This window comes from Ahaetulla prasina, chromosome 7, assembly GCF_028640845.1.
Source record: "Ahaetulla prasina isolate Xishuangbanna chromosome 7, ASM2864084v1, whole genome shotgun sequence".
Lineage (NCBI taxonomy): Eukaryota > Metazoa > Chordata > Lepidosauria > Squamata > Colubridae > Ahaetulla > Ahaetulla prasina.
Genome location: NC_080545.1, coordinates 2,847,774 through 3,134,472, shown reverse-complemented (window position 1 = coordinate 3,134,472; position 286,699 = coordinate 2,847,774). Strand labels below are relative to the sequence as shown.

General features: G+C 43.3%; 6 protein-coding genes across 13 annotated transcripts; 4 read left to right on the top strand and 2 right to left on the bottom strand.

Moving 5' to 3' along the window:
- Positions 1 to 37,249: 37,249 nt before the first annotated feature.
- On the top strand, positions 37,250 to 68,297 carry LMNTD1 (lamin tail domain containing 1). The gene is made up of 9 exons (XM_058190236.1): positions 37,250 to 37,355; positions 46,263 to 46,477; positions 49,651 to 49,849; positions 51,015 to 51,198; positions 53,904 to 54,023; positions 55,043 to 55,254; positions 60,371 to 60,543; positions 65,844 to 65,935; positions 67,977 to 68,297. Exons 1-9 carry the CDS (start codon positions 37,348 to 37,350, stop codon positions 67,995 to 67,997), a joined length of 1,224 nt encoding a protein of 407 aa, XP_058046219.1. The 5' UTR covers positions 37,250 to 37,347; the 3' UTR covers positions 67,998 to 68,297.
- A 40,030-nt stretch (positions 68,298 to 108,327) lies between these two features.
- UPF2 (UPF2 regulator of nonsense mediated mRNA decay) lies at positions 108,328 to 160,913 on the bottom strand. Of its 3 annotated transcripts, none has more exons than XM_058190234.1 (23): positions 160,786 to 160,913; positions 152,980 to 153,359; positions 150,839 to 151,618; positions 144,441 to 144,601; positions 143,485 to 143,682; positions 142,764 to 142,913; positions 140,757 to 140,819; positions 138,734 to 138,837; positions 136,383 to 136,468; positions 132,626 to 132,734; positions 130,654 to 130,767; positions 129,837 to 129,953; positions 128,303 to 128,488; positions 125,980 to 126,183; positions 124,380 to 124,655; positions 123,142 to 123,325; positions 116,447 to 116,586; positions 115,138 to 115,242; positions 114,717 to 114,815; positions 113,036 to 113,203; positions 111,252 to 111,393; positions 110,333 to 110,453; positions 108,328 to 108,535 (listed from the first exon to the last, which is right to left on the bottom strand). In XM_058190234.1, exons 2-23 carry the CDS (start codon positions 153,339 to 153,341, stop codon positions 108,526 to 108,528), a joined length of 3,879 nt encoding a protein of 1,292 aa, XP_058046217.1. In that variant the 5' UTR covers positions 153,342 to 153,359; positions 160,786 to 160,913; the 3' UTR covers positions 108,328 to 108,525. The 3 variants fall into 3 exon arrangements, with proteins under 3 accessions (XP_058046217.1, XP_058046216.1, XP_058046218.1); XM_058190233.1 differs by lacking the exon at positions 160,786 to 160,913 and adding an exon at positions 157,269 to 158,484; XM_058190235.1 differs by lacking the exons at positions 140,757 to 140,819; positions 160,786 to 160,913 and adding an exon at positions 157,269 to 158,484.
- A 7,319-nt stretch (positions 160,914 to 168,232) lies between these two features.
- On the top strand, positions 168,233 to 197,504 carry DHTKD1 (dehydrogenase E1 and transketolase domain containing 1). Of its 2 annotated transcripts, none has more exons than XM_058190958.1 (17): positions 168,233 to 168,434; positions 172,050 to 172,205; positions 174,629 to 174,840; positions 178,131 to 178,325; positions 179,718 to 179,987; positions 180,940 to 181,111; positions 181,963 to 182,161; positions 183,809 to 184,121; positions 185,624 to 185,708; positions 187,398 to 187,537; positions 190,189 to 190,339; positions 190,716 to 190,822; positions 191,541 to 191,705; positions 191,918 to 192,000; positions 194,156 to 194,325; positions 194,668 to 194,753; positions 195,658 to 197,504. In XM_058190958.1, the coding sequence occupies exons 1-17, from the start codon at positions 168,266 to 168,268 to the stop codon at positions 195,757 to 195,759; spliced, it is 2,775 nt and encodes a 924-aa protein (XP_058046941.1). In that variant the 5' UTR covers positions 168,233 to 168,265; the 3' UTR covers positions 195,760 to 197,504. The 2 variants fall into 2 exon arrangements, with proteins under 2 accessions (XP_058046941.1, XP_058046942.1); XM_058190959.1 differs by lacking the exon at positions 168,233 to 168,434 and adding an exon at positions 171,508 to 171,954.
- A 3,078-nt stretch (positions 197,505 to 200,582) lies between these two features.
- SEC61A2 (SEC61 translocon subunit alpha 2) lies at positions 200,583 to 233,743 on the top strand. 2 transcript variants are annotated; one of them, XM_058190759.1, is made up of 12 exons: positions 200,583 to 200,739; positions 204,898 to 204,965; positions 207,467 to 207,532; positions 209,590 to 209,668; positions 211,498 to 211,629; positions 212,616 to 212,725; positions 215,237 to 215,390; positions 221,406 to 221,566; positions 224,929 to 225,126; positions 230,420 to 230,611; positions 230,761 to 230,837; positions 232,079 to 233,741. In XM_058190759.1, the coding sequence occupies exons 1-12, from the start codon at positions 200,733 to 200,735 to the stop codon at positions 232,263 to 232,265; spliced, it is 1,431 nt and encodes a 476-aa protein (XP_058046742.1). In that variant the 5' UTR covers positions 200,583 to 200,732; the 3' UTR covers positions 232,266 to 233,741. The 2 variants fall into 2 exon arrangements, with proteins under 2 accessions (XP_058046742.1, XP_058046743.1); XM_058190760.1 differs by lacking the exon at positions 224,929 to 225,126 and having other exon boundaries at positions 232,079 to 233,743.
- Positions 233,744 to 235,436: 1,693 nt separating this feature from the next.
- On the bottom strand, positions 235,437 to 255,994 carry NUDT5 (nudix hydrolase 5). 3 transcript variants are annotated; one of them, XM_058191382.1, is made up of 10 exons: positions 255,841 to 255,994; positions 251,402 to 251,510; positions 247,737 to 247,804; positions 245,661 to 245,713; positions 243,306 to 243,413; positions 242,479 to 242,574; positions 239,344 to 239,445; positions 237,955 to 238,043; positions 236,983 to 237,036; positions 235,437 to 235,676 (listed from the first exon to the last, which is right to left on the bottom strand). In XM_058191382.1, exons 2-9 carry the CDS (start codon positions 251,462 to 251,464, stop codon positions 236,998 to 237,000), a joined length of 618 nt encoding a protein of 205 aa, XP_058047365.1. In that variant the 5' UTR covers positions 251,465 to 251,510; positions 255,841 to 255,994; the 3' UTR covers positions 235,437 to 235,676; positions 236,983 to 236,997. The 3 variants fall into 3 exon arrangements, with proteins under 3 accessions (XP_058047365.1, XP_058047363.1, XP_058047364.1); XM_058191380.1 differs by lacking the exon at positions 237,955 to 238,043; XM_058191381.1 differs by lacking the exon at positions 237,955 to 238,043 and having other exon boundaries at positions 255,828 to 255,981.
- Positions 255,914 to 282,892, top strand: CDC123 (cell division cycle 123). Of its 2 annotated transcripts, none has more exons than XM_058191377.1 (15): positions 255,914 to 255,975; positions 256,176 to 256,489; positions 258,332 to 258,433; positions 260,247 to 260,318; positions 261,719 to 261,779; positions 262,902 to 262,934; positions 264,555 to 264,620; positions 268,637 to 268,743; positions 272,346 to 272,394; positions 272,892 to 272,967; positions 274,735 to 274,857; positions 274,957 to 274,985; positions 275,529 to 275,657; positions 276,665 to 276,802; positions 280,074 to 280,283. In XM_058191377.1, the coding sequence occupies exons 3-15, from the start codon at positions 258,360 to 258,362 to the stop codon at positions 280,104 to 280,106; spliced, it is 990 nt and encodes a 329-aa protein (XP_058047360.1). In that variant the 5' UTR covers positions 255,914 to 255,975; positions 256,176 to 256,489; positions 258,332 to 258,359; the 3' UTR covers positions 280,107 to 280,283. The 2 variants fall into 2 exon arrangements, 1 of the variants encoding a protein (XP_058047360.1); XR_009156151.1 differs by lacking the exon at positions 255,914 to 255,975 and adding an exon at positions 281,729 to 282,892 and having other exon boundaries at positions 264,525 to 264,620; positions 280,074 to 280,465.
- The last annotated feature ends 3,807 nt before the right edge of the window (positions 282,893 to 286,699 follow it).

Genomic DNA, 286,699 nt, shown 5'->3' with positions numbered 1-286,699 from the left:
AAAGAAAGAAAGAAAGAAAGAAAGAAAGAAAGAAAGAAAGAAAGAAAGAAATTTACAGAATACAGAATAACAGAGTTGGAAGGGACCATGGAGGTTTCTAGTCCAACCCCACTGCTCAGGCAGGAAACCCTACACCACTTCAGACAAATGGTTATCCAATCTCTTCTTTAAAACTTCCAACGTTGGAGATTCACAACATCTGGAGGGAATCTGTTCCACTGATTAATTGTCCCCACTGTCAGGAAATTTCTCCTTAGTTCTAGGTTGCTTCTCTCCTTGATGAGTTTCCACCCGTTGCTTCTCCTCCTGCCCTCAGGTGCTTCGGAGAATAGCTTGACTCCCTCTTCTTTGTGGCAACCCCTGAGATATTGGAAGACTGCTATCACATCAACCTCTCGTCCTTCTTTTCATTAAACTAGAATTACCCAAATTCCTGCAGCCGTTCTTCATATGTTTTAGCCTCCAGCCCTCTAATAATCTTAATTACCTTTTGTACTCTTTCCAGAGTCTCTTTTGGTGACTCTTTTATATTGTGGTGACCAGAACTGAATACAATATTTCAAGTGTGATCTTTCCAAAAGGGTATTTAGAGATCTATTTTAACAGCAGTTCGATCAAGGCCCGGTAAATAAGAAGCTTGAGAAAGCATTTGACCTTGTAGATAAGCCCTTCTTGGCCTCAGTATTTCAAACATGCAAGCCTCTCTCCCTATTCCATATGAGGTAAGTAAGAAGATTGTAATTGAAACGTGCATAATCCATATTCTTAAGAGGCTACACAAGGAGAAAGGATCCTCCTGTCTTATTGCAAACTTTGGAGAATATTTGGCAGCTGGCAGGTCTTCTAGCTCCGTTAATTCTCCAATGGACAAAACATTGTCATCTTTAACAGTGCCTAAAGTCAGTGATGAAATGTAAAATTTGTTACTACTGGTTCTTTGGGGGTGGCTTGGGGGGTGGTAATGTGACTGGGTGGGCTTGGCCAACCTTTTTTTTTAACTTTTAAAAGCATTTTTTCTACAACCTCTTCGGCTGAAGAGGTTGTAAAAAATGCTTTTAAAAGGCTCCTCTGACGATCCCAGCTATGTTGCCTGATCATCGGAGGCTTTTCTTTTCTTTTAAAAGCATTTTTTTTAGCCTTTAAAAGAAAAAAAAGCCTCTGACGATCAGGCAACTCATCTGGGATCATCAGAGGAGCCTTTTAAAAGCTTTTTTTTTTTCTTTTAAAAGCATTTTTTCGGCCGAAGAAAAAATGCTTTTAAAAGTAAAAAAAAAAACCTCTGATGATTGCACGGCTCAGCTGGGCATGGGGGTGGGCAGGGATTTTTGCTACCGGTTCTCCGAACCACCCGCTGCCATCACTACCGGATCAGGCGATCCGGTCTGAACCGGGAGCATTTCACCCCTGGCTAAAGGCCTTGGGAAGGAGAAGAGGGGGTTCATTAGTGAGAACTTAATTCCATTGCCAGCATCCTTCCTCCACCCGATGAACTCTTGAAGACCCTCCTAAATCCGGATTTTAAGCCCAGCGCTTGGGAGACAAGAGAAAAATTTCCTTCCCACAACTGGGATCTTACCAACGTCAAAGGAATCATCCCATCCCACGCAAGAAACCCTGCATGACTCTCCAGTGACACCAGCTCACATCCATTTCATGAAACACAGCGGGACGTTTTCCTGCTTTAAAGACCATCTGGTTAGTTAGTTAGTTAGTTAGTTTATTAAATTTCTATACCGCCCTTCTCCCGAAGGACTCAGGACTTACGTTGGACTTACAGCCAACATAAAACAATATAGTCTATGATTTTTAGTCTGTTTTTAATGTGTATTTATTGTATCTTTTAAAATCGGCTGTTAACCTCCCTGAGTCCTGCGGGAGAAGGGCAATATACAAATGCAATAAATAAATAAATAAATAAATAAATAAATAAATATACATAAATAGATTAAAAAACACTATAAAAATCTAATTCAAATTTGGCTAAACTTTAAAACTATTAAAAACAATAGTAAAACCCCAATTAAAACCATAACACATTAGGCCAGCCCCGCGCGATGAAATAAAAGGGTCTTGAGCTCGCGTCGGAAGGTCCGGAGGTCGGGGAGTGATCGTAACCCCGGAGGAAGCTCGTTCCAGAGGGTAGGTGCCCCCACAGAGAAGGCTCTCCCTCTGGGGGTCGCCAGCTGGCATTGTTTGGCTGATGGCACCCTGAGGAGACCCTCCCTGTGGGAGCGCACAGGTCGATGGGAGGCTGGTTTTTAATTATCTGTCAAGGATGCCCTGGGTCATATTCAGGGATGGTATTCATTTACTTTCCCTACCAGTTTGCAAATGTGAGCACATGCACCCGGACTTCCGCATTTGCGCTTTGCTGGCTTGCAAGCTTTCTGCGCATGCACCCGGCCTCAAAAACATGCCTAAATAGGATGGCATAGAGGTGGGGTGGGGCCAGGGGTGGGCCCACCAACCCACAATTTCCGCTACCAGTTCGGGCGAACCAGTCCGAACTGGCTAAATACCACCTATGGTCATATCTCATTTAGAACGGGGGGTCTCCAACCTTGGCAACTTTAAGCTTTGCTGGCTGAGGGATTCTGGGAGTTGAAGTCCGCAAGTCTTAAAGTTGCTAAAGGTTGGAGACCCCTGATCTTGAGTTTAGCGGTGATTCTATCAACCAATGTTAGAAATTTCAGAGCAAAGCACATTTAGAGGTGGATTAACAGCTTTAATTAACACAGCTGGAAGCAAATTGCATATTTGTTAGTAACCTCCTTTCTATACTTCAAAGAGATGAACGTGGTTCTTTTCTGGCAGGGAATGATTATATAATTATATAGCCTATCCAGCGGCCTCAATTCTTCCTTCCTTCCACCTTTTTTTTTAAAAAAGCCTTAAAGTCTTCTCTAGAGAGCCATATCTTGGCAATAATTATCTCCAAAGTAGGCTAATCGGAACCAGGTTTTGTTTGTGCCTCTACAGAGAATTGTGGGTCGATTTGTTTTATGATCCAGCAATTCAAGAGTGAGGGTGGAGGTTCGTTCTCCGAACTTAAGGGTTGGTTTCTGAACGTTGCGTTACCAGGTTAGGTAACATCTTCAGCGGAGTTCAGGGAAGGTCAGTCTCAGAGTTGATAAGGCCTTCGTGTGGTCAGTAGGTCTTGTGATGGGGAAGTCACGTCACATGTGGGTGTAGTGATGGGTTTTGTAAGGGGTCAAGTATGGCTCACATCAGGTGAGATGATGGGTCAGGTGTGGTTCACATTGAACGGTTGCTGGAATTGGGTATGTCTAGTTTAATGAAACGAAGAACTCAGGGTAACATGATAGCAGTCTTCCAATATCTCAGGGGCTGCCCCAAAGAAGAGGGAGTCAAGTTATTCTCCAAAAAACCTGAAGGCAGGACAAGAAGCAACGGGTAGAGACTAATCAAGGAGAGAAGCAACTTAGAACTAAGGAGAAATTTCCTGACAATTAGAACAATTAATCAATGGAACAACTTGCCTCCAGAAGTTTTGAATGCTCCAACACTGGAAGTTTTCAAGAAGATGTTGGATAACCATTTGTCTGAAGTGGTGTAGGGTTTCCTGCCTAAGCAGGGGGTTGGACTTGAAGACCTCCAAGGTCCCTTCCAACTCTGTGATTCTATTCTACATCAGGTAAGGGTCTTGTGATGGGTCTTGTGAAGGGTCAGGTGTGGGTCACGTCAGGTGAGGTTCTTGTGATGGGACTTGTGATGGGGAGCTCACACCAGGTGAGGGTCTTGTGATGGGTGCTGTGATGGATAAGGTGGGATCATGTCAGGTATGGGTCTTGCGATGGGTCTTGTGAAGGGTCAGATGTGGGTCACGTCAGGTGAGGTTTTTGTGTTGTGATGGATCATGTATGGTCATGTCAAGTGAGGGTTTTGTGATGGATCTTGTGATGGGGAGGTCACATTAGGTGAGGGTCGTTGAGAGATGGAGTGCTGGTTGTGGGGTTTGCATGGGTTGGTTCACGGCTGGAGCTGTCACTGGTTGGTTATGTGGTTGAGGAGTCTATTTTTTAAAAAAAAAACAAGACATAACAAACAGTAACATAAAACATATACTCTTTCTTTACATCAGCTTTGTATCGATAATCCTCTATTATTTACATTTTTCCCCTCTCGTTTTCTTTAATTATATTGATCTTTTTGTCCCAGTATCCCTTATTTCTGTATATATTCCATCACACCTATCATTACAACAATTCATTTTCTTTCATGCACTACCCTTTTTTGCATGTGTGTATATGACCTTTTCACCTTTTTCATCATTTACCATTTCAAATTTCTATACAATTATACAATTTATTGCACACTATGTAATATTCCGTACCTTCCTTTTCTTTTATCTCCTATGTTAATTTATACATCTCAGCACAGTCAACGATTTTCCTTATCACTTCCTCCTCTGATGGTATGTTCAAGAATCTATTCTGAGAAGTCTTCGCCTCCAACTTCAAAAGCCTCCATGGTCTTCTTAGGAGATGAAAATCGAAAGAGTTCTAATAGAATTTTTTTATTGAATAGAATAGAATAAAATTTTTATTGGCCAAGTGTGATTGGACACACAAGGAATTTGTCTTGGTGCATCTGCTCTCAGTGTACATAAAAGAAAAGATACCTTCATCAAGGTACAACATTTACAACACAATTGATGGTCAATATATCAATATAAATCATAAGGATTGCCAGCAACAAAGTTACAGTCATACAGTCATAAGTGGAAAGAGATTGGTGATGGGAACTATGAGAAGATTAATAGTAGTGCAGATTCAGTAAATAGTCTGACAGTGTTGAGGAGGGAATTATTTGTTTAGCAGAGTGATGGCCTTCGGGAAAAAACTGTTCTTGTGTCTAATTGTTCTGGTGTGCAGTGCTCTATAGCGTCATTTTGAGGGTAGGAGTTGAAACAGTTTAATTGCACAGTTATAGTGCCCACCTTGGGTGGGTCCCCCCACCCTCCTGCCAACACCCCTTCCTTAACGTATTTATACACAGGATTTTTCTTCTTTTCCTTTTTTAACCTTTGAACATTTCTTTAAAACAAACACAAACTTCGGCTTGTTTCTTTGAGCTCTTGAAAAGAGATTTTCATATAGGTAGGGGGGGAAAACCTATGTGGGTATAAAAACAGTTGTGTTGTTTCCAAGTAACTTGGATCTTGTATTGCACAGGGTGGGTATAGAAAACAGGCAAGCTGTTTGTTGTGCTATTCTCGTTGCTATGTCTGTGCTGAGAACCTGAGTAAGTACAACTACTTTTTCCCCATTGTATCAAGTGCGTTAGAAGAAGCTTTTGTTGTTTGTTTATCAGGAATAACTGAGTTGTATGAGTTGTGTCCTGTTCAAAATTAGATCCATTTGATCAGAAAACATGTTTCTTCTGGTAACTTAGAATCTTGGTCCTAAGATTAACCTCTAGGAACAGAATATATTACATAGATTGTCTTCAGAGTTGGAAGGGACCTTGAAGGCCTTCTAGTCCAACCCCCTGCCCAGGCAGGAAACCCTACACCATCTCAGACAGATGGTTATCCAACATTTTCTTAAAAATTTCCAGTGTTGGAGCATTCACAACTTCTGCAGGCAAGTCGTTCCACTGATTAATTGTTCTAACTGTCAGGAAATTTCTCCTTAGTTTTAAGTTGCTTCTTTCCTTGATCAGTTTCCACCCATTGCTTCTTGTCCTGCCCTCAGGTGCTTTGGAGAACAGCCCGACTCCCTCTTCTTTGTGGCAGCCCCTGAGATATTGGAAGACTGCTATCATGTCTTCCCTCGTCCTTCTTTTCATTAAACTAGACAGACCCAGTTCCTGCAACTGTTCTTCCTATGTTTTAGCCTCCAGTCCCCTAATCATCTTTGTTGCTCTTCTCTGCACTCTTTCTAGAGTTTCAACATCCTTTTTACATCGTGGCGACCAAAAGTGGATGCAATATTCCAAGTGTGGCCTTACCAAGGCATTATAAAGTGGTCTTAACACTTCACGTGATCTTGATTCTATCCCTCTGTTTATGCAGCCCAGAACTGTGTTGGCTTTTTTGGCAGCTGCTGCACACTGCTGGCTCATATCTAAATGGTTGTCCACTAGGACTCCAAGATCCCTCTCACAGGTACTACTATTGAGCAAGGTACCACATATACGGTACCTGTGCGTTTTGTTTGCATAAGTCTTTGCATAAGTCTTCCTCATAAGAAGGAAGGAAGGAAGGAAGGAAGGAAGGAAGGAAGGAAGGAAGGAAGGAAGGAAGGAAGGAAGGAAGGAAGGAAGGAAGGAAGGAGATTGTTAATCTTACTTTGAAGGTCCTCCAAAAGATCCAAGAAATTACATAGTAAGGATGTGTTAGTTGACCAAATCCTGATGGGATTAAAATTCATTGGGGGTGATTTTATTTAGTGTGCCTACTTCCTTACACTATACATTGTTTGTGACTTATATATTAAGGGCCTGGAGACTAAAACATATGAAGAACGGTTGCAGGAATTGGATATGGCTAGTCTAGAGAAAAGAAGGACTAGATGTGATTTGACAGCAGTGTTCCAGTATTTGAGAAGCTGCCCCAGAGAAGGGGGGGTCAAACTATTCTCCAAAGCCCCAGAAGGCAGGACAATAAGCAACAGATGGAAAGTAATCAAGGAGAGAAGGAACCTAGAACTAAGGAGAAACTTCCTAACAGGGAGGACAATTAACCACTGGAACAGCTTGCCACCAGAAATTGTGAATGCTCCAACACTGGAGGTTTTTAAGAAGAGTCTGGACAGTCACTTGTCTCAAATTGTATAGGGTCTCCTGCTGGAGCAGGCGACTGGACAAGAAGACCCCCAAGATCCCTTCCAGCTCAATTATGATTGATTGATTGATTGATTGATTGATTGATTCTTATTTTAGTTTCCTTAAAGGCCTTGGCCTGAATCTATTTACTAGAATTTTAAATTTTCCCTTGCAGTATGACTTTTCTTAACTACCGTAAGTCCATTTTCCTTTTAATTAAAACCAGACTTCGGGCTGTTGATCAGTTTTACAGTTCACTATCTCTTGAACCATCCAAAACTATTGAATTAAATTTTTTAAGTATATTGCAATAGAGAAACTTAATACCCAAATGTTGGTTGCCTTAGAATTCACCTTGAGCTTCATATTCTTAATAGCTTAATTAAAAATGGATATTTGTATCCAGAGGCAATTAATTTCCAATGAATTGTTTTTAAATTAAAATCCAAAGGATTATATTAACATTATGAAGATGAAAGCACAGGAATAACCTCCATGATTTTTTAAAAAATCAGCGTGTTTTTATCCCATTGTGTAGTTTTAATTGATGCAGAATGAAATCTTTGTTGTTGCTTTTTTGAGAGGAGAAACATTACAAGCATAATTAGTCTCATGCAGTACAGATTCGTCCTGGACCTGCATTGTTACAGTCTAACATTTTGAAGTGTATGTACTATATAAAAGTTCTGAATAGTTTGAATTAGAATTGCCTTTGACAATATAGAAAGCCCCAGTAGAAGATAATGTGTCATTAATACAGAAGAGTAGTAAACTTGTAAAGTAGTAAACTTTTTATTTATTTATTTATTTATTTATTTTGTCACAACAATATATGTAACTATCATACAGAAAGGTTATATAGTATATAAAGGTATAGAAGAAAAGAAAAACAATAGGACAGGAACGGTAGGCACGTTTGTGCGCTTATGCACGCCCCTTATGGTCCTCTTAGGAATGGGGTGAGGTCAATAGTAGAAAGTTTTTGGATAAAACTTTTAGGATTATGGGAAGAGACCACAGAGTCAGGTAAAGTATTCCAAGCACTGATGACTCTGTTACAGAAGTCATATTTTCTGCAATCTAGATTAAAGCGGTTGACATTAAGTTTAAATTTATTGGTTGCTCTTGTATTATATTAATTATATTATATTAATTATATTATATTAATTATATTATATTAATTATATTTATATTAAGTAGTTTTTGAATGGTGTGTAAATGTGGTTTATCTCTATGTGTCTGTTGATGTCTGTTATCTTCAAAGAAGATAGCAAAAAAAAAAACCTTAGTAAAAGAGTAGAACACATCCTCTCCAGCCACCTACACCCAGATAAGCAGGGATTAACAGACAACAGACAAACAATTAAGCAGAGAGCAATACTCTAATCAAGGTCTATGGAGATTCTCAGTTATCCAGGTCATGGTTGTCCCAAAGGTGCTTTTTCAAGAGGCAAATGTCCAAATTTAACTAAAAAGTGATTTCTGATTGTTTTTCACACTTATGACCATTGCAGAACCCCAGGGTCACATGATCAAAATTCAGACTGCCACTGTCTCATATTTACAACGGTTGCAGTGTCCCTGGGTCACGTGATGTCATGTCCCACTCCTCCGCTGACGGCCGGGTCAGGGAAATCCGAATCAGGCGTGCCTCTGCAGCTCTGCCAAAGTCCTAGCAAAGTCCTCAGGGCAGGCAGGAGACTAGAAAGTGACTTCAGCAAGATATGTTTAGACTTTGCCTGACTCAGAGAATGCCAGAAAGCAGATCCTTTATATAGGCCATGGGGTGTGGCTCCATGACTCAGCACTTATCCAGGCCTGCCCCTCCCTTCCTTCTGTTGCCTCCGCCTATCAAGTCTTCTGACGCGAGGGTCACTCCAGTCGGCAGCTGTTGGCAATTGACCTCCCTCAGGCTCACATGCTGTGGAGGAGGGGGAGGGGTCTAGTTGCTCCGTTTGCCTGGGCATGGAGCCAGAGCTGGAGGCTGGAGATACTTCCTCCTCCTCAGCCTGTCTGGGCATGGAGCCAGGGCTGGAGCCGGGAGGCATACTAGGACATTCCTCAGCGTTCGGAAGCAGATAAGAAGACCCCGGCTGAGGTGAGATTGGACGAGACACAACACGTGATCCCCTTTTGCGAGCTTCTGACAAGCAAAGTCAATGGGGAAGCCAGATTCACTGAACAACCATGTTACTAACTTAACAACGGCAGTGATTCCCTTAACAACTGTGGCGAGAATGGTCGTAAGATGGGGCAAAACTCCTTTAACAAACGTCTCACGTAGCAACAGAAAATTTTGGTCTCGATTGCGGCTGTAACTCGAGGACTATCTGTACACTGAACAAAAAAAATTCAGTGGCATTACTGGTAGGATATAAAGAGCAAAGAAGAGTACTGTATGAGGACAAAAAATATCACTTAAACAATTACGTGAAATTTTTATAAAAAGGGTTGGAAAGGGTACATTTTATCTTAATGTCAAAACATGTATTTTTTTAAAAAATAAAATAAAATAAAAACAGAGAATTTATGCTGTCAACTCGCAAAGCATTTCTGGTCCGCTCTTGAGTTGCAATGGGCAGGAATGGTGGGGGGGAGAATTGACAGTGAAGTTCGAGAGCCACGTTCAAAAGCACATTCCACACATACCTTCTTCAAGGTTGAATTTCAGATTATCAGAGCCGGCTTGGGAGGCGTGTTTTCTACAGCCTGGGAAAGTGCCTCATTGGAGAATGTGATTTATGACACAGCCTGAGAGGAGGGGAAATGAGTCAGAGTTGAGCCGTAAATTACATTGGGCAGAGTTGGCTTCACTTGGGTAGTTGCTGACATGTTGCTCCTAATAAATAACTGGATTTCTTTTGAAACTTGGCTCAGGGCTCATGAGTTAATTAGGGCATCTGTCGGAACCCTGACATATGTATTGAGTCCTAAGTGATTGTTAAAAGTTCGGATTTGTTCAAAAAAAGAAACCTAACCCAACATGAAGGTCTATATTCACAGCTTCTTCTCAATTTTAATGAGAATTCTGTCCCCTCTGTTGAGACCAGGAGAAGGTCATGAGACATGAGGAGTGAGCAAAATAGCTTTCTGTATTTATAAGGTCTGTCAATCTTTGCAACTTCATGCTTTACGAATGTGTGTTTTATCTTTCATACTACAGATATAAGAATGTTTTTTTTTCCTTTGGGAAAAAAAACATTCTTTCTGAGCGCTCGGACATTTTGAGCATGTATTCATACAAATATCTCCAAAATTCGGCATCCATCAACAACAACCACGTTGAAGTTTAGAGGGGAAAAATTCTTGTTTTATGAGATTTCTATCCTATCTTTCTCATTTCAAAACGAAGGAACATGATCTGACTTATAATGAAGTAATTTCAATTCGTTCTAAATAGCATGTGCATCGGAAAATACAGCTATGTATTGCACAGGATAGATAGATAGATAGATAGATAGATAGATAGATAGATAGATAGATAGATGATAGGAGATTAGATAGATAGATAGATAGATAGATAGATAGATAGATGATAGATAGATAGATAGATAGATAGATAGATAGATAGATAGATAGATAATAGGAGATTAGATAGATAGATAGATAGATAGATAGATAGATAGATAGATAGATAGATGATAGATAGATAGATAGATAGATAGATAGATAGATAGATAGATAGATAGATAGATAGATAGATAGATAGAGATAGATAGATGATAGATGATAGATAGATAGATAGATAGATAGATAGATAGATAGATAGATAGATAGATAGATAGATAGATAGATAGATAGATAGATAGATAGATAGATAGATAGATAGATAGATAGATAGATGATAGGAGATTAGATAGATAGATGATAGATAGATAGATAGATAGATAGATAGATAGATAGATAGATAGATTAGATAGATAGAGATAGATAGATAGATAGATGATAGATAGATAGATAGATAGATAGATAGATAGATAGATAGATAGATGATAGGAGATTAGATAGATAGATAGATGATAGGAGATTAGATAGATAGATAGATAGATAGATAGATAGATAGATAGATAGATAGATAGATGGATGATAGGAGATTAGATAGATAGATGATAGATAGATAGATAGATAGATAGATAGATAGATAGATAGATAGATAGATAGATAGATAGATGATAGGAGATTAGATAGATAGATAGATAGATAGATAGATAGATAGATAGATAGATAGATAGATAGATAGATAGACAGATGATAGATTGATATAGATGTATATGTATATGTATATATATATTAAAACTGATTATGTTTTATATACATGCATAGTCAAATGCACACATAGTAATAATGTGTGTTCCATAATGTTCCGTAACGTGTATTCCTATGTCTTTTTTCTTTTCATAGCTTATAAAAGATCATTTCACTATTCATTTTCTTTTATAACGCTGTTGTAATAAAATCTTGATTTCATTTCTCCTTTCTTCAAAAGACTATTTTTTAAAAAAAAAAAAGGTTAATCATTCAGGGGAACACCATGAGCCAAGTTCTTGTAGTAAAATATTTAAATGTATTAGTTAAACCAGAAGCTAGCTTTTAATAGAAAAGAGTTAAAATATGGAGATTTGCAGAATTAAAACCAGTGTAGCAAGCTAGTCTATAGCTCGTTTCAAAACTGGGCAAAAAACGCACATGAGGGAGGGGGGGAAAGAGAGAGGGAAAGAGAGAGGGAGAGAGAAAGAGAGAGAAAGAGAAACAGAGAGAGAGAGAAAGAAACAGAGAAAGAGAAACAGAAAGAGAGAGAGAGAGAGAGAGAGAGATTTATACCCTCTGTTTGGCTTTGAATTTGAGCTTGTGTTCTGATTGGTTGTCAGACTCCCATGGGGTCATGCAGGGGTAACTTTGTAGGTCGTCTTTTGAGTCCCAGGCTTGGTTGAGCCTTGTTGGGTGATGCAATCTCCCCAGGTACCATGTGGTGAGTGCTGTTGCTAGACGGGTAGAGGGCTAATCCTACCTTTGTTGAATCTTGGGTGAGGGCATTTGCTTATGAATAGAGCTATCTATCTATTTATCTCTTAAGTGCTGACCTCTGCTATGAGCTATTGAGGAGGGTGGGGAGCTATGAAGAGCGAGTCTGCTTCCTGCCTTAAAAAAAACACATTTCTCCATTTTTCATCCAGGGAAATATAACATTCTGCCTTTTTAATATTTCCTAGAATATTTCATTCTTCCAGGAGAAGAATTCTTTCCTGCCTTGGCAGGGGGTTGGACTAGAAGGCCTCCAAGGTCCCTTCCAACTCTGTTGTTATGTTATGTTATGTTATGTTATGTTATGTTATGTTATGTTATGTTATGTTATGTTATGTTATGTTATGTTATGTTATGTTATGAGAGCGATGGGGGCTATTTTCCTACGGAAGGATACCTAGATATGAAAATAGCAATCCCCCCACCCTGTTTGTTTAAATAAATTCGTGTTTCGTTCATCATCACCAGTCATTCTTCCATCTTGGTAAATATTATTTCTTTTTCCTACCCAGCTCATCACCAAAGGGGGAAATAGCCAGGCCATTGAAAAACTCCAGACCGAACACACCCACAGCCAACAACAGATCAGGGACCTGGAGACAAAGTTGGAAGTAAGTCTTTTTCTGTGACTGGAATTGATCGCCTGAGTTGTGTGAAATGGGAAATTGGAAGATGCAGATAAGACCTTTCCGTTTAGTTCCTCCGTAGGTTAAATGCTCCGCTTCCTAAAGAGAGCCAGGGCTATCCTTTACAATGCCCAATTTTTTTTTCAGGAGGCAACTGGACTTTCTGGTTTTTTTTCCTTTTGAAGATGTTTTGCTTCTCATCCAAGAAGCTTCTTCAGCTCTGACTGGATGGTGGGGAAGGGAAGGGTTGATATTCCTTGCAGACAGCTGGTTATTTGCATCTTTTTAGAGGGTCTTTGAAGCCCTTGGAGGTTTACTTGTGTCCTCAAGAGTTACCTGAGTAGTGAAAATGATTCCTGTAGTCTGCAATTTTTTTTTTTGCTCTGGAAATCCATTCCTACTCCCACACCATTCCAAGGGTGTTCATAGCTAAAAGTCTGTAGATATTCTCCATCCTCCAGGTTGTGGTTGTCCCAAAGGTGCTCTTCTTCACAAGGGGCAACTCAACTTTCTGGTTTTTCTCTGAAGATGTTTCCCTTCTCATCCAAGAAGCTTCTTCAGCTGTGACAGGATGGAAGGGAATGGAAGGATTGATACTCCTTGCAAACAGCTGGTCATTTGCATCCTTTTAGAAGGTTGTTGAGGCCACCTGGAGGTTTATATATGTCCTCAGGGTCACCTGAGTGGTGCAAAGAAGGCCCCACACCCATTTGCCCCACTCAGGTGACCCTGAGGACACAGACAAACTCCAAGTGGCCTCAACAACCCTCAAAAAGTTTTCCTTCCTGTAAAAGACTACTGCAGCTTCAATCGCAACAATACAAGAGCAAACAATAGATTTAAACTTAATGTCAACCTCTTCAAACTTGATTGCAGAAAATATGACTTTTGTAACAGAGTTGTTAACTCTTGGAACTCATTACCTGACTCCATAGTCTCTACTCAAAACCCCAAAATCTTCAACCAAAAACTGTCTACTATTGACCTCACCCCATTCCTAAGGGGACTATAAGGGGCGTGCATAAGAGCACAAAAGTGCCTACTGTTCCTGTCCTGTTGTTCTCTTCATTATAGTATTATATGCATACTTTTACTTATACTTTTACTTATATATACTTTTTTCTCTCATGATGGGTTATTGTTTATGTTGATGATTGTATATACTGTTGTGACAAAATTAAAAAAAAAAAAGTATCCAGATAACCAGCCGTCTGCAAGGAACATAAATCCTTCCATTCCACACCATCCAAGTCAGAGCTGAAGAAGCTTCTTGGATGAGAAGCGAAACCTCTTCAAAGGAAAAAAAACCAGAAAGTTCAGTTGCTTCAAATTGGACATTTGCTCAATTTGGACATAGATGGCTTCTTTGACCCCTTCTTTCAAACCAGCCATCCTCTCTGTCCAGAAGGTGGCACAGATAAACCTCCAAGCGGCCTCAGAAAGGGCGCTAACAACCAGAGGAGTGCAAGGAATGTTAATCCTCCCATCGTCCACCATTCAGTCAGAACAGAAGAAGCTTCTTGGATGAGAAGCGAAAGGCCTTCAAAAGAAAAAAAAAAACCAGAACGTCCGGTTGCCTCTTGAAAAAAACCACCTTTGGGACAACCAGGACCTGGATGATGGAGAATCTCTACAGGCCCAAATCCTTCATTTTTCTTCAGGCGATAGCGATGGGGATGTTTCGTATAGTTTCTACGTGGCAGTAAAAAAACAAAAATGAAGTAAATATTCTAATCGCAGATCGGAAACGATAAACTAAATAAACCCCGACGTAGCTTTTATTTATAGCTGAGTAAGGATGTTTTATCTGGATAAGTTTCACAACATAAATCAAAAAAGGATCATCGTTTCCAAAGCTGAGGTAAGAGGAAAGTGATGGCTCTTCCCAGGAAACTATAATTGCTATAATGGAGATCAAAGGAGCGTTGCGCCTCATTTATTGGCGGCTTGCTGTATTTTTAATCCTATTTATCGGGTATTATCTCCCGGAGCCCTTCAGATCTGATTAAAAAGAAAAAAAAGAAAACCAAACTCTTGTTTTAAGGGGCATGGCACTCAGCAGAAAGGGAGTAAAAAGAAAAGGGGATAGGAACACTATTTATAAGAAAGTTCTGAGGGCCATTCACCGCACGAAATCGTACAATAAAAATAGAAGTGCGGGAATGCAAATATACGGAGTACGGAGAGAGCAAAAATAGCTTAAAACCTGAAATGGTGACGAGGGAAAGTTTTAAAATTACCAGGTGGATCTCTTTAGAGCAGGGGTCTCCAACCTTGGCAACTTTAAGCCTGGAGGACTTCAACTCCCAGAATACCCCAGCCAGCAAAGCTGGCTGGGGAATTCTGGGAGTTGAAGTCCACCAGGCTTAAAGTTGCCAAGGTTGAAGACCCCTGTCTTAGAGGAAGGGGGTTCAAACTTTTTCTTGGTTGTCATTCTGGGCATCACCTGCTTTAGTTCCCCATGTGGGCATCTAAGCACAGGGTTGGCTGGCAGATGTGACATCACACAGGTCATCACACAAATGACCACACGTATATTCCTCCACACATTGCATTACAAAGGTTGTTTACTAATCGGAATAGAATTTAAATCCGCTCTCTATCCGGAGCTACCATGCAAGGGGCTGCAAAACTCCACACGACCACTAGGTGGGAGCAAACAGTATCTCTTTGGTATGTTTTGCTGCCACCTAGCGGTCGTTCGGAGTATTGCAACTCCATAGGCCTGAAGATAAGGAACTTGTACAACAGTTGTTTTGAAAAATTCCTGACCGGATGCTGCTCTTTTATTTTATTTTTTTCTTTGTGGAGATTTACCTCTGGAGATGGGGCAAAGTTTGTTTTGTTTAGGTGTGTGCCGTTTGGCAACCTAGAATGTTGTATTTGTGTATTTCTTTATTCAAAGCTCTCGGAAAAAGAAGATTACAGATATAAGAGAATTGGAGGGGACCTTGGAGGACTTCTAGTCCTACCCCCTGTTCCAGCAGGAAACTCTATACCAGCGGTGTCCAAACTTGGTCCCTTTAAGACTTTTGGACTTCAACTCCCAGAGTTCCTCAGCCAGCAAAGCTGGCTGAGGGACTCTGGGAGTTTTTGTTTTTTTTTTTTGTTTACATTTATACCCCGCCCTTCTCCGAAGACTCAGGGCGGCTTACAATGTATAGGGCAAGTTGAAGTTGAAGTCCAAAAGTCTTAAAGGGACCAAGTTTGGACACCCCTGCTCTATACCATATCATTATAATTGTCCTTTCATAAGCTTTTATCAACGGTATTTTTCATTGGGATGATAACATTGATTTTGTAACTGGTTGCCTTCCTTCTTCTAAACCCAAAATCCCTCTTCTCTCTCTCTCTCTCTCTCTCTCTGTCTCTCTGTGTCTCTCTCTGTCTCTCTGTTTCTGTCTCTTTCTCTGTCTCTCTCCCTCTCCTTCTCCCTCCCTCTCTCTGTCTGTCTCTATCTCTCCCTCTCCCTCTGCCCTCTCTCTCTGTGTCTCTATCTCTGTCTGTCTCTCTGTCTCTGTCTCTCTCTGTTTCTGTCTCTCTCCCTCTCCCTCTCCCCCCTCTTTCTGTGTCTCTGTCTCTCTCTCTCTCTCTCCCTCTCCCTCTGCCCTCTCTCTCTGTGTCTCTATCTCTGTCTGTCTCTCTGTCTCTCTCTCTCTCTGTTTCTGTCTCTCTCCCTCTCCCTCTCCCCCCTCTTTCTGTGTCTCTGTCTCTCTCTTTCCCCCCTCTCCCTCTCCCTCCCTTTCTCTCTGTCTCTATCTCTCCTCTCCTCTGCCCTCTCTCTGTGTCTCTCTGTCTGTCTCTCTCTCTCTGTGTTTCTGTCTCTCTCTCTCCCTCTCCCCACTCTTTCTGTGTCTCTGTCTCTCTCTCTCTCTCTCCCTCTCCCTCTCCTTCTCCCTCCCTCTCTCTCTCTCTCTCTCTCTCTCTCTCTCTCTCTCTCTCTCTGTGTCTCTATCTGTCTGTCTCTCTGTCTCTCTCTCTCTGTGTTTCTGTCTCTCTCTCTCCCTCTCCCCACTCTTTCTGTGTCTCTGTCTCTCTCTGTCTCTCTCCCTCTCCCTCTCCTTCTCCCTCCCTCTCTCTCTCTCTCTCTCTCTCCCTCTCCCTCTGCCCTCTCTCTCTGTGTCTCTATCTCTGTCTGTCTCTCTGTCTGTCTCTCTCTCTGTTTCTGTCTCTCTCCCTCTCCCTCTCCCCCCTCTTTCTGTGTCTCTGTCTCTCTCTGTCTCTCTCCCTCTCCCTCTCCTTCTCCCTCCCTCTCTCTCTCTCTCTCTCTCTCCCTCTCCCTCTGCCCTCTCTCTCTGTGTCTCTATCTGTCTGTCTCTCTGTCTCTCTCTCTCTCTGTTTCTGTCTCTCTCTCTCCCTCTCCCCACTCTTTCTGTGTCTCTGTCTCTGTCTCTCTCCCTCTCTGTGTGTGTTTCTGTCTCTCTCTCCCTCTCCCCCCTCTCTCTGTGTCTCTGTCTCTCTCTGTGTCTCTCTCTGCCTCTCTGTGTCTGTCTGTCTGTCTCTCTCTCTTTCTGTCTCTCTGTCTCTGTCTCTCTCCCTCCCTCCCTCCCTCTCTCCCTCCCTCCCATGTAAATCAGAACCTGGCTGTATTTCATTTGGCACGACCATCGCTGTTGGCGTTTTCGCCGGTTTCCCTAAAATTTCAATGCGATATGATGGCCAACTCTGGCTGTGCCATTTTTAAAGCACCTCTTAAAGAGAGGCTGAAAAGGAAGCGTTGACAAGAATAAACGGTAGGGCTTATTCAGAACAAATTTTGGTTTTCCAAAAAGTGGGACAGCCACCTTCGTTTAGCAGAGACCGGGCAGTTTAAGAGATTCTGATAAAAAGGCTTACTGAAAAAAAAGCAAGGCGAATGTAGTCATTAGTAGGAAACGATCAAATCTTGCTCTGTTGGAGACCATGTTTTGATATTTTTCGGATGGCTACCTTTTCTTTTCACGTGTAAGAAATGTACTTATCGGTGCAAACATTTCACATGGACGCTTAATTATATTGAACTGGTGAATTCCATCCATCATGGAAAAATATGCAAATCTGATGGACATGTAACTGGGTCTCCCTGGGAGTTCGAAGCTGGTGGGCAATGACTCTGAATACAAATCGCACGGTCACCACGGAGGAACTCCCAGTGTAGAAATAATCTAGGTCAAAGGATGTCTTCGCCAACAGAAGACTTTGGTTCTGCGATGAAACAGTCAGAATATTCATGAAGGAGATGTAACTTCCTTGCTTCCATGTAGGGGCATCATAGAACATTGAATAATAAAGTTAGAAGGGACCTTTGGAGGTCTTCTAGTCCAGAGGTCTCCAACCTTGGCCACTTTAAGACTTGTAGACTTCTGGGAGTTGAAGTCCACAAGTCTTAAAGTGGCCAAGGTTGGAGACCCCTGTTCTAGTCCAACCCCCTGCTCAAGCAGAAAATGAATACCACTTCAGACAATGGTTGTCCACTCTCTTTTTGAAAGCCTATAGTGATGGAGCATCCACTATTTCTGAAGGCCAAGCTGTTCCACTGGTTGATTGTTTTCACTGTTAGAAAATTTCTCCTTAATTCCAGGTTGCTTTTCTCCTTGGCTAGTTTCCATCCATTGTTTCTCGTCTTTGCCTTTTGGTGCTTTGGAAAATAGCTTGACCTCCACGTCCTTGAAGGAGCCCTTCAAGCCCTTCCTGTCAAAAAAGGCCCTAAGAGTTGTAAACCTAATTTTACGCAGCTTCTTTTCTAAAAACTCTACACTACTAACTAGAGCATACAAAACATTTGCCAGACCTATTCTTGAATACAGCTCATCAGTCTGGAACCCATACCACATCTCTGACATAAACACAATAGAACGCTTCGCTCCTCCGAAAACAACAAAATACCTTATACCACCAGGCTTGAAATCCTGGGATTAGAAAACTTACAACTCTGTCGACTTCGACACGACCTGTGTTTAACACACAAAATCATCTATTGCAATATCCTTCCTGTCAAAGACTACTTCAGCTTCAATCGCAACAATACAAGAGCAAACAATAGATTTAAGCTTAATGTCAACTGCTTCAAACTTGATTGCAGAAAATATGACTTCTGTGACAGAATTGTTAATGCTTGGAACTCACTACCTGACTCCATAGTCTCTACTCAAAATCCCAAAATCTTCAACCAAAAACTGTCTACTATTGACCTCACCCCATTCCTAAGAGGACTATAAGGGGCGTGCATAAGAGCACAAAAGTGCCTACTGTTCCTGTCCTATTGTTCCCTTCATTATATCAAATTAATATAGTTGATACATATTTTTTACTCATATATATATATTTCTTCAAGATATGTTGATTTATCTATGATAATTGTTTGTGTATACTGTTGTGACAAAAAGAAATAAAAAAAAATATTGGAAGACTGCTACTCCAAGTCCTCCTTTTCATTAGATGTACCCAATTCCTGCACCCATTCTTCATACGTTTTAGCCTCCGGCCCATTAATCATTCTTGTTGCTCTTCTTTGCACTCTTTCCAGAGACTCTGTTATGGCCTGCCAGCTGCCAGCAGAGCTGGAGGCAGATTCGGACGATGAGGAGGTTGGGTAGGAACTTGGGCTAGTGCTGGAGTCTGGGGAAGGCTCTGATGGATGCTCTGCATCTGACGAAGAGCTAGAGCCAGGGCCGTCCAACATTTCCCAGTCACCGGAGAGGCAGCTGCCTTTGGAGGCTGATATGAATGAGGAGGAAGAACAGCTGGGGCCCGTTCCAGATGCACGTATGCGCAGAGCAGTTAGGAGAGGAGAACAACATAGGAGAAGGAGTCGACTCTGGAAGCCAAGTGCACGTGGATGCTGAATGGCCTCTCCCTGGCTGGGGAATAAATAGGAGGAAACGGGAGTGGTTGTCGTAGGAGACAACCGTTCGTATTTCTGAAGATTTTGTTCATGGTGTTTCGTGCCACAAAGACTGCTTGCCAGAATTTAATTTGCAGCCTTTTGGCTGGGAGCTCATGTCCTTGCAATTAACGCAAAGAACTAATAAGATCTGTTACTGTAGTTAACTCCTTGAAGGACTCTTGCCTGGACTTTTCGGTGGGTGAATGCCATTAATTCACAAGAGGTAAATAAAGAGGGGCTTTTCGTGACCAGGAGTCTGTTTCTTGCTTCTGCGAAGAACGGCCTCAACATCTTTTATATATTCTGGTGACCAGAACTGGATGCAGTACACCAGGCGTGTTCTTACTAAGGCTTTGTAAAGCGGTACCAGAACGTCACGTGATCTTGATTCTATCCCTCTATTAATGCAGCCTAGGATAATATAATAAATATATTATTATGTTTGATATCTGTCGGGTGCGGTTGGAAAAAAAATCAAGATGGTGACAACCTGCTATGACTAAAGCCGCATATTTTTAGGTGCATGGTGCAGGGAACATGCTGTACATAAAAAGTGAGCTGAAAAAAGACGGCACCGTTGCAGCTGCCAACTTGATTCTTCCAACTATGGTCATCTCTGGTGATTTCTCTCACCCTTTCTTCCAAAATGACTTTCTACCCTCAAAACGACGCTATAGAGCACTGCACAGCAGAACAACTAGATACAAGAACAGTTTTTTCCCAAAGGCCATCACTCTGCTAAACAAATAATTCCCTCAACACTGTCAAACTATTGACTAAATCTGCACTACTATTAATCTTCTCATCATTCCCATCACCAATCTCTTTCCACTTATGACTATATGACTGGAACTTTGTTGCTGGCAATCCTTATGATTTATATTGATATATTGACCATCCTTTGTGTTGTAAATGTTGTATCTTGATGAACGTATCTTTTCTTTTATGCACACTGAGAGCATATGCACCAAGACAAATTCCTTGTGTGTCCAATCACACTTGGCCAATAAAAAATTCTATTCTATTCTATTCTAAATCCATTCTTACCGTTCCACCCCTTCCGTATGCGATAGACACCGTTTTTCCTCCATTGTGCATTCCTTCATTTTTCATCGATGGACACTTTAATTGAGTGGAGAAAATAAGATTTCTAATAATTTGGGTTGTCCTTAAATTGTTTTTTTAAGGTTTTTTTATTATTTTATACACCTCATTGCCTGGATGGTGTGATAACTGGGTATCATACATTTCGATACAAATAAAGATAACATTATTATTCCGGGTAATATATTCCATTTTCATTTTTCATCTTTTTAACAACAAGCTTTTACTATCCTTCTTCAGTTCTAAACTTCTACTTCTTCCGTACATTGTAACATTTTAATATCTATTTTTACTATTATTCCCCTCTTATTTCTATCTCTATTTTAACCGCTTTTTTTTTCCATGTCACTCTTATATTCAAAGATATTTTTTTATTATTCCCTTCTTTCCTTCTTTCATTATTCAATATCTCAGTATACACTTCTGGTACCAGTCATAATCATCCCAATATTTAATATACATCTATTCATTAATATACATCTATTCTTTGCAATCCTTCAATCCTTATATTTCTACTATGGAGACACATGTTTTCATTAGGTTGTCTTTAAATTGTTGCCATCCCGTGCAAACCAGAATAATGTGGGCTCCAAAAAAAAAAAAAGATGAATGTTGCAGAGGCACATTATGCACAGAAGTTCGATATATATGAGTTGGAATTGGATTTTTTGCTTTATTTTTAGATCAGCCTGCTGGTTGGTGCTGATTATTGGCCTCTTTGCAAAGGGATATTGATAGAAGAATATATCTTTCCACATCGGTAAGCAAATAATTACAATAAGTGGCATTGATTGTACGAGGAGATCATCTTCATGTCCATGAAGAGTTCATTTATACATACCGTGTTTCCCCGAAAATAAGACCCTGTCTTATTTTTTATTTTTTTTGAACCCTGAAATAAGCACTTGGCCTTATTGCCATGTGCTCAAAAGCCCGATTGGGCTTATTATCAGGGGAATGTCTTATTTTGGGGGAAACAGGGTAGGTTTTAATGTGAGGAAATGAAACTAAGTGGTAGAAAGTATTTGTAGCTTCGGTGGTCGACGTTGGTGGTGGATTTGTTCTCCGAGCTTGTTGTTTAGCCTCTGAAAGTTTCATCACCAGGCTAGGTAACATCATAGAATAGAATAACAGAGTGGGAAGGGACCTTGGAGGTCTTCTAGTCCAACCCCCTGCTTAGGCAGGACATCCTTTATCAAAAGAACTTCAGCTGAAAGCCATTATTCCAGTTCTCATCTGCTTTGATAGGTTTTATGTGGTAAGTGGGCCACATGAGCATGCCATGTGAGGGCCATCCAATGGTGAGATCACCCTGGTTGGTCACGTGACCGACTGGTCACACTGTGTGAGGGACATCTGGTGCAGGGGTGGATTCTGCTTACGTCTACTACCGGTTTGCAACGAGAGCGTTTCCGCTTCTGCGCATGCGCGGAAGCTTCTGCGCATGCCCAGATCCTCCATAATGACATCCGGATGGGTGGGCGGAGCCTCCCACTGGTTTTATTACCGGTTCGCAAGAACCGGACCGAACCGGGAGCACAACCCACCACAGATCTGTTGGGGAGGTCACCCTGGTTGGAGGTCATAGAATAGAATAGAATAGAATAGAATTTTTTATTGGCCAAGTGTGATTGGACACACAAGGAATTTGTCTTGGTGCATATGCTCTCAGTGTACATAAAAGAAAAGATACGTTCATCAAGGTACAACATTGAGTTTGCCCGGTGAATCGACGCTGCCATTGGTTAGATGCTCTTACAAACTTGTCGGCTGGTTGCAGATATGTTTGTTGATTGACCTGTTCGGTGAAAGCCAAACTTCGATCAAACTGAGTCTTCATGCCTAAATGAAATATGTGTTATGGGATCCAGCCAGGTTTTCTACAGCAGGGAGAGGTCATAATGGCAGCTGGGATCTTGTGATCATAAACTATTCCCTTTTTTTATGGGCATCAAACGTGCCACACACATTAAAAGAAGTCAGGGCTTTAATCATATAGTTGTGGCTGCCATCTCGACATTTTCATGTTCTCCAACACTCCGGGCTATTTTTTATCCCGCCGAATTGGAAAAAAAAACTTGGAAGAACTTTGGAAATGCATGATGGTTGTCCTCTTGCAAACATGCCATCTTGTCAAAATGTTGATCATTTAATCGCTCGGTTTAAAACAAAAAGAAAATAACGAGGAAAACAATGGGCAATCAGAGGCTGAGAGACAATTTACTGAGGTTAATTTTACACACTCGTTTTCTGTTTGAATGCTTGGATAACGGAACACTAATAAAGTATCAGATTATCTTTGAGCTGCAACACAAAAGCTCAAAACTAAAATTCCGAGATACAATACGGGACATTTCTTTTTGCATTTATTTATTTTCTTCGCGTCAGGCACCCGGGGGTTATAGAGAGTCACTTAGTTAATTTCATCTTTGAGACACCCCCAAACTTCAAAGAAGATGTTGCAGCCATTAAAAGTCACTGGATCTGTATATCTGTATACTATCTGTATACGGTTAATCCTAGATTTTAGGTTGTTAAAAGAGACATTTGTTAGGTGAGTTTTGCCCCAGGTTGTAAAGTGAGGCAAACCACACTTAACAAATACTTCATAAATGTTGAAGTCGGTTGTGACCCTAAGTGAAGGATTACCTATATTCAAAAGAGGCAGAAATATTTGTTACCATGCCAAAAATTATGTGTTACGTTTCAAAAAAAAAAAATTCTGCGGTTCCTGTTACAATGATGAATACGTTGGTAAACCGGTAAATATTCATAAGTATAAATTATAGGTTTTTTCCTGTTTTTTTCCCCCTTTTCTTAATTTTATTTTCAGATGCTTATTTATTTATTTATTTATTTATTTATTTATTTATTTATTTATTTATTTATTTATTTATTTATTTGCAGTGGCCTGGAGGTGGAGCTCTCGCCTCACAATCAGGAGGCTGCGAGTTCGATCCTAGGTAGAGGCAGATATTTCTCTCTGGGCACACTGCAAATATATCTGCTGAACAGAACTCTGCACTGGCAATAGGAAGGGCATCCGGCCATTAAAATGCTTTGCTAGCTCCGTTTAGTTGCCCAGACTTCTAATCAAGGGATTATGAGGTCGTTAAATGATGATGATTAAAAGATTGTGATGCCCTTTTATTTATTTATTTTTTAAAAAAAAAATCTTTAAGAGTAACAATTGTTTTGTTAGAAATTAAGAAGGGGGGGGACAACAAAAAGGAGAAGCAGAAGTAGATTTAAATAACCTATTGATTTGAAATAACCAACCCAGAATTTTGATTCTTGGCTCCTGAACGATATTTTATTTTTAAAATTATGTTACGAAGTTGAGAGATGCATTTGTAACAGTCTTTAAAACAAGTCAGGTCATCCAAATGGAAACGGACATTAGAATGCGGGGGGAAAGGAGATAGAAACAGCTAGGAAAACTGCCAGATTCAGTGGTTGCTCTTCCTTTTCTTCTCATCCGGGTTCTTGATGGGAATTTAAATCAATCCATACTTCATAATTTGATTTATTTTATGAATGAGCTATTGAGTGGCACCAGTAATCCACTCCACCCTGTTTCTGTCCAGCGTTCTCTACAACAAATCGGGTGCTACAAACATAAACTTAATAGCATGAGAAACGATCGTTCTACATCTGAAGTTTCATTTCTTTTTTTTAAAATATATCCCCCTTCAATCTTTATCCTGGGTTGGCCATGGGCCCTGTCCTCTTCTGCCAACATGTCCAGTGAGTATGGAGTTGACTTCAGTGATAACTAACGCTCCAAAGATGGGAAATTCAGGTCTATAAAACACATCATTTGTCAATCTCTATTATTCTTTATCCTACGCTCATCCATCAGTAGGAAAGGGGACAGGTATGCTGAATTCTAGCCAAATGTAGATCCTGTTGAGAGGGATGGGACGGGATGGGACAGGATGGGACAGAAGAGAACAGAACAGAACAGAACAGAACAGAACAGAACAGAATAGAAATAGAATAGAATAGAATAGAATAGAATAGAATAGAATAGAATAGAATAGAATAGAATAGAATAGAATAGAATAGAATAAGGGATGGAATGGAATGGAATGGAATGGAATAGAATAGAATAGAATAGAATAGAATAGAATAGAATAGAATAGAATAGAATAGAATAGCAATAGCAATAGCAATAGCAATAGCAATAGCAATAGAAATAGAAATAGAAATAGAAATAGCACAGAATAGAATAGCAATAGAACTGAACGGAACAAAACAAAACAAAACAGAACAGAATAGAATAGAATATAGAGAAGAGAAGAGAAGAGAAGAGAAGAGAACAGAACAGAACAGAACAGAACAAAACAGAATATAGAGAAGAGAAGAGAATATAGAGAATAGAACAGAACAAAGTAGAATAGAATAGGATTAGAAATAGAATAGAATAGTACAGAACAGAAAGAACAGAACAGACCATAATAGAATATCTTGATGAACGTATCTTTTTTTTTAAATGTACACTGAGAGTTTATGCACTGGAGACAAATTCCTTGTGTGTCCAATCACACAATTCTATTCTATTCTAATGTAGAGAACCGAACCGAACCAAACAGAATAGACACGCAAAGCAGCAAAGTAATAATAATCCTAATAATGATAGCAAAGAAAGGAGGCAGGAGAGAAGATGAGAAGAATATCCTTATCTCTTATTCACAACCTTCCGTAGATATCTAGTGCCATAGATCTGCCTCTACTTTCCAGCCTAATTCACCTCACAGAATAAAAGGAATACAACTAATCTTTGATTTGCAACAGGTCATTTAGTGACTGTTCAAAGTTACAACGGCACTGAGAAAAAGGTAACTTAGGACCAGTGGTGGGTTACTATCGGTTCAGCCCGGATCGGGCAAACCAGTAGCAGCGACAGTAGGAGGCTCCGCCCACCCACCCGGACGCTTCTGCGCGCATGTGCGAGCAAACAGGTAGCGAACGAAATTGAAACCCACTAACTGCCCAGGACCGTTGTTCACACTTACAACTGTTGCAGCATTTCCCACGGCCACGTGATCAAAATTCAGGTGCTTGGCAACCGAGTCTTACTTACGACGGTCGTAATGTCCCGGAGGTCACGGTGGTCCCCTTTTGCGACCTTCTGACAAAGTCAGCGGGGACGCCAAATTCACTTAAGGACCGTGCTACGAACTTATCAACTGCAATGATTCGCTTAACGACCGTGGCAAGGGAGGTCGTAACGTGGGGTTGAAACCTAACAACTGCCTGGCTGAGCAACCGAAAAGTTGGCCTCCATTTTGGCCGTAAGTCGAGGACTGCCTTGAAGGGGGGGGAAAAATCTCCATTTGCAGACCTCCAGTAAAAAGGGTTCCTTGGATGGGATCTCAAACTGCTTGTTTATTTAAACCCCTGATCAAAGTCAAGAAGGAGAAGATTAAAGTACGGGCTTCACTCTAAAGAGGCAATTATAATGCTTCAGCCTGACATGAGAGACCGCTCAACTTTGATTTATTTTCTTTTTTTTCTTCCTATCTGTCATAAGCCTCTTTCCATCTAATCTTTGACAGCTAAATAGAAGTTGTATCTCTTTCTGATGGCTAGAAGATTTTCTTAATTCTCAAAGCAGGGTCAGCTAAGGGAGGGGTCCTGAAAGGGAGCTGGCAGCTGTAAGTGGGTCAAGGAAACCTGCCCGGTGACAGAAGAAGAATATTTGGAGAATATTTGAAGAATATTTGAATTGAGGAATTCTTGGTGCTCTCTGAGTTTGGTGGTTTCCTGGCAGAAGTTTCATTGCCTGGTTAGGTAACATCTTCAGGGCTAGAAAAGAATGGGGTTTGTGGAGAGGAGGAGAAGAAGAGGAGGAGGAGGAAGTGGAAGAGAAAAGAAGAGAGGAAGAAGAGGAGGAAGAGGAGGAGGAGGGAGAAGAAGAAGGAGAGGAGGAGGAGGAGGAAGAAGAAGAGGAAGAGGAAGAGGAAGAGGAAGAGGAAGAAAACAATTCTGTTATGTAGAATGGGTTTGCAGTTCCTCAGCCCAGTTGCCAAGACTGAACTTCCAGATACAATTACTAGAGTTAGAATGCAAGCATAACTTTAAATATCTTATTTTCTCCACCTAATTTTCACTTTCCCATCAGTTCCGCTTCAAAAACTTAGGGCAAAATTGAAGGCCCAGGTATCCATTTTCTAATTACCCTTTGGCAGCAAGGTGAAGCATTTTCTATAATTCGACAGAATTACCAATTCTTCGATCTGCTGCTAACTGAGTAGCTTACAGACTCTTGGACGAATGTCAAGAAGAGCATTGCAAGCGTTTCCCTTCGTTACTCCTAGTAGCAAACACAGAGTTCAATGTTTCAGATAGAAATAAAAATAGAAGATTGCTAGAAGACAGAACCCAACAATCTAGAGAGGTCTGAAGTCCACAATCAACCTCTGGATTTGGAATTGGAGAGTTGCATCCATCACAATGGGATGCAATGGCTCAGTAGCTACGACACTGAGCTTGTCGATTGAAAAGGCGGCAGTTCAGCGGTTCGAATCCCTAGTGCTGCCGTGTAACGGGGTGAGCTCCCATGACTTGTCCCAGCTTCTGCCAACCTAGCAGTTTCAAAAGCATGTAAAAATGCAAGTAGAAAAAATAGGGACCATCTTTGGTGGGAAGGTAACAGCGTTCCGTGTGCCTTTGGCGTTGAGTCATGCCGGCCACATGACCACGGAGACGTCTTCGGACAGCGCTGGCTCTTTGGCTTTCAAACGGAGATGAGCACCGCCCCCTAGAGTCGGGAACGACTAGCACATATGTGCGAGGGGAACCTTAACCTTCACTTTTACCCATCACAATCTTGAGATTGAGTTAACATTGCAAGAAATCATTCATAAAGAACACATCGCTCTTGTGCTTATGATAGTGACCAGTGGATTTTCTTCGGATCTGGTGCCTCTTTAAGATTTTTTTTTTTTTTAATTTTAAATCGGTTTCCTCCTGCTGCTGTTGTTCTTCCCTCCAGATTTTTGGCACAATTACGCATAACAGAGAATTGGCAGCCAAGAACATTTTCCTTTGATTTTTGGGTTCAAAGCACAGCTGGACGGTTGTGCCTCAAACATTCGGTGCTGCACACTTCTCTCTGATCATCCAATCCAATCATTATTCTGTTTTCTTCCAGATTTTTCCAGGTCAATTCCATTGTGAATAGCAGGGGAGTATCAAAGCCAGGGACTGTTTAGGTTGGAACATTCTGGTCGTGGAAGCAATTCCAGATGACTTTGGGAATGTTTCACCCATCCCAACCTGCGTTTTTTTTTCCTTCCTGTCCAACCACCTGTGGCTAGAAGACATTTCTTCTATTTATTTATATTTTCTTTGTCTTTACAGAGTGGAGGTTAAAAAATGGTTCAGCCATTGCTGAGCCTAGCAACAGTTAGCCTTTGTGGTTAACGTTAATAGAATAGAATAGAATTCTTTATTGGCCAAGTGTGATTGGACACACAAGGAATTTCTCTTGGTGTATATGCTCTCAGTGTACATAAAAGAAAAGATACCTTCATCGAGGTACAACACTTACAACACTTAATGATAGTCATAGGGTACAAATTTAACACTTAATGATACAACACTTAATGATAGTCATAGGCTGCAATTAAGCAATCAGTAAACAATCAATATCAATATAAATCGTAAGGATACAAGCAACAAAGTTACAGTCATACAGTCATAAGTGGAAGAAGATGGGTGATGGGAACGATGAGAAGATTAATAGTAGTGCAGATTCAGTAAATAGTTTGACAGTGTTGAGAGAATTGTTTGTTTAGCAGAGCGATGGCCTTCGGGAAAAAACTGTTCTTGTGTCTAGTTGTTCTGGTGTGCAGTGCTCTATAGCGTCATTTTGAGGGTAGGAGTTGAAATAGTTTATGTTCAGGATGTGAGGGGTCTGTAGATATTTTCACAGCCCTCTTTTTGACTTGTGCAGTAGACAGGTCCTCAATGGAAGGCAGGTTGGTAGCCATTGTTTTTTCTGCAGTTCTAATTATCCTCTGAAGTCTGTGTCTGTCTTTTTTGAGTTGCAGAACCAAACCAGACAGTTACGGAGGTGCAGATGACAGACTCAATAATTCCTCTGTAGAACTGGAGCAGCAGCTCCTTGGGCAGTTTGAGCTTTCTGAGTTGGCGCTGAGTTAACTTCCATTTTAAATGTAAAGATTGTCTGTCAAGCTTTGAAGTGTATTCAGGTTGCTGTCATTTTTACTGCTTCACAACTTGCCAATGGATGGGGGGGTAGAAGGGAGAGAGAGATTGGAATGTGCATTCAAGATGATAACAAGAAACTGTCTCATGGGAACCAAGGACATTTCAGCAGGTGTCTGCCAGAGTCATGGTGATTTTCCCATAACAATACTTGGACACCTGATTCGACAATGTGACCCGCACTAATGAGGGGGTTGGAATTTTATACTTTAATTATATTGAATCACCCGAGAATTATCCAGAGATGGTTTTTCTTTCATTCTGTGCTGAAATAATGTATACAATAAAGTTTTGCATCAAGAGATTGGGTCATCTCAACAGTGCTTGCTTGCTTGGGTTCATCAGTCGGAACCTTGACATTGTCCTTTCCTTACAACAGTTCATTTAGAGACCGTCTGAAGTTACAACAGCACTGAAAATGTGCTGGACCATATTCACACTTGTGACTGTCGCAGCATCCCCATGGTCACATGATCAAAATTCAGATGCTTGGCAAAAAATATACAAATGGATGAAGACTATTGCTTAACATAGTGTAAGCCGCCCTGAGTCTTTGGAGAAGGGAGGGATATAAATGCAAATAAATAAAATAAATAAAATAAATAAACTGACTCACATTTAGGACTGCTGCAGAGTCCCGTTCCGGGGTCACACGATCTGCTTTTGCGACCTTCTGATGAGCAAAGTCAATGAGGAGCCCTGGTTCACTTAACAACTGGGTTACTAACTTAGCAACTGTAGTGATTCACTTAACAACCGGGGGGTAAGAAAGGTCCTAACACGGGGCTAAACTCATTTAACAAATATCCCACTTAGCAACAGAAATTTGGGGCTCAATTGTGGTCATAAGTCAAGGCGCATCAGGTGAGGGTCTTGCGATGGGTCTTGCGATGAGTCAAGAGTGGGTCATGTCAAGTAAAGGTATTGGGATGGGTCTTGTGACATGACCTCCCCATCACAACCCATCACAACATCCTCATCTGATGTGACCCACACCTGATCCACCACAAGTTCCATTACAAGACCCTCACTTGACGTGACCCACCTGATCCACCACAAGTTCCATTACAAGACCCTCACTTGACGTGACCCACACCTGACCTCATCACAAGACCTTCTGAACACATGAAGCCCTTATAAGCAGGGGTGGGTTCTATTTACCTTTACTACCGGTTCACATTGTGCCCACGCGCTCTCTTCTGTGCACGCGCAGGTCACTTTTGATGATGTTCGGGTCAGTGGGCGGAGCCTCCCAGCGGTTTTACTACCAGTTCTATAGAATCGATCCAAACCGGGGGCAACCCACCACTGCTTATAAGCAGAAGAACATAACCTCCCCTAAACTCCGCTGAAGATGTTACCTAGCCTGGTAACGAAACGTTCGGAAACCAACCCACAAGCTCAGAGAACAAATTCCACTCTCGGGTTCTGACCCAGCTCCTCAAACACGACAAACCCACTGTCGTGAAATCAGTGATTCCTTTATTAGGAGCGCCCAGTTGAGTTTCTTTCTCAACGCAGGCTAACAAGTCCATCCGGCATGGAGATGAAGAGTTGTCTGCCACATCTATTCATCTCCGTCCTCTGCCTTTTATCCCCAGAGATAGGGTGGGGCTTCGCTAGCAGCAATGGCTCTTCTGTCCCAAGGACCGTCCCATAGATTTCCACTGTTCTCCTCTCCTCTGCCTTCTGTACATCCACGCGTCAGGCACTGGGCCCAGCTATTGTTCCGCTTCCTCATCAGCCACCTCCAGACCTGGGGGCTGTTGACTCTCCATCTGAGGGCTGATGGACGGCCCAGGCTCCACCTCTGTCTCTCTCTCTCTCTCTCTCTCTCTTCCAGCTCCATTCCCTCTTCCCCCTTGGAGCTCTCAGGTTGCCTTGATGCCGACCCTGACTCCCACGCCTCCTCCTCCTCCTCCTCCTCCTGAGGGGCCAGTGTCCGACAGATCACAACATCTCAGTTCTCTGTGCTTTGTCTGGAGCCATTTCCTGGGGACTGAATGAGGTGGGTGCCGGGTTGTTAAGTGTCCTCTTTTTTCCCACTAAAAGCAGCAGGCATAAAAGTCATGTAAACAAGGGGTGGAAAACACAACTAGGGGCCTGCATTTACCTAATAGACTGTGAAAGCTTTGCAGGGCTCAAGAAATCCTTCCTTTTCCATTTTCATTAACTCCAAAAGTAAATGCTTGAGGGTCGCAAATTAATAAAGGCGAGAGCCCAGCGCTGCTCTTAGCCCTGTTTTTATATGATGTCTTCAGGTAAAGAAGCAAAAAGCAGAAAATTGATTAAGGGGTCATCCATTCATTAGCTTGCAGGAAGCCGAGGGGAGATCAGAAATGGCGATCGCACAAACCCCACCTGGATGCTGCAGCCTTTTTAAACGCACAACACACAAAAAACGTGAGCCGAAGCGCTCCAATTTCGATCAGGTATTGTAAGGGAAGCTGCGAGTGCGAATCAGGGAATTATCTGTGATTTCGTAACCCTGCTGAGTTCGTTCAGGGAATTTTCCAAGTTCCACCGTCTCAGTTTTTTCCAAAATTGATGTTGCTAAGCGAGACAGAAAGGTCGGCAGTTCAGCAGTTTGAATCCCTACTCCAGGTCTCCTGCATGAGCAGGGGGTTGAACTAGATGGCCTCCAAGGTCCCTTCCAACTCTGTTACTGTTAACATTTGTGGAATGTCTCGCTTAGTGGAACGACTTGCCTCCAGAAGTTGTGGGCGCTCCAAATTCTGGAGATGTAGACGTCTGTTTCCAATTTATCTCTACGATGGACTGTAACAACTCTACAGAGAATAAAAGATGGAAAATAGCACTTGCTTTCTCCTTTCCCCATCTTTTCCAACCTTCTCTTGTAATGAATAAACATGATTCTTTTCCACCGTTCTTCCTGCTAGTCAAAGTATAATGCACTATTTAAATCAAATTAAAACATTCTAGATGGAGAAATTCTTGGAAATTGTTAATAATGTTAACATCATTTTTAATTTTAATGTGAGGGGGTTGCAGTTAGATGTTCACAATGTTAAAATGCTAATATAAATAGGGAGTACGAGGATACAGGGTGGATAATATTCTGGTGTCTTTTAGCTACCCAAGAGAAAAGAAAGAAGAAGAAAAAGACTTAAAAAATCTTAATGGGCCAAATCCTGCTAAAATTAGCCATGATCTCAGTCAAAGGAAATGAGATTTATAAATTGGCAATTGTTCCACAACTTACATAGGGACTTTGTCACTAGTGTCTTGGGTTGCATTACAGTATGAATTCAGAATTCAGATTAACAGAGTTGGAAGGGACCTTATAGGTCATCTAGTCCAACCCCCTGCTCAAGCAGGAGACCCGACACCATTTCTGACAAATGGCAGTCCAATCTTTTCTTGAAAGTCTCAAGTGATGTAGCTCCCACAACTTCCGAAGGCAACTTCTGTTCCATGGGTTGATTGCTCTCACTGTCAGAAAATTCCTCCTCATTTCTAGGCTGAATCTGTCCTTGGTCAGTTTCCATCTATTGTTCCTTGTCTGGCCTTCAGGTGCTTTGGAAAATAGCTTGACCCCCTCCTCCTCCTCTCTGTATCCAGTACTGGGAAAAAGCTGTTCTTGTGTCTAGTTGTTCTGGTGTGCAGTGCTCTATAGCGTCGTTTTGAGGGTAGGAGTTGAAACAGTTTATGTCCAGGATGCGAGGGATCTGTAAATATTTTCATGGCCCTCTTCTTGATTCGTGCAGTATACAGGTCCTCAATGGAAGGCAGGTTGGTAGCCATTGTTTTTTCTGCAGTTCTAATGATCCTCTGAAGTCTGTGTCTGTCTTGCTGGGTTGCAGAACTGAACCAGACAGTTATGGAGGTGCAGATGACAGACTCAATAATTCCTCCGTAGAACTGGATCAGCAGCTCCTTGGGCAGTTTGAGGTTCCTGAGTTGGCGCAGAAAGAACATTCTTTGTTGTGCTTTTTTGATGACGTTTTTGTATCACCTCATAGGTCAAAACAACTTCCGTGTGGCCGACCAAACGATTGGCAGAGCTATCTTAAAGATTATTTTTTTATTACTTTCACATTGGTTGTTATCTATATTGTGTGTTTCCTTTGATCCAGGCATGATTCATTTCTCTGTAGCTGCAAATTCTTTTTGTTGTTGTTGTTTGTATTCTGCATTTTTATAGTGCTCATAGCTGTCCTTGCTTTGGTAACCTGCAGCAGGTTCTTCCTGACAACAAAACACGCACCAAAATACTTACTTTTATTTCCATGCATTTCTCTCCCTTCCTTTTGTTTTATGTCTTAAAGAATGAAGTCCCTGAGATACAGCTTCCCTGAAAGCTACCAAATTCTAAGCAAGAATTTGGCCACCCACCAACTTTAGGGAGGGGAAAAAATATCAAACAATATGCCAAAAACATTCGACGCACCCTTGAAAGATATTTGCAGCCTCGGTACGTGGTCCCGTTCAGTTGATAGCAAAGGAAAACGTTGCTTTCTAGATCCATTGTTCTGGGTGTTATTTTTGAATGTTTATAATTTTCCATAGAGGAGAGAGCACTACTCTGTCCACAAAGCCTCTCAAGTTATAGGTCAATAATATTACTTCCATAGTCCGGAATTTGAGATAGTTATTGTATGACTCCTAAATGCTCCCTGTTTGATTATTCTGGGCATTATCTAAGAGTAGAAAAGCTTTCTTACATGGGTTGGGAGGGTTTTGTTCGCCATGTTACAGAAAAGATGTTGAGACTGTTGAGATGATGGATGGATGGATGGATGGATGGATGGATGGATGGATGGATGGATGGAAATAGATAGATAGATAGATAGATAGATAGATAGATAGATAGATAGATAGATAGATAGATAGATAGACAGACAGACAGACAGACAGACAGACACAGATGGGTGGGTAGGTAGGTTGGTAGATAGGTAGGTAGATAGATGGATAGATAGATGATATAGATAAACAGATAATAGATTATATATATGTATATATATAGAGAGAGAGAGAGGAGAGAGAGAGACAGACAGACAGACAGACAAACACGGATAGGTAGGTAGATAGATGAGAGAGAGAAATGGAGAGAGAGAGAGAGATGATAGATAGATAGATAGATAGATAGATAGATAGATAGATAGATAGATAGATAGATAGATAGATAGATAGATAAAGAGGATAGAGATAGATAGATAGATAGATAGATAGATAGATAGATAGATAGATAGATAGATAGATGAGATAGATGAGATAGATAAACAGATGATAGAAATAGAGATAGAAGCTCATATATATGCTTATATATTATATAGTTATTTCATGTTAATGCTTATATATACTGTTATGACAAAATAAATAAATTTTAAAAAATAGATAGATAGAGAGACAGACAGACAGATATAGACAGACAGACAGACAGACAGATAGATAGATAGACAGACAGACAGACAGACAGACAGATAGATGGATGATAGATAAACAGATGATAGATGATAGAGAGAGAGAGAGAGAGAGAGAGATAGAAGCTCATATATATGCTTATATATTATATAGTTATTTCATGTTAATGCTTATATATACTGTTATGACAAAATAAAAAAATAAAAAAATAGAGAGACAGACAGACAGATATAGACAGACAGATGATAGATAGATAGATAGATAGATAGATAGATAGATAGATAGATAGATAGATAGATAGATAGATAGATAGATGATAGATAGATAGACAGACAGTTGGTAGATGATATAGATAGATGATAGATGAGGGAGGAGGGAGGGAGGGAGGGAGAGGGAGAGAGAGAGATGATAGATGCGAAAGAGATTTTGAAACTGTTTTTGGTACCAAAGCTGAAACAAGCCGAACACATATTATTAGCGTCTCATTGCAATTGTTGAAAACATATTGTGGTGGGTGGTTTGAGAGGAATTATTAGAATATTGATGGAGAGCTGCCACCGAGGAATGAATTTGTAAAGGTGTTTGTGTCTCACAACTCAGCCAGACATTGTCTTGCCAAAATAATAATAAAAAAAAAACCAAGGCCACTTGCCCCATGAATTAAACAACGATGGTTGTGCAAAATAAGCATTCTGGTCAGGAGGACCCATAGATCAGCATGTCAGAGAGTGAATTAGCTCTTTCTGAAATCCTGTTTAAAACATTCCCAAGACTGGGAAGTCAGCGAGGAAAAAGGTCTGTGACCCCATTAAGGTTTTTATGGCTTATTGGAGATGTAATGTGTGGGTTTGTTTGTTGTTGTTGTTGTAGATAATAGCAGGGCATTTTGACAGTAAGATAGTTAAGGAGAAATAGGAGTTCTCCCGGGAGGTGGATAGCTCAGGCTCCCTGAAATCTGAACCCAACCATGGTTCAAAACTGGAGTTTCCTGAGAAAATCATTTCCTTTCTCTCAGGCCATGAAGAAAAGCTCTCCTCACAGGGGTGTCCATGGGGAGGAGAGTGAGAGATGGAGAAAAAAAAAATCAAGATGGTAGCTAAAATAATGTGTGATTGAAGCTCGGGGTGCCTTATGGGTGTTGCGTGAATAAGTATTTTTAGAGAATTATTTGTAGCTCAGGATTGAAATGAGGGCTCCTTGGTGGTCCCTGAGCTTGGTGGTTTTTCTTGCAGTCGTTTCATGACCCAACTAGGGAACAGCATCAGTGCTAGAAGTGCAGAGGAGTGGAGGAGGAGGACTGTGGGGTCCTTGGTGCTCTCTGGAGGAGGAGGAGGAGGAAGAGGGGGAGAGGAGAGAGAGATGATAGATGCGAAAGAGATTTTGAAACTGTTTTTGGTACCAAAGCTGAAACAAGCCGAACACATATTATTAGCGTCTCATTGCAATTGTTGAAAACATATTGTGGTGGGTGGTTTGAGAGGAATTATTAGAATATTGATGGAGAGCTGCCACCGAGGAATGAATTTGTAAAGGTGTTTGTGTCTCACAACTCAGCCAGACATTGTCTTGCCAAAATAATAATAAAAAAAAAACCAAGGCCACTTGCCCCATGAATTAAACAACGATGGTTGTGCAAAATAAGCATTCTGGTCAGGAGGACCCATAGATCAGCATGTCAGAGAGTGAATTAGCTCTTTCTGAAATCCTGTTTAAAACATTCCCAAGACTGGGAAGTCAGCGAGGAAAAAGGTCTGTGACCCCATTAAGGTTTTATGGCTTATTGGAGATGTAATGTGGGTTTGTTGTTGTTGTTGTTGTAGATAATAGCAGGGCATTTTGACAGTAAGATAGTTAAGGAGAAATAGGAGTTCTCCCGGGAGGTGGATAGCTCAGGCTCCCTGAAATCTGAACCCAACCATGGTTCAAAACTGGAGTTTCCTGAGAAAATCATTTCCTTTCTCTCAGGCCATGAAGAAAAGCTCTCCTCACAGGGGTGTCCATGGGGAGGAGAGTGAGAGATGGAGAAAAAAAAAATCAAGATGGTAGCTAAAATAATGTGTGATTGAAGCTCGGGGTGCCTTATGGGTGTTGCGTGAATAAGTATTTTTAGAGAATTATTTGTAGCTCAGGATTGAAATGAGGGCTCCTTGGTGGTCCCTGAGCTTGGTGGTTTTTCTTGCAGTCGTTTCATGACCCAACTAGGGAACAGCATCAGTGCTAGAAGTGCAGAGGAGTGGAGGAGGAGGACTGTGGGGTCCTTGGTGCTCTCTGGAGGAGGAGGAGGAGGAAGAGGGGGAGGAGGAGAAAAGAAGAGGGGAAGAAGAGGAGGAAGAGGAGGAGGAGGAGAAGAAGAAGAGGAAGAGGAGGGGAGCAGGAGGAGGAGAAGGAAGAGGAAGAGGAAGAGGAGGAGGAGGAGAAAAGAAGAGAGTAAGAAGAGGTAGAAGAGGAGGAGAAGAAGAAGAAGAAGAGGAGGAGGAGGGGAGCAGGAGGAGGAAGAAGAAGAGGAAGAGGAGGAGGAGAAAAGAAGAGAGGAAGAAGAGCAAGAGGACAGGGAGGAGGGGGAGAAGAAGAAGAAGAGGAGGAGGAGGAGGAAGAGGAGGGGAGAGGGGAGGAGGAGTTCTGTAGGGTCCTTGGTGCTCTCAGGAGAAGGAGGAGGAGGAAGAGGAGGAGGAGGAGAAAAGAAGAGAGGAAGAAGAAGAGGAGGAGGAGGAGGAGGAGAAGAGGAGGAGGTGGACTGTGGGGTCCTTGGTACTCTCTGAGCTTAAAAACGGTCATAAGCCAGTTTTTAGAGTGTCAGTGTAACTTCAGACGGTCGCTAAATGAAAGGTTGTAAGTCGAGGAACTGCCCCTAACCTTCTGGATGTAACTGAATGACCAGAAGTGATCAAGTAGCCCCTATCTCCTTCGTTCTTCTTCACTGTCATCCTCATAACCCTTTCCCGTACGATCCCAGGGAAATTCCTCCCTCTATTTGGAGATTGTGAGTCGGCAATCCCCATTTACACTGCTGAGACATTTGTGTAAAAAGAACGAGGAGGACAACATCTGGTTTTTCTTCTTCCTTTTTTGGGGGGGGGGTGTTAATGACGTTATTTGAGACCAGGAAAAACGGGTCAAAACGGTTTAAAAACCACCGAAGCCTTTAACTCCGTCCAATTTTTCTTCTGCCTTTTTTTTTCTTAATTTATTTATCGATTTTATCTTTTTAAGGAAATACAGCACCATCTTCTCTCCAAGTTAAAAGCTGTGGAAGCTATTCAGGAAAGGAATACTTGTCTGCAAGAGGAAATCACTTCGCTGAGAAATACGCTTGGATACATGAAAGGGTAGGCTATGCACTTACCTGGAAGCTTTTATTTTATTTATTTATTTTTGTCACAACAATATATGTAACTATCATACAGAAAGGTTATATAGTATATAAAGGTATAAGCATATATATATATATATATATATATATATATATATATATATATATATATATATATATATATATATATATTTATATATATATATATATATATATTTGTTTTCTGAGGTTTTCGCGGGTGTTTGTATGTAGGTCTTTGGTTATTCGGGTTTTCTCCCACATAAAATTGGAAGTGTCTTGGCGACGTTTCGACAAAGTCTCATTCATCATCTTCAGGCTTCAGCTTCCCAGAAGCATGAAGCTGAAGCCTGCAGATGACAAATGAGACTTCATCAACGTCACCAAGACACTTCCAATTTTACGTGAGAAAACCCGAACAACCAAAGACCTATATACAAACACCCGTGAAAACCTCAGAAAACAAATATGTATGTATATATATATATATATATATAGCACGAAGCACGAAGCTGAAGCCTGAAGATGACGAATGAAACTTCGTCGAAACGTCGCCAAGACACTTCCAATTTTACGCGGGAGAAAACCCGAATAACCAAAGATCTACATACAAACACCCGCGAAAACTTCAGAAAACATATATATATATATGTATGTATGTATATATATATATAGGAAGAAGAAAAGAAAAACAATAGGACAGGAACGGTAGGCACGTTTGTGCTCTTATGCACGCCCCTTATGGTCCTCTTAGGAATGGGGTGAGGTCAATAGTAGAAAGTTTTTGGTTGAAGCTTTTAGGATTATGGGAAGAGACCACAGTCAGGTAAAGTGTTCCAAGCACTGATGATTCTGTTACAGAAGTCATATTTTCTGCAATCTAGATTAAAGCGGTTGACATTACACTGTTATAAATCTTAGCCCATTGTTGTTTCTATTTCTATTATTTCTATTCTTCTTATTCTTCCGCTTCCACTTCCACTTCCTCCTCCTCCTCTTCTTCTTCATCATCTTCATCTTCCTCCTCCACCCCTCCTCCTCCTTCTTCTTCTTCTGCTTCCACTTCCACTTCCACTTCCTCCTCCTCCTCTTCTTCATCATCATCATCTTCCTCTTTATCTTCATCTTCCTCCTCCTCCTCCCCTTCTTCTTCTTCTTCCTCCTTCCACTTCCACTTCCTCTTCTTCTTCATCTTCCTTTTGCTCTTCCTCCTCCTCCTCCCGCTCCCCTTCTTCTTGTTCTTCCACTTCCTCCTCCTCCTCTTTTCTTCTTCATCATCATCTTCCTTTTCATCTTCCTCCTCATCCTCCTCCCATCCTCCTCCTCCTCCTCCTCCTTTTTCTTCTGCTGCTGCTTCCACTTCCACTTCCTCCTCCTCCTCTTCTTCCTCTTCATCATCATCATCTTCCTCTTTATCTTCTTCCTCCTCCTCCTCCCCTTCTTCTTCTTCCTCCTTCCACTTCCACTTCCACTTCCTCTTCTTCATCATCTTCCTTTTCCTCTTCCTCCTCCCCTTCTTCTTGTTCTTCCACTTCCTCCTCCTCCTCCTCCTCCTCTACTTCTTCTTCTTCATCATCATCTTCCTTTTCATCTTCCTCCTCCTCCTCCCTTTCTTATTCTTCTTCATCATCTTCCTCCTCCCTCTTTCCTTTCCTCCTCCTCCTCCTCCTTCTTCTTCCTCTTCCTCTTCTGCTGCTTCTGCTGCTTCTTCCTCCTCCTCTTCCTCTTCTCTTTCTCCTCCTCCTCCTCCTCCTCCTCCCCCTTCTCCTTCTCTTCCTCTTCCTCTTTTATCACTTGTCAAGGGAGCTATACATGTTGATATTTGCACAGCATGTTTAAAAATGATAAATATCTCCAAGAAGAAGTGATTTCAAATGCACATTGATGACACATCTCAGCGGGATTGAGACCGACAAAAGCCATTCATGCATGAACTTAAATGTGCAATTTTCTCTCTCGCCTGTCTAATCATTTGAATTCCTTTCAGGTCTCTGTTAAATAAAACCTTTGCTCCCAGCCTACCTTACTGTTTGCTGATGATACGTTTATGTATAAACATGAGCAAAATAGAGCCTCTATAAATCTGTGCCTACAACCCACGATTTTGGTTTGTTGCTAACAGCCTCTAGTAAGCCAGGACGAAAAGTGAATGATAGTTGTGCGCTTCAGAAGGAAAACATTTACTTTAAAAAAAAAAAAAAATCCACATAGCCACAAAGTGCTTCTTCTCTATTTAACAATCCTTAACACTGTACCAGCTACACAAGATGAGAATTTGGCAATGACGAATAAGTACAGGTAATCCCCGATTTACAATAGTTCGCTTACTGACTGTTCGAAGTTACAACGGGACCAAAAAAAGTGATTTATGACCATTTTTCATGCTTAGGAACTTTGCGGCATCCCCAGGGTCACATGATCAGACGTGTGGCGACTGACTAGTATTTTTTATTATTATTATTATTATTATTATTTGCATTTATATCCCGCCCTTCTCCGAAGACTCAGGGCGGCTTACACTGTGTCAAGCAATAGTCTTCATCCATTTGTATATTATATACAAAGTCAACTTATTGCCCCCAACAATCTGGGTCCTCATTTTACCTACCTTATAAAGGATGGAAGGCTGAGTCAACCTTGGGCCTGGTGGGACTTGAACCTGCAGTAATTGCAAGCAGCTGTGTTAATAACAGACTGTCTTATAAACCCCTAAATACTTAACCTTCTTTACAATTTCAAATCCTGTTACTTCCTCTAGTTTTTCTTTCTGTTGTCTGGCCATATTTTTTATTATCACTTTTGTCTTTTTCTGATTTACCTTAAACCCTGAGACATTCCCATATTGATCAATTATTTCCAACAAAGATTTACTAGAATTTATAGGGTTTGTTAAAGTAATCACCAAATCATCTGCAAAAGCTCTTAACTTATATTCATACTGTCTAACTCTAATTCCCTCTATCTCCTTTACTTCTCGTATTTTATCCAATAATGGTTCTAGAGTTAAAATAAACAATAATGGTGATAAAGGACATCCCTGTCTTGTTCCTTTCGCAATCTTAAAAGGTTCTGTTAAGCTACCATTGATTATAATCTGTGCTGTTTGCTCTCCATAAATTGCCCTAATTATTCTTAAAAAACCATCTCCAAATTGCATCTTTTCTATTAATTTAAATAAAAAATCCCAATGCAATCGATCAAAAGCTTTCTCTGCATCGAGAAAAATAAATGCTGCTGGAATAAAATTTTTCTTTTCTAAGTACTCCAGTAAATTAACAATCTGCCTAACATTATTCCTCATCTGTCTCCCTTTTATAAATCCAGATTGATCATTATGAATTCTTCGCTGCAGAATCAACATTAATCTATTAGCTATTATTTTAACAAAATCTTATAATCATTATTTAAAAGTGAGATTGGCCTATAATTCCCAGGTTTAGAACAATCCTGTTCCTCTTTTGGTATCAATGAAATAAAGAGGTTCTCCATGAGAATTCCCCTCCTAGTTGTATCTGATTAAATAATTCCTTAAGTGGACCTAACATCTCATCCTGTAAATTCCTATAATAACTAACTGTAAGCCCATCCGTACCAGGAGTTTTCCCATTTTAATTGTTTAATTACCAAAATAATTTCTTCCGAGGTTATAGGCGATTCAATTCATCCGTTTGTTCTAAAGTTAAATTTTTAACCTTATATTCCTTCAAATATTTATCAATATCCCTATTCAATATATTATCTTTAAGATATAAATTTGTATAATATTCTAAAAAAGCTTTTTTAATTTTATCCTGTTGATATCTCTCTTTACCTTTGTATTCTATTTTTCTATAGTACGTTGTTTTGTCTTTTCCTTAAAGTGTATGCTAACCACCTACCAGGTCTATTTGCATTACAAAAGTATTATGTTTGGCATATTGTATATTTGTTGCCACCTGATCAGCCATTATCATATTAAATTGATTCTGTAGTAACTTTATTGCATCTTTAAGTTTTTGATCATGTGGGTTATGTATTAATAATTGTTGTTTCTTATAAATTTCCTCTTCTAAATACCTACGCTGTCTTTGTTGCTTATTTCTCTGTCTATTATTAAGATATATTAATACACCTCTCATAAAAGCTTTACTGCAGTCCCAAACCATTTCTATCGATGTTTCATTATTCAAATTATAATCAAAAAATTCTTTCATCTGCTTTTTACATTGATTTACATTATCCTGATATCTAAACAAATTTTCATTTAATCTCCAAGTTCTTCTACCCTCTTTTCCATATTGCAATTCCATCCAAACAGGACTATGATCAGACAAACATCTTGGAAATATCTTAGTTTTCTTCACCCTAAAAAGCAAATCATTAGAAATTAAAATAAAATCAATACGTGAGAAGGATTGATGCCTATCAGAGAAAAAGTATAGTCTCTTTCCTCCAAATTCCGCAGTCTCCATACATCTCTTAACTCAAAATCTTCTATCATATCAAAAAAGGATTTAGGCAGCTTTGCATGTGCAGGTATCTTCTTGGAAGAAATTCTCTTGTCCTTTCGTGTATCTATTACTCCATTCCAATCTCCCAATATAATACACGATTTATAATCCCATAGATCAACTTATCATATAACATTCTATAAAATTTTTCTTGTTGCTGATTGGGTGCATATATACCAAGCAAGAGAGTCCTTTTGTTTCTATTGTAAGTTCAATAGCAATATATCTTCCATAAATATCTGCCTCTATTAACTTGGCTGGTATATCTTTTCTCAAATAAACCACTATGCCATGTTTTTCTCCAAAGCTGAAGCAACAAAATGTTTACCTAACTTTGAGTTTATTAGGTACTTTTGATCTGATAATTTAATATGCGTTTCTTGTAAGCAAATAACATCATTTTAATTGTTTCAAATAATGAAATATTTTTCTTCTCTTCTGAGCTGAGTTCAAACCATTGACATTCCAAGTCAAGATTTTATTTGCCATTACTGGGCTGCTGAAGCCTTTGGGCAATCAACTGAAGATCGTCCTCCCGTATCTTCGGCCGTGCTCCTCCACCGCTTCTGTAGCAGAGTCCTGAACTTTACTTTGAGTTTGTTGCTCCTTTTCTTTACGCTTAAGGGCTCCCCTCGTCAGTCTTTGTTCTTGTGGTTGTTCCTCTGATGGTAACATCACTGGAATCACCTCAGCTTCCACACCCATTTGGGTCTCTTGAATTCTTTTTCTATTATTTCTATTTCAAATTTCAGCACTGTAGAAAGAAAATCTTTGGCCTTAAGCACTGTGTCAATACGATATCTTCTTCCTGATAATACACTGTCAAGCCAACTGGAACCTCCCATCTAAATTGAATCTGGTATTTCTTAAGTTCTTGTGTAAAAATGTAAAGTCCTTTCTATCCCTTAACATCTTGGGAGGAATCTCTTTCAAAACCTTCAACTCCTGTTCCCTATTTTCAAGTTTTTCTGAAAAGCAACTTGCAAAATTTGATTCCTCACTGTTCTTTTCAAAAATAAACCACAATGTCTCTAGGAAGTTTCTTTTGCCTAGCAATCCAAGAATTAACTCTATAAAATTTTGTCAATTTGATAAGCAACCTCTTGTGGATCAAGTTCAATAAATTCAGCCAGAGCTTCTGATAAAATTTTTTTTAAATCTTCCCCTTTGACCTCATTCAAACCTCTAATTCTCAGAGCTTCTTCCATCATTCTATTCTGCATCACCACCACTTGATCTTCATTTTATCCAATTTGATTTGCATTCCCCATTCTATTTTCTATTTGTTGATTTGACTGAACAATTTCTTGCACCTCCTCCTCCACCACCTCCAGTCTTTTTGCCAAACCTTGAAAAGCCATTAAGATATCTTCTCTTATTTTTTTATTATTCTCTTTTATTTCTTCTCTTATTTTCTCATTATTATCCATAATCTCCTTAAACCTTTCTTCAGACACTTTCCCTTGCTCTTTAATCAGATCTTCTAAAGCTGGTTCAGAACCCCTTCTGCCCCCAATCTTAGGTGGTTTAGTAGCCATTTCAGTTTTAAAATTCACAAAATATAAGTCTAGAAACTTCTCTTTTCCCCTTTAAGTATAGGAGAGCTCAGTTCACTTCATTAAAATCCACACATAACATTTCTTATCTTCTTAGTTGCACAGACTGTTTAAAATTCCATTCGTCATTTTCACTCCCGTTCAGGCGCCATCTTTAAGAGTCAATTAGAACAAAGAAAAAAAAATTCTCTTTTTTAGAAAGTAGAAGTCAGGAAATCAAAAATACTTGCAATCCAATAATCGTCCGCTTGCACTCATCAAATGTGAAATTGTATAAGAATAACTATGAGGTTTTATGGCAAAAAGTTCAGAAGGAGTTGATTGTTTGGAAAAAATTGCAATTATCTTTGCTGGGGAGAATTGCTGCTATTAAAATGAATGTTTTACCTAGATTTTTATTCCTCTTTCAGATGATACCAATAATTAAGAAAGATAAGAATCTTGAGGAATGGCAGAAGGGAATTAATAAATTTATATGGGAAGGTAAAAAAGCTAGGGTTAAAATGAAAATAATTCAAGATTCTCGGGAAAGGGGAGGTTTAAAAATGCCTAATTTTAAATTATATTATGAAGCAGCTGCTCTCTCTGCAATAAGTGATTGGTTTAATTTAACAGAGGACAGAATTTTGAATATAGAAGGTTATGATTTGTTATATGGATGGCATGCATATTTAATTTATGACAAAAAGTGGATAAGGCCTTTAAAAATCATGTGCTAAGAAATGCCCTTCTGCGTGTTTGGAAAATAAACTCTTATAAACTAAATTTTAAGGTTCCTATATGGGCATGTCCTAGACATACAGTAGAAAATATAAACATAGAACAGAATCAGGAAATGATTACATATAAAGATCTTTTGTATACTGAAAGAGGTAATTTGCAGTTAAAATCTCTGCAAGTATTAAGAGAGGAAGGAAAAATTATACTTGGTTTCAATATGAGCAATTACATGCTAGATGGAAGGAGATCAGAAAATTGGTATAGAGCAGAACGAGGGAAAATTTGGTAAAGCAAATTAGAAATCAGTCTCAGGAGCATATAAAGAGATTGTATAATGTGTTACTTGAAATAGATTCTGAAAGGGACTTGGTAAAGGACTGTATGATAAAGTGGGCACAAAATTTTCAGGAGCCAATATTATTGGAAACGTGGGAAAAATTTGGGTTAGAAATGTTAAATTCACGCAGGCACAGAATCTGAGGAAAATTTTTATAAAATGTTTTATAGATGGCATCTAGATCCTAAAAAATTATCGTGTATGTATCCAGAAATGCAAGCAAAATGTTGGAGATGTAATTGTGATGACGCTACATATTTTCACATTTGGTGGACTTGTAAGGACATAAAGGCCTTTTGGATAAAAATTTGGTGGATTTTACAAAATGTTCTGAAAAAGAAGATAAAGTTCCTGCCGCAATTTTTCTTGTTGGGAATTATTACGGATTGTACAGTAATTGAGACTAAATTGATTTTAAATCTAATAACTGCAGCAAGATTACTAATAGGACAATATTGGAAGAAAAAAGAAGTACCAACAATACAAGAATGGATATTGAAAGTTGCCAATTTGGCTGAGATGGCGAAGATATCAGCCTTTTTGAAAGACAATACGCAAGAAAGATACTTAAAGGAATGGAAAAAATGGATTGACTATATTCAACGTAGATATCAGACTAAGAGTTATCAGACTGTTTTTGAATGATTATGATGTATTATTTTTGATTGCTTTTGGGGGAAGTTAGGAATTGATGATTGTAGGGGTATAATTAAGTTGGGATGAAAATTTTTTAGCATATGTTTGTTTTATTTTTAACTATACCTTGTGCTCGTTCCGGGAAGTCGGGAGGGGGGTTGCGAAGGGAGGGGGGAGGAGGGGGGGAAAGGGGGGGAAAAATTTTGTAAAACTTTTTGAATAAAAAAAAATAAAAAATAAAAATAACAGACTGTCTTAGCAGCCTGAGCCACAGAACCCCTTATGACGGTTGCAGTGTCCCGGGGTCATGTGATTCCACTTTTGTGACCTTCAGTCGGGGAGCCAGATTCACTTAACAACCGTGTCATTCATTTAACAACCTCAGCGATTCACTTAACAAAGTTGGCAAGGAAAGTCGTAGAACGGAGCAAAAGTCACTGAACAAATTTCTCACTGAGCAACGTAAATTTGGGGCTAAATTGTGATTGTAGGTTGACTTGACTACCTGTATCCCAAGTCACTGGCATACAGATAGTCCCCGACTTATGACCATTTTCTTAGTGACTCTTTGAAGTTTCGGTGGATCTTCTCAAAGTGACTTAGTTACTTTCCAGAGTTATGAGGGCACAAGAGAGCAAAGTTTGACTGCCCTTGAATGCCGTTGAAACCTTGTTTCACTCTTCTGGATATCCTCAGTCAGGGAAGATTCCTGTATTATGGGCTTAAGCAATAAAGTAGCTAATTGACCTTTTCATGTATACTTCTGATTTGTTCACGAGGGAAGGATTGATTTTCAATGTCCATTACAGAACCGAACCACCTATCAGTTGCCCACTGCTCCAATTTAAGTTGACTTGACTACCTGTATCCCAAGTCACTGGCATACAGATAGTCCCCGACTTATGACCATTTTCTTAGTGACTGTTTGAAGTTACAGTGGATCTTCCCAAATTGACTGACTTGCTTTCCAGAGTTATGAAGGCACAAGAGAGCAAAGTTTGATTGCCCTTGAATGCCGTTGAAAACTTGTTTCACTCTTCTGGATATCCTCAGTCTGGGAAGATTCCTGTATTTTGGGCTTAAGCAATAAAGTAGGTAATTGAACTCTTTGTGTACGGATCTGATGTGCTCACGCCTGACGGGTTGATTTTCAATGTCCGTTGCAGAAATGAGCCAGCGCTCTATCAGCTGCCCACTGCTCCAGTCCATTTCCAGCATATTTCAGAGTCTAAAACCAGCATCACTGCCAAGCCTTCCGAGAAATTCGTATTTTCCCGGTTCACAGAGTCCACGTCCACGGTCACTCTTCTTCGTGGCAGATCTTCGTCTAGGATGGTCCGATTCCCTATATCTTCTCTCGTGACGGTGGACAAATCTTTAGGTAAGTCTATACTTGGGACCAGGAAGTATATATTTTTAAATGCATTCAGAGATTGTTCTTGTTGTTTTTGTTGTTGTTGTTTTAGACCAGCTGTGTTCCAAGTTTGGCCCAGCTGAGTTCTTGGTCAATTCCTGTGAACATCAGCTAAAACAGTCCATGAAAACTGGAAGAATTGGACCAAAGAATTAAAAGGGATATTTTAAAAATTCAGGGGATTAAGTCCAGATGGAGAGAGCCAGTTTGGTGTCTTGGTTAAGGCATCAACCTAGAACCGTGCTGGCAAATCTATAGCACGTGTGCCCAAAGGGGCATGCGAAGCCATGTTGCCCGGCATGTGCGGCCTTGCCTGTTTGTCTTCTGGGTTTCTGGCACGCATGCGCGATCAGCGATCAGCTGTCCTTTGCATGCGTGGCAGTGCCAAAAACCGGTGTCCGCATGCATGCCAGCCAGCTGTTTGTCAGGTGTGCATGTACAACCAGAACCGAGAAGTTCAGGTTTTCTGGAGCGCCATTCCCTTCACTTGCGCGGCAGTGCCTATTGTGCCTCGCCCGCCCTCCTCTCCGCAGCCGGGCCCCTCCCATCTCCTGCTATCCGATTCAGAGTCTGATAATGAAGAAGAATGGCCTGGCATGCCTCCAGCCCCCAGCCCTGGCACCATGCCCGGACAGAATGAGCAAACAAACCTCCCTCCTACAGCATGTGAGCACGAAGCCAGCCACGTGCTAGAATTGCCGGCAGCAGACCAGGAGGATGGAAAGACACAGTGGACGGATCCCCGCTTCCGGAGAATGGAGAGGCGACGTCAGCAAAAGGAAGGGAGGGGCAGGCCTGGAGAAGTGCTGAGTCATGGAGCCACACCCCATGGCCTATATAAAGGATCTGCTTTTTGGCATTCCTTGAGTCTGGCAAAGTCTCATCTGGTTGCTGAAGTCACACCTTGGATTCCTGCCTGCCCTGAGAACTCTGAAAGGAATTTGGCAAAGCTGCAGAGGCTTCGTGGCCACGCTTGATACAGACTTCCTCGACCCGGCCGTCGGAGGAGGAGTGGGACACGACAGTGCCGAAAACCAGTCTGCGCATGCGCGTTGGCCAGCTGATCGTCAGGCACGCATGCATGCTAGAACCCGGAAGTTCGTTTTTTCCCGAGTGTGTTCCTGACGAGCGCTCATGCATGCAATGTTTCTGTGTGATGATGTTTCGCCATCACTGACCTAGAACTTCTTCAAAAACTCCAACATCTAGAACGTATGTGGGGGAGATTTCGGTTTTCTATTTTTGTTTTATTTTATTTGACCTTCCAGTCAGTGTTTAGTCCTGCTGATTAATCTATTGTCTTGGCAAGATTTAGAGAAGTGGTTTTGCCATTGCCTCTTTCCCAGGGCTGAGAGAGCGCGACTGGCCCAAGGTCACCCAGTTTGGCTTTGTGCTTAAGACAAGACTAGAACTTACTGTCTCCTGGTTTTTAGTGTGACGCGTTCACCGCTACATCAAACTGGCTCTCTTTTGGGTGTCCCAAAGGCACGTTTTCAAAAGGCAACTGGACTTTCTTTTGTCTTTTTTCCTTGAAGATGTTTCTCGTCTCATCCAAGAAGCTTCTTCAGTTCTTCAGAAGTTTCTTGGATGAGAAGTGAAACGTCTTCGAGGAAAAAAACAAAAAAAGGCCAGTTGCCTTTTGAAAAAGCGCCTTTGGGGATAACCATGACCTGGATCAGCAATGAAATCCTACCGGTTCGCACCGGTTCAGGCAAACTGGTAGTGATAAAAACTACTGGTTCGGGCGAGCCGGTATTAAAAAAGAAGCTAATGGTTCCTCTGAACCGGTATTTCCAACGATCAGCTGTGCTGCGCGATTTAAAACCACTAGAAAGCAGGAAATCCTGCTTTCTAGTGAATCTAAATTGCACGGCACAGCCGTTCCCCCCCTCGCTGTTCTACTTACCTTCCCAAGTCTCCTTTTTCCTCATGAAGCGTGTGTTTGGTGCGTACTGCATATATGCGGGCGGAGAACCGGTGGCAAACCAGGGAAGATTTCACCGCTGACCTGGATGACTAAATAACGCCATAGACATCTCTCTTCTGGGTGTTACTTTCTACAAAAATACTGCAGCCAATTGGTTGTTTTGTACAGGACAGATCTCCTAATCATTACCTAGACAGATGCAGCCCCCCCCCCACCTCCCCTCGATTGTTACTAAAGTATGAATGAAGGGAGGGGAAAATTAGGACTTCTCTTAGGATATACAGTAATAGAACCTTCTGTAGGTGGAAAAAAAGTTTGGGAAAACCTTTAGTGGCTCCTGGCTGAAAACACATTATCCAGACATCCAGAGTAACAGCTATTTCGCTGATGGTTCTTATGATGACCCACCGTAGGTAATTCTAGCAAGGTAATAAATTAGGTCACTAGGAAAGCATTCATTTTACCAGCTGTGCCTCGTTTCATGGCCATAACTTTTAAAAGATGCTCAGAAAATACCGTGCACTTTAATGTTGGCAGCAAAGGGAAGATTGAGTCATTTGTTCCCCATAATTCCAAAAAAGTTACCTTCCCTTTTTATATTTTAAATAGTTGTTTTAATCCCTAAGCCTTCACACGTCTGTTCATTCATTCATTCACTCATTCATTCAGAATAACAGAGTTGGAAGGGACCTTGGAGGTCTTCTAGTCCAGCCCCTGCTCCAGCAGGAGACCTTATACCATTCCAGGCAAATGGTTGTCCAATCTCTTCGTAATAACCTCCAGTGTTGGAACAACCATAACTTCTGGTGGCAAGTTGTTCCACTGGTTAATTGTTCTCACTGACAGGAAGTTTCTCCTTAGTTCTAGATTGGATTTCTAATGATCTTACATTCATCATGTCTTGTCCAGAGTAGAATACAGAATAGCAGAGTTGGAAGGGACTTTGGAGGTCTTCTAGTCCAACCCCCTGCTGAAGCAGGAGACCCTACACCATTCCAGACAAATGGTTGTCCAATCTCTTCTTTAAAAACCTCCAGCGACGGAGCCCCCACAACTTCTGAAGGCAACTTCTGTTCCATTGGTTGATAGTTCTCACTGCTAGGAAGTTTCTCCTTAGCTCAAGGTTGGATCTCTCCTTGATTAGTATCCATCCATCCATCCATCCATCCATCCATCCATTCATTCACTCATTCATTCATTCACTTTGGTTTAGCTGCTCCCACCCCCAGCTCCACTCTACCACAACCACAGTATCTTTCTTGCTCTGACGCCCCTGACAACGAAGAACTTGGAAAAGGTCAGGATTATATGACAACATTGTTTGGTGACACTAAGAAGAGCAACAACGAACTGATGGAGAAAACCAGACGGTCTCAAATTCCAACCGACTACTACAGCTCATCATCATCCAGGTAGTTTTGGAATACTGCTCTTCTTTTTTAAAAAAAAAACAACCCAAAAACCTATGTAATCCCCTTTATTTTGGCAATGTGATCTGGGGGACATACAGAGGAAAACCATAAAGGTGAGAAGGTTGGGAGAAAGCTTAGAAATTCAAATGTCTGACCTTCAGAATGGAGGTTCCTTCCAAGCTTCATGGTGGGATGGAAGCATAAGGTGAATGAGATGCCTACTCAGTTTAAAATTCTTTGACAGTAAACCTGAGTTCCCAAATCCGAACTGCAAAAATCTGGATAGCCACCAGATTCGGTGGTTGGGTGGATTTTGCTTTTTTTATGATTGAATAGATAATCCCAGTGAGCGGTGTGGTGGTCTAGAGGTGAGACCTCACAATCAGGAGGCTATGAATTCGATCCTCGGTAGAGGCAGATATTTCTCTCTCTGGGTGCAATGAGTAATTGTCTGCTGTGAGCACATCATAGGTGTCAGGAAGGGAATCTGGCCAGTAAATGCTCAACTCCATTCAGTCGTCCCAACTCCACCCCGCTGCAAGGGACTAACAGAGTCATTAAAAATAGATGGGTTGATAGATGTAGATGAGAGAGGGGGGAGAGATGAGAGAGAGAGAGAGAGAGAGAGAGAGAGAAAGAGAGAGAGAGAGATGATAGATAGTTAGAGATAGAGATGGATAGATAGATAGATAGATAGATAGATAGATAGATAGATAGATAGATAGATAGATAGATAGATAGATAGATAGATAGATATAGATGATAGATAGATATAGATGATAGATAGATAGATAGATAGATAGATAGATAGATAGATAGATAGATAGATAGAGTTATATGGATAGATAGAGATAGATAGATGATAGATAGATAGATAGATAGATAGATAGATAGATAGATAGATAGATAGATAGATAGATAGATAGAGATAGATAGATAGATAGATAGATAGATAGATAGATAGATAGATAGATAGATAGATAGATAGATAGATAGATAGATATAGATGATAGGTAGATAGATAGATAGATAGATAGATAGATAGATAGACAGACAGACAGACAGACAGACAGACAGACAGACAGACAGACAGACAGACAGACAGACAATCCCCAATAAGGCTGGGTTGTCTAACCGAGTTTTGTTCTTTCTTTTTTTTTAATAGTGTTGGGAATCTTAAAATTACTGAAGTTCATTTTAGTGGCCATTATGTGAAGATAATTAATAATTCCTCTGATAAAGAAGAAAGCATCGGAGATTATACTCTTCAGCAGAATATTAATGGCCACCCAGCAGCCATTTTTAGATTCCCCCCCAACATCAGAATGAAGCCGAAATCCTGTGTGACGGTGAGTGAAATATGAAAACGGTTGGAGACACAGTACTACTGGAATGCACAATTCTCTGCTCGGTAGAATGGAATATTAAATATGCTGTCAAGTTGCGCCAGGATCCATGTTTTTCTTCCTTTCCTTCTTCCTTCAGGGAGTCCCCAAAAAATTAAGGCACTGGCCACAACTGCACAATCTCACTCTCTAGTGTGATCATAAGTTGCCTTCCTTCCCTCACACCCAGAAATGGTATTCAGAAAGTTCAGAGAACCAGTAGCAGAAATTTTGAGTAGTTTGGAGAACCGGTAAATATCACCTCTGGCTGGCCATCTATTCTCTGCCTCCCGAATCCCAGCTGATGGGGTGGGAATGGGGATTTTGCAGTAACCTTCCCCTGAAGTGGGGTTGGAATGGAGATTTTGTCGTATCTTTCCCCTGGAGTGGGGAGGGAATGGAGATTTTACAGTATCCTTCCATTGCCACGCCCACCAAGCCACGCCCACCAAGCCATGCCATGCCATGCCATGCCCACCAAGCCACGCCCACATAACCGGTAGTAAAAAAAAAATTGAAACCCACACTGCTCACACCATGCTGATAAAAATAGTTGCGCCACTTAGAAAGTGCTCAGAATGAAATATTATTGTGGTGTCGATGAAGGTTGTCAATCAACCAAGTAGAATGATCTGGAAGTTGAGTCATGCAACGGGACTTATTTTCTTGTTGTGGCCTGTCATTGGGTCAGTAACACAACAACAACAATGTTAAGAGTTGGCACATTCCATCAACTCTCTGCCTACACAGACTCCTGTGCGAAGAAATATCCACCCCTGGTTCAGTTCCAAGCCGGGAGAAAGAAGACAAAATGGAGGCTGGAGGCTAATTTGAAAGAGGGTCCATTTGTTGATGGACAGGACCACATGTTTGTGGTTCTGGTACAGCTGACCACATTGAGTTGAGAGTGGGGTTTTTTTATACCTTCTCTTGGGCTTTGCACTTGAGCTTCCTGTTCCTGGGCAAGAACATGTGTTCTATTGGCTGCTGTAGAGGTTATGTAGGGGTCATAGCTGGCTCTATAGGTTGCCTGAGCTCCCAGGTGTGGTTGACATTTGCTGAGATGATGCAATGAAGTGGCTTGTGTTCTGAAAGGGTGTTGCGCAATTCCTATTATGGCTTAATCATGGCTTTGTCCTGGTTTGGCTTTGTTCAGACTTCGCTGCAGGGAATTTCAAAATATCCTGCCTCGAATGGATTTCTGCCTGCAGTATTTGCTTTGCCTATGGATAGAGCTATCTATCTCTTTATCTCTAAAGTGCTGGCATCTGCTGAGGGCTATTAAGAAAAGGTGGGAGCTATTAAGAGTGAGTCTGCTTCCTGCCTCTTAAAAAAAGAAGCATGTTTCTCCATTTTTCATTTAGGGAAATATAATATTCTGCCTTTTTAATATTTCTCAAAATAGTTCATTCTCCTAGGAGATGGGTGGGTGCTAACTTTCTACACTCCATTTAACCAGCTTGTTCGGACAGAAGAAGCTACTTGGATAAGCAGCAAAATTTCAAATCGACAAGAAAATAAGTCAGTTCCCTGGTTCATCTTCCAGATATTATAGTTATGCTTTTTACATTAATGATCTAACCATCTGGCCTCGTCATTAAGGCTAGTCATTAGGACCAATTATAGAGCCCAAAAAAAACCCCCTCAAAATCCCTTATTACTTTAAGCAAATCTGGTGCTTCTCATTGTTGACACCAAATATTGCTCTAAAAATATTTCAGATCGCTGAAAAGTTGCGAAGGCTTGTAACACTTGGACATCTGCAAGGAATTGCTGAGAGTCCAAGCAGAATCTTCCCATGGGGTGAAGATGTTTTAGAGCAGGGATGCGCAACCGTTTTTTTGCGGCTCCTGGGGGAGAGGGTGTCCCACTGATCAGGGTTGCTGAAAGTGACATCCAGGTTTTCTGACGTGATGTGCAAGATTTAAAGTACATAGAAAATCCCCAGTCAGTGCCAGGAAAGAAAAGGAGAGGAGAGGAGAGAAAGAGAGAGAGGAGAAATGGGAGGGGAGGGGAGTGGAAAGACAAGGGGAGGGGAGGGGAGGGGAGAGGAGAGGAGGGGAGGGGAGAAGAGAGGCGAGAGAAGGGAGGGGAAGTAGAAGAGATGAGAGGGGAAGGGGAACAGGAAAGGAAAGGAAAGGAAAGGAAAGGAAAGGAAAGGAAAGGAAAGGAAAGGAAAGGAAAGGAAAGGAAAGGAAAGGAAAGGAAGTAAATAGATGGGAAAGGAAAGGAAAGGAAAGGAAAGGAAAGGAAAGGAAAGGAAAGGAAAGGATCAATAACAGAAGGAGGAGAGGAGAGGAAAGGAGAAAAAGAAAGAAAGAAAGAGAGAGAGAGAGAGACAGACAGACAGACGGAGGGAGGGAAATAAAGAAAGAAAAAGAAAAAGAAAAAGAAAGAAGGGAGGGAGGGAGGGAGGATTGAAGGAAGAAGGAAAGAGGGAGGGAAAGAAAGAAAGAGAAAGAAAGAAAAAAGGAAGGAAGGAAGGGAAGGAAGGAAGGAAGGAAGGAAGGAAGGAAGAAAGAAAGAAAGAAAGAAAGAAAGAAAGAAAGAAAGAAAGAAAGAAAGGAAACTCGGCTGTTTTTAAGACTGTGCCTCCTCTTCCTATGGAAAGGTCCAGGAAGGGCCTTGAGGTGAGGCTTAATGGCTGCCGGTTGTGTTGTATTTTTCAGGTCTGGTCCAGGGATTCTAAGAGGCCTCACAATCCTCCCTCGGATTATCTCTGGAAGGAGCTGGACAGGTTTCAATCAGGCTCTGAATGCACCACCATCCTTTGCAATCTTTCCGGGCAGGTGACTTTTTCTTTCGCATTCCCCGCCCAACATTTCTGTTGCTTAGCCAGACCGTTGTTAAGTGAGTTTCACCCCATCTTACGACCTTCCTTGCCACCGTTGTTAAGTGAATGTTGGCGGCTGTTAAGCACATCTGGCTTCCCCGTTAACTTTGCGTGTCAGAAGGTCACCAGAGGGGATCCGTGAGCCCGGGACACCGCAGCCGTCATAAATATGAGTCCATTGCCAAGCGTCTGAATTTTGATCGCTTCGGGGACACTGCCATGGTCGTAAGTGTGAAAAACGATAATGAGTCCCATTTTTCAGCGCCGTGTTGACTGCGAACGGTCACTAAACAGAAAGTTGTAAGTTGAGGAGAACCTCCAGTTCAAATCAGGCAAGCAGAGATGCGGGTCAAGTAGGAAATGGGTCACCGAATACTCTCTTTTTTTTATTCTTTGTCTTAGAAATAAAATTTTAGGTATGTCTTCCAGATAGCAGCTTGGCCTTCCTAGAAAAATTGAGGTTCTTATTGTGGCCTGTCGGCCGCCAGGCCCTCCAGCAGCCGGAGGAGGCGTGGGAGTCGGGGTCAGCATCAAGGCAACCTGAGGGCTCCGAGGGGAAAGAGGGAATGGAGCTGGCAGAGAGAGAGAGACGGAGGCGGAGCCTGGGCCATCCGTCAGCCCTCCGATGGAGAGTCAACAGCCCCCAGGTCTGGAGGTGGCTGATGAGGAAGAAGAGGAACAGCTGGGTCCAGTGCTTGATGTGCAGAAGGCAGAGGAGAGGCGAGCAGTGGAAATCTATGAGCCGGTCCTCAGGACGGAAGAGCCACCGCTGTTAGCGAAGCCCCACCCTAGCTCTGGGAATAAAAGGCAGGGGGCTGAGATGAATAGATGTGGCAGACAACTCTTCATCTCCCTGCCGGATGGACCTGTTAGCCTGCGAGAGAAACATTTTTCCGGAATCTTTTGAGTTCACATCAGAGGGTTTGTCGTGTTTGGGGAGCTGGGACTGTTCTGACTGTTCTATCTCTTTTCTAGGCCGTGGCTTGGTACACGCCCATCAACTGGAAGAAGAAGTCACTGAAGGTGATGGAATCAGATGCGAGAGTCAGCAGCAAATCCCTGCAGGCGGTTAGAAGAGCCCAGGCCCAACCAAAAGAGGACCAGTGGGAAGCGAGAGCGTTTGACACGTGGCAAGCGATGCCCAATCAAAGCCATCTGACGGAACCCGAACCAGATTACATCCTAAGGTGCGTTGCAGGAAGGAAGCGCTCCGTTATTTCTATTCGATCGAACCTTCTGCTCTGTAGGGTTTAGATAGGCGCCGTGGCAGCGCAGTGGTTGGAATGCAACATGGCAGGCTAAACTCTGCCCGCTGTCAGGAGTTCGATCCCGACCAGCTCAAGGTTGACTCAGCCTTCCCATCCTTCCGAGGTGGGTAAAATGAGGACCCAGATTGTTGGGGGCAAGAGGCTGACTCTGTAAACCGCTTAGAGAGGGCTGCAAAGCACTGTGACATGGTATAAAAGTCCAAGTGCTATTGCTAGTACTATTATATGAAGGCCATCTCTTGGGAAGCTATAAGAAGAAAAATTTGACATTTAAGGGCAATGGAGAGCTTATGGACTAGAGACAAATGCCTTGTGTATCTAATCACACTTGGCCAATAAAGAATTCTATTCTGTTCTGTTCTGTTCTAGTCTAGTCTAGTCTAAACTTGGTTTAGAACTCCCAGTTATTGAGGATTATCTATATATCTATCTATTTATCTATCTATCTGTTCTGTTCTGTTCTGTTCTGTTCTGTTCTGTTCTGTTCTGTTCTGTTCTGTTCTGTTCTATTCCATTCCATTCCATTCCATTCTATTCCACTCAATCTATTCTATTCTATTCTATTCTATTCTATTCTATTCTATTCTATTCTATTCTATTCTATTCCACTCAATCTATTCTATTCTATTCTATTCTATTCTATTCCATTCCATTCCATTCCATTCCATTCCATATTTTCTATTCTATTCTATTCTATTCCATTCCATTCTATTCCACTCAATCTATTCTATTCTATTCTATTCTATTCTATTCTATTCTATTCTATTCTATTCTATTCTATTCTATTCTATTCCACTCCATTTCTATTCCAATTCCAATTCCAATTCCAATTCCAATTCCATTCCATTCTATTTCTATTCTATTCTATTCCATTCCACTCCACTCCATTCTATGAATTGCTTTGAGGTAATGATATTGTAGTAAGAAAAGTCGCAAAATGGAGCAAAACTCACTTAACCACTGTCTCACATAGAAATGGAAATTTTGGGCTCAATCCTGGCCGTAAGTCGAGGATTCCCTATATAGCAGTGAAACTCCCCTACCTTGTCCATGCATCTAAGGGAAGTTGAGTCCCATTGATGCAACCAGCATCTTGCCTTGTTAAGTTGTCCAGCGGAAACTATGCACCGAAGGCCTTTTCGAAAATCAAATGTGGTGCATTTCACATATCAGTTAAAAAAAAAAAAGGATTTAAAGGGCAGTGAAGGAGACCCATAAAATACACAGGAAAGAGGGGGAAAATAGATTTTATATAAAAGAATTAAAACTACAGCAGCCCACGGATATTAATTCCAGGAGGAGGAGGAGGAGGAGGAGGAGGAGAAGGGGGGGGAAGACGGTACTTAAATGAAACAATTAAGTTGTGGAATCACTTACGTTTAATAGTAAGCGCTCGAGGGAGTGTTAAAGGTAGATTAATCAGATGGAGGTTGAATATATCTCTCAGCTATAATAACTCAATCTCATGTCTTATATTCAGAGTATCAGTTGCTAGGAGACCAACCACGGGACAAGATTGTCACATTTTCGGCCTACTTGTGACTTTCATAGATCTTGTTCCACACATCGGGAAAATGTGTCCATTTATAGTTTACCGTACATACATCCCCTTCTTTCAATTCCCGTCTTCTTTGTTCCCTGACCTCCGCAGGCGCAAAGAAAGTGTGTGGGGGGGTGTATGTGCAATTTTAGGTCTCTCTCTATCGGGATAGCACAATGCTCCTCACTTGACATGTTTCCAAAGTGCAGAACCAAGAGCATCAATTAAAAAAAAAAAAACTAAAAATAAAATCCCGAGACAATCGTAAATAGGATTTTCAGTAGTGGGATTTAGCCGGTTCGGGCAAACCGGTTGTTAAATTGCTTCCTGGCCCTGCCCCTCCCCTTCCAGGAGTCCCCATGTTCCCTGTTTTTGCTCCCGGGAGGCTGCAGAAAGACCTACTAAGCCCAAAAAAGGGCAGGGGGGGCACCCCTGCCCCTCCAACCCATTTTTGCTCCCAGGGGGGTCCAGGAGGCCGAGTTCCGCCTGTTGCACCCCCTGGCCACACCGAGCCAGCCAGTCATTAGGGGAGAGAACTGGTTGTTCAATTATTTGAATCCCATCACTGATTTATAAACACACTTTTTTCTCTGGTTCTCCTTTTCCCCGCAGGCTGCAAATACTTGCAATATTTATTTATGTATTTATTTATATTTATTTATTTTGTCAAACACAACAATATATATATATAAGTATAAGCATGAAATAACCACACAAATTGAATACAACCAAAGGGAACATTAGGACAGGAACGGTAGGCACGCTGGTGCTCTTATGCACGCCTCTTAATATCCATAGCAGTAACGTAGAGAAAGGCAGAAAGAGGAAAGAGAGAGGAAGTGGGGTGAATCCTGATGTTATTTATAAGTGGTGTTTGGATAAACCCATACCACATCTCTGACATTAATACTATTGAACGCGTCCAGAAATATTTTACAAGAAGACTTCTCCGCTCCTCCGAAAACAACAAAATACCTTATACCACCAGGCTTGAAATCCTGGGTTTAGAAAACTTAGAACTCCACTGACTCCGACATGATCTGTGTTTAACACACAAAATCATCTGCTGCAATATCCTTCCTGTAAAAGACTACTTCAGCTTCAATCGCAATATTACAAGAGCAAACAATAGATTCAAACTTAATGTCAACCACTTCAAACTTGATTGCAGAAAATATGACTTTTGTAACAGAGTTGTTAACGCTTGGAACTCACTACCTGACTCCATAGTCTCTACTCAAAACCCCAAAATCTTCAACCAAAAACTTTCTACTATTGACCTAACCCCATTCCTAAGAGGACTATAAGGGGCGTGCATAAGAGCACAAAAGTGCCTACCGTTCCTGTCCTATTGTTCTCTTCATTATAGTATTATATGTATACTTTTACTTATATATACTTTTTTCTCTCATGATGGGTTATTGTTTATGTTGATGATTGTATATACTGTTGTGACAAAATAAAATAAAATAAAATAAAAAACCATAACACTGAGCTCAAGGAAAATGGTGCCCTTGCTTCATGTACACAGCAAATGTGAAGGAACACAAAAACTAGACACTGATCGCGTGAACAGAACACACAGAGAGAAATCACCTTGAACTGAAGAAAGAAGGCATCAAACATGGACAGATTCCTCAAAGTCCTTCTAAAAATTGTAAAATTTTTGAGGTGAATTTCTGGGCATGAACAATGTGTTGTCCCACAAAGCTTGTGTCCTTTTACCTGGCATGCAGGCCCAACAAACCATCCCAGATAGGTGGAAAGCTAGAAAAAAAATTATTTGCAAACAAAAGGGTTATCCAAAACAAAATTTCAAAATAGACACAACTTTTGCTTAGAGAAGATTTTTTTTACTGTGTTGCCCCGAAAATAAGACCCTGTCTTATATTTTTTTTGAACCCCGAAATAAACGCTTGGCCTTATTTTCGGGGAGGTCTTATTATTTTGGGGGCACCTGGAGCAAGACGGGGCTCCTCTTGCCATCTTACCTGATTTCTAGCTCTGTCTCCCTAACCCTAACCAGAGGAAATGGCGGGGACCGGCTGTGCATGCATTTAAATATTTTCAGGGAGGGCTTATTTTCGGGGAGGGGCTTATTTTAGCGCATGCACTCAAAAGTCCGATTGGGCTTATTATCAGGGGAGGTCTTATTTTTGGGGAAACACAGTATACAATTTTGAAAAACACACAAGGAATCATGGAAACACTTCTCATTACAGGTAGTCCAAAACGGAGCCCAAAATATCCGTTGTTAAGTGAGACATTTGTTAAAGTCCCCATTGACTTTGCTTGTCAGAAGGCCATAAAAGGGGATCGCGTGACCCAGGGAACACCCCAACCATCATAAATACACACCAGTTGCCAAGCAATCGAATTTTGATCATGTGACCATAAGTCGTAAGGGTGTAAAACGGTCATAAGTCAACTGTTTTCAGTGCCGTGGTAACTTTGAACGGTCACTAAACAAATCATTGTACGTCGAAGTTCTATTATGATTTCTTCGAACGCCCCTTAAAATGTGAAATAACCTCAGAATCCACTTTCTCTCTTCTTCTGTGTTGCCGCTCTAGTTGTCGAATACAAAAATAAAATTTGGCTAAGGTAAATGAACTGGACTATCTGATTGATTGAAACTAGATAGTGGCATATCAAACGCTTTGATTACTGAGGGGTGCTTGGTTCTCGCTGAGCCTGCTTGTTTCCTTGGGGACGTTTCATTACCCAACTAGGTAACATCATCAGTGTTAGAATTTCTAGATTTCATGAAACGTCTCCAAGTAAACAACCAAGCTCAGAGAGCACCAAGCCCCCCTCCTCCTCCTCCAATTCCATTCCCTTCTAGCACTGATGATGTTACCTAGTTTGGGTCATGAAATGTCTGCAGGAAAAACCCCAAGCTCAGAAAGCAGCAAGGACCCCTCAAAAATCAAAGCATTTGATAGGCCGCTATCTAGTTGCAACCCAAGCTGAAGTTATTTCACATTTTAAGTTTGAAGAAATCATAATAGAACTTTGACATACAATCATTTCCCCTCAGTTCACCTCCTCCTTTCCCCTTCTCTCTTCCCCCACCCCCGTTCTCCTACTCCTCTTCCCTCTCCTCCTCCCCTCCCCCCTCCCTCTCCTTCTCCTCCTTTTCCTCCTCCTCCTCCTCCTCCTCCTCCACCACCACCATCTCCTCTCTGCAATTCCCTCTCCCTTCTATCATTGATGATGTTACCTAGTTGGGTCATGAAACCTCTGCAGGAAAACTATGAAGTTCAGAGAGCACCGAGGACCCCACAGTCATTCTGTTCCTCCTCCTCCTCCTCCTCCTCCTCCTCCTCCTCCTCTACCTCCACCTCCTCCCTTCTATCACTGATGATTTCACCTAGTTGGGTCATGAAACGTCTGCAAGAAAACTACGAAGTTCAGAGAGCACCAAGGACTCCTCTTTTCAACTCTGAGCTACCAATATTCTCCTTGATTGGCTTTGATTTTTTCTTTTCGTAGAGAAAAAAGGATGCCCCCCATCCGACGCCCTGTTCAGAATTCGTGGTGTCAAAGTCCGAGTTCTCCCACGCACCCCCATTATTCTCTGGGGAGGACCCTCCCGCCAGGCAGCAAGGAAATCCACATGTTGAGCCAAACCAGGACGCAGGCAGTGAAAACTTTCCCCACTCTTGGTGAGTTTAAGATCCCTTGTAGAGGGCTGGACTTGCGTGTTCGCTTGCATATATGTGTGTGTGTGTGTTTTCGTAGGTTTTCACGGGTATAGGTATGTAGGTCTTGGCATATTCGGGTTTTTTCCCGTAGAAGGTTGAGAGTATCTTGGCGACGTTTCAACGAGGTCTCACTCATCATCTTCAGGCTGGAATTTGACTTTGCTCACATAAGAACAAAGCCAAAAACTCCAGCCTGAAGATGATGAGTGAGACCTCATCGAAACGTTGCCTAAATACTTTCAAACTTACACGGGAAAAGACCCGAACATACCAAAACCTGCATATTTATATTTATATATATATGTAGGTCTTTGGTTATTCAGGTTTTCTCCCGTGTAAAATTGGAAGTGTCTTAGCGACGTTTCGATGAAGTCTCATTCGTCATCTTCAGGCTGGTGTTTACAGCTTCGTGTTTCTAGGAGCAATGATTTTACTCAATTTTACGCGGGGGGAAACCCGGATAACCAAAGACCTACATAAAACCTCAGAAAATATAAATATAAATATAAATGTTTTCTGAGGTTTTCATGGTGTTTGTATGTAGGTCTTTGGTTATTCAGGTTTTCTCCCGTGTAAAATTGGAAGTGTCTTAGCGACGTTTCGATGAAGTCTCATTCGTCATCTTCAGGCTGGTGTTTACAGCTTCGTGTTTCTAGGAGCAATGATTTTACTCAATTTTACGCGGGAGAAAACCCGAATAACCAAAGACCTACATACAAACACCCGCGAAAACCTCAGAAAATATAAATATAAATATAAATGTTTTCTGAGGTTTTCGCGGGTGTTTGTATGTAGGTCTTTGTTTATTCAGGTTTTCTCCCGCGTAAAATTGGAAGTGTCTTGGTGACGTTTTGACGAAGTCTCATTCGTCATCTTTAGACTTCAGCTTCGTGCTTCTGGGAGCAATGTGTGATTGCAGCTGTTTCTTCCTTTTTAACTGCTAGTTAAAAAGGAAGTTAAACTAACAGTTAAACTAGCAGTTTAAGCAGTTACAAGATGCTGGGAATTCTTTGGCAGAGACGGTGTGCTGTGAGTGACAAAAGTGGCGGCCCCCAGGGGAAGGTCCTTCTCTGTGGGGGCTCCCACACTCTGGAACGAGCTTCCCCCGGGCTTACGCCAAATACCTGACCTTCGGACCTTTCGCCGCGAACTGAAGACATATCTTTTCATTCGCGCGGGGCTGGCTTAAATTTTATTGATTTTAAATTTTCTACCACTAATTTTTAAAATGGGGTTTTAGTTTTTATATATTTTTAAAGTTTCAGGCCAATTATAATAAGTTTTTTAAATTTGCATTTTTAAACTGTATATTGTATTGTTCGTTTTTTACTTTGCCTGTACACCGCCCTGAGTCCTTCGGGAGAAGGGCGGTATAAAAATCAAATAAATAATAATAATAATAATAAAAAAGTGTGAAGAGATAGACGACCAGGGAGAAACCACAAAGAGTTTTAGTACAGTGGAAAGAAAGACATTAAACTCGCACAAAACGTTATTCCACACAACATTCCACGCAAATGAGATCCACATAGATGAAGGAGAGGGGGGACGGGGGAGGGGAAGAGAAGAAGGACAAGAGGTGAAGGACAAGAGGAGGTGGAAGAGGAGGAAGGGGGAAAGGAGGAGGAGAAAAGGAGGAGAAGGAGAGAAGGAGGAGGAAGGAGGGGGGAAGGGAGAAGTGGGAAGGGAGGAGGAGGAGGGAGGAGCAGGAAAGGGAGAAGGGGAAAGGAAGTGGAGAATAAGAGAAGGAGAAGAGGTGAAGGACAAGACGAGGTGGAGGAGGAGGAAGGGGGAAAGGAGGAGGAGGTGGAGGAGAAGGAGAGAAGGAAGGGGAAGGCAGGCGAAAGGGAGAAGTGGGAAGGGAGGAGGAGGAGGAGGGAGGAGCAAGAAAGGGAGAAGGGGAAAGGAAAAGGAGAATAAGAGAAGAGGTGAAGGACAAGAGGAGGTGGAGGAGGAGGAAGGGGGAAAGGAGGAGGAGAAAAGAGGAGGAGGAGGAGGAGAAAAGGAGAAGGAGAAGAGGTGAAGAACAAGACGAGGTGGAGGAGGAGGAAGGGGGAAAGGAGGAGGAGAAAAGGAGAAGGAGTGGAGGAGGAGGAGGAGGAGGAGTAAACTCTGCCATGTGCAATGACTTTGCAGTTCCGTCAAAGTGGCTTGTAATGGTTTGTCGCCTACTGTCAACAGGGAGACCGTTGCTTGAAATTCTCCCAAAGGATTTGCAAAATAAGCGAAATATCCCGTGAAAAGAAGACCAAGCCCCCCCCCAACACACACACACACACAAACAGACCCTTTTCTCTTTCTCCCCACCCTCATGCCTGCTGCACATACACACACAAACGTCTGAAAAAAAACGTGGCTCGCTTGCCCCACGACGTATCCCAGCGTGGCCCAAATGATGGAAATGCCACCAAAAAAACACACCAAAAAACCAAAAAAATTGCTGCTCTTTCAGGTTGCTTTAGGAAACACACACACACACACACACACACACACACACAAACACACACAGGCGCCCACAGCCCTGTGACTTCCCTGTGCACCTTTTCAAGAATGCAGATTGCAAAACAACACCTGTGTGATTTCTCACAAGCGCATAAATCCGTAAGCGTCCTTTGAAATACAGCCTCGGCGGAGGGGACCGGGGGGGGGGGGGCACCTGCGGTGTCTGCCTGCAAATCATTTCTCTGGCTGCCTCCAGTCACAGGAGGAGATGGAGAAAACAGGCCTCGTCCCTGTAAATCAATTTCCACGCGTAGGAATGGCGAAGGCTCCGCCCTGGGAATAGATGCCGGGCAGGGGCACCAGGCTCCACAAAGAAAGAAGGAGATAATGGAAGCGGAGGAGAAAGGGGGCTATTGAGAGGACAGGAATCTTCGGGAGAAACGAGTTGTGCGTTGCGCACTGCACGTACACAACAGGCATTCCAATATTCAGGGAACATGAGGCTGCTTTAGTGGTCTTTACATCTACAGTATAGGAATGTTAAAGTGGAGCGCAGGAATGGGAGTCTTTCTCACCTGGGCTCCCAAGGCAAAGGTTAACGTTGATTGCCTTTAACGTGGTTTAACAAGGATAGATAGATAGATAGATAGATAGATAGATAGATAGATAGATAGATAGATAGATAGATAGACAGACAGACAGACAGACAGACAGACAGACAGACAGACAGACAGACAGACAGAGTGGATGGATGGATGGATGGATGGATGGATGGATGGATGGATGGATGGATGGATGGATGGATGGATGGATTGATGGATGATAGATGGATGGATGGATGGATAGATAGATAGATAGATAGATAGATAGATAGATAGATAGATAGACAGACAGACAGACAGTGGATGGATGGATGATAGATGGATAGACAGAGATAAATAGAGTGGATGGATAGAAGAAAGGAGGGAGGGAGAGAGAGAGGGAGAGACAGATAGATTAGACATATAGAAGGAGGAGGAGGAAGAAGAAGAAGAAGAGGAAGAGAAAGAAGACAGTTGATACAGATATATAGAAGGTAGAAAATGATACAGAGTAGATAGATAGGAAGAGATAGATATAATAGATAGATAGATAGATAGATAGATAGATAGATAGATAGATAGATAGATGATAGATAGATAGATAGATAGATAGATAGATAGATAGATGATAGATAGATAGATAGATAGATAGATAGATAGATAGATAGATAGATAGATAGATAGATAGATATGGATGGATGATAGAGGATGGATGGGTGGGTGGAAGGAAGGAAGGACGGAGAGACAGACAGACAGGTAGATAATAGATTATATGAAATACTGACAGTTATTTTTTTATTTTAAAAGTGTCCTTTCTTCCCATGTATTGGAATCCAACCATTGGACCCCAAAATTTATAGGGACCTCATTCCATCCTGCCTATTTCAGAGCCACAATGAAGGCTCCTCCTATGCCTTCTTCTTCTTCTTCTTCTTCTTCTTCTTCTTCTTCTTCTTCTTCTTCTTCTTCTTCTTCTTCTTCCGCTTCCTCTTCCTCTTCCTCTTCCTCTTCCTCTTCCTCTTCCTCTTCCTCTTCTTCTTCTTCTTCTCCTTCTCCTTCTCCTTCTCCTTCTCCTCCTCCTCCTCCTCCTCCTCCTCCTCCTCCTCCTCCTCCTCCTCCTCCTCCTCCTCCTCCTTCTTCTTCTTCTCTTTCCTGAAAATAACAGAGTCTTGAGTGGTTCTCGATTTCCTAATGAATTTACTTCGAAGCCCATATGAAGATTTATTTTTCCTGGTGGGGGGTTTCCTCCCCAGGAATCAATAGATACTGAGTCCACCTTCATCTCCTTCTATTAAAGAAGGAATTCGTCTTCGCCTGAAATGTATTTTCCCTACTAAGGTCACCCGGGAGAGAGAAAGAGAGAGCGAGGGAAGGAGAGAGAGAGAGAGAGAGGGAGGGAGGGAGGGAGACAGGAGAGAGGGGGAAAGGGGAGGGAGGGAGAGAGCGAGGGAGGGAGGGAGAGAGAGAGAAGGAGAGAGAGGGAGAAAGGGAGACAGGAGAGAGGGGGAGAGGGAAGGGAGGGAGAGAGGAAGAAAGAGGGCAAGGGAGGGAGGGTGGAGAGAGCAATGGAGGGAGAGAGAGCGAGGGGAGAGAGGGAGGGAGGGAGGGAGACAGGAGAGAGGGGGAGAGGGGGAGAGGGGAGGGAGAGAGAGAGAGAGAGAGGGAAACGTGGTTACTAAAACCTTTCTATTTTCAATGCATAACTAATGTAGCCATCAGGCAGCTTTACAGCTCCACGATGGAACCGGGATCTCCTGGGAAAAGATTTATAGATCTCATTGGGAAGGGATGACGCTGTTTAGGCAACTTTTAAATCTTGGGAAGGATGCCCTGGGGGAAGCTGGGAAAAAGAGAGGCCTCTTGGGTGACGTTCACGACCAAAATTATGGCCGTTTATTTACCTTGATTGCCCAGAGCAGAAATGATGGATGGATTTCAGAGTAAATACTCGTGCATATTTCCAGAGAGGCGGGGGGGGCTCCATTATCCCATTATTTAAGTACAATGTTTTTCAGAGGATTAGACTGTATTTCTTGCTCTATCTCATGTAAAAGGTATAGGTGAAAGTTCCCCTGGCACATACCTGCTAGTCGTTCCCGACTCTAGGGGGCGGTGCTCATCTCCCTTTCAAAGCCGAAGAGCCAGCGCTGTCCGAAGACGTCTCCGTGGTCATGTGGCCGCTTCTCCTCTGCCATGCTGAATTTTATTTCATTTAACGATTTCCTTTTACTTCTACAGACAGTTCCTACTCTGGGGAAGGTTACAAGATAAGGCTAGTCACTGCAGACCAGAACAAGAAAAAACGAATACAGCCACCACGATCAGCTGGGGTAAGTGAGTGCGATTTCTGTTGAAATCCTATTGTTGTATGTGGAATTTTACAGAGGAAAATTAATAAAAGAAAGCCTTTTATTTATTTATTTTCCAAGAAGCTTGCAATCAGGGAGAAGGCAGACTAGAACAGGGGTCTCCAACATTGGCAACGTTAAGCCTGGAGGACTTCAACTCCCAGAATTTCAGTCAAATACTCTCAGTCAAATAGTTCAGCTCAGGTTTCCTCCAGTCAATTTGTTTTGTCCGTCACAAAGTAGCAGAGCAGCCCCTCCTGCTTTTATACCCTGTGGGGTGTGGCTCCGTGACTTAACACTCTCTAGGCCTGCCCCACCCCTGCTTCTGTTGTTCCCGCCTCTCTTGTCTATGAAACCTGGGATCTAACCAGGACTGATTGTCCACAGCTGGGTCTGGAAGCGTTGCCTGGGCGGGGGGAGATACAGGAGACAGAGGCCTCGTTACCTCCTCCACCTGGCCTGTCTCTGGCTCCTGGAGCTGAGCCAGAGAGGCCGGCCCTGCAGAGGGGAGCCCCAACGGCCCTTCCCCCTCACTCTCTGAGTCACTTTCTGGCAGAGGGCCAGGCCCGGGGGGCAGGTTGCAGCCACAACAGGTGTTGACTCTAAGCCACCAAATATTTGGACTTCCTGTGGGGTGATCTGACCTCAGTCTGGCTCCTGACAGCTTTCAAGAATTGCACCCATCACCACTGTAACCAAGCTGGCATCCGTAGCTTGACCGAAAGGGTCTAGGGGTGGGCTGCTGGGGGGTTCACAGGGGTTGGGAAGAACCTCTAGCTAAGATTCTGTGCAGTTCGGAGAACTCCCAAACCCCACTCCTGGCTGGCCCCGCCAGGGGTGAAGTCCAATTTTTTTACTACCGGTTCTGTGGGTGGGGCTTGGTGGGTGGGGCGGGGCTTGGTGGGCGGGGGAGGATAAAGCAAAATCCCCATTCCCTCCCCACTCCTGAGGGAAGGCTATTGCAAAATCTCCATTCCCACCCCACTCTGGGGCCAGCCAGAGGTGGTATTCTCCGAACTACTCAAAATTTCTGCTAACGGTTCTCCAGAACCTGTCAGAACCTGCTGGATTTCACCCCTGGGCCCTCCCCTCCTCTCCCAGGAGTCCCCAAGTGGCCCATTTTGGATGCAGGTAAGTGCAGGACACGTTGGAGGCTCATGGAGGATGAAAAACAGGCCTACCGGAAGTTGGGAAGGCCAGAAATGGGCCTGTTTCCAGCCTCCAGAGGGCCTCCATAGCCTGGGGTGGCCATTTTCGCCCTCCTGGATGCTCGAGGAAAGCCTCCGGAGCCTGGGGAGGGCAAAAATCCCCCCCTGTGGGGCAGGAAGCTGACTAGGCCACACCCACCATGGCCACGCCCACCATGGCCACGCCCACCCAGCAACCAGGCAGAGAACCCCTTGCCAAAATTTTTGAAGCTCACCCCTGAAAAGAGTCCTTTTAGACCAGTGGTAGTCAATTTGATCCCTACCGCCCACTAGTGGGCGTTCCAGCTTTCACGGTGAGCGGTAGGGGTTTGGCCCGATACTGAAGCACTTTCCTTTTTTTAAAATTTAATTGACTTTTTAAAAAAAATTCATAGCATTATTTAAAAACATTTTCATTAGGTTTTCATAAAATTCCCCATGACAATTTAAATTTCTGAAAATATACTATTTCCATCGCCCGCGCATAAGTTCAGTTCACGTTACGTAAGTGAAACTAAATGGTTCTATAGTGCGACGGCAAACAAAAGAGTCTCGTCCCAGACTAGCTCGTGCATCTCCCCCCACACCACCCAGCTGTAACAGACAAGCAGAGCTGGTAGCCGGCGCCCCCCACACCACCCCAATCCACGATGCACGAGAGGCATGCACAGAAGACGATACACGGCGCATTACTGTGGAACCGGTGGGCGGTTAGAAAATTTTACTACTAATAGAGATACAAAAGTGGGCGGTAGGTATAAAAAGGTTGACTACCCCTGGTTTAGACCTTCAAGGAGACCATCTCTTGACTTCTTCTCCACTCCCCCCCCCCCAAGGTTGTCCTCAGGTCAATGTAACAGATGACGGACAGACATGAAAGAAAGGAGAAGGAAAGAGACACCCTCAGTAGAGAATGGCAACGCAGACAGGAAGGAACGGCATGGCCATCGCCGACACTGGAGCGGCTTCCTTCGCCGAACGGAAAAACGGCTGGTTGCAGCCCTTTGTATAAACAGTCTCAGCTCAGCACCTCAAAATGAATAAATGTAAAATATGCATGAGGTTCGTGATGCAAAGCTTGGGAGAGATGACCGCGTGATTTCCAGGTTGATCCCTGGGAGCAATGCCCAGAGGCACGAAGCTGAAGCCTGAAGATGACGAATATGAGACTTCATCGAAACGTCACCAAGACACTTCCAATTTTACACGGGAGAAAACCCGAACAACCAAAGACCTACATACAAACACCTGTGAAAACCTCAGAAAACAAATATATATAGATATAGATATAGATATAGATATAGATATAGATATAGATATAAATATAGATATAGATATAGATATAGATATAGGTCCTTGGCTATTCGGGTTCTCTCCGTGTAATTGAGTATTACAGCTGACGAACCATTTCATTAGCTTCGCTCTGGGAGCTTGCTCAGCTACGGGCTGAAGCCTGAAGATGACGAATGAGACTTCGTCGAAACGTCGCCAAGACACTTCCAATTTTACGCGGGAGAGAACCTGAATAGCCAAGGACCTACATGCAAACACCCGCGAAAACCTCAGAAAACATTAGATAGATAGATAGATAGATAGATAGATAGATAGATAGATAGATAGATAGATAGATAGATAGATAGATAGATATAGATAGATATAGATATAGATATAGATATAGATATATATGTTTTTAAAGATAGTAGAAATTTGAATCTAAATTCCTAAAAATATTCCATAGCTTATATAGCAACGGTCATGTCCACCCGGGGAGGTCAAAATTGGCGAGATGGCAGACTGCCCACTGCAATGTGCCAATTCCAAAACGGTCCATCTTTGCCCCTATATGTTCTTTCCACAATGTTTGTTTTAATTTGGACCTCTTCCCCCACAGCTAATTCTGCTAGAGCCCAATTCATTGGCATTATTTAAAGCAGGGGTCACCCACCTTCCGGACCTCAGAGACCACTAAATTCATAATTTCAAATTCCGCTGATCACTTATATGATCGGCCTAATGAGCGGCTCGATGGGCGTGGCTAGGTGGTCATGTGACTGGGTGGGCATGTCACTCACGTCAAGGGGCACCTTGCCAGCCTCTACTCGCCACTCCCACGCACTCCTTTCCTACTGCCCTGGGCTCCTTAGGGCCCCAACAGGAAGCAGTTGCTGGAGCTAAGCAGCCACCATGAGAAAGAGTTGGCAAAACAGCTGGCTCAGTTCAAATTGGATCTGACTGAGAAGGAGGCTCAGCGGAAGCACTTCACTGAGGACTAGGAGCATAGGCTTTCCAAGCAGAGGAAAGACCTGCGGGAGTGCAAGGCCAGGTATCGGCGCCTGGAGGCTCAGCAGGCTGAGATGGTCAGCCAGTTCCAGGCCATGATGCAATCCCACTGGAACAAGGCCCTCCAGCTCTTTGCCACCAGCAGCGCTTCCCTCCAGCCTTCGCCCAAAGCCCCACACCAGGAGGCTGAAGCAGACCCCAAGTCGGAATTTCTGCCCCCCTCCGACCCACACAAAAAGACCCCGAAGGGGGAGACTCTCTGCAGCAACACAAGCGTTCATTACACGTATCTGGCCCAGGGGCCATAGTTTGAGGACCCCTGATTTAGTGCCATATAAAAAATGCAAATAATATTTCTGTGGACCACCAAAATTTTCTCGTGGACCACTAGTGGTCCACGGACCACCAGTTGGTGACCGCTGGTTTAAAGAATATCAACAATATGAAGGATGCAGGATCAGCCAGGACAAAATTGGGTTTATTTGATCAGAAGCAATTCCCTATTAATGTATATAAAAGAGAAATAAATGAATACGCTTCAATGGGGAAGCCGGATTCACTTAACAACCGAGTGACTCACTTAACAACCGTGGCAAGCAAGAAAGGTCGTAAAATGGGCCCAAATTCAATTAACAAATGTCTCACTTAGCAACATACATTTTGGGCTGAATTTCTGGTCGTAAGTCAAGGGCTATCTATATAAGCTACCGTGTGCTTTCAGCTTAAGTAAAAAAAAACAACCACCCTAAAATGTTCTCGCTTCAGAAAGAATGCAAATATAGGAAAGAAATGACATGGTCCTAAAGAGAGGAAGCAATTTTGAACTTTCAATCGAAATACCACAACCACAACTTACTTACGAAGGAAAACGTGGGTTAGGGTTGCTGTGTCTCCAGCAGTTTTTCTTTCTTTCTCCATCCTGCTTGGGAGAAAAAAACCTAACCCATATTTATGATTAAATTGGGAGTCGGGTTTTTATTATTGTTATTATTTACTTTATTCATTAAAAATGAAACTCAGTCAACTGAACATTCAAATAATAATAAATAATAATTATAATAATAAATAATTTTTGTTATTATTATTATTCTCTTTTATTCACTAAATGAGATCATAATAACAACAATAACAATAATTTATTATTATTATTATTTACTTTATTCATTAAACATGAAACTCAGTCAACTGAACATTCAAAAATGCATCACAAATAGCATTGGCTGGTGTTAATGGTTGATATGGGTTGCTGCCAGGGTCCTAGGTATCAACCAAGGACTTTCTTAAGATGTACGATGTTCCGAGTAGCGCAGTTTTTTGCAGTTCCGCTGGTGTTATTGCAGGAAGCGGCAATTTGTTGATGTATCTTATAAAATTCTTGGACATGGTACCAAGTGCCCCGATGACAATGGGTATCACTGTTAAATGTTTCATCCATAGCTGTGTAGTTTCGATGGCCAAGTCATGATATTTCGTGATTTTTTTCCAGTTCTTTTTCTTCGACTCTGGCATCTCCTGGTACCGCAATGTCAATAAATTGTACGTTTCAGTTTTCCACAACTGTGATATCTGGCGTGTTGTGTTCCAAGTGATGATCCATTTGTATTCAAAAGTCCCACAAGATCTTCACCTTCTCGTTTTCTATCACTTTTTCCACTTTATGTTCCCATGACTTTTTGGATACAGGCAAGTCGTATTTTTTACATAATGACCAGTGGATTAATTTAGCAACTCGGTCGTGTCTGGCTTTGTAATCAATTTGTGCAATTTTGCTGCATTCACATATTAAATGTGAAACAGTTTCGACTTTGTTGTTGCAAAGTTGGCAGTTTGGATTGTCGGTGGATTTTTGTATCTTTGCTTTCATGGCATTAGTTTGTAGTGCTTGTTCTTGAGCAGCGAGTATTAAACCTTCCGTTTCTTTCTTGATGGTTCCCATCTTAAGCAATGCCCATGTCAAGTTGTCGTCACATTTTCCTTCAATGTTTTTTAAGTGCTGTCCATGCAAAGCTTTGGATTTCCATCTATTTAATCTGTCATCCAGCTGTTTTTCCTTATATCCTGCCTTTGTTTCTGTTGTTTTCATAATGTTCTCGTTTTCACAGCCTGCAGCAATTTTTCTGTACTTTGGTTCACATAATCATTCAAAATTCATTCTTCTTCTTCTTCTTCTTCTTGTTCTTCTTCTTGTTCTTCTTCTTCTTCTTCTTCTTTATTATTATTATTATTATTATTATTATCATTATTATTTTATTTACACAAAATGACAGTATACACAGCAAACGAGATAACTATGCTGGATTTCGTATCACAGATCACTAGTCGAACACTTCCCAAGCGTTTTGGACTGCGTGATGTATCGGCGAATTATGCGAGCAGATCCCAGTAAGGTGGCCTTCTGCAGCTGAGCAACGGTGATCTTGTCAGCGCCAATTGGTTTTAAGTGCTTGCCTAGGTCTTTAGGCACAGCTCCCAGTGTGCCGAGTACCACTGGAACCACCTGCACTGGTTTATGCCAGAGTCTCTGCAATTCGATTCTCAAATCTTGATATCTGGTGACTTTTTCAAGTTGTTTCTCATCAATTCTGCTGTCACCAGTTATAGCAATGTCGACTATCCACACTTTTTTCTTTTCCACAACCGTGATATCCGGGGTATTGTGTTCCAAAACTTTATCAGTCTGTATTCGGAAATCCCACCATAGTTTTGCATGCTCATTTTCAATCACTTTTTCAGGCTTATGATCCCACCAGTTCTTTGCTACAGGCAGATGGTAGTTGTGACACAAGTTCCAGTGAACCATCTGAGCGACTGTGTTGTGATGTTGTTTGTAGTCGGTCTGAGCTATTGTCTTACAACAGCTCAGTATGTGATCAATGGTTATTATTATTATTATTACTATTATTATTAGCATCTTAATGCATCTTTCTTAAGTGTGATTCCTAACAAAAGGTGCATATTGCAGAACCTTATAATTCATTTTCATGGTTCTTCAAAGGTTTTGCAGCAATTTCACAAGCCTCCCACTGTTTCTGCTAATACTTTTTGGGATTGGACTCTCCTGTTCGAAACCTGTTGGGTTTTTCTTTTCTTTCTTTCTTTCTTTCTTTCTTTCTTTCTTTCTTTCTTTCTTTCTTTCTTTCTTTCTTTCTTTCTTTCTCTTAACACTCATCCTGACCCATTTAGGAGAGCATCTGTTGCATCTAACAGAGGTAGGCTTTCATCCATCATCAATCTAGTCAGTTGTGTATTCAGCGTGAGAAGAGTCAGGACAGTGGTGGGTTCTCACCGGTGTTACCACCGGTTTGCTTCGCACACGCGCTTTGCGTGCGATCGGCGCGCGTGTTCTCGCTTCACTCGCACCCACGCCATTCCTGCGCTTCGTGGAAGCGCATAGTCTGGCTGAACAGCTGAGGCATTGCAATCTACTCTGCCGTGCCTTTCAGCTGGGCTAAAAACAGAGAAATAAAGGTAGGTATAACGCAAGGGCAAGCGGGAGGGCCCAGATGATGGTCGGAGCGAACCGGTTCGCTGTCACTTCAACATCTCCGCTACCGGCTCTCCCGAACCGGGGAGAACTGGTAGTAACTCACCTCTGGGTCAGGAGTCTTGGTACCTCAACAAACAGCAAATAGGGTCTTCAACCTCAAGTTACCAAACCAGTGGAGTTTCCTAGGGTTAGTCGATATTCCGTGTGATTCCATTCAGAAACCGATTATTTCGGACTTCCGGGTGGCTCCACCTCTTCGCTGAGCCCTAATTAAAGGGGCTCCGCACTGAACATCGTAAAAGCCAGGAAAAGCCGGCTTTAATCTTTTTCTCTGGATGAAAGAGGAAAGATAAGAGCGCAGGAATGTTGGTAGATCTCCCCAGAGGCTTTGTTTTAATTAAGCAGAGCTTCGAAGGGTCGATGGGTCCCATAAATATTTCTGCCATCTCCGACTTCAGTGCGTGTCTGCAAAAGCAGGAAAAGAAGAAGGTGTCCATCTCTGCTAATTGTCTTATCTTTATGGATCTCTTTAAGCAGACGGAATGAGTGCAAGCGGACGATTATTGGATTGCAAGTATTTTTGATTTCCTGACTTCTACTTTCTAAAAAAGAGAATTTTTTTTTTCCTTTGTTCTAATTGACTCTAAGATGGCGCTTGAACGGGAGTGAAAATGACGAATGGAATTTTAAACAGTCTGTGCAACTAAGAAGATAAGAAATGTTATGTGTGGATTTTAATGAAGTGAACTGAGCTCTCCTATATTTAAAGGGGAGAAGAGAAGTTTCTAGACTTATATTTTGTGAATTTTAAAACTGAAATGGCTACTAAACCACCTAAGACTGGGGGCAGAAGGGGTTCTGAACCAGCTTTAGAAGATCTGATTAAAGAGCAAGGGAAAGTGTCTGAAGAAAGGTTTAAGGAGATTATGGATAATAATGAGAAAATAAGAGAAGAAATAAAGAGAATAATAAAAAATAAGAGAAGATATCTTAATGGCTTTTCAAGGTTTGGCAAAAGACTGGAGGTGGTGGAGGAGGAGGTGCAAGAAATTGTTCAGTCAAATCAACAAATAGAAAATAGAATGGGGAATGCAAATCAAATTGGATAAAAATGAAGATCAAGTGGTGGTGATGCAGTATAGAATGATGGAAGGAGCTCTGAGAATTAGAGGTTTGAATGAAGACAAAGGGGAAGATTTAAAAAAAATTTTATCAGAAGCTCTGGCTGAATTTATTGAACTTGATCCACAAGAGGTTGCTTATCAAATTGACAAAATTTATAGAGTTAATTCTTGGATTGCTAGGCAAAAGAAACTTCCTAGAGACATTGTGGTTTATTTTTGAAAAGAACAGTGAGGAATCAAATTTTGCAAGTTGCTTTTCAGAAAAACTTGAAAATAGGGAACAGGAGTTGAAGGTTTTGAAAGAGATCCTCCCAAGATGTTAAGGGATAGAAAAGACTTTACATTTTTACACAAGAACTTAAGAAATACCAGATTCAATTTAGATGGGAGGTTCCAGTTGGCTTGACAGTGTATTATCAGGAAGAAGATATCGTATTGACACAGTGCTTAAGGCCAAAGATTTTCTTTCTACAGTGCTGAAATTTGAAATAGAAATAATAGAAAAAGAATTCAAGAGACTCAAATGGGTGTGGAAGCTGAGGTGATTCCAGTGATGTTACCATCAGAGGAACAACCACAAGAACAAAGACTGACGAGGGAGCCCTTAAGCGTAAAGAAAAGGAGCAACAAACTCAAAGTAAAGTTCAGGACTCTGCTACAGAAGCGGTGGAGGAGCACGGCCGAAGATACGGAGGACGATCTTCAGTTGATTGCCCAAAGGCTTCAGCAGCCCAGTAATGGCAAATAAAATCTTGACTTGGAATGTCAATGGTTTGAACTCAGCTCAGAAGAGAAGAAAATATTTCATTATTTGAAACAATTTAAAATGATGTTATTTGCTTACAAGAAAGCATATTAAATTATCAGATCAAAAGTACCTAATAAACTCAAAGTTAGGTAAACATTTTGTTGCTTCAGCTTTGGAGAAAAAACATGGCATAGTGGTTTATTTGAGAAAAGATATACCAGCCAAGTTAATAGAGGCAGATATTTATGGAAGATATATTGCTATTGAACTTACAATAGAAACAAAAAGGACTCTCTTGCTTGGTATATATGCACCCAACCAGCAACAAGAAAAATTTTATAGAATGTTATATGATAAGTTGATCCTATGGGATTATAAATCGTGTATTATATTGGGCGATTGGAATGGAGTAATAGATACGAAAGGACAAGAGAACTTCTTCCAAGAAGATACCTGCACATGCAAAGCTGCCTAAATCCTTTTTGATATGATAGAAGATTTTGAGTTAAGAGATGTATGGAGACTGGAATTTGGAGGAAAGAGACTATACTTTTTTCTCTGATAGGCATCAATCCTTCTCACGTATTGATTTTATTTTAATTTCTAATGATTTGCTTTTTAGGGTGAAGAAAACTAAGATATTTCCAAGATGTTTGTCTGATCATAGTCCTGTTTGGATGGAATTGCAATATGGAAAAGAGGGTAGAAGAACTTGGAGATTAAATGAAAATTTGTTTAGATATCAGGATAATGTAAATCAATGTAAAAAGCAGATGAAAGAATTTTTTGATTATAATTTGAATAATGAAACATCGATAGAAATGGTTTGGGACTGCAGTAAAGCTTTTATGAGAGGTGTATTAATATATCTTAATAATAGACAGAGAAATAAGCAACAAAGACAGCGAGGTATTTAGAAGAGGAAATCTATAAGAAACAACAATTATTAATACATAACCCACATGATCAAAAACTTAAAGATGCAATAAAGTTACTACAGAATCAATTTAATATGATAATGGCTGATCAGGTGGCAACAAATATACAATATGCCAAACATAATACTTTTGTAACGCAAATAGACCTGGTAGGTGGTTAGCATACACTTTAAGGAAAAGACAAAACAACGTACTATAGAAAAATAGAATACAAAGGTAAAGAGAGATATCAACAGGATAAAATTAAAAAGCTTTTTAGAATATTATACAAATTTATATCTTAAAGATAATATATTGAATAGGGATATTGATAAGTATTTGAAGGAATATAAGGTTAAAAATTTAACTTTAGAACAAACGGATGAATTGAATCGGCCTATAACCTCGGAAGAAATTATTTTGGTAATTAAACAATTAAAATGGGAAAACTCCTGGTACGGATGGGCTTACAGTTAGTTATTATAGGAATTTACAGGATGAGATGTTAGGTCCACTTAAGGAATTATTTAATCAGATACAACTAGGAGGGGAATTCTCATGGAGAACCTCTTTTATTTCATTGATACCAAAGAGGAACAGGATTGCTCTAAACCTGGGAATTATAGGCCAATCTCACTTTTAAATAATGATTATAAGATTTTTGTTAAAATAATAGCTAATAGATTAATGTTGATTCTGCAGCGAAGAATTCATAATGACCAATCTGGATTTATAAAAGGGAGACAGATGAGGAATAATGTTAGGCAGATTGTTAATTTACTGGAGTACTTAGAAAAGAAAATTTTTATTCCAGCAGCATTTATTTTTCTCGATGCAGAGAAAGCTTTTGATCGATTGCATTGGGATTTTTTATTTAAATTAATAAAAAAGATGCAATTTGGAGATGGTTTTTTAAGAATAATTAGGGCAATTTATGGAGAGCAAACAGCACAGATTATAATCAATGGTAGCTTAACAGAACCTTTTAAGATTGCGAAAGAACAAGACAGGGATGTCCTTTATCACCATTATTGTTTATTTTAACTCTAGAACCATTATTGGATAAAATACGAGAAGTAAAGGAGATAGAGGAATTAGAGTTAGACAGTATGAATATAAGTTAAGAGCTTTTGCAGATGATTTGGTGATTACTTTAACAAACCCTATAAATTCTAGTAAATCTTTGTTGGAAATAATTGATCAATATGGGAATGTCTCAGGGTTTAAGGTAAATCAGAAAAGACAAAAGTGATAATAAAAATATGGCCAGACAACAGAAAGAAAAACTAGAGGAAGTAACAGGATTTGAAATTGTAAAGAAGGTTAAGTATTTAGGGTTTATATTACGTCATCAAATGTGAAATTGTATAAGAATAACTATGAGGTTTTATGGCAAAAGTTCAGAAGGAGTTGATTGTTTGGAAAAATTGCAATTATCTTTGCTGGGAGAATTGCTGCTATTAAAATGAATGTTTTACCTAGATTTTTATTCCTCTTTCAGATGATACCAATAATTAAGAAAGATAAGAATCTTGAGGAATGGCAGAAGGAATTAACAAATTTATATGGGAAGGTAAAAAGCTAGGGTTAAAATGAAAATAATTCAAGATTCTCGGAAAGGGAGGTTTAAAATGCCTAATTTTAAATTATATTATGAAGCAGCTGCTCTCTGCAATAAGTGATTGGTTTAATTTAACAGAGGACAGAATTTTGAATATAGAAGGTTATGATTTGTTATATGGATGGCATGCATATTTAATTTATGACAAAAAGTGGATAAGGCCTTTAAAAATCATGTGCTAAGAAATGCCCTTCATGTGTTTGGAAAAATACTCTTATAAACTAAATTATAAGGTTCCTATATGGGCATGTCCTAGACATACAGTAGAAAATATAAACATAGAACAGAAGCAGGAAATGATTACATATAAAGATCTTTTGTATACTGAAAGAGGTAATTTGCAGTTAAAATCTCTGCAAGTATTAAGAGAGGAAGGGAAAAATTATACTTGGTTTCAATATGAGCAATTACATGCTAGATGGAAGGGAGATCAAAAATTGGTATAGAGCAGAACGAGGGAAATTTGGTAAAGCAAATTAGAAATCAGTCTCAGGAGCATATAAAGAGATTGTATAATGTGTTACTTGAAATAGATTCTGAAAGGGACTTGGTAAAGGACTGTATGATAAAGTGGGCACAAAATTTTCAGGAGCCAATATTATTGGAAACGTGGGAAAGAATTTGGGTTAGAAATGTTAAATTCACATGAGCACAGAATCTGAGGAAAATTTTATAAAATGTTTTATAGATGGCATCTAGATCCTAAAAAATTATCGTGTATGTATCCAGAAATGCAAGCAAAATGTTGGAGATGTAATTGTGATGACGCTACATATTTTCACATTTGGTGGACTTGTAAGGACATAAAGGCCTTTTGGATAAAAATTTGGTGGATTTTACAAAATGTTCTGAAAAAGAAGATAAAGTTCCTGCCGTAATTTTTCTTGTTGGGAATTATTACGGATTGTACAGTAATTGAGACTAAATTGATTTTAAATCTAATAACTGCAGCAAGATTACTAATAGGACAATATTGGAAGAAAAAAGAAGTACCAACAATACAAGAATGGATATTGAAAGTTGCCAATTTGGCTGAGATGGCGAAGATATCAGCCTTTTTGAAAGACAATACGCAAGAAAGATACTTAAAGGAATGGAAAAAATGGATTGACTATATTCAACGTAGATATCAGACTAAGAGTTATCAGACTGTTTTGAATGATTATGATGTATTATTTTGATTGCTTTTGGGGAAGTTAGGAATTGATGATTGTAGGGGTATAATTAAGTTGGGACGAAAACTTTTAGCATATGTTTGTTTTACTTTTAACTATACCTTGTGCTCGTTCCGGGAAGTCGGGGGGGGAGGGGGGTTGCGAAGGGAGGGGGGAGGAGGGGGGGAAAGGGGGGGAAAAATTTTGTAAAACGTTTTGAATAAAAAAAAAAAAAAAAAAAGAAACCGATTATTTCAAAAATTCATTCATGTACTACTCGACCAAGCCTGGGTTTGTTTTGTTTTGTTTTTCCTAAACACACTGCTTGTGTTGGGTCCCTTTTCTTCCTATTGTTGATATATTCGGTGCAATCTTCCTTCTCCTTCTCTATCTCTTTTTTCTTCACCCTCTCTCTTCTTTCTCTTTTTCCTTCTTCTCCTCCTTCTCTCCTCCTCCTTCTCTTTCTCCTTCTCCTTGTACTTGTCCTTCTCTTTTCTCCTTTTCCTTCACTTTCTCTCCTCTTTCTCCTTTTCCTCCTTCTCTTTTGCTCCTCCTTTCTCCTCTCCTTCTCCTTCTCTCTTTTTTCTTCACCCTCTCGCCTCTTTCTCTTTTCCTTCTTCTCCTTCTCTCTCCTCCTCCTTCTCTTTCTTCTCTCCTCCTTCTCGTTCTCTTTTTCCTTCACCTTCTCTCCTCTTTCTCCTTTTCCTTCTTCTCCTTCTCTCCTCTTTATCCTTCTCTTTTTACTTCATGGCTGAGCTAAACTATAAATTCATATTAAATCTCTTCTCTTCAATGTCTAACATTCTAGCCAATACATTGCCCTGCTTTTATAAACTCTTCTCCTTCTGCTCCTCCTCCTTCATCCTCTCTCCTCCCTCTCCTTCTCCTTTTCCTTCTTTTCCTTCATCCTCTCTCTCATCTCACTTCTTCTCCTCTCTCCTTCTCTTTTTTCTTTCACCCTCTCTCATCTTTCTCTTTCTTCTTCTTCTTCTTCTCCTCCTCCCCTCCTCCTTTCCTTTTCTCCTCTCCTTCTCTTTCTTCTTCTCCTCCTTTTCCTTCTCCTCTCCTTCTCTTTCTTCTTCTTCTCCTTTTCCTTCTCCTCTCCTTCTCTTTTCCTTCTTTGTTTCTCTTTCATCTTCTCCTTCTCCTCCTCTTTTCCTTCTCCTGTCCTCTCCTCCTTCTCCTTCTCTTTTTCCTTCTTTGTTTCTCCTCTCCTCCTCTTTCTCCTCCTCTTCTCCTTTTCTCTTTTGTTCTTTGTTTTTCCTTCACTTTCCTCTTCTTTCTCTTTCTCTTTTTTCTTTCACCCTTTCACCCTTTCTCCTCCTTCTCTTCTTCTTTTGTCATATTTCAGGCTTGGTCAGGATTGCTGTGTTCCTTGGAAAAATCAAACTTCAGCCAAGATATTAAAACAACAGTTCAGGTGAAATCAGAAACTGTTGGTTGAAAACTTACTGGCTTATTACAACCTACTGAACAATTGGCTGGGCGGGGAAAACCTATAGAAGTTTGCAACATGTAAACCAAAGGCTCTAGTGATGTGGAAATGCCTTCATGGAGATAGGCAGAAGCTTTTGGCTAGGCAAAAAAAAAAGTCCAGACCCGCCCAGATAAGCTTCAGAAGAAGCTCAGATAGAAACCCCCCCCCTCACCAAGTGAAATATAAGAAGGAAGAAGAGATACAACATAATCAAACTGGCGAGATTCTATTACTACAGCCAATCTCAATAAAAATAGTTTTAACCTTCCTATGGAGTGGATTCTGTGCTCTGATCTTGCTAGCAAGGCCTACAGCTGATGAGGTTGAGATATGTCAACTTTGCCTTTCTGTAAATTGGGGTGTTTTGGGATCCAGCTGCAACAACATCTTCATAATCTGCACTCCTATTAATCTTCTCATCATTCCCATCACCCAGCTCCTTCCACTTATGACTGTAACTTCGTTGCTTGTATCCTTATGATTTATATTGATATTGATTGTTTCCTGATTGCTTAATTGTAGCCAATGACTATCGTTAAGTGTTGTACCTTATGATTCTTGATGAAGGTATCTTTTCTTTTATGTCTACTGAGAGCATATGAACTGAAGACGAGTTCCTGGTGTGTCCAATCACACTTGGCCAATAAAAAATTATATTCTATTGTATTCTAATTCTATAATGATATTCAACCTTTGATAGGTCAGTTAGGACTCCTGAGGCTTATTGAGAGTAGAGTAGAGTAGAGTAGAGTAGAGTAGAGTAGAGTAGGATGGGATGGGATGGGATGGGATGGGATGGGATGGGATGGGATGGGATGGAAAGAGAGAAGAGAAGAGAAGAGAAGAGAAGAGAAGAGAAGAGAAGAGAAGAGAAGAGAAGAGAAGAGTAGAATAGAATAGAATAGAATAGAATAGAATAGAATAGAATAGAATAGAATAGAATAGAATAGAATAGAATAGAATAGAATAGAATAGAATATAGAAATAGAATAAAACAGAACAGAATAATACTTTATTTGACCAAGTGTGGTTAGACACACAAGAAATTTGTCTCCTATGCCGAAGTTCTCAGTATTGGTTTTAGAAGTCAAAGAAAAATAGATATTCCGTCCAAAGTTGTGATTGGCTGTAGTGGCTACGTGGCAACCCTCACATTCATTGTTTTGAGAAAGAGGTGCTGGCTTTGAGGAGGACGGGACATGGGGCTAATCAGCAGATCATCCAACTGGCCATTTTCTCAAATCAGGCACGATCTTGATCAAGGGAAGGGAAAATGGCCCTCCACAGATCTTTTTAGCTGTATATTTCCACCCGACCGTTCCTTTTTTCCAGGCTATGTTGCATCGTTTTAATAGCTGGAGCTCTATTCTATGTCCTTAGGGCACACATTTCTGCCAGTAAAATATCTGGGGGAAGCCTTGTTACTTATAATTAGGCTAAGTAGCTTAATTTTTACATGCATTTTCCCATTAAATTACTCAATCAGATACCCGTTAGCCTGAACTTCAAAATCGAAAGAGCGAAATATGGAACATTTCTTTTAAGCCAAATTTTCTTCTGCAGAGTTAAGACTTCCTTGTAGGTCATCTTTGTTGGTATCAGAACAACAGAGTTGGAAGGGACCTTGGAGGTCTTCCAGTCCAACCCCTTGTTCAAGAAGGAGACCTTAGACCCAGGGGGTGAAATCCAGCAGGTTCTGACAGGTTCTGGGTAGTGGAAATTTTGAGCTGTTCAGAGAACCGGCAAATACCACCTCTGGCTGGCCCCAGAGTGGGCTGGGAATGGAGATTTTGCAGTATCCTTCTCCCAGGAGTGCAGAGGGAATGGGGCTCACCGGTTCTAATAAAGTCTGTTTGTTTTGGAACTGATTGCGTTTAATACTACCTACTTGGGCCTGGGTCAGAACAATTCCTGCAGAAACAGAGAAAGATGGAGTTTCCCCCTTATCCTCACAGGAGAGAGAGAGAGAGAGAGAGAGAGAGAGAGAGAGAGTATCCTTCTACCAACTCAATGGTGTAGTGGGATGGGAAGAGGTTACCTTTCCTCCATCTGGGTTCCCCAAATGCCAAATTCCCTTAAAATACGAAGCATCGTTGTGGGACTGGTGAATTTCCAATGCAGCCATGCTAAAAGAACAAAAAGGATCTTTTAATGTAGGCAATCTTCTTAGGAACACAGTCAGTGGTGGGTTTCACATTTTGTTGCAACTGGTTTGCCGCTCGCCCACACCTTCTGTGCCTGGGCTCGGCCTTCCATGCCTTCCCTTTGCTCTTGCGTAAAGTGACCAGATTTCAGCAATAGCAAAGCGGGACACCATTGACGGGGGGGGGAGGGGGGCTGCGCATGCACGCTGGGTCTCGCCACCTGGCTGAAGGAGGAGGAGCGGCTGCTGCACTGCTTCTCGGCTCTTCCAGGCACCTTCTCGGCTCTTCCAAGCAGCCTGGGGCGGGCGAAGTCAAGCAGCGTCTCTCCTCCCACCTTCAGACCATTCTGAAAACGGGAGGTGGCAACGCAAGAGGAGGAGGAGGAGGAGGCAGGCGGAGGAGAGACGCTCCTTGACGTCTGTAACACCCACTCCCCCGCCGCCGCCTCCTCCTCCTCCTCCTCTTGCGTTGCCGCCTCCCATAAAAAAACTTTTTTAAAAAAAATTGGGACTTTTTTGAAATGCTGCGGGACGCGGGACAAATTATTAAAAAGCGGGACGGGTGGTCACCTTACTCTTGCGTGCCCCTTCTGCGCATGCGGCCAGCCTCAAAACCGCGCCTAAGTAGGACGGTATAGAGCTGGGCCAGAGGGGTGGGCTCAACTGTGATCTCCGCTATCAGTTCTCCCGAACCCGTACGAACCGTCTGGCTACCACCTCTGAAAAATGGTCTATCTTATAATTGGGATTCAGGATCATTTCTGCCCACAGGTAGGTTTGCTTTGTCAAGGTTTTAGACCTCTGAGCTTCTCCAAGGCAAGAAATTGAGGCTGGGGGTGCTTGGTGGTTGAAGGGAGATCTGATATTTTTTTTGACTATGCATTCAATCCATTGAGTTGAACCTGTTGGATCCCATTTGTGGACATGTGGACATAATTTTAACATTACATTAACAAAGATGATTCGGGGACTGGAGACATATGAAGAAGGCAGGAATTTGGTATGTCTAGTTTGAGGAAAACAAAGATTAGGACTGACATGATAGCAGTCTTCCAATATTTCAGGGGCTCCCACAAAGAAGAAGGAGTCAAACTATTCTCCAAAGCACCTGAGGGTAGAACAAGAAGCAATGGGTGGAAACTAATCAAGGAGAGAAGCAACTTAGAACTAAGGAGAAATTTCCTGACAGTGAGAACAATTAATCAGTGGAACAACTTGCCTCTAGAAGTTGTGAATGCTCCAACACTGGAAGTCTTTAAGAAGAGATTGGATAGCCATTTGTCTAAAACGATAGACAGGATTTCCTGTCTTAGCAGAGGGTTGGACTAGAAGACCTCCAAGGTCCCTTTCAACTCTCTTATTCTGTCCTCCGTATTAAATCTCAAAGACTGCAGGGCTCAGATTTTTTCCACCTGACCAGGTTACTGGATAGACTTGCTGCCTTGGTTTTCAAGAAGAGATTGGATAACCATTTGTCTTAAATGCTATAGGGTTTCCTGCCTAAGCAGGGGGTTGGACTAGAAGACCTCCAAGGTCCCTTCCAAGTCTGTTATTCTATTCTATTCCTCCTTTCTCAAGGCTCAGATCAATATCGGAAGCCTTAAATTCAGAGGGGTCGATGTTCTGGGATGAACACCAGTGTTTTGATTGCTCTGTGTGAAACTTACAATGCATCCTATGATTCTTTCTTTCTGTCTTTCTTTCTTTCTGTCTTTCTTTCTTTCTGTCTTTCTTTCTTTCTTTCTTTCTTTCTTTCTTTCTTTCTTTCTTTCTCTGACTGGAGCCCCCATAATAAAATTTATAATTTTTATAAGATATTCTTTGGGGCAATCGATTGAAGTTACCGAGCGGAATTACCGAGCCTCGGCAGCAAGGAGTCTGTGTCCCTGCATATTTTCTTGAAGCTCTGATCTGAAACAAATCAACATGAAATATCGTTTCCCCGACATCTTTTAGGGCAGGAGGGGACGGTGACTTTGAAAATGCTGTTTCCTGCAAACCTCCAGGGACATTTTTTTTTAAAAAAATCCCCTTGTCTGTAGATTCTATTTTGCCAAACAAAAAAGAGAGAGAGGAAACAGTGCATTATTTCCAAACTCTGCATAACGCGTGCTTGATCAATGTGCTGTATTTTTTTTTCCAAAGCCTTCCTAAATAGAGAGAACTACAGAAATGCCTCTAAATTTACGGGACCGCCTACTGCCACCAGTAGCTTCCCACCGACCAGTGCGTTCTCACAGAGAGGGCTACAGAAATGCCTCTAAATCTACGGGACCGCCTACTGCCACCAGTAGCCTCTCACCGACCAGTGCAGTCTCACAGAGAGGGCCTCCTTTGGATACCGTCAGCCAAACAATGTCGGCTGGCGACCTCCAGGGGGAGGGCCTTCTCTGTGGGGGCTCCTGCCCTCTGGAATGAGCTGCCTCTGGGGCTTCGTCAACTCCCCGACCTCTGGACCTTCCGCCGTGAGCTGAAGACGTTTCGACGTGCAGGACTAGCTTAAACGTAGTTTTAAATTGGGGTTTTACATTGGGGTTTTTAAATGGGCTTTTTAATCGTATTTAAAAATTTTAGGCCATATATTGAATTAGTTTTTTATACTGTTTTTAACCTGTATTATATGTATTATGGTTTTTACTGGCTGTGAACTGCCCTGAGTCCTTCGGGAGAAGAGCGGTATACAAATGTAATAAATAAATAAATAAATAAATAAATTTTGTTAGATGAGCTAAGTTCTTCTCCAAGGAAGTATTGTACATTAATGTCTTTTGCAACTGTAAGGTCTGAAAATGTTCTTGGGTCACCAGAATGCCAAAGAGAAAGACCCCAATAAGAGGCTTGCAAAAAAATATCAGCTTTAATTTCTACAAAGAAGAGCTGGGTAGACCATACCACTACGTACAGACAAAGAGCATGCAGTGAAAGGCCACACCTTGGGAAGGTATGCCATCCTTTTTTACCTTCAGAGACATCAGCTTAGTATCCAATTCTGGCTCTCCTGGCCCATGCCTTCCTTTGGCAGTGCAGCAAGGAACAGCGGGGGTTGAGTGCTTAGCAAAAGAGCGGCTAGGTGCTTAGTAGCACAGGTATTTGTCCAATGTAACCCTGCCAATCCACGACATACATACCCTGCTTCTTGAGATATCCACCAGGCATGGAGTTGTAAAAAAAAACAAGATAACAGATCACTGGCAGAAGCAAATGGCGGAGGCAAATTCCAATTCTTAGCAAAGCAATTCTTTTTTTTTTAATTTGCATTTATATCCCGCCCTTCAGGGCGGCTTACACTATGTTAAGCAATAGTCTTCATCCTATTTGTATATTTATATACAAAGTCAACTTATTGCCCCCCCAACAATCTGGGTCCTCATTTTACCTACCTTATAAAGGATGGAAGGCTGAGTCAACCTTGGGCCTGGTGGGACTTGAACCTGCAGTAATTGCAGGCAGCTGTGTTAATAACAGACTGTCTTACCAGTCTGAGCCACAGAGGCCCGAATTCTTACCGAAGCAAAAGAGCAAGTCAAACCAATTCTACTGACTCTACTGTTATCTCCCACTCATTCTACCTGTTCTGTTATTTTTATCTCCTTTCACAACGAGGAGTGTCGTGTTTCGTGGTTTCTTCGATGGATGTGTTCGCCCACTCGCTATCTGACTCCGCGTGGCTGACAAAAGATTAAAAGCATCGGATGTCAAGCAAAGGGACAGAAGAAGGAATAGATGAAGCGAATTCCATCTGGCCTTTAGGGCCAGACACACAACCCATGTGGTTACAACAGGGCAAGTCTGGGAGGAGAATCAGAGCCAAGCAAATTTTGCCATAGGGCAGGGACCGTGACAAAAATGGCAACTCTTGGATTCCATGAATTATAAATAGGCAGTTCACAAGAATCATCATCATCCTCTTTTAACGACCCCATAATCCCTTGCGGGTTGGAGTCTGGGCAACTGAATGGAGCCAGCAGACTGTTTTAATGGCTGGATGCCCTTCCTGTCGCTAATGTGGAGTTTTGCTCAGCAGATATAGTCTCATTGTGCTCAGAGAGAGAGAAATATCTGCTTCTACCTAGGATTGAACTCACAGCCTCCTGATTGTGAGGCGAGAGCTCCACCCCTAGGCCACTGCACCACTCCAGGCAGTTCACAAGAATAACCAATAAAAGCAGCAAGATTAAGCAATTAGGCTCACCGTAAATCCACCATAGATCCATCAAGTCCACCTTTGATGTGTTCATTGAGAACAAACTAATATAAAACCTTGGACTCTTGGTGGCAACATGGATTACTTGAACAGGAAAATGCACCTGCTATAAAATTATGCAAGTTAATTGTAAATAGTCATGTCACGTCAAGTCTACGTCAACATAAATTTAATTCCTGGTGTCTTCACAGCCATATTTTCTTGGGAAAATGATTTCCTATTGGCTTCTTCCAGGATGTATGTTGTTTTTTTTAAAAAAAGTTTCCAGGCTAAAATTTAGGTTGGCCGTTTCAAAAAACTGACCCTGCTTAGCTTTTCCATGGTGCATCAAATTTGGTTGGGTTTTCTCTCTTGCAACTAACTGAAGGTTTAGAGTCAGCTTATTGTCCTCAACAATCCGGGTCTTCTTTTACCGACCTTGGAAGGATAGAAAATTTGAATTAACCTTGAGCCGGTCATGTTAGAACAATTAACCAGTGGAACAACTTGCCTGCAGAAATTGTGAATGCTCCAACACTGGAAATTTTTAAGAAAATGTTGGATAGCCATTTGTCTGAAATGATGTAGGGTTTCCTGCCTGGGCAGGGGGTTGGACTAGAAGGCCTCCAAGGTCCCTTCCAACTCTGTTGTTGTTGTTATTGTTATTGTTATGTTCGAACTGCTGGCAGTGGGCAGAGTCAACCTGCAATACTGCATTCTAAACACTGTGCCACCTGGGCTCAAACGAAGGTTGTAAGAGAGTAATGCAGAATAAAAACATGAGACTTTCTTCCCCTCTGTTTTTAATATCTACCTTTTTGGTTCTTGGCCTCTATCCCTTCCACTCTGCCTTCATGATACTGAAGAATTTGTTATATTAGGGTTAGAGTAAGGGTTAGAGTTAGAGTTGTTAGAGTTAAAGTTGTTACAATTAGAGTTAACGTAGTTAAAGTTGCTAGAGTTAGAGTTAAAGTTGTTAGTGTTAAAGTTGTTAGATTTAAAGTTGCTAGAGTTAGAGTTACAGTTAAAGTTGTTAGAGTAAGAGTTAAAGTTGTAAGAGTTAGAGTTAAAGTTAAAGTTGTTAGAGTTAGAGTTAGTTAGAGTTAGCATTCTTTATTGGCCAAGTGTGCAGAAGTTTACATATGGAAGGTAAGGCATCAACCTCCTTAGGTAACCGAACTGGTTTTCCTCTGCATTCCCTTTTCTCCAATCCCAGCCTATTCTATTTTGCAATTGATGAATGGGAAGCTATGTGGAGCCCAGGGCTGTCCATTTAGACATTCGTGGAAGCCTCACTTCTCATGCCTCCAGCTTTCGGCTCTGTAATAAATTTCACAAACAGCCTCCTCAGCTTCCCTTTTTTTAAGCCGGCTGTAAATCGGTCCCACCATCTCAGCCTGAGTTTTACAAGCAGGATGCACCAAGGTCTTTGCTACTGTCCGCTCTGAGCTTGGCCAAGCCTTGTATTCTTTCTCTCAGATATGCCAAGAAGCTCTATGGTGTAAGTTGGCAGAATGAAGATTATGGCTAGTTAGAAAATGCTTGGGAGTAACTGAAGCAGGGGTGAAATGCTACCGGTTTGCACCGGTTCAGGTGAACCGGTAGTGATAAAAACTACCGGTTTGGTCGAACTGGTACTTTAAAAAGCTACCGGTTCATCCAAACAGGTATTTCCGACGATCAGCTGTTCTGCGCGGTTTATATTCTCTAGAAAGCAGGCCTCTGGTGGCTCAACAGACTAATGCAGTCTGTTATTAACAGCAGCTGCTTGCAATTACTGCAGGTTCAAGCCCCACCAGGCCCAAGGTTGACTCAGCCTTCCGTCCTTTATAAGGTAGGTAAAATGAGGACCCAGATTGTTGGGGGCAATAAGTTGACTTTGTATATAATATACAAATGGATGAAGACTATTGCTTGACATAGTGTAAGCCGCCCTGAGTCTTCAGAGAAGGGTGGGATATAAAAGGCCGTGGTAGCTCAGGCTGGTAAGAAGCCTGTTATTAGAACACAGAGCCTGCAATTACTGCAGGTTCAAGCCCGGCCCAAGGTTGACTCAGCCTTCCACCCTTTATAAGGTAGGTAAAATGAGGACCCAGATTGTTGGGGGGCAATAAGTTGACTTTGTAAAAAAAAATATACAAATAGAATGAGACTATTGCCTTATACATTGTAAGCCGCCCTGAGTCTTCGGAGAAGGGCGGGGTATAAATGTAAACAAAAACAAAAAAAATGGATGAAGACTATTGCTTGACATAGTGTAAGCTGCCCTGAGACTTCGGAGAAGGGCGGGATATAAATGCAAATAAAAAATAAAAAATTTTTTTTTTAAATCCTGCTTTCTAACGAAGCTAAATTGCGTGGCACAGTGGCTTCCCACCTTTGCTGTTTATTTTATTTATTTTATTTATTTTTGTCACAACATTATATACAAGCACATATAATGAAAGGAAACAATAGGACAGGAACGGTAGGCACGTTTGTGCGCTTATACACGCCCCTTATAGTCCTCTTAGGAATGGGGTGAGGTCAACGGTAGACAGTTTTTGGTTGAAGATTTTGGGATTTTGAGAAGAGACCACAGAGTCAGGTAGTGTGTTCCAAGCACTGATGATTCTGTTACAGAAGTCATATTTTCTGCAACCAAGATTGAAGCGGTTAACATTAAGTTTGAATCTATTGTTTGCTCTTGTATTGTTGTGATTGAAGCTGAAGTAGTGAAGTCTTCTTTTTCCGCATGAAGTGCGTGTTTGCAACGTACTGCGCATGGCAAACAGCACGCTTTTGGCATGCGCTGCGCATGCACGCCCAGCGAACCGGTGACAATCCGCAGAGGATTTCACCATTGAACTGAAGAGTGAAATAAACTGAACCCTAAAACTATTTGTCTTCCTTGTGTGGTTTTTTTTTCCTTCCTCCTTTTTTCTATGTAGCGGAGAAGGAACAGATTCATTCTTCCCAAAGGCTCCTATCTTTGCTTTCCAGAGGCCATCAAATCTGGGGAAGAGCGTTGGATGAAGGCTGGCCACCCTGCAGTTTATTAAGCTATCTTTATGACTCTAATAACCAGTTTAGCTTGAAGCCTCGTTTGCAGGAATAGGTTGCACCTGCTTTGTCTGTTGGCTCCATCTATTTGGTTATTTTAAAAAGACCCTTTGGGATAACTCTGCCTTTGCACAACATTGGAGCTTGGCATCCTTATTTTTTTTCTCCTCATTTACTCACAATAAAGCTAACGAGAAATTTGCATGTAGGGAAAGCTGCTTGGTTCTCCCAGCCTCCCGATAAAAAATTATCACCTCGTCCAAAGCTGATTAAATCAGTTGCAAGCTGCTACTTCTTGGACCTCTGCCTTTGTCAGAAGAAGACACAGGAACCAAGATGGATAGGAAGGAAGGAAGGAAGGAAGGAAGGAAGGAAGGAAGGAAGGAAGGAAGGAAGGAAGGAAGGAAGGAAGGAAGGAAGGGAGGATGGAAGGGAGGAAGGAAGGAAGGATGGAAGGGAGGGAGGAAGGAAGGAAGGATGGAAGGGAGGGAGGAAGGAAGGATGGATGGACGGATGGAGGAAGGAAAGAAGGAAGGACGGATGGATGGAGAAAGGAAGGAAGGGAGGGAGGGAGGAAGGAAGGACAGATGGATGAATGGAAGGAAGGGAATGAGGTAGGACAGGAAGGAAGGAAGGAAGGAAGGAAGGAAGGAAGGAAGGAAGGAAGGAGAAAGGAAGGAAGGATGGAAGAGAGGGAGGAAGGAAGGATGGAAGGGAGGGAGGAAGGGAGGATGGAAGGGAGGGAGGAAGGAAGGATGGATGGACGGATGGAGGAAAGAAGGACAGATGGATGGATGGATGGATGGAGGGAGGGAGGAAGGAAGGATTGAGGGAGGAAGGAAGGAGATGGATGGACGGATGGAGGAAGGAAGGAAGGAAGGATAGATGGATGAATGGAAGGAACGGAATGAGGTAGGACAGGAAGGAAGGAAGGAAGGAAGGAAATGAACAAGAGAAGACAGGAAGGAAGGAAACAGGAAGAAAAGAAGAAGCAGAGAGGCATAAAGGAAGGGAAGGAGGGAAGGATGGGAATGAAAAAGATGGATGGATGAAGGAAGGAAGGAAAGGAGGAAGAAAAGGAAGGAGGGAAGGAAGGAAGGAGGAAAGAAAGGACATGAAGGAGGCAAGAAGGAAGGAAGCAAAGAAATGAGGGATGACAGGAAGGAGGAGGAGGAAGGAAGGACAGATGGATGAATGGAAGGAAGGGAATGAGGTAGGACAGGAAGGAAGGAAGGAAGGAAGGAAGGAAGGAAGGAGAAAGGAAGGAAGGATAGAAGGGAGGGAGGAAGGAAGGATGGAAGGGAGGGAGGAAGGAAGGATGGATGGACGGATGGAGGAAAGAAGGACAGATGGATGGATGGATGGATGGATGGATGGAGGAAGGAAGGAAGGACGGACGGACGGATGGATGGAGAAAGGAAGGATTGAGGAGGAAGGAAGGAGATGGATGGACGGATGGAGGAAGGAAGGAAGGATAGATGGATGAATGGAAGGAACGGAATGAGGTAGGACAGGAAGGAAGGAAGGAAGGAAGGAAATGAACAAGAGAAGACAGGAAGGAAGGAAACAGGAAGAAAAGAAGGAGCAGAGAGGCATAAAGGAAGGGAAGGAGGGAAGGATGGGAATGAAAAAGATGGATGGATGAAGGAAGGAAGGAAAGGAGGAAGAAAAGGAAGGAGGGAAGGAAGGAAGGAGGAAAGAAAGGACATGAAGGAGGCAAGAAGGAAGGAAGCAAAGAAATGAGGGATGACAGGAAGGGAGGGAGGGAGGATAGGAAGTAAAAAAGGAAGGAAATGAGGAAAGACAGGAAATGAATGAAGAAGGAAGGAAGGAAGGAAATCATTTGAAAAGCCTTGCTCCTTGCCAAATACATAACTACTGCAGGGCTCAGGTGCAGTTTTATTACACAGAACTGGAGCGCAGCTGTTTGCAGAAAACTCACATTTTTGTGGCACTGCTTGGATGCCTGCTCTCTCATTTTCCTTCAATTATTCAAATCTAATTCAGGGAGGGTGAGCGTGTTAGCATTGTTAGCATAATCAGATCGCATGTGTAATCTCCTTCCATCGAGAGTTTATGGAGCTTCCGGTGAATAATTTGCAGGAAGGCCATTTCTTGCGGCTTTCTCGTAGGCCCACAAGTCCAGAAAATGTCAGGCAAAAATATATATATATATCGTTTTTCGTCATTGTTTCAAATGATCACGTGACAATGAACGATCTATGAATGAAAATGTGCCAAAATCCAAGTGGCAGCAAACTCCTGCAAAGATTTTATGTCCTTAATAGACCTCATGGATGTATGTGGGAAGAATTTATAATTTGATATAGTGTCACTGTTAGAAATATTGTTGTACAGGGAATCATTTTTTGTTAAAAAAAAAAAAAGTTGCATGAACAGCCTCTGAAATCTTTTAGGCTCACAGCAAACATAAGAATCAATCAAACACTTATTTCAGGCAAACACACAAAATTCAATTAACACAAAATAAACGGAATTGGAAGGCTCACGGTTCAAAGGAAGACGCTCAATCCACTTGGTTCAATCAACCCCCTTCTCTGGGCTCCCAAAGGGGCTTTTCGTTCTTTTTCAAGAGGCAACTGGACTTTCTGGTTTTTCTTTGAAGATATTTTACTTCTCATCCAGGATGCTTCTTCAGCTCAGAGGAAAGAGGGAGGAGGCAGGTGAAGGAGGAGGAGGAGGAGGAGGAGGAGGAGGAGGACGAGGAGGAGGAGGGGGAGAGGGAGGGGGAGGAGGAGAAGAAGAAGAGGAGGAGGAGGAGGAGACGAGGAGAAAGAAGAACAGGAGGAGGATGAGAAGGAAAAGGAAAAGGAGGGGAAGAGGAGAAGAAGAGGAAGGGGAAGAAAAGGAGGAGGAGGAGAGGAGGAGGAGAAGAGAAAGAGGAAGAAGAGGAGGAGGAGAATGTGGAGAAGGAGAAGAAGAAGAGGAGGAGGAAGAGAAGGTGGAGAAGGAGAAGAAGAAGAGGAAGAGAAGGTGGAGAAGGAGAAGAAGAAGAGGAGGAGGAGAAGGTGGAGAAGGAGAAGAAGAGGAGGAGGAGAAGAGGAGGAAGAATAGGACGAGGAGAAGGTGAAGGAGGAGGAGGAGGAGGAGGAGGAGGAGGAGGAGGAGGAGGAGGAGGAGGAGGAGGAGGAGGAGAAGTAGAAGAAGAAGGAGAAGGAGAAGGAGAAGGAGAAGGAGAAGGAGAAGAAGAAGATCCAAAAGGTTGTCCCACCTTGTTCAAAAGTCTTCGTCCTTGGCTGTCTCTCTCATGAAACCAAGATGTTTGCTCAGTGGTTGAGAAAGACCGGACATCAACAACCGTCTCCTGCCAACCACCCAGGTATTTTTCCTCCCATGTCCAATAATAATTCCTCTACTTCTCCCGCCTGCCCCTGAAATCCACAGTCCTTGTCATCGTTGCCCAGTCAGAATTCTGGGGACCCAGCCAAGGAGAGCACATGGATCTATAACCGCCGTGCCTTATTCAGAGTCCCACAGTATTAACTCTCCTGCTGGAGTCAGCAGAAAATGTGATGATCCCATCCCAGGTTCTAATCAAACTAATCAAAGACCCATTGCAGGCGGGGAAGAAAGGAGGCAGAGCGTTGCATGGCTTCTCCTCTGAGCTGCTCTTTAAATAGTTGAAAGCAAGGTCTGGAGTTCTCCTGACCTTGAAATCCCGAAACCATTGCACTTTCCAGACAACAATCTCAGGAGTACAGACAAGGTCCCACCAGGGGTGAAATCCAGCAGGTTCTGACAGGTTCTGGAAAACCGGTAGCGGAAACTTTGAACAGTTCGGAGAACCGGCGAATGCCACCTCTGGCTGGCCCCGGAGTGGAGTGAGAATGGAGATTTTACGGTATCTTTCCCCTGGAGTGGAGAGGGAATGGGGATTTTGCAGTATGCTTCCCATGGAATGGGGAGGGAATGGGGATTTTCCAGTATCCTTCCCCCAGGAGTGGGGTGGGAATGGAGATTTTGTGGTATCCTTCCCCTGGAGTGGGGTGGAAATGGAGATTTTGCAGTATCTTTCCCCTGGAGTGGGGAGGGAATGGGGAATTTGCAGTATGCTTCCCATGGAATGGGGAGGGAATGGGGATTTTGCAGTATCCTTCCCCCAGGAGTGGGGTGGGAATGGAGATTTTGCATTATCCTTCTCTTGCCACACCCACAGAACTGGTAGTAAAAAAAAATGATTTCACCACTAGGTCCCACCAATAAGAGAAGAGATATTCATAAACCTTACGGTCAATGCCATATCCAGAGCAATTTCAAAGACCCTGCATTGGAATGAACTGGACAATTAACCAGTGGAACGACCCGCCTCCAGAAATTTTGGGTGCTCCATCGCTGGAGGTTTTTTTAAGATGCTGGCCTGGAATTGTCCAGAGTTAATGATGAATTTCAATGGGTCAAGCTCCCAAGTTCAAGATCCATCTAAGAGGCTGCCACAAAGAAAAGAAGGTTATCTTCTTATCCAAAGCATTGGAAAGAAAAACAAGAAGCGATGGATGGAAACTCATCAAGGAGAGATTCAACCTAGAACTAAGGAGAAACTTCCTGACAGTGAGGACAATTAATGAGTGGAATGACTTGCCTCTAGAAGTTGTGGGTGCTCCACAACTGGAAGTTCTTAAGAAGAGATTGGACAACCATTTGAAACCATCTGAAATGATAGAGGGTTTTCTGCCTGAGCAGGGGATTAGACTAGAAGACCTCCAAGGTCTCTTCCAACTCTGTTATTCTCTTCTCTTCTCTTCTCTTCTCTTCTCTTCTCTTCTCTTCTCTTCTCTTCTCTTCTCTTCTCTTCTCTTCTCTTTTCTTCCGTTCCGTTCCATTCCGTTCTAGTCTAGTCTAGTCTAGTCTAGTCTATTTTTGATTCCATTTCAAGGTGGGATCACTTATCTTCCCTACCAGTTCACAAATGTGAGCATGAGCACATGTGCATGCACAGTAGTTGTGCATTATATCTAGGCAGGTGGGCAGAGCCTCCCGCAATTGCTGCTACCAATTCGCTCGAACCGGACAGAACCGGCTGAATCCAACCACTGATTTCATTCTATTCCATTCTATTCTGATTTCTCTTCTCTTCTCTTCTCTTCTCTTCTCTTCCACTCCACTCCACTCCACTCCACATTCTGTTGTTCTATTCTATTCTATTCTATTCTATTCTATTCTATTCTATTCCATTCCATATTTTCTATTCTATTCTATTCTATTCCATTCCATTCCAAATAGAAATAGAAGTCATAAGTCAAGGACTACCTAGGTGCCAGTGCAGGGCTGAAATGCTACCGGTTTAGACCGTTTCACCCGAAACGGTTGTAATAAACGCTACCGATGTGGGCGAACCGGTAGTAAAAAAAAAAAATGCTACCGGTTCACGCAAACCAGTATTTCTGACGATCAGCTGTGCCGTCCGATTGAAATTCACTAAAAAGCAGGAAATCCTGCTTTCTAGCGAATCTAAATCGCACGGCACAGCTGTTCCCCCCTCCCCTTGCTGTTCTACTTACCTTTGAAGACTCGGGAAAGGCTTCTTAATCCTCCTTTTTCAGCACTGCACACGCAAAGCAAACCAGTAGCCAAGCGAACCGGTAACAGACTTCAGAGCATTTCACCCCTGTGCCAGTTCCTTTTTTTTTTTTTTTTAAATTTGAATTTATATCCCTCCCTTCTCCAAAGACTCAGGGCGGCTTACACTATGTCAAGCAATAGTCTTCATCCATTTGTATATTATATACAAAGTCAACTTATTGCCCCCAACAATCTGGGTCCTCATTTTACCTACCTTATAAAGGATGGAAGGCTGAGTCAACCTTGGGCCTGGTGGGACTTGAACCTGCAGTAATTGCAAGCAGCTGCTGTTAATAACAGACAGACTTAGTCTGTTGAGCCACCAGAGGCCCCTTTTCACATACCAAGTAATCTGTGAACCCATTAAAACCCACTTATACACACACACACAAACACACACCCCTCCTTGTTGAATTTTTGTGAGTGGATCCAGGTTCTGTGGTCTGCCACCCACCCTCCATTGTAGGCATTAGAAATTCCCTAGAATATTAATTAGCCCAAAGTAGGGTAAGATGGTTATTTAAGGTATGGCCTTCGGCTAGGAGACAAATATAATCAACCCAACACTTTCTCCAAAGGTTTTTTTGAAGGAAACGCGCCCAGAGTTTCCGATGCAGATCGAATTTTTGCCTCTCTACGCCAGTGGGTTTCACAGCCGCCCCCGACTCCTGAAAACTGCTGAAGTTTCATCCGTTTATTTTAATGAGCGTTTTCTGATCCAAGTTTCTGGGTAATAATATTCTCGTAAGATCGGCGGGTTGGTATTTTTGGACCTCGTGTTTGATTCTTCAAGAATTTGTTCCAAGTTTGGTATCCCTTGTAAAAGCGCTCATAAAAGCAACGCATTAATTAATTGGAGAAAGCAGCAAAGTCAGGAAGGTGCACATAAAATCAAAGCCAAAAAAAAAAAAGTTCTTGCAAAGAAAATGTGATCCGATATTAAAGGGATGGTATTTTTGGCAAGGCGAAGGAAAAAGCAGATGGAATTGCATGGAGGAACAAATATTAAAAGCGTGTTGTTGTTTTTTTAAATCGGGTGCTACAACAGGGTGATAAACCATCCAGGGAAACAATCGTTTCTAAACCAAACCAAAAAAAAAAAGTTCTCTAATAATATTTGTCATACAACCGTTTTTCAACTTTACGACAGCAAGTAGCGGTACCAACAGCGATTAATAAGGCTTAGGAAATTATTCGGAAGAAGAAATTATGGGTGTGGCTTGGTGGGCGTGGCTTGGTGGGCATGGCAGGGGAAGGATACTGTCAAATCTCCATTCCCACCCCACTCCAGAGGAAGGTTACTGCAAAATCCCCATTTCCTCCTGATCAGCTGGGACTCAGGAGGCAGAGAATAGATGGGGACGGGGGCAGGCAGAATTTTTACTACCGGTTCTCCGAACTACTCAAAATTTCCGCTACCGGTTCTCCAGAACCGGTCAGAACCTGCTATAGCCCACCTCTGTATCAATCTATCTATCTATCTATCTATCTATCTATCTATCTATCTATCTATCATCTATCTATCCATCCATCCATCCGTCCATCCGTCCATCCATTCATCCTACCCAACCCAACCCAACCCAACCCAACCCAACCCAACCCAACCTAGCCTAGCCTTACCTATCTACCTGTTTTTCTTTCTTTTGAGAGCAGGCATCAGAATTTCATTTTTTTTTTATGTGTGCCAGTGTGTTCCACAGAAAAAAGGCCGTCTTATATGCAAACAAAATAAAATCTATCAAACGAGACATTTAATTGCACAAACTTTTCCAGTCCTGCTCAGCTCTTTTTTTCACAAAAACCTATTGTGGTGTTTTTATTTAATTATAATTTTTTAATTGATTTTAATAATTTAATTATATAATGATATTTCATTATCCCTGAGTATCATTCCTTTCCCCCTTTTCAATATTCATTTTCAAGCATGGATACTTTGCAGTGGGAAATGATGGGCTTCTACATCTCTTCATATTGAGACCCATCCAATAAAAGTGAAGCTCTAATGATTAATATTGGGGGAGGGCGTGTATTTTTTTTCCCCTGCTATTGTCAGCTAACCTTCTTTCTCTAATTGTTTATTTATCTTGCAATGAATCACTTAAAATGGACCAAGTGAATTAATCTCTGGGCTTTTAATGACATTAATCAGGCTTAATTTGATGTTGCTGCCTCTGGTGCTAGTTAATTTGAGTAGCTAAATGTTTTATCTGTCAGGGCCCAGATTCTTTCCTATTTTGCAACGAATGAATGAAACAATGGAGGGGAGGAAGGATTGCAACACCCACACCGGTTGGATTGCCTTAACTTCCCGCTCACCTGTCCTGCAAGGGAGCAGCTGGGCCTCCCTCTACCTGGGCAGAACTGGGCAGGAATATGCATCTCTTTGCAAAGAGTTTTGTGGCTGCTTGTCCCGGTGTGAGAATGGACTGCGGGCCATGGCCCCCCAGGAGAAGACCCACAAGCCCATCTTCCACCTACTGGGAAGGCAGTCCTTCTCTCTCTCTTTTTTCCTTTTCTGCAATATGTCAAAATTAGTAGTCAGTTGTCATTTTGGGTACAGTTTTACTGGTTGAGTTGTGATAAGCTGGGCCCTTCCTTCCTTCCTTCCTTTCTTCCTTCCTTCCTTCCTTCCTTCCCCTCACTCTCCTTCTTTCCTTCCCTTTCTCCCTTCTTCCTAGTTCTTTCTTTTTCTTTCTTTCTTTCTCTCTCTCTTTCTTTCTTTTTCTTTCTTTCTTTTCTTTCTTTTTCTTTGCTTGCTTGCTTTCTTGCCTGCCTGCCTTTCTCCTCAGTCTCCTTCTTTCCTTCCCTTCTTCCGTCTTCCTACTTCCTTCTTTCCCTTTACCATTCTACCTGCCTACCTGCCTTCTCCTCACTCTCCTTCCTTCCTTCCTTCCTTTCTGCTTGCCTTCTCCTCATTCTCCTTCTTTCCTTCCCTTCCTCCCTTCTCCCTTCCTTCCTTCCTTCCTTCCTACCTTTTTCTTTCTTTCTTTCTTTCTTTCTCTTTTTCTTTCTTTCTTTCTTTGCTTGCTTGCTTTCTTGCTTGCCTGTCTGCCTGCATTTCTTTTCACTCTCCTTCCTTCCCTTCCTTCCTTCTTCCTACTTCCTTCCTTCCCCTTACCATCCTTCCTGGCTTCCTGGCTTCCTGCCTGCCTGCCTGCCTTCCCCTCCCTGCTTCCTCCCTTCTTTCCTCCCTTCTTTCCCCTTCCTGCCTGTCTGTCTGCCTTCCCCTCACTATCCTTCCTTCCTTCCCTCCCTCCCTCCTTAAAAAGTCCCACTAGTGTCTGTGGAGGACAACCACGAAGGACCAGAAGAGAGAGGGTTTTTCTGCCCCCAGAACCGTGCAGCCAAACAGGCGTTTGGGGTGGGGTGAGGGGGCGTTTGCCATCAACCAAATGAACTGTGGCAGGCCATCTGGACTTCCAGCACTTGAGCTAGCACAAGTCAGGCTGTACTTTTTGTAACACGGAGCAGAAAAATACAGGCAGAGGTTGCCTTCTCAGTAGGGCTCAACGGTTTTGTTTTGTTTTATTTGCATTTATATCCCGCCCTTCTCTGAAGACTCAGGGCGGCTTACACTATGTTAGCAATAGTCTTCATCCATTTGTATATTATATACAAAGTCAACTTATTGCCCCCAACAATCTGGGTCCTCATTTTACCTACCTTATAAAGGATGGAAGGCTGAGTCAACCTTGGGCCTGGTGGGACTAGAACCTGCAGTAATTGCAGGCAGCTGTGTTAATAACAGACTGTCTTACCAGTCTGAGCCACAGAGGCCCTCAACGGTGGGCAGAAGGTGGCCCTGTGGCCTTCAAACGTGACCAGGGTTTGACCAGATTCCCACTTGAGACAATCGCAGACCAGGCCTAAAGAAGGGTTAATTTAACCCTGGCCTTGGAAATGAATAAAGAAAAATAAAACCTTGAGGGAGCTAGAGAATCCCACCAGCTTTCCTTGCACGCCCAATGGCCAGAGGTGATGGGAAGTGTCATCTAACAACTGGAAGAACCACAATTTTTCCCCCCAAAAAAATATGGAATATGTCAAGGTTGGTCGGCCTCATGAGTCTGGAAATCCATCCACGGGAAAACCAGAAGTCTATTTTATTGAGATTGGTTAAAATTAATACACAGGTAGGTCCTTGACTTATGACCACAGTGGAGCCCCAAATGTCTGTTGTTCAGTGAGACATTTGTTTCGTGTGCCCCACAGTGATTTACTTAACAACTGTGGCAAGAAAGGGTCGTAAAATGAGGCAAAGCTCACTTAGCAAATTTCTCACTTAACGACATAAATTTTGGGCTCTGTTGTGGTCGTAAGTCAAGTATTAACCTAGATAGTGAAGGTATTTTAGAATTACAGTAGTGCCTAAAATTGTGGAAACCTTTTGGGAAAAGTGTATTTTCCAAAACTAGCTAATAACACCACTTTTTTTGGGGGGGGGGGAGTAGAACCATAAAATTATATATCAATGGAAAGATAATTGAATCAAGAATGTAATGCAACAACTTTTATGAAGGATTTGCTATTAGAATAGCAGTTACAGGATAAAGAAGCAAAGTAAAACCCGAAGAAAAAACAAGATATACAAAAATTATCACCATAAAAAAAACAAGATATACAAAAATTATCAACACGTCAGTTAATACTTAGTTGGGTAACCTTTAGCGTGAATTACGGCCTTACAATGTCTTCCCATGGAGTGAACCAAGTCTTTGAGTTCTGCAGCTGTTCTAATGTGAAACCAAGATTGAATGATGGCTTCTATTAACTGGGTTTTATTGCTGGGTCGCTTCTGACTAACTAGTTTTTTTTGTCGGAAAATCCATAGATTTTCAATTGGGTGAAGGTCTGGGCTATTCCCAGGCCATTCCAGCAGTGGAATAGGATTATCTTTTGAAACTCCAAAAAAACAAGTGGTGTCATTAGCCATCAAATCTCAAAAATACACTTTTCCCAAAAGGTTTCCACAATTTTGGCCACTGCTATATTTTCCCCCTGCCTTGATCCTGTTTGAATCCCATTATGAACGCCCATTTGCATAACTAAATATTTGGATGGAGATAGGATGGGTGTTTACTTAAAAGGTTTTTCTTCGCCTTGATTTTATCTTTATTTCTGTTTCACCATCATTCTGCAAGGAACTAATTACCTTAAATAACCTTTTCTGCATTCAGGAACCAAAGACTTGGGAGGGAATGCAGTGGCAGCAGGAACTATGAAAAACAATAATGCAAGGGGAAAAAATTAGAAGGGAGAAGAAAGGACGAAGGACGAAATATCAGGGTTTTCGTTTTAAAACTATTGTCTAGCTCTCTTTATTTTTTCTCTAGTGTTGTGAATGTTTAGATATCTGGCTATCATTTCCATCATCAAGGCTGCCCCCTGGTGGCTAGACGGTGGAACATCTCAATGGAAGAAAATCTGGTTTTTATACAGGCGGTTCTGGATTTATAACAGTTTGTTTCTCAAAGTTACTTCTCAAAGTTACAGTGGCACTGAAAAAAGGGTCTTATGGCCGTTTTTCATACTTATGACCATCGCAGTACCCCCTATAGTCACGTGATCAAAATTCAGATGCTTGACTTTGTGCGGAATGGTATGGGACCGTAATGGCGAACCTACAGCAGTGACACGCCAAGCCATGTTGCCTGGCACGCACGGCCTTGCCTGTTTGTCTTCTGGGTTCCTGGCGCGTATGCGCGCGCAACGATCAGCTGTCCTTCACACGCGCGGTAGTGCCAAAAACCGATGTGTGCATGCACAGCTGATTATTGGGTGCCCGTGCACACCAGAACCCAGAAGTTCGGCTTTTCCAGAGCGCGATCCCTTCGTGTGTGCGGCAGTGCCAAAAACCAAGTCTGCGCATGCGCACCGGCCACCTGATCGTTGGGCACGCGTGTGCAATAGAACCTGGAAGTTTGGCTTTTCTGGAGCACAGTCCCGATGAGCGTGCACGTGAGATTTCCACACGACCTTTTTGGCACTTGGTATAGGACTTCCTGCCTAAGCAGGGGCTTGGCCTTCTAGAAGAACTCTAAGGTGCCCTCCAACTGTTATGTTGTTAGGTTGTTATCCTTCCTTCCTTCCTTCCTTCCTTCCTCTCTCCCTCCCTCCCTCCTTCCTTCTTTCTTCATCACTGGAGGTTTTTAAGAAGAGACTGGACAGCCATAAGGGCCGGAATAGCTCAGGCTGGTAAGAAGCCTGTTATTAGAACACAGCAGCCTGCAATTACTGCAGGTTCAAGCCCGGCCCAAGGTTGACTCAGCCTTCCATCCTTTATAAGGTAGGTAAAATGAGGACCCAGATTGTTGTGGGGGCAATAAGTTGACTTTGTAAATATACAAATAGAATGAGACTATTGCCTTACACACTGTAAGCCGCCCTGAGTCTTCGGAGAAGGGCGGGATATAAATGTAAATAAATAAAAAAAAAAGAAATGGTATCAGGTGTCCTGCTTGAATAGAAGGTTGTACTAGAAGACTTCCAAGGTCCCTTCCAACTCTATTATTCTGTTATCCTTCCTTCCTTCCTTCCTTCCTTCCTTCCTTCCTTCCTTCCTTCTTTCCTTCCTTCCTTCTTTCCTTCCCTCCCTCCCTCCCTCTCTCCCTCCCTCCAATCTCTATCACTGGAGAAAAGGGTTGGACTAGAAGACCTCCAAGGTCCCTTCCAGCTCGGTTATTCTGGATACAGCCTAAAGTTAAAGAATATAGGTCCAGAAATGTTCCAGTACCGTAACTGAAGCCGTATTGATTTCCAGCAATGACAATTAACTTCGTGCCCAGCAAATGGAGTTTCCAGCTACTATCAAATCTATTTTTCACGGCCAATAACAAGGAAGACTGAGAGTGGAAAAACACTAATTTACCAATTTGCACAGTTCTTTCCATTTTTCCTTGAGACAAAAGGTCTCGCAGAAGGTGTAGAAAATTCAAAGGCGGACTGTCGTTATCTGCACCACCCGTCTAAATTCATTTATCACGGAGAAGCGACTTTTAAATCCCATTTCAAGAAGCTAGCTGTGAAAACGTGTATCTTGTGATCAGAACCGTGCCTTTTCTCTTTTTTCAGAAATTAGGCACAGTAACCTTGACAGTTCACGGTAATCTCAGTTGTTCCAGTGCCAATCTTTATATAACACGTGTTATTAAATCCCTGCTTTTGTTCCACGCAAACTATTTACAAGTTGACTTTGTAAATATACAAATAGAATGAGACTATTGCCTTACACACTGTAAGCCGCCCTGAGTCTTCGGAGAAGGGCGGGATATAAATGTAAATTTTTTAAAAAAAGAGTCTGGCAATACGGTAAGTAATTTGCTGCTTTTTTTTTTTTACCAGCAAATATTAAAAGGAATAAACGTTCGGCAGCTGCAATACATCAGATTCATCCTGAAATCTTAGGCTATTTAAATGGGTCTGGAATGCAAAACCACAGAGCTGAAAGGGACCTTGGAGGTCCTCTAGTCCAGCCCCCTGCGCAGGCAGGAAACCCCGTACCATTGCAGAGAAATGGTTGTCCAAACTCTCCTTAAAAACTTCCATTGTTGGAGCAACCACAACTTCTGGTGGCAAGTTGTTCCACTGATTAATTGTTCTAACTGTCAGGAAATTTCTCCTTAATTCCAGGTTGCTTCTCTCCTTGATTAGTTTCCATCCGTTGCTTCTTGTCCTACCTTCTGGTGCTTTGGAGAATAGGTAAACCCCCTCTTCTTTGTGTTGTTGTTGTTAGTTGAGAAGTCGTGTCTGACCCATCGCGGCCCCATGGACAACGTTCCTCCAGGCCTTCTTCTCCTCTACCATCCTCTGGAGTCCATTGAAGCTCCTGCCTACTGCTTCAGTGACTCCATCCAGCCACCTCGTTCTCTGTCCTCCCCTTCTTCTTTTGCCCTCCATTGTTCCCAGCATTCGGCTCTTCTCCAGGGAGTCCTTCCTTCTTATCAAGTGGCCAAAGTATCTGAGTTTCCTCTTCAGGATCTGGCCTTCTAAAGAGCAGTCAGGATTGATCTCCTCTAGGACTGACCGGTTGGATCGCCTTGCAGTCCAAGGGACTCGCAGGAGTCTTCTCCAGCCCCAGAGTTCAAAGGCCTCCATTCTTTGGTGCTCAGCCTTCCTTATGGTCCAACTTTCACAGCCACCCATTGAAACTGGGAAAACCATAGCTTTGACTATATGCACTTTTGTTGGCAGGGTGATGTCTCTGCTTTTTAGTACGCTGTCTAGATTTGCCATAGCTTTCCTCCCCAGGAGCAAGCGTCTTTTAATTTCTTGGCTGCAGTCCCCATCTGCAGTGATCTTGGAGCCCAATATCTTCTTTGTTGCAGTCCCTATAATGTTGGAAGATGTAATCATGTCACCTCTAGTCCTTTTCATTAAATTAGCCATAGTTTAATGCAGGGGTGAAATCCAAAATTTTTCCCTACCGGTTCTTTGGGCGTGGCTTGGTGGGCGTGGCAGGGGAAGGATATTGCAAAATCCCACATTCCCACCCCACTCCAGGGGAAGGATATTGCAAAATCTCCATTTCCACCCCACTCTGGGACCAGCCAGAAATGGGATTTGCCGGTTCTCCGAACTACTCAAAATTTCTGCTACCGGTTCTCCAGAACCTGATAGAACCTGCTGGATTTCACCCCTGGTTTAATGCAACCGTTCTTCACAGCGCACATGCACAGCCAGCGAACCGGTAGTAAACCAGTTCAGATTTCACCACTCCTCCTAGTTCTTGGCATTATTCTGCCATTATCGCTGCTGCTTTTCCAGGTCTCGGCACCCCCCACCAAACCCTTCTTCTAATTGTAAACGGGCCGTGCTTGGAACTTGCTTTGGACAAAAGGCTTTGTGCAACACTTCATTTGGAGGCGACTCTGAGCAAAGAGACCAGTTACGAAACACGAGCCAAGCGCTGTGGGTTGCCAAGGCTGAGTTCACGGAGGCAGCTTGGAATAACATCTTGCACGTTACGATGCAATTAGCTGGCTTAAACCCGAAAATATTTAAATGCATGCGCAGCCGGTCCCCACCATTTCCTCTGGTTAGGGTTGAGGAGAAAGAGCTGGAGGGCCTCTGGTGGCTCAACAGACTAATGCAGTCTGTTATTAACAGCAGCTGCTTGCAATTACTGCAGGTTCAAGCCCCACCAGGCCCAAGGTTGACTCAGCCTTCCATCCTTTATAAGGTAGGTAAAATGAGGACCCAGATTGTTGGGGGGGCAATAAGTTGACTTTGTAAATATACAAATAGAATGAGACTATTACCTTACACACTGTAAGCCGCCCTGAGTCTTCGGAGAAGGGCGGGATATAAATGTAAATAAAAAAAAATGCAAATAAAAAAAAAATCAGGTAAGATGGCAAAAGGAGCCCCGTCTTGCTCCATGCACCCAAAAATAATAAGACCTTCCTGAAAATAAGGCCAAGCGCTTATTTCGGGGTTCAACAAAATATAAGACAGGGTCTTATTTTGGGGAAAACACGGTATGTATGTATATATGTATGTATGTATGTATGTATGTATAAGGGATGCGCTGGCTAAGATGCTGAGCTTGTTAATCAGAAAGGTCGGCAGCTTGGCGGTTCGAATCCCTAGTGCTGCCATGTGACAGGGTGAGCTCCCGTCATCCCAGCTTCCGCCAACCTAGCAATTCGAAAGCACGTAAAAAATGCAAGTAGAAAAAATAGGAACCACCTTTGGTGGGAAGGAAACAGCGTTCCGTGCGCCTTTGGCATTGAGTCATGCCGGCCACATGACCACGGAGACGTCTTCGGACAGCGCTGGCTCTTCGGCTTTGAAACGGAGATGAGCACCGCCCCCTAGAGTCAGGAACGACTAGCACAGATGTGCGAGGGGAGCCTTTAACTTTTTAAAAGACGATGATATATATATTCAGCAAAGGTCTGTTGTGGGTAGTACTGCCTAGTGCTTTTAATAGAGGTTGCTTGGGATTTGCAGAAGTTGGGTGTTACTGAAGGGAATGAACTTGGAATTCCTGCCTTTGCAAGGAGAACCATCTGGCAAGGCGGGATCCTAGGATCTGCTTGTCTCATGGCCATGGCTAGATTAAATTCAATCAGTTACATCCGAAGGCCAGACTGAGAAATTTGATCTGCCTACTACTCTATTCAAGTCAGGAAGGATCGTGCTGAACAATTCTTTCCATTCGCTGAAAACTGGACGTTTCGGTGTGTTTTTTTTAATTTAATAAAACCACTTTTCCAATTATCGAATTATAGCACTAACGTCTCCCCACCACGTTTAACAGAAAAAGGAAAAGGATTGTGAAATCTATTTCATCTCTCTCTTACATTCTCTTTATGCTGCTTGTGTGCCTCACTTTGTTTAAATTTCCCAATGGTGTTTAAAAGTCTACGGCATTTTGGATCAAAAGGCCAAAAAAAAAAAAGTGTACAAGGAGTTTCTTAAAGCAGCCGTCTTCAATCCATCCCTCCCCCCCCCAAAAAAAAATCAGGGAAAATATCCAAATCCTAAAAAAAAAGAAGATACAAAAATGAGAGCAGAGGGGAAGCACAGTGTGCCAGGTTAATTAATTGAAAAACAACCAGGCAATACTTTTGACTCCCCCCCAAAAAATCAATCCTCTTCTACGATAGACGTCGACTTTCGACCACAATTGAGCCCAAAATTTCTGTTGCTAAACGACATGTTTGTTAAGCAAATTTTGCTCGATTTTACAACTTTTCTTTTGTCACAGTTGTTAAGTGAATCCACGCGGTTGTTATGTTAGCCACCGGTTGTTAAGTGAATCAGGCTTTCCCGTTTGCTGGTCAGAAGGTCGCAAAAGGGGATCATGTGACCCCAGGACGCTACGGCCGTCATAAATGTGAGTCAGTTGACAAGCCGGTCTGAATTTGGATACTGCCGTGGTCGTAAGTGTGAAAAACGGTCACGAGTCACGTTTCTCAGTGTCGTTGCAAGTTCAGTCACTAAACGAGCTGCTGTTAAGTCAAGGACTATGAGTATTGCGTTCTGTTTTAAATTAGTTAACTATTTTGTCCGAATAGCTCTTAGGGTGAAGCAAGTACTCTTCATTTATGTGGTTTAACAAATGTATATACCCGCCCAACTCGTACATAGTTATATCGGGGAGGTGTATAAAATATTATAAAATATATAGTTGTACTGACTTATCTCAGGCAGCCGTCCCCCTGTCGTGTCCCACTCCTCCGCTGACGGCCGGGTCAGGGAAATCCGAATCAGGCGTGCCTCTGCAGCTCTGCCAAAGTCCTAGCAAAGTCCTCAGGGCAGGCAGGAGACCAGAAAGTGACTTCAGCAAGATATGTTTAGACTTTGCCTGACTCAGAGAATGCCAGAAAGCAGGTCCTTTATATAGGCCATGGGGTGTGGCTCCATGACTCAGCACTTATCCAGGCCTGCCCCTCCCTTCCTTCTGTTGCCTCCGCCTATCAAGTCTTCTGATGCGAGGGTCACTCCAGTCTGCAGCTGTTGGCAATTGACCTCCCTCAGGCTCACATGCTGTGGAGGAGGGGGAGGGGTCTAGTTGCTCCGTTTGCCTGGGCATGGAGCCAGGGCTGGGGGCTGGAGGTATTTCTTCCTCTTCAGCCTGTCTGGGCATGGAGCCAGGGCTGGGGGCTGGAGGTACTTCTTCCTCCTCAGCCTGTCTGGGCATGGAGCCAGGGCTGGGGCCGGGAGGCATACTAGGACATTCCTCCGTGTTCGGAAGCAGATAAGAAGACCCCGGCTGTGGTGAGATTGGACGAGACACAACACCCCCCCTCTGGATTTTTGCAAGAGGCTAATGAGAAAATAGGAGACTCCGCAGAGTGGGATTCAGCCGGTTCCTACCGATTGGTACAAACCGATAGCCGACATCGCGAGTGGACCTGCCTACCGTCCCCAGCTCTATGCCGTCCTATTTAGGCACGGTTTTGAGGCCAGGCACACACACGGAAGGTGAGCACAAGCACAAAGCGAGTGTGTGGATAGCGAACCGGCGACAACAAAATGTGAAACCCAAAATGTGAGTGCAGACATTTTTGCTTTCAAAAAAATCCCCATCGTTTGACGCAATCCAAGGCGCTCCCCCCACCCACCCGCAAAGGGGACCCAGAAAGACCAAAAAGCTGTTCTAAATTATATAACACTTTATTGCAGCATCGGCAAAGATCAGATTTTCAGAAGCTGGTGAAGATCGGGTGTGTGGCGTCGTTGCTGACGGTGCGTGTCGTGTGTGAAATGTTACAAGTCGTACAATCTCATTTTTAAAAGTCTACATGCGAAGAACTCAACGGCGGTCAAAAGAATTTCAAAGCGGCGAGGAAAACGAAAACGAAAAAAAAATAAAATCCGAATAGCCTACGGATGTGTCCTTTAAACCGAATGTACTACGCGCTATATGGAAGCCAACAAAGAGGAGGAGGAAGAAGCAAAAAAAGGAAAAAAGAAGAAGAAAAAAATACCCCTCGTCCCACAACTATAACTAACTAACTAAGATTGTCCCAAAGAAGAAGAAAAAAAAAAACTTGACTGGAGAAACTTTTTATCTCAATTTAGAAAAATAAAAATTCTACTTTTCTGCCAACTATTTTTTTTTCCTTTTTTTTTTGTTTTTTTTTTAAATATGTAGACACGGAGGCTTATCAACCCATGAAAGTCAACAGAAGACTCAGCTCCACTTCCTGGCACCCGTCTGTCGTGCTGACTGGCACATTTTGGTTTTTCAATGATGCTTTTAATGAGCTCCTCTCTAAAGACCCTTGGCTGGTGTCAGGCTGTTCAAAGCAACTTTTGGTCAATGCTCTCTCCCCCCTTCTTTCTTTCCCTTTCTCTCTCCCCCTCCCGCCCCTCCCGCCCCTCCCATCTACCTGCAACCTTCTGGAGAACATCCCGCACTTCCTGGTTCCTTCACACCTCTCTGGCTTCCACCCCACGCAACCTGGAACAGACATCTCTTCCCTATCAGATCATCACCTTCCAAGGAAAATACCTCGCGTTTCGGTAAATCAGTTGCCGTTTTGCTTCTCCTCGGTGGTGTCGCCGGGGGGGTCCTTTACTAGTCCTTGTTTTATGACTTCTCTAGAGCTGGCTTGCGTCCCTCCCAAAGAAAGCACTATCTCCTGGCACACCGCCACGCGTCGTTCCGTGAAAACGCCGCTCTAACTTCATTATTTATTAATTCTTATTATTTTCCCAACCCTCCCCAGACTTAGCCACCAAAACTGCCTCTCTCTCTCTGTTCCAGCATAATCCATCTTATTTATTTCAAAAGTTGCTCTTATTTTAAGTTGTTAACTGAACTGCTCCACCGGTCAAGTTAACCATCTCATTTATTCCGTTCTCATGAAAAGGTTAACCCTCGCAGCACACGGTATCCATAACAAGATGCTTTTTTTTTGTTTTGTTTTGTTTTTGATAGACCATGACTGGAAGCTTCCACTATTTCTGGTTTTTGTGTTTTTTTTTGTGTTTTTTTTGTTTTAATAAGAGGCTGGTGCATCCTGCTCTACGGCCCCCAGCCTGCCCATCGCTCAACTCTCTTGAAGACTGACATGCTCAGATGTGTCCGCTGCTCTCGGTTTAATTGCTGGAGGACTCCACTAATCCACAACATTGGAGATACGGGACCTGATGTGAGATGACTCTGCGGCTGGATCAACGTCTCCTGGGAGGGACAAGGAGGAAAAAAGGGTCGGAAGGACAGCAGAGAAATTTATTCGCTTATTGAGTGTACGAGGCAGTGCAAGCCCTTGGCGTGTGTATGTTTACTTCTCTTCTGTCCTGTTCTCACCGTACACTAAATCTGTGGGTGTGTATGTGTGTGTGTGTGTGTGTGTGTATATGTAGGTCTTTGGTTATTCGGGTTTTCTCCCGCGTAAAATTGGAAGTGTCTTGGCAACGTTTCGACGAAGTCTCATTCGTCATCTTCAGGCTTCAGCTTTGTGCTTCTGGGAGCAATGTGTGATTGCAGCTTTTTCTTCCTTTTTAACTGCTAGTGGGGGTTTGAACACATTGCTCCCAGAAGCACGAAGCTGAACCCTGAAGATGACGAATGAGACTTCGTCGAAACGTCGCCAAGACACTTCCAATTTTACGCAGGAGAAAACCCGAATAACCAAAGACCTACATACAAACACCCGCGAAAACCTCAGAAAATAAATATATATATATATGTATGTTCCAGCATAACTCTGGAACGCCTTGAAATTTCAACCAGATTTGGTACACAGATGACTTACTCTCTGGAAAAAAATACTGTGGGGGTAAGACACCCCTAACACCCCTCTGGGTGTGTGTTCTGTTAAGATACAGCCTGTTGTGCCTTAAAATGGCTTCTACTGTACTGCCTTAAAATGGCTTCTACTGTGCAGCACAGTGGAGTTGCCATCGTAACAGCTTCACAGTACTGGGGCTCCCTCTGGTAAGGGGAAAAATCCAACATTAGAAATTATGTTTGGTCCGGACATTTTCAACAAGGTTTTGATTATTCCTGAGGACAAACGTATGGCCATGATCAATAAAACATTACTACAACTCAGCCTGCCTGCACCACTGCGAGACCGACATGACATACTTCACACAGATTACATACGAGAAAAGGACTACAATGTTGAATAACGTAGTGCATATATCGCGGACAAGAAGTCCCTTCTAAATCAAGATCAGAAAAAAGCATGATTGTGGATCATGCAAAAAACAAATGATCATGGATCAGCTAGCAAAAAGACAAGGTGATATCAGTTTACGTGATGCTCCTGGGGGCACAGGGGAAACATTTTTAACCAAATTCTCACCAAAATCAGGGCCCAGGGTGAAGTTGCTCTTCCTGTTTAATACAGGATTGGGATAATAAATACCCAGGCAACGCCGGGTTATCAGCTAGTAAATAATTTCAATCATGTTTCCAAAAGAAAGAGATTTCAACATGAGAGTGATTTCTGCTCTAACATTTTCAAGGCAGAACTCCTTGGGTTCCAGCAAAACTGTCTTCTTGCTCAAGGTTACTATTCTCCCTTCAAAAATGAAAAAGACTTCTCAGTTCTGAAATCAGGAGCGTTGCAAAAACCGAACACCTCGGAATAATCCCACGTTACTCCCTGGATCAGGGGTGTCAAACTCAATTTCAGTGAGGGTTGTGTTTGACCTCGGGGGGCCGGGGGATGGGGGGGGCATGGCCAGGGTGAGCATGGCATGATGCCACTCGTGTCGGGGGCACCTGTGGTGGCCCGAGAGCTCCACCAGAGAAAACGGGCTCCCGAGCTCTGTTTTGACTGCGACGGCCTCCTGCAACCCTCCGCCAGTAAAAATGGAGCTCGGGAAAGCCACAGGCAGACCTCCCAAGCTCCGTTTTTTACTGGCAGAGACACCGTGGGCAGACCTTCACTGTTTCCAGGGCGGGCCCGCGGGCCAGATCCGGCCCATGGGGCCTTGAGCTTGACACCCCTGCCCTGGGGATCCTTACCTTCCACCAGTTTTAAAGATGAGATCAGCATTAGGGGCTCCCTTAGGATGCTGGTACCGAGGTCGCCGTTCTCGGTTTGTATTGGCTGGAGCCGGCCGCTGAGCCAAGGATTGCATCATTTCTGCAGATGAAAATTATATATATATATATATAGATATAGATATATAGATATATAGATATATATATATATATGTATATATATATATATATATAGATATAGATATATAGATATATAGATATATATATATATATTTTTTAAAGAAATAAACTGAAAGGGGAGGGAGAGCACGGTCCGTTCTGAATTAAAAAGAGCGCCAGGGATGTTTCTAGCAAGTATCAGAAGTCCCCCAATTCCCTCAATGAATGAATCCTTGTCACTGGATGAGCGATGAAAGACTTCTCGGGGGCAGAAATTTGCAATGTTCGAGGTGGGAGAGGAGATCTCAGTGGCGTGTGTAACCATCATGACCAAGAACCCGTTTCCAGTGCAAGGACAGGCTGGCGCTTTCTCCATTGTAATTTTGAACGGTCACTAAATGAATGGTTGCAAGCCGAGAACTAACATTATAAAGCAGTGGCGACTAACCTTTTCCCGACCAAGTGTCCCAAAGAGCTGCTAAACCCCCAAAACGCAATGTGCGTGTGGGCTCCACACACGCACCTATGCGTAGGGGCCCCATTCATACACCCCTCCCCCCCCTGTGCATGCACACACACCCTACCCGCGCCCCTCCCCCCCCAGGAATGCATGGCAGAGACCCAAAGACCAGCTGGCCGGCGGGAGGTGCGCACACATACGCAGAACTGAACTGGGGTGACCGCTCAAAATGCCATCAGAGGGCGCAGCGTGGAACCTCTGGCACACGTGCCATAGGTTCGTCATCACAGTTATAAAGCTTTGAACGGGAGCCTCCCCTACCTTGATAGTCCTCCTGTTCCTGCCGTTCGTTGATGTCCAAGGTTAGCTTTTTCATCCGCATGCGCTCTTCCTGCTCCGCCTGCTGCTGGTTCCAGTGGTTCGCGGCCAGTTGAGAGGACATCGGCACGTTTAGGATTTTAAACTGAAAGAGCAGAAGCCGGTCTAAGAATCCAAAGAAAGGAAGATGTTCCTGACTGAACGTCGCCTTACAGGGCAAGGGGAAGGGAACCCGGGAATTATTCTGTCATTGGCACCACCGACTTGGTATGTCACAGGTCCAGGGTATTTTTGAGAAATGTATTTGAAATGTGCAAATAGCTGCGCGGTGGCCTGGAGGTGAAGACGCACAGCCTCCAGCTCGGGAAGCTGAAAGTTCAATCCTAAACAACAGGAGATGGTTTCTCGATCACGGTGGAAAAAGAAAATATTTGCTGTGAACTCCACGTAGGCATCGGGAAGGGCATTCGGCCAGTAAATGCTCAGCTCCACCCTGTTGCTCTGACTCTACCTCAAATTAAGGAATTTATACAGGGTTGTAAAAAAAGGGGAGGATGGAATGTGTGACTAAGAGTACAAAAATCAGTCTCTTTAATTCCACCTGATTGGATGGAACGGAGGCTCATCTGGGACAACCAATCAACACCTACTTTCCTCTAACAGACAAATAAATACAGTATATATTAGGGAGCACTGACAACCCCATTCTTCAAAATAATTCCTTTGGAAATTAACCCCACTAATTGTAAATAAAACTACTACTTTTCCACTGAAAAACTGGGAATGGCGGGAGAAAAAAGAGGCCACGATTTTCTTGTTGTACAAAAAACTACAATATTAGGTATTGATAAAGAAGAATATTTGTATTTTGGGATTGAAATGAGGAGTCCTTGGTGCTCAATGAGCCTGGCTGTTTTCTTGCAGATGTCTCATGACCCAACTAGGTAACATTCTCAGTGCTAGAAGGCACTGAGGGAGGGAGGGAGGGAGGGAGGAGGACGAGGAGAAGGAGGAGGACTGTAGGGTCTTTGGTGCTCTCTGAGTTTGGTTATTTTCTTGTAAACGTTTCATTATCCAACTGCGTAACATCATCAGTGCTGTTGTTATCTAGTTTGGGGAATGAAATGTCTGCAAGGAAACCACCAAGCTCAGAGAGCACCAAGGACCCCCCTCAAAAGATCAGGTATCCACATCATGCAAGAGTCACGGTGGCGCAGTGGTTAGAGTGCTACTTCTGCTGATCGCCGCCTGCCTGCAGTTTGGCAGTTCGAATCTCACCAGGACTCAACCTTCCATCCTTCTGAGGTCGGTAAAATGAGGGCCCAGAGAGGCTGACTCTGTAAACTGCTTAGAAAGGGCTGTAAAGCACTTGAAGCGGTATGGAAGTCTAAGTGCTGTTGGGAAGGAAGGAAGGAAGGAAGGAAGGAAGGAAGGAAGGAAGGAAGGAAGGAAGGAAGGAAGGAAGGAAGGAAGGAAGGAAGGAAGGAAGGAAGGAAGGAAGGAAGGAAGGAAGGAAGGAAGGAGCAAGTTGTGGTGGTACAGTGGTTAGAATGTAGTATTGCAGGCTAACTCACTGCTCACTGTCAGCAGTTCCTGACTGGCTCCAGGTTGACTCAGCCTTCCATCCTTCCGAGGTGGGTAAAATGAGGACCCAGATTGTTGGGGGCAAGAGGCTGCCTCTGTAAACCGCTTAGAGAGGGCGCTGAGAAGCGGTATATAAGTCCTAAGTGCTATTGCTATTAACCTGAAATGTCAAGAGGATAAAAGCAACCAGGGCGTTCCTTCACCTGCTGCTTGTTGCCTTTCCGCGTCAGCATGACGAAAGGCATGGTGTCTCCGGATTCAGACTCCCCCTCCCCGCCCCCGAGGGGAGGGCCTTTCTTCAGCTGGCTCTTGAGGTGCAAAGGGATGGCCACGTCTAACTGGTGCACTTTCACCGACTCTCCACTTCTTTGCTGCAAGGGAAGCAAGAAAAGATCTACACCAGCGGTTCTCAACCTTTATAGTGCTGCAACCCCTTTAATACAATTCCCCACGATGTGGCAACCTCAACTGTAAAATTATTTTCGTTTTGAATTTATCGCGCCTGAAGCCGTCTTGGCTAGCGATCTGAACTGCTTGCGATTGCCTTGAGGACGGAGGCATTAAAGCGGAGACTCCTCCCCTATTAAGTTTATCGCGCCTGAAGCCGGATTAGGCTAGCAATTGGGAGTGATTGCAGCTGGCTTGAGAGGGAGACATCAGAGCAAAGATTTCTCTCTTTTTTTAATTCATCGCGCCTGAAGCCGAATTCGGCTAGTGATTTGAAGAGCCTGCAGCTGGCTTGTGGAGTCAACCATTGGAGCGCGATTCTTCGACTCGCAAGTATACTTCCCATATTTCCGATGGTCTTAGGCGACCCCTGGCAAATGGTAATTCGACCCCCAACGGGGTCGCGACCCACAGGTTGAGAACCGTTGATCTAGAGCAAAGCTGACTGAGGAATTCTGGGAGTTGAAATCCAGGCACTGAAAAAGTGACCACACTTCTGACCGTTGCAGCATCTCTGCACTTGCATGATCAAAATCAGCTTGGCAACTGATTCATAGTTATGACGGTTGCTGTCCCGGGGTCACATGATCCCCTTTTGCGACCCCAGATTCACTTAACCGTGTGACCAACTTTAACAACTGCAAGGATCTGCTTAACCGCTGTGTCAAGGAAGGTCATAAAACGGGGCAAAACTTGCTTAACGAATGTCTCGTTTAGCCACAGAAACTTGGGGCTCCATTGTGGTCGTATTTTCGAGGACTACCGGTATTGGCATTCCTCAGATAAGTCCTCAGCTTAACGGCCGCAGCCAAGTTTCAAAAGATGGGAACCGTTCCACTGTTGTTTCTGTTGTGTCTCGTCCAATCTCACCTCAGCCGGGATCTTCTTATCTGCTTCCGAACACGGAAGAAGACATACCTCTCAGCCCCAGCCCTGGCTCCATGCCCAGACAGGCTGAAGAGGAGGAAGTATCTCCAGCCCCCAGCTCTGGCTCCATGCCCAGGCAAATGGAGCAACTAGACCCCTCCCCCTCCTCCACAGCATGTGAGCCTGAGGGAGGTCAATTGCCAACAGCTGCAGACTGGAGTGACCCTCGCGTCAGAAGACTTGATAGGCAGAGGCAACAGAAGGAAGGGAGGGGCAGGCCTGGATAAGTGCTGAGTCATGGAGCCACACCACATGGCCTATATAAAGGACCTGCTTTCTGGCATTCTCTGAGTCAGGCAAAGTCTAAACATATCTTGCTAAAGTCACTTTCTGGTCTCCTGCCTGCCTTGAGGACTTTGCTAGGACTTTGGCAGAGCTGCAGAGGCAAGCCTGATTCGGATTTCCCTGACCCGGCCGTCAGCGGAGGAGTGGGACACGACAGTTTCAAGGAAGCAGGGAGTTGTGTGAAACGTGACCCTTTGCACGAGTGTATTAAAAATCAATCCGTACCTGTAAATTTTCCAGCATCATTTTATCCAATGCCTGAATAAAATCTTCATCTTCCGCACAGGGGACGCGTTTCAGCCCACCTCCTTTGATCATTACTTCCTGATATATATATATATATTAAAAAAAGAGGATGAAAAAGAAAAAACACCACCATTATGGGGTTGTTGTTTTTTTTTGTTGTTTTTTCTGCCAAATAGAGAAGGCCAACAGATTGGATTTCTTCCATGAAGAAATGGCTCTCTATGGAGATTCTCGGCCATCCAGATCATGGATTTCATTTCCAGTCTTAGTCATGGACTGTAATTGTTATTATTATTTTTTTAAATCCAATTCAGGATTCATTTTTCCTCTCAAAACTAATTTTGGCACAGTCTATTTTGGCACTAAGTGTTGTCTTTTTATAAAATATATATACATATACCGTGTTCTCTTCATCCGTTTCATTCTCCTTATTAGAGTCAGTAAGATAATCGGTATTTTCTTCCTCTTCCTCTTCTCCTTCGTCATCATCATTCTCCGACCCCTCCTGAAAAGATCAAGAGTACAGCCCAAAGTCTCATTTTAAGGTGAGTTACGCCAATTACCATCTTCAAAGCCTTTGTGCACAAGCTTTGCTGAGTTTACCGGTAATCTAAGAACTATTAAAACTAAGGAGGAATTTCCTGACAGTTAGAACAATTGATCAGTGGAACTCCTTGCCTTCAGAAGTTGTGGGTGCTCCCACACTGGAAGTTTTTAAGAAGAGATTGGATAACCATTTGTCTGAAGTGGTGTAGGGTTTCTTGCCTAAGCAGGGGGTTGGACTAGAAGACCTCCAAGGTCCCTTCCAACTGTGTTGTGTTGTTCTGTTCTGTTGTCTATTCTATTCTACCACTATTCTATTCTATATTATTTTCTCTATTTTATTCTGAAGTCTATTCTATTCTGAAGTCTATTCTATATTATTTTCTCTATTCTATTCTATTCTGAATTCTATTCTATATTTTCTTCTCTACTCTATTCTATTCTGAATTCTATTCTATTCTGTTCTGAATTCTATTCTATATTATTTTCTCCTATTCTATTCTATTCTATTCTGAATTCTATTCTATATTATTTTCTCTTTTTTATTCTATTCTCAATTCTATTCTATTCTATATTTTTCCTACCCTACCCTACCCTATCCTAAATTCTATTCTGTTCTGTTCTCTTCTATTCTATTAACGCTATTTTGGCAATTGTTTCAGAGCTATTTCAAAATTCACTCTGAAGTTAATCATCTTGTCCAGTTGTTCCTGACATGAAAAAGAAGAAGGGATGAGATTCTAATGAAATCTGCGTACAATGAATCACAGAATCACAACATTACCGATAGTCTCAACTGGATTTCAGAAGTTACCCTTCGACAATATTCTATTTAGTAAATTATCACAGCTGGGAACAGAGTCACCCTCGGATATGGTTAAAGATGGCAGCCAGATGGTGCAAACAAATTCCCACCTTCTTCGCAAGTGGCCCTGGATGATGATTATTTTTTTTAACTATATCCTGTGAAGACTCTGGGGAGGGATGAACATGGCCTGCCCTTCCTGGCTTGCCCAAGTTATATATAAAACTTCTCCTCAGTTGTGTTGAGTTGTAGGCTTTAAGCATAACAGATACTTGTTTGTGAATTGGGAGCAGTTGGCCAAGAGGTCTACCAGCCACTCCTCCAAACTCTGCTCAAGAAAGTTAGGAGCAGAGAGAATCACCTCCTCCTCTGGGTCGTTTATTTCGCTTTCATTTCCAGATTGTTCTTCGATCTCTACTCCGCCTTCCTCTTCGTCCTCATCCTCCTCCAGGTTCTCTCCTTCAGGCATGGAATCCTTAGAGTCTTTGTCGTTCATAAGACCTAAGGGGGTGGGGGAAGGAAGAAGAAAAAAAAATATGTGGGTTTTTTTTTTTAAATTAAAAGTTTTACAAAGAGCAGAAAAATGAAACATAGACCTATAAAGAGACAGACGGAGGGATGGAGAAAGAGGGAGGGAAAGAGAGAGAGAGAGAGAGAGAGAGAGAGAGAAAGAAAGAAAGAAAGAAAGAAAGAAAGAAAGAAAGAAAGAAAGAAAGAGGGAGAAAGAAGGAGAAAGAAGGAGAAAGGGAAAGACAAAAGAAGAGAGAGAAAAAAAACGGAAGGAAGGAAGGAAGGAAGGAAGGGGAAGGAAGGGAAGTGAGTGAGTAAGGAAGGAAGGAAGGAAGAAAAGAAAAGAAAGAAAAAGTTTTCAATTTACTTTGCAGTAAGTACAATTACAAAATAATTTCTTACTCGATTACAAACTTACAAACAAACAAAAAAAACCTTTTTTTTCTAGTTCCGCAGAGGTTTTTACCCCATAATCAAAATCATAAATCCTTTTTCTATTTCAGGCAAAAAAGTCTATAATAGGTTTTCAGGATAGCCATATAAATGTAGGGGTTTTTTTTTCCCTCTGGCGAAAAAAAAAAAAGTTAATTTAACCCTCTCTATAATCTCCATCATTCCTCCATTGTGGCTTCTGTCAAACCTTGTCACTTTTGAGTGCATTAATAGCCTCACTGCAGTTGTCCGTAATTTTTTTTCCCCTACTTCCCTGTCCTTAGTCTGTGGAGACTAAGAAAAGTCTCTGGCTTCAGTTGTAAGAACAAGAAACGACGATGAAGGCAGGCATTTAAAAAAAAATAAAAATCCTAAAATTAGGATCTGGCTTAATTACAAGGAGGTTGGCAGCATTGAAATCAATGGGATCGTACCCTGAGCTACACTAGACTGCATAGTTTGAGATCACTGCCATACTGAGTATGGGGGGGGGGAGTGTTTGAAGAGGGCAAATGAATAGGTAACAACAAAAAAGGAAACGTTATCGCTGGGGATATGTTTTTTATCTACAGCCACAATTTGCCTTCTGATTACTCAAATTATGCACTGGAGGGAAGGACAAGAAACAATGGATGGAAACTAATCAAGGAGAGAAGCAACCTAAAATTAAGGAGAAACTTCTTCACAATTAGAACAATTAATCAGCGGAACAGCTTGCCACCAGAAGTCATGAATGCTGCAACACTGGAAGTTTTTAAGAAGAGGTTGGATAACCATTTCCCTGAAGCGGTGTAGGGTTTCCTGCCTGAGCAGGGGGTTGGACTAGAAATTATTCTATTCTAAATCCATCCTTTTGCCTCCTGCATTATGAAAGAATCGAAACAAATATCCGCTATTATACGTCACACCCTTGTTATTATTCTAAATCTCCTCAACCTTCTTATTAGACTAACAGTGTTCCCACCATCTATGAAGGACGTTCCTCGTTGTAAAAAATAAAGGCAATCCTTATGATTTATATTGATATATTGACCATCAATTGTGTTGTGAATGTTGTACCTTGATGAACGTATCTTTTCTTTTATGTACACTGAGAGCATATGCACCAGGACAAATTCCTTGTGTGTCCAATCACACTTGGCCAATAAAAATTCTATTCTATTCTATTCTATTCTATTCTATTCTATTCTATTCTATTCTATTCTATTCTATTCTAAAGAAAAGTAAAATCAAAATACCAAGAGGAATTCTAGATGAATTCAATCTGATTTCTGTGGACCGCCATGCATTTTTCACAATGCTCATGCTTTCCAATGGGAGTCTAGAACAGGGGTCTCCAACCTTGGCAACTTAAAGCCTGGCGGACTTCAACTCCCAGAATCCCCCAGCCAGCAAAGCTGGCTGGGGAATTCTGGGAGTTATTATTATTATTATTTATTCGATTTTTATACCGCCCTTCTCCCGAAGGACAGCCAAAAGTAAAAACAGACAATACAATATACAATTAAAATACAAATTTAAAAACTTATTTTATAATTGGCCTAAAAAAACTTTAAAATATATAAAACTAAAACCCCTTAAAATTAATAATAGAAAATTTAAAATCAATAAAATTTAAGCCAGCCCCGCACAAATGAAAAGATGTGTCTTCAGTTCGCGGCGGAAGGTCCGAAGGTCAGGTATTTGGCGTAAACCCGAGGGAAGTTCGTTCCAGAGTGTGAGCCCCACAGAGAAGGACCTTCCTGGGGCCGCCAGCCGACATTGCTTGGCGGACGGCACCCTGAGAAGTCCCTCTCTGTGAGAGCGTACGGGTCGGTGGGAGGCATGCGGTAACAGCAGGCGGTCCCGTAAGTACCCAGGCCCTAAGCCATTGAGCGCTTTAAAGGTAGTGACCAAAAACTTAAAGTGCACTCGAAAGGCCACAGGTAGCCAGTGCAGTCTGCGCAGGAGCGGTGTTACATGGGAGTTACGCGAAGCTCCCTCTATCACCCGCGCAGCTGCATTCTGGACTAACTGAAGCCTCCAAGTGCACCTCAAGGGGAGCCCCATGTAGAGAGCATTACAATAATCCAAGCGAGAGGTAACGAGCGCATGAGTGACTGTGCACAAGGCATCCCGATCAAAGAAGGGGCGCAACTGCTGAACCAGGCGAACCTGGTGGAAGGCCCTCCTGGAGACGGCCGTCAAATGATCTTCAAACGACAGCCGTTCATCCAGGAGAACACCCAAGTTGTGCACTCCCTCCTTTGGGGCCAGTAACTCGCCTCCAACAGTCAGCCGCGGCTGCAGCTGACTGAATCGGGGTGCCGGCATCCACAGCCACTCCGTCTTGGAGGGATTAAGCTTGAGCCTGTTTCTCCCCATCCAGACCCGTATGGCTTCCAAACACCGGGACAGCACTTCAACAGCTTCACTGGGGTGGCCCGGGGTGGAAAAGTACAGCTGGGTGTCATCAGCGTACAGCTGGTATCTCACCCCAAAGCCACTGATGATCTCACCCAACGGCTTCATATAGATGTTGAACAGAAGGGGCGAGAGGATCGACCCCTGCGGCACCCAACAAGTGAGGTCCCTCGCGGTCGACCTCTGCCCCCGTCAACACCGTCTGCGACCGGTCAGAGAGATAGGAGGAGAACCACCGATACACGGTGCCTCCCACTCCCAATCCCCCCAACCGGCGCAGCAAGATACCATGGTCGATGGTATCAAAAGCCGCTGAGAGGTCTAATAGGACCAGGGCAGAGGAATAACCCCTGTCCCTGGCCCTCCAGAGATCATCCACCAATGCGACCAAATTTGAAGTCCGCCAGGCTTCAAGTTGCCAAGGTTGGAGACCCCTGGTTTAGAATCTTCCAGAGGATTAGGCCAAGATGAATGGACTGCAGCAGCTGTTGTGCCTCGCCCGCCCTTCTCTCCTCAGCCGGGCCCCTCCCATCTCCTGCTATCCGATTCAGAGTCTGATAATGAAGAGGAACGGCCTGGCCTCCAGCCCCCAGCCCTGGCACCATGCCCGGACAGAATGAGCAAACAAACCTCCCTCCTACAGCATGTGAGCACGTGCTAGAAGTGCCGGCAGCAGAGCAGGAGTACGAAAGGTGGGCAGATCCCTGCTTCCGGAGAATGGAGAGGCGACGTCAGCAAAAGGAAGGGAGGGACAGGCCTGGATAAGTGCTGAGTCATGGAGCCACACCCCATGGCCTATATAAAGGATCTGCTTTTTGGGCATTCCTTGAGTCAAGCAAAGTCTCATCTGGTTGCTGAAGTCACACCTTGGATTCCTGCCTGCCCTGAGAACTCTGACAGGACTTTGGCAAAGCTGCAGAGGCTTCGTGGCCACGCTTGATACAGACTTCCCAGACCCGGCCGTCAGAGGAGGAGTGGGACACGACAGCAGCTCTTTTGGGAAAAGTGGAACAATCTTCCTTCTCCTTTGGTGGTTTTTCAAGATTTCTCAAAGGAAATCCCTAAAGGCTTGGCCGGTTTCTCCACCTCTGGAGATTCAAAGCTTATTATTGGAAGTAAAGACATATAGTCCTTAAAATGGTTCTTAGAGTCTCATTTCTTCGTTCTGCCCCTTTTCCACAATCCTACACAGGTAATCCTCGACTTATAACCACAATTGTACCCAAACTTTCTGTTGCCCAGGGAAACACCTGTTTAAGTGAGTTTTGGCCCGTTTTACGACCTTTCTTGCCACGGTTGTTCAGTGAATCAATGCACTTGTTACGCTAGCAACCTGGTGGTGAAGCGAATCTAGCTTCCCCACTGTCAAGAAGCGGATCACGTGACCAGAGGTGGAATTCAGCCGGTTTGGGCAAACCGGTAGCACAGATGATCATTGGCCCCGCCCACTTGCCCCTACTCGATCCTGTCCTTTATTTCCTGCTTTCTAGCTCATCTCAATCACGCCGCATAGCTGGTTTCCCCACCCCCCTCGCTGTTCTATTTACCGTTGCTGACTTGGAAGGTAAGCAGCTGAGCTTCCGAACGCCCCATTTTCAGCGCTGTGTGCAAGCGCCCTAGGCGGGCGCAAAGCACACGCTCACCGAACCGGTTGTTAAACCGGCAGCATTCCACCACTGCACGTGACCCCCACGGACACTGTGACCGTCGTAAATATGAGTCAGTTGCCAACTGTCTGGATTTTGATTGCGTGACCCTGGGGAGACTGCAACGGTCGTAAGAATGAAAAACAAGTCTTTTCCCTCCCTCCCCCCAGTGTTGTCGTAACTTCGAATGGTCACTAATTGAACTGTTGTTAAGTCGAAAACTACCTGTGGTGGAATATATATCTTCTTCATGAAGGAGATGATGATGAAGAGGAAGAAATTGGACTGAGGGCCATTATTTATTAAATTGGTACGTTGCCAGATCCATATAGTTTCACAGCAGCTTATTTTAGCATCAATTAAGCACTTCCTACCTCACTTACGGAGAGAAGAGGAAAATTTATACCCACTTACCCGGACACCAGAGGTGGGTTTCAGCCAGTTCTGAACGGTTCTTGAGAACCGGTAGTGGAAATTTTGAGTAGTTTGGAGAATCGGTAACTACCACCTCTGCCTGGCCCCGCCCCCAATCTATTCGCTGCTTCCCAATCTCCCACCTGATCAGCTAGAAGGAAAAAATCAGGGCTGGCTTTTCAGCTGGGAGATCGCTTGGCAAAGCAGAAGAAGAAGAAAAAGTAGAAGGAGGAGGAGGAGGAGGAGGAGGAGGAGGAGGAGGAGGAGGAGGAGGAGGAGGAGGAGGAGGGGGAGATGACGACAAGATGCTATCGCTTTAAACTGACAAGCCAAGAAGCAGCTGCTGGAAGGAGGTTTTTACTTGCAGAAGCAAAGTGACATTCAGCAGCTCGTTTCTGGGTCAGCTGAACAACAAACTGGATAAGAGGAGGGATTCTTATATGGTTCTATGTTTTTGTGGTTTGTGCAACATGGGCTTTGGGTTTCTAAAAAGATTTGGGCGATTTGCATTGTGAAATATCCTGTCTTGAATGAGTTTTCTGCCTGCTTGTAAATGGAGCCGAACTTCCGGCTTCCACTTTCTATTATCTCTAAGCTCCGCTAGCCGTTTTCTTCTTACAAAGTTTCCTTTATGCAGCTGGCAGGAATGTGGAATGAGCCTCAGGCAGGTTCCTTTGTTAGCAGCTTGATTTTTCCTTGCTTTTCTGGGAGCCTTTTCTTATGAGTAATATCTTATTTGGGGAAATGAAGAGGGGGGAGTTTGATTCCTTCCCAGAGCAGGTTAGTGGGGTGGGGAGAGAATGGGGATTTTGCAGTATCCTTCCCGTCACGCCCACCACGCTACCCCCACCAAGCCACACCCACAGAACCGGTAGTAAAAAAATTTGAAACCTGTTGTGACTCGTCCTTCCTCCTCTCCTCAGCCGGGCCCCTCCTGTCTCCAACCAGGCCTTTTATCAGACTCCGAGTCTGATAATGAAGATGAACGGCCTGTCATGCCTCCAGCCCTCGGCCCTGGCCCCATGCCCAGAGAGGATTCAAGGAGTCAAAGGAGAAGCCCAATAAACCTCACTCATACAGCATGTGTTCCTTTGGCTCAGCCTTCAGAGCAGGAAGCCAGCCAGGTGGTGGAATTACCCAGGCCTACTCCCTCTGACCCCTCCCTTTCCCAGACGCTGACAGCAGATCCAGCTGAAGACAATTCAGGGTGGGTGGACCCTCGCTTCCGGAGATCTGAGAGGCGACGCCAGCAGAAGGAAGGGTGAGGCAGGCCTGGATAAATGCTGAGTCATGGAGCCACACCCCACAGCCTATATAAAGGACCTGCTTTTGGCATTCCAACCTTGAGTCAAGCAAAGTCTTATCTAGTTTGCTGATATCGGACCCTATCGCTGAAGTCACAACTTGGACTCCTGCCTGCCCTGATAAACCTCGAAGGAACTTGGCAAGCTGCAGAGGCTTCGTTGCCAAGTTTGTTACGGACTTCCTTGACTCGTTCGTCGGAGTGGGGGTGGGACACGACAAAACCCACCATTGCCGGAGACATCTCAAATTTTATTAAGAATGCTACCAAAGATACCAAATATATATAAATATATATATATCAAAGTGGGAATTTCAGCTCCCTCTGGCCTCAACATGGCAGCCTTACCTAGTTTGATTAAGAATTCCCTTTCCAGTTCTTGTACCTGCCTCACGGATTCTTCCAAAGAATTGCAAAGTTTTATTTTCGGTCTCAGCAGTTCTAACGTGTCGCTGATCATATAGTCAATGTCTATAGGGAAGAGGTGATCCTTTGTCCATACGTCCAAGCTTTTCTTCCACCAAACATACCTCTGGGGGAGGAGAAAAAAAACACAACACACATACGCACAAACAAAATTATCACCACACGGTAAACCCCCAGCTTCTCCAGTTCGTCGAATCAGTCAGGAATTCCTTTCAGCGAGCGAGTAAATGTTTTTTTTAAAAATGTTGTATAAAACAACAGGTCGCCTCAAATTTATCAGTGGTCATTTGTTAAGAGCGAGAACTGTGCAAAATATTTCCCACTCCCCTTTCTCTGATTCTGACAGTGAGAACAATGAACCAGTGGAATGGCCTGCCACCAGACTTGTGGGTGCTCCATTACTGGAGGTCTTTTAAGAAGAGACTGGACAGCCATTTGTCTGGAATGGTAGAGGGTCTCCTGCTTGAGCAGGGGGCTGGACTAGGAGACCTCCAAGGTCCCTTCCAACTCTTATTTCTGATTCGGTGAAAAGCAACATGATGGCACAGATGTTTCTGCTTATGAATAAATATTAATTAATAATACAGTGGCATGGTTCTTTCCGTTAAGACATTCTCCTTGTTTGTCCGTCTGTAGCACAGATACTCCTGATCTTCCTGAATTGTTATGCCAAGGACTACCTGTATACAGTAAAGGTTGAGATGAAATCCAAAGACTGTTTTATCAAATGCTTTCCTATTCCTCTTGGCTTAATCCGTCTCCTTTCTCCCTCCCTCTTTTCACTTTGACCACTTGATGCAATTACGCCAGGGGTGTCAAATTCAAGGTCCGTGGGCCACATCTGGCCCACAGGGCTGTCCTGGAAACGACCCTCCCAAGGTCCGTTTTTGCTGGCAGAGGGTTGCAGGAGGCAGCCGAAAACAGAGCTCGGGAGCCCACTGGCAGAGTGCTCGGGCCACCACAGATGCCCTGACATGAGTGACGTTGAGTTGCCCCCCCCCCCGAGGTCAAACACAACCCTGATGCGTCCCTCAATGAAATCGAGTTTCTGAATGATGCAATTCTTATCCGGGTCACTTTTGTCCATTTTATTTAGCATGGGAGACAGCATAACACGCGGGAATTGTAAAGCGGGCCGCGTGGTCGGAGGGTTACCCTACCTGAAAGTAGACCAAGAAGCAGTCCAGTTTCCGCTTGCTGGATCCCCTGTCGAAGTACTGCCCGCAGGTGTCCAGGATGGTGCAGACCAGCCTAATTCGAAAAAGGTGTTCGGGGGGGTCCAGGAGACTCGGCGTGCCGTCGGAGTTCACCCCAAACAACGTGAACGAGTACAGAGTCCGAAAGATTACCGCCGATTCGACCATTCTGTAGTTGTACAGCTCGCCGAGGAACTTCGCGCTGCTGATCCTCCGCTGATTAAATTTGGGCTGATTAACCTTCAAAGGAAGGTTGGAGGGGGGCGGAAGCAAAGTTAACGTTCTGTTTAACGAAGAGAGTTGATGAAGAGAGTTATTTGTAGCTCAGGATTGAAATGAGGGGCCCTGGTTCTCTCTGAGCTTGGGGGGTTTTCTTGAAGATGTGTCATTCCCCAGTGTTAGAAGGGAGTGAAGTTTGCAGGGTGGGGAGGAGGAGGAGGAGGAGTGTGGAGTCCTTGAGACTCTCTGAGCGTGGATATTTTCTTGTAGACATTTCGTAACCCAACTAGGGAACATCATCAGTGCTAGAAGGGACTGGGGTTTGCTGTCCGTTTATATACCTCGATGTTACAAACTATTCTAATACGAATTCCAGGTATACTTGTAAAAAAAGAAACAGACATTCTGCAAACTCCGGAACTAAAATAATTAAAATTTATTCTACTAAGCTTTCGTCAGCCATCTGCTGACATTGTCAGAGTATTAAACTACCATTGCAGAGATCTCTGCCTTTATAAGTCATTAGTCAATTTGGCCATTGTGCCTGTGATAGGCCCTTCCAACCGCCTCCCACTTGTAATTAGCTGGGTTGTTTTTGCTGTTGTCATGCTGGTTGATGGAGGCTTAATTCCTACTGTTTCCTCCCTCCTAGCCTGCTTATCTGTGGGAGATGATGTTAGCTTGTCATCCATTGCAATTTGCTGTCTTGTCCATGACCTTGTGGTCGGTGGGCTTGTTTCTCATTAATAGCTTGAGACAGCTCTGGCGGGTTGCTCTGTATTTGGTCAGGGCTGACTATGCCTTCAACAGGCTCACGGGTGAGGGGAGGGTGCCATCGGTCTCTGCTCCCCGATGGGTCTTTCCTGGTGTCTCAACGCCTGGTAGGCCGGTGGGCAGTTCTATATGCCTATTGATGGAATTGTTATTGGCGAACCAGGCTTCTTTTAGTAGGCGTCCTCCTTTAGTCCTACCATGGGCAATAACTTCAGCTTTTTGAAATTTGAATGTGTGACTTAACCTCTATGTTTATATGCAATTGGTCTGTTTGGAATAGGTTTATAAGCAATGGGTCTCACTGCAAACTTCCAAACGGGGATCCTCACTAAGTCAAATCACGATAGTTGACATGAAACTTTTTTTTTTCCTTCCTTAACATACGGGAGCCAACAAGATCAAATCTTTTCTGATTTTCTGTCTATTCGCATCAGCACTACCAAAGAATTTGCCCAGGATGCTACAGAACACCAAGAATGCAGCTATTTGGATCTAAGTTTAAATTTAATTTAAAATCTACTTTGCCTTTTTTTTTTTTTAATAGCGGGAACAACTTTTTAAAGTACTTTACCTCCATCCCTAGTCGAATATCCTCTAGAACTCCGTCCACCACGTGAATGCCAACGTCCTCTTGGTAAAGGACCAGTCCTGCCAGAAGATTGGCTACACAGTGAATGCTGTTATATTTCACGTTCCAAATGTTGATCATACAGCATATCACGTAATCTTTCACTTCGTGGTCGTTCCAAGGCAGTTTGCGCATTTGTCTCAGGACCTAAGCAAAATTGTGAAGAACCATAAATAACTCAAGAGTGTTATTTTGTTTTATAAATAAAAAAAAATCGGATACATACATTTAGTTGGTTGGTTAAGAGTAAAACTTTAATTTCATGTGATTTCTAAAAGAAAGAGGCATCCATTAAACCCAAAGTAAGCCGTGCAATCACGACTGAATAAACTGGCATTATTTATGTTTTATTTATTTATTTATTTATTTATATTTATATTTATTTATTTATATATTATTTATGTTCGAATCCCTAGTGCTGCCGTGTAACGGGGTGAGCTCCCATTACTTGTCCCAGCTTCTGCCAACCTAGCAGTTTTGAAAGCATGTAAAAATGCAAGTAGAAAAAATAGGGACCACCTTTGATGGGAAGGGAACAGCGTTCTGTGTGCCTTTGGCGTTGAGTCATTCCGGCCACATGACCACGGAGACGTCTTCGGACAGCGCTGGCTCTTCGGCTTTGAAACGGAGATGAGCACCGCCCCCTAGAGTGGGGAACGACTAGCACGTATGTGCGAGGGGAACCTTTACCTTTACCTTTATTTATGTTTTATTTACCCTATTTCCCCCAAAATAAGACCTCCCCTGATAATAAGCCCAATCAGGCTTTTGAGCACATGGCAATAAGGCCAAGCGCTTATTTCAGGCTTCAAAAAAATATAAAACAGGGTCTTATTTTTTGGGAAACACGATATTATTTATATTTGTAAATTTATATATATATATTTTATTTGAATTTATATCCCGCCCTTCTCCGAAGACTCAGGGCAACTTACAATGTGTTAAGCAATAGTCTACATCCATTTGTATATTATCTACAAAGTCAACTTTTATTGCCCCCAACAATCTGGGTCCTCATTTTACCTACCTTATAAAGGACGGAAGGCTGAGTCAACCTTGGGCCTGGGGGGACTTGAACTTGCAGTAATTGCAAGCAACTGTGTTAATAACAGACAGACTTAGTCTGCTGTGCCACCAGATTATATTATATATTATTTATATATTGTCAGAAACTGAAGTAAATTGTATAAAGGGATCCTGATCTCTCTGAGGGTAAAATCTGAAGTAAAATTTTGCCGATTGCAACCAACATCTGCTGAATGGAGGCTTAAGGTTTGAGAATTTTCAATAATATTCCAAAACCACCAGACGGTTTTTGACACTCATATTCTCTTATGACCTGTTACCACAATAAATTCCAGATCTAGAGGTACCCTAGGCAAACCCTGCTAGCTACAGGCAATCAATTCAATTCTAAAAATTCAAAAAAACTTTCAAGGAAAGAATTTTTTTTTAAAAAACGTGATGAAACAGTGATTGTTACCAGCTTGCAAACAGCCACTTGTGGCAGGTAGGAATTTTCCACAAATTGTTTAAGGTGCCACAAACAAATAATGTTCAAAAAGCCGGCTTACACTTGGTTTCACTTTAGTGATCATTGCAAGCTTATCTGCAGACCCAGCTTAAGAAATGTTGGTTTAAACCAGGGGTGAAATCCTCCCAGTTCGCACCGGATCGCCCGATCTGGTAGCGATCTTGGCGGCTAGTTCGGCGATCCGGTAGCGATGGTGGAGCAAAGTTCCACCCACCCGCCTGGGTGTTGTTACTTCCTGGTTTTAACCAGGAACTAATGTGTTCATTACCTTCTGCGCATGCGCAGAGCTTTTGTGCATGCGCAGTAGGTCTGCACACACGTGTGAAGCGCACATGCAGCACATACACTTCCAAACTGGTAAGAAAGGTTAGTAAATTTTACCCATGGTTTAAACTATTTATTGAATAACCACGTTGTTTCAGAGAATACACACATTAAACTTAATGCAGGAAAACTTATTTATCGATAAGAAACCCGAGAAGCATTATTTGATCTCTGAATCAACTACGGATTGAATGTTTTCAATTTAAGCTCAATATTTAGTCCGTCATTGTTGAATTTTAAAATATCTGGTTTCCACCTTACAGAACGGGCCAACGGGTCCCTTAAGGATTGCAAAACAGTGAGAAATAAAAATGTTGATCCATGTAATTGCCTAACTTCATCCACCCCAATTCCGTCCCCCTCTCTCTCCGTATGGATCTCGGCTACAGAGGGAGAAAAGCAAGGAACCTTTTCAGTTGTGACTTTGGAGAGGTCCTTGTAGAGCAGCTTCCGAATGTATTCCTGGAGGGGGGGCCGCTTCTTCTTCACCGTTTTCTCCGCTGGGGGAGGGTTACAATAGTAGTAGGCGTTTTCCACCATCGTGACGTAGCGCGCATCAAGGTGCATTGCTTGCTTCTTCCGCATCATTTGCTCCTAGAAACAAGAGGCGAAAACATTCAGGACGGGAAAGCCGCGGTTTTTGGGGCGTTCTGCGAGCGAGACAGCTGGTTTCCAAGTCTGATAGATAAATAAATAAAATTTTAATTAGATCTTGGCTTTGATAAGCCTTGTGGCCATCCTTCCCTAACCAAGTCAGAAGCTTCGGACTATAGATTAATGATTTACAAAGGTAAAGGTTTCCCTGTCCGGTTGTGTCTGACTCCAGGGCATAATGATCATCTCATTATGTTTTTTGGCTGAGGAAGCCAGCGTTGTCCGAAGATATTTTCCGTGGTCATCTGGCCAGCATGGCTATATGACAAAGGCGCACAGAATGCTGTTACCTTCCCACCAAAGTGGTACCTATTTATCTATTTGCATTTGCATGCTTTTGAACTGCTAGGTGGGCAGGAGTTGAGGCAAGGAATGGGAACTCGCCCTTTCGAGCGGCACTCAAACACAGAACGTCAGCTTTCCAGCCAAGAAGCTCAGCATCTTTAATTGCTGAGCCATCGCACCCCCTCGCTAATTTACAAGAGGTATTCATTCTTTCAGCTCCTGAAGCTGAAGATCAAATACTTTGGCCACCAAATGAGAAGAGAAGACTCCTTGGAAAAGACCCTGGTGTTGGAAGGAAGGAAGGAAGGAAGGAAGGAAGGAAGGAAGGAAGGAAGGAAGGAAGGAAGAAAGAAAGAAAAGAAAAGAAAAGAAAAGAAAAGAAAAGAAAAGAAAAGAAAAGAAAAGAAAAGAAAAGAAAAGAAAAGAAAAGAAAAGAAAAGAAAAGAAAGAGGAGGAGAGAGAGGGGAGACAGAGGAAGGAAGGAAGGAAGGAAGGAAGGAGAGGGAGGAAGGGAGGGAAAAGAAAGATGGAGGGAAGGAGGAAGAAAAGAGATAGAAGGGGGAGGAGGGGAAAGAAAAGAAAAAGGAAGGAAGAAAAAGAAAGAAAAAGAAAGAAAGAGGGTGGGAGGGAGGGAGAGAAAGGAAGGAAGGGAGGGAGGGAGGGAGGAGATGAGTAGGAGAAAGGAAACTGGAGGAGAAAGGGAAGGAAGGAAGAAAGGAAGGAAGGAAGAGGGAGGGAGGGAAAAGAAAGATGGAGGGAGGAAGAAAGGAAAGAGAAGGGGGAGGAAGGAGAAAGAAAAGGAAGGAAGGAAGGAAGGAAGGAAGGAAGGAAGGAAGGAAGGAAGGAAGGAAGGAAGGAAGGGTACCTGAAGGGACTCTTTGTGGGGCTGACCCCCTGCAAATTCCCTAATTAAATCCTGTGCCTTTCCGTGCAAAATGTTCCTCTCCCATGAAGAAGAATATCGACCGTTAGAAGAACGTTTTATATATCGTAGAATCCTTACCAAGAGAACGCTGGTCCTCAAATGGGAGTCCGGAGACCTGAAGAGGAATCTACCGCAGGTCTCTAGCAAAGTGCAGGCCATCTCGATATGGTGATGGGAGAAGTCGGACAGGAGCATCTGCAAAGAATTTGCATCGTCGTTTAAAGGGCTTTCACTCATGTGCAGAGTACGTCCCACACTATACAGGTAGTCCTCGACTTACGACTACAACGGAGCCCAGAATTTATGTTGCTAAGCGGGAAATTTGCAAAGTGAGTCCTGCCCGGTTTCACGGATTTTCTCGCCGCATTTGTTAAGCTTGCCACACGGTCGTTAAATGAATCAGGTTTCCTGGTTGACTTTTGCTTGTCAGAAGGTCGCAAAATGGGATTGCGTGACCCCGGGACGCTGCGACCGTCATAAATATGAACCAGGTGTCAAGCATCCAATGTAAATCTCGTGACCGCAGGGATGCTGCAACGGTCGTAAGTGTGAAAAATGGTCCTAAGTCACTTACTTCAGTGCTGCTGTAACTTTGAACCGTCACTAAATGGTTGCTAAGTCGAGGACTATCTATATTCCTTTTAGATCTCAAGAAAGCTTATTTTGGGGCACAAGTAAACCGTGATGCTGCAACGCATTTGAATGTTCTATTCCAATCCGCAACACTAAACCTTAATATATTTAAAAACAAAAAAAACCCAGAAATGTTTAAATGATAAAGCATCATTATGGACAATTCAAATTACGTGTATCCCTTTTTATAAGATCATTCTGAAGCGTAATCACCTCTAGTTAGTCATGAGGAAGGGACAGGATCCAATCAATGAGCACTCACCTTCAAGCAATGCAGCGTGTCACTTCTGGAGAACATCTTAAACTTAGTTAGCTCTCCAATGAACCTCACGGTTTTGTTCTTCGTCTCGATGTTGATCTGGTCCTTCTTTCTCACCTGTAGACAAGGATCATGGTTTATTTTACCCAGATGCGAGAGTGTACATTTTGTGACACGTTAAACAGCCACGAGTTCTGTTTTCTGGTTTGGAATGCGCTCAATGTGAGCATAGTGGTTTAGAATAGAACAGAATAACAGAGTGGGAAGGGACCTTGGAGGTCTTCTAGTCCAACCTCCTGCTTAGGCGGGAAACCCTGCACCACTTCAGACAAATGATTGTCTAATCTCTTCTTTAAAACTTCCAGCGTTGGAGCATTCACAACTTTGAGGTGTGGGCTGCCTTCACAATGGAGACCAGAACTATAGCAGCAAAATATTTCTGTCTCTCCATTCAGGTTCATATAAAGTTAGTTCCCCAGTATTACCATCTAAATACCCTGTTTCCCCCAAAATAAGACCCTGTCTTATATTTTTTTGAACCCTGAAATAAGTGTTTGGCCTTATTGCCATGCGCTCAAATGCCCGATTGGGCTTATTATCAGGGGATGTCTTATTTTGCGGGAAACAGGGTAATATTTAAAGGATCTGAAAATAGTTGTTCAGAGAGATTCATCTTTAAATGCATTTTGTGATTTAACAAAGGTTTAAATTGTCCCAAAGGTGCTTTTTCAAGAGGCAACTGGACTTTCTGGTTTTTCTTTGAAGACGTTTCGCTTCTCATCCAAGAAGCTTCTTCAGCTCTGACTGCATGGTTCAGTCAGAGCTGAAGAAGCTTCTTGGATGAGAAGCAAAACATCTTCAAGGAAAAACAACGAAAGTCCAATTGCCTCTTGAAAAAGCACCTTTGGGACAACCATGGCCTGGATGACTGAGAATCTGCATAGACATAAAGGTTTAAATTGTTTAAAATGTATTTGTTGAACAACCTCGTTGTTCCAGAGATTATACGCATTAAAATGAATGCAGAAACAATAAATAATTTAAACCGTATTGAGCTGCCGTTTAAAACCAGGTGTGTATAAAATAGCCCTTGGATTCAAACAAAATAGTTGCACCCAAAGAGAAAGCTAACATCTTTGTCTTTAGAAAAAAAAAATCAGAAGTTTAATGACAAAATTCATTACTCCTTCATAAGTGAAAACCTAAAATTAAAACTGCTTTTATGTTTTTGTGTCCAATACATTTCCTAGACAGCTAGTATTAATTAATATAATTGTTATATAAATCAGTAATCAATCAATACATGTTGTTGAAGTACATAATAAACAGCAGGCAAGATGACTTATTTTAAAGCACTCTGGTTTTTATTAACAGTTTATCAAAGTTGTTTATAGTACAGTTGTGTTTCTGACTTACAACAGACAAAGGAAAGGAATTCACAAGCCAAACGCTGATTATATTTTGAATATTCCCTGCCTCCACTTCTGAGTACCATATAAGAAAACACTTAAGAAGATTCCAAATTTAAAAAGCAGCTGCTATTTGAGTTTTTTTATCTCTGAGCCCAAAGTACAGGTTGTAAAAACAAGTATCTAAAAATTTAAACCGGCTGCCAATTCGGCTTAGGACAACCCCCAAAGTAATTTTTGCAGGTTTTTCAATTGCTGTTCTCTCTGTCTGCAATTTAAAAAATGCTGCCATGTGGCAGTCAGGTTTGGAGTGCTCCGAAAATCAATATTTTCAAAGTTCTTTCAGGCGAAAGATTCAGAAATAAGCCTGTTTGTGAATACATGCACGGTCAAACTTTAAGATTATGTAATGATATTTTGCATTCTAATTTATGAAATGTAAAAATAATTTTTTAAAAAAAAAATCCGTTACAGAACTGGCCTTTTACTTCGAGTTTCCCTGTTATTATGCCAGGCATTTTGAAATGTGGGCAGCTCAATCTAATGGAAAACCAATGGAGACATACGTGAAATCTGAAGTCCCCCTTCAGCATGGAACAGAGGTCTTCGGCTACGTCTGACATACAAGGGTGCAAAGTACCAACCAGCCGCGCATAGAAAGGCAACAAATCCAGCCTGCAAATAAAGGATAATCCATGGGTAAATGTTCTATTTCAAAGAACATTTAGGGATTCCAGGTTTTTTTTAATCTGATTTTTAGATATTTGCAATATAAGTACCACACTGTTACTACATATATTATATATTAATTATAACAGTAATATTAGGGAACCTATAATTATAAATATTACTGGGAAGTTATGAGAAAAGTGCAACCATTGCCTTTTTTAGTATTATGCAATAGCACTTAGAGCAGTGGTTCTCAACCTTTATAGTGCTGTGACCCCTTTAATACAATTCCCCACGAGGTGGCGACCCCAACCGTAAAATTATTTTCGTTTTGAATTGATCGCGCCTGAAGCCGTATTGGCTAGCGATCTGAACTGCTTGCGATTGCCTTGAGGACGGAGGCATTAAAGCGGAGACTCCTCCCCTATTAAGTTTATCGCGCCTGAAGCCAGATGAGGCTCGCGATTGGGAGTGATTGCAGCTGGCTTGAGAGGGAGACATCAGAGCAAAGATTTCTCTCTTTTTTAATTCATCGCGCCTGAAGCCGAATTCGGCTAGCGATTTGAAGAGCCTGCACCTGGCTTGTGGAGTCAACCATTGGAGCGCGATTCTTCGACTCGCAAGTATATTTACCATATTTCCGATGGTCTTTGGCGACCCCTGGCAAATGGTCATTCGACCCCCAACGGGATCCCGACCCACAGGTTGAGAACCACTGACTTAGACTTATATACCACTTCAACTAATTTTACAGCCCTCTCTGAGCAGTTTAGAGTCGGCCTATTGCCCCCAACAATCTGGGTCTTCATTTTACCAACCTCAGAAGGATGGAAGGCTGAGTCAACCTCGAGCCGGTTAGGATTGAACTCCTGGTTGTGGGCACAAATTAGCCTGCAAATGTTGCATTCTAACCGCTGTGCCACCATGGCTCTGTTTAACATTAAAGGTTTCCACTTCTTTCATGAAATAATCATTACTGGATTATCTCACCTTTTATCCAAAGAAATTCAAGGCAATATGCATAACACACCTCCCATTTTATCCCCACAAGAACCATTTGGACTAATTTTAAGGCTTAGAAACAAACTTGTCTCAAAGTCACTTAATGTATTTCCGTGGCTGAAAAAAGACTGAAATCTGAGTTTTTCCTGTCAAAAAGTTAGATGTTACATTTGGCTCTTTCCATCTTGGTGAAAGTCTGAATTAATCTTGTATTAAGAATGAGTTAACTGCATTTTTTTTTTCTTATGGCCTAACTCCAAGGACTACTATAAAAAAATACAATACAAACCACCACAAAAATGAGTAAAGATTAATGTTTGGACAGGAGCTATGTTACAGACTGCCAATGAGTTACTCCAAAGATTTCACCAAGGATTTGAAAATACTTAAAAACCTATTGCTCACATGGAAAGTTTAACGAGATATATTAAAAAAAACAAAAACAAGGCTCCTTTGTTTTTAGATAGTTTCAGAAAACACAACCAATTATTTTGCTTGGAAACTTTATGGAAATGGTTTGCCAGTTTCTGGGAAGGTTCTTAAGTTTGTAATTTATTCTCACTCCATGGTCTGTCACTTGAGGGCTAATAAAGTTTGATCTGATTTAGCGTCCAGTTCCAAGCAAAACCAGGCAGATGCTCTTGAGACCAATAGCTGTGTTGGTAGTCCTCGACTTACGGCCACAATTCAGCCCAAAACTTATTTTCTAAGTGAGAAATTGGTTACATGAGTTTTGCCCCATATTTATTGTTGTTAAATGAATCACTGCAGTTGTTAAGTGAGTCACACGATTCTGAAGCGAATCGGGCTCCCCCCTTGACTTTGCTGGTCAGAAGGTCGTAAAAGGGGATCACGTGACCCCGGGACACTGCAACCGTCATAAATGTGAGTCAGCTGTCAAGCATCTGAACGTAAATCACCTGACCATGAAGATGCTGTGACGGTCGTAAGTGTGAAAAACGGTCATAAGTCACTTTTTTCAGTGGCATTGTAACTTTGAATGGTCACTAAGTGAACTCTTGTAAATGAGGACTACCTATATGGAGGAAATCCTTGTTATCTGTGGCAATCCTGAACTTATGATCATGGCTATTAATACCATGGATAATAAGACCTTAAGGAAAAAATATTAGCATAGTCATTAGGGGTGTGTGTGTGTGTGTGTGTGTGTGTGTGTGTGTGTGTGTGTGTGTGTGTGTGAACAAAGAACAAGGCCGCAACCATGGATACACAAAGATCCTTCACAGCAGGGGTGAAATCTAAAAAGTTTCCCTACTGGTTCTGTGGGCGTGGCTTAATTGGTGGGTGTGGCTTGGTGGTCAGATGAGTGGGTGGGCGTGGCCAATAACATTAAAAAATAAAAATAATAAATAAGGTACACAAAACAATAAGAGGTACCAAAAACCAATTTTCACACTTTACACACACACAATACAACACAACTGACTCACACACAATGTAAAAGCAACTGCACTTCACCCAAAATGGCTCCTGCAGCAAGCCGGAACCTCACACTTTCACACTACTTTACACACACACAACACAACTCACACACAATGCCACATATAGCTCTGTGAGATTTTGTGTGTTTGTGTAGTTAGAGTGAAACACTACAGAATCACACCAAATCTCAGAAAGCTGCACAAATATTTTATTTTATTATTTTTATTTATTTTTTTAGATCAGGGGGTCTCCAACCTTAGTAACTTAGTTTGTGGACTTCAACTCCCAGAGTTCCTCATTCAGCAAAGCAGGAAGTCAAAGCAAACTGTAATCAGTAGCTGAAGAAAAGCATGCCATTGCTAGCCCGAAAGGAGCAGTAATTATAGGTAAGTGAGGAGGGGGAATTGGCTGGGCATGGGTGGGGGCTCTTGTAAGTGGGGGCTGTTAAAAAGTGAGTTTAAAAGCCTGTAAGGATCAGGAAACTCCTCTGGGATTGCCAGAGGTGGCTTTTAAATCCTCTTTTTTTTTTCCCCCTTCGGCTGAAGAGGGTTTTTTTAAAGAAAACTTTTAAAGGGTTTTGATGATCTCTGCTCAGCCCCGCGATCATCAGAGGGTTTTTTTTTTACTTTTAAAGTCATGTTTTCGGCTGAAGAAAAACTTTTAAAAGTAAAAAAAAAAACCCTCTGCTGATGGTGCAGCTCAGCAGAGGCAGGGGGGGTGGGGCCAGGGATTTTTGCTACCAGTCTTCCGAACCAGCAGCCACCATCGCTATCAGATCGCGCGAGCCGGTCTGAACCGGGAGCATTTCACCCCTGCTTCACAGGTATACTAAAGTCTAGCAATTGTAAAAAGGCAAAACTGTGGCTGAGAAGGATCTTTCCTAAAAATTAATGGCAGTTTTCTCACTTAGAACATCCCAGATGTGGTACTTATATGCATTTAGCTTACTTTATTGATTACTCATATTCCTCCTCTGATGGTATGTTCTCATTTTTCCAATTCTCTGCATAAGCTATTCTTGCAGCTGTTATTATGTGTAAGATTAGATATCTTATTTCTTTACTATATTTCCTATTCAATATTCCCAGCGAAAAAAACTCTGGCTTCCAATCTATGGGTTGGTCAGTTATTTCTGCCAGCCATTTTCTGATTTTGGGCCAGAATTTTTTTTGCAGATGGATAAATGCAACATTTAAATTCGACGCTTACCTCTGCCGAGGAACGATGAAAAGGGCCCGGACTAATTTCCTTCGGTTAGCCTTGGTGTTCATATTCATGCAAAAATCCATGGCTGCCTGCGGAAGAAAGGGAAAAATTGAAATCTGAATTTAAAGCAAACAAATCATAAACCCAATTCCTGATAGGCGAGTGGCTATCATAGTCCAGTTATGTGCTGGAGAAGAGGAGGTTTTCCCATCCACAAGTGATTTCAGGCCGAGACCAATTTACAGAATCATTTCCCCCCCCCCACCCCCAGCCAGGGATCTGCTGAGGAACTCTGGGAGTTGAAGTCCTCAGTAAGCTCAAACTGCCCAAGGAGCTGCTGATCCAATTCTACAGAGGAATTATTGAGTCTGTCATTTGCACCTCTATAACTGTCTGGTTCGGTTCTGCAACCCAACAAGAAAAACACAGACTTCAGAGGATAATTAGAACTGCAGAAAAAATAATTGCTACCAACCTGCCTTCCATTGAGGACCTGTATACTGCACGAATCAAGAAGAGGGCCGTGAAAATATTTGCAGATCCCTCACATCCTGGACATAAACTGTTTCAACTCCTACCCTCAAAATGACGCTATAGAGCACTGCACACCAGAACAACTAGACACAAGAACAGTTTTTTCCCGAAGGCCATCACTCTGCTAAACAAATAATTCCCTCAACACTGTCAGACTATTTACTGAATCTGCACTACTATTAATCTTCTCATAGTTCCCATCACCAATCTCTTTCCACTTATGACTGTATGACTGTAACTTTGTTGCTGGCAATCCTTATGATTTATATTGATATATTGATCATCAATTGTGTTGTAAATGTTGTACCTTGATGAACGCATCTTTTCTTTTATGTACACTGAGAGCATATGCACCAAAGACAAATTCCTTGTGTGTCCAATCACACTTGGCCAATAAAAAAATTCTATTCTATTCTATTCTACAAGTCTTTAAAGAGCCAAATTTGCAGAGCCCTGCCCCCCAGCTATTAATAATCCAAACAAATTTTACATGCTGTTTCTTTGCATTCGTAGATCGGAAAAGCCATTTAAATTCATTGTCAGAACTGCTTTTCTCAAGCTGTCAGGTGTTTTCTGCATTTGGAGGGGATCGAAGGGGTCAGAATGCAAGACAGGAAGTCCTCGACTTACAACAGTTCGTTTAGCGACCCTTCAAAGTCACAACGACACTGAAAAAAGGGGGCTTAACGGCCGTTTTTCACACTTACGACCCTTCCAGGCTCCACATGGTCACGCGATCAAAATTCGGAACCTTGCAAACGGATATTTATGACGGTTGCGGTGTCTGGGGGGGTGGGGAGGGGATAGAATCCCGGGATCCACTTTTGTGACCTTCTCACAAACAGAATCAACGGGGAAGCCAGATTCACTTTACAACCTCTGTGGGCCTCTGGTGGCTCAGACTGGTAAGACAGTCTGTTATTAACGGCAGCTGCTTGCAATTACTGCAGGTTCGAGTCCCACCAGGCCCAAGGTGGACTCAGCCTTCCATCCTTTATAAGGTAGGTAAAATGAGGACCCAGATTGTTGGGGGCAATAAGTTGACTTTGTATATAATATACAAATGGATGAAGACTATTGCTAGACAGAGTGTAAGCCGCCCTGAGTCTTCGGAGAAGGGCGGGATATAAATGCAAATTAAAAAACCCCGTGTGACTAACTTATCAAATGCAGCATTTCACTTAAAAATTGCGGCAAGAAAGTCGTAAAACGGGGCAAAACTCATTTAACAAATGTCTCAGCAACAGATATCTTGGGCCAGGGGTGAAATATAAAATGTGTTACTACCGGTTCTGTGGGCATGGCTTGATGGGGGGTAGTAATGTGACTGGGTGTGGCCAACTCTTTTTTTTTTTACTTTTAAAAGCATTTTGGCCAAAGAGGTTGTAAAAAAATGCTTTTAACTGGCGATCAGGCAACTCAGCTGGGATCGCCAGAGGAGCCTTTTAAAAGCATTTTTTCTACAACCTCTTTGGCCGAAAAAATGCTTTTAAAAGGTTCTGGCGATCCCAGCTGAACCGCGCCATCATCAGAGGCTATTTTTTTGGGGGCCGAAGAAAAAATGCTTTTAAAAGTAAAAAAAAAAAAAAAACCTCTGATGAGCGCGCAGCTCAGCCGGGCATGGTGGGGGGCAGGGATTTTTGCTACCGGTTCTCTGAACCACCCACCGCCATCACTACCGGATCGGGCGATCCGGTCTAAACCGGGAGCATTTCGTCCCTGTCTTGGGCTCAATTGTGGTGGTACATCGAGGACTGCCTACATCAAGACAACCGTATTCTGCAGAAACAGCCATTAGAAATATTAGATGGAGATTTCACCTTGTCTATGAGGTCTCGGTTTACACAATTCGGGAGTTGCTGAAGAAAAGCATCTACTATAAGTTTTAGGTGTGATCCGGTGCTCGTTTCTTCATCTTCTTGTTCTAAACCAAGCATTAAAAAAGAGAGAGAAAGAGAAAGAGAGATGAGCCAAAAACAGACAAACAAGTAAAATGTAACATTTAAAAAAAATACCTTCTCCAAGAATTATGTAATCCCCATAAGCAAGTGAATTATAGGGTTTGATTATTATTTTTTTCAACGGGGGGGGGGGGGGAAACCCCAGTTAATACCTAGCACAGGCTTAAAAGCAAGGGGAGAAAAAACAAAATAAGCAGATATGATATTAGTAAAAGAGAATGGAGAATTAATGCAATGACCCCCTAAGAAGAGACACAGGGCAAAATACGCGTGGAAATATAACTTGAAAGGAACTGATAGATGAAACGCTGCCTTTGATTATTTTTTTTTCTCCTCTCGTAGAAGAAATCAAGAATAGAGCATAAATATTTTAGGAACCCATTTTCATCTAGAAAGTAAAATGGACTTGCAGATTCCTTATTAAGCCCCCAGTTTAATGTCTTTATTCATTCAATGATTGATGTTTCCCACCCAAGGAGAATATTCTCACATTTCATCGAACTCCTTGAATGGAGCCTGTCACCTTTAGGATCCTTTCCAAGGGAATTCAAGCTAAGAAGTGTAAAGCGCTTTGCACTTTAGAAGGGCTACACCAAATAAATATTATTATTATTATTTTCCCTTAAAGCTAGCTCCACCGTGGATATTTCTCTCGGATTTTCTTCCTTTTTCCTCGTGTCTATTTTTGTACATTTTGTATATGGTTTCTCCTACTAAATCATTGAATTTGAAATGGGGGGGGGGTTTGGCATACTCCCAATCACATAAGAGGAAGTGGTGGCACAGCGGGCTTCAGGACGCTTGAACTGCCAGCCAAAAATTATCTGCACTCCAGCAGTTTGAGCCCAGCTCTGTGAAATAGGTTGAGCTCCTGCCACTTGCTCCCCGGCTCCGGCCTACCCAGCAGTTTGAAAGCACGCGATACTGTGAGTAGATAAATGGGTACCACTTGATGACGGGGTAAAAAAAACAACAACCTAGCTGCATTTGCAACCTTCTGAGAAGTGAAGTCACTGGGGAAGCCGGATTCACTGAACAGTTTGACTAATTTAACCAGTGATTCACTTAACAGCTAAGGCAAGGTCATATCATAAATGTCTCACTTAGCAACAGAAATTTTGGGCTCAATTGTGGGCGCAGGTTGAAGGCTACCTGTATTCGTACAGCCCATCTTGACTAAACAATGGTGAAGCTATTTTCATAACTCAAGAGAGAGCCACTGGACTGAAGTAACTGAAGAGATGAACGCAAATTAAACTGTAATTAAAAGGCACGTTAAATACAGTTAGTATCATTTGTTCTCATTCTTTTCTGATGATCTCAAGAGAAATTTACTGGATGAGCAACTGTTCCTGAAACGGAAGAACATTTTCTCCTACACTTTCCCTAATGTGCTATATTAGCGTGCGTTCTAATTTAGTTACGATGCCAGCTCAGAGAAATGCATTCATGAATGTGCTTAAACGTTCTTCTCAACCAGGAAACCTAAAAATTTAAGCCAGGGGTCTCCAGCCTTAGTCCCTTTAAGACTTGTGGACTTCAACTCCCAGAGTTCCTCAGCCAGCTTTGTGAAGTCCACAAGTCTTAAAGGGACCAAGGTTGGAGACCCCTGATTTAGCTCACCACTGAACTGAAATTCATCAAAACCAAAGAACCTGAATTGTTTTTCTCTATCATCTATTAAGGAAACTAGCGCAAAGAATATCCATCTTAAATAATTAATCTTTGAGTTCCTAGAAAAGCTCTACTGTGTATATTCCTGCAACTTTTCAGGTTACAGATAATTGGATCTCTTCCTCAAATTTTCTATCTAGTCCCTGCCCCTTATAAGCTTATCTACTTCAAAACACTTTCTTCCTCTTAGTACCACCTCAAAACTCACTTCTTGCAGCTTGCTTTCCGTCACTATTTTCAGCTCCGGTGCTATCTGCTCCCTGTTTCTTGCCTAATTGTGTTAAAAATAGAAAAATATTTTTTTTACACATTGCACTGAAGCAAACCTTTATTATGAACAGCTTAATACTTAATTGCCTCTTCGCCTTTTGGTACACTTTAACTCTCCAAGACTGTCTTACTTATTATTCCAAAAAAATGTACAGTGACTATTTTAAATGCTATTTGGGGGGCATGAAGAATATTTATAATGGATGCCTGTCAAGCCTGAAGCTGTTTTGAGGGACAGGGAAGGGGGAATAGAGATAGTTGGGGGTGTTGTAGCCAAAACAAAATACTTTCTCTTGGGAAACAAGGACATTCCTGGAGGGGCTCGGAAGGAGGGCACTGGAGTCACCTAGCAACTGGACAGCATCCTGATTGGACCATGTGACTGATTGTTTTGAGAAAGTGGAAAACTTTTACTTTTAATTAGGTGAAAACCGCGGGATTATTCAGAGTCAGTTTTCACCAGCCTGTGCCAATACGACATAGACAATAAACTTATTCTTTGAGGAATAAATTACAATATTTATATTGGATGCCATTATAAACTAGGTAAAAGAAAAAACATAGCCATAAAGTAAATCTGATGCGAGAAAGGAATTAATAGAATAACAGAACGGGAAGGGACCTTGGAGGTCTTCTAGTCCAGCTCCCTGCTCAAGCAGGAGTCCCTCTACCATTCCAGACAAATGGCTTTCCAATCTCTTCTTGAAAACCTCCAGTGATGGAGCACCCACAATTTCTGGTGGCAAGGAGTTCCACAGGTTAATTGTCCTCACTGTCAAATCAGAATGACTGATCTCATCGTGGACAAGGGGAACATCTACACTTATTGCTCAACTTAAAGCCTATCTACCAAAGCAAAGGAAATTCGCTAAGCAAAAAACGGACAAGACAATACTTCTCCTGTTCATACACATGACTCATCTTCCTCACAAGCAGACACAGGTCCCATTATGGCTCCTTTGACCCCACAAAGTGCTTTGCAAGCCATCTCATTCACCCTAACAACCCTGTGAGGTAGGCGACAATGTGTTTCGTGTTCCTTTTTTTAAAAAGAATGGGACCGAAGCCAGATTAGAGAGTGAGTCCACATTTACTAATCCTCCCAACTAGGCTGGTCGGGGGCTGACATGTGTTTTGGTTAAAAAAAAAGGTTAATAGGGATTTGATGGAATAGGGAGCTGTGCCTAAAACGTCACCTTTGCTTTCTCCAACATGCAAGCGTTAGATGCGATGCGTACAGACATCAGAAATCTCATCCGAAGTCCATTGGGTGTGAGGACAATGTGATACTGTTTGCTCTTATTGTTTCAATACAAGCAAACAAATAATTGATTCCCCTCTGGCTTGACATTGGTTAGGAACAATTATTGGCCATCGTTCTCAACGGAGAAATGCGTTGGTGTTCTATGACGCAATCCTGAAACAGGTGATCATTCCCACACAAACAGAAGAGTTGTTGCCTTTTCATTATTACCTAACTCTGGTCAAGAGTTTAATTAGTTCCCCCATATGGTGGGAATTGTTAACAGAATAACAGAGCTGGAAGGGACCTTGGAGGTCTTCTAGTCCAACCCCCTGCTCAGGCAGGAGACCCTCGACCATTTCAGACAAATGTTTGTCCAATCTCTTCTTAAAAACCTCCAGTGATGGAGCATCCACAACTTCTGGTGGGAAGCTGTTCCACCGGTTAATTGCCTTCACTGGCAGGAAATTTCTCCTTACACCTAGGTTGCTTCCAAGGTTAAACTGCTGTACTACAAACTCTATATTTTAGGAGTGTTGAATAGCAAGTTACAGACAAAACTACTGTTGTTCCGGGTTACAAAAATTCCCCCCAAATGAGTTGTATTAGGCTAGCCATATTATTAAAATAGACTTTAGGTATTGTTTAGATAGCTACTATTTAGATCAATAAGAATAGCATACTTTTCCACGTCTTTCTTACCTTGTTCGTCAAGAAGTTTTTTTGTGAGATCCTCTGCTTCCTCTCCACAATCTAGATCAAGGGTCTCATCATTAATATCCAAGTTTTCTAGTTCCAGTTCTAGGTCTTCAGTGCCGGATATATCTTTATTTTCTTTATTTTCTTTTAGTTCTGTTTCAAAAAGAAACAATATCATTCAACCGGGCAGCCAAGAAACAAAGTGGGAAAGAAAAATGTTTAGGAAATTCATCCCTTTTACTTTGGCTCAAAATATTCCCAGAATGGCAAGGAATTTCTGCAGCGTTTTTCCAAACTTATTTCTACAATAATTTCCATGGTTGCAGGCGAGTGCATTGACTTGCGAGAGCTATTACAATTTAGCAAAGAACAGAAAACAAGCCATGGCTTCTTAGTTGAATGCAAGCCAGTATTAACGTTATCTATGGCTTCTTATTGTGGTTTGAACCACTGTTAATGTGTTCTACGATTCATCAGTGTAGAACAGAGGTCTTCAAACTTAGCATAGCTGGCTGGAGAATTCTGGGAGCTGAAGTCCACAAATCTTAAAGCTGCCAAGTTTGAGGACCCCGATGTAGAATAATATAGCCATGGTTAATAAAATTAGCAAATGTGAACATCTTCCAAAGCCAGCATAGCCAACCTAACCCTAATCACAGCCCAGAATAAAAACCCACCCCCTTCTCCCGTGACATAATCTCAGCAGTAAACCCAAATACTATACCTCTGGAGTCATCCCTCCCAGAATCTTTGGCCTGAGAACATTTTTCATTGTCTTTAAACAAGATAGCTGGCACAAACGCTTTTAAATCAATGAGGTTCTCGTAGAAGTTCCTGGCGTCTTCGTCTTCCCAGATTCCCCCCTCCAAATCATATTCCCCAGGTTTGCCAGGGGTAAAAATATCGATTCCAGGACCATGTTCTGCAATTGAAACATACAAAAGCGTCAAATATTTCAATGAAGTCGGAATTTCAGTTGTGAGCTTCTTCCCCCCACGCCTTTTAGATGGAGGCTAAAATATAGGAAGAACGGTTGCAGGAACTCGGTAAGTCTAGTTTAATGAAAAGAAGGACCAGGGAAGACATGATAGGAGTCTTCCAATATCTCAGGGGCTGCCACAAAGAAGAGGGAGTCAAACTATTCTCCAAAACACCTGAGAGTAGAACAAGAAGCAACGGGTGGAAACTGATCAAGGAGGAAGGAAGGAAGGAAGGAAGCTACCATTTTTATCTATCCATAGCTTAATGAAAAGAAGGACTGGGGGGACATGATAGCAGTCTTCCAATATCTCAGGGGCTGCCACAAAGAAGAGGGAGTCAAACTATTCTCCAAAACACCTGAGGGTAGAAAAAGAAGCAATGGTTGGAAACTAATCAAGGAGAGAAGCAACCTGGAACTAAGGAGGAATTTCCTGGCAGTGAGAACAATTAACCAGAAGTAAATGCTCCAACACTGGAAGTTTTTAAGATGTTGAATAATCATTTGTCTGAAGTAGTGTAGGGTTTCCTGCCTAAGCAGGGGGTTGGAGTAGAAGACCTTGAAGGTCCCTTCCAACTCTGTTATTCTATTCCTACTTCAGTGCTGAAAGATATAAACTGGGAAGAAAATCGGTGGGGATGTTAAGAGTCAGCAAGATTTACTATAGAAAGTCGAATTTTAAACCTGCTTAATTTACATACCTTCCGGCACAGGTTTGTCTTGAGGAAGATCTGGCATATTTTCATCCAGGAGGTCTGCTAAAGACTGAGAGTTTGCCAACAGCTTCTGATAAGACATAGCAAATTCTTCATATTGTTTATGCCGATCTTCACTCAATTCCCCTTTAGAATGCAGAATACGCCTAGAAAACCAGATGCAGTCCAGAGAAAAAAAGCAAGAGGAAAAGACTTTGACAACGTTTAATCCCAAAGTTAAACTATTGACTAAGTCTGTACTACTATTAATCATCTCATTCCCATCACCCATCTCCTTCCACTTATGACTGTTTGACTGTAACTTTGTTGCTTGTATTCTTATGATTTATACTGATATTGTTTCCTGACTGCTTATTTGTAGCCTATGACTATCATTAAGTGTTGTATCATTAAGTGTTAAATTTGTACCCTATGACTATCATTAAGTGTTGTAAGTGTTGTACCTTGTTGAAGGTATCTTTTATGTACAATGAGAGCAGATGCACCAAGACAAATTCCTGTCCAATCACACTTGGCCAATAAAAATTCTATTCTATTCTATTCTATTCTATTCTATTCTATTCTATTCTATTCTATTCTATTCTGTAAACAAGCTATAAAAAGTCCAATTTTTAATCCCTTTAACAAGGGGGGAAAAAACCTAGAGAGAATTGCATAAAAATATTGACCAATAAATATTTAATTATAAAATACTGAACACGTACCAAACATATATTAACCCTTTATAGAAGAGATATGGCTATAGGCCCTTTTCTATTTCTTACATCCTAAACAAACAAAATACAGGCAGTTCTCAACTTACAACCATTCATTTAGTGACGGTTTGAAGTTACATTGGCTACAATGAAAAATGTGACAGGACCGTTTTTCACATGATAATGTGATCAAAATTCAGATGCTCGGCAACTGACATATCTATGATGGGTTGCTGTGTCCCAGGATTACGTGATCTCCTTTTGCGACCTTCCGACAAGCAAAATCAGCGGGGAAGCCAGATTCACTTAACAACCGTGTTATTCACTTAACAACTGCAGAGATTCACTTAACAACTGAGGCAAGAAAAGTCGTAAAATGGGACCAAACTCACTTAACAAAATATCTCGCTTAGAGACAGAAATCTTGGGCTCACTTGTGGTCGTACGTCAAGGACTATCTATACATGTATATTTGTGTGTGCGTCTGCATGTGTACTTCATATACTTTATACAATTTATTAATATTTATGACAGCGCCTACGGGGGGGAAAAACGCAAGCTAGTAAATGCAGTCCAAATCTCGAAACAGTTCTCAAAACATAATTCCTGGAAGTAAAATGCCAGTTCAAATATAAATAAATGAGTTATTCAGACCATTGAAAAGAAAGATATGCTTCTAATCATGTAGCCTTGCAACATAAAAGCATCCCAGATCCGTTCATTTTGTCTTCCAGCTTCTTTTAAAGCTATCGGTAAGTTACTACAAAGCAGAAGACTACCAAACTGGGACCAAATGAATGTATGAAATAACCTATATCCGTGATGGCGAACCTATGGCACGCAGAACCATATCTGTGGGCACGCGAGCGTTGCCCCAGCTCAGCTCCAGCGTGCATGCGCGTGCCAGCCAGCTGATTTTTGGGCCTTCCGAGCCCACCGGAAGTCAGGAAACAAGCTGCTTCCAGCCTCCGGGTGGGGGGGAGGAAGGCCGTTTTCGCCCTCCCCAGGCTCCTAGAAAGGCTCTGGAGCCCGGGGAGGGCAAAAAACGAGCCCACCGTGCCATCGTGTGCCAAAAGCGGGGGGGGGAGCGCAGGGGCACATGCATTGGGGGGGCGCATTAAATTATGGATGTGGACACGCATGCGCATGACCCCCCCCCGTGCTCCCCCCGCTTTTGGCACGCGACAGCAAAAAGGTTAGCCATCACTGACCTATATTATAAAGGCAGTTATACACACAAGCGTGTTATGCAAATATTACACTACATTCCCCCCCCCTCAAAAAAAAATTTAATGCACAAGCCAAACTGACTAAGTTCTTCCTTAAAAAACACATAAAACCCTAGTAATGTGTTAAATTAATTATAATTTGTGTAGGATATAAACTAATTTGTGCTGACAGTTTGAATGGCCAATTCCCTTTTGGGGAGACAGGATGAATGGGGATTAATAAGAGTAATTAACTATCCGCTGAAAATGACTGCAAGCATGAATAAAGAATTTAGGCCAGATTAACTGGAGGAGAAAGTACTGGAGGAGGTCATCAATCTAACAAAATTAAAATTCTTATTGATTGTGAGCAGCCCAGAGTAAGCTAAGGGCAATAAATTCAGTCTTCGAATAGGAATTATTCAATAATGCAGTCAAATGCAGCTACAACTTTCTGTAGGTGGAAATTTCTGTTCGATGAGTCCTTCTTATGAAGAGAAGGATTTCTTGCTTTCACAGAATGGTACAAGCTGTCACATGTCAGACTCCCAGGGGGGTGGAAGGGAGGTCTTAGCCAACTTTGTAGGCTGTCTGTGTCCCAGGCTTGGTTGAGCCTTGCTAGGTGATGTAACCTTCCCAGGTGCCATGTGGTGAGATGCATAGAGGGATAATCCTATCATGTCCTGAGGTCCATGTCTTAATCCCATCACCCTGGAGCTGAAGTGGGGGGGGGGAAGTTGCTTTGTTTTTAAAAAATGTGTATCTCCTTTTTCTCATCCAAGGAAATATTCTGCCTTTTTAATATTTCCCAGAATATTTCATTCTTCTAGGAGGGGTGTGTGTGCTAACCTCCTACACTAGCGTTCAAAGTTTCAGGAGCCAGAGGGACAAAAATTGAAAACTGCACGTTGCCTGCAGACATCAAAGGCCTTCTAGCGTTTCAGATTAATAAAAAGGGCCTTGAAAACAGATCCAGTGACAGGCAGCTGATCTAAAAGTTCAATGCCTCAATTTGTCTCCTGAAACTCCACCAGTCAGAAAAGAGCCAGAGTTTTATTTCCTTCTACCCGAAAAGCGGAAAATCTTCTCCCTCTTTTGCAGAACGTCTCAGCAAAAGAAAATCTTGCAGGAGAGGAAAAACGAGTCTTCCCTTCTCAAAGTTCAGTGCTTTCTATCCAAAGTTGACCAATCACAATCACTATTTGGGGGCGAGACGAATCTGCATCAGGGAGCCAACGCCCAGGCTGAAATAAACCTCTTTGACAATTCTTTGTTTGGGGAATGTTTGAATATTGGACAGCTCCATCACGCCAGTGGAGTTATTCTAAAATCACGTGTTTTAATTTAAATTTTGCATTAGTCTGTTTTGAAAAGCAAGAGTTCAACCCAGATTCAAATAGGAATGAAGAAGAAATATGAGATGGGTGATTTTAATGCCAAAAAGAGAGAGAGAATAAAACTCACTGTGAAGAAGTTGACAGGTGTTGCCCGAATGTCAAATGCAAAAGAGAATGTCTCCGAAAACACAATTTTTCATCTTTTAGTGTTAAAATAGACAAGGCTCCAGGCCTTGAAACTTAGTGAATATGTTCTGATATAAAAAGGGCTCCAGCTACATCTTATTTATGACTAGAATTGCAACAAATACAAAACTGACATTAATCCCAGAGAAACCTAACAGGCATATTTCGAAAAGCGGGAAAACTCTTGTTAAACGAACAAACAAGAATACTAAATGCCTATAAAAACTGTACTTTTACCAGGCCTATTGGGGGTGTACAAAATACAGGTAATCCTCGACTTACAACCACAATTGAGCCCAACATTTCTGTTACTAAGCGAGACAGTTGTTAAGTGAGTTTTGCCCCATGACCTTTCTTGCCACAGTTGTTAAGTGAATCCCAGCAATTGCTAAGCGAGTAGAACGGTTGTTAAGTAAATCAGGCTTCCCCTTAGACTTTGCAAGTCAGAAGGTCGCAAAAGGGGATGGCGTATCCCTAGGGACACTGCGACCGTCATAAAGGCGAGTCAGTTCCCAAACGTCTGAATTTTGATCACGTGAGCCGTGGGGAGAATGCCAGGGCTGGAAAGTGTGAAAAAACGGTCACAGGTCACTTCTTTTCAATGCCGTTATAACTTCGAAGAGCCACTAAGCGAAACCGCTGTAAGCTGTAAGAGCTGCCCGTGATGTGTTACCATGTTTTAAGTAAAAATGAAAAATTGGAAAGACAAATAAATCTGACTGATGTGAAGCCACACCCACCCAATCCGCGTTACATGAAGCCTTAGAACAACTGGCAAAACTTCACTTTTATTATCTACAAAACTACACTTTTGTGAACCAAATCATTTCCAAACGAGGAACAGCAACTGCAATTAAAAATCAGAACAACAACAAACAACAACTGATGGAATGGGAATGGGAATGGAATGGAGTTCTCATTCTGAGCGCGGATCACTGTACAGATAAGTCAACTTACAACAGTTCATTTAGTGACCGTTAGTAGTTACGATGTCGTTGAAAAAAGAGACTTACGACCATTTCCCAAACGCACACTTAGGATCACTGCGCCATCCCCCATGGTCACATGATCAAAATTGGGACGCTTGGCAACTGACTCGTATTTATGACGGTCGCAGCATCCCGCGATCTCCTTTTGCGACCTTCTGACCAGCAGAATCAATGGGGAAGCCGGATTCACTTAACCACCGTGTTACTGTTTTAACTGCTGCAGGGGTTCACGTGACAAAGGTGCCGAGAAAAGTCACATTTCGGCTAAACTCACTCCACAAATTTCTCACCGAGGCACCTGAATTCTGGGCTCCATTGTGGTCGTACGTCAAGGACTACCTCTATACATGCAGTTCCCACTTCGGGAGGGTAATCTATGAATGGATGGCGAACCAAGTTGCACTATGAAGGGAGGCTTACAATCCTCCATCAATTGACTCAGAGGTGGGCGACACGTAATGTAACAACCGGTTCTCCCAGAACGGACCTGCCCTGGTGATATCCCGTCTATATCGCAGTATTTTTGAAGCCGTGTGCGTGTGCGGAAGGCGTGCACGTGAGCAAAGCACATGTGCGGAAGGCCGCACACCTGCACAGAAGGCAGTGGTGGGATTCAGCCAGTTCGCACGTATTCGGGAGAACCGGTTGTTAATTTTCTAAGCAGTTCAGAGAACCGGTTGTTGAAAGAAATCTTATTTTGGTTTTTTTCCACTTTACAGGGCTAATCCTGTAAGGAAGGCAGGAAAGAAACATTCTGGTGGTGTTTCTAGCCTAATCTTTATTGCCCTGCTTACAGAAACTGCCTCTCTGGTTAAGCCTTGTTACATTGTAACAGCTAAGGCGAAGCGCCCATCGATGTGAGTGACGTTGAGTTGGCCACGCCCACACACCCACATGACTACCAAGCCACGCCTACCCAGCTGGTCATTAGGGCAGAGAACCGGTTGTTAAATTATTTGAATCCCATCACTGGTGGAAGGCACACGAGCTCACATTTTCAGTGCTGGGCGAACCGGTTGTTACATTACGTGACACCCACCTCTGAGTAAATTTGATGGAGGATTGTAAGCCTCCCTTCATCGTGCAATGAACTAATGGCAGAAGGCCTCTCTGGGTCCCACTGAATGGAATTCCCCCTGCTCTTCATTAAATTTAGTGGTGGGCTGCTGCCGTTTCAGACTGGTTTTGGTGAACCGCTGGTGGGAACTAGCGGTTCATCCGAACCGGCAGCAGCCTACCACTTCTGCCATTACTTCATTTCTCTACACCACCTCCATTTTTGACTGGAAAATGCAGGACCTTTTCCTTTTGGGAATAACAACAGACTGTACAGTGATTGAGACTAAATTGATTTTGAACTTAATAACAGCAGCAAAATTGTTGATTGGACAATATTGGGAGAAAAAAGAATTACCCACAATAGAAGAATGGATATTGAAAGTTTCCAATTTGGCTGAGATGGCTAAAATCTCAGCCTTCTTGAAAGACAGTACTCAAGAAAAATATCTAAACGAATGGAAGAATTGGATTGATTATATTCAAAATAGATATCAGATTAAGAAATTTCAGATTGCCTTTGAATGAAGGATGTTGTTTTTGATTTTAATGGAAGAAGTCAGGTTATGTGAGAGAGAAGAATTATAAATGTGTTAGATTTTAAAATTTTAATGTATGACTGTTTGTTTATTGAACTATACCTTCTGTTTGATCCGGGAAGTCGGGGGGGGGAGGGGAGTTTTGGAGGGAGGGGGGAAGGAGGGGGAGGGGGGAGGGGAGGGGGAAAAATTTAATTGTTGTTGTAAAACTTTTTCAATAAAAAAAAAAGAAAAGAAAATGCAGGACCTGAGAGTTTAAAACACTTCCTTTGAGAAATTAAATAAAGATTCTTACCCAATCCGTGTTCTTTTGGTTTTTTGAAAAAAAACAACACTCTGGCAAGTTAACACTAAGACCGTACAAAACCTTCACCTGTTTTGCCTTTCAATGTTTTGCAATTCCCTGTGGTCCCTTTTCAGATGCTTGGTCAGCGAGGTGAAATATTCCTTCAGCAGGTTTTGGAAAGGCTGCTGCTTCTCCGCGCTGATGATCTCGCTGGGGGGAAAGCTCAGGTTGAATTTATCCGCCGCGCTTTTCACCTTCCTGGGTACCAAACCCGCAATGTCGTCGCCGCAGTGGCGGCAGAAACTGATGACCACGGAAACGTGGGTGTGAGTCTCGCGGTCAGCGTTGATGATGCTCTTCAGCTGCTCGTAGATGAGGGACAGGCCCTCCTTGTCGGTGAAAATCCCGACGATGGTCAGCTCGGCGATGAAGCGCAGGTCGGTCCGCAGCTTGGTGATGTTGGGCGTCTTCTCTTCTTTCCTGGCTTCGAAGTGCTTCTTCCAGACCTGGAGCAGCGAGGGGGCGAAGTCGGCGTAGCGCTGGTGAAAGAGGGAGCAGAGGTGCACGGCGCAGTTCACGTCGGAGATCTTCAGCTTGGCTTCCACGATGGAGGCCACGGCCTCGGCGATGTACTTGCTCAGGTTGAGGCCGTTGAAGTCGTGGGACAAGGAGTCCCTCTGCTGCTCGGTGATGGTCTTGAGCTTCTTCACGAAAGCCGTGTTCTTCTTCAGGCTGGAGTCCAGCCTGCTGAAGAAATTCTCTTCCGGGCGGCTTTCCGAGGCGTTCTGGTTTTTGCTTCGCAGCTCCTTCCGGGCTTGGTGGCGCTCCCAAGCTTCCTGATGCAGCTGGTGAGCTTCTTCCTTCTCTCTGGAAAAATAGTACATCAACAAGCGGGGGGGGGGGAGGTTATATTTTTAAATTGGTATTCAGCCTTTTAGAAAACCTTCTGTAAAGACCAACAAGGATACTAGGCAACACACATCTGTTAAAAAAATAGTAATTTAACTTTATATTTATTCATTTGTACCCCACCTTATTTTTACAAATAATTGAAGGCAGTGAACATATTCAACACACCTTCCTCCTATTTTCCCCACAACGACAACCCTGCTACCCAGCTGGCTTTCGTGCCTAAGGCAGGACTAGAACTCACCATCTCCTAGTGATTGGCGCAAGGACACTGAGCCAACCATGTTACCCAGCTGGCTTTTATGCCTAGGGTGAGGCTAGAACTCACAGCTCCTGGTGATTGGCCCAAAGTCACCCAGCTGGCTTTCGTGCCTAAGGAGGGACTAGAACTCATCAACTCCTAGTGATTGGCCCAAGGACACTGAGCCAACCCTGTTACCCAGCTGGCTTTCATGACTAAGGCGGGAGTAGAACTTATCTCCTCCTGCTTTCTAGTCTGGTGCCTTAAATTAAAAATGGCAGGCATCACTTGGGAAAATCAACCTCCGTGTTGTGCCTCGCCCGCCCTCCTCTCCTCAGCCGGGCCCCTCCCTTCTCCTGTTATCTGAGTCAGAGTCTGATAATGAAGAGGAATGGCCTGGCATGCCTCCAGCCCCCAGCCCTGGCACCATGCCTGGACAGAATGAGCAAACAAACCTCCCTCCTACAGCATGTGAGCACGTGCTAGAAGTGCTGGCAGCAGATCAGGAAGACGGAAAGTCACAGTGGACGGATCCCCGCTTCCGGAGAATGGAAAGGCGACGTCAGCAAAAGGAAGGGAGGGGCAGGCCTGGATAAGTGCTGAGTCATGGAGCCACACCCCATGGCCTATAAAGGATCTGCTTTTTGGCATTCCTTGAGTCAAGCAAAGTCTCATCTGGTTTGCTGAAGTCACACCTTGGATTCCTGCCTGCCCTGAGAACTCTGACAGGAATTTGGCAAAGCTGCAGAGGCTTCGTGGCCACGCTGGATACAGACTTCCCAGACCCGGCTGTCAGAGGAGGAGTGGGACACAACACTCCGTTTCCTCGTATGTGGGTGTTTTTTTCTCTCCCTAAGGTGATATCTAGTGCAACTTATATATAATTATTTTAATATGCTGCCTCTTTAACAAATGTTTTTACACCTGTACATGTTACCTTTTCATGTTGAATGGTGGAAAACATTGATGTGGAAATGAAATCTTTGAACATGGGGGAGGGGAGTCTTAAACATTTCTCCTAGGACCTTCCTCTCTTTTCCTCCCAAATTACAGGTACCCGAAATAAAGAAGCTCTTACTTCAACTTGGCAGCTGCTTCTTCCTGCTGCAGCTTCATCTCTTCCTCTTGCTTCTTCTTCTCTTCCTCTTCCAGCTTTTGCTTCTCCTCCTCCTCCTTTCTCTTCTGTTCCTCCTCCGATTTTATCTTCTCATCCTCTTTCTTCTTCCATTCCTTCTCCTCCTTTTTCCGCTTCTCCTCCTCCATTTTCTTCTTTTTATCTTCAGGCGGCTTGAGCATCTCTCTCTTCACGCCCAGCCTGACATCCTCCTTGGGTCTGTCCCGGATGCTCACTGACCGCCTCTCGCCAAACTCCTTCTCTTTGTTACTTAATGGTGTTTCCTTTTCGTCCATGCTGGCTGACTTCTTCCGCTCAGCTGGCATTGTGTTATCCGGGAAGATCTGAAAGATTAGGAGTGGTGTCATTATGGTGTCTAGCGGGGATTACTCAAAGCCTTTTGTTTTTCAAAACTGCATCTACCAAGACATTCTCACCCAACAGGCTGTCAGATAATCCATGGAGATGCTCAATCATCCAGGTCCTGGGCTGTCCCAAAGGTGCTTTTTTTTTCCCCAAGAGGCAACTGGACTTTCTTGTTATTCTTTGAAGACGTTTCGCTTCTCATCCCAGAAGCTTCTTCAGCTCTGACTGGATGGTGGGGAAAGGAAGGATTTATATTCCTTGCAGACAGAACTGGTCATTTGCGTCCTTTTAGGGGGTCTGGTCTCTGAAATGATGCAAAATGACCGGCTGTCTGCAAGGAGTATAAATGCTTTCCTTCCCCACCATTCAGTCAGAACTGAAGAAGCTTCTGGGATGAGAAGCGAAACGTCTTCAAAGAAAAACAAGGAAGCCCAGTTGCCTTTTGATAAAGCACCTTTGGGACACGAAGTCAGATAGCGTTCCGTGACTATACACTGAATACAGATAGTCCTAGACTTACAAGAGTTTGTTTAAAGTCAATATGAATTCACGACAGCACCGAAAAAAGTGACTTGTGGCCATTTTCACACTTCAGACCGTTGCTGCATCCCCCATAGTCACGTCATCAAAATTCAAACAGCTGGCAACTGACTCGTATTTATGACCCTCTGCAGTGTCCCAGGGTTATGTCAGCCCCTTTTGGGACTCTTCTGACTGAGCAAAGTTAAAGGGGAAGCCAGATTCCCTTAATAACTGTGTTACTAACTTAATGACTGCAGTGGCTCACTTGACAGCTCTGGAAAGAAAAAACGTAAAATAGTGCAAATCTCGCTTAATAACTGCCTCACTTAGCAACCGAAGTTTTGGCCTCGATTGTGGTCATAAGTCAAGGATTAACTGTATATATAAATTTATAAAGATATATCTTGGCTTCTTTCAATGTGACACTCTGCAAGTGTGATAAAAACTCCAGTGAAAGCCAACACATCTAGAGATAGATAGATAGATAGATAGATAGATAGATAGATAGATAGATAGATAGATAGATAGATAGATAGATAGATAGATAGATAGATAGATAGATAGATAGATAGATAGATAGATAGATAGATAGATAGATAGATATAAATGTTGCTCAGAGCTGAAGAAACGAGTGAAGTCTGCAAACACACAGGCAACAGCTTAAGCAAACGCACTAGCAGGTTGTATTGTTCTCTAAAAGGCATAAAATGTTCAGCTGCTATATTTTATTTCAGTCCAAGAATAGGATGAATTATTTAACACCGAGCAGGTAGTAAATAGAGCCACGTGTTTAAATTTTTTTTCAAAGATTTGAATTCAAAAACTCAAAGGTTGCTGTTGTTTTTTTTGAGCAGATGTTTCCTATTCAGATAATTCAGAATTTAATTCCATTGCAGTCAAAGGCCAAAATGGCTGGAGAAACCATGCTATACTTTGGCGCTGATGACTTTGTGTAGTTTGTAACTACACAAGAACAAAAAAAAGGGTAAAACTAAGCATCTGATTTTGACAGCTTGCCAGGACAGATGGTTTAACCACGCTTTACTGAATAACCTGGAAGTTTCTGGGTTTGTTTCTCTTCGCTTCAAGGATGGTCTGCTTCAGAAACTATCAACCTGATAAAAAATTATTATAATGAGTAGAACCAGCCAAGACTATCTGATGGATAAAGAAGATGTAATAAAGATGAATGGAAGACAGGTAACAAGAATAATCTTCCATACTACACGCCTAAAAATGAAACTTTTAAACAGTTTATTAACTACAATAATACTTTCGATATTTTGATTTATGGCCATGGGATTATCAGGACCTCTTCCCAACAGAGCAAGGAGAACAAAAATAAATATGTTATAATGGTCTTTCATGAGACTAGTCTAATGATAGCATCTCAGAATACCTTTAGAGCAGCGGTCACCAACTGGTGGTCCGTGAGAAAATTTTGGTGGTCCGCAGAAAAATTATTTGCATTTTTTATATTGCACTAAATATTATTTATCTTTTTTAAGAATTCATATTACTGGTCCGTAGGATTTAAAATTATGAATTTAGTAGTCCCTGAGGTCCAAAAGGTTGCTTTAGAGGAATTTCCTAATTTTCAAGGGACATTTTCTCAGTTTCTAGACATAGGAATCTAGATTCAGTTGATATTCTACCGGGGTTTTTAAATTTCATGTTACTGAATGAGCTTTTTGCACTTCATCTCATTGTGTATCATCAAGTCAATGTAAAAAAGGGAGTGCTGTATTTATTACCTATGCTAGAAGAGCGTTTGCCATCCTTCTTTCAAAGTCTTTGCACTTCCCAAGACGCAAAGTACATAGGATGAGGATGGCATCAACTGATCGCTCAATTATTGCCTGGTTGTTGTGTGTATTGTACAAAGCCACATCTGTTTAGTGCAAAGGGAACCCTATATTTTAAACCAGGGGTCTCCAACCTTGGCAACTTTAAGACTTGTGGACTTCAACTCCCAGAATCCCTCAGCCAGCAAAGTTGAAGTCCACAAGTCTTAAAGTTGCCAAGATTAGAGACCCCTGGTTTAAACTGTATTATCGGGTCATATGACAGGTGTTTGTTGTTCTTCAAAGCTGCAGAAACACAGGCTGCTTCAGTTAGGAGTAGACACACCCTGCCCTAAGAGCTCTATTGAAATGTAAAATTTTGCCTGCTTAGCAAGCAAGGGAGAATATGCCTACTATCACTTTTAAACCCAGAGTTACTTTCTGTTGGTCCAACTATTAAAGAACGGACAGGTTTATAGCCATATAACAGCAACAGGGATCGGATGTTAAAAGTAATTTCACTCTGCTGCATGCATAACTGAAAACCTTTCTATTAAATTTTTCAAGCAGAAATTCTCAAATTGTATCATATGACCAAGTGGCCAAGTACTTTCTGACTGCAGCACTGCGGCTTATAGTAGATTTATTTATGATATCCTATTTTACAACTAAGCTTTTACAAATAAGTGTATCAATGCAGGTTCCTCCTCCTATTTTCTCCACAACAATCCTGTGAGGTGAGTTGGGCTGAAAAGGGAGGGACTGGCCCAAAGTTACCCAGTTGGCTTTCAAGGCTAAAACAGGATTTGAACTCAAGGTCTCCTGCTTTCTAGCCTGATGCCTAACTGGCTCTTTCTATATTTTAGCAAACGAAACTCTTGTCTTAAATGCATGGGCTGAATCTTCTTCCATTCCCTCCTGAATTTATAACAAGCCTATGAGGTTATTAAACTGGTAACTATAGTAATCTTACGCAGATCCTGAAACGCTTCCTTTAGAGGCGAGTTGTGAGTAGTTCCTGAGAGGCTCAGTTTGTGACACTTCTGAGTGATTTTGGAAAGATACCGAAATTAGACACTCACCTACTCTCTTATGCACATAATTGCCCCTTTGCAAGACTGAAAGAATGTGACAAATTGCTTTAAGGAAAGGCTGATGCAGCCCCCAAGCCGCAGTCAAAGCAAAAAAGGAATTGCTTCAGAGCACACTGAACAAATCAAATGCTTTCAAGTGTTCATAAAAATAACAAATTTTTATTAGTCATAGACCAGCATGTTTATTTATATTTCATATTTCTTTATCGCCTGCCTCTCTCTGATTAACACTTGTTAATAAATAAAATTAGCATCCAACTGTGTCAATAACTGCAGGTGGAGTTTATATATCTATATATATATGTAAGGGGACATGGTGGCTCAGGGGCTAAGACGTTGAGCTTGTCGATCGAAAGCTCGGCAACTCAGCGGTTCGAATCCCTACTGCTGCCGTGTAACGGGGTGAGCTCCCGTTACTTGTCCCAGTTTCTGCCAACCTAGCAGTTTCGAAAGCACGTAAAAATGCAAGTAGAAAAATAGGGACCACCTTTGGTGGGAAGGGAACAGCGTTCCGTGCGCCTTTGGCGTTGAGTCATGCCGGCCACATGACCATGGAGACGTCTTCGGACAGCGCTGGCTCTTCGACTTTGAAACGGAGATGAAAACACCCCCTAGAGTCGGGAACGACTAGCATGCATGTGCGAGGTGAACCCTTTACCTTTACTATATCTACGTAAAATGTCACACCATGTTGCTACTTTTAAAGAGATAATTTTGATAAGTTAACAGATAAGGTAAATAGAAATTACCAAAATAATGCTGAGAAGTTAAATAAAAAAGGAGTAACCAGTTCAGAAGGATCCCAACAAAAGTGACAATAAAAAGGAATATGAGCCATGGCTGCAGCTGCATTTATGGCAGGAACGCTAACACGTTTCAGAAGGAATTCCCTTATATCTCCCTTCTAAAACAGCTATGGGGACAGAATTAAAAAGGCAGGAATTAAAGCTCTCCTGAATTTAGGGTTCAAAAATTTGTACAAAGTTGTAATAAAATTCTCTTATTTATAACTATATAGAAGGGGGCAGCTGTTTCTTCTTGACTTTCAAGTATCTCTCTATATCTATTCATCCTTGTACACATAAGTATACATACACATCCCCAAATGGTGGCAGGGAAAAGGATGTTCGGGTGCATCAGACACAAAACAATGTGCACTGAACCACTAATATTTTAGTCAAGACTTACAAAACTTGCCTCCAAAATGTCTAAACACACAAAAATCACAAACTGGGCAGGGCCCCAAGGCCCCAACAAGTAAAGTCTACAGCAAGACCAGACCAAAACAAAGAACAAACTAGAGAGTTGATGATAAAGATGGGCAGATAGATGAGAGAGATAAACAGATGGATATACAGGTACAGGATAGAGATAGATGAGTTATAGATGGTAGATCGATGATACAGATGGATGATGGAAATGTATACAGAGATGACAGGAATACATGAAAGTGATAGATTGATATAGATATAGATAGATACCAAAATAAGACCTCCCCTGATAATAAGCCCAATTGGGCTTTTGAGTGCGAAGTGCTTATTTCAGGGTTCAAAAAAATATAAGACAGGGTCTTATTTTCGGGGAAACATGGTAGATCTAGATAGATGACAGAGGTAGCTAGATGATAAATAGATGACAGACAATAGATAAATGAGATAGACAGGTGATAGATAATAAATAGATGATAGACGGGAAGGGAAGGATAGGATAGGATAGGATAGGATAGGATAGGATAGGGGATAGAGCATAGAGCATAGAGGATAGGATAGATCAGGGGTCTCCAACCTTGGCAACTTTAAGACTTGTGGACTTCAACTTCAAAGTTGAAGTCCAGAAGTCTTAAAGTTGCCAAGGTTGGAGACTCCTGGGATAGATGACAGACAACAGATGAGATAGACAGATGATACATGACAGACCAACAAATAGATGAGACAGATAGGGAGATGATAGATGATACATTATAAATAAATTAAGACAATAGATAGATGAGATATAGACAGATGATACAAACTATATATAGTTAGATGATAAATGATAGTTAGATACAGACAGTAGATAGAAATGATAGGTAGGTAGGTAGGTAGATGATAAATGATATAGACAGTAGTTAAACGATAGCTATATACAGAGTAGATAAATTATAGATATATAGATCAGTGGTTCCCAACCCAAGCCTATGGGGTTGGGGCAATTTGAACCTTGTTTAAACCAAGTTAATGGCCTTTTAGGCTTCCTCCACGTGAGTAGAGTTCACTTTTTGATTAAAGTAAGAATTATATGTCACAGGGGAGGCATCAGGATTTTAGATTTGCTTAGGTGGGGCATGGCCAAAAAAAAGGTTGGGAACCACTGATATAGATGATAAATAGATAGACAGTAGATAGATAATAGGTAGACAGACAGACAGACAGATGATAGATGGTAGATAATAGGTAGACAGACAGATGATAAATGATAAACAGATAGATAGATAGATAGATAGATAGATAGATAGATAGATAGATAGATAGATAGATAGATAGATAGATGACAGATAGAGATAGAGATAGATAGATAGATAATAAATGATATACAGTAGGTAGATGATAGGTAGATGATAGATAGACAGATGATAAATGATATAAGATAGATAGATAGATAGATAGATGAGAGATGAGAGAGAGAGAAAGAGAGAGAGAGAGATAGATAGATGGGTGGATGATAGGTAATGATAAATGATATCATCGGTGGGGCTGTGGGTGGCTCAGGCTGTAAGACAGCCTGTTATTAACACAGCTGCTTGCAATTACTGCAGGTTCTAGTCCCACCAGGCCCAAGGTTGACTCAGCCTTCCATCCTTTATAAGGTAGGTAAAATGAGGACCCAGATTGTTGGGGGGGCAATAAGTTGACTTTGTATATAAATATACAAATAGAATGAGACTATTGCCTTACACACTGTAAGCCGCCCTGAGTCTTCGGAGAAGGGCGGGATCTAAATGTAAATAATATATATATATATATATATATATATATATATATATATATATATATATATATATATATATATATATATATATATATATATATATATACACACGATAGATAGATAGATGATAAATGACATAGACAGCAGATAGACAGATAAGAGAGTTGAGAGATAGAGAGATGGATGATATAAACATTAAGATAGACAGATAGATAGACAATGGATACATGATAGCCATAGACAGGCAGTAGATAAATGGTAGCTGATAAACAGGCAGCCACAGAGGAGACCAAAAGGCAGCAGGTGAGAGAGAGAGAGAGAAAGAACCTTTTTTATTATTTATTTGCATTTATATCCCGCCCTTCTCTGAAGACTCAGGGCGGTTTACACTGTGTAAGGCAATAGTCTCATTCTATTTGTATATTTACAAAGTCAACTTATTGCCCCCCAACAATCTGGGTCCTCATTTTACCTACCTTATAAAGGATGGAAGGCTGAGTCAACCTTGGGCCTGGTGGGGCTTGAACCTGCAGTAATTGCAGGTAGCTGAGTTTAATAACAGAATGTCTTAGCAGTCTGAGCCACAGAGGCCCACCTCCTGTCTCCCCACAGGTCAGTTTTCAACCGGGGCTCAGACACCCCCCCACAAGACCCCCTGGCCGCCCCCCCTCCTCCTCCCACTCCCCCCACACCAAACCCGGCTCCCTCCCCTGCAGCCCCTTCCAAAGGTCACGAACGACACCCCACACACACACACAGGCCGCCCTCGCCCCCTCCTTCCATTCAGGCGAGACCCTCCTCCTCCTCCCCACAGCCCCTCCTTCCCCTGGAGGCCGACCGCCACAACACCCCCGCGAGGTAGGCCACCCCCGGAGGGCGGGCGGGCTGAGGGGGTGTCAGGGACGGGCCCTCCCCCCTCCTCGGCCCCCCCCCGCCCCTCCCCCCCCCACAGGCGCGGCCTAGCGTTCTCCCCCTCAGGCCGCCTCCCCGAGCGGGAGCCGAGGCCCCGGAGGGCGGCCGCCGAGAGGGGCGGTTACCTCGGCCCGCCGTAAACATCGGTCTCCGCTTCTGCGGCTCCAGCTCCGTCAGGCTCTTCTCGCTCCCTCAGCTTCCCCCGCCCTCCTTTTCTGCCAGGGCGAGGGCCCCGCCCCCTAGGCCGCCCCGCCACAACACCCCCGCGAGGTAGGCCACCCCCGGAGGGCGGGCGGGCTGAGGGGGTGTCAGGGACGGGCCCTCCCCCCTCCTAGGCCCGCCCCCGCCCCTCCCCTCCCCACAGGCGCGGCCTAGCGTTCTCCCCCTCAGGCCGCCTCCCCGAGCGGGAGCCGAGGCCCCGGAGGAGGAGGCGGCCGCCGAGAGGGGCGGTTACCTCGGCCCGCCGTAAACATCGGTCTCCGCTTCTGCGGCTCCAGCTCCGTCAGGCTCTTCTCGCTCCCTCAGCTTCCCCCGCCCTCCTTTTCTGCCAGGGCGAGGACCCCGCCCCCTAGGCCGCCCCGCGGGGCGCCTGATCCCAACCGGGATGCCCCACGCCCCTTTCTCGAGAACCTCCGCCCCCGGAGGGAAAAAGGCGAGGAAAGGCTAACGCCGAACGCTCGGTTTGAAAGAAGCGGAGCCTTTCTCCGCGGGCGGAGGGCGGCGGCGAGGCGGAGGTCCCGTCAGGCGGTGCCGTAGACAGCCCCCTCGCCCGGGCGGGTCCTGAAGCGCGGGGAGAGAGAGCGAGAGCGAGAGAGAGAGAGAGAGAGAGAGCTGGGCAACCCCGTGCTTTGGTTACCAGGGGAGGCGGAAGTGGCCGAGGGGGGCGTGGCTTCCTCCTGGAAGGGGGCGGGGCCACGCCTCCAAGCTGCAGCTTTTGAAAGCCAGTTTCTTTCCCCTTTCAATTCAATTCAATTCACTCAACTCAATGTTGAGAATTATCTGGGAATAATATTAGGAAGGTGGGGAAAAGGGAGGGAGTTGTCAGATTTGAATCCCTGCTCAGTGCAGGGCTTCATAAATCGTGGGGAGTTCCATCACAGGAGGTTTTTAAGGAGAAACCTTAGAAAACTTAGATCTTCGCCACCTTCAACATGACTTGAGTGTAAGTCATAGAATCATCTATTGCAATGATGAACGTGTCTTTTCTTTTATGTACACTGAGAGCATATGCACCAAGACAAATTCCTTGTGTGTCCAATCACACTTGGCCAATAAAATTCTATTCTATTCTATTCAATGTCCTTCCTGTCAAAGACTACTTCAGCTTCAATTGCAACAATACACGAGCATACAATAGATTTAAGCTTAATGTTAACCACTCCAATCTTGATTGCCGAAAATATGACTTCAGTAACAGAGTTATTAATGCCTGGAATGCACTACCAGACTCTGTGGTCTCATCCCAAAATCTTCAACCAAAAACTGTCTACTGTTGACCTCACCCCATTCCTAAGAGGTCTGTAAGGGGCGTGCATAAGAGCACCAACGTGCCTACCCGTTCCTGTCCTAATGTTCCCTTTGATTGTATCCAATTCGTATTGTTATTTCATGCTTATGCTTATATATATGCTTATATATTATATAGTTATTTTCATGCTTATGCTTATATATACTATTGTGACAAAAATAAATAAATAAATAAAATAAAAAAACTAGACAACCCACTTCGTCTGAAGGGGCATATTGGTTCTTCTGCTTGAGCAGTGGGCTGGACTAGAAGACCTCCAAGGTCCCTTCCAGCTCCATTCTAATCTAACATTCTAAGTTCTTTCAGAAAGGGGGGGGATGAATGCAGGATATTCACCCTAAAGCTTAATTAGGCCTGTCAAAGAACTCTTTAAAAAATGGCTCCCAACCTTAGTTAGAATAGAATAGAATTGAATTAGAATTAGAATTAGAATTAGAATAGAATAGAATAGAATAGAATAGAATTCTTTATTGGCCAAGTGTGATTGGACACACAAGGAATTTGTCTTGGTGCATATGCTCTCAGTGTACATAAAAGACAAGATACCTTCATCAAGGTACAACATTTACAACACAAATGATGGTCATAGAGTATAAATAATCAGGAAACAATATCAATATAAATCGTAAGGATACAAGCAACAAAGTTACAGTCATGCAGTCATAAGTGGGAGGAGATGGGTGATGGGAACGATGAGAAGATTAATAGTAGTGCAGACTTAGTAAATAGTTTGACAATGTTGAGGGAATTATTTGTTTAGCAGAGTGATGGCATTTGAGGGGGAAAACTGTTCAACCATGGATTTTTATTGTTTATCATTAAACTAACATTAAACTAATATTAAACTAACATTAAACTAGGGTTTCAAAGTTTGGAAAACAATTTTTATTATGCTTTCCCCTGATTAGGTCCTTAGGTACCAAAAACCATTTATGTCAATGAATGAATGAAGCAAGGGGAGAAGCGACCTAAAACTAAGGAGAAATTTCCTGACAGTTAAAACAATTAATCAGTGGAACAGCTTGCCTCCAGAAGTTGTGAATTCTCCAACACTGCAAGTTTTTAAGAAGAGATTGGACAACCGTTTATCTGAAATAGTATAGGGTTTCCAGATTTAGAATGTGGATTGGACTAGAAGACCTCTAAGGTCCCTTTCAACTGTTATTCTGTTTTCTTCTGCTCTTAAGCAAACCAAAGTTTATATCTGTAGAGATTTCAGTAGACTTAATCAAGTACTTCTGGATAAAGATCAGGTGATATGTATTGTAGTTTTTTTCCCTGTCCTGGTTTTAATGAAACCCAGTTAGAATTGTGGTTATGCATACGTTTTTTTTTATTAATGAAAGAAAGTTTACAGCATGTGGCTGGTACATGCATAATATAAACAATGAAGAAAGAAATGAGAAATGTTGATGTTATTAAAGGTAAGCTATGGTATAGCTGTAGTTACCACATAAACATTTACTTGTCTCAGAGGGCAACTGGCTTGTAATCCTACTTCCAACATTTATTCTTATTTACTAGAATTTAAAAGCCACCCAATCCCAATGGATTCTGGATGGTATGGAAAATGTAGTATAGAAGATTTTTTTAAAAAAAATAATAATAACCAAATGCACAAACCACACGGAAATAATCTTGCAAAGAACAAAAAAAAAAAACAAGTGACAACAATAATACATCAACATCTGGGATCAAAATCAGCTTTCAGAGTTAGTGAAATACAGTAACTGTTTGGGGTTGGAATACTTTTTTCCAGAAACTGCAAAACTAGATCTGCAAAACTCCCTGGGAACATTGCCTTAAAAGGCGTAATTAAATAGAACATTTTGTCGGTTCATGGGCTCGGCTCTTTATAGCGTTGAATTTGAGGAGCAAAGCAATGATCTCACTGCTACTTGCAATTCTTGCTCTAGAGCAATTCTATTGGAAATGCAAATTAAATCATGTATTAATTTGGGATATCAAGAAATAAATGAAAGGTGGGGTTTTTTCCCAATTAATAGTGTGCTGTGTTAAGCCAACAGCCCTAGGTAGCTTGTAGAGTTTAGTTTTGTAGGGCCTTTGTGGCTCAGACTGGTAAGACAGTCTGTTATTAACACAGCTGCCTGCAATTACTGCAGGTTCTAGTCCCACCAGGCCCAAGGTTGACTCAGGCTTCCATCCTTTATAAGGTAAGTAAAATGAGGACCCAGATTGTTGGGAGTAATAAGTTGACTTTATATATAAATATACAAAGAGGATGAAGACTATTGCTAACATAGTGTAAGCTGCCCTGAGTCTTCGGAGAAGGGCGGGATATAAATGCAAATTTAAAAAAAGAGAGAGGTAGGTTTCAGCAGGTTCTGACCAGTTCTGGAGAACCGGTAGTAAAAATTCTGACTGCCCCCACCCCCATCTATTCTCTGCCTCCCAAGTCCCAGATAATTGGGAGGAAATGGGGATTTTGCAATATCCTTCCTCTGGAGTCGGCTAGGAATGGAGATTTGACAGTATCCTTCCCCTGCCACGCCCACCAAGCCACACCCACAGAACCGGTAGTAAAACATTTTGAAACCCACCACTGGTTTAAAGCAGTGGTGGGATTTAAGTCATTTAACAACCGGTTCTCTGCTCTAATGATTTCTTCCAACAACCAGTTTGCCAAACTGCTCAGAAAGTTAACAACCGGTTCCCCCGAAGTGGTGCGAACTGGCTGAATCCCACCACTGGTTTAAAGCAATTGTTGAATATTGTTTTGCTAGGAATGAGGATAGAAAAATTCCCTCAGCCTCCCAAAAAAAAAACCCCAGGATATATTCTAATGGTTCTAGCACTTACCATTCAATTTACAATTAATTGTAATTGGTAGTGGTAACATAATGTGAATGTAAATTAATTAGCTGCAAAATCTGGATGACAAGGATTATAAATAATCCTTGACTTATTTTGTTTAGTGTGAAATCGTTGCACTAAAAACCCATTTGCCTTCATTTGTGGGTCTGCTTAGTGACCGTTCAAAGTATTACACCGACACTGAAAAAGGGGACTTATAAAAATAAAATAAATAAATAAAAAATGATTTTTTTAAAAAAAGAAAAAAGGGGGACTTATGACCGTTTTTCACACTAATGACCATTGCAGCATCCCAACGGTCACGTGATCAAAATTCAGATGCTGTGGCCACTGACTCGGATTTATGACGGTCACAGCATCCCTCGGGGGGATCACGTGATCCCCCTTTGGCGACTTTCTGACAAGCAAAGTCAAGGGGGGAGCTCAGATTCACTCAACGACCGTGCGTCTTAACTTTACAACTGCAGTGATTCACTTAACGACGGTGTCAAGAAAGGTCATAAAACGGGGCAAAACTCACTTAATAAATGTCTCTTAGCACGATAAGTTTTGGCCGAGCCCCTGAATTTTGATCACATGATCACAGGGAGGCTCCGACGGTTTTAAATGTAATAATTGGCCATGAGTCCCTTTTTTTCAGTGCCGTCGTAAATTTGAACGGTCACTAAATGAACTGTTGTAAGTTGAGGACGGCCTGTATAATAACATAACTGAGACCCTATACCCGTGTTGGTGAACCTATTGCACGCGAAGCCATATTGGTGGGCACCCGAGCTCAAGAGCAGGCCTTCCAGTCCCACCGGAAGTCAGCAAACGGGCAGTTTCCGGCTTCCGGAGGGGGGTGGGGAAGGCTGTTTTCGCCCTCCCCAGGCTCCTAGAAAGGCTCTGGAGCTAAGGGAGAGCGAAAAACAGGCCTACCATGCAATGTGCCATCGCATGCCGAAAGCGGGGGGAATGTGGGGGGCTGCACAAGGCGCATAGAATTATGGGTGTGGGCATGGACATGGGCAACTCCAGCCACTTTTGGCACGCGATGGTAAAAAGGTTAGCCATCACTACCCTATACTATTTCAGACAAATGGTTGTCCAGTCTCTTCTTTAAAAACTCCAGTAATGGAGCACCATCCACTTCTTTCTGGTAGCAAACTGTTCCACTGGTTCATTGTCTTCACTCTTAGGAAATTCTTCCTTAATCGCAGGTTGTTTCTCTCCTTGGTTAGCTTCCAACAACCATTGCTTCTTGCCCTGCGTTCTGGTGCTTTGGAAAATAAGTTTTTTTTGGGTTTTTTTGTCACAACAGTATACACAAACATCGTCATAAATAAAAACAAGATATCATGAAAGAAAAATATGTATATATAAGTAAAAATGTTAACTTGATATAATGAAGGGAACAATAGGACAGGAATGGTCGGCACTTTTGTGCTCTTATGCACGCCCCTTATAGTCCTCTCAGGAATGGGGTGAGGTCAATAGTGGACAGTTTTTGGTTGAAGATTTTGGGATTTTGAATAGAGACTATGGAGTCAGGTAATGAGTTCCAAGCGTTAACTCTGTTACAGAAGTCATATTTTCTGCAATCAAGTTTGAAGCGGTTGACATTAAGTTTAAATCTATTGTTTGCTCTTGTATTATTTCGATTGAAGCTGAAGTAGTCTTTTACAGGAAGGATATTGCAGCAGATGATTTTGTGTGTTAAACACAGGTCATGTTGAAGTCGGCGGAGTTCTAAGTTTTCTAATCCCAGGATTTCTAGCCTGTTGGAATAGGGTGACCCTATTCCAACAGGCTAGATAATAGATAATTTATTTATTATTTATTTATTTATTTTATTTATTTATTTTTCATATTTTTATACCGCCCTATCTCCCTAGGGACTCAGGGCGGTTCACAGCCAAATAAAAAATATACATATAAATACAAAATAAAACATCAATTAAAAAACTTATTACAAATGGCCGAATAATTAAAAAATAACAATATATATAATAAAACCCATTTAAAACCAATTTAAATTTTAAAATCTAATCCAGTCCTGCGCAGATAAATAGATGTGTTTTAATAGATAATAGATAATAGATAATAGGGTAAGTTGACCCCTTCCTTCTTCTTAGTCATTATTCAAATTGAACAGTTGAGTGTTGTAAGAAAAAACAAACAAACCACAAACTATTTTGGGTTTTCCTAGAACTAAGTAAAATAGCGGGGAAAATATCGCTTGGACCAAGAAAAGGTAGATTCTTGAATTCCACACCTCCCCAGCTGTGGAAGCTGAAGGGGCGTCTTTCAAAGGGACCCCCGCTTTCTCAACTCAGCTGGATGCAGGAGGCCAGGTAGGTACCCTTAGGGTTAGGGCAGGGGTCTGCAAACTTGGCTCTTTTAAGACTGGTGGACTTTGCTGGCTGAGGAACTCTGGGAGTTGAAGTCCACCAGTCTTAAAAGAGCCAAGTTTGCAGACCCCCTGGGTTAGGGGATTCACTTACAATAACTTTTTAGAGTAAACTTTATTGTCACTTTGAATTTTCACACTACTGGGCATACCCTGAAATGAAATTTCGGGGCATGCCAAACACCCGTCTGGCTTAGCCACGGAAACCTTGGCCTGCGTGCCGGCCGTAAGTCAAGGACCACCTGCGTCAAGAAAAAGGGATTACCATAAATAGCAATTTAGTGATATATTTATTTAAATAAATATATTTATTTATTTCGCCGCGAGCTTAAAACTCACTTATTCATCTGCGCTGGACTGGGTTAGTTTTTTAAGTTTATGGGTTTTTAATGGGTTTTATTTCTAAATTTTAATTCTGGCCAATTTAATAAGTTTTTTAATAGTATTTTAATTGTATTTATAGTGTATTATGTATTTTTACTTGGCTGTGAACCGCCCTGAGTCCTTCGGGAGAAGGGCGGTATACAAATTTAAATAATAAATAAATAATAATAAATAAAAGCAAAAAAATCAATAAATGAGAAAGAGCGATGAGAAAGATTAGATGGCAACATTGTAATGATAGGCAAACGTCGGGTTGCAAACCTGTTGCAAGCTTGCCACGCGGGTTGCCTTTTGCAGGGGTTGCAATTGCTGCGCCCCCCGCCCCACCACCTGCAGCTTGAAGCCCCCCCACCTCTCCCCCCTGTGGGCGTGTCCTCCGGCCCCGCCTCTCCGCCTGCCCCAATCAGGGCCGGGGGCGTTGGCGGGGGAGGCGGGGCGCGGCGGCTGGGCCCGGGACCAGGCGAGCGGGATGGCCGCGGTGTCTGCGCGCTGCTGCTTGGCCGGCTGGAGGCCGCCGCTGCTGGCTCGCTGGCCCCGGGGCCGCGCCGCCTACCACAGCCAGCGCGGCGTCTACGGCTACAAGCCCGGCCGGCCGGCCCAGGAGCCCCCCGAGCGGGCGCAGCCCTGGAGGCCGGCAGGTGGGAGGAGGAGGAGGAGGGGGGGATGGCCAGGAGGAGGGGGCTGGGGGGCTTCGCCTGCAGGCACACGGCGGGGGAGGGGAGGGAGGAGGCCGGCTTGCAGTCACTCCGACGATGGTGATCGGGAGGGAGGGAAGGAAGGAAGGAAGGAGAAGGAAGGAAGGAAGGAAGGAAGGAAGGAAGGAGAAAAGTGGAAGGAAGGAGAGAAGGAAGGAGGGAGGGAGGGAAGGAAGGAAGGACAGAGGGAGGGAGGAAAGAGGGAAGGAGGTGTTGGAAGAAATATCCATCTGGCTAACTTCCTACAGAGGGAAGGAGGGAAGGAAGGAAGGAATGGCGGAAGGAAGGAAGGAAGGACAGAGGGAGGGAGGAAAGAGGGAAGGAGGTGTTGGAAGAAATATCCATCTGGCTAACTTCCTACAGAGGGAAGGAGGGAAGGAAGGAAGGAATGGCGGAAGGAAGGAAGGAAGGACAGAGGGAGGGAGGAAAGAGGGAAGGAGGTGTTGGAAGAAATATTCATCTGGCTAACTTCCTACAGAGGGAAGGAGGGAAGGAAGGAAGGAATGGCGGAAGGAAGGAAGGAAGGACAGAGGGAGGGAGGAGAAGGAAGGAGGAAGGAGGTGTTGGAAGAAATATTCATCTGGCTAACTTCCTACAGAGGGAAGGAGGAAGGAAGGAAGGAATGGGAAGGAAGGAAGGACAGAGGAGGGAGGGAGGAAGGAAGGAAGGAATGACGGAAGGACAGAGGAGGGAGGGAGGAAGGAAGGAGAAAAGTGGAAGGAAGGAGAGAAGGAAGGAAGGAGGGAGGAAGGAAGGAATGACGGAAGGAAGGAAGGACAGAGGGAGGGAGGAAGGAGGAAGGAGGAAGGAATGACGGAAGGACAGAGGGAGGGAGGGAGGGAAGCGAGGGAGGGAGGAAGGAGAAAAGTGGAAGGAAGGAGAGAAGGAAGGAGGGAGGGAAGGAAGGAAGGAAGGAAGGAATGACGGGAAGGAAGGAAGGACAGAGGGAGGGAGGAAGGAAGAAATATCCATCTGGCTAACTTCCTACAGAGGAAGGAGGAAGGAAGGAAGGAAGGAAGGAAGGAAGGACAGAGGGAGGAGGAGGAGGAAGGAAGGAAGGAATGACGGAAGGACAGAGGGAGGGAGGAAGGAAGGAGAAAAGTGGAAGGAAGGAAGGAAGGAGGAGGAAGGAAGGAAGGAAGGAAGGAATGACGGAAGGAAGGAAGGACAGAGGAGGGAGGAAGGAGGAAGGAGGAAGGAATGACGGAAGGACAGAGGGAGGAGGGAGGAAGGAGGGAGGGAGGAAGGAGAAGGAAGGAAGGAGAGAAGGAAGGAGGGAGGAAGGAAGGAGGGAAGGAAGGAATGAGGGGAAGGAAGGAAGGACAGAGGGAGGGAGGAAAGAGGGAAGGAGGTGGAAGAAATATCCATCTGGCTAACTTCCTACAGAGGGAAGGAGGGAAGGAAGGAAGGAATGGCGGAAGGAAGGAAGGAAGGACAGAGGGAGGGAGGGAGGAGGGAAGGAAGGAAGGAATGACGGAAGGACAGAGGGAGGGAGGAAGGAAGGAGAAAAGTGGAAGGAAGGAGAGAAGGAAGGAGGGAGGGAAGGAAGGAAGGAAGGAAGGAATGACGGGAAGGAAGGAAGGACAGAGGGAGGGAGGAAGGAGGGAAGGGAGGAAGGAATGACGGAAGGACAGAGGGAGGGAGGGAGGGAAGGGAGGGAGGGAGGAAGGAGAAAAGTGGAAGGAAGGAGAGAAGGAAGGAGGGAGGGAAGGAAGGAAGGAAGGAAGGAATGACGGGAAGGAAGGAAGGACAGAGGGAGGGAGGAAAGAGGGAAGGAGGTGGAAGAAATATCCATCTGGCTAACTTCCTACAGAGGGAAGGAGGGAAGGAAGGACAGAGGGAGGGAGGAAGGAGGGAAGGAAGGAAGGAATGACGGAAGGACAGAGGGAGGGAGGGAGGAAGGAAGGAAGGAAGCACAGAGGGAGGGAGGGAGGGAAGGAAGGAAGGAAGGAAATAGGAATGATGGAGGGAAGGAAGGAAATAGGATTGATGGAGGGAGGGAAGGGAGGGAGGGAGAAAATAGAAATGACAGGAAGGAAAGGAAGGAAGGAAGGAAGGAAGGAAGGAAGGGAAGGAGTTAGGAAGGAAATGAGGGAGGGAGGATGAGTAGAAGGAAAACAGGAAGAGAAAGGAAACGAGGGAGGGGAGGAGGAGAAAGGAAGGGAAGGTGTAGAAAGAAGAAAGAGGAGGAGAAAGGGAAGGAAGAAAAGAGACAAGGAAGGAAGGGGATGAGTAAGGAAGGAAGGAGGAAGGGAAAGAAGAAGGGGAGGAGAAGGATGGCTTGAATTCCTAGTTGTCTTTCCAGGCGAGATAACTTGAAATCCTTGAAATACCAGATGTGATCATCCTTTGCCCCCCCCCCCCACCTGAAAGCTAGCTTTCTATTCTTATTATAATTACCCAGCCTCTATAAACTTTAACTTCAAAGTCACGCTGATGAAAGTGATCCCATCACCACCATGCTGGCAGATCAGTGATCTTGTGGCTTCCTTCTTGCTGGATCAGCCTTTCTCCTGCAGCCAAGCAGGAGAGAAGCCGGTTCTCTGCCCCTCTTAAAACAAAAATATAGGAGAAAATATGGATTTCCTAAACCTGCCTGAAATTGTTTTGCCTTTGGCCGGGGCAGCCTCCTGGCAGAGTTATCCCACAGTTTCTGCCATGATGAGTGTGGGGGGGGGGAGTTTTTATTTATCTGCTAAATTTTATTACAGGACAGGAATAAATCCAGTTTTCTTCTAAACAAATCTTGTTGCAATTTCCTGCCTCCCCTTCCTGCTCCAGATACCCCCAACTCATAGAAGTGTCCCCCAACTGAGTTATTATTCCAACCCGGAGTGTTAAGAGTCCTAAGAAGCAACAAAATTATGAATATATTTGAGACGTAACATCCTGGTAGTGATTGCTGACATATGGAAATAAATAGTACAGGAGTGGGAATCAAACTTGATCAAAAGTCACTTAACAGTTTATCTTGTTCTAAAATTATTGATTTGTTCATTTTATTTACGAGCGTCAGAAAGCTTTACAAGGCGGTGAGATTGTTTTACTAGCAAGTTTCCGTATTTATGGCTTTGGATCTATAGAACTGCATCTTTCATCTTCTTTTAATGACCCCATAATCCACCCTTGCGGGGTGCAGTTTGGCTAACTGAATGGAGCTGAGTGTTGACTGGCCGGATGCCCTTCTTGTTGCCAGTACGGAGTTTTCTTCGGAACTGCATCTTTCATTGAAATAAATCAAAAACCAGGCCTGGGAAATCCTTGAATCTCACATGCTTGGCACCTGACTGTATTTATGACGGTGTCAGTGTCCCGGGGTCACGTGATCCACTTTTGTGACCTTCTGACGAATAAAGTCAACGGGGAAGCCTGAATTCACTTAACAACCGTATGACTGATTTAACAACTGGGGGAAGAAAAGTCATAACACTCACCAACAGAAATGTTGTGCTCAATTATGGATGTAAGTCGAGGAGTGCGGATCTTTCCTTTACTCTCTTGCTGTACGTTAAGATTTAGAAACACACTGAAATTACACCTCTTCTCTTTAATTTGCAGCGGACCATGGACTAACTCGCTTAGTGATGGCATATCACGAACATGGACACAAAGCTGCCAAAATCAATCCTCTCTTTGCTGGCCAGGCTGTGATGGAGGTGGTGCCTGAAATTCAGGTGTTGACGGAAACCTTGCAAGGCCCTTTCAATACAGCAGGTAACGTCAAATCATTGTTGTGTGGGCTTTTTTAGAGTTGCATCCAACCCATGTCAGCTCAGAAATAGCTTTTACTTGTTGTGGTCCGCCTGCAGCCTGCAGAGCTGGCAACGGAGTCGGACAGCGATGAGGCTGAGGAAGAACATGGGCCAGTCTTGGAGGCTGGGGAAGGCCCGGATGAGGGCTCTGCGTCAGAGGCAGAGATGGGGCCAGGGCCATCTGGGAGTGATGTGCGGACTCTGGAGCCTCCAGAGGCGGTGTCGTGTCCCACTCCTCCGCTGACGGCCGGGTCAGGGAAATCTGATCAGGCTTGCCTCTGCAGCTCTGCCCAAAGTTCTAGCAAAGTCCTCAGAGCAGGCAGGAGACCAGAAAGTGACTTCAGCAAGATAAGTTCGACTTTGCCTGACTCAGAGACTGCCAGAAAGCAGATCCTTTATATAGGCCATGGGGTGTGGCTCCATGACTCAGCACTCATTAAGGCCTGCCCCTCCCTTCCTTCTGTTGCCTCCGCCTATCCAGTCTTCTGATGCGAGGGTCACTCCAATCAGCAGCTGTTGGAAATAAACTTTCCTCAGACTCACATGCTGTGGAGGAGGGGGAGGGGTCTAGCTGCTCCGTTTGCCTGGGCATGAAGCCAGGGCTGGGGCCGGGAGATGCCCCCTCCTCAGCCTGTCTGGGCATGGAGCCAGGGCTGGGGCCGGGAGGACATTCTTCAGCGTTCGGAAGCAGATAAGCAGACCCCGGTTGCGGTGAGAGCGGGCAAGACACAACAGGCGGACAGCAGAGAGGCAGAGGAACAGGAGGAGCCTGTTCCTAATGCACGCATGCAAAGAGCTGCCAGGAGGCAAGAGCAGCTCAAGCAAAGAGGACGACTCGGAAGTAGGGCCAAGAGATGATTGGTCCCTCCCATAAGGCTTAAAAGACCAGCAACGACGTTTGGGCTCTTTGTCGGAAAACAATGTTGATAGCTTCATCTTGTTGCATTTGTTTCTTATTGGTGTCTTCTGAACTTTTGCCAAGAAAAGCATTTGCCTAATTAGACCAAGGTTGGTGCTAAGTCTGAGGAATTGTGTTGGGAGAAATTTGCTTTGATTTAGTTTGGACTATGCTGAGAATGAGTTAATTCTCAGCTGTTCTAATAAAGTTTGTTTGTTTTTACACTGAGTTTCCTACAATCTACTTGGGCACAACATTACTACAGTGATGGAGGATCAATAGAATGGAGAAGTTTAACCTTCACTCTTCATCGATGAAGTTCACCAGCCTAAAGACTGAGAATTAAAAAAAAAAAATTCCAAAAAACCAGTAATGGCAAACTATTCCATATTGTATTATACTATTTTGTTTATATCCCACCTTTTTGGGGGGGGGATGTCTTTTTATAAGCAACTTGGTGGAAAACATACAGTATCCAACACACCTTTCCCTTCCTACTTTCCCTACAACAACATCCCTGTGAGGTGGGTTAGGCTAAGAGAGTGTGACTAATCCAAGAACACCCAGCTGGCTTTCATAGCTAAGACGGGACTAGAACTCACCATCTCCTAGTTTCTAGGTGCCTTAACCACTGGACCAAATTGGCTCTCTTAGGTTGCCGTGAATAGGCCTATAAACGCCACAAGAGTCAAACTCAGCTGAAAGTTTTGCAAGGAGAATATTTGTGCTATTATTTTTTTTTATTTGCATTTATATCCCGCCCTTCTCCGAAGACTCAGGGTGGCTTACACTATGTTAGCAACAGTCTTCATCCTATTTGTATATTTATATACAAAGTCAACTTAATTGCCCCCAACAATCTGGGTCCTCATTTTACCTCCCTTATAAAGGATGGAAGGCTGAGTCAACCTTGGGCCTGGTGGGATTTGAACCTGCAGTAATTGCAAGCAGCTACTGTTAATAACAGACAGGCTTAGTCTGCTAAGCCACCAGAGGCTCTATTGTTGGCACCTTGAGTTGATGAGCTTTTAATGAGCTTTCTTTCTTTCTTTCTTTCTTTCTTTCTTTCTTTCTTTCTTTCTTTCTTTCTTTCCTTCCTTCCTTCCTTCTTTCTTCCCTTTCTTTTTTCCTTCCTCCCTTCCTTCCTTCCTTCCCTCCTTTCCTTTCTTTCTTCCTTCCCTCCCTTTCCTTCTGTCCTTCCTCCCTCTCTTTCTTCCTTCCTTTTTTCCTTCCTTCCCTCCCTCCCTTTCTTTCTTCCTTCTGTTTTTTTCCTTCCTTCCATTTCTTTCTTTTTTCCTTCCTTCCTTTCCTCCATCCCTTCCTTCCTTTCTTCCCTCCTTCCTTCCATTCCTTTCTTTTCCTTCCCTGCCTCCCTCCCTTTCCTTCTTTCCTTCCTTCCTTCCTTTCTTCCCTCTCCTTGCTTCCTTCCTTCCTTCCTTCCTTCCTTCCTTCTTCCTTCCTTCCTTCCTTCCTTCCTTCCACGTCAGGGCTTTTGAACATGGGGAAGGAGGAAGCCTCGCTGGAAGATGTCCTGTCTTACCTGGAGGACATCTTCTGTGGACATATCTCCATAGAGACCAGCCAGCTGTCCAGCATGCAGGAGAAGGAATGGATGACCAAACGGTTTGAGGAACTGAAGCAAGAAGCTTTTACTACCGAAGAGAAAAAGTATCTGTCCAAGATCATGCTAGAATCTCAGGTGCATTGTAAACATGTCTGCACACACGTGCAAGCAAATAATGTTCTTGACAGATACAAGAAGCAAAACCGAGGCTGATTGAGGAAAATAGATGGTTGTGTTTGGTTGACCTACAGGCAGTCCTTGAGTTATAGCCATTTGTTTAATGACCATCCCAAGTTAAAATGGCACTGAAAAAAGTGATTTCCTCACACTTAAGACCACTATGAGCAAAATTTGGGCGCTTGGTAACCAGAACAGAACAGAACAGAACAATAGAGCTGGAAGGACCTTGGAGGTCTTCTAATCTCACCCTCTGCTCTGGCAGGAAACCCTATGTCATTTCAGACAAATGGTTGTTCAGTCTCTTCTTAAAAAACTCCAGTGATGGGGCAACCACAACTTCTGGAGGCAAGACATTTCCCCTGGTTAATTGTCCTCACTGCCAGAAAGTTTCTCCTTAATTCCAGGTTCCTCCTTGATCAGTTTCAGTTCCAACCATGCGTAGGCTAATAGAGGTAGTAATGTGTTTTCTAGGGACTTATTGCATTGATTTGAAGCCTCATTGAAATTAAAAAAAAATCCATTATACAAATTGCACATTTGAGCATAGGAAGTGTGTGTGTATGTATGTATATCTATCGATCAATCGATCAATCTATCTATCTCCTTGTGTCTGTGTCTGTCTGTCTATCTATCTATCTCTGTATCTCTATCTATCTATCTATCTATCTATCTATCTATCTATCTATCTATCTATCTCCTTATGTGTGTGTCTGTCTGTCTGTCTGTCTGTCTGTCTGTTGTTTATCTATCTCTATCTATCTATCTATCTATCTATCTATCTATCTATCTATCTATCTATCTATCTATCTATCTATCTCTATCATATATCTATCTATCTGTCATATATTTTCTGTCTGTCTATCTCTATTTATTTATTTATTTATTTATTTATTTATTTATTAATCGTATTTATATCCCGCCCTTCTCCCGAAGGACTCAGAGCGGCTAACAGCCAATTTAAAAACACAATATCCAACAAAATTTAAAAACAAGATAAAATTAATATAACTTATGGCCGAATTATCTAAAAACTAAACAGTAACAATCTAAAACCCCATTAAAACAGCATTTTTAGGCTAGCCCTGCTCGATGGAATAAGAAAGTCTTCAGCTCGCGGCGGAAGGTCCGGAGGTGGGGGAGTTGGCGAAGCCCCGGAGGCAACTCATTCCAGAGGGCAGGAGCCCCCACAGAGAAGGCCCTCCCCCTGGGGACCGCCAGTCGACATTGTCTAACCGATGGTACCCCGAGGAGGCCTCTCTATCTCTATCTCTATCGATCATCTATATATCTATATCTCGTGTGTGTGTCATCTATTTATCTATCTGTCTATTTTTATCTATCTATCTATCTATCTATCTATCTATCTATCTATCTATCTATCATATGTCTATCTATCTGTATCATCTATCTATCTATCCATCCGTATCTACCTACCTACCTACCTACCTACCTACCTACCTCCTGGTGTTTGTAGAACAAAGTCAGTGTAGTCCGTGCTCAACCTTATTACAGAAAAACAGAAGATAAGCCCAAAAAGTTTGTTTGAGGTTCCAATTAGCCCACTGTGTACTTATACTGGCCCCATGGGTGGCCACGTGAACAGTGTACAAAGTCCAATGAATAAATACCTGAGGACGTTGGTTTGAAAAACGCCCGATTTCCACAGAGCATGTTAAGGTTGGCTGTCTTATTGATAGGATTAGAACTCAGAATAACATTTTTGTCACTTTGAATGTGCACTAAATTGCCGTACATTAAAATGAAATTTATCTGCATGCAACTCTCAAAAGGGTCATCCCCTCCAATATGCACTCCATAAACATGATAAGCAAATAAATAAATAAATTATGCACATGCCCACATATATTATAGGACCCAGAGAAACCACACAGTCTAGTTCGGATGTACATGGCGAGAAAAACGAATCTTGTGAGTTTAACAGACGGACGGATGGCTCAGGGAAGAAATATTATTTGTTACCTGTAACCGGGCTAGTATAAATGTCAGACATCCTGCAAATGTATAGGATTAAATTTAAAGAGGGAGGAAGAGTCCAAAATTCTCCTAGACTTTATTCTTTATTCCAGGGCTCTCCAACCTTGGCAACTTTAAGACCTGTGGACTTCAACTTCCAGAATTCCTTAGCCAGCTTTGCTTTAAGACTTGTGGACTTCAACTCCCAGAATTCCTCAGCCAGCTTTGCTAAAATAAAAAATAAAAGCTGACTAAGGAATTCTGGGAGTTGAAGTCCACAAGTCTTAAAGCAAAGCTGGCTGAGGAATTCTGGGAGTTGAAGTCCACAAGTCTTAAAGCAAAGCTGGCTGAGGAATTCTGGGAGTTGAAGTCCACAAGTCTTAAAGCAAAGCTTGCTAAGGAATTCTGGGAACTGAAGTCCACAAGTCTTAAAGCAAAGCTGACTAAGGAATTCTGGGAATTGAAGTCTACAAGTCTTAAAGCAAAGCTGGCTGAGGAATTCTGGGAGTTGAAGTCCACAAGTCTTAAGTTGCCAACGTTGGAGACCCCTGCTTATTCTATTTATCCTATTTTAATTTTTTTATAGTATATTCTAACTGACAGTTGATAAGCTGTACATATTCATATTTAGCCGTGAACACAGTCGACGTATGATCACAACTGGGCCCAAAAGTGAGGCAGTTGTTAAGTGAATGATTGCAGTGGTTAACTTAGTACTTGGTTGTTAAGTGAATCTGGCCAGTCATTGCTTGTCAGAAGTGTCTGAATTTGGATCACGTCCAAATGGGGATGCTGCAACGGTCATAAGTGTGAAAAAGTGGTCATAAGTCACTTTTTTCAGTGCCGTCGTAACTTTGAATGGTCACTAAACAAAACTGTTGTAAGTTGAGGACTACATTTATTCATTTTTAGCAGTGAGCACAGTTGGTCGAGTTACGATTACAATCGAGCCCAAAATGTATGTTGTTAAGGGAAATGCTTGTTAAGTGGGTTTTTCCCCGTTTTACGACCTTTCTTGCCTCCGTTGTTAAGTGAATGGCTGCAGTTGTTAAGTTAGTGACTCGGTTGTTAAGCAAATCTGTCCTTCCCCACTGACTTTGCCGGTCAAAAGGGGATCCCATCACACGGTCGTAACTCACTTTTTTCAGTGCCGTCGTAACTTTGAACGGTCACTAAACAAACAGTTGTAAGTCGAGGACTACCTGTGTTAGACGCTAGGGTGAGCAATAAAGCGAGTTGAATCCCTAACTCCCAGGTTTTACGTGTCATAGGAGTTTGATCGCTTCCTAGCCACCAAGTTTGCCACGGTGAAGCGCTACGGGGGCGAAGGTGCGGAGAGCATGATGGGCTTCTTCCATGAATTGCTCAAGATGTCCTCGTATAGCGGCGTGACGGACATCGTCCTCGGGATGCCTCACCGGGGAAGACTGAACCTTCTCACAGGGCTCCTTCACTTTCCCCCTGAGGTAAGGAAAGGGAGGGGTTCTCAAACAGGAATAGAAATAGAAATAGAAATAGAAGGGAAGGGAAAGGAAGGGAAGATGAACAATGAATAATGAATAACAAATAGGATAGGATAGGATAGAATAGAGTAGAATAGAGTAGAATATGAATTATGAATAGAATAGAATAAAATTTAGAATAGAATAAGAATAGAATAGAAATAGAATAGAATTAAAATAGAATAGAATAGAATAAGAATAGAAATAGAATAGAACAGAATAGAATAGAATATGAATTATGAATAGAATAGAATAGAATGCAGAATAGAATAAGAATAGAATAGAATAAAATAAGAATAGAAATAGAACAGAACAGAACAGAATAGAATAGAAAATGAATTATGAATAGAATAGAATAAAATTTAGAATAGAATAAGAATAGAATAGAAATAGAATAGAATAGAATTAAAATAGAATAGAATAGAATAAGAATAGAAATAGAACAGAACAGAACAGAATAGAATAGAATAGAATAGAATAGAATATGAATTATGAATAGAATAGAATAGAATGCAGAATAGAATAAGAATAGAATAGAAATAGGATAGAATTAGAATAGGATAGAATTAGAATAGAAATAGAATAGAAATAGAATAGAAATAGAATAGAAATAGAATAGAAATAGAATAGAATTTATTTATTTATTTATTTGCATTTATATCCCGTCCTTCTCCGAAGACTCAGGGCGGCTTACACTATTATTACACAATATTTCTTTTTAACTTCTTTTTAATGTTTATATATTGAATTTTTACTTGGCTGTACACCGCCCTGAGTCCTTCGGGAGAAGGGCGGTATAAAAATCGAAATAAATAAAATAAATAAATAAATAATAAATAATGTCAAGCAATAGTCTTCATCCTATTTGTGTATTTATATACAAAGTCAAATGTGCCCACACCCATAATTCAATGCGTCCTGCCCTCCCGCACATGCGTGCGCCACACATACACATACACACACCGTGTTCTCCCCACTTTTGGCACGTGATGGCACGGTGGGCCCGGTAGGCCTGTTTTTCACCCGTCCCAGGCTCCAGAGGCTTTCTTGGAACCTGGGGAGGGCAAAAACGGCCTTCCCCACCCCACCGGAGGCCCTCCGGAGGCCAGAAACGGCCCATTTCCCGACTTCCGGTGGGCCCAGAAGGCCCGAAAATCAGGTGGCCGGCGCCCGCATGCACACTGGAGTTGAGCTAGGGCAACACTTGCTTGCCCACAGATATGGCTCTGCGTTCGCCATCATGGCCCTAGGGAAGAAAGCCGTTCCAGAAACTGGTCGTCCTGCTAGAAATTTTTCATTATTCAAAACCGCAGAGGTGGTTCACATGCCATTCTCTTCTTGCTTTCCTGCCGAAAGCTGATGTTTCGTAAAATGCAAGGCTTGAGCGAATTCCCGGAGAACTCGGCTGCCATCGGAGACGTCCTCTCCCACCTCACGGCCTCGGTGGAGCTGGATTTCGGGTCTCACCGCCCGATTCACGTCGTCTTGTTGCCGAATCCTTCCCACCTGGAAGCCATCAACCCCGTGGCAGTCGGCAAAACGAGAGGGAGACAGCAAACTTTGTTGGATGGGGATTATTCCTTAGCCAGTTCGGCTCGGCCGGGAGATAAAGTCATTTGTCTACAGGTATTTGGAGACCCAGCCAAAAATAAAAATAAAAAATGGGAACAAGGAATGGGAAGAAAGATGGGAAGGATAGATGGGAGATAATAATCATTTAAAGTTTCAACCGTGCCCTAATGGCGTAAGAGACTGTAGACATTGCAAAAACTAGACTCTGCGTGGTCTTGTTTTTTTCCCCAGGTGAGACACAAAAGAAGAGGAATTAAACAAATGATGTTGCTTAGCTGATGATTAAAATGATAACAGAGGCACAATTTTTGCTCTGGGCTTCTCCATATATGTTATTCCCATAGCAAGGAAGATAAAGCAGGAACAGTTAAATTGATTACTTTATTTAAAGAGGAAAATACATTCTTATTTGGATATCACTTCTGGAATTTGTGCTTGTGAAGGAAAAAAAAAACGAAACTTGGTTTTGTTGATGAGAAAGATTTGGTGTTATAGAAATGGCTAGTTACTCTTGTTGCCAGCAGTTTAGACATTAATGGCTGTGTGTTGCGTTATTTTGCGGGACAGCACATTTACATTGTTATACAAGCTGTATACACATTACTTTACATTGTAGCCAAGTGTCATTTCTTCCGTGTTGTCATGTAAAGATATACTTAACTATTTACAAAATGTGAGGGGGTGTACTCACTTCTGGGACATACTGTATATTTTAATGTGTAAAAGCAAAAAGTTGAGGCTGGAGCGTGTTTATCTTGTACTGTGCTAGGAAGAGTTGGAAGTAAATGTCCCCCTTTTGTTTCTTTTTCTCTTCCCCTTTGTATTTCATACACCCCATTTTCCCATCTCCTTTCCTGCCCTTAATTTCTTCTTTTCTTTTTGGTATTTTATATTTTATTTAATAAAATAAAAATGATATTTTTAAAAAAAAGAAAGGAAAGAGTGGAAGAAGGCTGGGTCCGATCAAGTTTTTGTGACCTACGCCATTTTTATCTTTGGGATACAGGTTCACGGAGATGCGTCATTCTCCGGCCAAGGGATTGTTCCGGAAACATTTACCCTTTCTAACCTGCCCCATTTTAGAATCGGAGGAAGCATTCACCTCATCGTAAATAACCAACTGGGCTACACCACCCCGGCGGAGCGAGGAAGGTCCTCTCTATACTGTAGCGATATCGGTAGGTTTCGTGGGGCTCCGAAAAGAATTGCTTAAGAAATTTAGAAATCTGGAATTGGATTCTGACGCTGAACAAGTAAAAATCCCATGTGGTTCATCGCAGGTAGAATCTAAAGAGGACAATTGATTCCTACGTCTTGCAATGAGCAAGATGTGAGTCTCGCAAGTGAGGGGATGGGACTTGTGATGGTCAGGTATGGGTTGCGTCAAGTGAGGGTCCTATGATGGGTCAGTTGTGGGTCACAAGTGAAGGTCTTGTGATGGAGAGGTCACATCAAGTGAGGCACATTAGGTGAGGGTCTTGCGATGGTCAGGTATGGGTTGTGTCAAGCGAGTCTTTTGATGGGGAGGTTACATCAGGTGAGACGCACATCAGGTGAGGTCTTGTGATGGTCAGGTGTGGGTCACATTGAGTGAGGGTCTTGTGATGGGTCAGGTGGGGTCACCAGTGAGAGTCTTGTGATGGGGAGGTCACCTCAGGTGAGAGTCACATTAAGTGAGGGTCTTGTGATGGGTTAGTTGTGGGTCACAAGTGAAGGTTGTGTTGCTCTAGTCGAACTGGCGCTGTTTGGTGTCGGTGTGGGTAGAAATTAGGGATCTGGGATTGTGGCGTTTCGACAGCCAGCTGGTGTTTGAGGTTCCTGGTTTTCAATTGACGTGATGTTTGTCCCATGCAGAATCATTATGGTTACAGGTGATTGTGTAGTTTTGTTCCTGAATTGGAAGGAGGAAATTTCCCTAAGACATGAGAGTTCTAGCTGACCAGACATTCCCGGAGAATTCATGGAGTCCTCTTTGGTACGCCTTCACCTTCTTCTCTTTCCCTCTCTCTCTCTCTCTTCGCCATGTTAGGTAAGATAGTGGACTGTGCTATTATCCACGTGAATGGAGATGATCCAGAAGAAGTTGTGAGAGCTGCCCGACTGGCGGTCGAGTACCAGCGACTCTTCCGGAAGGATGTGATTGTGGATCTGCTCTGCTACCGGCAGTGGGGTCACAATGAACTCGATGAGCCCTCTTTCACCAACCCCACAATGTATAAAATAATCAGGTAATGCTTAATTCCAACCGGAAGAGCTTGCTCTGACCTAGGCTTCCTTAAGTAGCAAGAAGCAGAGTCTTAGTCCACCTGTTGTGCCTCGTCCTCCCTCCTCTCCTCAGCCGGGCCCCTCCCATCTCCACCCGGGCCTGTTATCAGACTCCGAGTCTGATAATGAAGATGAACGGCCTGTCATGCCTCCAGCCCCGGCCCTGGCCCCATGCCTGGAGAGGATGTCAGGATTGAACAGACAAGCCCGATAAACGTCACTCCTACAGTGTGTGAGCAGGAAGCCAGCTATGTTCTGGAATTACTGACAGCAGATCCAGCTGAAGAGAATTCAAAGTGGGAGGATCCTCGCTTCCGGAGATCTGAGAGGCGATGCCAGCAGAAGGAAGGGAGGGGCAGGCCTGGATAAATGCTGAGTCATGGAGCCACACCCCACAGCCTATATAAAAGACCTGCTTTTGGCATTCCAACCTTGAGTCAAGCAAAGTCTCATCTAGTTTGCTGATATCGGACTCTATCGCTGAAGTCACAACTTGGACTCCTGCCTGCCCTGATAAACCTCGAAGGAATTTGGCAAGCTGCAGAGGCTTCATTGCCACGTTTGATACGGACTTCCTTGACTCGGTCGTCGGATGGGGAGGGGGACACGACACCCCCTTTTTATTTACACGACTGTGAATTACATTCATTCACAGTCAGCACGGCTTTGCAAACAGTCTTTCAGAGGCATATTTATCAACACAAACCTTATTTCGCTGGGAAAGCTGCCAGATAACTAGTTTCCAACCGCAGACAAGGCAAAACTTGGCACAGAGTGTTTTAAAGTCACGAACAGAACTTTCCACTTTGGCAACGACAGACTGAATAAATTGTTTCCTGCAAAAGCCCCCTCCCTGTTCGCTCCTCTTTTGTTCCCTATGGGAGGGTCCAATCACCTCCAAGGTGTGGCCTTACTCCTGAGTCGACCCTGCTTTCTTAGGTGTTCTTGTCTTCTGGCAGCTCTGGGCATGTGCACACTGGGAACAGGCTCCAGCTGTTCCTCTGCCTTGCTGTTGTCTAGCTCCCTCTCTGCCTCTGATGCCCTAGCGTTCCCCAGCCCCCAGGGCTGGCCCATGTTCCACCCCAACCTCCTCACTGTCGGACTCAGCTGCCAGCTCTGCAGACAAAGCTGTTGACCATGGGAGCACCTCCCGGAAGGGGTGGTAGCTTCATCCTCACCAGGTGTCTTTGAGAAGAAGACAGAGGTCCATCCCTTGGGGATGCCTGAATTTAAATTGTTTTTCCACACTTGCAGTGTTACAGCGCCATAAAAAGGGATTTTTTAAAAAATTGTTTCTATGTGTGGACTTCGATTCCCAGAATTCCCTAGCCAGCCTTCCCAGAAGTCCACACATCTTAAAACTGGCTGAGATTGAGATACGTGATGCTAGGGAATTCTGGGAATTGAAATCCATATATCTTAAAATGGCTAAGATTGAGAAATGATGGTGGGGAATTCTGGGAATTGAAATCCATATATCTTAAAATAGCTAAGATTGAGAAATGATGGTGGGGAATTCTGAGAATTGAAATCCATATATCTTAAAACAGCTGAGGTTTAGAAAATAAAAACTCATTTCTTGCATTTTTGTGTCTCGTTTTGTCGGATAGATCCCGGAAAAGCATCCCGGATACTTATGCGGAGGGCCTAGTGGCCGAGGGACTTACAACCGAGCAGGAAATATCGGAGATCAAAACTTCCTATTACTCCAAACTTAATGAACACCTTTCCACTATGGCGATGTACGCGCCTCCGTGCCCCAACCTCCAGGCCCACTGGACCGGCCTGGTGGAGCCCACGCCGAGGGTCACAACATGGGATACCGGCGTTCCGCTGCCACTCCTCCAGTACGTTGGGGTCAAGTCGGTGGAAGTGCCTGAAGAATTACAACTGCACAACCACATCCTGAAGACGCACGCTCAGGTTCGACATCCTCAATTTCAACTGTAGACATGCAGAAGAAGGTCCAGGCAGCCTTTAACGACCGCAGTGGAGCCCAAAGGTTCTGTTGCTAAGTGAGACATTGGTCGAGAGAGTTTTTGCCTCGTTTTACGACCTTTTTGCTGGTTTTTTTTTTGTCTTTCCAGTTACTGGCCTTTTGAGATAGCACCTTTGGGATTGTTGTTCTATGATGTTTGGGGAAATAAATACGTGTTTGGTTTTAAGGGCTGCCAATGTGTGCCCTAAAACAGAGGTCTCCAACCTTGGCAACTTCCAGCCTGGCGGACTTCAACTCCCAGAATCCCCCAGCCAGCAAAGCTGGAGTCCGCCAGACTGAAAGTTGCCAAGGTTGGAGACCTCTGCCCTGAAGGACATTTTGGCCTTTTGAGTTTGGAGTGTTGCACAGTCCGAAACTTTATGGCTTTAAAGACATTATGTGAGCCATTGTGTTTATGATAAAAATATCATTAAATAAGGTTAGCTTTTTTAAACTAACAGTAGGAATGGAAGGAACAAACTGTCCCCTTCAATGCTTCCTATTTCATCTGTCCTTATCTTAAAAGGAAACTTAAGTTTAAAAACAGGCAGGTTTTTTTTCCAAGGCCAATGTCAAAAATAATGGATTTTTATTAAAATTGACCTGCTTTGAAAGCATTTAGGATCGCATTCAAGCCAGGAAGCCCCATTCAAGTGGATGAGGCTTACTTCATTTTGCAAATGGCAGAGATTATATACAGGTTACGGTGCGCATGGAATACACAATGAAGTTATGGTGTGTGTGTGCTGTCGCTTGTTTCCCCACCACACGCAGTCGTAGGCTATTGTTTAGTTTTTCTGTAAAAATTAAGCAAGAAACCCTTAGTCCTTTCGGAAGTTGAAGTAACAAAATAATGATTTGCGTTTATTTCTGTTCTTTTCCTGGTCCTGTTCCTGTCTTGTTCTGTTCTGTTCCTGTTCTGTCCCTGTTCCTGATTTGTTTTGCTTTCTGTTATGTTCCTGTTATGTTATGTTCTGCTCCTGCTCCTGTTTTGTTTTGTTCTGTTCTGTTCTGTTTCCGGTTCTGGTTCTGTCCTATTCCTGTCTTGTCTTGTTTTGTCTTGTCTTGTCTTGTCTTGTCTTCCTGCTCCTGTTTTGTTCCTGTTCTGTTCTGTCACTGTTCCTGATTTGTTTTGTATTCTGTTATGTTCCTGTTATGTTATGTTATGTTATGTTATGTTATGTTCCTGTTCCTGCTCCTGCTCCTGTTTTGTTTTGTTTTCTTCTGTTCTGTTCTGTTCTGTTTCGGGTTCCGGTTCTGTCCTATTCCTGTTTTGTTTTGTTTTGTTTTGTTTTGTTTTATTTCTTTCCTTTTTTTTCTTTTCCTTTCCTTTCCTTTCCTTTCCTTTCCTTTCCTTTCCTTTCCTTTCCTTTCCTTTCCTTTCCTTTCCTTTTCTTCCTGCTCCTGTTCTGTTCCTGTTCTGTTCTGTTCTGTGTTGGGGGTGCAGTCAAGAGTGCTGAAGATGGAGGAAGGAGTGAAATTAGACTGGGCCACCACTGAAGCATTGGCTTTTGGTTCCCTACTGTGTCAAGGTACGTCTTTAAAACATATATAAGCTTCATCCGCTGTTAAGCCAGGAAAGTAAAACATAAATGGAAAAACGTATACGAAAAAGAGCTTGGCAAAAATTGTTTGCAGAAGATCCAGTTTCCTTGTGAAAAAGCACCTTTGGGCAGTGGTAAAATCCAATTTTTTTTACTACCGGTTCTGTAGGCGTGGCTTGGTGGGTGTGGCATGGCTTGGTGGGTGTGGCAGGGGAAGGATACTGCAAAATCCCCATTCCCACCTCACTCCTGGGGGAGGAAGGATACTGCAAAATCCCCATTCCCACCCCACTCCTGGGGGAAGGATACGGCAAAATCCCCATTCCCACCCCACTCCTGGGGGAAGGATATTACAAAATCCCCATTCCCACCCCACTTCTGGGGGAAGGATACCTCAAAATCTCCATTCCCTCCCCACTCCTGGGGGAAGGATATTGCAAAGTCCCCATTCCTTTCCCACTCCTGGGGGAAGGATATTGCAAAATCCCCATTCCCTCCCCACTGTGGGGCTAGCCAGAGGTGGTATTTGCCGGTTCTCTGAACTACTCAAAATTTCCGCTCCCGGTTCTCCGGAACCTGTCCGAACCTGCTGGATTTCACCCCTGCCTTTGTGGGTCTCCTGATGGATTGAACTTCTCAGGTTGTAAAACCGACAGTAGGATATTTGTCCTTTCACGCTTGCAATATTCTGTTAATGTAGCTTTACAATAAAGCAGAATTGGCTCATCTGGAGATATTTCCTGTCTAGTCAGCCTGAGAAGGTTGACCACAAATAGTCATTAAACAAGGACCCGTCTGTGTTCACTTGGCATTAAGCCCATACCTCCCCTCTAAATAGGCAAAAAGAGATATTTAGAATCACCCAGTGTTAGAAGAACTAGACCAAACACTTATTTTAGCAAGAAGGAGAAGACAAAACATACATACATACCGGGTGGGGGTGGCCAACTCGACATCACTCACATCGAGGGGCTCCTCACCGGCCCCTCCCCTCCCGGCCACTCCTTGTCGTGAATGGCAGGAAAATGGGGAGGGGGACTATTCCTGCCTACCGTCCTTCCCTCAGTCTGGGCTGAGATTGAGGAATGGATGACAGGCAGGAAAATCCCCTTCCCCATTTTCCTGCCTTTCACGAAAAGGGCTTCATTCCAGCTGCTCACCCCCCCCCGTCCCCCTCCCTCCTGGGGACTTCCTTAAAAGGGACAGGCTGAAGCAGCTCCATTGTGAATGGAGGGAGAAAAGTTAGCATCCTCTCTGCTGCATTTAAGATTGAATTCTGTGGCAGAGAGGATGCTAACTTTTCTCCCTCCATTCACAACGGAGCTGCTGATCCCTTTAGGGGTCCCCCCCAGTCCCCCTCCCTCCTGTGGACTACCTCAAAGGGACAGGCTGCAGCAGCTCCGTTCTTAATAGAGGGAGAAAAGTTAGCATTCTCTTTGCTGCATTTAAGATTGAATTCTGTGGAATATCGAGCAGCCAGAAGAGGTGAGCGGTGACCGGCTGGGCATGGGTGGGGCCAAGGAGGGGTAATTACTACCGGTTCGGCAAACTGATGCCCATAATCCCTAGCGGTTCGCCCGAACCGGTCCGAACCAGTAGGATTTCACCCCTGGTCTTCCTGCTTTTGAATCTTTCACATTGTTATCAATCCTCACCATAGATTTGCTTTCTACCAAGGTTTTAACATTCGCCTGAGCGGGCAAGATGTGGGTCGAGGGACGTTCAGCCAGAGACATGCCATGTTGGTTTGTCAAGAGACGGGGGAAACCTACATCCCTTTGAACCACATGTCTGCAGATCAGAACGGCTTCCTTGAGGTGAGAAAGGGAAGTTGGATACCCTGCCTCACGTGGACGTCACACTGGGGAACAAAGCTCTACCTGGCTCAAATCGGATTTATTTCCAGGTTGTCACACGTTAGCTTGGTCTCTTGAGAACACTCGAGAATATTGTGTTGTAATTTGCTTTTCACACTGCTCATCAGACTTGCATTCCACAAAGTTTAAGATGATACACAGAGAGAGAGAGAGAGAGAGTGCGAGAAGAGAGAGGGAAAGAGAAAGAGAGAGAAAAAAGAGAGAGAGAGACTGGGAAGAGAGAGAGAGAAGAAGAGAAAGGGAGAGAGAGAAGAGAAAAAGAAAGGGAAAGAGAGAAGAAGAGAAAGAAGAGAAAAAGAGAGAAAGGGAGAGAGAGAAAAGAAGAGAAGAAGAGAGAGAAAGGGAAAGAGAGAAGAAGAGAAAGAAAAACAGGAAGAGAGAAGAAGAGAAGAAAGAGGAAAAGAGAGAGAAGAGAAAGGGAGAGGAGGAGGAGTCGGAGGAGTCGAGAGATTCATACTCCATCCTTGTTATCTATAAGAATTACATTCTTGAAATTCCACGTGAAAAGCAGAGTTATAACAACAAGGGAAGACTCCTTAACACAACCAACACTGTGAGATGAAGGATGTGGTTTCCTCTGATGTGGCTCGGGTCAATGCAATGTGCTAAAGGCGCACAGGTTTTGTTTTGTTTTTTCTTACTGTGCGCGGCTCCATATTTAGCCCCATCAGGACTGCCTTGGACACAAAATGGGCTTCGCTTTCGTAGAAGTGTATAATAAGCAAATCTGCAGAAAGAAAATACAGAAAGAGATACATACTTACACATATGTAAGAGGCACACAGAGACACGGACATTAGATTTTTAAATCTATGAAAGTGTCAAGTTGTAGATAGGGATAACAATTTCTATGTCATAAAAATTGAGAATGAAATTTTATGCTTGTAGGTTTTAAGTCTCATATGAATGTTCCAGACAAATATATATCTGGTTAGATCCTCCTCTTTCTGCAGTAACCCTTCCTTTCTTCCATCCATCCATCACCTTCCTTCCATCCCTCCATCCATCAGTGTCATCCATTCCACCCATCCATCCATCCATCCTTCCATCCACCGTGTCATCCATCCCTCCATGTCCTTCCCTCCTTCCTTCCTTCCTTCCTTCCTTCCTTCCTTCCTTCCATCCATCCATCCATCCATTGTGTCATCCATACCTCCGTCCTTCCATCCTTCCATCCATCCATCCATCCATGTCCTTCTTTCTTTCTTTCTTTCTTCTTTCTTTCCTTCCTTCCTTCCTTCCTTCCTTCCTTCCTTCCTTCCTTCCTTCCTCCCCTCCTTCCTTTCTTCCTTCTCTTCCTCCCCTCATCCTTCCATCCATCATTTAATCATCCATCCCTCCATGTCCTTCTATCCTTCCTTCCTTCCTTCCTTCCTTCCATCCATCCATCCATCCATGGCCCTTCTTTCTTTCTTTCCTTCTTTCCTTCCTTCCCTCCTTCCTTTTCTCTTTCCTCTGTCTTCCTCCCCCCTCCCATCCATTGTGTCATCCATACCTCCGCGTCCTTCCATCCGTCCATCCATCCATCCATCCATGTCCGTCTTTCTTTCTTTCTTTCTTTCTTTCTTTCTTTCTTTCTTTCCTTCCTTCCTTTTCTCTTTCCTCTGTCTTCCTCCCCCCTCCCATCCATTGTGTCATCCATACCTCCGCGTCCTTCCATCCGTCCATCCATCCATCCATCCATGTCCGTCTTTCTTTCTTTCTTTCTTTCTTTCTTTCCTTCCTTCCTTCCTTCCTTCCTTCCTTCCTTCCTTCCTTCCTTCCTTCCTCCTCCTCCTCCCTCCCTCCTTCCTTTCTTCCTCTCTCTTCCTCCCCTCATCCTTCCATCCATCATTTAATCATCCATCCATGTCCTTCTATCCTTCCTTCCATCCATCCTTCCATCCATCCATCCATCCATCTATGGCCCTTCTTTCTTTCCTTCCTTCCCTCCTTCCTTTTCTCCTTCCTTCTCTCTTCCTCCCCCCACCCTCCCATCCATTGTGTCATTCATACCTCCATGTCCTTCCATCCTTTCTTCCATCCATCCATCCATCCATCCATCCATGTCCTTCTTTCTTTCCTTCCTTCCTTCCTTCCTTCCTTTTCTCCTTCCTTCTCCCTTCCTCCCCCCTCCTTCCATCCACCGTGTCATCCATCCCTCCATGTCCTTCCATCCTTCCCTCCTTCCTTCCTTCCTTCCTTCCATCCATCCATCCATGGCCCTTCTTTCCTTCCTTCCTTCCCTCCTTTCTTTTCTCCTTCCTTCTCTCTTCCTCCCCCTCATCCTTCCATCCATCATTTAATCATCCATCCCTCCATGTCCTTCTGTCCTTCCTTCCATCCATCCTTCCATCCAACCATCCATCCATCTATGGCCCTTCTTTCTTTCCTTCCTTCCCTCCTTCCTTTTCTCCTTCCTTCTCTCTTCCTCCCCCCACCCTCCCATCCATTGTGTCATTCATACCTCCATGTCCTTCCGTCCTTTCTTCCATCCATCCATCCATCCATCCATCCATCTATCCATAAGCTTCAACAATTATTTCTTAATGAGAGAGAGAGGGGCCTATTTCCTGCAATTACACCGTTTCCCATTCTGCTGTCTCCCTTAGGTGAGCAACAGCCCCCTATCCGAAGAAGCAGTGCTGGGCTTTGAGTACGGGATGAGTATCGACAGCCCCAACCTGTTGCCCATATGGGAGGCTCAGTTTGGGGATTTCTTCAACGGAGCCCAGATCATCTTCGATACGTTTATCTCTGGAGGTGAGACTCGGAGGTCTGTTGGGATAGAAAATAGAATTACGGTTCTGATAAAGGAGAATATTTGAAGCTCAGGATAGAAACGAAGGATCCTTGGTCCTCTCCGAACTTGGTTGCTTTCTGGGAGACGTTTCATGACCCAACTAGCTAACATCATCAGTATTAGAATGAACTGTGGAGCTTGGGGGGGAGGAGGAGAACTGTGAGGGTCTTTGGTGCTCTCTGAGCTTGGTGGTTTTCTTGCAGACGTTTCATGACCCAACTAGGTAACATCATCAGTGCTAGAAGGGAGAGGGGTTTGCTTCAATATGTGGAAATGGCAGCGAAGCAAATCATTGTAAGTCATCATTATTGACATTGGATAACTTCTCCTCTACAGGAGAAGCCAAGTGGCTCCTGCAGAGCGGACTGGTGGTTCTCCTTCCTCACGGCTATGACGGGGCTGGCCCGGAACATTCTTCTTGTCGGGTCGAACGATTCTTGCAGGTAGCCTGAGGCAACATCTGCCATCCAGAGTTCGTGACCCTCTTTCTTCAGATTTGCCAAAAATCAGACAAACCCCCAAAACCCCTCCTTAAATATCTCCCATCCCTGTGTTTATTCATTGGACAGGTTGTCCTCGACTTACGACCAAAATCAAGCCCAGAGTTTACGTTGCTAAGGGAGACACGAGTTTTGCCCCGTTTTACGACCTTTCTTGCCGCCGTTGTTAAGTGAATCTGGTTTTCCCCCCCCTTCTGACGTTGCTCGTCCGAAGGTCGCAAAAGGGGATCGATCGCCTGAGCCTGGGACACTGCAACCGTCATAAGTATGAACCAGTCCGCCAAGCGTCTGAATTTGGGAATCACGTGACCCTGGGGATGCTGCAGCGGTCATAACTGTGAAGAAGGGTCCCAAGTCACTTTTTTTCGGTGCCGTTGTAACTTCGAGCGGTCACTAAACAAATGGTTGTATATCGAGGACTTCCTGTATTCTGAATCCCATAAAGGACACGTTTTAAAGCAAGGATCTCCAACCTGGGCCACTTTAAGCTTTGTGGACTCCGACTCCCAGAATTCCTCAGCCGGCGTGGGAGGAGCCAGAAATTCTGAGAAAATTCAGAGAGAATTCTGGGAGTCGAAGTCCACAAGTCTTAAAGCGGCCAAGGATGGAGACCCTTATTTTAAAGAGTTGGTCAAATCTCGTGGTTTTCTTTTTCCCACAGATGTGCGACAGCTCAGAGGAAGGGATCGACGGTGACCACGTAAATATGGCCGTGGTCCATCCAACCACCCCGGCGCAATATTTCCATTTACTTCGGAGGCAGATGGTTCGAAACTTCCGGAAGCCCCTCATTGTGGTGTCGCCCAAAACTCTCCTTCGCTTACCTGTGCGTAGAATGACTCCCTGGTGTGGTTGGTGCTATTTATCTTTTCATTCCTTTACGAAAACGGGGCCGTGGCGGGACTTGAATAACTTAAGTCACAATGGTCAGTGCGGTTGTAACTTTGAACGGTCATTAAACGAACTTTTGTAAGCCGAGGGCTACCTGTATATAATATTTATATATTTATACATTTCCCCATCTTATTCGTTGCCTAGACTGCCGTGTCAGGCTTACTTGAATTGGCCCCTGGAACCACGTTCAAACCTGTCATCGGTGATTCAACAGTAGATCCTAAAAGGTAACTTGGTTGTTTAGTTTGGTTGATTTGATTTGATTTGATTGATCGATCGATCCATCGATCGATCCATTCATTGGTACATTCATTTTGCTTAGAAAATTTATATGATTCCCCCACCCAACTTAATTATTATTATTATTATTATTATTTATTATATTTGTATACCGCCCATCTCCCGAAGGACTCAGGGCGGTTCACAGACAAAAAACAACAGAAAACATATAATAGATAAAAAACAGCTAAAGAATAGATAGTTAAATTCAACTGATGCTCTTAACTTTTAAATACAAATTTAAAACCTCATTAAAACCCCTTTTTTTAAAAATCCCAATTTAAAAACTACATTCAGGCTAGTCCTGCTCTTCGAAACAGCAACGTCTTCAGCTCGCGGCGGAAGGACTTGAGATCGGGGAGTTGACGAAGCCCCAGAGGGAGTTAATGACGCCTCTGAGCATCTTATGGGATTAAAACCCCAATAAACCAGTAAACAGCGGGTTCATTTAATGACTGTGTTCGCTTAATGACTGAATTCATTTAACAAGCAGGGTTCACTTTATGACCACTGCGAAACAAAAACAAAACATTGTAAAATCAGGTCCAACCCAGGCAGATCGACTTTTACCATCGTCCTGACTTATAACCACAATGAGCAGGTTCTGTTCCGGTCGTAAATCGAGGACGGCCTACAGTTCAAACGTAGTTGAGGAGAAAGATACGCATAAAGAAACAGATTTCTGAAACGAGGTTTGATATTTTAATATATTTTAGGAGCTGCCTTTCCCGAACAGTGAAAATTTGCATGTATTGGTATTAGTCCTGCTTTATAAATCTTTAGTAAGGCCACACCTGGAATAACTGCATCGAGTTTTGGTCACAGAACAAATTACAGAACAAATGTTGAGACTTTGGAGAAAGTGCAAAACAGAGCAACTAAGATGATTAAAGGCCTGGAGACAAAATAAGAACGGTTGCAGGATTTGGGTTTGGCCAGTCTAATGAAAAGGAGAACTAGGGGTGACATGATAGCAGTCTTCCAGGATTTGAGGGGCTGCCACAAAGAGGAAGGGGGTCAACCTATTCTCCAAAGCACCTAAAGGCAGGACAAGAAGCAACAGGTGGAAACTCATCCAGGAGAGAAGCAACTTGGAATTCGGAAGAAACTTCCTAACAGTGAGGATAATTAGTCAGTGGAACAGCTTGCCACCAGAAGCTGTGGGTGCTCCAACAATGGAGGTTTTCAAGAACAGATTGGACAGTCACTTGTCTGAAATAGTATAAGGTAGGGGTGAAATGCTCCCGGTTCGGACCAGATCAGGTGATCCGGTAGCGATTTGTGGCAGGTGGTTCGGAGCAGTGGTAGCGATGGCGGTGCAAGGCTCTGCCCACCAGTCCTGGGTGTTGTTACTTCCTGCTTTTAAAAGGTTAAAAAAAAAAGGCTCCGACGATCGCGTGCCACAGTTGTGATCGTCAGAGCCTTTTTTTTTAGCCTTTTAAAAGCATTTTTTCACAACCTATTCGCCCGAGCGGTTATTAAAAAAAAATGCTATTTTAAAAGGTAAAAAAAAATCCTCCGAGGATCACAACTGTGGTGTGTGATTGTCGGAGCCTTTTTTTTAACGGGAGTGGGGGGGTCCGTTTTTGCTCCCAGCAGGCTTCAGGGAATCCAAAAACGGGGTGTAGGCAAAAAATGCGGGATCTGTTTTTGAAAGAAAGAGAGATAGAGAGAAAGAAAGAAAGAAAGAAGGGAGGGAGGGAGGGAAAGAAAGAAAAAGGAGAGGAAGAAAGGAAGGACTACAAACCTGGCACTAGACGCCGCTTCACAGGATAATCCAGGGCTGGAAGGGACCCGCAGGTCATCTAGTCCAACCCTGCTCCAGCAGGACATTGTTAGCGAGTTTCTGTCTTTTGATCCTCCAGTCACATGGTTACATAGCCACGCCCGCCCAGTCACATGACCCCACGCCCGCCAAGCCACACCCACAGAACCAGTAGGAAAGAAATTTAGATTTCACTACTGGTATAAGGTCTCCTTGAGCAAGGGGCTGGACTAGAAGACCTCCAAGGTCCCTTCCAGCTCTATTCTGATTGGTTGGTTGGTTGGTTGGTTTCCTTGGCTCTCTGCGTTTGAAATAATTCTGTTATTTCTTCTCCTTAGTGTCAGCAAGGTGATTCTCTGTTCTGGCAAACATTATTACACTCTGGCCAAACACCGAGAGCTGCTTGAAGAGAAGAAGCACAACACTGCCATTGTGAGGTTAGAAGAATTGTGTCCTTTCCCTCTCGAAGCTCTGCGACAAGAGATGAACAAGTTCACTAACGCCAAAGGTTAGAAGACTCTTACGTCGGTGAAAAAAAAATTGACTTGTGACCGTTTTTCACACTTACGACCGTTGCCGCATCCCCGCGGCCACGTTGATGTACATTCGGATGCTTGACACCCGACTCATATTTACGACGGTCGTAGGGTCACGCGATCCCCTTTGGCGACCTTCCAACAAGCAAAGGGAACGACCGTGTGGCTCACTTAACAATGGCGGGGATTCACTTAACATGAAATGTGGCGAGAAAAGTCGTAAAACGGGGCAAAACTCACTCAATCCATTTCTGACTTGGCAAATATAAGTTTTGGGCTAGGTGAACTTTCAAATCTTCTCTCTTGTTCTGCAGCTTTTGTTTGGAGTCAAGAAGAACCTCAGAACATGGGGCCCTGGACATTTGTGTCCCCAAGGTTTGAAAAGCAACTGGCTTGTAAGGTAAACATTTCTGGATTTCTTTTTTTATATATATATATATTTTTACTTTGTTCAAGACAAAGTTAAAATGCAAAATACAAAACTGAAAAGAAAAATCCACCCCCCCCCCCAAAAAGCACAAAGCGATCAAAACATTACAATAGAAATAATAGAACAGAACAGAACAGAATATAAGAACAGAACAGAACAGGTTTAGATTTAGATTTAGATTTAGATTTAGATTTAGATTTAGATTTAGATTTAGATTTAGATTTAGATTTAGATTTAGATTTAGATTTAGATTTAGATTTAGAATTAGAATTAGAATTAGAATTGAATAGATTTAGAATTAGAATTAGAATTAGAGAATTAGAATTAGAGAATCTACCTACCTACCTACCTACCTACCTACCTACCTACCTTCCTATCTATCTATCTATCTATCTATCTATCTATCTATCTATCTATCTATCTATCTATCTATCTATCTAATCTATCTATCTATTTATCTATCTGTCTAATCTCTACCTACCTTCCTTCCTTCCTTCCTTCCTTCCTTCCTTCCTATTTATCTATCCTATCTGTCTGTCTGTCTGTCTGTCTATCTATCTAATCTATCTAGCTATCTATCTGTCTAATCTCTATCTACCTACCTACCTTCCTACCTTCCTTCCTTCCTTCCTTCCTTCCTTCCTATCTATTTATCTATCCTATCTATCTGTCTGTCTGTCTGTCTATCTATCTATCTATCTATCTATCTATCTATCTATCTATCTATCTATCTATCTATCTATCTATCTATCTATCTATCTATCTATCTGAGAAGCTGGCTGCAGAATTACAACCTGAATCTCCAGCGTCTCTTTAACTCCGGTTGAGAAAAGGGATCAGGGTCTAACGTTGCCTCTTTTGGGCTTCCTCCCAGCTCTGCCTTGTCAGCCGACCTGCCTTACCAGCTCCCGCCGTGGGCATCGGAGTTCTGCACCAGAAACAGCAGCAAAACCTCCTCACCGAAACATTTGCTTAACCCACCGTGGGACTTTTGCTGTTAACAACGAGGCCTGGAAAGCCAAAAATCTGAAACTTAAAAAGACTCTTTTACTCTTGAGGTCTAACATGCTGCCGCAATGAATTTGGCCGAACCGGAGATATAAAACGGGAGCTTTCCTCTTCCTTTTCCTGCAGCAGAACAGATGTCAAATACTGCCAAGGGAAATACCTGGGATTTGAACCTGTTTACATTTCTCCGCCTTTGCACCTATGGGTGAGCGTGGCGAACAGACCAACGTTTTTCATTAGTACAATGATTGTTATAGAAGTTCTTAAATTGTATTGCAACGCAGCTGGAGAGAACTTGCTTGCTGGCTTTCCTGCGGCATTACAAAACAAACTGCAAGATTTAATTTTAATTTTATTTTCCGTTTTTAAAAAAATGTCCCAGGATGAATTTCTCAAAGAATTTCTTAAAGTAGTTTTTCTGAGACTACAGGATAGAGTATTTATTACAGTTGATTTGCCTTTGACAACAATGTTAAGTATTTGTAAACCACAGTAAATCAGGGAATTTTTAAATACACAGGGATTATTTTACACATAGCTCTGATTACTAAAACAAGCCCTGTTATATGGGTGCATTTAACCATCTTCCAAAAGCTACATAGGCCTACTTTATGCAAGTAAAAAATTAAATCTGGGTTATGGCATTTTGGATTCCAGACAGTGGAATAATGTTGCTAAACAATTCTCGTCAGGAAAAAAATTAATTTTTATGTACAAATTAACGTCTTCTATATATCTGGGTGCTGTGTGCTAGCCTTAAATTCATTTTATGATGTACTTAAATATGAAGCCAGACAGATTTTCCATTCATGGTACAAGTAGAAATACAAAGTAGAAATATTTTCAGCATCAACTTTGCTATGAAATGGATTATGAAAGGTGTTGTTTTTTTTTGCCATCTAGTCAACGTTGAGTCTTATCAACCACATACACAGATTTTTTTTGTGGGGAGGGGGAGAAGATTTGAAAAAGAGAAAAAATAAATTGAAAACTGCAATTGTTTGATGAATTATAGCACGTTCGGTTCTCACATCTCTAAAACGGGATTAAATTGATATTCTGTATTATGAAATAATGGGAGTGTAAAATATTATTTTTCCTCTTTCATTTGGTTTGCTTTGAATGCCTTAACTCAGGGGTCTGCAAACTTGGCTCTTTTAAGACTTGTGGACTTCAACTCCCAGAGTTCCTCAGCCAGCAAAGTCCACAAGTCTTAAAAGAGCCAAGTTTGCAGACCCCTGCCTTAACTGCATACAACGTTTTAGGAACTGTTGACAATTGATTTCTTTTCAAATCTTTTCACGGTTCCAAAGCAACATGTATGGCGTTCCCCAAAACGCATTTTCTATTTCTTTATTGCCTTGAAAGATCTTATCCTGGAACTCGTGGTATCTCTGCTGATTTGGGGCCGGAAGTAAATTTCTCAAGGATGATTTTAAGTTTGGATAGGAGGAAAAAGCTACCAGGGCAAATAAATCTATCTGTGGAGTAAAGTGCTGTTTGGACCCAGTTTTTGAATTGAAAATTGCCACTAAATGCAACTCCCGTTCCAAATTAAGGCATCCTTGACAGATGGCTCTCTTGTTTTCTGCTTGAAGAAAAACTGATTTTTACTGTTGCTGCTGTAACTCTTTTTCAGAGGGAAGCAAAGACATGGCCTTGAATATCAAGGCACAGCACTGTAATAAAACTGTAAAATCAAAATTACATAGAGCCTTGAATCTTTCTCTTATTTTAATAATAAAAAGCTGGGTTTTTTTATGTCTAACTGATAAGCAGAAAAGTTGCCCTACAGTCTATCGTCTTTTTTTCTTTTTTGTCCTGTGAGCATAAAAATACAGGTATTACAACCTGTATTTTACTTATGACCTCAACTGAGCTCAAAACTTCCGTTAAGTGAGACATTCGTTTCGTGAGTTTTGCCCCTTTTTAACGACTTTTCTTGCCACAATGGTTACGTGAATCACAGCGGTTGCTCAGTGAGTCACCCAGTTGTTAAGCGAATCGGGCTTTCCCGTCGCTCATCAAAAGGGGATCATGTGACCCCGGGACATTGCAACCGTCATAAATGTGAGTCAAAGTGCCAAGCATCTGCATTTTGATCATGTGTGACCACGGGGAGGCTGCAACGGTCATAAGTGTGAAACATGGTCCTAAGTCACTTTTTTCCAATGCCGTAACTCTGAATGGTCACTAAATGAACTGTTGTGAGTCAAGGACTACATGCATATGAGGTGCTGTTCAGGGGTGAAATGTAAAATTTGTTACTACCAGTTCTGTGGGCGTGGCTTGGTGGTGGGGGTAATGTGACTGGGGGGCGTGGCCAACTTTTTTCTTTTTTTAACTTTTAAAAGCATTTTTTCTACAACGTCTTCGGCTGAAGAAGTTGTAAAAAAATGCTTTTAAAAGGTTCTGGTGATCAGGCAACTCAGCTGGGATCACCAGAGGAGCTTTTCAAAAGCTTTTTTTTTTACAACCTCTTCGACCGAAGAGATTGTAAAAAAATGCTTTTAAAAGGCTCTGACGATCCCAGCTGAGCCGCGGGATCATCAGAGGCTTTTTTTTAACTTTTAAGAGCATTTTTTTCTGCCACTAAAAGTAAAAAAAAACCCTCTGATGATCGTGCAGCTCAGCTGGGGCGGGGGGTGGCAGGGATTTTTGCTACCGGTTCTCCGAATCACCCGCCGCCATCGCTAATGGATCGGACGATCCGGTCCGAACTGGGAGCCTTTCACTCCTGTTGCCGTTGTAACCTCAAACAGTCACTAAACAAGTGATAGTAAGTCGAGAATTACCTGCAGTCTAAACATATACTGGAGAAAAGCAAGAATATTTGCAGTGCTGGCATTATAAGTTTGCTTCCGAAGTAGAGTCGCTTCGATGGCTCCCTTCCTGAATTTATTTATTTACGGCCTTCCCACCAGTGCATAAAAACCACAAAACAATCAGAAAACAATCTTTCTTCCCAGTTTTGCTGATTTATATTTAAAGCTCAGTTTTTTGATCTTTTTAGACTCGCTTTAGGCACCAGGTTGTAAATACCAGGAAGGCCATAAATATCAAAGATAAGACTGCCTGCCGAATTTGCAGCCAAGGGCAAACAAACAAACAAAAAAGTTATTTGCCAGGTGGTTTTGTTTTCTCAGGCTCAAAAATAGATAAAAAAATATGTTTTATCTTTATAAACGGAGGAGAAGTTTACTCCCACCAGATCACAATAATTTTTTTTTTAAAAAACCATTACATTTCAGGGCAAAAAGATAGAGGCACTTTCTAGAGATAATATTCTACATGTTGTGGTTACATTTAATTTGATGTAATGTGTTTCTCCAGGGTTTTGTCTCTGTTGTTGTTGTTGTTTTTTTGCTGTTTGTTGATATGCATTTTTAAGTTTGCAAGCCACTCAAGGGAGATGGATTGGACAGAAGGATGGATGGATGGATGGATGGATGGATGGAGGGGGGGGATGTGTGTGGATGGATGGATGGATGGATGGACGGACAGACGGATGGATGTGTATGTGTGGATGGTTGTGTGTGTGTGTGTGTGTGTATGAACATAGCTTGCCTTCAGAAGAAGAGACTGGACTGCCATCTGTCAGAAATGGTGTACACCAGAGGTCTCCAACCTTGGCAACTTTCGGCCTGGCGGACTTCAACTCCCAGAATCCCCCAGCCAGCAAAGCAAATAGTAAAAATACTTTATTATTTTTACTATTTTGCTATTTTACTCAAGCCTCTGTTTAAGTCTCTTAAAGACTTGGCAGTTATGAGCTTAGACATATTAATAAATGAACCTTACATATGGATGGATGGATGAATGAATGAAACAAACACAGCTGACACCTCTATGCTGAGAAAATAAAATTAAAATTGTAAAAACTGGATGCAATCGGGTGAAGAATTCAGAGATGGGCAGGAAGACCCACCCAAGACTCTCTGCAAATATTCATTTATTTTTTAAAAAAACGCCTTCGATGCTACGCAGTCTTCTTCTGATGCAGCCCTTCCTTCCTTCCTTCCTTCCGTCCATACCTTCCTCAAGATTCACACCTGGCTGGGCTCCAAAGGGGCTGGACACCCCCTCCCATCATCCCCAGCCAGGCACAGCGCAGGTGGTCCTCGATTTAACGCCCACAATGGAGCCCCAGATTTCTGCTGCAAAGCGAGACACTTGTTCAGTGAGCTTTTGTCCCGTTTTGCGACCTTTCTGGCCGCAGTCGTTAAAGCGAGTCGCTGCAGTTGTTGAGTTATTAACCCGGTCGTTAAGTGAATCCGGCTCCCCCCCTTCCCCCCCCCCCGTTGACTTTGCTGGTCAGAAGGTCACCAAAGGGGATCACGTGACCCTGAGGACACCCCATCCGTCATAAAGTGAGTCGGTTGCCAAATGTCTGGATTTTGATCACGTGACCATGGGGGGGGTGGAATGCTGCAATGGTCGTAAGTGTGAAAAACGGTCCCAAGTCGCTTTTTTTCAGTGCCGTTGTAACGTCGGTCACTAAACGAACCGCTGCAAGTTGTAGGACCGCCTGTCCGCGCTGCCCGCTTGCAAAAGGGCTCGCGGCGGTCACTAAGCGAAGGGTCGTAAGTCGAGCGCCGCCTGCACTGCGCTGCGGCGCTTGCCAGAGGGGAGAGAGGAACGGCCCATCCAGGGCGGAAGTCGGGGGGGGGGACGGGTTTGGATGAGTCTCCAACCACCACCACCACCACCCCCGCGCTTGGGCGTCGTTGGTTCGGTCCGCGCGCCTTCTAAGCGGGGGAGGGGAGGCGCGCCGGCGTCCCGTTCGTCGCGCCGCTTAAGACGTCACGGGTCACGTGGGCGGAGGCCGGCAGCCTCCGGAGCGCCGAGGAGGCCGGAGGCGGGGAAGGGGAGACGCCGCAGCCGCCTGTCTGCCTGCCAGCCCCGGGGAGCCCGGCCCGGCCGGAACCCGCCTCAGCCAGCATGGGCAGTGAGTGGAGGGGCCGGTGGGGGGCGGGGGGCTCCGGTGTGTGTGGGGGGGCAGCGGCCGGTCGCCCCCTCCTCCTCCTCCTCCTCACCGGTCCTCATTGGGGGCCCCGCATCATCCTCGGCTCTGGGTCCCCTCAGGAGGGGAGGGAGGAAAAAAGGAAGGGAAAGAAGGGAGGAGGGAATGGGAAGGAGGAGGAAGAAAAAGGAAGGAAGGAAGGAAGAAGAAGGAGGGAGGGAGGGAGGGGAAAAGGGGAAAGAAAGGAGGGAATGGGAAGGAGGAAGAAAGGAGGGAGGGAATGGGAGGAAGGAGGAAGAAAAAGGGAAGGAAAGAAAGTGAATGGGAAGGAAGGAGAAAAAGGAAGGAAGTAAGAAGGAGGGAGGAGGGAGGGAAAAGGGAATGGGAAGGAGGAAGAAAAAGGGAAGGAAAGAAAATGAATGGGAAGGAAGGAGAAAAAGGAAGGAAGGAAGAAGAAGGAGGGAGGGAGGGAGGGGAAAAGGGGAAAGAGGAGGGAAGGGAAGGAGGAAGAAAGGAGGGAGGGAAGGCGAAGAAGGAGGAAGAAAAAGGGAAGGAAAGAAAGTGAATGGGAAGGAAGGAGAAAAAGGAAGGAAGGAAGTAAGAAGGAGGGAGGGGAAAAGGGGGAATGGGAAGGAGGAAGAAAAAGGGAAGGAAAGAAAATGAATGGGAAGGAAGGAGAAAAAGGAAGGAAGGAAGAAGAAGGAGGGAGGGAGGGGAAAAGGGGAAAGAAAGGGAATGGGAAGGAGGAAGAAAGGAGGGAGGGAATGCGAAGAAGGAGGAAGAAAAAGGGAAGGAAAGAAAGTGAATGGGAAGGAAGGAGAAAAAGGAAGGAAGGAAGTAAGAAGGAGGGAGGGAGGGAGGGGAAAAGGGGGAATGGGAAGGAGGAAGAAAAAGGGAAGGAAAGAAAATGAATGGGAAGGAAGGAGAAAAAGGAAGGAAGGAAGAAGAAGGAGGAGGGAGGGAAAAGGAAAGAAAGGGAATGGAAGGAGGAAGAAAGGAGGAGGGAATGCAAGAAGGAGGAAGAAAGGAAGGAAAGAAAATGAATGGGAAGGAAGGAGAAAAGGAAGGAAGGAAGTAAGAAGGAGGGAGGAGGGAGGGAAAAGGGAATGGGAAGGAGGAAGAAAAGGAAGGAAGGAGAAAAGAGGGAATGCGAAGGAGGAAGAAAAGGAAGGAAGGAATGGGAAGGAAGGAAGAAGGAGGAGGCAGTGAGGGGAAAAGGGGAAAGAAAGGAGGGAATGGGAAGGGAGAAAAAGAGGGAATGCGAAGAGGGAGAGATGAACAAGAGGGAGGAAGAAGGTGAAAAAAGAAGGAATAGGAAGGAAGGAAGAAGACGAAGGAGGGAGGGGAAAAGTGGGAAATAAAGGGAATGGGAAGGAAGAAGGAAAAGGGGGAAAAGGACGGAATGCGAAGAAGGAGGGAGGGGGAAAATGGAAGGAGGGAGGGAAAGATGAAAAAGGAGGAGGAGGAGGAAGGAGAAAAAGGGAGGAAAGGAACGAAAAGAAAAGAGGGAGGGAGGAGGGAGGGAGAACTGGAGAGGAAAACGAAGGAGGAGGAAAAAGGAGAATGCGAAGAAGGAGGAGGGAGGGGAAAATGGAAGGAGGAGAGATGAAAAGAGGGAGAGGGAAGAAGGAAGGAGAAGAGAGGGAGGAGAGAGGAAGGGGTGTCTGGGGGACCCCAGGATGTTGCAGGGTGGAATCGGCTGCTTGTGGGGTTGTAAAGTTGAAGCTCTTCCCCTTAGCCCCCCACCATACAGTACATTGCTGATATTTGAGGAGCCCCTGCAATGATTGTGGCTTGTTGGGGGTTGCTTGGTCCTGTCCCCCGCCCCAATGTAGGTTGCATAAGTACCTGGTATTGACATGGAGAGCTAGGCTGAGAGATACCTGGGAGTACAGTTGCCTTCCTCCCTTCTTTCCTCTCTTCCTTCCTCCCTCCCTCCATCCCTCCCTTCTTTCCTCTCTTCCTCTCCCTTCTTCTTCCCTCTACTTCCCTTGCTCCCTTCCTCCTTTCTTTCCTCTCAGTTTCCTTCCTTCTTCGCTCCCTCTCCTTCCTCCCTCCCTCCATCTCTCCCTTCTTCTTTCTCTTCTTCTCCTTTCCCTTCTTCTTTCCTTCCTTTTTTTTGCCCTTCCCTCCTCTCCTACCTGAGCATGGCTGGTTCCCCTTGCTGTTGCTAGGCTCTGAGAGGAATGCAAAATAGGACGAAGTAAAAGCAGCTCTCTCATTTGCTCAGCTTCTGATGATGATAAACATGGTTATTACAAGGTGTCACGTCTGAGTGAACTTTGCCAGTGGGAAATATCTCAGGTGTCTGTCTGGTAGAGATGTACACAACTCACTGTAAACCAAAGGATTGCACGGATTTGTAGTTGCACGAGTGGCCTTAGGAAAACATGTCTCCTTTTATAAATGTGTGGATGTTGCAGGGTCTTATCTAGAGATAATGGGTGCTTCTTAAATGCAGGACATTCTTTGGCGTTAACTATGAAGGCCAATTCAACATGGGGGAGGTAAACTGGAGTTAACCAGAATCCAAAAAACTGCAACCGATAATTATGGGTTGTAGGAGTTCTCATTTCCAGCCTCTGTTGGGCCCCTCAATTCTTCAAACAAAATACTCTTGCCTTTGTTTTATCTTTCCTCAAAGCTGAAATAAGATTAGGAAAAGTTTGCTTTGCCGTAGAAATAACAATAAGATTGCACTTAAGTATTTGTTACTTAAAGCTAGCAATTATTTTGGCTCGTAAGCTTTCGGGAAACACCGTCCATAAATGCACAGATCTCTATGTAACTGTTCTGGCAAGAGGGACAATTAGTGCAGAAATATTTAGTTGGGTAAGTAAGGAAAAAAGAAATACTGTGTTTCCCCGAAAATAAGACCCTGTCTTATATTTTTTGAACCCCAAAATAAGCACTTGGCCTTATGTTCAGGGAGGTCTTATTATTTTGGGGCGCCTGGAGCAAGACGGGACTCCTCTTGCTGTCTTATCCGATTTCCAGCTCTGTCTCCCTAACCCTAACCAGAGGAAATGGCGGGGACCCGCTGCGCATGCGTTTAAATATTTTCGGGAAGGGCTTATTTTGGGGGGGGGGCTTATTTTAGCACATGCACTCCAACGCCCGATTGGGCTTATTATCAGGGGAGGTCTTATTTTCGGGGAAACGGTAATAAAATGAGAGAATTGCTTTGGATGTGACTAATCATAAAACACCATTTAACTGCTAGTGATACAACCTTTCTTGCGTGCGTATATACCCGTATTTTTTGGAGTATAAAATGCACCTTTTTTCCCCCAAAAAGAGGGTGAAAATCTGGGTGCGCCAGCTTCTCAAATGGAGATTTCAGAGGCTGAAAGAAGCTTCAGAAAAGAAGCTCCCAAACAGAGCTTCAGAGGCTTTTTTTCTGAAGTTCTGTTTTGGAGGCTTTCAGAGGCAGAAAAAAGTTTTTTTCTGAAATGGAGTTTCAGAAGTTTCAAAGGCAGAAAAAAAAAAAAGCAAGGCACAGAGTTCACAACCAAGGAACCTGTTGCTAAGATTCACCTCTGGGAACAGCTGATTGGGGGTATTCCGGGAGGCGATCCATCTGCCAATCAGCTTTTTTCTTATTTTCCTCCCCAAAAACTAAGGTGCGTCTTATACTCCCGTGCGTCGTATACTCCAAAAAATACAGTATATATTTGAACAAAAGACCATTTCTTATACAGGTAATCCTTGACTTACAACAGTTCGTTTAGTGACCGAAGTAACAACGGCACCGAAAAAAGTGACTTATGACCATTTTTCACACTTATGACCATTGCAGCATCCCCACAGTCACGTGATTTACATTCAGATGCTTGACAACCGATTCATATTTATGACGGTCGCAGTGTCATGTGATTCCCCCTTTGTGACCTTAGCAACAAAAATCTGAGGCTCCGTTGGGATCGTAAGTCGAGGACTTATCTGTGAGTTCTTCCAGATGATGTTCAGAATTGACACAGTCCTGTTTTTTTTACCATGAAAGCGAGACAAATATTTGCAGGCAGTTAAACAGACAAGTTCTCTCGACAAATCAATACTTCGCACGTTCTGTACTTTTATTCTCACTTCTATTATTGCCATAACGTATAATCGTGCCTTTTTTTTTTCTTTTTCCTTTAACAGTCAAATTTCTGGAACTCATTAAGCCCTTCTGCGCTGTTTTACCTGAAATCCAGAAGCCTGAGAGAAAAGTAAGTGACTTTGCTTCTGCAAGATTCACGGAAGGCATTTTAAGTCTAAAATTCTAGAAAATCAGGTTGTGAAAAGAAGACGTGGGAAATTTGAGTCCTGTCTGTAATTTTCAAATATCAAAAGTGAGATTGTGGAAATTTGGGTACATGATGTTCAAAGCATGTCTGAACGTAAATGCTGCTTATTTGGCCGAGACTTATTTCCGAGTGCGTGTGCAAACAGATTTAGCTAAACATCCATGAAGACCATTGGATGAAGTATTTCCCTTTAGTCATGCATGGAAAAAAAGGACTTAAGTATCCCAGCAGTAAGAGAGGGAAGCTGTTAAATAGTTTCTTTTGAAGTCCTTGGTGTTCTCCGAGCTTGGTTGTATTCTTGCAGATATCTCATTACCGAAGTAGGTAACACTATCAGTGCAGAAGCGAGTAGGGTTTGCACTATTGATAGAGAGCAAGCCCCATTCTCTTCTAGCACTGATGGTGTTACTTAGTTGGGTAATGAAAAGTCTGCAAGAAAAATAGAATAAAACCAAGCTCAGAGAATGGACCAAGGAAGCCAAAATTCAATCCTGAGCTACAAATATTCTCTTCTATCCGTTCTTCCTTTTGACTCTGTGTACTTGTGAAAGTATAAAAAAGAAAGTATTGGCCTTACTTTTTGAACCTATTTGGTATCTATACAATATCTGGTAATTCCATATAATTTAAGTACAAGTTCATTTTATGAATATTATAACATGGCAATGTAGTTGTCCCAAGGTTGCTTTTTTTGAAGAGGCAAGTGGACTTTTGGTTTTTCTTTTTGAAGATGTTTTACTTCTCATCCAAGAAGCTTCTTCACCTCTGACTGGATGGTGGGGAAGGGAAGGATTTATACTCCTTGCAGATACAACTGGTCATTTGCATCTTTTTAGAGGATCATTGAGGCCACTTGGAAGTTTACCTGTGTGCTCAGGGTCACCTGAGTGGTGCAAATGGTTCCTGTAGTCTGCAATTTTTTTCCCCCTCTGGAAATCCGTTCCTACTCCCACACCATTCCAAGGGTGTCCATCCGAAATTGTATGGCTAAAAGTCTGTAGAGATTCTTCGTCATCCAGGTCCTGGTTGTCCCAAAGGTGCTTTTTTCAGGAGGCAGCTGGACTTTCTGGTTTTTCTCTGAAGACGTTTCCCTTCTCATCCAAGAAGCTTTTTCAGCTCTAACTGGATAGTGGGGAATGGAAGGATTGATACTCCTTGCAAACAGCTGGTCATTTGCATCCTTTCAGAGGGTCTGCAATTTGGGTTTCTAAAAGAATGCAAATAACCAGCTGTCTGCAAGGAGTTGTTGTGCCTCATCTGCTGTCCCCGCAGCCGGGGCCTTCTTATCTGCTTCCGAACGCTGAGGAATGTCCTAGCATGCCTCCTGGCCCCAGCGCTGGCTCCATGCCCAGACAGGCCGAAGAAGAAGAAGTGCCTCCAGCCCCCAGCCCTGCCTCCATGCCCAGGCAAACGGAGCAACTAGACCCCTCCCCCACAGCATGTGAGCCTGAGAGAGGTCAATTACCAACAGCTGCCGACTGGAGTGACCCTCGCTTCAGGAGAATTGATAGGCGTCGTCGTCAGAAGGAAGGGAGGGGCAGGCCTGGATAAGTGCTGAGTCATGGAGCCACACCCCATGGCCTATATAAAGGATCTGCTTTCTGGCATTCTCTGAGTCAGGCAAAGTCTACCTTATCTTGCTGAAGTCACTTTCTGGTCTCCTGCCTGCCTTGAGAACTTTGCTAGGACTTTGGCAGAGCTGCAGAGGCACGCCTGATTCGGATTTCCCTGACCCGGCCGTCAGCGGAGGAGTGGGACACGACAGGAGTATAGAAGCTTCTTCACCTGGTGAAGGTGGGGAATGGAAGGTTTTTTTTATACTACTTCTTGCCAGCAGAACTGGTCCTTTGCATCCTTTTAGAGAGCCGTTAAGGTCCCCTGGAGGTTTTTCTGTGCCTTCAGAGTCACCTGAGTGGTGCAAATGGGTGTGGAGCCTTCTTGGAACTGCTGAAAGGACTGTGTGGTAGACTGGAGATAGATGATGTGGTATCCCTCCCCCTCTGTCGAGAGAGGGCTGCTCAATTTGGACATAGAGGGCCTCTTGGACCCCTCTTTCAAACCAGCTGTCTTCTCCATCCAAAATGATGACACGGTCATTTATCTGATGACACAGAATAAATCTCCAAGTGGCCTCAACGACCCTCTAAAAAGATGCAAATAACCAGCTGCCTGCAAGGAGCAAAAACCCTTCCGTTCCCCACCATTCAGTCAGAACCGAAGAAGCTCCTTGGATGAGAAGCGAAACGTCTTCCAAAGAAATAACCAGAAAGTCCAGTTACCTCTTGAAAAAAAAAAAAACACCTTTGGGACACCCGTGACCTGGATGACCGAGACTCTCCATAGACCTGGAGATGCGGTTCTTTTCTTCATCTTGCTATCCTAAACAGTCGCTGGTTGGTTAACTTGGTTTTATTCTGTTGCAGATTCAGTTCCGAGAGAAAGTTTTATGGACAGCTATCACCCTCTTCATTTTTTTAGTATGCTGCCAGGTAAGAATTGAGGTCCCTGTATATGTTCCCCTTCTGTCAAACCAGCCTACGGTCTGCCTGATGTTCTTTAGAGCAGGGGTCCCCAACCTTGGCAACTTTGAGCCTGGTGGACTTCAACTCCCAGAATTCCCCAGCCAGCTTTGCTTTGAATTCTGGGAGTTGAAGTCCTCCAGGCTTGAAGTTGCCAAGGTTGGGGACCCCTGCTTTAGATAACCAACAGGGCTGGAGGTTGTACGTTCTGCTGCAGAAACCCTTTGGCATCCATACAGGTAGTCCTCGACTTACGACCACAGTTGGACGCAAAACTTCCGTCGCTAAGCGGGACATTCGTTGAAGTGAGTTTTGCCCCCTTTTACAACCTTTCTCGCCACCGTCGCTAAGCGAAGCCCTGCAATTGATAAGTTAGTCACCACCACCACCACCACCCGGTCGTTAAGTGAATCTGGTTGCCCCATTGACTGTTGCTTGTCGGAAGGTCACAAAAGGGGGTCACGGGACTCCGGGACACTGAAACCGTCATAAATGTGAAGCAGGTTGCCCACAGTCTGAATTTTGATCCCGTGACCATGCGGATGCTGCAAAGGTCGTAACTCTGAAAAACGGTCGTAAGTCACTTTTTCCGGTGCCTTCATAACTTCGAACGGTCACTAAATGAACTTTTGTAAGTCGGGAACTATCTGTACATAACAGCATTCACAGAAGTGCGGTTGCTTGATAAAAGAACCAAAAAAGAGATTTGGGATTCTGATTCTTCATAAGGCTCGACAGTCGACGGACATATGTCTAGGGAAACTGAGGATTAGGAGATACCATTTGGATAATTTATTTGCATTTCACTGTTTTATCTTTTTTTTTAATTGAAAAAGTTTTTACAAAAATTTTCACCCCCCTTTCCTCCCCCTCCCCCCCACTCTATCCTCCCCGCTCCAAAACCACCCTCCTCCCCTCCCCCACACTTCCCAGAACAAACACAAGGTATAGTTCAAAAGAAAAAAACAATCATTCGCTAAATTTTCCCTGACACAAATTATAATCCTCCCCTTCTTCTCAAATCCTAACTTCCCCCATACAAATCAAAGATAAATACATCCTAATCATTCAAAAGCAATCTGATATCTCTTAATCTGATATCTATTTTGTGGATTTCACTGTTTTATCTTATACGCCAACCAGAGTGATGACAGAGGCGAGAAGCTAAATTAATGGTTTATTGCATTTTCCTCCGGTTTAGGAAGGCTTAGTGCTTTAAGGTTAAAAAAAAAACCTGTTAGTTTTGCATTCTGTGTTTCTTCTCTGCTGTCGATGTATTTTTGTAAGTTGCATTGAAATGCTAATGGGGTCCATCGCATATAAATGTTTCTAAATAACTAAATCATTCCTGTGGCTCATAATTAAAAATATTCATGCTAACTTTGGGGAGCTGAAAGAGATACTGGCTGTTCCGGATAGCTGGCATTGTCGTAATGAAAGCTAACTTGAAAAAAAGAAAATTGGGATGTATTAAGGATTATTGCATTGATTCAAAAGTAATGCAGGGCTTTAAAAACCTCGGAGTGTTTTAGAATATTAACTGTCTGTGCTCTGGAGGTTCTTAGTACATTATAGCATGTCAAACACTCATGTTTTCAAGCAGATACCATGTAAGTAAATAAAATACAGGTACTCCTCAATTTACAACCAGTTTGCTTAAGGACAGGTCAAAATTACAATTTCCAGCAAAAAATGCCCATTCGGAAGAATCTTTATCTGTTTAACGACCTCGTGATTTGCTTAACCACCATGTGATTTGCATGACAACCACCGTTGAAAGCAGTCATAAAATTGAGTCCGGTCACGTGGTGCCGCAGCGCGCAACCACAATGACTTACGACTGAAATTCTGGGCTCCTCTGGGGTCGTAAGTTGACAGTTACACATTGACAGTTACACATCCTTGAAGAATCTCTGTCAAAAAATTGTGTGGACTTTTTTTTAGTCTAAAACCATTCAGTGCTTGTATGCGCCTTTCTCAAAAATCAGCTTTTTTATTCATCCTTAATGTTGTTGTGACTCCTGTAGATACCATTATTTGGAATAATGTCCTCGGATTCCGCGGATCCCTTCTACTGGATGAGAGTCATCCTTGCATCGAACAGAGGTTGGTGAGCTTCATTCTAGGTCTAGTGTATGTCTAGTTTAGAGGTCTGCAACCTTAAACACTCAAAAGAGCCATTTGGACCCGTTTCCCACAGAAAAAAAAACACCGGGAGCCACAAAACCCTTCCCGTGCCTGACTATTATTTGGGCGGCCACAAAACTAGCGAATAGAATAGAATAGAATAGAATAGAATAGAATAGAATAGAATAGAATTTTTGTTGGCCAAGTGTAATTGGACACAAAAGGAATTTGTCTTGGTGCATATGCTCTCAGTGTACATAAAGGAAAAGATACTTTCATCAAGGTACAACACTTACAACACAAATGATGGTCAATATATCAATATAAATCATAAGGATTGCCAGCAACAAAGTTACAGTCATACAGTCATAAGTGGAAAGAGATTGGTGATGGGAACGATGAGAAGATTAATAGCAGTGCAGATTCAGTAAATAGTTTGACATTGTTGAGGGAATTATTTGTTTAACAGAGTGATGGCCTTCGGGGAAAAACTGTCCTTGTGTCTAGTTGTTCTGTTGTGCAGTGCTCTGTAGTGTCGTTTTGAGGGTAGGAGTTGAAACAGTTTATGTCCAGGATGCGAGGGATCTGTAAATACTTTCACGGCCCTCTTCTTGATTCGTGCAGTATACAGGTCCTCAATGGAAGGTAGGTTGGTAGTAATTATTTTTTCTGCAGTTCTAATTATCCTCTGAAGTCTGTGTCTTTCTTGTTGGGTTGCAGAACCGAACCAGACAGTTATAGAGGTGCAAATGACAGACTCAGTAATTCCTCTGTAGAATTGGATCAGCAGCTCCTTGGGCAGTTTGAGCTTACTGAGTTGGCGCAGAAAGAACATTCTTTGCTGTCCTTTTTTAATGATGTTTTTGATGTTGGCTGTCCATTTTAGATCTTGCGATATGATAGAACCTAGAAATTTAAAGGTTTCTAGATACTGTGTTCTCTACTATTGTGAGAGGTGGAAGTATGGAAGGGTTTCTCCTGAAGTCTACCACCATTTCTACGGTTTTGAGTGTGTTCAGTTCCAGATTGTTTTGGTTGCACCACAAGGCTAGTCGTTCGACCTCTCGTCTATATATATATATGTAGTTGAATTAAATGTTCTGTTTTCTTCTGAAACTTTTCTTGGATTTATCCATGGTTGGCCTACCAGGGGTTGAAAAGCTCAATAAATCATCTGCCAGCGGCTGTCGCACATTGGCGGTTGTGTCGCATAGTTTGAGTGCCAGGGAGCCGCAGCAGAGGGGTGAAAGAGTCACATTCAGCTCTAGAGCCGCAGGTCGCTGACCCCTGGTCTCGTTTAATGAAAGGAAGGACTGGGGGACAGGATAGCAGCATTCCGGTACTTGAGGGGCTGCCACAGAGAAGAAGGGGTCAACCTATTATCCTGAAGGGCAGAAGAAGAAGCCATGGATGGAAACTAACCAAGGAGAGTAGCAACTTAGAACTAAGGAGGAATTTCCTGAAAGTGAGAACAATTAACCAGTGGAACAACTTGCCTCCAGAAGTTGTAAATTCTCGAACACTGGAAGTTTTTAAGAAGAGATTGGACAACCATGTGTCTTAAATGGTACAGGGTTTCCTGCCTGACTTTAAAAGGGATGGACTTCAACTCCCAGAATTCCCCAGGCTTCCCCTCTTAACGTTACCAAGATTGAGAAACACGGATGTAGAGATAGCCTAATTGGAAAGACAGACCACGAATTGGCCCTTTTGAGATTTTTAAGGATATAATTAAGAATTTTTTTCATAGAAAACACCATTATTAAAAATCCGTTTTCTTGTTTCTCTTCCTTCCATCCCTTCTACAGGCACTTTAATGGAGTTGGGCATCTCCCCCATTGTGACTTCCGGCCTCATCATGCAGCTCCTGGCTGGAGCCAAAATCATCGAAGTGGGTGATACGCCGAAAGACCGAGCCCTGTTTAACGGCGCTCAGAAGCGTGAGTATTACTTTCGGGTCCCCAGATAAAACCTTCCTCTTTTTTTTCCTTGGCAAATGCAGCAAATTGAGTACTTTAGCCTGTGTGGTTGTAACAAAGGGGAACCATTGTGGCGTGCTTGGTGCTCTCTGAGCTTGGTGGTTTTCTTGCAGATGTTTCAGGACCCAACTAGGTAACATCATCAGTGCTAGAAGGGAGGAGGAGGAGGAAGAGAGAGGAGGAGGAGGAGGAAGAGGGGTTCTTGGTGCTCTCTTGAATTTGCTTGTTTTCTTGCAGATGTTTCTTGACCCAATTAGGTAACATCATCAGTGATAGAAGGGAATAGGGTTTGCTCTCTGTTTATATACAGTATAACGCCACTCCTTTCTAACACTGAAGATGTTACCTAGCTGGGTCATGAAACGTCTGCAAGAAAACAACCAAGCTCAGAGATCACTAAGGACCTTACCATGCTACTGCTACTCCTGCTGATCCACTTTGCAAAAAACATTCTCTTGTAGCACTGATGATGTTACCTAGTTGGATAATAAAATGCCTGCAAAAAAACCCACCAAGCTCAGAGAGCACCAAGGACCCCACAGTCGTCGTCCTCCACCTTCTCCTCCACCCCACATCTAGCACTGATATCGTTACCTAGTTGGGTCATGAAATGTCTGAAAGAAAACTACCAAGTTCAGAGAGCACCAATGACCCTGCAGTCTTCCTCCTCCTCCACTCCACAAATCCCACTCCCTTCTAGCACTGATGATGTTACCTAGCTGGGTCATGAAATGTCCGCAAGAAAACTACCAAGCTCAGAGAGCACCAAGGATGACCTTCTTCCCTTCCTCCTCCTCCTCCTCCTCCTCTTCCTTCCAACTGATGATGTTACCTAGTCAGATCACGAAACGTGCAAGAAACCCACTGACTCAGAGGGTACCGAGGACCCCGCAGTCCAATCCTGCGCTCCACTTCCTCTCTTCTCTTCTTTCTTTTTCTCGTTTCAGTGTTTGGAATGATTATTACTATTGGCCAGGCCATTGTATACGTCATGACTGGGATGTATGGGGATCCTTCCGAGATGGGGGCCGGAATTTGTCTTCTGATTATAATCCAGGTACGTCCTTCAATTTCACAAAGAGACCGGGATTTTTAATCGCTGGGCCCTTCTTAAGATGTTTGTGTAGCTCCCGATGAATCTGTGGGGCGAGGAGGCAGGGAGGGTTTATAATGCCAGACACAGGCAAGTCGATTTGAAAACGGCAAGATATGTACAGGTAGTCCTTGAGTTACGGCCACAGTCAACCCCAAAATTTCTATCGCTAAGTTAAATTTCTATCGCTAAGTCTGTGAAGTGACTTTTTCCCCCATTTTGCGACTTTCCATGTTTGTTAACTGAATCCCCGCAGTTTTTTTTTTTTTTTGTTTACATTTATACCCCGCCCTTCTCCGAAGACTCAGGGCGGCTTACAGTGTATAAGGCAAGGTTTTTAAGTTAGTCCCATGGTTGTTAAGTGAATCTGGCTTCCCCGTGGCTGGTCAGAAGGTCACAAAAGCGGGTCACATGACCCCGGGACACTGCAGCCGTCATAACTATGAACCGATTGCCAACCATCCGAATTTCGAACGCGTGAACATGGGGACGCCCGAACGGTTGTAAGTGTGAAAAATGGTCCTAAGTCACTTTTTTCAATACCGTTGTAACTTCAAACAGTCACTAAATGAAATGTAAATCAAGGAGTACCTGTATGTCCCAAACTCTGGACGGCACCATTTTTAAATTGTATTGTCTTCTCTAACCAGTCATGTTTCCAAGTAGAAAAAATAATTTCAATTTAGTTCTCCTACGCCGCCAATAGCAGCTTCAGAAAATTCATGTGTCGTGTTTACCTCTGATCTAACATTTCTTCTTTTCTGAATATATTGATTTAAAAAAAAAAGCTTTGGGATGTTTAATTTGTATCTTTTAATCTTAAAATAATAACGTGCTCAAATCAAATGCCATTATGTTCTTGAGACTGAAAGAAGGAAGGTTAAAATACAGGTTAAAAACTTTGCACAAATTATGCTTTTTTAAATTGCTCCAAAAAATACTTTCTAGGCAAGTAATTTTAATTTTTTCAGATCATTTAAAAATAGGCATGACGTATCCTGGATGAATTTGATTTCACAGAGTTGCACATCTTGCTTGAGTCGCCTCCGAAAACCTAAAACACAATGGCCAGTTTGTAAATTTCAGTATAACAGAAGGAAAGTATCGATGTTTTGAATTAATGAATTGGGTTTGCTCCCCCAGGCCAAATAAAATTAATTTTATTAGTCCTTTGTAAGGTATCAGCCTAAAGACCAGCAGTGTAAAAAAAAAAAAATCAAAAGTAACCTAACCTTTGTGTATACCCCTAAATTCTAAACCTGGAATTTTGTGTGGTAGGAATTCTTAAAGAGTAGTGTAAAATTGGTCTCTTTTACAATTTAATATGCACTACTGAAGGGTTAGGATTAGATCTCCCATCAAAAACAAAAGACCCGTGAAAGGAGAGATAGTTAACAAGTTTTGCCAACCTCAAAAAAAAAATTTTTTTTTCCCAAGGAACTTCTGGAATTAGCAAAACTTGGTTTCCATAATCAAAAGTTTTACAGAGTTCAGACCGACGGGACCTGGCCTGCTGCTCAGAACTCAGAAGCCAAGCAGATCAGATTAACCCTTGGACGGGAAATATAGGAAAAGCCAGGAAATGGTAAAATAAATAAAATTAGAAAAGCGACAAATAGGGCCGCTCCTATTGCCGCCTTAGGCCTGTGGCCATCAGCCAAGAGGCAGAGTCCTTGGGTGTCTAATCGAGCTTGGCCAGATGAACTACAGGCAGTCCTCGACTTAGGACCACAACTGAGCCCAAAATTTCCGTTGTTAAGTGTGACATGTGTTAAGTGGACCCAGATTGTTGGGGGCAATAAAGTTGACTTTGTATATAATATACAAATGGACTATTGCTTAACACAGTGTAAGCCGCCCTGAGTCTTCGGAGAAGGGCGGGATATAAATTCAAATAAAAAAAATAAAAATGTCTGCAAGGAAACCACCAAGCTCAGAGAGCACCCACAAACCCCAGAGTTCAACCCTGAGCTACGGGTATCCCCTTCTGTAACATTTCATCTTTATCAGATCTAAAACTCCGTCACATCCTTCTCAGAAAAAAATGTGCTTGGTGTTCGTTTGAGCTCCAATTACGGGGAAACGATCGTAGCAACGATCCTAAGCATCTTGAATTGTGATCCCGTGATCCTGGGGATGCTTACGAAGGTCGCAAGTGTGAAAAACGATCCCGAGTGACTTTTTTTTCCCAGTGCCGTCATAACTTCAGACGGTCACTAAGTGAATTGTTGTAAGTTGAGGACCTGTGTTCAATGCAAGTCAAGATTTAGCTTTTCTCAGCTCTTAGCCTAACTCAGGACTGTGGCATCTGCAGGACTTCCGGGGGTGTGAGCGGTGGGGCGCCCCGAAGTCGGCAGGGCAAGCGAAGCCCAGGGCCGTGGCCGCTTCACGGAGGGGCGAAGCAAAGTGGGAGGGTTTTTTGGGGGGGGGCACAGAGTTACGGACCTTTTGGAATTCCCCTCCCCCCTTCCACAGTTGTTTGTTGCTGGCTTGATAGTCCTGCTGCTTGATGAGCTTCTGCAGAAAGGCTATGGCTTGGGATCCGGCATTTCCCTCTTCATTGCCACCAACATCTGCGAAACGATTGTTTGGAAGGCTTTTAGCCCCACCACCATTAACACGGGCAGAGGTACAGTACTTTTTCCTCACGGCTGATGCCTCGGTCGGTTGCATGCTTTGTCAGCCCCTCTTGCGGGGAGCAGCCTAGAACCGGACACGAGAGGCGGCTCTAGGTCGGGGGTTTTCAGGAGGTCATCTACAGGACCCTACACACTGCATTTAGAGGACCCTACAAACTCTGTTCTAGATAACCCTACAAATTGTGTTCTAGGAGACCCTAAAAACTCCGTTTAAAGGGCCCTGCAAAGTTATTGTTCTGTCCCCCCTCGCCTCCGTCTGAGCGATGGCTTAATTAGCCAGCACTATCAGCTCTGGCAGCAAACTAGCAAGCGTCTGCCAAGTGACTCTGTTATCTCCCTTGATGCCAGTGAGTCACCCAGGAACAAACAGTACTTCAGCTCTGGTTAAGCAGTTGATTTGCTTGCCACCAAGTGGTATAGCAGCCCTCGCTGGTTTTATATCCTGTGGGGTGTGGCTCCATGATTCAGCACTTCCTAGGCCTGCCCCACCCCTGCTTCTGTTGTTCCCGCCTCCTGCCTATGAAACCTAGGGTCCAGCTAGGCCTGATTGCCATCAGCTGGGTCTGGAGGCGTGGCCTGGGAGGGGGAAAGAGTCAGGGGACGGAGGCCTTGTTATCTCCTCCACCTGGCCTGCCTCTGGCTCCTGGAGCTGAGCCAGGGAAGCCGGTGCTCCCGAGGTAAATCCTGATGACCCTTCCCCCTCACTTTCCAAGTGACTTTCTGACAGGGGGGGCGGCTCAGGGGGCCACAGACACAATAGTTATGTTCTAGAGGACTCTACAAAGTTATAGTGGATTCTACAAACTGTTCTAGGGGACTCTACAAACTGCATTTAGAGAACCCTACAAAGTTATGTTTTAGAGGACCCTACAAACTACATTTAGAGAACCCAAAGACTGTGTTCTAAGAGACGCCATAAACTGGGTTCTAGAGGACTCTGCACTTCCAGAAGAACATACGGGTTCCCTGATAAGCTATAGTCAACTCTCTCTCCCCCCCACACACATATGCCCACCAAATTCACTCAGACACAACCCATTTTCCATCCCTACATTTTTTTTGTCTCTTGAATCAGGAGTGCCAGGATTTTTGTTTTTCCTCAACCAAGCTCCACAGCCTGGAAAAGTTTGGAAAACCCTGGCCTAGATCACCCTGTCTTGCAAAAAAAAAAGAAAAAAGAAAAAAGAAAGACAGGAATCTGGAGAACTACTGTATTTTTCGGTGTATAAGACGCACCTTTTTACCCCCAAAAAGAGGGTGAAAATCTGGGTACGTCTTATACACCGAATGTAGCCCCACCCACCTGCCGCCCCCCACCCTTCGGAGGTTGTCGGTCTCTGTGCGTTGCACAGCCGCGCGTCCTCATGAAAACGGTCTTGCATCTGCTGCGGCGCTTCAAAGGGCCTCACTACAGCTGATCAGCGCTGTAGGCGGCTAGTAGACCGGTGTCTCTATTTTTAAAGAAGGTAGACTGGTGCACTCCCAAAAAAAGGCAATTAGTAGACCGGTGCCTCTGTTTTTTAAAGAAGGTAGACCGGTGCGCTCTCCCCAAAAAAAGGCAATTAGTAGACCGGTGCCTCCCAAAAAAAGGCAAGTAGACCGGTATGGCTCTGCTAGACTGAAGCAAGCCTGGTAGACTGTTATGTTTCCTGATTAGAAAAAAGTCATTTTTTTGGTTAAAAAACTCACAGTGACCCTGAACGAATCGAAGAGAAATGGGCTGGAAGCCAGATCTGCTGGCTTCTCCCCAGGCAGACTGAGTCAAAACTGGGCCCAACAGGAAGGAGGAAGGGGCGTGGTCAAAAAACTATGACTCAGTCTCTAGGCGGATCCGGCTGTAGCAACCCATGTCTGACTGATGCCTCAGCCTCATTGGAGAATTGGTGGCTTGCTGGGCACTGCGCAGGAGGTGTAAGGCAAGGCGCTGCCACTCGAAAACTGTTGACGCGATCTCTGCTGCCCAGAACTGCCCAAAAACGCGATGCTCTTTCTTTGCCTCTGCACACCCCGTTTTTGGAACTGGGGGAGGGGGAGCGGAGATCTCCAGGCAGCGGAGATCGCGGCAACAGTGTTTTAGGGTGGCAGCACCTTGCCCTTTGCCCCCTGGTGCAGCACCTGCTTCGCTAAGCAAGTCCCGACCTCCGCGCTTCCCCAGGCCGCTCCCGTTATCAAAATCGAGGTGGAAGTGAGGACGCCGCTGATCCTGATGCTGGTAGGCAGAGGCAGAAGTCTTTTTTTCTTGATTTTCCTCCCCCAAAGTTAAGGTGCGTCTTACACTCCGGTGCGTCTTATACACCGAAAAATACGGTAGTTGGCCATCTTTCCTTCACGGCTGGGCAAAAGGTGGCAAAGGTTTTATTTTCAGCAAGGTGGGCGTAGGAGGCTTCCCCATTCCAGAAACTTTCCCAAACTGGGGTACCAGAGTGAACTCATCGGGGGGGGGGGGTTGCTACAGAATAACATGTGATTCTCAACCTCCGTCCAACACCGCATGAACTACAAACCTAGGAGTGTTGTGAACAAAAAAAAACAAACCCCCTTACTGAAACGCTAAGTGTGGTGCAGAGCACGAAATTTTGGAAAACTCTCCTTCAATCGGGTCTCACGCTCTAGAATTCCTGGGGAATCCAGATACGAAATCTAGAAACGCTCCTTAAATTACCTGCTAGTCTCTTTGTCATGTTGCCGTTATCTCAGAAGGAAATTCCGTGGCACAGTGGACCAAATCTTGCTTTCACAACGATCGCAACCACCAAAACACCTCCGCTAGATGAATCCTCTAGCATGCCATCCCCGAAGCATGCCTGTAACCTTCCCATTACAGGCAGTCCTCGACTTAGCGACCTTTTTTGAGCCCAATGTTTCTGTCGCTAAGCGGGATGGTTGTTAAGTGAGCTTTCCCTCTCCCCCCCCCCATTTTACGACCTTTCTCGCTGAAGTGGTTAGGCGCATCCCCGCAGCTATGAAGTGATTCCCACGGTCGTTAAGTGAATCTCTTCTTCCCCGTTGACTTTACCGGTCGGAAGGCCACTAGGGGATCACACGACCCCCAAGACACTGCAACACGGTCATAAGTAGGAGTTAGTTGCCAAACGTCTGAATTTTGATCAGGCGACCCTGGGGATGCCGCCACGGTCGTTAAGTGTGAACAACGGTCATGAGTCACTTTTTGTAAGATTAATCAATCACTAAACGAACGAGCCACCTGTATAATATCGGCTTGATTTAAGGTAGCTGAAGAATTGGGCCCCAAAATTAGAATTATTTTTAAAATCCAGAGGTGCAGACCTGGTCCTAATTGGCAATAAATTGGTCACCGTGAAGCTAAACTTCAGGATAAGCTACACTGTCCAAATTCTCGGATTGCTTTCTTTTCTCTTTCATAGAGTTTCTCTTTCTCTCCTTTATAATATATTTCCTATTGTTGCTTCCACTGTTCCCCACTCTTCATTCTTTTCTGCTTCTCTCTGCGTTTCTCGTCTCGTGTTTTTCTTCCAAGGCTTCTGACAGCCGGTGCGTTTTTGTCATTGACAGAATGGAAACACCTTTTATTTTATTACGTCAGATCATCATCATCTTTTAACCACCCCCCATAATCCCTTGCGGGGTGGAGTCTGGGGAACTGAATGGAGCTAGCAGAGCGTTTTAATGGCCGGATGCCCTTCCCTGTCGCCAGTGCGGAGTTTTGTTCAGCAGATAATATTCTCATTGTGCCCAGAGAGAGAAATATCTGCCTCTACCTAGGATCAAACTCACAGCCTCCTGATTGTGAGGCGAGAACTCCCTCTTGTAGGCCACTGCACTACTCTTGCTTTATTATGTCAAATGTTCCAGAACTATTGGCAGCTCTTTGAGGTAGTCCAGATAAGAAACCAAAGCCCTGAGTGCATTGTAAAGTCACAGTCTTACAAATCTGAACAGAACAGCAGAGTTGGAAAGGAGCCTTTGACGTCCTACGTCACTTCAGACAAGTCTCCATTCTCTTCTTAAAAGCCTCCAGTGATGGAGCACCCACAACTTCTAGAGGCAAGCTGTTCCACCGGTTAATTAATTGATCAGGGTTTATAGAACAGAGTTGGAAGGAGCCTTGGAGGCCTTCTAGTCCAACCCCCTGCCCAGGCAGGAAACCCTACATCATCTCAGACAGATGGTTATCCAACATTTTCTTTAAAATTTCCAGTGTTGGAGCATTCATAACTTCTGGAGGCAAGTTGTTCCACTGATTGTTTTAACTGTCAGGAAATTCCTCCTTAGTTCTAGGTTGCTTCTCTCCTTGATTCGTTTCCACCCAGTGCTTCTTGTCCTGCCCTCAGGTGCTTTGGAGAATAGTTTGACACCCTCTTCTTTGTGGCAACCCCTGAGATATTGGAAGACTGCTATCATGTCTCCCCTAGTCCTTCTTTTCATTAAACTAGACATACCCAGTTCCTGCCACTGTTCTTCATATGTTTTATCCTCTAGTCCCCTAATCGCCTTCGTTGCTCTTTGTGATCTGCAGTCCTTGAAAGCTGAAATCCTTAAAATCTGAAAGCCCACCTCTTCTTCCCCATCACCTTTCCTTTCCAGGAATTAGGGAGAGGGTCCCTTCTGTGGTGCTTTCCATCCATCCCCCAACCCCGGTTCCTTCCGAGGGCCGAGATGTCCCTTATCTTCCCGTCGGCCTGCAGCTCTTCCTCCTCTCTCTCTCTGTCTCAGATATTCCCACAGAGCGTTGCAAAAGTAATGTGTACATTCCACTGAAGGGAGAGGGGTGTTTGAGTAGTGGGTGCTCTTGATGCTGCTGAGGAAGCGGGGACCGGGTTAGGGCGTCCCCAAAGGAATATTCTGGAACAGGGGTCTCCAACCTTGGCAACTTTAAGACTTGTGGACTTCAACTCCCAGAATTCTGTGGAATTCTGGGAGTTGAAGTCCTTCAGGTTTAAAGTTGCCAAGGTTGGAGACCCCTGATCTAGATCAATGGTCACCAACCCATGGACCACTGGTGGTCCGCGAGAAAAATTTGGTGGTCTGCAGAAAAATAATTTGGAAAAAAAAATCATATTAGTGCTCCTTGGGATTTAAAATGATGAATTTAGTGGTCCCCGAGGTCTGAAAGGTTGGTGACCCCTGGACTAGATAGTTTCTTCCCCCTCACCCCACATCCTCAGGAGTGTGTAGCGGGGAAACAAGTCTTCAACAAGAGTTGAAGTCTTAAAGTTGCCAAGGTTGGAGACCCCTGTTCTGGAAGACCTGCCTTCATACGCCACCTTCTTTTTTCTCGGCACTGGTTGTGAGAATTTGTCCACGTTTGTCCACATTGCATGCATGTTTTTTCACTAGAAAAAGAGCACTGGATTTGCATGAAACTTTGCTTGGTGAGTCTTGGGGCGGAGGGGAGGGAAGGGTTAAAGTGTGTTCCTGCAAGACTTTAAGCACAATTCATTTTAAACTTACCAACTCCCTGTCATTCAATAATTACAGCACCCCACTGTAGGTAGTCCTCGACTTACGACCACGACGGAGCTCCAAATTGCCGCCGCTGAGTGAGGCATTTGTTAAGGGAGCTTCCCCTCCCCCCCCATTTATTTTACGAACTTCCTCGCCGCGGCTGTTGAGGGAATGGCTCCCAGCTGTTAAGGTTGTTCAAGGAATCCGGCTTCCCCAATGATTTTGCCGATCCAAAAGTCGCCCAAGTGGGATCACGTCATTCCCCCGGGACTCGTCATAAGTGCAAGTCAGTTGCCGAGCGTCTGAATTTCGATCACCTGGCCCCACTGCAGGACACTGCAACAGCAATCGTTGTAGGGTGAAAAATGGCTCGTAAGTCCCTTTTTTTCCCCTCGATGCCTCCGAAGGGAGCTGTTGTAATTCGAGGACGGCCTATAATTCCCGTTTTGTTCCTTTTCTTTCTTGAATTCTGCATGACTTCCCTTCGGCTGTCTTTGCGGTGTTCGTAGGGCAGACCTGTTGCCAATTCTGTGACCTGATTTGTGGTGGGTTTTTTTTGTGGTGGGGGGTCCATCCAGGTACGGAATTCGAGGGCGCCGTCATTGCCTTGTTCCACCTCTTGGCCACCCGCACCGACAAAGTCCGCGCTCTGCGGGAAGCCTTTTACCGCCAGAACTTGCCAAATCTCATGAACCTGATCGCGACCGTCTTTGTGTTTGCCGTCGTCATATACTTTCAGGTAAGGGACGTCTGCCCACGGGGTTGGGGGGGGTTGGGGGGGGGTTGGAGGGATGTGAAAAAAATGTTGTGTTAAGGAAATGCGATGAAACGTTTCGGTTGGGTCTAAAATCCAACCAAAATCATTTTCGATTGTTTCAGAAGTAGAAATGAGAGTCAGGCATAGGAGAGACGGGTCCTAAATTCACACCCCTGGCTAGAGTTGTTTATCGTTCCAATTCTAATTTTCTAATTAGAAACTCTTTCTAATTTTAACTTTGTGGAGCGCTTGGCGCTTTCTGAGCTCGGGGCTTAGCAGTGATGATGTTACCCAGTTGGGTCATGAAATGTCTGCAAGGAAACAACCCACCTCAGAGAGCGCCAAGGACCCCACAACTCCTCCTCCTCCTTGCCAACTCCACTTCCTTGTAGCACTGATGATGTTACCTAGTTGGGTCATGAAATGTCCGCAAGGAAACAATTCAAATCAGAGAGTACCAAGGACCCCAAAGCCATTCTCCTCCTCCTCTCTCCACCTCCTCCTCTCTCTTCTTTCTCCTCTCCTTCTCCTCCTCTCCTCCTTTTCCTCCTCCTCTCTCCTCCTCCAATCCCACTCCTTTCCAGCACTGATAATGTTACCTTGTTGAGTCCTGAAACATCTGCAAGATACCCACCAAGCTCAGAGAGCACCAAAGACCCCACAATCATCCTCCTTCCTCCTCCTCCTCATCTCTCCTCTTTCTCCTCCTTGTTGTGATTCGTCCTCCCTCCTCTCCTCAGCCGGGCCCTCCCGTCTCCAACCGGGTCTGTTATCAGACTCCGAGTCTGATAATGAAGATGAACGGCCTGTCATGCCTCCAGCCCCCGGTCCTGGCCCCATGCTCGGAGAGGATTCCAGAAGTGAATGGACAAGCCCGATAAACCTCACTCATACGGCGTGTGTTCCTTTGGCTCAGCCGTCAGAGGAAGCCAGCCAGGTGCTGGAATTACTGACAGCAGATCCAGCTGAAAACAATTCAGGGTGGGTGGACCCTCGCTTCCGGAGATCTGAGAGGCGACGCCAGCAGAAGGAAGGGAGGGGCAGGCCTGGATAAATGCTGAGTCATGGAGCCACACCCCACAGCCTATATAACAGACCTGCTTTTGGCATTCCAACCTTGAGTCAAGCAAAGTCTTATCGAGTTTGCTGATATCGGACCCTATCGCTGAAGTCACAACTTGGACTCCTGCCTGTCCTGATAAACCTTGAAGGAACTTGGCAAACTGCAGAGGCTTCGTTGCCAAGTTTGCCACGGACTTCCTTGACTCGTGCGTTGGAGTGGGGGGTGGGACACAACACTCCTTCTCCTCCTCCTCTCCCTTCTAGCACTGATGATGTTACCTAGTTTGGTAGTGAAACATCTGCATGAAACGCACCAAGCTTAGAGAGCATCAAGGACCCCACAGTCCTCCTCCTCCTCCTCCCTGTAAACCCCACTCTCTTCTAGCACTGATGATGTTACCTAGTTTGGGTCATGAAACGTCTGCAAGAAACCCACCAAGCTCAGAGGGCACCCAGGACCAGCTCCTTTCAACCCTGAGCTACAGATCTTCCCTTCTGTCCCGATTTCCTCTCTATCAGAGCTAAATTCGGCCCCATCCTTTTCACGAAACGTGCTCAGTGTTTGCTTTAGTTAACAGAGTATTGTATCACGAGGCTGTTTTTAAGGATCCCCTCCCTCTCACGACATACGGAGAAAAAAGAGACGGGTTCAGCTTCGAACCTTTGATCTCGGTCACCTTCTAGTTTGTTGTAAAACTGGCAAATGGGGCGAACCAAAGGCCACTTAGTTCTCCCTACCTAGAGCTCATGGCCGAAGTCAAAAGAAGCTGGAAGCGCTACAGAAATTTGTCAGGTGCCATTGCAAGTTATCTCAGTGACGGAGAAGGAATCGTAGCTGGCCCAGAAAAGGGGAAAAAACGCTCCAGATTTCCCAAGTGTTTTTTTTTTCAAGAGGCAACTGGACTTTCTTATTTTTTCTTTTGAAGAGGTTTCCCTTCTCATCCAAGAAGCTCCTTCAACTCTGAGTGGATGGTGTGGAAGGGAAGGATTGATACTCCTTGCAGACAGCTGGTCATTTGAATCCTTTTAGAGGATCGTTGAGGCCACTTGGAGCTTTCTCTGTGTCCTCAGGGTCACCTGAGTGGTGCAAATGGTTCCTGTAGTGTGCAATTTTTTTCCCCCTCTGGAAATCCGTTCCTACTCCCACACCATTCCAAGGGTCTTCATCCGAAATTGTACGGCTAAAAGTCTGTAGAGATTCTTCGTCATCCAGGTCATGGTTGTCCCAAAGGTGCTTTTTTCAGGAGGCAGCTGGACTTTCTGGTTTTTCTCTGAAGGCGTTTCCCTTCTCATCCAAGAAGCTTCTTCAGCTCTAAATGGATGGTGGGGAAGGGAAGGATTGATACTCCTTGCAAACAGCTGGTCATTCTTGGAGTAGAAGCGAAATGTCTTCAAAGGAAAAAACCCAGAAAGTCCACTTGCCTCTTGGGGGGAAAAAAACCCAACTTCTGGGACAACCACGACCTGGCGGACTGAGTGTCGTGTCCCACTCCTCCGCTGATGGCCGGGTCAGGGAAATCCGAATCAGGCGTGCCTCTGCAGCTCTGCCAAAGTCCTAGCAAAGTTCTCAAGGCAGGCAGGAGACCAGAAAGTGACTTCAGCAAGATATGTTTAGACTTTGCCTGACTCAGAGAATGCCAGAAAGCAGATCCTTTATATAGGCCATGGGGTGTGGCTCCATGACTCAGCACTTATCCAGGCCTGCCCCTCCCTTCCTTCTGACGCCGCCGCCTATCAATTCTCCTGAAGCGAGGGTCACTCCAGTCTGCAGCTGTTGGTAATTGACCTTCCTCAGGCTCACATGCTGTGGAGGAGGGGGAGGGGTCTAGTTGCTCCGTTTGCCTGGGCATGGAGCCAGAGCTGGGGGCTGGAGGCGCTTCTTCTTCCTCAGCCTGTCTGGGCATGGAGCCAGAGCTGGGGGCTGGAGGTATTTCTTCCTCTTCAGCCTGTCTGGGCATGGAGCCAGGGCTGGGGCCGGGAGGCATACTAGGACATTCCTCAGCGTTCGGAAGCAGATAAGAAGGCCCCGGCTGCGGTGAGATTGGGCGAGACACAACACTGAGAAACTCTTACAGACTTTTACTCAAGATTTCCGATCTTTTTTTTTTTTTTAATCCTGGCTTCTACTTTGCAAGGGCTTCATGTAAAAGTTTGCAGCTTAGTTGCGGGATCTTCCCGACTCCGCCCTGCGGGAGAAGAAATCAGCCGGTCCTGAAGACTTTCTCCAAACGGAGAGACCCGCTTTGCCAGCTGTGATCCCTTTTTTCCTCTTCCCCCCGCAGGGATTCCGAGTTGATCTCCCGATCAAGTCTGCTCGCTACCGGGGTCAGTACAGCAGCTACCCCATCAAGCTGTTCTATACCTCCAATATCCCCATCATTCTCCAGTCTGCCTTAGTCTCCAACCTCTACGTCATTTCCCAGATGCTCTCTGTGCGCTTCAGCGGCAACTTCCTAGTCAACTTACTCGGCCAGTGGGCGGTGAGTAGCCACAACGCAGGCTTCGGTCCTAGGCTTAACGACCGCGATCGAGCCCCGGATTTCCGTCGCTAAGCGAGACATCGGCGGAGTGACTTTTATACGGCTTTTCTGACCGCTGTTGTTAAGGGAGTTTTGTTGAGTTGGTAGCATGGTCATTAAGTGAATCCGGCTTTCCCCCTTGACTTGGCTTGTCAGAAGGTCGCAAAAGGGGACATTGTGACCGTCATAAATACGAGTCAATTGTCCAGCGTCTGAATTTGGATCGCATGAGCGTGGGGAGTGCTGTTAATGGTCGTAAGTGTGAAAAACGATCATGAGTCACTTTTTTTCAGTGCTTTTGTAACTTTGAATAGTCACTAAATGAACTGTTGTAAGTCGACTTATAGCTATTCGTTTAGGGCAGGGGTCTCCAACCTTGGTCCCTTTAAGACTTGTGGACTTCAACTCCCAGAGTTCCTCAGCCAGCTTTGCTGGCTGAGGGACTCTGGGAGTTGAAGTCCGCAAGTCTTAAAGGGACCAAGGTTGGAGACCCCTGCTTTGCTGGCTCAGGGACTCTGGGAGTTGGAGTCCGCAAGTCTTAAAGGGACCAAGGTTGAGACCCTGCTTTGCTGACTCAGGGACTCTGGGAGTTGAAGTCCAAGTCTTAAAGGGACCAAGGTTGGAGACCCCTGCTTTGCTGACTCAGGGACTCTGGGAGTTGAAGTCCGCAAGTCTTAAAGGGACCAAGGTTGGAGACCCCTGCTTTGCTGACTCAGGGACTCTGGGAGTTGAAGTCCGCAAGTCTTAAAGGGACCAAGGTTGGAGACCCCTGCTTTGCTGACTCAGGGACTCTGGGAGTTGAAGTCCGCAAGTCTTAAAGGGACCAAGGTTGGAGACCCCTGCTTTGCTGGCTGAGGGACTCTGGGAGTTGAAGTCCACAAGTCTTAAAGGGACCGAGGTTGGAGCCCCCTGCTTTGCTGGCTGAGGGACTCTGGGAGTTGAAGTCCGCAAGTCTTAAAGGGACCGAGGTTGGAGACCCCTGCTTTGCTGACTCAGGGACTCTGGGAGTTGAAGTCCACAAGTCTTAAAGGGACCGAGGTTGGAGCCCCCTGCTTTGCTGACTCAGGGACTCTGGGAGTTGAAGTCCACAAGTCTTAAAGGGACCAAGGTTGGAGACCCTTGCTTTGCTGGCTGAGGGACTCTGGGAGTTGAAGTCCGCAAGTCTTAAAGGGACCAAGGTTGGAGACCCCTGCTTTGCTGACTCAGGGACTCTGGGAGTTGAAGTCCACAAGTCTTAAAGGGACCAAGGTTGGAGAACCCTGCTTTGCTGGCTGAGGGACTCTGGGAGTTGAAGTCCACAAGTCTTAAAGGGACCAAGGTTGGAGCCCCCTGCTTTGATGGCTGAGGGACTCTGGGAGTTGAAGTCCACAAGTCTTAAAGGGACCAGGTTGAGACCCTGCTTTGCTGGCTGAGGGACTCTGGGAGTTGAAGTCCACAAGTCTTAAAGGGACCGAGGTTGGAGCCCCTGCTTTGCTGGCTGAGGGACTCTGGGAGTTGAAGTCCACAAGTCTTAAAGGGACCAAGGTTGGAGACCCTGCTTTGCTGGCTGAGGGACTCTGGGAGTTGAAGTCCAAGTCTTAAAGGGACCAAGGTTGGAGACCCTGCTTTGCTGGCTGAGGGACTCTGGGAGTTGAAGTCCACAAGTCTTAAAGGGACCAAGGTTGAGACCCAGCTTTGCTGGCTGAGGGACTCTGGGAGTTGAAGTCCACAAGTCTTAAAGGGACCAAGGTTGGAGACCCTTGCTTTGCTGGCTGAGGGACCCTGGGAGTTGAAGTCTACAAGTCTTAAAGGGACCAAGGTTGGAGACCCCTGCTTTGCTGGCTGAGGGACCCTGGGAGTTGAAGTCCACAAGTCTTAAAGGGACCAAGGTTGGAGACCCTTGCTTTGCTGGCTGAGGGACTCTGGGAGTTGAAGTCCACAAGTCTTAAAGGGACCAAGGTTGGAGACCCTTGCTTTGCTGGCTGAGGGACCCTGGGAGTTGAAGTCTACAAGTCTTAAAGGGACCAAGGTTGGAGACCCCTGCTTTGCTGACTCAGGGACTCTGGGAGTTGAAGTCCGCAAGTCTTAAAGGGACCAAGGTTGGAGACCCCTGCTTTGCTGACTCAGGGACTCTGGGAGTTGAAGTCCGCAAGTCTTAAAGGGACCAAGGTTGGAGACCCCTGCTTTGCTGGCTGAGGGACTCTGGGAGTTGAAGTCCACAAGTCTTAAAGGGACCAAGGTTGAGACCCTGCTTTGCTGACTCAGGGACTCTGGGAGTTGAAGTCCGCAAGTCTTAAAGGGACCAAGGTTGGAGACCCCTGCTTTGCTGGCTGAGGGACTCTGGGAGTTGAAGTCCACAAGTCTTAAAGGGACCGAGGTTGGAGCCCCCTGCTTTGCTGGCTGAGGGACTCTGGGAGTTGAAGTCCGCAAGTCTTAAAGGGACCGAGGTTGGAGACCCCTGCTTTGCTGACTCAGGGACTCTGGGAGTTGAAGTCCACAAGTCTTAAAGGGACCGAGGTTGGAGCCCCCTGCTTTGCTGACTCAGGGACTCTGGGAGTTGAAGTCCACAAGTCTTAAAGGGACCAAGGTTGGAGACCCTTGCTTTGCTGGCTGAGGGACTCTGGGAGTTGAAGTCCGCAAGTCTTAAAGGGACCAAGGTTGGAGACCCCTGCTTTGCTGACTCAGGGACTCTGGGAGTTGAAGTCCGCAAGTCTTAAAGGGACCAAGGTTGGAGACCCCTGCTTTGCTGACTCAGGGACTCTGGGAGTTGAAGTCCGCAAGTCTTAAAGGGACCAAGGTTGGAGACCCCTGCTTTGCTGACTCAGGGACTCTGGGAGTTGAAGTCCGCAAGTCTTAAAGGGACCAAGGTTGAGACCCTGCTTTGCTGGCTGAGGGACTCTGGGAGTTGAAGTCCGCAAGTCTTAAAGGGACCAAGGTTGGAGACCCCTGCTTTGCTGACTCAGGGACTCTGGGAGTTGAAGTCCACAAGTCTTAAAGGGACCAAGGTTGGAGACCCTTGCTTTGCTGGCTGAGGGACTCTGGGAGTTGAAGTCCGCAAGTCTTAAAGGGACCAAGGTTGGAGACCCCTGCTTTGCTGACTCAGGGACTCTGGGAGTTGAAGTCCGCAAGTCTTAAAGGGACCAAGGTTGGAGACCCCTGCTTTGCTGACTCAGGGACTCTGGGAGTTGAAGTCCGCAAGTCTTAAAGGGACCAAGGTTGGAGACCCCTGCTTTGCTGACTCAGGGACTCTGGGAGTTGAAGTCCGCAAGTCTTAAAGGGACCAAGGTTGGAGACCCCTGCTTTGCTGACTCAGGGACTCTGGGAGTTGAAGTCCGCAAGTCTTAAAGGGACCAAGGTTGGAGACCCCTGCTTTGCTGACTCAGGGACTCTGGGAGTTGAAGTCCGCAAGTCTTAAAGGGACCAAGGTTGGAGACCCCTGCTTTGCTGGCTGAGGGACTCTGGGAGTTGAAGTCCGCAAGTCTTAAAGGGACCAAGGTTGGAGACCCCTGCTTTGCTGACTCAGGGACTCTGGGAGTTGAAGTCCACAAGTCTTAAAGGGACCAAGGTTGGAGACCCTTGCTTTGCTGGCTGAGGGACTCTGGGAGTTGAAGTCCGCAAGTCTTAAAGGGACCAAGGTTGGAGACCCCTGCTTTGCTGACTCAGGGACTCTGGGAGTTGAAGTCCACAAGTCTTAAAGGGACCAAGGTTGGAGACCCCTGCTTTGCTGACTCAGGGACTCTGGGAGTTGAAGTCCGCAAGTCTTAAAGGGACCAAGGTTGGAGACCCTTGCTTTGCTGGCTGAGGGACTCTGGGAGTTGAAGTCCACAAGTCTTAAAGGGACCAAGGTTGGAGACCCCTGCTTTGCTGACTCAGGGACTCTGGGAGTTGAAGTCCGCAAGTCTTAAAGGGACCAAGGTTGGAGACCCTTGCTTTGCTGGCTGAGGGACTCTGGGAGTTGAAGTCCACAAGTCTTAAAGGGACCGAGGTTGGAGCCCCCTGCTTTGCTGGCTGAGGGACTCTGGGAGTTGAAGTCCGCAAGTCTTAAAGGGACCGAGGTTGGAGACCCCTGCTTTGCTGACTCAGGGACTCTGGGAGTTGAAGTCCACAAGTCTTAAAGGGACCGAGGTTGGAGCCCCCTGCTTTGCTGGCTGAGGGACTCTGGGAGTTGAAGTCCACAAGTCTTAAAGGGACCGAGGTTGGAGCCCCCTGCTTTGCTGGCTGAGGGACTCTGGGAGTTGAAGTCCACAAGTCTTAAAGGGACCGAGGTTGGAGCCCCCTGCTTTGCTGGCTGAGGGACTCTGGGAGTTGAAGTCCGCAAGTCTTAAAGTGGCCAAGGTTGGAGACCCTTGGTTTAGTGGCTGTTCAAAGTTACGACGACACTGAAAGAGGAGACTTGTGACCGTTTTCACACCCAGGACCACAGCAGCAGCATGGTCATCTGATCAAAATTCAGACATGGGGCAATTGACTCATACTTACGACTGGCACAGATCCCCTTTTGCAACCTTCTGACCAGCAAACTCAACGCGGGGGGTGGGTGGGGGAGAGACAGGTTTGCTTAACCATCGCACGATTCACGTAACAACAGTGGCCCCCCAAAAAAGGGGGCAAAACTCGTGAAATGGGCCCAAACTCAACAAGGGAAGGGCCTTCTCTGTGGGGGCTCCCACACTCTGGAACGAGCTTCCCCCGGGTTTACGCCAAATACCTGACCTTCGGACCTTCCGTCGCGAACTGAAGACACATCTTTTCATTCGCCCGGGGCTGGCTTGAATTGAATTTTATTAATTTTAAATTTTTCTATTAATTAATTTTAAATGGGGTTTTAGTTTTTTATATATTTTAACTTTTCAGGCTAGTTTTAAAATAAGTTTTTTAATTTGCATTTTAAATTGTACATTGTATTACCTGTTTTATTTTTGCCTGTACACCGCCCCGAGTCCTTCGGGAGAAGGGCGGTATAAAAATCAAATAAATAAATAAAAATAAATAAATAAATAAGTAAACCTTGGGGCTCCATTGGATAAGTCGTTAAGTCAAGGATTGTCTCTATCAGGGGGTCTCCAACCTTGGCTACTTTAAGCCTGGCGGACTTCAATTCCCAGAATTCCCCAGCTGGGGCATTCTGGGAGTTGAAGTCCTCCAGGCTTAAAGTTACCGAGTTTGGAGACCCCTGGTCTATATGACCGTCAGAGCCGCCATGTTTTACTTTGGGGATCTCCAGAGGGTGTGTGTGTGTGTGTCTCAGGTTTCTCACTCTCTCCTTCCTCCCCAGGACGTTAGCGGGGGCGGCCCAGCGCGCTCCTATCCGGTGGGGGGTCTCTGCTATTACCTCTCCCCCCCGGAATCCATGGGGGCCATCTTCGAGGATCCGGTCCACGTGATCGTGTACATTATATTTATGCTGGGCTCTTGTGCCTTTTTCTCCAAGACGTGGATCGAAGTCTCCGGATCTTCTGCCAAAGACGTAGGTGGTTTCCTGTCTCTTTTCCCCCCCTCCCTCCTCCTCCTCCTCCTCCTACGCTCCCCCCACCCCACCCGGCACCTGCTCCCCGGTTTCTCCCTCGGGGACGCCAAGCCCAGCATCCTCCCTCTGACACCCAGGTGTTGTTACAGGTCGCCAAGCAATTGAAAGAGCAGCAGATGGTCATGAGGGGCCACCGAGACACATCCATGGTTCACGAATTAAACCGGTAAGGAGATCCGAAATAGTTCAACTTGAGGAGGGGTCCTTGGTTCTCCCTCATCCGGGTGCCTTTTCTTGAAGACTGTTTCATGACCCAAAGTAGAATAGAATAGAATTTATTGGCCAAGTGTGATTGGACACACAAGGAATTTGTTTTGGTGCATCTGCTCTCAGTGTACATAAAAGAAAAAGAAGATACCTTCATCAAGGTACAACATTTACAACACAAATGATGGTCACAGGTTGCAATTTAACCCTTAATGATAGCAACAAAAAGTTATAGTCATACAGTCATAAGTGGGAGGAGATGGGTGATGGGAACAATGAGAAGATTAATAGTAGTGCAGATTCAGTAAATAGTCTGACAGTGTTGAGGGAATTCTTTGTTTAGCAGAGTGATGGCCTTCGGGGGAAAACTGTTCTTGTGTCTAGTTGTTCTGGTGTGCAGTGCTCTATAGCGTCGTTTTGAGGGTAGGAGTTGAAAAAAATTATGTCCAGGATGCGAGGGGTCTGTAAATATTTTCACGGCCCTCTTCTTGATTCGTGCAGTATACAGATCCTCAATGGAAGGCAGGTTGGTAGCAATTATTTTTTCTGCAGTTCTAATTATCCTCTGAAGTTTGTGTCTTTCTTGTTGGGTTGCAGAACCGAACCAGACAGTTATAGAGGTGCAAATGACAGACTCAGTAATTCTAGGTATAGAATAAATAAAATAAATAAAACTAGGTAAAAACCTCAGTCATTAGCACTAATGATATTACCTAGTTGGGTAATGAAATGTCTGGAAGAAAACCACCGAGCTCAGAGAGCACCAAGGACCCCACAGTCGTGGTCGTCGTCCTCTTCCTTTTCCCTGACAACCCCATTCCCTCTTAGCACTGATGATGTTACCTAGTTGGGTAATTAAATGTCTGCAAGGAAAGAACTGCTCTAAGGACCTCACCATCCTCCTCTTGCTCCTCCTCCTCCTCCTCACTTAGCCGCAGAAATTTGGGGCTCCGTTGCAATCGTAGGTCGAGGACCAGCCTTCAAGGCGGTTATAAAAAAAAATAAAAAAACAACATGAGGAAATTCGGAACTTTCAGGCACATGTGGCGCCAACGCAACTTGCTTCAGGTTCCACCTCCAGCTTCTAACCTAGATCTTGCTCTCCCCCGCCAAAGGATATGTCAGCAATTGCAAGCACTACGACACAAAAAGGGAGCAGATTTGCATTCAAACGAATTTCGTTTCCTCTTTTCCCTTTAGATACATCCCGACGGCAGCTGCCTTCGGAGGCTTGTGTATCGGGGCGCTCTCGGTCCTGGCTGATTTCCTGGGCGCCATCGGCTCCGGTACCGGCATTCTGCTGGCGGTCACGATAATTTATCAATACTTTGAGATCTTTGTCAAAGAACAGGCCGAAGTTGGTGGCGTGGGGGCTTTGTTTTTCTAAACAGGCTGGCATTCGCCTGGTTTATGACAAAAGCGGGGGGGAAACGTCCTTGGACCTCATCCGGATCCAATAATGCCATTTAATTTATTTATTTTCCCCCTTCTTTTCGAAACGAGTCACCCCCATTTGTTCATAAATGGGCTTGCGCGCAGCTTCAGAGCTGGCTGCCTTAAAAGAATCAAAGTTTACATTATCTTGGTTTAAAAAACAGAATAATAATAATAATGATAATTCCAAAAATCTCTCTCTTGTGTGGCCTGTAACGTTGGAAAACACAATTCTTTCCTCTCCAACCCGCGAAGGAAGAGCGGTGGGCGTGCCTGTCTTGTTGCACTTTTGCACACTCGGTGGGTGTGCAAACCTACCTACGCATATCTTGCCGCCCGTTGCAAAGAATTTCGGGTTGCTCCAAACGGCTGAAGAGATCCCTTTCCTTCCTCAAAATCTATATTTTATCATGAATTGCTTTTCTATATATATTCAAAGGAAAAACACAACCCCCCCCCTCCCTTGCAATTTAAGGCCGTCTTTGGAGCAGACATCTCAACACCAACACCACTCCTCGACTCTGAAATTTAAGCCGAGGGTGGGAGATAGTGTCAACAGCCACATTTGTGAATTCACTCCCACGGAAATGTAAAAGGTGGTAGAGCCTGAATGAAGAGAATTTGGGTTTCTGCCAGCCCCTTCGGAGACCCATCCGTTCTGACCCAGCTCCCCGAACACGACAAACCCTCTGAAATTAAATCAATGATTCCTTTATTAGAAGCACCGGCAGCCTGTGCAAAAATGTTTCTCTCTCATCGCAGGCTAACAAGTCCATCCAGCTGCGAGATGAATAGTTGCCTGCCACACCTATTCATTTCTGCCCCCTGCCTTTGATCCCCAGAGCTAGGGTGGGGCTTCACTAGCAGCAGTGGTTCTTCCGTCCCAAGGACCGGCCCATAGATTTCCACTGTTCTCCTCTCCTCTTCCTTCTGTGCATCCGTGCGTCAGGCACTGGACTCAGCTGTTCCTCCTCTTCCTCATCAGCCACCTCCAGACCTGGGAGCTGTTGACTCTCCAGGGGCTGACGGCCGGCCCAGGTTCCACCTGTCTGTCTCTCTCTGCCAATTCCATTTCCTCTCGGAGCTCCCAGGTTGCCTGGATACTGGCCCTGACTCCCACACCATCGCCTCCTCCGATTCGGCTGTTGGAGGGTCTGGCGGCCGACGGTTCACAACACCATCATGTGAGCCTGGAGTCTTTTGGACTGGGGGGGAGTGAGGGGGCAGCAGGGAAGAGAGACCCGTAGCTGCTTGAAATGTCACTCACGTCTCTTTTTCAAAGTCCATTCATACAAACAACTCACAGCTGAGCAAAGTTGTTGGTCTTCGAGGGGCTTGTGTTGACAAGAAACCGAGCCTTTGTTGTGTTTCTTTGCAGCATTGTAGTCCGTGTAAAACATCAGACATTAAAAGTTATTTAATTAAAAACTTATCCTTGCTTTTTTCTTCTTCTTCTTCTTCTTCTTCTTCTTCTTCTTCTTCTTCTTCTTCTTCTTCTTCTTCTTCTTCTTCTTCTTCTTCTTCTTCTTCTTCTTCTTCTTCTTCTTCTTCTTCTTCTTCTTCTTCTTCTTCTTCTTCTTCTTCTTCTTCTTCTTCTTCTTCTTCTTCTTCTTCTTCTTCTTCTTCTTCTTCTTCTTCTTCTTCATAAAATGGCTTCCCCTGTAACTCCTTGAAGTAAAAAGGGGGCATGTACAGAGTCCTCAACTTAATGAAAGCTCACTTAGTGACCAAAGTTACGACGACACTAAAAAAAGTGACTCACAACCGTTCTTTACACGCTGTTGTAACATCCCCGCAGTTGGATTTGCTTAACAACTGTGTTAGTAACAAGGGGAGTTATTCACTGAACAACTCTTAGCAAAGAAGGTCGTATGACAGGGTGGAACTTACATAATTGTCTCACTTAGCAACAAAAATGTTGGGGTCAATTGTGGTCATAAGTCGAGGACTACCTGTACACTAAGCCCCTCCTTCCAGTTTTTCCCCCTGCATTGAGCAATCCTGTGGTGTAGGCTGGGCTGGGAAAGGGACTGGCCCAAAGTCCTCCAGAGCAGGGGTCTCCAACCTTGGCCCCATTAAGATTTGTGGACTTCAACTCCCAGAGTCCCTCAGCCAGGGACTCTGGGAGTTGAAGTCCACAAGTCTTAAAGGGACCAAGGTTGGAGACCCCTGCTCCAGAGAACTTCCATGGCTGAAGAGGAACCAGGGTCTCCTCAGCCTTGGAGTCCAACCCATCACCCACCACACTGGGGTTTCTGAAATGTGGCAAATTTGAAGACTTGTGGACTACAACTCCTAGAATTCCTTGCTAGAGGCAGGGAGAAAATTATGGGCAGCCTTGGATGACCTGCAGCTCTCAAGATCTGGAAGTTCTGCCTGTTGGTCCCTCAACCATTTATGGGCTAGCCAAGGAAGATGGGATCTCTTCCCTGCACTGTCCAGGAAGGAGAAGACAAGCATGGATGAAGTCCCAAGAGCTTCACTTTTGATGATAAAAAAATTGGCCAAGCCCAAAGACACAACCCACAGTCTTGGAGGCAGTGGTAGACTCAGATAGTGAGGAGGTTGGGGAGGAACATGGGCCAGTCCTGGAGTCTGGGGAAGGCTCTGATCAGTGCTCTGTGTCAGAGGCAGAGATGTGGCCAGGGCCGTCTGACAGTGGTCAGCTGCCTTCGGAGTCGTACAGAAGTGGGGCAGAAGAACAGCTGGAGCCTGTTCCCAGTGTGGGCATACACAGACCTGCCAGAAGAGAACGGCTAAGGAACAAGGGTCGACTTGGGAGTAAAGCCACAGGTGGACGATGAATGGCCCCTCCCACAGGGAATAAAAAGGAGCGAAGGGGGAGTGGAGTTTGCAGGAGACCATTAATTCCCGACCCTCAGAGACTTCAGGCCAAGTTTTGACGATACCAGCCTGGCAGCTCTCCAAGTCAGATAAGGTCTGTAAATTCTCCCTTGAAAGACTTTGCTGGATGTGAATGAGACAGAACAGGAATTCACGGTAACTTAATAAAAAGGTTGGTTTTTTGGGGGGACATGGAGCCTGCTTCATGTTCTTGGGAAGCCTAGGTCAGAACACTACTCAACCCAACAATCCGGTAGTTCAAGAACCATATAGACTGGAAGATGGTAAAAAGACTTATTTTTATTTTTCCACCGACGATTCCAGTGAACTTGAATTAAAAGTAAAAATGTTGATGTGGGAAACAGCTCGGAGCAAAATTCTCGGCCTTGGGCATCCTAGAACGTGGCGTTCTAGAACTTCATGAAGGGCACCTGGAAGGGCTGGTCCGTGGCGTGCCTCAGGGCCAGCGCGTAAGCGTACAGCTTGGCATCCACGATCAAGTGTTCCTCGGCCACCAGTTCTGCAGAAAACACACCCACAAGGACACACACTAGACAAAAGACATCCAGGAGCCGTCTTCCCTCCCAAGGGCCACAGATGGCAGTTTCCCGTAATACAGCTGGTCCTCGACTTACGACAGTTCACTTAGTGCTGTTGTAAAACGGAACGGTCCCTAAACGACCCATTGCAAGCCAAGGGCCCCCTGTACCAGAAGCCGTTAAAACTGGTCCAAAAACAATTTGCCAAAGTTGTATAAAGAGGGTTTCATTCAAACCAAAACGATGGTGCTTCGAATTTGGTTTCGGTCCAATTTAGCGTGACGTGGGCCCTATAATCCTGGCGGAAACCGAGTTTAATTCTAGAAATAATTTAACTGGATAATATAAGCACAGCTGAAAAAGAGACTCGGGAGATTCCATCTGTGTAACCCTTACTCTCTTTAAAGCATTATTATAGTAATAAAATGATGTTAATAATCATGCTTTAGATGAGAGCTGGAAGAGAAATCGTACAGAATGGAGCTGGGTCCCTGATACTGTCTTTTGCATTGAATTACCGTCCAAATTATTTCTCAAAATTATCCAAATTATTTCTCAAAACTAGCAATAGCACTTTAGATTTATGTACTGCTTCACAGTGCTTTTACAGCCCCGCTCTGGGTGGTTTACAGAGTCAGCCTATTGCCCCCCAACAATCTGGGTTCTCATTTTACCCTCCTTGGGAGGACGGAAGGCTGAGTCAACCTTGAGCTGGTCAGGATCGAACTGCTGACAGTGGGCAGAGTTCGCCTGCAATACTGCATTCTAACCACTGCGCCACCAGGAAGGAGAATGAGAAAGGGAAGAAGGAAGGAAGGAAGGAAGGAAGGAAGGAAGGAAGGAAGGAAGGAAGGAAGGAAGGGCAATAGCACTTAGACTCATATACCGCTTTATGGTGCTTTCCAGCCCTCTCTAAGCGGTTTACAGAGTCAACCTCTTCCGCCCATTTGGGTCCTCATTTTACCGACCTTTGGAAGGATGGAAGGCTGAGTCAACCTTGAGCCGGTCAGGATCGAACTGCTGACAGTGGGCAGAGTTCGCCTGCAATACTGCATTCTAACCACTGCACCACCAGGAAGGAGAATGAGAAAGGAAGGGAAGGAGGGAGGGAGGAAGGAAGGAAAACATAACAGAATGACATAATAACGAAGTTGGAAGGGACCTTAGAGGTCTTCTAGTTCAACCCACTGCTCAAGCAGGAAACTGTCTACTGTTTCAGACATCTCTTTAGGTTGACCCCCTAGCTTCAGTTCTACATCTCAAAACCAACTTTCCACACTTCCTTACCTTCAATTCTCTGCATTAAATCGTTCTTCGGTAGCGTAACGACTTCCACAAACTCTGAAGGGGAAAAACAGAACGAAAACCCTGCAGGTTACGGGATTGGCGCCATCCTCCATCACACCGATTTCTTTTCTGCTAAAATGTCAGTTTCGCCCATTTTAACATCTAGAAGGACGTCAGATGGCCTAGTCTTCAGTCACCCATTTATGAAATGGTACCAATAAATGAGAATATTTGTAGTTCGGGGCTGAATGGGTGGGGCTGAGCTTGGTGGTTTTCTTGCAGAGGTTTCATTACCAAGGCAAAAACATCTGCAGGAAACTGGATCTCACAAAACCTTAGAATCAGGTTTCTAACTCGGAAACCATTTTTTTTAAAAAAAAAATTATTTGTATTCCCCTGATCCCTATAGACAGGTAGTCCTCGACTTACGGCCACAATTGAGCCCAAAATTTCTGTTGCTAAGCAAGGCAGCTATTCAGTTGGTTTTGCCCCATTGTACGACCTTTCTTGTCTTTGTTAAGTGAATCGCTGCAGTTGTTCAGTTAGTAACACGGTTGTTAAGTGAATCTGCAGTTATCGAGTTAGTAACACGGTTGTTAAGTGAGTCACTGCAGATGTCCAGTTAGTAACACGGTTGTTAAGCGAATCTGGCTTTCCCCGTTGATTTTGCTGGTCAAAGGAGGATCACGTGACCCTCTGCGACCGTCATAAATATGAGTCCGTTGCCAAGTGTCTGAATTTTGATCACGAGGCTGCAACGGTCGTAAGTGTGAAGCACAGGCATAGCTCACTTTTTTCAGTCCCGTCGTAACTTCAGACCGTCACTAAAGGAACGTTGTAAGTCAAGGACTACCTGTTCATGCATTTTATCCCGTTACTAACAAAGACCGATGCGCAGGAAGGCCTCAAAATGTGACACAATTTCTGATGACGGAGGATATGAGTGACTGCAAAAGATGAGCGAATTCAAACCCGACACTGGAACGCCGAAGGAAATTGAGAATATTCGTCTCGGTTCCCAGCCAAAAAGGAACGGAGCCAGGTTAACGTACCTCCTTCCTCTGTAGGGGAGAAAGAGAACACAAATGTCACAAAAATAAGACCTCGGTGGATCTGAACTGCTGTGTATAATTGCACAATGGCAGACCCTCTCTCAGAAAGGACGTTCAACACAACGTGATGTTTTTTTACGCCTTTGATGTTTGAAATTAGAGAACTTTGAATAACTTTATTGTCCCTGTGAAGGCGCACTGATTGGCATACATTGACATGAAATTTCGTTGCATGCAGCTCTCAAAGGGTCGCCCCCTCCAACGTGCATTATATAAACACGACAAAATAAATAAATAAAAATACAAAATTATGCATATACTAGAACCGTGATGGCGAACCGAGGGCACGCGTGCCACAGGTGGCACATGTAGCCATATCTGTGGGCACGCGAGCTCAGCTCTGACACACATGCGCGCGCCGGCCATCCGATTTTCGGGTCTTCTGGGCCCTCCAGAAGTAGGGAAACAGGCTGTTTCCTGCCTCCGGAGGGCCTGGGGTGGGGGGGAAGGCCCGTTTTTCTCTCTCACCTGGCTCCAGGGCCTCTCTAGGAGTCTGGGGAGGGCAAAAACGGCCTTCCCCATCCCCCCTGGAGGTCCTCCGGAAGCCAAAAACGGCCCGTTTGACAATTTCTGGTGGGACCGGAAGGCCTGTTTTTTGCTCTGGAGAGGCTCTGGAGGCTGGGGAGGACGAAAACAGCCCATTTGACATACAACTCTGCTGTTCTGTTCAGATTTGTAAGACTGTGACTTTACAATACACTCAAGGTTTTGGTTTATTATCTGGACTACCTCAAAGAGCTGCCAATAGTTCTGGAACATTTGACATAATAAAGCAAGAGTGGTGCGGTGGCCTAGAGGCGGAGCTCTCGCCTCACAATCATGAGACCGTGAGTTCGATCCTAGGTAGCGGTTGAGAGGGATATTTCTTTCTCCGGGCACAATGAGAATATATCTGCTGAACAAAACTCCGTACTGGTGACAGGGAAGGGCATCCGGCCAGTAAACTCTCAGCTCCATTCAGGGCTGGAGTCAGGGTCATTGAAAGATGATGATTTGGGAGCTTTACAAGATCCATAACTGATTGATTCAGCCACACTTCGATATTGAGATGCATCTCAAGGCCAGTTTTTCCCGTAACGATTCTTCTGCACCTGGCAACTTTTAAGATCCGTGGACTTCAACTAGAGATCCCCAATAAAGACGCTCCCAAATTAATCAAAATCCATGATGGACCTTGACGGAACTTCGACGTTGGAAAAGTTAATTTGGGAGAAGGAAAAAAGGAAAGGAACGTTAACAAAACACGCACCGGGTTTTTGTTTCGGCTTCAGATTGACAGGGAGGTCTCCGTTGATGGTGACGGTCGCAATGTGTGACGCGCAGTTTGTCAGCCCGGGATCTAAGCACAAAGCTACGGAAAAGCACCAACATTCAGTTACGCAGAAAAGAAGCCAAGAGTCTACCCTCATTCATCTTGGAAAAAGTACGCACAGACATTCTCTTATTTTATCGACCTACAGGCAGTCCTTGACTTACAACGCTTCGTTTAGTGACCGTTCAAAGTCATAGCGGCACTGGAAGAAGAGAGTTACGACCTCTTTGCATGGTTAACCCTAACCCAACTTTTGCACCGTCCCCGAGGTTGTGAGAACAAAATGAATCCAGGAGAGAAGCAACCTGGAAGGAAGGAGAAACTGCCTAACAGTGAGGACAATTAACCAGCGGAACAGCTTGCCACTAGAAGTTGTGGGTGCTCCAACACCAGAGGTTTTTAAGGAGACTGGACAACCATTTGTCTAAAATGGTATAGGGTCTCCCTGTTTGAGCAGGGAGTTGGACTAGAAGACCTCCAAGGTCCCTTCCAACTCTAGAATGGAATGGAGTAGAGTAGAGTAGAGTAGAGTAGCAGAGCAGAGCAGAATAGAATTTTTTATTGGCCAAGTGTGATTGGACACACAAGGAATTTGTCTTGGTGCATATGCTCTCAGTGTATATAAAAGAAAAGATTAGAATAGAATAGAATAGAATAGAATAGAATAGAATAGAATAGAATAGAATAGAATAGAATAGAATAGAATAGAATAGAATAGAATAGAATTTTTTATTGGCCAAGTGTGATTGGACACACAAGGAATTTGTCTTGGTGCATATGCTCTCAGTGTATATAAAAGAAAAGATACCTTCATCAAGAATCATAAGGTACAACATTTAATGATAGTCACAGGGTACAAATAAGCAATCAGGAAACAATCAAGAATAGACCAGACCAGACCAGACCAGACCAGACCAGACCAGACCAGACCAGACCAGACCAGACCAGACCAGACCAGACCAGACCAGAGTAGAGTAGAGTAGAGTAGAGTAGAGTAGAGTAGAGTAGAGTAGAGTAGAGTAGAGTAGAGTTGAGTTGAGTTGAGTTGAGGAGTTGAACTGAACTGAACTGAACTGAACTGAACTGAATTTTTTTATTGGCCAAGTGTGATGGGACACACAAGGAATTTATCTTGGTGCATATGCTCTCAGTGTACATAAAAGAAATTATTTTGTTATGTTGTTTTTCTTCCTTCCTTCCTTCCTTCCTTCCTTCCTTCCTTCCTTCCTTCCTTCCTTCCTCCTCCTCCTCCTCCTCCTCCTCCCTCCTCCTTCCTTCCTTCCTTCCTTCCTCCTCCTCCTCCTCCTCCTCCTCCTCCCTCCTTCCTTCCTTCCTTCTTTCCTTCCTTCCTTCCTTCGTTCTTCATCACTGAAGGTTTTTAAGAAGAAACTGGACAGCACCTTGTCTGAAATAGTATAGGGTCTCCTTCTTGAGCAGGGGGTTGGACTAGAAGACCTCCAAGGTCCCTTCCAGCTGTATTCTGCTTCCGAAAACTGTTATCACTACCTCTTCAACATGTCTAGCATGTTAATCACCAACTTTCTCCTGTCAACAATGCCTGTTTCCCGATTTAGCAACATAATCACCCAGATTTAATTGGACTAATTAAGTGCTATTAAGGGGGCGGTGATCCTTAAGCGACTTGATGGATAGACTTTCTCCAGGACATCTGGTTCTAATCCTGCTGGACCGCTCCGTGGCAAAAATAAAATTAAACAAAAAACAAGCATTTAATCTTTGCCTATGGCTTAGAGCAGGGGTCTCCAACCTTGGCCACTTTAAGCCTGGAGAACCTCAGCTCCCAGAATTCCCCAGCTTTGCTGGCTGGGGAATTTTGGGAGTTGAAGTCCTCCAGGCTTAAAGTAGCCAAGGCTGGAGACCCATGGCTTAGAGGTTAATACATCTACCTAATATATAGAGGGAAGTATGCAGTGGAGTACCCCAAGGCTCTGTTTTAGGCCCAGGACTCTTCAACATCTTCATCAATAACTTGGATGAGGGGATAGATGGGGAACTCATCAAATTTGCAGATGACACCAAGCTGGCAGGAATAGCCACCACTCCAGAAGATAGGCTCAAGTTACAGAAGGATCTTGACAGACTTGAACATTGGGCGCTATCTAACAAAATGAAATTCAACAGTGAAAAAAGTAAAGTTCTATATTTAGGCCAAAAAAACAAAATGCACAGGTACCGTATATGTGGTACCTTGCTAAATAGTAGTAACTGTGAGAGGGATCTTGGAGTCCTAATGGACAATCACTTAAATATGAGCCAGCAAGTGTGCAGCAGCTGCCAAAAAAGCCAACACAGTTCTGGGTTGCATCAACAAAGGGACAGAATTAAGATCACGTGAAGTGTTAATACCACTTTATAATGCCTTGGTAAGGCCACACTTGGAATATTGCATCCAGTTTTGGTCGCCACGATGTAAAAAAGACTCTAGAAAGAGTGCAGAGAAGATGATTAGGGGACTGGAGGCTGAAACACATGAAGAACAGTTGCAGGAACTGGGCATGTCTAGTTTAATAAAAAGAAGGACCAGGGGAGACATGATAGCAGTCTTCCAATATCTCAGGGGCTGCCACAAAGAAGAGGGAGTCAGGCTGTTCTCCAAAGCACCTGAAGGCAGGACAAGAAGCAATGGGTGGAAACTGATCAAGGAGAGAAGCAACTTAGAACTAAGGAGGAATTTCCTGACAGTGAGAACAATTAATCAGTGGAACTACAGGTTGTCCTTGACTTACAACCACAACCGACCCCCAGATTTCCATTGTGAAGGGAGACCTTTGTTAAGGGAATTTCCCCCCATTTTTACGACCTTTCCTGTCCCTGTTAAGTGCCGAGGTTAAGTTAGTCGTTATGTGGATCTGGCTTCCCTGTTGTTTTTTTGAATCCTGTTGTAACTTCGGTCACTAAATGAACTGTTGTATTGTAAGTCTAGGACTACCTGTATTTGCAGGTCAGGATTGAAATGAACCACCAAGCTCAGAGAGCACCAGGGACCCTAATGCCATCCTTTCTTCTTCCTCTTTTTCTTTTTCAGCAGTTAAGGCAAACCTCAAAACCTACCTGGAGAACATTCCAGGATGTCCCCTTTGTAACCCGTTTCTTCTTCCAGTTCGCGTAAGGCAGCCGTCTCGGGAGTTTCATTGCTGTCAATCAGACCTGTGGTGCAAATACACAACTTGAGTTACAGGCAGCTAAAAGAACAGAAGGGACACAGTGGGGCCATCAGAGCTTCAAGCAAACCATCGTTCCTTCAAGAAAAATACACTGAAAAAAAGAGGGAAGGGAAGGGGAAAGAAAAGGGAAGGGAAGGGAAGGGAGAGAGAGGGAAGGAGGAAGAGAAAAGGGGAAAGGAAAAGTAGGAGAGAGAGGGAAGGAAAAAGGGAAGGGAAGGGAAGGGAAGGGAAAGGAAAGAAAGGAAAGGGGGAAGGAAAAGTAGGAGAGAGGGAAGAAAAAAGGGAAGGGAAGGGAACGGAAAGGAAAGAAAGGAAAGGGGGAAGGAAAAGTAGGAGAGAGAGGGAAGGAAAAAGGGAAGGGAAGGGAAAGGAAAAGAAAGGGGGAAGGGAAGGGAAGGGAAGGGAGAGAGAGGGAAGGAGGAAGAGAAAAGGGGAAAGGAAAAGTAGGCGACAGAGGGAAGGAAAAAGGGAAGGGAAGGGAAGGAGAGGAGAGGAGAGGAGAGAGGAGGGGAGGAGAGTGAAAGGAAAGGAAAGGAAAGGAAAAGGTTGAGGGAGAGAGGAAAGGGAAGGAGAGGGGTGGGAAGGGAAAGGAAAGGAGGAAGGGAAGGGAGAGAAAGGGTAGGAGGAAAAGGGAAAGAGAGGGAAAGGAGAGGGGAGGGGAGGGAAGGGGAGGGAAAGGAAAGGGTTTTTCATCCCACAAGTCTGACCACCTACCTGCCGGGAATTCCAAGCAATAGGCTCCCAAGGGAGGCCTAAACTGTTTCACCAGGACCATGCAATCGTAGTGGAGAGTTCGCTGCAGCACCGGAATAACAGCCACACCTACCAACCGAGAGGAGAAGCAGAGGAAAACAGGATGGCCGGAATGAAAACAGCCGAAGGTTCAATGCTCATCGATAACCAGAGGAACCAGAGGGGATCTGGAGAAGTGGTGCAGTGCGGCCGTGGCCTTACTGGTTCTTGGTTGGCAAAGGTCCCTTTTGGGGGCGACCGGTTGCTCTCTTTAGATCTAACCTGGTTCACAAGTAAAATTAGCTTTCTGGAGGCCCCCCCCCCCAGTGAATCAAGGGGGGAAATTAATATGCTTTTGGTCTACAAGACAAATCCACCTTTTATTAAAATGCATTTTATCCCATCCTTTGTTGAAGGAACTTCAAAATAACTTAGGACCATTTTATGTTATGTTATGTTATGTTATGTTATGTTATGTTATGTTATGTTATGTTATGTTATGTTATGTTATGTTATGTTATGTTATGTTATGCTATGCTATGCTATGCTATGCTATGCTATGCTATGCTGTTATGCTATGCTATGCTATGCTATGGCCCACATGCCACAGCTGGTATGCAGAACCCTCTTCGTGTGCATGCAAACCGTCGCCCAGCTCAACTCCACCACACATGCAAGTGCATCTCCTGCCGGCCATCTGATTTTTGGGTCTCTGCTATGCATGCGTGGGGGGCAGGGCGCATGTGGGAGATGTGCGTGTAAGCATGAGTGGGGTGCGGACGTATGCACAGGGGGACGGGATCACACGCGCATGCACAGGGGCAGGGGGAGCACGGGAGGGTTTGTTCTGTCTCCTTCCCCACTTCAGTCCCACGAACTGGCCTTCAGCCAGTGGATTCACGGCTCTTATCAGTCCTGGCAGAGAAATCGCAGCTGCCTGCCAAAGTTCAAACGAATGACTCATGTAGCAAGACTTTCAGCTCTTTTTGAAACGGTTCAGCTAATCTTTTGCTTCCCGTGGAGTGAGAGCAGTCCCAAAGCTCCTTATATATCATGTTCCTTTTGATGATGCCGCCTCTCTAATCTTCTGAAGCACGGGTCAAGCCAAGCTTGATTATTATTATTATCAGCTGGGTCTGAAGGCGTAGCCTGGGGAAGGGAGGAATCAGGGGATGATGGCCTCATTACGTCCTCCGACTGGTCTGGTTCTGGCTCCTGGAGCCGAGCCAAAGGAATTGGCGCTCCCAAGGTAAGCCTTACTGGCCCTTCCCCCTCACTTTCTGAGTCACTTTCGGGCATGGGGCCAGGTTCGGGGGCTGGAGTCACAACAGGGTTGTACATGCATGCGCAAGGGGGCGAGGTATGCGGGGGGGTGAGTGGGTCAGGCGTGCATTGCATTATAGGTGCCGCCACGCGTGCACGCTTTTAGCATGCAAAGACAAAAAGGTTAGCCATCACTGACTTAGGAGGTTCTCCCACTTTCCCAACCTCTTGGGGCGTGGGTGTCGCCAGGAATCTGTGTGTATGTGTCTCTCTGTGTGTGTGAACAGTCCAAGGAGTTTCTAAAATGAGTGTATATCCGAACCACAATCTCCAGGGACTCAGAATGGCCCTCCAGGATTATCCTGCGTTGTTGCTACTTCGGTTTGAAGCACCAACTTTTTCAAGTTTCTACCCCCAAGTAGCCATTTCCACCTTCTCGAAAAGCTGGAGTAGACTTTGCAGGTGCCTTCCCAGAGGAATTGAGAGCAGCGCCTATCGCAAACCGAACGTTTTAAGCAGTGTGCGCTGAACAGGAAAGTCCATAGAGCCAATTTTCCCATTTGCACTGATTTGTGTTCTTGGCGCTCTCTGAGCTTGATTGTTTTCTCGCAGACGTCTCATTACCCAACTAGGTAACATCCTCAGTGCTAGAAGGGAGTAGGGTTTGGAGGAGGAGGAGGACTGTAGGGTGTATTTAACAATATATATTTAGCAATAGAGAATATTTGTAGAAATGAGGAGTCCTTGGTGCCCTCTGAGCTTGACTGTTTTCTTATAGACGTTTCATTACCCAGCTAGGTAACATCATCAGTACTAGAAGGAGAGGGAATTGCAGGGAGGAGGAGGAAGAAGAGGAGGAGGAGGAGGAAGAAGAGAACTCCGGGGTCCTTGGTGTTCTCTGAGCTTGGTGGTTTCCTTGCAGACATCTCATTACCCAACTAAGTGACACCATCAGTGCTAAGACTGATTTGTTCTTTCTTTCTGTGTAATACACCTTGTCCAGTTTGTTCATTCAGCAGTAATTGGGGAGGGGGATATTTTTTTTGACCCCCATAGTAAGGAAAGTATGCTTACCATCGGCAGAACCCCCTTCTTTCCTGGTAGTACGTTTTACCGATTCCCATATTCTGTTAAAAATTACAAAAAGGAAGATAAATATCAGAACCTGGATTGTTATTACTTTCAAAAGCTGTCATTTTGACCAAATCGATTGTGCTTTTTTTTCTTTGAAAAGTTTTCTTTACTTCATGTAGCTTATATCTATCTGTCTGTCTGTCTATCTATCTCTACTGTATCTATCTATCTATCTATCTATCTATCTATCTATCTATCTATCTATCTATCTATCTATCATCTGTCTCTCTCTCTCTCTCTCTCTCTCTCTCTCTATCATGTCTCCCTCTATCTATCTATCTATCTATCTATCTATCTATCTATCTATCTATCTATCTATCTATCTATCTATCATGCATCATTCTATTGCCTCTCGTTCTCTCTCTCTCTCTCTCTCATGTCTCTATCTATCTATCTATCTATCTATCTATCTATCTATCTATCTATCTATCTATCTATCATGCATCATTCTATTGCCTCTCGTTCTCTCTCTCTCTCTCTCTCATGTCTCTATCTATCTATCTATCTATCTATCTATCTATCTATCTATCTATCTATCTATCTATCTATCTATCTATCATCTGTCTCTCTCCCTCCCTCCCTCCCTCCCTCCCTATCTTTATCTATCTATCTATCTATTCATCTATCTATCTATCTATCTATCTATCATGCATCATTCTATTGCCTCGTTCTCTCTCTCTCTCTCTCTCTATCTATCTATCTATCTATCTATCTATCTATCCATCCATCCATCCATCCATCCATCCATCCATCTATCTATCTATCTACCATTTACCTGCCTACCTACTGCCTACCTACCATGTTTCCCTGAAAATAAGACCCTGTCTTATATTTTTTTTAACCCCGAAATAAATGCTTGGCCTTATTTTTGGGGAGGTCTTATTATTTTGGGGCGCGTGGAGGAAACCAGAGCAAATGGTGGGGACCAGCTGCGCATGCATTTAAATATTTTCGGGAGGGCTTATTTTCAAGGGGGTGGGGCTTATTTTAGCGCATGCGCTCAAAAGCCCGATTGGGCTTATTATCAGGGGAGGTCTTATTTTCGGGGAAACAGGGTACCTATTAAAAAGTTTTCCTTTCCTTTTACACAGTCATAGGAAGTACCAGGATAAAACTTTAGGATTCTATTTTTGAAGTAATTAAGACTGTTAAATTTTTCCTCTTGGGGGCGTATCTCTAATATGGTGTTGCCAAAATCCAAACATTCACTCAGTTTTGATAGGTGACCCTGATGTGCTCTGGAGCTGCAGGCGAAATCACATATGTGACCTGCACATTCTTTCATTCAGCGTTTCATGTGAACCACTCCACCCTGGCTTATAGTACAACTTACGTTTAAAACAAACCCTGGTTTACCACAGTATGGAAACTCAGGTAGTTAACACCTCTACAAAAATGGCCTGATAATTATTGATTTACCCAATGCAGGTAGTTCTCGACTTACAACAGTTCATTTAGTGACCGTTCAAAGTTACAACAACACTGTGACCGTTTTTCCACACTTATGACGGTTGCAGCATCCCCATGGCCACGTGAGCGAAGTTCAGATGCTTGGCAGTTGACTCATATTTATGACGGCCTTTCTTGGCAAACGTTCAGAAGTCACAAAAATAAACGCAAGACGTAGACGAAGCAGAAGAGGAAGCTACCAACGTTGTTTTCCGGCAAAGCCCAAACGCCATTGCTGGTCTTTTTTAAGCCTTATGGGAGGGGCCAATCATCTCTTGGCCTTACTCCCACGACCTTCTGATAAGCCAAGTCAAGAGGGAACCCAGATTCACTTAACAACGGTGTGACTCACTTAACAAATGCAATGATTCACTTAACAACCCTGCTACTAACTTAACCGCTGCAGTGATTCCCTCAGTGACTGTGGAACGAAAGGGTGTAAAATGGGGGCAAAACTCCAGAAATGTTTCACTTAGCAAATGAAACGTTGGGGCTCCAGTCTGGTCGTAAGGCGAGGATCGACCGCAGTTCTTCGTTCACAGACTGAATAAAAGACAAGATACCTACCTTGTTTGACCAGTTGGGTCAACGTAAGTGGTTTGGTCCAGCTTCACCCATTTTCTTTGAGTAATGGTCTGAAGAGAGAAAAATAAACAAACGTCAATTAAACCATGATTTAAAATGGCCAATGCGTGGCTAACCACAAGCAAGCATACCGGTTGCCGCACATTACAAATCGAAAGCATCAGACTCCAGAGATATCCAAGCGTGTAACCTATTATAATTTTGAATATGCTCTAATGCAGGGGTCTCCAACCTTGGCAACTTTAAGCCTGGCGGACTTCAACTCCCAGAACCCCCCAGCCAGCAAAGCTACTAAAAGCTGGCTGGGATTCTGGGAGTTGAAATCATAAAAAGTTGCCAAGGTTGGAGATCCCTGCCTTAAATGTAAACAGACAAACTATTAAACATATTTACTGGGGAGGAACAAGATTAATTAAATGTGAATTCGATCCAATCACATATCACATTTGATTGGATTGAATTCACATTTAGTTAATTTTATTCCTCCCCCAGTAAATATGTTTAATAGTTTGTCTGTTTATATTAGAGCAGGGGTCTCCAACCTTGGCAACTTTAAGCCTGGTGGACTTCAACTCCCAGAAACCCCTGATACCACAAAGCTCCAAAACAGCCTTTGACTTTCAGAAAATCAACAATGCTTAAAAAATCGACTTTCCTGCCCCACCCACCCAAACATTTACAGTCAAAGCGAATTTAAAGGAAAACAGTTTTGTTTTGTTTTAAGTCTTACCTTAAAATGCAGGAGATGCTTCAAAAAGTAGCATGGTCTAAACTACAGAATTATTTTAGGATTACGACGCGTGCTATTTCTACGGAGTCTTAGCATCACCAAGGAAAATTAGCTGTTATCTCCGTGTTCCTTTCTTATGAACTTTGAATGGGTGCTGAGGGAAATCCTTAGGTTCTTGCAAGCCCGGATAATTTATATTTGCAATTAAGAGAGAGAGAGAGAAAGAGAAAGAAAGAGAGAGAGAGAGAGAGAGAGAGAGAGTCAGTAAGAAGAACCAGGAGAGGAAAACAGAGGTGACATTATGGATTGAGAAGAATCAAGATCAACAGCGGTGATGATTGTTTTTCCAAGCTCAAGAGGAAAAAAAAGAGGAGAAATTAGGAAAAGAATTAAAAGGAAGAATTCCAAAAGTGCTTTTTGTTTTCTTGGTCAGAAACTGAAGAAGCTTCTTGGACGAGAAGCGAAACGTCTTCAAAGAAAAACAAAGGAAAGCCAGCTGCCTTTTGGAAAAAAAATCATCTGGGGAGAAACAGGACTTGGATGGCTAAGAGTTTCCACAGACATAAAAGGAAGGAATTGCAATTTTAGGTTAACTTACATGAGAGTAATAAGCCTTACGATCACAACATGCAGGGAACGGTGAACTAAGGGCAAAAGTGACATCATGCATTGGCACCAAAGATGCAAAATACACAATTTTCATCAGCAACAGCAGGCATTAATTCACGGCATCGTCTGTCTGATGAAGCCATGATTCTCAAAATGTCTTCATGGCTTGTTGTGTTGTACAACGGACAGTGTTTGAAGATACCGTATCGCCTGGCTAATTCGGCTGGGACTTACAACATTGCGGTGAACAAGGGTTTAAATGGTTTCACTAAACCTATCAAGGTTCAGGAATTGGTTGGGACACAATTACAAATATTACCCTTCAAATTAGAGCAGGTTTATCCTGACTCCAAAAGTTTTCAGTTACCTGCTATGAGGTAAAAGACCCCCCCCCAAAAAAAAGGTTCAAAAGATCACAATGAAAGGAAGATCTATTACTGAGGGGAAAGTGTTTTATGGCACTGATCAAGTTTCTTGAGGAACATTTGAATGGCCAGAGAGTAAGAGTCAGAAGGGACCTTAGAGGTCTTCTAGTCCAGCAGACAACCGGCTGTCCAGTCTCTTATTTTTTTATTTATTTTATTTATTTGTCACAACAGTATATATAAGCAAAAGCATGAAATAACTATACGATATATAAGCATATATATAAGCATAAGTATGTAATAACTATATGAAATTCGATACAATCAAGGGAACATTAGGACAGGAACGGTAGGCACGCTGGTGCTCTTATGCACGCCCCTTATAGTCCTCTTAGGAATGGGGTGAGGTCAATAGTAGATAGTTTTTGGTTAAAGCTTTGGGGATTTTGGGAAGAGACCACAGTCAGGTAGTGCATTCCAGGCGTTAACAACTCTGTTACTGAAGTCATATTTTCTGCAATCAAGATTGGAGCGGTTCACATGAAGTTTGAATCTATTGTTTGCTCTTGTGTTGTTATGATTGAAGCTGAAGTAGTCTTCAACAGGAAGGACATTGCAATAGATGATTCTATGAGTTAAGCTCAGGTCATATCGAAGGCGTAGTTCTAAATTTTCTAAACCCAGGATTTCAAGTCTGGTGGCATAAGGTAAATTATCTTCTTAAATGATGGGGAAGGAGGGAGGGAGGGAGGGAGGGAGGAAGGAAGGAAGGAAGGAAAACAGCATAACGAATTTGAAGGGACCTTGGAGGTCTTCTAGTCCAACCCCCTGATCAGGCAGGAAACCCTATATCATTTCAGACAAATGGTTATCCAATGTCTTCTTAAAAATCTCTAGCGATGGAGCGACCACAAATTCTGGAGGCAAGCAGTTCCACTGGTTAATTGTTCTAACTGTCATGAAATTTCTCCTTAGTTCTAGATTGCTCCTCTCCTTGGTGGGTTTCCATCTGCTGCCTCCTACGCAGTTCTTCTTCCATACAAATCTGATTTATGAACATTGCAAAAAATATTATCCTTTATTAGCACTTTCCCAAATTCCTCACAAGTCAACAGACACTTGATTACCAATATCCAAATCTCACCTAATGTGACCATAACGTCTTCAATGCGAACCAAGCCATTGATTTAAGCATCTCTAAAACCTGCTTACAAACAAGCAGGGCGTATTTTCAATGGGAGTTACTCTCTAACCAGGGTAGAATGATGGTTTCATTACTGTTCAGACATGTTCTAGGAAGGTCACAGGTCTGTCACTTTCATTAAGACTTCTGGAACGGAGCCCACCCGTCTTGTAACCTCCAGCCCAAGCCATTTTCTGTGGTCCAAACTCATATTCTAACAAAAAGTCGGATTTAAAAGGCCACTGAATGTAAAGAAATATTTTTGTCTATCATCTGAAATACAGGTAGTCCACAACTTACAACGAGTAATTTAGTGACCGTTCAAAAGGACAACGGCACTGGAGCAAAAAAAAATGGGAAAATGACTGTTTTTAGCATCCCCATGATCAAAATTCAGATGCTTGGCAACCGACTCACAGTTATGACGGTTCCAGTATCCCGGAGTCGTATCGTCCTGTTTTGAGACCTTCTGATAAGCAAGGGGAAGCCAAATTCACTTAACAATCGTGTGACTAACTTAACAGTGGCAGTGGCTCACTTAACAATGGTGGCAAGAAAGGTCATAAAACGGGGCAAAAACTCCCTTCACCAACGCCTCACTCAGCGACAGAAATGCTGGGCTCAGTTAATGTCGTAAGTTGAGAACTACCTGTAACACATTTGCAAAAAAAACCCCCACAAAAACCCTAAGAAATAAAACAAGTTCTTGAACCTAAGATTGATCCCTGGCGTAAAATGACCCCGATTAAACCGCACATACCTCTTCTTTGATGATGGTCTCTTGGGCAGATTTTAGAGCTTCCACAGATGCGTCTTTTTCCATTTTCAGGAAATGTTTCTCCGTCTTTCTCAGGACAAAGTTCACGTTCCTACAAACCAAAGTCAATATTGCTCGTCACGTCTGGCCATTCATCCTTTTCATGCTCCGTTGACAAACCATCTCTTTAGCAAATATTAACAAATATTAACAAACTGTAGCCTGAAGTCAAGTGAGGAATATGATGGTTGGACGGACCGTAGGGGAAATCAGGATTTGGCCTGATCCTGTCGTTATCCTGAAAGAACTCGATCGATACGAGCAAACACGTTGCTAAAAGAAAGCCGAGCAAAAGGACGGCAACACGCATCGCTCACATGCAAAATTAGAAGTTGGGATTGCGATTTTGATGACTTCTTGAATATCAACACCTTTTGATCCCTTGAAAAGAGCATCTTCCTTCTGTTTGTGACTTACAAACACAATGGACACCAACATTCCTGTTTCTCTGAGAAACGTTTTTTTAAATATGTAGAAATTAACAAGCAAGACGCAATATTAAAAGAGCGTTTTCTGTCGTTGGCCATGAAAATCTTAATTTATCTAATATTCAAAAGGGCCCTTGCTGCTAAATGAGGGATGAGGAAGATTTTTTATAAATTGGACAGCAGCTTTTAAATTATTTTTTTTAAAATTCCACATATGGTACCATAATGACACCAATGGGGGAAGGAATTTAGAGAGGGGTTATGTGTGACGCCTTATTATCCTTCTGTATGATATATTATGTCTATTTTGGGACTTGCACAATTGTTCTTACATATTTTTCTTCCAAAATGGCAGGAAATTCTGCCAAGTTTTTGGAGCAATTAGGGAGAGGCTAGTACAAGGATGTCCTTGACTTACAATGGTTCATTTGGTGCAGTGGTGGCATTCAGCCGGTTCTATCCGGTTCGGGCAAACCGTAGGGGTGACTGCGGGATGCCCCGCCAACCCACGCGGAAGTCATGACGCCCCATTTTTCCACGTTTTTGAGGCTCAGCGCATGCGCAGAAGGCCTTACACACGTGCTTGTGCACATGTGAACCGGTAGGGAACGTAAGTGAATACCACCATTGATTTCGTGACTGTTCAAATTTATTTACTTATTTATTTATTATTTGTATTTCTATACCGCCCTTCTCCGAAGACTCAGGGCGGTTTACAGCCAAGTTAAAAAGACATATACAAAAATTAAAATACAATATTTCGATTTAAAAAGTTACAAGAACACTGAAAAAACTGACTTACGACTGTTTTTCACACCCTGTAGCATCCCCATGGTCACATGAGCCAAATTCAGACTCTTGGAAACTGACTCATATTTATGACGGTTGCAATATCGCAAGGTCACGATATTTGTGACCTTCTGACAAGCAAAATCCATGGGGAAGCCAGGTTTGCTTAACAACCGTGTGGCTCACTCAACCACTGCGGTGATTCACTTAACAACGGTGGCAAGAAAGGTCGTAAAACGGGAGAGAACTCACTTAACAAATGTCTCACTTAGCAACAGAAATGTTGTGGTTCAATTAAGGTTGTAAGTCAAGGATGACCTTTATACTAAATAAGAGGGTTTGGTAAATCAGAGTTAATCAGAAATTTCAGCTCGGCAGAAAATAGATTGAGACTTTAGGCAGACTAAAGGTAACTAACTAAGGTCTCCAGAGGACAATCTGCTCCCGTGGACAACAATTGAGAGTGTAACGACCTACCATGAGGACAAAGTCCAGCAAACTTTTTCTAACCAAACACGATCTTGGAAAGGTCTGTATCTAATGAGTGAAAACTATCCCGCGATTAATATCCATTTTTTACAAGTTTAGAAAGCTAGAACGTTTTGATTTTAGCAGGGTCGTTCGTGTCCTTGGGTTTTTTTGGGGTTTTTTTTGCCTATCCATTGGGTTTTGCTTGCGGTTCCACATTCAGATGCACAGTAATCTTTTCTGACAAACAATGATACAGCTACGGTGAAAAAAGAACATATCTGAATAAAAGGGCAAATCTGAAAGAGGTTTGTAAGGATAGAAAACATTTAGACGATTACAAACCATAACTTTGCAGAGGAAAATTCAAGAGCAAAACCAAGAAAAAATTTGCAAAAAGGGATATTGTAATATTTTTTTTAAAAAAAGCATATGAAGCTATAACATTATAAGAAGCGAGTAGTAAAAAGGATTTCTGCAATCGGACCATGCATTCAGTCGTAACACTTGTACAATATATGTTAAATGAATAAAATAAAGGACCAAACTCACTTTCTGAAAAATAAATCTGTTGATCCATCTAAAGGGCAGCTTTCTGAAATAAAGGACTATACTTTCCCTTTCTTACTTCCTTCGTTCATCCTTCCATCCATCTATCCAATAGTTTTGTTCCTTATTTTGTTCATTTAACTTACGTCGCAGAAGTTATTACCACTTAATGGTCATTTTAGCCTTTAATGGCAATTTTTGCCATGGACAACTATTAGAAATAAATCACAGGTTTAAATTAAACATTCAGAGAGTTTATAATTTCCAGATATGGTACTAAGAAACAATACAGTGACACTTTCTACAAACGGAAATTTCCCAAATGCTGCTGATTTTAGGAGTTTTGAGTTGAACCAAGGTAGCCACGTTTCACTTCAGCTGAAATCTACAGGATACACATTATGTAAGAATAATTGATAGCTACATTTCATAGGTTAGGAGGGACTAACCTATGAAATTATCTCCAATTTAATTAAACAGTAAAAAAAGTAATTTCCTAATGCTTTGTGTGAAGCATAAACAGCAGCTCTGCAAATTATTTTAGAAAAAGCTATTTAAAGTTCAGGGCAATTAGTTTTCAAGGGAAAGATGCCAATGATCTCTTATTTCTTCTTTTTAAAATCTTTTTTAAAGGTACCAGTGGGTCTTCATCTGATTTTTTTTTAATGGAACTTTTAAAAAAATACATATATTTTTTGCTTAAGCTTGTCAGACAAAAAGAAATACTTTCCTTTTACGCAGCATTCTGTTTGGAATTTCTATTTTTTAATGTATTATTAATTCATGTTTTAAGGCATGCATTAATTACATTTGCAATGATTAGTTAACGTCTCAAACAAGGGAAAAAAGAAAAGGCAAATTCGCCCCATCCCTTCTTCCCTTTCTCTTTTGCTTTCCTTTAATACTATAAAGGAAAAAAAAGTTTTAAAGATTTAAAAACTTTTGGCAAAAAAAAAAAAAGTTTGTTAAAAAAAGTTTAAAGGGGCCAGTTATTTTTGAAGGATTATGGGTGAAAGTGGGTTTTTTTAACCCATTGGCATTAAATTATTAGACCATGAACTGGACCTAAGTTGGCGGGAATGTTATTTTGAAATATATTGTTGGAAGAAATATCCATCTGGGTTCAGTTCCAAGTGGGGACAAAGACACTGGAAACATGGAGGCTGCTTAGAAAGATGGTTTAATGGTGGTCAGGATCACATGGCTTGAGTTCCTGAACAGAAAAGGGGCTAAGGTCCTGTGTGCTCCCTGGTTTTATGATTTTTCTGAGCTTTGACCTTTCTGGGGCACAGGAAGAGTATCCTGATTGGTTGTCAGACTCCCAGGGGGTGGGGGTCTTAGCTAGCCTTGCTGGCTGTCTCTCAAGCTTGCTTGAGCCTTGCCATGTGGTGAGTTTCAGTTGTATTGTGTTGCAAATCATGGGGGGATTGAGTGAGCTTGGTTGAAGCCTTAATTGCCCATTGACAAAGGTGGGGAGAATGAGTGAGCTTAGCTGAGGCTTTTAATGGCCCATTGACAAAGGTGGGGGGGAGTCAGGAAGTTGCAGGGAGCTCCTTTGTCTTTAAAATATGTTTCTCCATTTCTCATCCAGGAAGGTATAATATTCTGCTTTTTAAAATATTTCCTAGAATATTTTATTCTTCTAGGAGGGGGGTGGGTGCTAAATTCCTACAATATTTTGAAAATATATATATCTCAAATATCAGAATATATTTGAATATGTTATTTTGCCAATGATGAGAGACTTCAGATAACTGGTGGATTTTACAAAAACAGAAGAGAAAAGGAGAATGAACCAGACTGGAACCACTTAATGCCATTAGAAACCCAGGTTTCTCACACTCAGAAACTTTAAATGAACTTCCAATTCCCAGAATTCCCCAGACATCTGCCTGGGGAATTCTGGGAATTGAAGTCCACTGATCTGAAAGTTGCTGAGCTTGAAGAATATGGCTTAAGTCTCTGCACTTTGCAACCCACTCTAGCAAATATGCACGCAGTGCAAGTCAGGAACTCATCAGGCACAGGCACTCTGCACATGCTCCATTCCTCTCTTCATCAGCCCCAATGAACGGCTGCAAAACCTCCCTCCCTGCGAGACTCGCGAGTTGGCGGCAGGAGGACGCCTCTGTCACCTTCTCTGCTCACCGTTTCCTCCCGTTTCGTTCCGTTCCGCTCCGCTGATTGGCTGAAAGCCGTCAGGAAGCCGAAACCCTCGAGATGCGGGAGACCGTCCGATGGTAGGGACCCTGTAGGTGGCCGACTCTGTCACGCATGCGCCTGGTGAGTTGCTTTGTACGCCTGCCGCTACCTTCGTTCGTTTGGACGCGCGAGGGGGCCTAGAGATAGGAATAGTAGAGTCGTCCTCAAGTCTCTATGTGGTTATTTATGGTAAATTAGCCTTCCTTTGTTTAACTTAAGTAGGGTATGTGTCCTGATCTAGTTTCATTAAAGATAAAAATGAAGTTCTGGTTGTGTTTCAGAACCGAAACAAAGCACTCGGAGTTAAATAAACCTGAAGTTCCTCATATGACGTTCTGAGGGACTTATCTCTACATGACCGGCCGAGATCCTCCTACAGAATACATTCTCTGCCACCGATTGGCTAACAGAAACGCCTGTCACTTACCAGCTCCAAAGAAAGCTAGCCTTCCGGCTTTCCCTGGAGGGCGGCGCTAACCACGCAGGTCGGAGGACAATCTCTTACCCAATAAGACGGAGAAGGCGTGAAGCCCCGCCTCCCGCGCTCTTTGATTGGTCGGAGCCTCCAGGAGCAGCTGGGACGATGGAGTAGCAGGTAAAATAAAGGCGCTGCAGGAGGCGAAGGCGGGCGCGTCGGAATGCACACGCGGACACGTGTCTTGCTAAGGACACGTGCCTGGGTCGCAGAGCGTGTTGCTGTTGGGTGCTGGGTGTGTGTGTGTGCTAATTTTCCCAATTACACAAGCGAATAAGCAGCTGATGGTGACTACACACACACACAACACACACACACACATAACATATACATATACACACATATAGCATACACATATACACACACACAACACACACATATATAATACATACATACATATAACATACATATACACACATATAACATACACATATACACACACAACACATATAACACATACATACATATACAGATATAATATACATATACACACACAACACATACATAGGTACACACATGAGTGTGCATATATGTATATACATAAAGACATACATACATTCACACGCAAACATAACATGCAGGTACACATACACACGTGTGTATTTCCTTCCATTCATCTCTGTGTTTGTATATGTGTATATTTGTGTGTATGTGTGTACATATATATATATAGGTAGGTAGGTAGGTCGGTCAGTCTTTGGTTATTCAGGTTTTCTCCCGCGTAAAATTAGAAGTGTCTTGGCAATGTTTCGACGAAGTCTCATTCGTCATCTTCAGGCTTCAGCTTCGTGCTTCTAGGAGCTTCTGCTTCTCATTGCTCCTAGAAGCACGAAGCTGAAGCCTGAAGATGACGAATGAGACTTAGTCGAAACATCGCCAAGGCACTTCTAATTTTACGTGGGAGAAAACCTGAATAACCGAAGACCTACATACAAACACACACGAAAACCTCAGAAAACATATATATATATAGAATAGAATAGAATAGAATTTTATTGGCCAAGTGTGATTGGACACATACATACACATATATATGTATACATACACAACATACATAGGTGCACACAAGTGAATATGCATATATTATATACATACAGACATACATTCACACGCAAACACATAACATGCAGGTACATGTGTATATTTCTTCCCATCTGTGTGTGTATGTATGTATATATATGTATGTATACACACACACAACACATGTAGGTACACACACACACGAGTATACATATGTGTGTGTACCTGCATGTGTGTGTGAATATGTGTGTATATATACACACACACACATACATACTATATATATGTATGTATAGACACATGCACACAGGCAGGTACACATACGCACGTATATGTGTAGATGTGTATGTATATACACACACTCCGATGAAGGAGAAGAGAGGGAGAAGAAAGAAAAAAGAAAAGAAAGGGAGATGAAGATGGAGGAGGAAGAGGAGAAGGAGAAGGTGGAGGAGAGCAGTTGGGGGGGTGGCTTTGACCTAGTGGCAGGGGTGGGGTCCAGTCCCTGGGATTGGGATTGAGGCAGGTAGTTTTGCTACTGTAGAACAAGGGTGGGCAACTATGCCCCCACTATGACCTGTGGACTTCAACTCCTAGAATTCCAGAGCCGGCTGGAACGGTAAGCCAAGATTGCCAGAATTCCTGACATTCACAAGTGGAATATACACTTTTGAGATACACAAAACTGAAAGCTGTGGGTATTTCCGTTGCTAGGGAAGTAAAATCTCAACCCCAAAGAACAATGCTACTCTATCTCTTTGGTCTTCTTAAAACACATCCTTCCCATAGATACCTGCATCACGGAGTAAAATAGCATTTGATAAAAAATGTTAACAGAAATGAAAGTGTCACCATTCAATCCTTCTGCCTTTAATGAATGGGGTAAAATTGTTCTCTGCACTCGCCTTCAAATGTTAAGTTGTGTTGTTTCCTTTCATGCAGAGCTGACAGTCATCTTTTGAATACCAAGATGAAGAAAGAACAGATACTCAACTGTCAGTTCTCTTCCTGGTATCCTCGTTTTAAGAGGCAGACCATCCGCAGGTACCTGAGATTAATTTTTACCTTGAATTAGATAGAGGGCTTTTGTCCCGAAGTTGCTTTTTCAAGAAGAGGTAGCTGAACTTTCTGGTTTTTCTTTGAGGTGGTTTTGCTTCTCATCCGAGAAGCTTCTTCAGTTCTGACTGAATGGTGGACGACAGAACTGAAGAAGCTTCTCGGATGTGAAGTGAAACCTCTTCAAAGAAAAACAAAGTCCAGTTGCCTCTTGAAAAAGCACCTTTGGGACAACCATGACCTAGATGCCTGAGAATTTCCATAAACTTTTAGATAGAAGTTTATTTCTATAGAATTCTCTGCTGAAACATCTTGCTGGAAATTTCTTAGAGATTTCTAATAGTTTGTATGCAAGGTTTTTGTATCCAAGACAGACTCACCCAGTCTTTAGGGACGGATTAGCAGCTTTGTTCGTTATTTTGCTTAAAACAACATGAAGAAGTGATGCCTTTTCAGAATTAAGCTGAGTGCAGCAGAATTAACCCCCTGAGACAGGCAGTCCTCGATTTACAGCCATAATGGAACACCTCCATCACAGTCATAAGACACGACGGCTTTTTATGCAGCAGTTGTTAAGCGAATGTTGCAGTTGTTATGAGAATATCATTGTATTAAAGTTTGTTAGAATAGAATAGAATAGAATAGAATTTTTTATTGGCCAAGTGTGATTGGACACACAAGGAATTTGTCTTGGTGCATCTGCTCTCAGTGTACATAAAAGAAAAGATTAGAATAGAATAGAATAGAATAGAATTTTTATTGGCCAAGTGTGATTGGACACACAAGGAATTTGTCTTGGTGCATATGCTCTCAGTGTACATAAAAGAAAAGACGGGTTTCTTTTCTTGGTTTTGCTAAAAACTGGAAGCAATTTTTGTTTTTGGGAGAAATTGTCATAAAAGTCACTCATGTGAAACACAGGATGTTGCAAATGTGGCCAAGAGACCAAAATAATTTATTGAAACTTTGAATCAGTGTCGTAAGTAGCCCCCAGATCAGACTGTCATAATTTGAACAGTCGCTAAACAAGCAATCGTAACTCAAGGGCGACCTGTACGTGGTTTGAGTCTTTAAATGTTTAAGAAAAGAAATGCTGATGTGTTTTTTTTTTAAAGAGTGAGAATCTTAAGATAACAGAATAACAGTTGGAAAGGGCCTTGGAGGCCTTCTACTCCAACTCCTTTTGTATTTTGAACACCTTTATTATTTTTCCTTTCTCACGTTTTTCAGCGTTTTGTTTTTTGCTTCATTTTTTTTTTTGGAGTGGAATGAGAATTTATTACCTATATCAGCACAGTGTATACAGGTCGTCCTCGACTTACGACCACAATTGAGCCCGAAATTTTTGTTGCTAAGCGAGACATTTGTTAAGTGAGGTTTGCCTGGTTTAACAACCTTTCTTGCCACGGTTGTTAAGTGAATCGCCGCAGTCATTAAATCAGTAACACGTTTGTTAAGTGAATCCGGCTTCCCCATTGACTTTGCTTGTCAGGAGGTCGCCCCTGGGGCATTGCAACCGTCATAAATATGAGTCAGATTCCAAGCATCCCAATTTTGATCACAAGACCACAGGAAGGCTGCAAACATCGTTACTGTGAAAAACAGTCATATTTTTCAGTGCCATTATAAAATGGAACGGTCACTAAACGAACTGTTGTACGTCGAGGACTATCTGTGTAACTGAACTACCCTAATAGCAGCAGGTATTTGCCTAAGGGTGTAAAATAGTAACTTCCTTGCTGTGTCTTCAGATTTATAAGCTCTCTAAAATTATTTTGTTTTAATCCTTTTTCCATTTTAGTGTCATTCTTCCAATCCCACAGAACGTCAAAGATTATTTGCTAGATGATGGAACCCTGGTCGTTTCTGGCAGGTAAGAAATTGTCCTTAAAAGATTAAGATGCATTTAAAAAAATAATTATGTGTGGGTTTCTGTGATCTTTCTAAACAAAGAGGTTGCTTTTCTCTCTGCTTTTCGATGATCTTTGTGCCTCTAATGACAGAGTAAAAAATAGTAAAAATATAATACTGTATACAGTTCTTCACAGGCATTCAAATTTTGTGTTTCAATAAATCTCAAATTTTGTCTCTCAGTAAATCTCAAATTTTGTCTCTCAGTAAATCTCAAATTTTGTTTCTCAATAAATCTCTAAGCTTGACTTAAGCCCAATAAGGTACAATAATATATCTATTATTTTGTCTCTCAGTAAATCTCAAATTTTGTCTCTCAGTAAATCTCAAATTTTGTCTCTCAGTAAATCTCAAATTTTGTCTCTCAGTAAATCTCAAATTTTACATTTCAGTAAATCTCAAATTTTGTCTCTCAGTAAATCTCATATTTTGTCTCTCAGTAAATCTCAAATTTTGTCTCTCAATAAATCTCTAAGGAAATGGAAGCTTGACTTAAGCCCGATAAGGTACAATAATATATCTATTATTTTATTTGCCTGTTCACCGCCCTGAGTCCTTCGGGAGAAGGGCGGTAAAAAATTAAATTATTATTATTATTATTATTAAAGATAAACACAGCATATTTTTTCAAACCTGGAATATAAATTTGAATATGTGCAAATGTTTTTAAACCTTTAGTCAACAGAGGTAGTTTTCGACTTATAAGTTTATTCAGTGACTGTTCAAAGTTTTATAACAGCACTGAAAAAAAGTGACTAATGACCGGTTTTCATACTTACGACCGTTGGAGCTTCCCTGTGGTCACGTCATTGAAATTCAGACCAGCTTGGCAACGGACTCATACTTACGACGGTTGCAGTGTCCTGGGGTCACATGATCCCTTTTTGCGACCCTCCGACAAGCAAAGTCAACGGGGAAGCCAAATTCACTTAACAACTGTGGCGAGAAAGGTCGTAAAATGGGACGAGCTCACAAATGTTTCACTTAGCAACCAGAAATTTTGGGCTCAATGGTGGTCATAAGTCGAGGAGTACCTGTACTTTAAAACACCCCCCTTCTAAACGAGTCTGTCAGCGAAGCAACAATTTGGAACATTTCCCCCAATCTTTCATCATCTTACTAAGTGTTTTTTTCCTACAATAACAATTTCCTGCTTCAACACAAACATACACAGTTTTTAATTGGAAAAATGTTATTAATTGGGGAGAACAGATCGCTTTCGTCTCGAGGTTTTTCCAGAGTGGTTTGTTTTTAAAGATTGTTTTTTTCGGGCCTTAAATGTTATAAAAGACTACCGTAATAAAAGTTAAAACTTTAGGATTTGATCCTCAAAAGGTTTCGCCTTCTGTTTTCTTTATTTAGAGAGGATCCCCAAACCATAACCCAAGATGGGGCCGATGAGGAAGAAGCGGAAGAAGCTGTGGTTTGTAGAAAATGTTTATACTGTAAATTTTTTTTTGGGTCTCTGGATTGTCGGATAAATTGCCCCTCATTCTAGAATTCCATATCTTTTCCATAAGTGAGGCTGGAGACTCATTCTCCGAACTTGTGAGTTGGTTTCTGAACGTCTCATTACCAGGCTACATAACATCTGAACCGATTTACTACCAGTTTGCTGTCTGTGCATGTGCGCTGTCCATGTGCATGTGTGGTACACACCACGCACCAAATGCAAGGTGTGTGTGTGTGCGCAGTGCACAGCAAAATGAGGCATGGGGTAAATAGAACAGCGCAGGGGTGTGTGTGATCAGCTGTGGCACGCGATCTCTTTTTTTAACCTTTTAAAAGCATTTTTTTTACAACCCATTCGGCCGAATAGGTTGTAAAAAAATGCTTTTAAAAGTTTAAAAAAAAGGCTCTTGATGATCAGGCAGCTCAGCTGGGATCATCAGAGCCTTTTTTTAACCTTTTAAAAGCATTTTTAAGAACCCATTCAGCCAAATAGGTTGTAAAAAAATGCTTTTAAAAGTAAAAAAAAAAAGGCTCTGATGATCGCACGGCTCAGCTGCGATCGTCAGAGCATCTTTTTTCAACCTTTTAAAAGCATTTTTTAAAAGAAGCAGGAAGCGGGCGACCAGACATTGGGTGCGCATGGGCAGGGGGCAGGAGGCAGGAGGGGGCAGAGATTTTTTGCTACCGGTTCTCCGAACCAGCTGCTGCCATCGCTACCGGATCGGATGATCCGGTCCAAACCGGGAGCATTTCACTCCTGATCTTCAGTGAATTTAAGGGAGGCCAGTGTTGGTGTTCTTCTTCTCATAAGGGCTTTGTGTGGTCAATGGGTCTTGTGATGGGGAGGTCACGCCAGGTGAGGGTCCCATCAGATGGGTCAGGTGTGGGTTGCATCAAGTGAGATCCTCTTGGACGAGAAGCAAAATGTCTTCAAGGGGGAAAAACACAAAGAAAAGTCCCGTTGACCGAGAATCTCCACAAACATTTGAACTTATTCACAATAACGTTTATCGGTTAACCACAATTAAACAACTGTCAATAGTCACATCCCAATCAAAAGTAACTCATTTCTGGTCTCTCTTTTTTTCCCCAGTGGTCTGATGATGAAAATACAGCAACACTTACAGTAAGTCCCTCTGTATTCAATTATTTTTTGAATAGAACTAGGAATGGAATGGATAGAAATAGAAATGTCTTTATTGGCCAAGTGTGATTGGACACACAAAGAATTTGTATGTAAGATCTCATTGTGCATAAAAGGTGTAAGTGATCAATCATGACCATAGTCCTCATAAAAAATACATTCATCCTAAATCCTAAGATACAACACTGAGTGATAGTCCTAGGATACTAAATAAGCAATCAACATAAATCGGAAACAAAAATAAAACAATATCAATCGTAAGGATACTAGCAACAAGGTTATAGTCATACATAGAAAAGGAGATAGGTAATAGGAAGGATGAGAAGAATAGTAGTAACACAGTCTTAGCAAATAGTTTGACACTGTTGTGGGAATGGGTTGTTTAGCTGAGTGATGGAATACAAGGGAAAAACTGCCCTTGTGTCTAATTTGCAAGAGATTTAAATTACCTAAGAAGTCTTGAGTTATAGGAGAGCAAACGCCAAACCATTTTTGGGCGGTTTTTATCAGGCTGTGAACTTTCTCCTATGTTAGAAATTAAAGTTGACCTCCAAGTCGTTCCTAAAACAGACAAGCGTTTTTCAAAGAAAATGTGAAATAAACATCGGACATACTGATCAAACTTGAGTAGTACTGTGCTTTAAAACAGGTGTCTCCAACCTTGGTCCCTTTAAGACTTGTGGACTTCAACTCCCAGAGTTCCTCAGCCAGTTTTGCTCTGGGTGTTGAAGTCCACAAGTCTTAAAGGGACCAAGGTTGGAGACCACTGCTTTAAAACATTGTGAGAAAGCCATTCATTTGTCTTGTTGTTGCAACATCCAATGTCCGAAATGACTATTTAGCAATCAGATTGATTTTTTAGCTCGGGGTTTGAAATGAGGGATCCTTGGGACTTATCTTGAGCTTGGTTGCTCCCTTGAAGACATTTCATGACCCAGCTAGGTAACATCATCAGTGCTGATGTTGTTACGTAGTTTGGATAATAAAACATCTGCAAGAAAACAACCAAGCTCAGGGAGCCCCACGGACTCAGATTAACTGCATGTTAGTTCTGCTAGACTTTTAAAAAGTCCCGAGTTTTCAAAGCCAAATATTGCAAAATAAAGTATTTCGAGGATGTTTATTGAGATCTGAATTTCTTTAAAGTATCTATGCTGAACCTGTTCTGGAGATGTTTTTGTAAACATTTGGCTTGCATGCAACAATTGCAATACAACATTATTTCTCCTGGAATACTGTTTGCCTTAATTTTTGTTTCTAGTTTCTCTTTTACTATTAATCTTCTCATCGTTCCCGTCACCAATCTCTTTCCACTTATGACTGTATGACTGGAACTTTGTTGCTGGCAATCCTTATGATTTATATTGATATATTGACCATCAATTGTGTTGTAAATGTTGTACCTTGATGAACGTATCTTTTCTTTTATGTACACTCAGATCATATGCACCAAGACAAATTCCTTGTGTGTCCAATCACACTTGGCCAATAAAGAATTCTATGCTATGCTATGCTATGCTATGCTATGCTATACTATTCCATTCTATTCTATTCTATTTTGTGGTTTTCCAGGCACCAGAATTTCCCGAATTTTCCCTTAAGGTTGAAGAGGCGATCCATTCCTTGGGAGGCAGCGTTTTTCCGAAGCTTAACTGGAGCGCTCCAAGGGTAAATTGAATTTAATTTAATGGCAAATTTATATAAAGATTCCCGGAGATATTTTCCTGCAAATTATAATTTCGCTTTATGACTTTCTTGGTTTTTTTTTCTCCCTTGAGAAGTTTCATTTATCATCCAAGAAGCTTTTTCAGTTCTGACGTTTGGGACGAGTTCACTTTGTGACTTCAAGCATCTTTTAAAAGAACATAGTTTCATTTTAATCTGCAGTTTTAGAAGGAGAATATAATAACACTCCGGTTTCTTGTGCCTTTGAGAATTGAGGGAGACGGAATCAAATACCGCATTGCAAGTTCTGTTCAGATTCTCAGTCAAGATTTGTTCAGGCCTTGAGAAGAAAAAAATCTACCAGACTGTCCCTATTATTATATCAATTTTTGTGGGATGATAAAGTCTCCAATATGAGACTTCATTTTTAGATGGTACGGATAGTCTTCAACTTACGACCATTCATTTAATGTTCATTCATTAAGTTACAACAGAACTGGAAAAAGTGACTTACGACCGTTTTTCACATTTACGACTCTTGCAGCATCCCCATAGTGACGCAACCAACATTCATCCTTGGCAACGGACTTATATTTGTGCCCGTTGCTGTGTCCTGGGTCATGTGATCCCCTTTTGTGACCTTCTGCTTTGGTAAAGTCAATGGGGAAGCTAAATTCACTTAACAGCCGTGAGACTAACTTAACAACTTCAGTGATTCACTTAACAGCTGTGGCACAAGAAAGGTGGAAAACTGGGGCAAAACTCGCATAACAGATGTCTCATTTAGCAACAAATGTTTTGGGCTCAGTTGTGGTCTTAAGTCGAGGACCATCTGTACGTAAGTGGAGAAGATGCATCTCAACTGTTCAGGAAGGTTCCGCGGAGAAAAATGGTTCTGAATTCTAAAGCAGAAATTTTTAAGTTTTAAATTCTGAATTTTAAAGCAGACATTTTAAGTTTTAAATTCTGAATTTTGAAACAGACATTTTAAGTTTTAAATTCTGAATTTTAAAGCAGACATTTTAAGTTTTAAATTCTGAATTTTGAAACAGACATTTTAAGTTTTAAATTCTGAATTTTAAAGCAGACATTTTAAGTTTTAAATTCTGAATTTTAAAGCAGACATTTTAAGTTTTAAATTCTGAATTTTGAAACAGACTTTTTAAATTTTAAATTCTGAATTTTGAAACAGACATTTTAAGTTTCAGCCTTCCATCCTTTATAAGGTAGGTAAAATGAGGACCCAGATTGTTGGGGGGCAATAAGTTGACTTTGTAAATATACAAATAGAATGAGACTATTGCCTTACACACTGTAAGCCGCCCTGAGTCTTCGGAGAAGGGCGGGATATAAATGTAAAAAAAAAAAAAAAAGTTTTAAATTCTGAATTTTGAAACAGACATTTTAAGTTTCAGTTCTGAATTTTGGAGCAGCCATTTTAAGTTCTGAATTTTGAAACACATTTTAAGTTTTAGGCTTTTTCTTTGGAAAAGCTCTTACTCTGCCCAACATGAAAACAAACTGAACGTCACTACAAGGGTTCTGTAAATTGGGTGGTTCAAAAGGACCCAGCTGTGGTAATCTGCTAAAATCTCAGTTTACCCTACAAAGCAGCATAAATCACCTGTCTTGAACGGCATTAATGAGGTGTAGGGGAAAGTTTAAACATTTGCCCTGTGCAACCTCCTGAATGACTTATTGCCATGCAGAACAGAAACTTCTAAAGAAATTGAGCAATTAATTTGGCCTGAGGGGTGCCCCACACTCCAAATCTCTCTTTGATGGGAGCCTGATTGACTTCAGCGGGAATCATTTTTGAGAAAAGCAGAGATAAAATCAGGCCTTGAAAGGACCAAGCGGTCACCCGCTGAGTCTTTTGCAATGTATGTCAACAAATAAGTTGCTTTTTCTTCGCTGGCTTTTTTTTTTTTTTTTGCAGCACATTAATCCTTTGCAGATCCGTAATAAGAGCTGCTTCTGAAGAATCCAATATAATCGCATTTTAATCCTGTAGTTCTGTAGGTTTGTTTTTTTTTAATGTATCTGAAGCCCGTTTTTCACTGGAAAACTAGGGGTGAATTTTGTTAAGCATTGAACAAAGATACTCTCCCCAGGGGTGGGTTGCTAGCGGTTCGCACCGGTTCGGGGGAACTGGTAGCAGCAGCAGCAGCGGGAGGCTCCGGCCACCCACTCGGACATCATCAAAAACATTCTGCACATGCACAGAACCTTCTGCGCCCACGTGCTCCCAATAGCGGACCAGTAGCGCCAGGATTTGAAACCCGCTACTGCCGCTTGCTCTACGTCTTGCAGGCAAACCTAGATATGGACAGGTAAACTTCGACGTAACAACCACAATGGGGACTGGAATTTCTGTGGCTGAGCCAGGCGGTTGTTAGACAGGTAAAGGTTCTCCTCGCACATATGTGCTAGTCGTTCCTGACTCTAGGGGGCGGTGCTCATCTCCGTTTCAAAGCCAAGAGCCAGCGCTGTCCGGGGTCATGTGGCCGGCGTGACTCAACACCAAAGGTGCACGGAACGCTGTTCCCTTCCCACCAAAGGTGGTCCCTATTTTTTCTACTTGCATTTTTACGTGCTTTCGAAACTGCTAGGTTGGCAGAAGCTGGGACAAGGAACGGGAGCTCACCCCGTTACACGGCAGCACTAGGGATTCAAACCGCTGAGCTGCCGACCTTTCGATCGACAAGCTCAACGTCCTAGCCCCTGAGCCACCGGGGCCCTTGTTAGACAGAGTTATACCCAATTTTACAACCTTCTATGCTACAGTCCTTAAGTGAATCCTGCCATCGTTAAACGAAAATCCAGCTGTTCCCTTTGAGTTTGCTTGTCGGATGGTCGCAAGTAGAGATCACGTGTTGCTTAGGATGCTGCAAACTCACACAAATACTTTCTGTTCGCCAAGCGCCTGGTTTTGATCACGTGACGGTGACGATGCTGCAACAGTCGTAAGCGCGGGGACTGGTCATTAAGTCCCTTTCTTCAGTGTTGTAACTTTGAATGTGTTCTGACCAACCTCCCAAACATGACAAACCCTCTGTAGTTAAATAAATGTTCCCTTTATTAGGAGCGCCAGCAGCCCAGGCAAAAGTTTCTCTCTCACACCAAGCTAACATGTTCCTCTGGCAGTGGGGGGTGAAGAGTTGTCTGCCACATCTATTCATCTCCGCCTCCTGCCTTTTATCCCCAGAGCTAGGGTGGGGCTAGCTGCAGTGGCTCTTCCGTCCCAAGGACCGGCCCATAGATTTCCACTGCTCTCCTCTCCTCTGCCTTCTGTGCATCAGGCACTGGACCCAGCTGTTTCTCCTCTTCCTCATCAGCCACCTCCAGACCTGGGGGCTGTTGACTCTCCATCGAAGGGCTGACGGATGGCCCAGGCTCCGCCTCTGTCTCTTTCTCTCTATACCAGCTCCATTCCCTCTCCCCCCTCGGAGCCCTCAGGTTGCCTGGATACTGGCCCTGACTCCCATGTCTCCTCCTCCTCCTCCTCCTCCTCTGATTCGGCTGCTGGAAGGGCCAGTGGCCAGCAGGTCACAACAGAATGATTACTAAATGGAAATTCGTCATATACAGGTAGTCCTTGACTTACAACATTCAGAGTTACAACAGCACTGAAAAAAAACTGACTTAGAACTGTTTTTCACACTTATGACCGTGGCGGCCTCCCCATAGTCACATGATTTACATTCAGACGGTCGACAGCCGACTCACTTTTATGACGGTCGCAGTGTCCCCGGGGTCACGCGATCCCCTTTTGCGACCTTCAGACAAGCCAAGTCAACGGCTGGATTCTCTTGACAACCGTGTCACTAATTTTAACAGCCCGCAGTGACTCCCTTAATGACTTGTGGCCAGAAAAGTCCTACAAATGGGGCAAGACTCCCTTAACGCATGTCAACCCACTAGCCACTGGAATTTGGGGCTCAGTTGGGGTTGTAAGTCGAGGACTACCTATAAGCAGTTAAGAGTATGCCTGAAATAAATAAATCCGTTTTCTTTAGGACGCCTACTGGATCGCCATGAATAATTCCCTGAAATGCAACAGCCTCAGTGATATTTTCCTGCTTTTGAAAAGTTCGGATTTCATTACTCGCGACTTCACTCAGCCGTAAGTTGGACCTGCCCCTTTGAACAGGGAGATTAGAAAAAGTCCCGATATATTGCTTTTCTTCCTTTTCTTCCCTCGTCTCTCCTGGAGACTAAAACCACGGGTAGCTTTCACTTATCTTTGCTACTGATTTGCTCGCGCGCACGCACACCACTTGTCATGTCCCACTCCCCCTCCGACGACCGGGTCTAGGAAGTCCGTATCAAGCGTGGCAACGAAGCCTCTGCAGCTTGTCAAATTCCTTCGAGGTTTCTCAGGGCAGGCAGGAATCCAAGTTGTGACTTCAGCAAACTAGATGAGACTTTGCTTGACTCAAAGTTGCTTGACTCAAGCAGGTCCTTTATATAGGCTGTGGGGTGTGGCTCCATGACTCAGCATTTATCCAGGCCTGCCCCTCCCTTCCTTCTGCTGGCTTCACCTCTCAGATCTCCGGAAGCGAGGATCCTCCCACTTTGAATTGTCTTCTGCTATTTGAGAAAGGGAGGGGTCAGAAGGAGTAGGCTTGAGTAATTCCAATCCGTGGCTGACTTCCTCTGATGGCTGAGCCAAAGGAACTCATGCCATATGAGTGAGGTTTGTTTGTTCATTCCTGACATCCTGCCCGGGCATGGGGCCAGGGCCGGGGGCTGGAGGCATGACAGGCCGTTCATCTTCATTATCAGACTCAGAGTCTGATAAAAGGCCCGGGAGGAGACAGGAGGGGCCTGGCTGAGGAGGACGAGGCACAACACCACTTCTGTACCCGCCCACCAGCTTCTGTGCATGAATGCGCAGATCGTATTTGATGACGTCTGATCGGGTGGGCGGAGCCTCCCGCCAACGTTGCTACCGGTTCGCCGCGGTAGCAACCCACCACTGACTAAAACATACAAAGAACGGTTGCAGGATTTGGGTTAGGCCCAGACATGATAACAGGATTCTTTGATTTGAGGGGCTGCCACAAAGAAGAGGGGGTCAATTTATTTTCCGGAGCACAGGAGACAAGAAGCAATGGATGGAAACTAATAGAATAGAATAGAATAGAATTTTTTTTATTGGCCAAGTGTGATTGGACACACAAGGAATTTGTCTTGGTGCATCTGCTCTCAGTGTATATGAAAGAAAAGATACCTTCATCAAGGTACAACATTTACAACACAAATGATGGTCAATATATCAATATAAATCATAAGGATTGCCAGCAACAAAGTTACAGTCGTACAGTCATAAGTGGAAAGAGATTGGTGATGGGAACGATGAGAAGATTAATAGTAGTGCAGATTCAGTAAATAGTTTGACAGTGTTGAGGGAATTAATTGTTTAGCAGAGTGATGGCCTTTGGGAAAAAACTGTTCTTGTGTCTAGTTGTTCTGGTGTGCAGTGCTCTGTAGCGTCGTTTTGAGGGTAGGAGTTGAAACAGTTTATGTCCAGGATGTGAGGGATCTGTAAATCTGTAATCAAGGAGAGAAGCAACCTGGAATTAAGGAGAAACTACCTGACAGTGAGGACCATTGAACAGTGGAACAGCTTGCCACCAGAAGCTGTGGGTGCTTCATCACTGGAGATCTTTCAGAAGAGATTAGACAGTCACTTGTCTGGAATGGTAGAGGGTTTCCTGCTTGAGCAAGGGTTGGACTAGAAGCAGGAGCTCAATTTATTTTTCAAAGCACCAGAGGGCAGGACAAGAAACAATGGATGGAAACTAATCAAGGAGAGAAGCACAAATCAAAGGGTTACCAATGTTAATGGGAACTAGCTGAAAAAGATGGGGAATAGAATATATCAAATACAGGTTTGCAGGATTTGGGGTTGGCTAGTCTAGAGAAAAGAAGGACAAGAGGAGACATGAGGGCGTTGTTCTAATATTTGAGGGGCTGCCACAAAGAAGAGGGGGGTCCACCTATTATCCAAAGGGCCTGAGGGTAGGACAAGAAACAATGGATGGAAACTAATCAATCTGGAATTAAGAAGAAACTTCCTAACAGTGAAGACAATTAACCAGTGGAACGACTCGCCACCGGAAGTTGTGGGTGCTTCTTCACTCTCTCGCGGGTGTGCAGGGACTCCTGACTTACGATGCGTTTGACCCCTCCCTCGGACTCAGCCTGTTCAACTCCTACATATGAGTTCCTTTACAAAAGTGTTACCTGGTTGTTGTTGTTTTTTGGGCAATTTCTACATCTTAGTGATGCACAAAGAATGGGCTTTTGTAGAAATGGTTCTTATGCATTCAGATTACATTTTAATTTCTGCGTGGAATAGTCGTACTTTTCCCCCCTTTATTTAAAGATCCATCCATTTTACAACAGTTTCAAATCGGTGTTCTTCTATCATTTACTTCTTTACATATATTTATCTTTATAGTCCCCTTACTCCTTATTCATATATACAATCGTTCACACATAATATTGTAACTATATATTATTTTACTGACATTATCTGCTTTATGACGTTTTTCCCAATCGTTCTTATTTACTGTTTCTACTGCCCAACCAATCGTACCATTTGTTCCATACTAAGTAATATTCTGTTTCCTCCTTTTCTTTTATCTCTTTCGTTTCCTGACAGTTAGAACAATTAATAAGTGGAACGACTTGCCTGCAGAAGTTGTGAATGCTCCAACACTGGAAGTTTTTAAGAAAATGTTGGATAACCATCTGACTGAGATGGTGTAGGGTTTCCTGCCTGGGCAGGGGGTTGGACTAGAAGGCCTCCAAGGTCCCTTCCAACTCTGTTGTTATGTTATGTTATGTTATGTTAATTTGTCCGTCTCCGCACATTCCAAGATTTTTCCTTATCATTTCTTCCTCTTTTGGTATATTGTTGTTTTTTCCAATTCCGTGCGCATGTTATCCTTGCTGCCGTTATTATGTGTAGGATTAAGTGTTGTATTTCTTCAGTGTATTTTGTGGTAAATATTCCCAGTAAGAATAAGGCAATGTATGTTTTATGTGTGTGTTTGTTTTGTTTTTAAAAGAGAAATAACAATAAAAATTATTAAAAAATAAATAAATAAAGATCCATCCCAGGTTCACAGGAATATAGCTTGTAAGTGTCTGAAATAAACAAACATCGTGATCCGGTTAACTGTCCGTTAGTCTTGGTATTGATTAAGTGCCGATAACCCACTGAGGTGAAAATGATAAATGCTAATTGGGCATAAGGAAGGGAAGTGAACTGAACAGGTGAAAATTGGCTTCGTTCCTTATTTAGTTACTCAAATAGGTTTATAGATTAAAAGGGGGGGACGGAAAACCCAGAGCTTCTGCTCAGCTGCAGGGTAAAAATTCAATCCCTTAACAGCGCCAATAAAACACAACGGAAATGGAAAAATGGGAGCAGTTATACTCCTATAATATGAGGAGGAGGACTGTGGGGCCCTTGGTGCTCTCTGAGCTTGGTTGTTTTCTTGCAGATGTTTCATTACCAAACTAAGTAACATCATCAGTGCTAGAAGGAGGGGTGGGGTTTGCTCTCATCAGTTGATTTGGTTGCTTGCTCATTAACCCTGTCACCAAGTGGTGAGTGTGTCATTGAGGAGCCTTTCACAATCAGTTGCGCTCCTACTTGTGGTGGTTAAAGACATATTCACAAATCTATCACGTGTGTTTCTTCCTCTCTAGGTTTATCCATTGCAACGATGATTCCCCGGACCCTTCTCTGAATTATGAAGTAAGCGCGACAGCTCGGGTAGCATTTTCAACCTAGCACAAAAGTTTTCCTCCCACACCAAGTTCCGTAAGAGAAAAATAAAAGAGAGAGAGAGAGAGGGAGGGAGGGAGGGGGAGAGAGAGAGAGAGAGAGAGAGAGATGGATACGATCGATATTTAATAGATAATTAATGTTTAATAAATTTAATAGAAAATAGATGATAGATAGATGATGGATAGATGGATGAACAGATTGATACAACAGATATTTAATAAATTTAATAGATAATAGATAGATTGATACGATGGATAGATGGATGAACAGATTGATACAATAGATATTTAATAGATAATATTTAATAAATTTAATATAGATAGATGATGGATGGATGGATAGATACGATAGACAGATATTTAATAGATAGTAATATTTAATATTTTCTTAATTATCCCTTACGATGAAAGTGTTGGTGGTTGTTTGTGCCAGTTAATCAGAATTTTTCTTTCCCCTTCCCTCAGCTTGTCCTCCGAAAATGGTGTGAATTGATTCCTGGGGCAGAGTTTCGGTGTTTCGTGAAGGAAAACAAACTTATTGGTGAGTTTATGATCAGTAAAAGATCATTTATCCTCTGCTGCGTCCAAAGGTTTTCTGGATTATTTTTATTGTAACTCTCTCGCATTTCACAACGTGAGACTGCCTGTTAAATTTGGACTATGATTCTTTTTGTTCCTGTCAGTTTACTTCTGCACAATTTTTCCCATAATGATCCAAACAGCTCAAAAAAATGAATAGAATAGAATAGAAAAGAATAGAATAGAATAGAATAGAATTAATGGAATGGAATGGAATGGAATGGAATGGAATAGAATAGAATTAATGGAGTGGAATGGAATGGAATAGAATAGAATAGAATAGAATAGAATAGAATAGAATTCTTTATTGGCCAAGTTTGATTGGACACACAAGGAATTTGTCTTGGTGCATATGCTCTCAGTGTACATAAAAGAAAAGATACGTTCGTCAAGAATCATAAGGTACAACACTTAATGATAGTATTAGGGAAACAGTCAATATAAATCTTAAATCTTAATAGTACGAATTACCATCCTGCAGTCTCACTGGATTTTAATACTCATGCATTGTCTGAGGACTTAATAGTATGTCCCTTTCTACATCCATTCTTTTAAGCTACATGTTGCCTCTTCTTTTGGTTCACGGCAGTCTCTAATGCAGCTTTGAAATCCAGAGTTCGCAGGGTTGCTGATGGCATCATGGAAAGAAATTTAGTTTTCCTAACATTCCTGGATCTTGCCGAGAGACCTCTGGCGTATCTGTAGAGCTGCTAACTTATAGAAGTTTCAGTTCTAAAATATTGTTAGTTATCAAGATTTCAAATAGAGCAGAGGTGATCTACAAAATGCTTTCTAGCCAGATGTGCCTGTCATGCGAGTCCTTCATTTGGCTTATTTATTTATTTAGCATACAGCATGAAACACACAGACAGCCGCAATAAAAATGTATGAAAAGAGCACATAATAATATGATACACATAAGATGGAGGTGTGTGTTCAATTTTGCAAGGTAGAAGAAATTCATGAGGTTATATATTAAATTCCAACTTACATCTTAAAATACTTTGATTCAGTAAATAAAAGAAGTGGTCTATATATTAATAACTAGGCCATTTAGCCAATTAAGCATGGTACAGGGAGCCTTTGACTTATGACCACAATTGAACCCCGAATTTCCATTGCTAAGCGCAACAGTTTTTTTAAGTGAGTTTTGCTCCACCTTTCTCACATCCAGTTGTCAAGCCACTGCAGTTGTTAAATTAGTGACATGGTTGTTAAGTGAATCACTGCACTTCTTAAGTTAGCAACACAATTGTTAAGTGAATTTGGCTTCCCCGTTGACTTTGGTCATGTGAGTCAGTAGCCAAGCACCTGAATTTTCATCATGTGACCATGAATCGTAAGTGTGAAAAACAGTCATAAGTCAATTTTTTTCAGTGCTGTTGTAACTTTGAACGGTCACTAAATGAACTGTTGTAAGTTGAGGACTAACTGTCTTTTTTTTTAAATTGGAAGGAGTCCACTTTTCCTTAATTTGGCTATTTTTCCTTTTGGCTTTGCGTTTGGCACAATGCATGGGTTCAGGAATGAGAAATACTGAACAATCCTGTAAGAGAAATGTTTGGTGCCTTCCAAATGCAATTAGTTAGAGTAAGTAACTTCTAAGCAGCTTCAGTTCTGTTTTTTAATTGATCAACAAAAAGCATGATATCATTGGGGCTCATATTCTATCACTGTGCTTTAATTCCAAGGAAGTCTTGCAGTATAATGAATATAATTTGTCTTCCAGCTATATCTCAGCGAGACTACACTCAGTACTACGAACATATCTCTAAACAGAAAGAAGAGATCTGTAGATGCATACAGGATTTTTTCACCAAACACATACAATATAAATTTTTGGATGAGGATTGTGAGTACCCTTTTAATTTTAATAGGATGCGGGTATTTTCTAACGATTACAAGGACACTCACTTTTTCTACTTTCTTCTTTTTTTCCCTTCCTTTTTAGTTGTATTTGATGTCTACAGGGACAGTATGGTAAGTGAGTTTCCTCTTTTTTACCCGTGCTGATGGTTAGGAAGGTATAATAATTAAGACCCTGATTTTCTCCCAGTAGATTGGCAGCACCTAGCCAACGGGGTCTGGTCTTCAAAACACTGACTTGGTCACTAAGTGGAGAAGGGAAGAAGGCAGGTAGCCAAAAAGCACACCTCAGAAGAAATCCATATTGCAGAGGGAATAAGGAATGGCCTTGAAAGCAGGAGGAAGCGTGGCTGTTAAGGCAGTGGTCAGATAAGCAGGGCTTGTACCCAGACAAATGAAGCAACTTGAGAAAACATCTAAGACAATCCCTCAAAAAATTACAATGAAGACAAAGTGAGGGGAAGAAAGCCCATTTGGATTATCTAGAGTATGTCAAAGTAGTAGTAATCCAGACTTATGTGGAATTGGTGTCTTATCACTCAGAACCTTCGAAACAAAAACGTAACTGATCTGAAAAGGAAAAAGAAATTGTGTTGTTTATTTTATGCTATCCACATATGGATAGTTGACATTTTGACTCTTGCCATCCTTCTTCAGGGCAGAATTTGGCTCATCGATTTTAATCCGTTCGGGGAAGTAACAGATTCTCTGCTGTTTACATGGGAAGAAATACGGTCCGGAAACAGTTTGAAAAATGACCAGACTGAAGGTGCAGCGATGGAAGAGGTAAGAGAAGAAAAAACAGATTTTTAGAGGTACAGGATAAATCTATATACAGGCGTACATGTAATTAAGCCAGCTTTCCTGATTTTACTAGGCATTGACATTTTACTGTTTAATTTTTTTTTTAAAATCTGCCCAGAATTACTGTGTGGCAAAAGTGTGAGAGAGAGGGAGAGAGAGAGAGAAAGAGGGAGAGAGGGGGGGGAAGGAAGGAAGGAAGGAAGGAAGGAAGGAAGGAAGGAAGGAAGGAAGGAAGGAGAGAGAGAGAGAGAGAAAGGAAGGAAGGAAGGAAGGAAGAAAGGAAGGAAAGAAAGAAAGAAAAAGGAAGGAAGGAAGGAAAGCCCCCTGCTCAAGGAGGAGACCCATACATTTCAGACAAATGGTTGTCCAATCTCTTCTTAAAAACCTCCATTGATGGAGCACCCATAACGTCTGAAGGAAAGTTGTTTCACTCATTAATTGTCATCACTGTTAGGAAGTTTCTTCTTAGTTTTAGGTTGCTCCTCTTCTTAATGAGTTTCCATCCATTGTTTCTTGTCCTGCCTTCAGGAGCTTTGGAGAATAAATTGACCCCCTTCTTCTTTGTGGCAGCCCCACAAATATTAGGACACTACTATCATGTCAGTATTCCGATATTTGAGGGGCTGCCACAAACGAGAGAGGTCAACCTATTCTCCAAAAGGCAGGAGAAGAAACAATGGATGGAAATGAATGTTTAAGAGAAAGTGTGATATATGAATATTTTGGACTGCATCGATTAACTAATTAAATGGGTTTTACGTCGGTTTGATTTGGCCTATTAAATATTTGGTTTTAATTCTGTTTTAAATTTGCCATTTGTATTTTGTGTTTTTAAATATGGCTATAAACCGCCCTGAATCCTTCGGGAGAAGGGCGGTATAGAAATTAAATTATAAATAAATAAAAATAAATAATGAATACGAAACGAATTTGCAAGGAAATAATTGAGCCTTAATCTTTCTCGACTTTGCTCTTCCCTTCCAAATTAGGAGTCTCCATCCTTCCGTTGCACGAACAGTAATCTTACGGTCCAGCCGAGTCCGTATCTGAGCTACAGATTGCCCAAAGATTTTGTAGATCTGTCCACGGGAGAAGATGTCCACAAATTAATTGACTTGCTCAAGCTGGTAAGCACATTTGGAGAGAGTTACGTTTTGACATGATCTTTTGGGATATAAAAAGACATCCTGCTAGGAATTCTTGTAGCTTGAAACTCTCCTTTGCAGAACATTTAAGTGTAGTCCTACAGTCAGGCTCACCTACCACTAGATTTTCCCTTACCGAATTCTAGACAATTCAGCGAAATATATAAAAAGGTTATTTTTAAAAGCATGATAATGAAGGAGGTGATTGATATACTCAAATTGGAATGTAGTCCTTGGTGATTGGAGCCCACTTTCATAACACAACTGTAATATTGTTTGCAATATTCTTCAAGACTAGAGGTGTCATTTAGTCCTTTCCTGAAGGGATTCACTACTCTCTTTGTCAATATTCCAGTGTTTCTCAACCTTGGCAACTTTTAGATGTGTGAACTTTAAGTCCCATAATTCCCCAGTCAGCTTGTGTGGATTTCAGTTCCCAGAATTCCCCTGTCAGCTTGTGTGGATTTCAACTCCCAGAATTCCCCAGTCAGTTGAATGGACTTCAACTCCCAGAATTTCCTAGTCAGCTTGAATGGACGTCAACTCCCAGAATTCCCCAGTCAGCTTGTGTGGACTTCAATTCCCAGAATTCCCCAGTCAGCTTGTGTGGACTTCAATTCCCAGAATTCCCCAGTCAGCTTGCGTGAACTTCAACTCCCATAATAATAAATAAAAATAAATAAACTCCCATCATACTGGCTGGGGAATTCTGGGAGTTGAAGTCCACACAATTTAAAGTTGCCAAGTTTGAGAAACACTGATATAATTTATATGGTTAGTACTTTGTGATGGAAATAGATATATATCAGTTTCCTTGCAAGTTCCTGTCACAATCTAAGCGTTTCTAACTTGGCATTTTAGAAAAATATACGCAAATCTCTGGATTATCTTTAAGGTGAGTTGATTACTTTTCCCGAGGAGCCAACTTACCTTTCAACCAGTTGCAAAATTTATGTTTTTGGATGCACCTTAGAGATAAACCAAGGGCGGATATGCACACCTTTTCACAAATCATTTTCAGCTCTCCAAAATACAGTAACTGGAGTTCTATCCCTCCAATAGGTTAGACACTAATTTGCAGAAAATCAAGTGTAGTAGAAAACCACGAAGTTTTGCCTCAGTCCGTTGAATGACTTTCTTAAAGCTGTTTTGCTTTTACAACAGCTAAGGGAGGCTTGGAATTGGCCAAGATTGAAATCTCACTTGGAAAAAAGATTTTATGGAACCCTTTTATGTTGTTTAAGTCCACGATGAATGGTCTGAAACGTTAAACAAAGCCAACTCAAGCGTTGCAATGAAGGAACATCCATTACTTTTGGTCACACAGTGTGTCTTGTGTATTTATACAGCCCCAATTCCCATCAAAGAGCAGCAAAGGCTTAGAAATTTTTTGCAAACAACCTCTTGAGGTTTGAACTAAATATTTAGCCTATAGATATTTTAATTTAAAGCATGCAGAGGTGGCCTGGTGTTTTTCCCATGTAAGCTGTAAGCTTCCCTACTGGGGCATTCTGGGGCTTTTAAGAAAAGGATGAAAGAACTGTAGCAGGAAAATTACCAATTCTTTCTAGTGTAGAAAAATTGTTCTTCTGTAAAAAACGATCGGTCATCAACACAACTCCACAATGTTAAGAGACCCTAAAGTTAAGAGTTGATTATTTTACCTTTTTATGGTATTTAGTTTGTGTTGTGTATAGGTTTTGTATGATTTTTTTACCTTTTTAACATTGGAAAACCGCCCAGCAGTAAGATGGCCGGCCAATAATTTTAATAAAATAATAAATGATTCATCAATCAATACCAGGGGTGAAATGCTACCGGTTTGGGCCAGAACCGGTGGTAGTAAATTTAACCAAAAAAAAAAAAGTTCCAACGATCAGCTGAGCGACACATGATCATTGGAACTTTTTTTTTTAACTTTTAAGCATTTTTTTACTACCGGTTCTCTGGAACCGGTAGTAAAAAAAATTGCTTTTAAAAAGTAAAAAAAGAGGTTCCGACGATCGCGCGGCACAGCTGTGATCGTCGGAGCCTTTTTTTTTACTTTTTTAAAGCATTTTTTACTGCCTATTCGCCCGAACCGGTAGTTAAAAATGCTTTTAAAAAGTTTTTTTAAAAGGTTCCCACGATCGCGCGCCACAGCTGATCACACCCCCACCCCCCGCGCTGTTCGACTTACCTTCCCAAGCCTCCTTATGGCTCATACTGCGCATGTGCATGCTCAGCTCGCATTTGGTACACAGCGTGCATGCGCAGCCAATGAACCGGTAGTAAACCGGTTCAGATTTCACCACTTATCAATACGGCTTGGTCAAAAATATCATTTGATTTCTAACGATCATTGTGGGGGGCTGTGTTTATTATTGGTTCTTAACTTGACTATCGGTTTGTATATTGTTTTCTTCTTGATGCCTCCACAAATCCGTTAAATTTCTTGGTCTGTGGAAAAGCTGTTAGGATGGTTCAGAAAATGGAGTTAAGAGAAGGAAGGTTCAACTCGGTCATGTTCTCTCAGGCCAAGCTCCTCATGTGGTAGCGGTGATTTATTTTTCTTTGTAGCTTTATTAAGTTATGTCTCAGCTTTGTTATTTTTATAAGCAACTCAAGGCCGTAAATATATACATATAATGCTCCTTCCTACTCTTATTTTCCCCCACAACAACACCCCTGTGAGGTGGGTCCAACTAAGAGAGAGGGGCTGTTTCATGGCTAAGGCGGGACTAGAATTCACAGTCTCCTGGGGATTGGCTCAAAGTCACCCAACCGGCTTTCATGATTAAGGTGGTACTAGAATTCACAGTCTCCTAGTGATTGGTCCAAAGTCACCCATTTGTGCCTAAGGCGGGACTAGAACTCTCCGTCTCCTGTTGATTGGCCCACAATCACCCAAACGGCTTTCATGCCAAAGTGGAACTAGAACTCCCCATCTCCTGATGATTGGCCCAAAGACTTTTGTGCCTAAGCTGGGACTAGAACTTGCCATCTCCTGGTGATTGGCCCAAAGTCACCTAGTTGGCTCTCATGCCTAGGGCGGGACTAGAACTCACTGTCTCCTGGTGATTGGCCCAAAGTCACCCGGTCGGCTTCCATGCCAAAACGAAACTAGAACTCACCGTCTCCTAATTTCTAGCCTGATGCCTTCCATATCCCCTGGAGTAAAACTGATATAACAAAACAGTACGCTTTTTATGAATAAATCCATAAAATATCCACTCCAATTTTTTTGCGCGCGTGTGTGTTTTTTTTAAACCAGAAAAGAAACCAGCCAGAGGATGATGAACAATGAAGATCACGGGATAAAATGAAAACAAAAACAAAAAAACGGAAAGGAGGCCACCCAGAAAAATAGCATTTTAACTGTAGCAGCTCGCAGTAAGAACTTCTTTCGTCGCAAAGGAAAGGCAATGTTAATGTTGCATCATTACTTTAACGGAATAAAGATGTTTTCACCCCACTAGATAAATATTGCTTGGGAAATAGCAATATTATACCGATGGGACACAGTTCTCTCCCAATAAGCCTGTATATTTGGTTTCTAAGTGTTTGGTTTGCATTTTTTCCAGATTTCCTACGCCAGAGAGAGAAATTTAGAGTGACTGGGTTCAACTGTGCTCTTAAGTCAAGGTCTACCTTTATTCATTAAAGGTATCTTTAATTCTCCATATCATTGGGGCCTGGATTAGATCAGGGGTCTCCAACCTTGGTCCCTTTAAGACTTGTGGACTTCAACTCCCAGAGTTCCTCAGCCAGCTTTGCTGGCTGAGGAACTCTGGGAGTTGAAGTCCACAAGTCTTAAAGGGACCAAAGTTGGAGACCCCTGGATTAGATGATTAGGGGGACTGGAGGCTAAAACATACAAAGAATGGTTGCTGGAACTCGGTAGGTCTAGTTTTAATGAAAAGAAGGACTAGGGACAGAGCTGGCGTTTCAGACCGGTTCGCCCGAACTGCTAGCAGAAATTGCGGGTCATGTGTTAAGCTTTTGAATTTGGATCACATGACCATGGGGGTCGTAAGCGTGAAAAACGGTCACAAGTCCTTTTCCATCGTATCTTCGAACGGTCGCTAAACGAACGGTTGTACGTGGAGGGTTACCTGTATTTGCAAAAAATCAAATCACAGGCAACGGTCTTCCCTTCGATAGTCCATGGATGCAGAGGGCTTGGCAGAAGAATAAAATCGTTTGATTTATATTTGATTATTTAATTAAAGATTTATGGAGCCGTCTTAGGCAACAGAATCCTGGCTGCCTCCTTCGCAAACAATTAAGTCGGGAACAGACAGCCAAGTACAGATGTTTGGCACAGTGATCGTTAATTTATTCCTAAGCCACAATTTGCCTTCTTAAAATTTTCCATTGGCACGGTGTCATTATATCTCTCTTCGCTCCCTGTGGGCATCTACCTTGGAAAAACACAGCAATACAGAAGATAATGTGGGGGTAGTGGGGGGAGAGAGAGAGTTTCGTAGTTCAATAATAAATAATAAAGTCAACACCCCTGGGACTGGAACCGGATTTATAAACTGGCCGTACTGATATTTGCCAGAGGCAACGATTTCAATTTATTTTGATCAGGGGTGAAACCTACTTATCTTCCCCACCGGTTCGCATGCATCAAACCCTTCTGTGCATGCACAGAAGGGTAAAAAACAGGTTACTTCCTGGTTTTGATGACGACCGGGTGCGTGGGCGGAGCCTCGCACTGCCATCGCTACCGGTTCGGCCGAACCGGTCCGAACTGGTAGCATTTCACCCCCGATTTATATTCCTGCTTTCTGACGCGCCGTTCCTGTTCACGGATTTTACAAAAAAGCGAAACGCGAAAGGGTTGACCGTAGCCCTTCAGAACCATGCCGGCCGTCCTCGACTTTACGCCCGCAACTGAGCCCAGCATTTCTGTTTCTTAAGCGAAACGTCGGCGGAGTGAGACTTTTCTGGCCGCAGTGGTGAAGTGAATCCCTGCAAGTTGTTAAAGTGAGTCACAAGGTTGTTAAGTTTTGCCTTTGCCTTTGCTGCTCAGAAGGTCGCGAAAGTTGGGGGGGGTGTCGTGTGACCCCGGGACGCTGCAACCGTCATAAATATGAGTCTGTCGCAGAGTGTCTGAATTTAGATCACGGGAACGAGGGATGCTGCAAAGTTCATAACTGAAATATGGTTCTAAGTCACCTTTTTCAGTGCCGTTGTAACTGAAGGGCCACTAAATGAGCTTGTTGTAAGCCGAGAACTACCTTTTGATAAATGGAAGAGATGGGTTCTATTTAATCTTTCGTGCAAGTGGAAGTCTACTTTGTGAGTGTCTGGGGAAGGATGTCCAAGAAAGAGAAGAAAACATTGGCATAAAACAGTCAAGAAATCCCAGATCGGTTGACTTCTCCATTCGATCCAAGAGATTCCACTTCAATTAGCTTGTTAGAAAAGCAGGAAAACTCCCATAATAGCTGATTTATTTGTTGAGAAAATTGATATTGTTGCCCACTCGCACATGGCGACTTAAGGTGGCTTAGAAGGATATCAACGGAGGAAACCCTACACTTTTAGTTTCCAAGATTTTGTAGATATCCAAAACCCAATAGGAAAAATATCTTAACTAAAAAATACCTTAACCTTCTTAATGTCTGATAGAAGAGAATATTTGTAGCTCAGGGTTGAAATGAAGAGTCCTTGGTGCTCTCTGAGCTTGGTGGTTTTCTTGCAGACATTTCCTGACCCATCTAGGCAACATCATCAGTGCTAAGAAGGGAGTGGGATTTGCAGAGTGGAGGAGGAGGAGGACTGTGGGGGTCCTTGGTGCTCTCTGAGCTTGGTTTTCTTGCAGATGTTTCCTGACCCAACTAGGTAACATCATCAGTGCTACAAAGAACTGAGTAATTTAGGAGGAGGAGGAGAACTGTGGGTCCTTGGTGCTCTCTAAGCTTGATGGTTTTCTTGCAGACGTTTTCATGACCCAACTAGGTAACATCATCAGTGCTAGGAGAGGGGTTTGCTCCCTGTCCATATCCATGCCCTGCCAGTATTGGTGGAGATACTGTTTTCTCTTGATTGTTCGTTGATTAAACTGTTGTGTGCTACTTGACTTTTTGTCAGGCGTTAATCCCTGCTTATCTGTTTTCCGGCTGCCTCCACCGTTATTGTTTAGTCCAATTCATAGAGATTGTGAGCATGATTATTATAATTGGGCTCTTTTGAACCCCACTTCCTTCCTGAATTAAACTAAGCTCTAGCGGCAAAACTCACCACAAATGGATCCAATTAACGGAGGCAGTATTAATTATTAAGCCAGTGGGCACCAGAACACCACGGCCCGCATCAAACAAGGCTCCAGCCCACTTGGAAGAAAAGTGTTATAATTGCTAATTAATCATCAGTTGTACTTTCTTCTCCATTTCCTTGCCTTCTGAGCAGGTGGTGCAGAGCTCACCCCCACTTTGCTAATTCCGCGTGTCTCCATACCTCCTGCATCTGTTACCAGTTTTTGCTTTTGAGCTTCTGTCTTTTTGACAACACTAAAAGAGCTGCTACAGGACACAGTGTCCATATTATATTATATTATATTATATTATATTATATTATATTATATTATATTATATTATATTATATTATATTATATTATATTATATTATATTATATTATATTATAATAATAACAGAGTTGGAAGGGACCCTGGAGGTCTTCTAGTCCAATCCCCTGCCCATGCAGGAAACCCTACACCATTTCAGACAAATGTCTATCAAACATTTTCTTAAAAATTTCCAGTGTTGGAGATTCACAACTTCTGGAGGCAAGTCGTTCCACTTATTAATTGTTCTAACTGTCAGGAAATTCCTCCTTAGTTCTAAGTTGCTTCTCTCCTTGATTAGTTTCCATCCATTGCTTCTTGTCCTGCCTTCTGGTGCTTTGGAGAACAGCTTGACTCCCTCTTCTTTGTGGTAGCCCTTGAGATATTGGAACACTGCTATCATGTCTACCCTAGTTCTTCTTTTCGTCAAACTAGGCATACCCAGTTCCTGCAACCATTATTCATATGTTTAAGCCTCCAGTCCCCTAATCATCTTTGTTGCTCTTCTCTGCACTCTTTCTAGAGTCCCAACATCTTTTTTACATTGTGGCGACCAAAACTGGAGGCAATATTCCAAGTGTGGCCTTACCAAGGCATTATAAAGTGGCACTAACACTTCACGTGATCTTGATAAGGCATAACCTATATTTTTGGGTGTGGGAGAATCAAGTCCACCTTTAACATTTTAGATGGGGTGAGGTGGCCGAGCCCAGCCGTGTGCGGCAGCAGCCAAAAAAGCTAATACGATCCTTGGTTGTAGAAAAAGAGGCACAGAATCAAAAATCACGTGAAGCGTTCATTCTGCTTTATAAAATCTTAGTTTAAGTGGCCTGCTGGAATACTGCATCTAGTTTTGGTCACTGCATTACAAAATAGATGTTGAGACTTTGGAAAAAGTGCAGAGAAGAGCAACTAAGATGATTAAAGGTCCTGGAGACTAAAACATACGAAGAACGGTTGCAGGATTTGGGTTTGGCTTGTCTAGAGAAAAGAAGAATTAGAGAAGGTTCTGCACATGCGCAGAGCGTTTTTGATGATGTCGGGGCGAGTGGGCGGAGCCTCCCGCTGCTACCGCTACAAGTTCACCCAAATTGGGGCGAACCGGTCGCAACCCACCCCCTGGGTGAATGATAGCAGTATTCCAGTATTTGAGGGACTGCCCCAAAGAAGAGGGGGTCAACTTCAAGAGGGGATTCGTAACTGGCTGACCAACCGCACTCAACGTGTAGTCCTCAACGGAACTACATCCACATGGAGGGAAGTATGCAGTGGAGTACCCCAAGGCTCTGTTTTAGACCCAGTACTCTTCAACATCTTCATCAATGACTTGGATGAGGGGATAGATGGGGAACACATCAAATTTGCAGATGACTCCAAGCTGGCAGGAATAGCCAACACTCCAGACTTAGAACATACAGAAGGATCTTGACAGACTTGAACATTGGGCGCTATCTAACAAAATGAAATTCAACAGTGAAAAAAGTAAGGTTCTACATTTAGGCCAAAAAAACAAAATGCACAGGTACTGGATATGTGATACTTTGCTAAATAGTAGTACCTGTGAGAGGGATCTTGGAGTCCTAGTGGACAACCATTTAGATATGAGCCAGCCGTGTGCAGCAGCTGCTAAAAAAGCCAACACAGTTCTGGGCTGCATAAACAGAGGGATAGAATCAAGATCACGTGAAGTGTTAGTGCCACTTTATAATGCCTTGGTAAGGCCACACTTGGAATATTGCATCCAGTTTTGGTCGCCACGATGTAAAAAAGATGTTGAGACTCTAGAAAGAGTGCAGAGAAGAGCAACAAAGATGATTAGGGGACTGGAGGCTAAAACATATGAAGAACGGTTGCAGGAACTGGGTATGTCTAGTTTAATGAAAAGAAGGACTAGGGGAGACAGGATAGCAGTCTTCCAATATCTCAGGGGTTGCCACAAAGAAGAGGGAGTCGGGCTGTTCTCCAAAGCACCTGAGGGTAGAACAAGAAGCAATGGGTGGAAACTAATCAAGGAAAGAAGCAACTTAGAACTAAGGAGAAATTTCCTGACAGTTAGAACAATTAATAAGTGGAACGACTTGCCTGCAGAAGTTGTGAATGCTCCAACACTGGAAATTTTAAAGAAAATGTTGGATAACCATCTGACTGAGATGGTGTAGGGTTTCCTGCCTGGGCAGGGGGTTGGACTAGAAGGCCTCCAAGGTCCCTTCCAATTCTGTTGTTATATTATATTATTATATTATATTATATTATATTATATTATATTATATTATATTATATTATATTATATTATATTATATTATATTATATTATATTTATTATATTATATTATATTATATTATTATATTATATTATATTAACTTATTTCCCAAAGCACCAGAAGGCAAGAAGCAACGAATGGAAACTCATCAAGGAGAGAAGCAACCCAGAATTAAGGAGAAACTTCCTAACAGTGAGGACAATTAACGGGTGGAACAGCTTGCCACCAGAAGTTGTGGGTGCTCCATCATTGGAGGTTTTTTAGAAGAGACTGGGCAGTCACTTTTCTGAAATGGTATAAGGTCTGCTGCTTGAGTAGGGGGTTGGACTAGATCAGGGGTCTCCAACCTTGGTCTCTTTAAGACTTGTGGGCTTCAACTACCAGCTTTGCTGGCTGAGGGACTCTGGGAGTTGAAGTCCACAAGTCTTAAAGGGACCAAGGTTGGAGACCCCTGGACTAGAAGACCTCTAAGGTCCCTTCCAGCTCTATTCCAATTAACATACAAAGTGAGTATTTGGCGATTTTGCCAAACTTCTAACTTTTCCAAACGCTAGGCCTTTTTTTTTTTTACTGCCGGTTTTATCGAACTCCGCTTCGGAATCGCATTTAATGAAAAAAAAAAAAAAAAGGAGCGATGTTTGCCCGAAGAAACGTTTAACTGAAAAGCCATCATCTAATTTGTCTGCTGGCTGAGGAATTTGAGGAGTTGAAATCCTCTCATCGCCCAACGTCCAAAAATTGAGGAATTGCTGATTTGGTGACCAAGAATTGTCTAGGATGCGATGCTCATCAATCCATCCACCAACCAACCAACGCAGAGCCGTAAATACAACAGCACCGTTATAGCAATTGTTGGAGGAAATGTCCGTCTGGGTTCAGTTCCAAGTGGGGAAAAAGAAACGGGGTTCCTGGAGGCTGTTTGGAAAGATGGTTTAATGGTAACTGAATCGTGGTTAAGTCGAGGGCTACCTAACTCGCCCTACAGGGTCGTTATTGTAGGGAAAAGAAGAGGAGGTATGCGTTTGGCATGTGCTCATCACCTTGAGTTCTTTGTAAAAATAAC

Excerpts from the sequence above, each read along its gene's own strand:
- CDC123 (XM_058191377.1), top strand. The coding sequence starts at position 258,360 with ATGAAGAAAGAACAGATACTCAACTGTCAGTTCTCTTCCTGGTATCCT. Across the intron at positions 260,319-261,718 it reads ACCCTGGTCGTTTCTGGCAG|AGAGGATCCCCAAACCATAA; the intron begins GTAAGAAATTGT and ends TTCTTTATTTAG. Across the intron at positions 262,935-264,554 it reads AAAATACAGCAACACTTACA|GTTGAAGAGGCGATCCATTC; the intron begins GTAAGTCCCTCT and ends TTTTCCCTTAAG.
- SEC61A2 (XM_058190759.1), top strand. Across the intron at positions 204,966-207,466 it reads TCCAGAAGCCTGAGAGAAAA|ATTCAGTTCCGAGAGAAAGT; the intron begins GTAAGTGACTTT and ends ATTCTGTTGCAG. Across the intron at positions 209,669-211,497 it reads CATCCTTGCATCGAACAGAG|GCACTTTAATGGAGTTGGGC; the intron begins GTTGGTGAGCTT and ends TCCCTTCTACAG.
- LMNTD1 (XM_058190236.1), top strand. Across the intron at positions 51,199-53,903 it reads AGCCGAAATCCTGTGTGACG|GTCTGGTCCAGGGATTCTAA; the intron begins GTGAGTGAAATA and ends TGTATTTTTCAG. Across the intron at positions 55,255-60,370 it reads GAACCAGATTACATCCTAAG|AGAAAAAAGGATGCCCCCCA; the intron begins GTGCGTTGCAGG and ends TTCTTTTCGTAG.
- DHTKD1 (XM_058190958.1), top strand. The coding sequence starts at position 168,266 with ATGGCCGCGGTGTCTGCGCGCTGCTGCTTGGCCGGCTGGAGGCCGCCG. Across the intron at positions 184,122-185,623 it reads TCCTGAAGACGCACGCTCAG|TCAAGAGTGCTGAAGATGGA; the intron begins GTTCGACATCCT and ends TTGGGGGTGCAG. Across the intron at positions 190,340-190,715 it reads CGATACGTTTATCTCTGGAG|GAGAAGCCAAGTGGCTCCTG; the intron begins GTGAGACTCGGA and ends TCTCCTCTACAG.
- NUDT5 (XM_058191380.1), bottom strand. The coding sequence starts at position 251,464 with ATGGAAAAAGACGCATCTGTGGAAGCTCTAAAATCTGCCCAAGAGACC. Across the intron at positions 245,714-247,736 it reads GACCCAACTGGTCAAACAAG|AATATGGGAATCGGTAAAAC; the intron begins GTAGGTATCTTG and ends AATTTTTAACAG. Across the intron at positions 237,037-239,343 it reads GAAGCCGAAACAAAAACCCG|AGTTTGTGGAAGTCGTTACG; the intron begins GTGCGTGTTTTG and ends TTTCCCCTTCAG.
- UPF2 (XM_058190234.1), bottom strand. The coding sequence starts at position 153,341 with ATGCCAGCTGAGCGGAAGAAGTCAGCCAGCATGGACGAAAAGGAAACA. Across the intron at positions 138,838-140,756 it reads CGGAAAGCAAGCTGCAAGAA|AACAAGAAGATGAAGAAACG; the intron begins GTGAGTTTTGAG and ends TGCTTGGTTTAG. Across the intron at positions 124,656-125,979 it reads ATATTCGACTAGGGATGGAG|GTTAATCAGCCCAAATTTAA; the intron begins GTAAAGTACTTT and ends CTTCCTTTGAAG.